Raw genomic sequence first — 229,760 nt, 5'->3', positions numbered from 1 at the left:
CCTATAACCGGTGGTTTTTATTACTTTGTATTATTCTCTATCGTATTACCTTCGTAAAATCAAAAATCACATGTCTCTATCCCTATCACAACGTTTGCAATGATCGTTTGAACTAAGCCTCTCCGGGCGCGCCATTCAACGCTTCGTTAACAACGAAACTGAAAATTGCTCTAGATTTGTAATTTTGATAAAGACAAGTTAGATTTCAAATAAAAACAAAAGATTTCGAAGTAAAATAAGCATTTTAGTTAAAATCTGGGGGCACGGCAGTGCCCCCACCAAGTCGAGCAAAAAAGCGGCACGGCCGTACCATCCTTTTCTCGAAGCAATTCAGGCCATTTTCGACTGCCTGTAACTTCGTTGTGGATAAAACTAGAAGGCTGAATTTTCATTAGCTATGCAGGCATTGTAAAGACACGGTATATTTAAAATTTCATTCAATTTGAACCAGTAGTTTAAGAATTATAACGGGTCAAAGTTACTTAATTTTGTCACTCACTGACTCACTGACTGACTCACCGATCATCAAAATTCTAAGGCACTTCTAGCAGACCTAGAAGCTTCAAATTTGGAATATAAGTAGTGTTTGGTGTATGAATCAAGGAAAAACTAAAATATTTGGGGGCACGGTAGTGCAACCGCCAAGTCGAGTAAAATTTTTCAATTTCGGTCCAGTTTTCTAGATACATAACTGCTGTCTACAAAATACAAAAAGAAATGAGATCCCATCAAAAACAATACTTGTCAAAAAAACCAAGTCTCGCAACTCAGTTGTTCTACGGTAAAAAGTTGTGAGATCCATGTAATACCAAGTCCAGGCCAGGAAATCTTTAACGTTTTACATAAATATATTGACTTGGCCATCGCATGAAAACACGTGTAAATTAAATTATTTAGTGCGATGGCCAAGTCAATAATTTATGTAAAACGTTAAAGATTTCCTGGCCTGGACTTGGTATTACATGGATCTCACAACTTTTTACCGTAGAACAACTGAGTTGCGAGACTTGGTTTTTTTGACAAGTATTGTTTTTGATGGGATTAAAATTGTCTCTACCTGTAGCGGAGAATAATGTTGTGGCAGGCCTTTGTTCAAACGATCATAGCAAATGTTGTGATAGGGATAGAGACATGCAATTTTTGGTTTTACAAAGATAATACGATAGAGAATAATACAAAGTAATAAAAACCACCTGTTATAGGGGCATTTTTTGAAGAAATTTATCAAATAACCAAAAAAACACGAATTTAAGAGCAGATTTTTTTCAAAAAGTATAATTTTTTATTACTTGTTGGAATTTTTTGTGTATTTTATGTATTTTTTTAGTATTGCCTGTTATTTAGCATTATTACTGTTTTTATTTTATCAGGATATACCTCTTAGTTTAAAAGTTATTACGTTTTCTTTACAATAAGTAATTGGAGGAAAAAAAAATCTATAAAAAATTAAATAAAAAATCTCAAAAAAAATTTGACCCCTTTTTTGTCGATAAAAATAGGTCTAGTTTCATCTATTTTCATATGTACACTTTAACGTGACTCACACTGTATATTAGCTATGTATAAGTACACAAGTATTTTCATTTGGCCTCGTAAAAGCAACAAATCATCGCCAGGTCAGCATACGAATACGGTGCAAAGATGTTAATTGGCAGTATTTCATGTCTCTACGGACGCTACGAGGCTACGACGAGTGTAGCGTGGTCGCGTCACTTGCGGCGTTCACCGCGCTACGAGCGCGAGGTGAAGTGCTAAACTTTTTGTGTACTTTCCAGCTTTTAAGAGATTTTTCATGTTTTTAATGGCTGTTGACGACTGAACGTTGTAAAGTGTACTTGCTAAATATCTGTGTTTTCATAACTTGCCAAGTTTGCTTTAACTTTGATGAATTTTCATTGCTAATCCTTTACGAAAATGATAACGAGAGAAAGTTTTAATCTGTTACAGGAATGGGAAAACGCTCGCGTATTTTTTGAGGGTTCTATTAAAATAATTAACAAAACAACTCTTCCAATTATACTTTCAGATGAAACGGTGCGCGGGATTGTGGCCCCTAAACCGATGCGTTAGGACTTACACTGGCACAGAGGGGTATCGCGTCGCCGCGTCTGAAACCAGCATCATCATTCGTCCTGTACCTGTTTTGCATAATCCGAACGTAGGCTTGTCTATTGTTAGGCTAACAAAAGGATTTCAATAATCTGTGAATAATCCATAGTCGTTTCTAGAAGGGTCGGCACTCGGGGTGTAGTGCGACCTCAGATCATAGAAAGAGAATAGATATGAAGTCGCGCGTAACTACAACGAGAACCAGTGTCCCCACATTTCCCCCACCACAGCTCCCACACACACATTCAACTGTGTAAAAACAAAGCGACTGAGAGTCTACGACAACATGTGCAACCGGCTTAAAAGCAGGGTTCGAAAATATCCGATATTTATGATATATATCCGATATATATCGGATATATATCATAAATATCCGATATTTATGATATTTATCAGATATATATCCTCAGTACGACTGAATCGCGACTAACCTAGCGTCGCGGGCGATGTTCGTTTCTGGGCATATCGCGGAGACACGCGCCACGCCCCCGTTTCACATCTATTCCCTTCTATGATCTGAGAGTGCGACGAATGCGAGGCACGCGCGCAACTCCTCCGAAGAATCGGCCGGCGCTTGCAAACTTAACCGAGATGTCATCCGTCCGTTGAAATGCACTGCGAGTCCGGGCTGCGTAAAGTCATTTGACTAGTTTCAAAACAATAATATTTTTAAACGCACAACGTATTACTCGTATTATTTCAAACTCTTTGTCATAATAATTATGTATATTAAACCAATCAATGTAACCTGCTAAACTGCACATGTCATGCAATTAATGATTTGATTTGAACAAGGTAATACTTTGAGGTAATAACTACTATATAGACTAAATTTTTCGCAGCATTGTTTTGAACACATTTTTTTGTTGTTTTCTTTACACGCATTCGATATTAAATAATCTTGATTAAGATATCTGGAAAATAACTCCCAGCTGGTCACAGAATTCACTAAGAAGTGGACATAACGGAAGCTCAAGCGCTGATTGTTTGCTCATATAGCTTATGGTTTTGTATGTCTCTGAGTTAATATCAGCCGCTGTGTGTCCACAGATTGGCTTTACGCGGCCGGCCCGGGCGGGTCGGGCCAGTCGGCACACTCGCCACGTGCGCCCTACTTGTCACGTTTTTTCTCGGGAACACGACGTCGGTATAATTGCCATGGACCGTCTTACGTGCCGGAATCCGGGCGAATGCGACACAGGCACAATTGTCGTATTCGAAACTTGAGAATTCAAGAGGGAGACAAGCTGGCAGCCAGCATCCATCTCGCTGAATATATTACCAAGAATATTAAAGAAATTTCTGTCTGGCAGCAGGAATCTGCACTTCTATGTTTCAGTATGGGACGAAAAACATTTTGCTGAAACGGAATGTAGTTACCTACCTACTAAGTTCAAAGATCCCACTAAATGCTTTCAATACCAAAATATTTTTAGACAAAGCTGTTAGCTGATCAGTGATATCGAAACGTTACTCGACAAAGAACATACCGTATTGGCTTATCCATTATCCCAATTTAGCGAGTGGGTTTCGAGGGACGTTAAATGTCCAACGTTCATTGATTTGACAGATTCTGCGGATTTAGACGGCGTGCGTATTTTAATGTCGTTAGTATTGGCCGGATCATGAAGAGGGTCCCTTGTGCCGAGGCTTGGGGGAATAAATCACTCAATATGAAAATAGAGTGATTTGTGATGAGTCCGCGTTCCGGGAAGCCGAGCACATTCGGGGCACGTATCCTCTGGTTACGCATTTCAGTTTTCTGCTAGTGTTTATACACCTAGGCATAAGGACTAAAATCACGTAGTGAATTTGTAACAGTTGAGGAAACTTCACAGATATATTTTGTCAGGCTCACGTCATAATTGTAACTAATGTGATGAGATAGCACAACCTAAACTGAAAATATTATAGCATAATATTATTTATGTAACCTACACTTGAAACATAATAACGAATGATGATAATCGTTTTAGCTACCTAGTACGCCGTTGGGCGCGGGCGCGGTATAAAAACTACATAAACCGTAGCATGGACACAGTAAAGCGGCAGTATTTTTTTCGCATCCCAAAGTAATCGATACTTTATTGAGCATAAAATGAACTTTCAGGATTTTAACTGATGAACATTCGCTTCGGGCGGGTTTTATTAAATTTTATTATCATCGCCCGCCTACACGTATCGGTAATAGCAGACTTTACCATAAAAAGTTATTCTTTAAAAGTAAGTAGGTAGATACAAAATAAACAAAACATTGAAGTGAAAAGAAATTTATTTTCATCTGAAACATAATTAGATTTTTTTTGGGCATCCCTAACTTGATTAGAATGTTCCGTTGTCTGGGAGGAATTCATAGAAATATATTTTTGTATGTCCCGTTAACTGAGATAGATACATATAAGTATAATATTCTGTTATTTACTTGTGTACAGATAAAAGCGAAAGGTCATTCTACTCTGATCATTCATTTACTGACTAAACATAAAATACAAATAGAGTATTCTGTATGAGAGAATTATTATGAATGTGAATAATAGAAATTGGTACCTATTTGGATTATAGAAATAGAAATAGATAAAAGGAAGCATGTTTTATAAAAAGCGTTGGGAATATGAGGGAATAAAAGGTATTGAATTTCTCCGAAACGTAATTACAGGCGTACTAACTGCTCGTAGTTTCAAAATAATAATATTAACGGTATGTGTAGGTACGGACGACAGCATCTCAAGCTAAACACAGTGACGTCTTACCTTGTTGTAATATGGGCTCCTGATGATGTGCTGTTGACTGTATTGTTTTCTATACCTAAATATACTTTAAAGATTTACTGAAGTTATTAGCCAAAGTAGTAGAAGAGAAGCTAGTCTAAGTTTCATAACAGGATGAACATTCGTACTTACACAGTCGTCACCAACTAACCACCGCCGAGTGGAGGTTCCCGCGAGTATTCCTCCGCTCGCCCAATTATCCTGCGAGGGCGGGCGGAGCCGCGGCCGCCCTGAAGGGGTTCTCAAAGAAAGCGCCCAACTGACTCTCGGATGAACTAAGTTCCGCCGGCCAGCTCTTTCATCAATGCACAACATCACACAAGTTTAATTAAAAACATTCTCCTTAATATTTCCCGGTTCAAAGCGGAACATTCGGAAGTTTTTATGTTTATTCGAAAAAGTACATTTGAAATTAAATGTTTGTTCGGAAGTTAAACGTTTATGCTTGTTTGTTGGCGTTTCCTTTCGCTCGCTTTTGAACTTTCCTCCCTCGAATATTCCCTGTAAGTGACAAGCAATACGAATAATGGAATGTATTTCATTTCATTGTATGGCTCTCAATAGAAATATTGCGATTTCAATAAGATTGCGAAACGTATTAAATTTTCAATGAATAAAGTTGCGAATAGCGTGTCGGCAATAGGTACCATAACCGCAGTTACAGTATACGTTACATAAGTACATATTTGTGTATAAACGAGTGTATAAAATTGTTTTAAAAATTAGTATATTATTTAAGTGTGGTAATACATTTAAAGTAATACTCGATGTATAAAGTAATAAATGACTGTACTATTTTATTTCGAGACATTACTCTCATATTACTTATTTGAACCTTTTCTAACGTCATAACCCTAAAACTAGGTCTCACGTAGCGACCGTCTCCTCCCAAAAATCTCTATTATGGATCCCGAATACCTTTTTCAGGCATGAAGGGTTCTCTATCCGCGTTAAGCCTGTAATGTGCTACATCCTATTACTATTTTCTGCGTAAATGATTTCAGATTTCGTTAAGGCCGGGTAGCAGAGAAAATGGCGAAAATGAGGTTTTCATTTTTCATTTTTGAGGTACTAAACAGTAAAATTAAAGGCTAAGATTTTTATTGGGCATAGTTGAGGATATTTTCTAGGGCTATTAACGGATGGAAACACGATTTGGTGAAGTTGACTCGATAGAATATATTCCCAAAGTTACCTCTATTCGTTTTCTATTTATGGTTTTATTTTTAAAATAAGCGATTTGAGGTTCTAAATCTTTTACTAAACTAAAGTTCAGAAATAACTTGAGGGCTTTTAACGGATGAAATTTTTATATTGCGTCTTATTTAGTTACAATGTTAAAAAATGTGGAAAAAATCGTCCATGACGGCTTGGACAATCTCAATCAGTCGCGCGGTGGCGCTTACGGAGGACGGACGCGTGTCAGTTTTTTGGCCGTGACAGTTCGCGATTTGTCAATATTTTTGACAATAATGACTTTGATGAGTCACAGTATAATAATATCAGTGTTACTGGAGAAAGCTTAAATTTTTGATAATTAAGAATGAAGAATGTTCACTAATTTTATTTTTTAGCTTTCTGTATTCTCTGTTAAAAATAAAAAATACACGTGAAAGAATTATTTCGATACGTCAATAATTAGTTTCCAAGATATTGAATTTTAAAAGTGCGGGCGGCGGCCGGCCCGCCATTTTATGCGCGTGACGTCATATTACAGTGACTGGCTCATATTTGTATGGGTGGAATCTTGCAAGCTGAATTAAGACCCACTTCCAGGCAACCGATTAAGCTGAAATTTCGCAAACACATGTGATTTGGATGACCATGCAATATTATGATGACATGGAGCTGATCTGATGATGGAGCTGGAAGGTGGCCATAGGAACTCTATAATAAAACGACTTAAATCCATCGAGTTTGGGTTCGTTCGTTTTGTATTGACGAGTACTTTAATTCTATATAGTAATCAGGGTCTAATGATGGAGCTGGAAGGTAATTCGCAATAAAATGACACAACGCATCAAGTTTGGGTTTGGTTCAATTTTAATTTCTGTGATGGGTCTGGGTGTTAATATGTGTAATAAGTTTGTATTTACAAAAAAAAATGTATTTAAGTATGTTTATATCCGTTTTCTAGTGAGCGGATACTGTGAATGTACGTCACGCGGGGTCACGTGACCGTCGGCGGCACTCAATATTTAAGCGAACTTTGAATGCCTATAAAATCATAACTACTGGGTATTTTTGAATGAAATAAAAACTAATGTATTTGTAAATGTAAAAGCCTAACTGTAACATAGGTTTCAAGTGATTTTGCATACCTAGTAACATTCTCAATTATCAATTTTGTCTACCTATTGAAATTTAAATCGTTCGCATCCTTTTAAACGAAGACTCTACTCATGATACATAGTACATTCCTCAAATATGAGACAAAACCAATGAGTTAAAATTACACTTTAATAGACCTACATAAAATCGTCTTACACTCTTTAGAAGAGCACACTGACACAAATAAATAATAAAAAATACTGTCTAAGGTCTGTAGCTAAAGGTCTAAGCTGTAAGATAGAAGAATCTTCTAGCCAAAAAGATGGCAGATGCAGCAGATGACAACGGATTTAAAACTGGAGTTGATGTGACTCCTTGTAGACTTGAGTGTCTAGAGCGTCCCTTCCTCCACCATGCGTAAGAATTTTCACAAAAATACTGTCTAAGGTCTGTAGCTAAAAGTCTAAGCCGTAAGATAGAAGAATCTTATAGCCAAAAAATATGGCAGATGCAGCTGATATCAACGGATTTGAAACTGGAGTTCATGTGTATCCTTGTAGTTTTGAGTCTCTAGAGCAGTGGTTCTTAACCTTTAAGTCATGAGGGACCATTTTACCAAATTTCTGTCTTGTCAGGGACCACCTCATAATCGGTCAAACCCAGTTTGACTGCAAAAATCAGTTAAAAGTGGGTTTGACCAAGGTGTGCAAGTGCACATCGTGGACCACTTGGAATGCCTCCAGGGACCACCAGTGGGCCGCGGACCACCGGTTAAGAACCACTGCTCTAGAGCGTCCCTTCCTCCACCATGCGTAAGAATGTTTCAAAAATACTGTCTAAGGTCTGTAGCTAAAGGTCTAAGCTGCAAGATAAAATAATCTTCTAGCCAATAACTTTAAAACTATAATTTGAACGAATTTTGCTATTAGTGGACAAATTTCTGCTCGTTCGTTCGTTTCAGCCAAATGACGTCCACTGCTGGACAAAGGCCTCCTCCAAGGTTTTCCACAATGCACGGTCCTGCGCTGCCCGCATCCAGGCTCTTCCCGCGACCTTTACGAGATCGTCGCTCCACCTAGTAGGAGGCCTGCCCACGCTACGTCTTCCAGCCCGTGGTCGCCACTCGAGAACTTTTTTGCCCCAACGGCCATCGTCTCTACGAGCTATGTGCCCCGCCCAATTGACAAATTTCTGCTCACGATGGACTAATTATCTGCTATACTCTCGACTCTCTAAAGCACAACATTTATAAAAATTTTGCTGCGGTAATGCACTCCAGATAACAGTGTGTGATGCTCATTGCTCATAGTGATTTTCGATACAGAGCCCCGTACATACGTTATACATAAATTATGGAAAGAAAACACCCAGACCAATACAAACAAATATGTATGCAATTTAAGTGTGATATTTTTATTTATTAATAAACAAAAAGACTGAACAAAAATGATGCGTGTACTGATTAATGTAATTAACCACATGCAAAGCTTTGTGAATTGCAACAACTGTATTTTATTATCCAAGCTCTAAATAATCGCTACTACGAGTAACTGATCATAAAATGTTTTTCCAATCGCTCAAGCTCCCGAGGATCTACCGATAGGTCGGGTGACGTAATCTTGAAATTCTTTTAGCCGGCGCGGAACTTCCGGAAGGTCGGGTGACGCCACGCCTCTTTGAACCATGTTTACTTTGGCAGTTATATTCTATATTTATTCGATTCTAAAATATATTCCCAAAAATTTTGAAAGTTGTTTTAATTTGTATCACTTGGATATGATTTGTATAAGAAAGTGCTGTGAGTGTGACGCTTGAACGGAAGGAAGTCAACCTAACCTAACCAACTGCGTATTTCTAAACGGCGTATTTCTATACTGTGTAGCCGCGAGAGCTCTTTGGCGCGCTGTCTTCGGCGAAGTATTGCGCGCGCAGATTTTGACAGCGCGAAATACCTACTTTAGCAGAAATACCAAGCCTTAAGGCCATATTAAACTGAAAACGTGCATTGAACAGCAAGTTATAATGTTTTCTGGAACAAACGGGAAGTGTTACGAAGTTTTCTTCGTAAAACTGCAATAAAAAATAAATGGTTAAAGTTGCATATCTGGGACTTGTCATTGCGCCGAAAAGTTGGAGTAGGATCTATTTTACCTGTGTATACTAAAAGTATCTCAATGGAAGATTACAAGTATAAAACATAGTACACGTACACACGGTACAGTACGTACGCACGTACGGTACACATGGTAAACTAAACATGGTATAAAAAATGTGTAATGTAAAAATATTAAGGCTGATATTTTTCTCATCCTTCAGCTTTATTTCAGCCAAAATAACAATGTACAATACCTACACGACGTTTTAACTACGTCATTAATACAAGAATCGTCGTAACAGGGAAAACGGTTTATACCTTTGCACAAGAAGAGTAATCCTGCGAACGATCGTTCATACCAATACGACGTATATCGGAGCGTCACTTTGTCCCGCTCAAATGGTCTGTATATCCATCCGGGCTCCACCGAAAGCCAAACAAGACACAAAGGGAGCGGAGATAAACTGCAAATCCTCCGGCATACAAATGTGATCCTGGCGGCTGATCTCTTCAGAGACTGTATCCAATTCATTCATCATACGCTAGGAAGACTGGACGCGATGACTTACCCACTGTTCTACATTCGACTATGTTAACTGCTTCGCCCGTCATATTCTCAAAGAAAATGACCTGCCATGACCTCATCATCATCATCATCATCATTTCAGCCATAGGACGTCCACTGCTGAACATAGGCCTCCCCCAATGCTTTCCATGTTGATCGATTGGTAGCGGCCTGCCATGCCTCCTCGCAAAAGGAATATTAGGATCGTGGGTAGTGTAGTGTCGGTGAGTCGAAGCTGAACCTATGCTGATAGTGTTCGATGCGCGCGTACAGCGAGTGCCCGTACTTGCTGAGAAAGAGAAAAAAGAACATTCGTCAAAGAGAGAAGAGAAAATTCGTCAACGAGAAAAGACAATATTCGTCAAAAAAACAACATTCGTCAAAAAGAAAACAGAACATTCGTCAAAGAAAAAAGAGAACATTCGTCAAAGAGAAAAGAGGACATTCGTCAAAGAGAAAAGGGAACATTCGTCAAAGAGAAAAGAGGACATTCGTCAAAGAGAAAAGGGAACATTCGTCAAAGAGAAAAGAGAACATTCGTCAAAGAGAAAAGAGAACATTCGTCAAAGAGAAAAGAGAACATTCGTCAAAGAGAAAAGAGAACATTCGTCAAAGAGAAAAGAGAACATTCGTCAAAGAGAAAAGAGAACATTCGTCAAAGAGAAAAGGGAACATTCGTCAAAGAGAAAAGGGAACATTCGCCAAAGAGAAAAGAGGACATTCGTCAAAGAGAAAAGAGAACATTCGTCAAAGAGAAAAGAGAACATTCGTCAAAGAGAAAAGGGAACATTCGTCAAACAGAAAAGAGAACATTCGTCAAAGAGAAAAGGGAACATTCGTCAAACAGAAAAGAGAACATTCGTCAAAGAGAAAAGAGGACATTCGTCAAAGAGAAAAGAGAACATTCGTCAAAGAGAAAAGAGAACATTCGTCAAAGAGAAAAGAGAACATTCGTCAAAGAGAAAAGAGGACATTCGTCAAAGAGAAAAGAGAACATTCGTCAAACAGAAAAGAGAACATTCGTCAAAGAGAAAAGGGAACATTCGTCAAAGAGAAAAGAGGACTATTGGAATATGAACATAAACCTGCGTGTAAAGAAACAAAACGTCGAAGCGTTTTGTTATTGGACGACTCGCTCGCCTCTAGCGCCCTTTTTATGAACTAATATCTTATGTCATTCTCGATAACGTAAATTCAGTTGATTTGTACTTTTTCCATTTACAATATAAACTAGTAATTACTTTCTAACCTTTGTTTTACTTATATCAGGTTATGGGCCTATGATACGTTAAAATCAATAATAGTGAAACTCCGTTAGTAAAAAGTTCTAGTTCCGCGAAGTGTTCTCTCTGATTTTTAGGTAGCCATCATTACAAAGCAATTTTTGAATTTGCTCCGACGTAAAATGGCTATGAATAACGTCCAAATAGACAAATTATTGGGGCGAGAGAATTACTGTACATGGAAATTTGCAGTACAGACATTTTTACAACACGAAGAGTTGTGGGAATGCGTTGAACCTGCCGATGGCGTAACGGTAAATCCGAAGCTAGATCTCAAAGCAAAGACCAAGATAATTCTACTTGTGGACCCGGTAAATTATATACACGTCCAAGATGCTCAAACTTCCAAAGAAGTATGGCAAAATCTACGAAACGCTTTTGAAGATTCAGGTTTAACAAGAAAAGTGGGGTTACTCCGTGACCTGGTCAATACCACATTAGAAGGATGTTCTAATATAGAAGAATATGTCAATAAAATAGTAAGCACCGCTCACAAATTGAGAAACATTGGATTTAATGTCGATGATGAATGGTTGGGCACGCTGATGTTAGCAGGTTTGCCGGAACAATACAAACCTATGATCATGGGATTAGAAAGATCAGGCATAAAGATAAGCACAGACTCAATTAAAACAAAACTCATGCAAGAAGTTAAGGAGTCTAATGTCTCTGTTCTTTATACAAAGCACAAATCTACCCCCCGACAAAATTATAACAGCAATCAGCATAATAAACCAGCAGGCCCCCGTTGCTACAACTGCAATAAGTATGGACACATGAGTAAGTTCTGTAATAACAAAAAGAAGAATAATAATAATAATAAAGGTTTTGCAGCAGTATTTTCAGCAGCTCATGAAAATATGAACAGTGTGGAATGGTATGTAGATTCTGGAGCATCTTTACATATGACTAACATGCCTGACTGTATGTATGATGTCCGGGCACCTCCGATACAAAATATAAAGGTTGCTAACAATACATCAGTTGCCGTGGAGAAGATTGGTAATGTTAATCTGGATTTGATTGGTGAAAATGGCAAGATAAATCACATACAGGTGAGAGATATTTTATATGTTCCACAATTGAGCACTAACTTGTTGTCTGTCAGTCAGTTGGTAAAAAATGGCTGTAAAGTAATATTTCATGAAGCTGGCTGTGAAATATATAATTCAGAAAAAACATTAGTAGCAACGGCTAGGCTGATTAATAATATGTACAAATTGAACACTGTCAAAGGAAATGCATATTTGTCAACTTCACATGAACAGAATATAGATGTATGGCACCGTAGAATGGGACATCTTAACTACAATGATGTTAATAAATTGCCATTGTGTACAGAGGGTGTAAAAATAATGAACACTAATGACAGTAATAATAATAATTGCATTCCATGTTTGAAAGGTAAACAGACAAGACTTCCTTTTAAAAATATAGGCTCCAGGGCTACTGCACCTCTTGAACTGATACACTCAGACTTGTGTGGACCCATGGAAACGCCATCTATGGGTGGAGCCAGGTACTTCATCACTTTCATAGATGATTATTCAAGAAAAGTTTCAGTATATTTTCTAAAAAATAAAACTAATATTAAAGAAGTTTTTGCAATTTACAAGAAAGAGATGGAAAATCAATTAGACTGTAAAATAAAAATTCTACGCACTGACAATGGCTTGGAATATATTAATAATCAAATGTCAATATATTTGGCAGGTACAGGTATCAAGCATCAAACGACCGCACCATATACGCCGGAGCAAAATGGCCTCGCCGAGCGGATGAACCGCACTCTCGTGGAGCGTGCCAGATGCATGTTGTTCGATGCTGGACTCCCGAAACAGTATTGGGCAGAGGCAGTGGAGACAGCTGCTCATATAATTAATCGTTCTCCGACTCGAGTTCTTGACTACGTGACACCACTGGAGAAATTGACAGGTATTAAACCAAATATTTCTCATTTACGAATATTTGGCTGTAAAGCTATGGTTCACGTGCCGAACGAAAAACGATTAAAATGGGATTCAAAGTCCACAGAAATGATTTTTCTTGGATATTGTGAGAATACTAAAGGATATAGATTAATGAACCCAATTACTAAGAAAATTACAAGAAGCAGAAATGTCACATTTATTGAAGACTGTCTCTATAATAAGAATGAAAGTATAAACAATAATAATAAATTACAGATACCTGTGCCATTGACGGAAAATATACAGATTCCATCCACTCAAGAAAACTCTACCCCTGTTTGCGATAACCAGACTGGCTCTACATCTAACTCCGACGAGAGTTTTGACTCTACAGTGGAGGTAGCTGAACAAGATACAACCTATGAACCTAGCACTGACTGCTCATTTGACTCTCCGAACCGATTCATAAACTTGAGGCCTCGCCGAAGGCAGCCCATTAGTGAAGAAGAAGACTCAAATCATGCATGTTTGGCGATAAGTCAGGATCCAACAACTGTTGAAGAAGCAATGTCTTGCGCAGAATCTAGTCATTGGAAGAAAGCCATGGAGGATGAGTATAAATCTCTAATGAAAAACAACACTTGGGTTTTATGTGACTTACCTACTGGCAAAAAAGCTATATCCTGTAAATGGGTCTTTAAGACCAAAAGAGATGAGAAAGGAAACATAGCAAAATACAAGGCGAGATTAGTCATAAAAGGATGCGCTCAAAGAAGAGGATTGGATTACAATGAAATATATTCACCGGTAATTAGATATACATCCCTGCGGTATTTGTTCGCATTAGCTGTGAAATATGATTTGGATATTCACCAAATGGACGCCGTGTCTGCCTTTCTGCAGGGTGATGTAGAGGAAACTATTTATATGTCACAACCACCAAGCTTTGAAGAAAATAATACACAAGTATGTTTATTAAAGAAATCGCTTTATGGATTAAAGCAAGCCAGTAGACAGTGGAATAAGAAATTGGATAATACACTAAAAGAAATTGGCTTGACACAGTCATTACTTGATCCCTGTATTTACTATAATATAGAAAAAGAAGACATAACTTTCTTAGCTGTGTATGTGGATGACCTAATTTTATTTACAAGCTCTGTGAAAACTAGAAATCACATAAAAGAAAAGCTACTTTCCAATTATGAAATGAAGGATTTGGGAGAACTAAAATATTGTTTGGGTTTTCATGTGTACAGAAACAGAAAACAAGGAACTCTATGTATAGATCAGAAGCAATACATTCAGAACATACTAACCAAATTTGGAATGTGTAATTGTAAGAGTGTGAAAACACCTATTGATCCAAAAACAAAGTTTAACATGAATAAAGAAGAAAATTCAACGGTTGATACAACTTCATATCAAGAAATAATTGGCTCGTTGTTGTATTTATCGCAAGGGACTCGCCCAGATATATCCTATGCTGTAAACACTCTAAGTAAATTCAACTCAAAACCAGAAATGCAGCATTTGGTGGCGCTGAAACGAGTGTTAAGATACCTGAAATATACAGAAAATTATGCGTTAACTTATAAACAAAACATTGATGAGAAATCAATACATGGTTACTGTGATGCAGATTGGGCCAGCAATGAAGATGACCGAAGATCATGTACTGGCTATGTATTTCTATTTCAAGGTGGAGCAATCACATGGAACTCACACCGACAACAAACTGTTGCGTTATCCACCACCGAAGCCGAATACATGTCACTATCCAGCTGCACTCAAGAGGCTATGTGGCTAAGACAAATGCAAGAAGAGTTTTGGCCTTACTGCTCTACCATACCTGTCTTAATTTTATGTGATAACCAAAGCGCTATTAAACTTGCAGGTACTGAAAATTATCATTCCAGGTCCAAGCATATAGACATACGACACCATTTCGTCCGTAATAAGGTACAATTGAAGAAAATTGACATCAAGTACATTCAGTCAAGCGAGATGGTGGCAGACTCGCTGACTAAAGGGACTCCGCAACTGAAGCTGGACTACTGCTCTACAAAAATGGGTTTATGTCCAAGGGAGGATATTGGAATATGAACATAAACCTGCGTGTAAAGAAACAAAACGTCGAAGCGTTTTGTTATTGGACGACTCGCTCGCCTCTAGCGCCCTTTTTATGAACTAATATCTTATGTCATTCTCGATAACGTAAATTCAGTTGATTTGTACTTTTTCCATTTACAATATAAACTAGTAATTACTTTCTAACCTTTGTTTTACTTATATCAAGGACATTCGTCAAAGAGAAAAGAGAACATTCGTCAAACAGAAAAGAGAACATTCGTCAAAGAGAAAAGGGAACATTCGTCAAAGAGAAAAGAGGACATTCGTCAAAGAGAAAAGAGAACATTCGTCAAAGAGAAAAGAGAACATTCGTCAAAGAGAAAAGAGAACATTCGTCAAAGAGAAAAGGGAACATTCGTCAAAGAGAAAAGGGAACATTCGTCAAAGAGAAAAGAGGACATTCGTCAAAGAGAAAAGAGAACATTCGTCAAAGAGAAAAGAGAACATTCGTCAAAGAGAAAAGGGAACATTTGTTAAAAAGAAAAGAGAACATTCGTCAAAGGGAAAAGGGAACATTCGTCAAAGAGAAAAGAGAACATTCGTCAAAGAGAAAAAAGAATGTTCGTCCTAAAGAAAACATGGGCAATCTAACACTGAAAGAATTTTTCAAATCGGACCAGTAGTTCTGGAGATTAGCGCGTTCGAGTGAAGAAACGAACAAACTCTTCTGCTTTATAATATTAGTATAGATAATATTAGTATAGATGATAATTAAAGTTATATTTAAGTACGCAACAAACAAAGTATTCTTCTTAAGACGAATACCACAGAAATGCAAAAATGAAAACTAATGATAAATCATTAATTTCATTTGAGGCCGTTCATACATGTAACTGTCACGTCTATGTAGAATTGTACATCCAATCAACGACCTCACCTAATGATTGCCTCCTCCAAGTTTCCCTGCGCTACGTAATAACGAAAAATTGTGCAGGAGCTGCTTCGTTTTGAACAGGTTTCAGCGGGGCTTTACCGTTCGTCAAAGCTGAATTCAAAGCCTTTTGAAAACTCTGTTTCATGGAGAGAAGCTTTTCATGGGATGCAATATTCATACTGAAAAATCAACCACATATTGGTTTACTAAATTGATTTTGCTTGTTTTTAACGAGCGTTACACCTGGCTTCGTTTGCGAGGGTTATTCATGTGTAGAGATTAATCTTACAAATAAAAATCAGGTAGGTACGTACAGTTATCTGATGGAAATCGCTCTCACGTCTCGGGCTGAAAATAGTTTTCCTCGTACAATCTGACAATTTTCCATCACCTGAACATAGCTGTAGGAAATAGATACGGTAGACGTTACGGTGCTGTGGGTATCAATATTTCAGTGGTTCCAAGCAACATTGTATCCGATATGGAATTTGCATAGAGCAACGTGTGCCGGCAAATTCTTGGTCATCGATCAGGTTCGGCACTTGGCGAGCCTCCAGTCCCGTCAGCTCTTGCAAGCGACTATAAGCCAGCGAGGCGACCTTGACTCGATATTTTGAGGAAAACCTTGGGAAAATTCTTTTACCAGACCTCGGAGGTTTAAAATTTAAACCTGCTGCATTTTCGAGGAACTTTAAAATGTGAAGAGGATCTTTTCAGAAGGTGTAGCTTGCTCTTGCTAGATTATTAGTGTTTGAGTTTCGAAAAAAAAAAGACTATCATATCATATCATGTCTATATATTATACGATTATCTTACCCTCAATTAAACATACTTCATAAATAAATAACTTAAATACTTTAGAGAATAGATTAGATAATTAATTAAGGTATAATGCTCGTGTTCATTACACAATAATTAGTCCTGAGCACGACTGCTTTGTGCGCGAGCTACGCCTACCAGACCAGACCGTCGAATACTGCTAATGGATTTTCAAGGCAAATTTAAAATTTCCTCGACTTGCCGTCAACTTGATCTAGTTACAATACAATTAATCTTAGTTACGGCACAATGAGCGCTGTACTTAGTGTAGTAAGAAGTTGTGGGTTTTATAACTAGTCCGCAACTGAGCAATAAGTTGGTAAACAGTGGCGGGTGAGGGAACAATAGCTGCGTATTTGTTTTCTCGGCCTCGGCTTATAATATTGCTTTCGCTGGATCGTGACACATTTCAGCACTTTATTAAAAGTTGGCTAGCACTCGTTATGCTGTTCTGGTAAAATACTTTTCTTTTCATTTGGAAGTGTGACTTGGGACATTACCAGTTAGCTGATAATTAAATAGTTGGTTATAGACTATAGTACTATCAGCCACAGTGTTTTTTTAACTACCCATTTCCATTGTTGCTCTCGTCCGTGACCGGAAATGGGCACTATGGGCAGGTATTAACACTGTGGCCGATAGTACATTAAAATTCGTGTAACAAGCCACAGTACCTGTTACACAATTTAACTAAACAACAAAAGCTATAAATTAAATTGTATTACCTACTTTATTATAATTTATAAGTATGCGTAAAGAAGGCAGAGTAATCTGATGAATTATTAAATACCTACCAACCGTATGAATAAGACTTAAGTACCAGGTAGGCAGGTACACGATCGAAGGTTATTAGAAATGAAAATGTCTGAATAATTAAATAACTATGTTACCAAGAGTTTATAATATTAGATAATTTCTTATTATCAAGGAAACACAGTCGACAGCACGTCAGACATTTTAATAAACAACACATATTTAAATTATTTAAGATGCTACAGTTGATGTGACTTCGACTTTAAGTAGCATATGGCCTGGAACGTGTGTTCGACAAAACTGTAGATAGAGATAAACATTTAAGTCTCATAGACCACTTGTTACATTTTTTGGTTCGATTGGTTTCTGAAGAATAAGATTAAGTAATTTAGCGCATAAAATATGTGTAAGGCCTACCTACCTATGTGTCATTATTTCAAAACTTACCTATTGCATGAAAGCAGAAGTGCATGTCACTATCGTGGATTTGAGACCCCGTTTTTAGGGTCACATAGACCCCCTTGGAGGTAGAATTCGATCCCTTGAGGGTCTAATTAGACTATTTTGGGCATCACTGGCATAGACGCCACGTTGCGCGTTGCTCGCAGTCACGCGCGTCACTCGCAAGGGAAACTTCAGGATTAGTTCCGAACCTCCGGCCTTGCCTATAAGGATTGCGGAATTATGTTAAATTTATTCATCCCATCCTTAGTTTAGAAACATTGCGTGTAGACTTCAACACAGATGACACATTTTCTGCAGTTGTTTAAGGGCTTACATAAGAAGATATTAGAAACTCGATTCAATTTCTCATGCCTGTCCAATGATTGGTCTAAACTAAAAATTCAAAATTAAAAGCCTGCAGGGAATTGAATGGAGTTTTAGGTATTACAAAACAACGCTTCATTCTATTTCGACATAGTAGACTAGATATGAATAAAAAATAAAGTCATAATGGAGTGAGAATTTGATTTCCTAACATTGTTCATTGCATAACATCCGATACTCGTATGTTGAAAAGCTGAATACGGAAAAATTGCCTTTATTAATGAGTTTAATCAAGCATGTTGGTCTTTCATAAATATTTAAAAAGGTACCTTCTGTACTTTTATTTTATAAAATATATGGATATTTATTTGCTGAATATTCTAATAATACGATATTTTAAGTTTTTAAGTTCTCGAGTGGCGACCACGGGCTGGAAGACGTAGCGTGGGCAGGCCTCCTACTAGGTGGACCGACGATCTAGTAAAGGTCGCGGGAAGAGCCTGGATGCGGGCAGCGCAGGACCGTTCATTGTGGAAAACCTTGGGGGAGGCCTTTGTCCAGCAGTAGACGTCATTTGGCTGAAACGAACGAACGACCGAACGAACGATATTTTATTCTAAGCAATTCACTTGACTTCAGAATGCATTACAAATGATCATTCTCTCTAAGTACTAGCGTCGGGCATTCATTTTTCACAATCCCAATAACGCTTTACGTTATTCACGTGAATTTAACGTTACAATATCAGGCACATCATTTATAACGTTTCTGTTTCCAGAATTCAGCAGCCATTTTCATACCAGCCAGCTCCGTAAAACTTGCAGAAATGACAACAAAGTTTTATTCCAATTTCAAATTTAACTCCAAAATTAGTAACTGGTGATATTGTCTGGTACCTGGGCAGGGTAGCTGCATAATAACAGAAAGTTTCGCAAATATTAATAATGGATATTTATTCACAAAAGGTATTATAAAACACGGGAGCCGACGAAACTAACTGTAAACGCTTCTGAGCGTAAAATAAGGGAGTGTTCTGCGAAACAATTGTGATTGGAAAGAGTTTCTCAATCATATTTTCACCTGTGTATTTGTAAAGTGAGATGTCGTATGTACTTTATGTTATAAAATGTTTCATTTTAATGGGTAGATAGATAAGGTACCACGTTAACATTTTAGAAGCTAAAGCTGTACTTATTCAACACATTTTGTATTTTCTAAAACGTGAACTCACTCTTCGAACTTGTGAGATACGATGCTATAACAAAATCAAGCAACTTAACTCTGGATTGAATGCTATCACTTGAAAGAATTCGCGTTCAAGTTTAGATTTATTTACAGTATTTTACAGAAAGAAAACTGATTAGTTTCATCAAACTAAATAGTAGAAATCATTATTAGGAAGTAAAAAATAGACATACCTACTTTTTTTATAGGTCCATGACCTACACATTAAAACGAGAAAGTTACGTTTTCATGACAGAAAAGCCAAATTGGATTGCATGATATGACGTTTTCATGACAGAAAAACCAAACCAGCAAGTTGGTGGAAATTGAATCTTCAAGAAAGACATTTGGAATAGGAAAAGAAAGTTTGTATTACTTTGTATGGCTGAAGTTTCCTTTGTGTTTTCAACAGCTACCATGAAATTTCATAGTAAAAATTCAGAATTTTTAAATCTATTACGTTCTCACTGGCAAAAAAGCAATTCCGAAACGACACACATATTACAAACTCCATTAAATTGAGTTTTATCCATCCATAAGCTTTTACGTGATGTGCAAATGGATTCTTTTAATTTATTTTACAAAGCTTAGGAAAAACAAAACATGCTACTCGTACAGTAGAAACCATTCGGTTGATTTAAATGCCTGTAGCAAAATTGTTTGATTATACTGGACTAGCTTTTGCCCGCGGCTTCACCGGCGTGAAATTCAGTTTGTCATAGATCGTCATAATGTATGTTATTCAGGGTTATCTATACTTATAATAAATCTGTAGAGAGATCAATTTATTCTGTACATGAAATATATTTTCAAAATAACTATCAGGGGGTGATTTAGTGATCGATACTGACTGATGCCAAAAATGCAATCAGTAAATTTTAACGAAACTTGGTCTAATTATTCTTCATACTCCTGGGCAGTTCCTGGGCAATTCCCACGAGAACGGGAATTAGCGGGAAAATCCTTTTGTATGAAAAATCTAAACCGCTTAAGTTAGACGCTTGAAATTTGGAATGCAGGTACCTTAGTAAACTTAAAGCTTAGTTACAACAGGATATTGCAAAATTCCCACGGGAACAAATCTTAACCGCGTAAGATAGATGAAGGGGATACAACGGGATCCACGCGTACGAAGTCGCGGGCGGCCGCTAGTAAACAATAATACTGTAAAGTTTCATCAAAATCTGTTCAGTAGTTTGTGCGTGAAAGAGTAACAAACATCCACACAAACATTCGCATTTATAATATTAGTAGGATAGGATATACTAGTAGGATTATACTCGTATCAATAATAGTTGATGGTAAGAAAAATTGGATTGTTAGTATAACTGGTATGACCTGAAAAAACTTGTTTGGAAATATGATTTAGGAACCATTGACATCACCATCTTTTAACATTATTTTTTTTGGTTTAGTTGTGGCTAGTATTATATTATCTGTGGTTGTGGTGACTACACTGTAGAGTCGATGCTGAAAGGCATGGATGGCATTAACTTGTTACTCCCAAAAATTAATTATTATGAAGTTGTTTATTTTTTTCAGCGAATTATAGAATAAAGTTTACGGTGTGGCAAAGGCGTAAATCGTGACCGCCAGAAAATTAGGGGCTTATCCAGGATTACGGGGGACATTGAGCACGCCGCCGCTTGCGCCTAATTCGCCGCGAGCAAGCGCGATTCCTCTTTACGACACTATTAAATTCCAACGTGATTCTAAACGGCATTTACTTTGTATTTCATTTTCATGATGAAAATCTTAAATTGTGATGGTGAAGTGTACATTTTTGTGACTACCTACTAGATGGCGTTTTATTTGAATTTAACAAACAGATTTATTTTATTACACAGCCTTAGAAAGCAGAGTTTATTAATAAGTGGCGGCTACTAGTAATAACAAACATAATTTTCTAAAGGTTGGTGTTGATAGATCGGTGTTATTTTCCTAATACATACAATGCTAGTACTTATTTTGTGGTTACATGCAAGCGAAAAGTATAGTAAAGGCCCGGTCGAGTTAGCTGCGCACCTAGCAGACCTGATAGGGTTGCCAACTATACTGTTTTGAACAGTATTATACTGTTTTTCACTAAATTATACTTTTTACTGTTGAACAAAAATAAAGTATACAAAATACTGTTTTCAGCTAGCATCACTAGTATCCATAGATATTTTTAAAAGTAAATGCCCAACACCACATTTAAGTACGCGTTGTAGAGCTATACTGTTTGTTTTTTTTTTAATACTGTCTGTTTTCCTTCTCCGACCTCTGATATACTTTATATTTTGAAAGAAAAGTTGGCAACCCTAAGACCTGACGTCATATCGACGAGGCGAACGCGGGGAGGTGTCCGGGTAAGTAGGAGGGAGTGCCACATTTCAGCGAGGTGCGCAGTTGACTCGATCGGGTTGTACAGTTAAATCAGAGCCCCGATTACGGTAACTTTTAACGTTTCCAATCCAGACACGCTTCTCGATTCTGCGATACGATTGGTCGTTCAACAGCGTACGTCAGCTGTTTTGACCAATCGTATCGCAGAATCGAGAAGCGTGTCTGGATTGTAGACGTTAAAAGTTACCGTAATCGGGGCTGAATTTCGAGAACGGTTCGATCACGTAATGTACACAAATGCGGTCATTGAAAACAGAAACTTGGCCAGGGGACTGAACTTCAAGCGTTTGGAGTTCCATTCCTTGTTATCCGAAACACGCCCTCGAGTTGTCTAATAGGGGAGATCATTACAGTAGTTGATGAATATGAAATCATACTAGGTAGATACTTGTTTATGATATAAGTAGAGTTTTATTTTATTAAGAACAACAAACAGTTCAAGCTAAATAGTCACTTTTTATCAGATGAATCGACTGCTCGAATTTCGGCCTATGAAAAAAGCTTGGCAAATAAATTTCAATAATTATTACAGCAGAAAAAAAGATCTGCCTGCTACCTTCTCGCTTTAAATACAGTAGCAAAAAACGAAATTTTATATATTGTGTTCTTAATCCCAGTAAAATAATTTTACGGCTCTGCCTCCATTTGGAGGCTGAGGGGCTGTTACATTACCTGCCTGCACATTATCGCGCCAATTGGGTTATCTGTACCTCTAGTACGAAAAACTTTCGAGTTCGTTTCGTTGCGTATTCAAAGTGTCATCGAAAAATTTTGTATGAAAAATTAAACAGCGCCCCCTAGGGCGGCTATAAGATGAAAGCGCGAACTAAATTAAGCGCTAAAGTAATAATGTAAGGGCTGTATCGCCGTGCACGTTAAGGCTACTAAGAATATTAATATTTATAAGTGCCATTTGAATCAATTTACTGAGAGCAATAATATTGGTCCGCATTTTATGTGTTTTTTTCAGCTTTGTTCAGCTCTTTCCATTAGGTACTGTAAAATTTACTTATACGAGTAGTATTTATAAGAACAGTGTCGTTTTATGTTACCTACATAATGTTGGACATTTTAACTATAATACTTATTCATTTTTAGTCTTATAAATTCGATTTATTTTGAACGCATTAAGGGAGAAACCTAGTTAAACTAAAAAAATATTCTCCCTATCCACCCTATTTGCGTTGTTACATAATCAATATTAGACACCGACTATTACCAAATTTCATAGGAAAGTTCCAATGTATGCTTTTCACTGAGCTCTCATGAAAAAGGGCATATGCAAATACTCCTGGGACGAGTCGACATCAAAGCATCCATTGTTCTGTTGTGTTCTTGCAAATATTTGCTCTATTTTGTTACGCATTCGTTAGGTGTGTCAAGCGGGTTCATAGATCGCATGCGTGAGCGCAAAACTGGTTATTATTGGTTTAAAAAAAAATGGTCAATTTTGCAATTTAACAATATTGTACTTTACCCCTGAAAATGTCCTGTAAAATAAAGAATATCTCTCTAAACATTGACCAGTTGTCTAGGTGTAGCATAATCTTTTTAACTACGAGTGGCTTCTAATGCGGTTTTCACTAATAGAGATTAAGTCAAAGACGTATAGTTCATTTATAGCAAAGCCGTTAGCACGATAAATATGCGATCGACGCCTCGTTAGGCGCAAGCAGTTGGCGCATTACGGCGCTAGTGTGCGCGCAGCTTTAGGTAAAGTAATTAGCAGAGGTCTTTGGGCGCCCTGATTGCATTTGACACGTCGCCGGTGCCTATCCCCGTGCCATTACTTAAGATGATGCATTTATGTAATACATGGTACGGGTCTTTAGTTAAGTGTGTCTGGGTGTTTCAAATTTTCAGCTTTATAGTCAGTAAAAAAATTCGGTTTTGTGTTTATAGAACAGTATATCCGGCTCGAAGGATCAATGTAAAGCTTTGATGTCAGTCAACTGCGTCGTATTAACCGTTGATGGGTTTCATTAAGAGACGTTTGTTTGCCAAATACTTTAATTGCACTGATTTTTACTTCAAGTAGGTACCTTACAAATATAGGTCAGTCGCAGATGCATGCAACTTAACAAAAAATAATTATTAAAATGTTCGAGCATATAGTTTTCCAGGTGCAGGTACTCAAGCATACTACCGTTAAATAAATCCGATAAAGTGAGCCTTGCTCCTCTGAACGAGCCGTAACTCTGATATCTGGCGAAGATACCTTCAAATTACTCCCGTTCGGTGCAAAGTAACAGATTGAATCGAAAAGATGCCGAGGTAAATGAAAATCCTGCCTACGTCTATTCGTTTGTCCACGAAAGAAACGCCTTTCGGATCAGCTAATTAGGTACTATCCGAAGTTGCCTTTGGAAAACTAGGTCTGGAATTTGGTGGAAGGGAAACTAATATTCCATCGGTGTAGACATATACTACCAATTAGTGAGGAATAGAAAAGGACTTCTGTCCAAAACATTAAAAAGAGAAAATCTTAGCATACTCGTACTTTAACTCTTATTGTATCTGCGGAAAGCATTAAATATGTTAATCAAGCTTTTCAGTCATTAACACGAACGTACATACTCGTAAATCATTGTTAATTAGCTGCCAATTTTGTTTTAAAAATAATTATAAAAGAAAAATGAGAAACATGAGGATAAATCTGGAGCCATAAACCCCTTAATAATTAAAACACGAAACGAGGCAGTAAATTACCTTCGCATCAGACAGCTGATGAGGGAATTAAACCAACGAATTCAGATTCGAAATATATTTCGAATATTCTCAATAAATGCCTGGCTGTATACTGACTGTACCTAAGTAGGGGAAGCCCGGGCAAGAAGCATAGGGTGGGTAAGATGAATACTCGATTTTACTAAAAACCTACCACACATGGCGCTACTGAACGTTTGCGGGTCTATAAAACAGCAACACAGCTTAGCCACGCCATGATAGTTCCACCATAACAATACGTGCGTGAACTTTTTGTCAATTTGAAATCCATCCCAGGGGGGTCGGGCAAAATGGATACCTAATTGGAACTTTTTTTTTTGCCACTTTTCTTAAGGTATCCGTGCTGCCCGGGCTTCCCCTACGTACATGTTGGATAAAACAGCGTCTTCAGTTCAAGCCCGAGTTGTTCATTATGTAATAGATTTTTTAAGCTCTCGAGTTTCACAAGACCTCTCAATCAACCAAGATGATTTTTATTTTGAATTTCTGTATTTAAGTCGTAAAATTAGGGAAAACACCAGATTCGGAATCTACATAAGTATTCATTTCAGGTCTGCAATTTATGCTTGCGCAACGTTAACGTTTGGTTTAGTGAAAAAACTTAAAGAAATCAATCACTGATACTTAATAAATATATGATAATTTCTTTTCATTAGTTATTATTTATTATATCCTATATTATACGGCATGGGAACTGGCATATTTGGCGCTGTGACCTCCACTAGACAACATTGTCTCATTTCAAACATTATCCATCCACTTGACCTTGTTTACGGCATTTATTCACTTTATGAACTTAGTGCTAACCTACCTATTATCGCAGCAATAAATTTAATTAACAGTATCCGTAACTTCCGATCCCCACTCACTTAAAAGATTTAATAGATTTTCTGTAAAATAAACGTTCGTAGCTCCACTAATTGGAGTTAGAGAAAATGTTGCCCAAAGAGCTTATTAAAATATTACAGGCAATTAGGTGGGTACATAAGAAACTTTTGAGTGGGCGGAAGAAAGTGCCGATCGGCTTATAGCCCAAACAACTCCGTAAGAGCCACTCAGTGGGAATTTAAACCGAGATTAATAAGCGCCGAAAACGAGAAAAAGGTGTTGCCTTTGTTGCCTGGGCTGCTGTACTCGCCTATTCATGAATGAAAGTGGAGGATTTAATGTAGCTAGTGGTTAAAATACGAGTCTCAACTTTGAGAGACTTGTTTACTATCCCGTCAATATTCAATACAAAGCCATAATAGAATCGGTATGTTGTTATACTCACATTGCTTCCGTATCTATTATCAACACTGTCTTTTACTGAAAACTTAGCAATATCATTATATTCCTTGAAAATACTTGTGTATCAGATGTAAACGGATTCGTTTGACTGTCTGTTCCATATGCCTATGTATAACTGGCAAAGCTAAGATTAAATATCGTGATGGGGTTATCGAAGGGTGCAGACCTGTTGAGTTTAGTTTAGGTACTTATACTTAGCTATGTTTAACTTAAGTTATTAGACTAAGTAATTAAGAATGAAAAAAAAATCGAAATCGAATTGAAAGCTTAGATAAATATAGATTTTTTTTCTTCATATTTAGAAATCGGTTAAAAAGCCAAGCTCAAACTGTCACATTTGGAAAAGGCATCGTTAACAGTAGCATCATCGTCCTCCAAACTATCGTGTCCATTTTAACCCTTACTGCCTTGAAGATAGGACACAAACGTCCTTTTGCATCGTCTATTTGCTGCTATATGTATCTCTGGTACGCAATTACGGGACAATCGTCGAAATTATTACCATTATAAATTCCGTGTTCTCAGTGGGCGAAAGATCCTTTTAATGCGTGCTTAAATCATTTTTATTAACTTGAAAAGGTTGGATTTATGCGGTAGGCCTGCTGCTTGTAATTTGCGAGTTTGGAAATTAGAGTTAGTTCCGAAATTGAAACTGGGATGAAACGTGGGGCAGGAAATGCGTACGCCCAGACTCGCTAATTGATTGAATCGTTGACCGCCATGCTATGCTACGTGCATACAGAAATAGCTATCCAATGAATGCCACCTAAGGTAGGTAGAGGTATATGAATATTATTACTTCTGATTGCAGGTTTACCCTAATTGATTATTACCATCAAAATAGTGATTACAGAACCTTGGTGTCCTAAAATAACTCATGGAACTTTCTCAAAAATAACTAGGTGGGTATTTACTAGACGTAAGTATAAAAGCAATTGCAAAATGTAATTTAAATTTGTATAGACTATTAAATAGTGCTTACAAATCGTCAAATATTTTGCTCTTAAGGAGCCTCTACATGTCTCATAATCTTTTTACCCTACCAGCGCTTCGAGACCAACATTTGGCAAGTGCTGAGAAGAAGCGTGTAAGCATGATTAACTGAACCTAATTCCAAAAACAGAGACCCAGGTAATCATTAAAGCACAAAGGGATTCAATAAATTGATAATTATGCGTTATTCTGTGCATGACCTGATAAACGTAGTTTCAAAAGTCATTATCAGATACATTGATCCAGGTTACGATATCTCGTTAAAGCAATACAGAGAAGCAAACGCTGTTGTACATACATACCCTGTGAGGCTGTGAAATACAGACAGCACATTTGATAAGTGTTCAATATTAAGACCTATCACAAGACAGAATCTATGTGTTTGAATCAAGTTTTGAACTCTGTTTTGTAATACGAATGTGCTTAAGCCTAGTAGGTACAACAAATCAAGTCGAAGCATAATTACATTTTCCTGTACAGAAACATAACTTTATTTATTGATACTATAATATCAAGATTTAAAATTTACTTAACATACTAGTTCGGATTATCTACGTAGATAACGTACGGCTATTGTTTGAGTTACGGGTTTTATATGTAGAACTTAATATTAGTTAGTAGTAACTTAGATAATTTGTGGACTAACTAGTGCTAGACAAACTCGAAAGTTTAGGACTATTGACATGCTAGTCCGATGCGGGCATGTGTGGACCCTAGCTCATGTCTGAATTGTCAAACTTACTTAAGCAAATACTTATAAGTATGTATAGTGTACACAGTCATAGGGCTCCAGTATTTTATTTATTGGAAAAAAGCTCTTATTACTGTTTACTGTTCTGTATGAAATTCTCTGTAGCAAATATCTACAGAGAGTACAAAAACTAGAGCAATTATTTTGGGTAAACATGCCCTAAAATATGTTTAATGTGTAAGTAGGTAATTTTGGGACAGGTATTTAGAGAAAATTGTTGTAAAATATTTGTTTTAAATATCTAGGTCAAGGAGAAAGCACACTAATTACATTTCAAAAACCTTTTTTGTGTTTTATTTCTAGACTAAGGCTGAGTTGCACCACTTAACTTTGACCATAACTATAACGATAACCGGTGTTTTTTGTATGGAGTTTGACAGATTTTTAACGTTTGTCAAATTTAAAGTAAGATGGTGCAACCCAGCCTAAGTAATTCACTTCTAACCACTTGCTTGTTAATGATCGCTTTTTGAAGGGAATCTGTTTTATATCAAAACTAAAAATTACGTACTAACCTTTAACTAAGTCATAGAATACTTGAGTCAATTACTAAAAATATTCGTGTAATTTAATTTATTTCTAAAAGTGCGCTTTAAAGCCAAATTGCCGAAAGTAAATTAATAGTATCCTCTTTATCTAACAGTATTTTATATTTTAAGTTTTTATGTGAAATACTACATCATAAAGCTTGCCTATGGCGGCTGATACCAAGCCTACCAATAATATGGCACTGGAATACCATGCCATTAACGTAACGGTTCTGAGTCCTTCGAGTGGTTCTATGTAGAGGCATGGACGTAATTTTCAGACTTGCTTTGTTTTTAGGGGCTTGGGTGATAGTTCAATACAGTGATTACTAACCGTAGGGCCAGTTCACTGATATTATCAGGAACAATTTAAAGCTATCTAACACATTATTATTTATTATTCGACATCAAATACCAATATCCTAAAACCTCAGCACTAGTGAGTCGGTAACAGTCGCTCGTAGATTAGGATCAGCGTAGTTTGTATGCGTGAGTAGTTGCGAACTTATCCCCTTAATTTGTATTTACCTTGTACAAGTTTACCCCGCTCCAGTATCTCATATCGGAACGTACCCAGAACACGTAGAGTACATACTGTTACAGTTACCTAAGAAGATACATATTAAAACATTACATACTGCATAAGTAAGGCCACTAATGAATGCTAAGTTTGTAAAATGTAGGTTTTGCAGTAGATATGGTTAACCTCAGATAAAGCTAAGTAGGTACTCTGGAATATAATATAGTATGTAGTTGTAAATTGGTGCTATTTCTTACAAAAATGGATAATCTTATGTGCTAAAAAAGAAAATTGAAGAGATCTTGTACTAAGTTTGTGGACTGTTGTCTAATTAAAACAACGCCAATTAATCTACTTCAAACAACTGTCCCGTCCGTAATAAATAACCAAAAATGTAAATCCTCTATAATTAAAATACGTTAAGAGCAATAAATTTAGTTACCAGGCGCGGGCGGGGAAATAATAAAAACATGAAGCAATTTCATAAAACTTCGCCTGTGACCGTACAACTAAGTCCGAGCTACCTACACAATATTATTTTCATAGCCGTAAATCACATTTTCCCAAGAATTTTCAGTGTTTTACAATAATTTTGGCCGGGAAAAGGTACCTAACTTCTCAGCCAAATACTGAAAGTTAGTGGAATAAAAATACTGTCATTCCCTCAAAACAGAATTAAAATTGTTCTCATGATGACGAAAATTCTAAAATAACATTTTTATTCGGTTTTGCAGAAACAGCGTCAACTATGATTTTTGTTTAAATTGGATTTACATAGCTTAGGTACGTACCTACTTGGATAAATTAGTTTTGAAGTTTGAAATGTAGGTTTGCAAATTAATCTACTTAAATAACCCTCCTTCCGACGCAGTCGGGTAAAAAATAGTATGTCTGTCGTTCGTGACCATAATTATTACTGTTGGGTATTATAGTAGACGACACTTTGTCAAAATACTGGTATTTAAATGTAGGTGTTTTGATGGTCTCTTTTTACTAAACACTCTGGAATACGAGTATGTATAAGCTAGTAAGTATACTCAGATATACTGATTTATTATAGCATGATCTAAGTATGATTGGCGAAACTTTGAACATGACGTGAAACTTCATAAACTTTCCATGTTGATGTTAAGATTTATTTTTATAAACAAATTCGTGGCTTTAAAATGTTTTCCTTTTTTATTAGTCGCGTCTAGGTGTAGATTTGTCCGTTTTAAACTTTTGTTAAACTAATTGTTAGCACGTTCGTCAACGAAGCGTATTTACGTGCACCTCGTTCTCGTGCGAGGGACAGCTCCCTCGTCGCCATTTTGGCCGTAGCACGTAGCGTTCTACTACGGGCTACGGACGGAATTGGCCGCGCTACGCTAGGAACGAAGGTTTTATTATTTTCTTCAGCGCTACTATTTTTTGTACACTGAAACTAGATTACTAACTACTAGAGTAACATAGAAAAGCTCAATGCAGAATTAAACGAGTGGATTTCATTTGTTTTCAAGACGAAGATTTAATTTAATTTTCAGAACAGTGGTTTCATTTAACAATGACTACTTAAGTAAATTTTCTTAAACGAGTGCGTTGATCACATATTAATACCCACTTGTTGAGATATCAATAACGTAGATACGAACAATTTTATTTAAAAAGCATAACTAGTAATGGACTCGCGTTAACACAGTTCATTGGTTCCACTTTAAGCGCGATATTGTAAAAGGATTTAACATTTAAAAAATCGGGGCTAAAATCGTTGCGGGCCCGTCGTAAAATCTACATCGAGCGTATATTGGCCACGTATTTACACAGTATTTTTTCCCAATTCCCTCATGAATGTAACAAGAGTCTCATGAATTTTATTGCGACCGGCGGCCGAAGCGTTGTCGCAAGACTGTGCTCTCCACTACTCATAATTGAATTACAAATGGCATCGAGAGCTGCGCTTGCACGCATTGAGCATTAACTATGCCTGTCAGACTCGCTAATGGTAGCTCTCATTAATGTGCATAAGTAAAAGTTGAGGCGAAACAAATCGGAACCGGTGGGATGTCAGCAAATTAATGATATCAGGTTTACTCAGAAGTGTTATTTTCGTATGAAAAAATATTGGTAGGAGAAAAGAATATTAGGTGTATGAATACTCTCTACTCTGGGTTGTATCGCACATAATTAAACTTATTAATCGAGATACGAAATAACATGATACCATTGATGATACGTAGACATTTCTGGACACAATTATGTATAGTAAATAAATTAAGTAAAATACTTTAAAAATCCTTGATACAACTTTGGTACCTGCATGTGCCAGTTATTGGAAATATTAATCAGGAAAAGGGATGTGCCTTAAAATATCTGTACGATATCCGTCATACGCAAATTCGCAGTGAATCCGATATTCGCCAGGCCCGGGAGCCTTTGATATTGCACGGTCAACTCACGCGGCCACAGATTGGTGGACGTGACTGTCGCTAGCCTCATACCACGTCCCTAATCCTATATGGTGTAGGCATTTTTAGGTACAGTTCACTACTTCAACCACTCTTTTTTTTGACTAATTTCGTTGTGGTTTATTGTTAGTTTCAAAACTTTTTAGCTGGCCTGGTTAATGACACAAGTTACAACGAGGGGTGGGAATCTATATCTATATTAATATTATAAATGCGAAAGTAACTCTGTCTGTCTGTCTTGTTTTGACACCTAAACCACTGAACCGATTTTGATGAAAGGCGGTTTTATCCCGGATTTTGAAATAGGGACGCGCGCGGTAAAATTTTTCTCTGACAGACAAATTTCCACGCGAGCGAAGCCGCGGGCGGAAAGCTAGTAATTTATAATCCCGTACAGCCATTGCCAATAGAATTTGTAACATTTAAAATTGATTAAAATTAAAGAAACAGAATGTTACTTAACTGTCTGTGTTAATAGTCTCTACATTACAAAAGGTCACGTCACTAGGGACCTCAGCTATATTATGTAAATGTCAGTCAGCTTATTTATTCGCAAAATTGAAATTGTACGTGAACTGTACCTACGCCTAGCGTGGCCTAGCTACAAAACATTTTTCGCCCCCAATCGCATTTATTAAGGTTAAGGAAACACCAAGCTGTTTGTGGTCAACAAGTTAATACTCGATGTCGGAAGCATCTGTGGTCCCGGACAAAAGATCGGTCCACTCGATACGATTTTTCCATGAAAAAGTTTACCACTGAAATGTAAAAACATTGCTAGTTGCATTTACTCTGATTTGTATCGATGGATTCAATAACATGGAAACTATTGCTGAAATGTTCGTCTATTTCCCATAATGTGTTTGATAACTTGTTTCCTCTCGTTCCAAATACAGTCCTATTGTGTAAATGTTCGTAACAACTGGTAACAGCTAATGAGAGAACAACGACAATGTTAAACCAAGCGTGTGACGTGACATGAACATTGTTCGATTGGACGAATAGGGGAATTGCTATTCGAATTCGTCCTTCCATAAAAACGAGGTTATACTCCAGCAAACAATAATAAGTTTGACGAAATATCTTGTCCGTATTCGTACCTACGTCACATTACTGTCGCATTATTCCGGATATGAATATCAAATATCTAAATTAGTAGGGGGAGAAATGAGCGCTTGTCAAGTGCAATTTGGATAAAAATATTTTTTTTATCTTTAGTGACTTCATAGAACTGTTTACTTAACAGATCTAGAGACATTTGGCTAGTAATATCTTTTTACCTATTATGGTTTTATAAAAGTACCTATACTTTCTAAAAATAAGGACACTTCACTATGCAAATGATCGGCAGTGCGCGCCGATTGATCGCGCGGGCTAATTAGATCGGGGCGTAATTAATAGCCGGCCGGTCGGACGTTCGACGGTTCGCAGCGGCTGTCCGACACCCGGACAGTCGCCGGTTTCGGCTGAAGGGAAATATTTGGCTTAATGATGCCACTGACGAGTGAGAGAGTGCTTGAATGTGCTCGCAAACGAAATCATGGTGAATTTCTGACGGCCGTGCGCTCTGCTACTGGATATATCATTTTGACTTTAAAGGCAAATAGACCACCTATTTGCCCCGACCCCGGATTCATACGCGTACGTACAGTTATCAGAAGTAGCTTATTTCGTATTAAAACTAAAATACCTACTTACAAACATAAAAAAATTCTGTCTCCATCAACGTGCTGGACTTTTTACGTTGCATTTCTCTAGGAAATAAATTATTTTATTCCCTTTTCTTATAAAAACTTGGACAGTACTAAGTATTGTCTAATGTCTATTTAGATAACATAGGTAGGTAATAAAAATCTTATAGGTACTCGTACTCACATGAATTAAGGAAATCTAATCGTTACAGGAAGGCGTCATTAAGGATAAATAAGGCTTAGATTCACGCGTTGGTTGGGTAAATGGGCTTTGATGTGCCAGGATGTGCCCGCCAAATAAGTACACGTCGCAATTTGACTCTTTTGTATTCATACTATCATTAGAAAAATATTTTACACCTAGTGGAGTTTTCATGGTTGAGAACCAATTTATAGATGATCATTGGATCTGGATTAAAGATGATTATTTACTTTTCAAAGGAAAAAACTTTTATTATGCAGAATTGCAGAACAAGGCAGGTATTTGATCGCAATAATTGAACCTGAATCCCTGAATTCAAGTTTTTATGGAGAATTGATTTTATTTTAATGTTAGAGGCATGATTGAAAAGTATAACTTGATGTAAGTAACACGCTCGCGAGTTGTGTTGACCATACAGTGACAAAAAAGCCGAGCCGCCAATCTGTGTCGCAGCGAGTTAAGCTAACACGCCATTCACCAAAGTATCCCGCGGTCCTCGTCTGTATTGGCAGAATTTATTGGACACTAAAGTTTTCATACGCTTTTATGTTTTCGGGAGATTACGGCACCAGCAGCAGTTTGCCAGAACCCCGATGTTTATAAGAGTCCCGCCCTTCAGTGAGGGACCCGAAAAATTGCCCTTTTTCTTAAACAATGTTTGACTCACAAAATTATTCCACAAAATCAATTTATTGTATGGCCGAGATCGTAGCTAGGTCTCATAAAATGCGAAAAGAGAAAATAAGGGATTTCGGGCGAGCCTAAAGTTTGGTTTTTGTTTATTTTAAAAGAATAGTAGGTACCAGTATCTATTCGTGAAATACGGATTGTTTTGTTATATTCAGTTTCAGCATCTGAGAGAATTGGTAGGAAAAGTATGTATACTATGCAGGTAATACGACTGTGGTGTACCTAGGTACTACGTTGAGATATTATAAAATCCAAACAGCGATGGAATAAAGTTGGCTGGCAACTGCGCCGGGTCGCTTTCCGCGCAATGACGTCGCTACTCGGCTTCATCATAACTTTTCAACTGAACTATTGCCTCAAAATATGTTTGTTAAATGTTTCAATAAAATATTCTTTCCTTTTCCACTAGGGGAATTTAGTTTATGTAAATTCAAAAAAGTTTTGTATCCTACATTTTTGGGCGTAGAAAACCAAAACAAGCAATTACCGATACATACACATCGAGTTTTGAATACCAGTAGATGTCTAGGGTGACTACCGACTAACATTCAAAAGTTAGTTAAAATTATCGACCAAGCAAACTTTCGTTTAATCACTATTTTATCGTGTCGCAAAATTAAACCCCTATAGGTTTAACACAGGCGTTTTTTCGAAGACCACAATGTGTGCATTATTGAAACCAAACATGAGCGAGTGCCCGTGTTAACGAACGACCGACACGCAGACCGCAGTGGTTTGGCGATGTCGCCGAGTCGGCGGTCGGTATGAAATGTGCCCGAATTTTTAGTGTCGCAACGACAACTAATCGGCCAATATTGATCGATTGCCAGGATTGTACACGATATAGGTTTAAACTAAGCAAAAAGTTTGATATCTAAGTATTGTTTTTTAACACCACCTGAGGCTATTGAGTCAAGTCATAGAGAAAAGAAACTCTACATTTAGATAAGAACAGAGGTGATGTAAAAAACAATAAATCTAAATAAGTAAACGTACAAAATCACTTACCTATTCAACGGAGAGGGCTCAAGACCCAAGACATGTCTGTGCCCAAGACTGAGTTGTTCACTTGTCGACTGTTAACTGCTTGCAACAGAATGCGATTCGTTGTTCGTTTCAGCTCTTTTTCTTTTATGGGCAAGTACAAAGAACTGTGGCGGCGGAATTTCCTGTAGAATAATAAAAATAACTTGAATAAAATCTTAACTTTCAGTAATTTTACTATTTTAAAATGAATTTTCATTTTGTACACTAAGTAAGTGTGTAGTTTAATGTAGTTAAAGTACCTACTAAGTTCCTTCCTACCCTGAGAACCAAAATCCTGATAAAAGTAACTAGGTACTGCAATATTGTGTACGAAAAGTATCGCAAACCGAGCAAAGCCTGGAGGTGCGGCTATAGCTCCCTTTTCCTTTGTTTAGAAACTTGTGGGCGCACATAAATAAGACGTAACGAATGGGGTTACTCCTCTCACTGAATTGCGTTCACTCCGAAGAGGTGACATCTTTTGTGAGTATTCAAAACGACGTGAAGATGCCACTGATTTATGTGTGCCCATTATTCTTACTTACATTGACGTAAACACATGCCGCTCATTTCGAGACACAGCTCGTACCGATACACGAAAAAGCGAATTTTTCATATGGATACATTTTTCCACCAGTTTCAATATCCGATTTACACACTAACATTGCTCTTAAGTACCACAGATTACATAATAATTGCTGAATAAGTAGTTAATTAAAGTAGAGGAGATCCGCAGGAGAACCAAAGTGACCGACATAGCTAGCAGAATTGCTGAAATCAAAGAAAAAACTAACAAACAAAGGCAGAAAAGTTCACGAGTGGCGACCACGGGCTGGAAGACGTAACGTGGGCAGGCCTCCTACTAGGTGGACCGACGATCTGGTAAAGGTCGCGAGAAGAGCCTGGATGCGGGAGGCGCAGGACCGTTCATTGTGGAAAACCTTGGGGGAGACCTTTGTCCAGCAGTGGACGTCATTTTTACGTAATTCAGGTTAACAAATTGCAGTCAGTATTAACCAAGAGCAATAACAAATTAAATCGACTGACTGAAGCAACAACACGCGTTTTGAATCCGGTGCCAAACCATTTAAGCCAAAGAACTCTGTCTAGGAGAAAGTAGTTTCGCTCTAACATACTTTTAAGAGCTATAGTTTTGCAGCTATCCTGACGGGAGCAGACTCATCTTGGCAGCACAAATAGTAATAAGCCGGAGAAGTCGCAACTCCGTCGGGCTTTTGGAGCCTTGACAAATATTACGACAAAGCGACACAAACTTAGATATTGTTTGTCGGACATCCTTCCACCGAGGATTGCCGCGAGGTACGTCACATCATCCTACTTAGTTACATCCTGAGCTAAGCGCTATTACAGTGATTGTGATATGAAGCTGTGAAGTTTGTGCAAGCAAAGGAGGTCTTGTTGATTAGAGTCCTCAATCCGCGCCAAATGGGCATTTTGTAAAGCCTACTCCTCTTTTACTGCTGGATAGTTAATAATAATAAATAATAATAATTCGAGTTGATAAGTAGGAATTGGGTAAGTTAAGTACCTAGATACAGTTTTCAGGCATTCTTTCGTAGTTTGATAGCACCGTTAAAAATGAAAATTATCCTTGTTAATTCCCTATAATTTTTTGATCTATCATTATTATCCTAATTTCCCGCTAAATTATTAAGAAGATTTTATTTACCAAGTGCTATACAACAAGGACCAAGTACTTAGATAGAGAAGATGCTAAAAAAGAAAATCTCTCACCGTAATCTACGTACCTACCAACATAGATTTCAGTTTTTCTTTTTAATGTTTTCCTTTTTGAACCGTAAAAACGATATAAATCTCAGGCCAGAGTAACCCGGAGCTCATCAAAATCGCGTTATCAGCTCTGCACTAACAAATCAGGAGCACTCGGGAACACGCGACGACCGGCAAATGTGCTACAGCTGGGTTTTCCCCCAGCAACCTTATTTCCACCCAGTAAGATGCAATTTTATTTGCTAACTTTATATGGAGAGGTACAGGGATATCGGTCTTTGTATAATAAAGCCCAGAGCCGCCGTCACGTCATAAAATGGCAAAATATCTCGTCTGCACCTCGAGTGGAAATAGATACGTTAGTAATGTCACGTAATATCCCCTCCCATAATTGGGTGATGCAAATGCGCACCAGTGCATCTCACGGGGAAGTTTTATTGCGGCAGGAAAAAGAGTTAATATCGTTTTATGTAAAACCACGGTTCGCTTTATATTCCCCGTTTAATAACTGCTTCTATTCATAAATTCCGACAGATTTATTAGACGAGCCTTTTAACGTTTCTTATTTTTTATTATTGCTTTATTTCAATTTATTTTTATTATTTTTAGGAACATTAACTCCTTTTTATAAAATGAAAAGTCTTAGATGAATGAAAACTGAGTTATTTTTATGACCTTACAATAAATTGAATACAGTTTCTTGCTAGATACCGGATTTGGTACTACGTTACTGCTTCAGAATCTTCAGTCCTAAGTATTTATCACAAAATAGCTTAACAAGAATTAAACTAAAAAGTACAATCCAACCCGTAATGATATCTAAGGCTTTAAAGACTAATGAAATATTTTATAGATAAACCTCTTTATTTTATACCTACAGAAAACTTTCATATCATTTTGGGTTCAGTAGCTTCAGTCAGAGATAGTATTTAATCCTTTTGCGTTTGGGTTTCAAACTAGCCTTTATTCTCCTAATGGAATAGATAATAATGTATTGCTGTCGGATTTCGCTTGTATCATCAAAGCCCAAACGGGGATTAAAGTCATACAGTGGAAAGCTAAGGGTTACTAATGAAGACTTGTCCAGTTAAGGGCACAATGGGGGGAACGAACCGTTAAGTGGGTAGGACTGATTGATTTATGCTCGGTCGCGAAACGTTGTTCTGATTATTCAACTGATCGAGTCGGGTCATGTCAGTTTTGATCGCCAGAGCCAGAGCCGACACTCGACGCCAATTTACCATGAATTTATTAGTGAACCAAATAATTATGGTGTATAATTGCCCTATTTACATTGTTCTGATTATTGAGCTATTGATTGCGGGCTTATATCTCGTGGTTGACGAATGCTTGAAATATAGGTAAATAATAATCGAGTTCATACTAAGCGTAGCTGTAACAATTTCAGCCCGTGAGAAAATTAATGATCTATCTTAGGAAATGAGGAAGTCATCGCACACAAATATCATGTGGTAGAAATTATGTAAGTATTTCAGGTCACATAAAATTTTTCTCTCGATCCAAATTATGCTAGAATTGTTTAAAATTAGTATAGCAATTTCAAGTGAAATAATGGCATCACGACCATCCCGGCTACGATCAGCAAGCAAATGAAGCGTGGGGTGGAGTCTTCCCTTCGCTTATCGACGGGATCCAATTATATTCATTGAATGCAAATTTATTACTCAACCGGAGTTCAACTAGCCGACTTTTATTACATTTTCCAACATAAACGATGACGGGTGTGACGATGTGATTAAGATTTTTTGCTATTCTCCTTCCAGTTCTTTATAAAGCTTATCCCAGTTTAAATTTACTTCAGCGCACGCAAACACTTTTACGCCATTTTATATAATAACAATAAATTTTCAAGTCTGAAATTCTTTTAACTCTCAAGGAAGAGAGGCGGAGTCTTAAAACGCGAATAGTAAAATACTGAATAAAAGGAGTTAGCCGAGTCTAGCACGAACTTCACTTACCTATTCACTCGTATTTTGTCTACGGCTTTCAGCGAACTTTGTTTACGGATGCACCCATTCAAATCGAAAATTATAGCTGCATGTAAAGTATTTCGCGGAGCGGATCGTATCGAACAATACGGTACGAGGGTAATACATTTTTCAAGATGTTCGGAGCGGTTAGATTGTATTTCTCGAGAGCTGCAGTTGCCGGGTGCACGGCAAGTCGAATATTGCCGATATGCGGATAACGACGGCCACAATTCCTCTAAATGCCTCGCAGTTTAGCGGGCTCTGACGGCACAATAGATGCCTTCCGTGTATACCGTTATACTATAATTTACGTTTTCCTCTAAACATCTTATTGGGGATTGTCGGAAGAAAAACAACGGCCATAGTTTTAAATCATTTAATAAAATAAGTGATGTATTAATTTCTTATAAAGAACACATTTTAAGAGCAGTCATTGGCTGTATCGTTAAAAAATATTTACGGATACGTAATATTAAAACAATGTTTCGAATCAAATTAACGATTATGTGGACATCAGTTCGGGCGAACTAGTTAACATAACTATTGTTATTGCCAAGAAAACACAACCGTTCCACAGGAACACTCGGGCACACTCGGGCGAGCCGTCTGTGACGTCACGTGCGCCCGCGCAGACTGCGTGTAACAAGTCGACTGCAGCACAGCTCACGTAAAAACTTCGTAAATAAGGCCATTCTCTACGTAATACACGACTTCACAATATGTTCAGAACATTCATGTTTACACAATGAGATAAGCGATTCAACTGAAAACGTAATTGAACTAACGTAAAATTAATCATTTAACTGAATAATTTACTACAAAACATCAACACTATTATAATATAAATTTCGTAATACAACATTTTGTATTTTCTATTCTTGAGAGAAAAAAACATTTTATACAAGTTTAAGTACTGACATCTACTACATTTCCTTATCCTAATATAATATTAGCGTCAGAGAAATTAGAGAAAAATAATTTCTTCGTCATAATCTTAATATATTTTATTAATATTGGATTTCGCATACGTAAAATTTGAATGTGTAATTATGAGATAACATCAATAACATTATTTCACTAAAATTTGTAAATCGTTTATACAAGGATAAGAAAATGTCACATAGTGATCTTCACTTTACAAATCTTTCTCTTACCCAAGTTACCTCGCCGATAAATTCATCCATATCAAAATATATACCAAATACATTTATGATTCATTCATTGTGTCATTGATATCATTTATTTAAAATATAACGCCATATATTTAATATGTATATTAAAAACTCTTACGGCTAAACGGTAACTGAACTAAACTCATTGATATTTGATTAATCGGATAAGAATTTAAAATTGCATTAAGTAATGTCATTCATTAAAATTAAAAGACTAGCTCTTTGTCAATTGTTCAAAATGCATTTTTAATAAAATAAAATGAAAATGTTAATGCGTTAGTGCCGTTAGTAATACACGTTTTATGGCACAGGTAGACGTAGAAATTGTTAAATAATTAGCTCTAAATATTCGATACGAAAAGTACAAAATTAACTATAATTTACAAACTTCATCAGGTACGTATATTGTAATAATCAAAGAAACACTAAAACAATAAGCGTGTACAAGTGTGGAATGAGAATGCTATATTAAAACTCATACACGAAAAATGCAAGTATGGCATTGACATAAAGCTCCATCTTCTGATTTTCTTAATTATTTTACATAAAACATACAATATAGATATATTTATTGGAGAAATGTTCAAGTTGCAACACTACTAACAAATAGCACCTAAACCGACAGTCAAATAAAAAAAGCTGCCGGATTTCCCCTCCACTTCAACGACCAAGAAGTAACATGATTCAGGCAAGCAAAGTCAAACTAACCGCGTCCAAACACAGAATCGTTCACTATTCTAAACGACAGTAAAATTAAATCTACCATAATTATATATCTTCATCGCGAACAACAGATCGAGAACATTAAGTCATATAATATCACTTTTCAAAACATTACATTACAAGAATTCGATAGACAAAGATATTTTCAACAAAGATACTCTCACATCGAAACACTCGAAAACAATGTTGCGTAAGACGCGCTACGCACAGAGTCTATGACTGACGGGGTCGGCGCGCCTTGGTCCGGTCAAGGCGCGGCGACGAGGCAGACTCGGACGAGCCTGGTGGCGTTCAACCGCGGGCGTCGCGAGATGTGCTATCCGTTGGCCGAGAGCTCGTCCTTGAGCCACTGCGGCACGGGCCGGCCCAGGCGCACCAGCAGCTTGGACAGCGCCGTGTTGTGCGGCGTGTAGTAGCGCCGCAGGAACTTGGCGGCCGCCTCGTCCATCGGCGGGTACACGCGCCCCTTCGACTTGCCGAGGCACTTGGTCCGTTCGTTACTTACCGCTTGGCAGTAGAAACCTTTTTTCGCGTCATACCTGTGTAAGAAGAGACATACTGTAGTTGACAAGTTATTTTAACACACGGAATGGTCTGTTCTTTTTTTTTGGGATGGACCGTCCCCGGTATTTTCTTTAAGGTTACTTAAACCTTGGTCACTTTGCAATGGAGGGAAGTCGAACCTTAACTTCGAACTCCTATGTTCTTCTGATTAAGTGCAATGACAGGTTAACTTTCCCCCGGGACAAACTTGACCTTCAGTGGTTGGGTTTTTATTGGCGGCCAAGCTGAAGATCCTGGTTACACTAGAGTTGGAGCGGTGGGAACGAGAGGTGGGAATAATCCCGAACACGGAATAGTCTATGATCTATGGTCACAAGCTGTGTACTCACTTGAGCAGCTTGTTGTAGTCCTGGTGCGGCGCGAGCTTGAGGAACTTCTGCAGCGTGTTCATGACGCTGGGCGGGTCGGATCGCAGCAGCGAGCCGTCGATGATGTGCAGCTGGTGGCTGCTGAACTCCGCTAGCCAGCGCTCCAGGTAGTGGCTGTACTTGCCCGGGTTCAAACATCGGTTTCTGTGCGAAATTACAGGTGGATATATCCCGATGTTAAAGTGTACCCGTTGATATTGAAATGACAACAAAATTAAAAAGCGAGCCAATCCATCCAAACGTTTTTTTTTTGTATCATGTAATATGAACGTATTTGGAGAATGTAGGTACTTATAAATTACCTAATAATTTGAATTTTATGTATGATTGAATTTCAGGTGAACTGGTTTTGACGGGATCAACAAAACGTACACCTGTATGTTCGAAAGTATAATTTGATTTGAAACCAACATTCACTGAACACAAAACAGCAAATAATACGATTACATTCGCCAATAACTAAAATTTGATGATGCAGAAAATTATTTTACAATTGTACACCGAAATAATTCATTAATATTCACTTAGAATATTCATAACACGCCGGTTGACAGCGGTAATCGATAGTGACTAGTGATAAATTGAACGCAAATTTGCTTTCCATTTACAGAGCGCGTTAAACGATTCGGCCGCTGATGTTAGATCAAAGCGCGATAAATATTCCATACAGCTCGCTTTCGGGTAAGTTTGTATTGCGGAGTTCAGCGAAAGAGGAAAAATGATTATAATGTAAGCTTGCCTAATCCTACAGCGCAAAGCTGAAGGCAGGCGCGATAGCTATCTAATAATAAATTCATGGTGCCCGTCAAGAGCGGAATCAATTTCTTTTTTTAGATGCTCGTAAAAGCGCACGATGTTTGCCCCGAATAATATTACATAATAATGATTCATTTTAAAATTCTTTTTACGTCAAGGTGTTGTAATTGAATTTACTTTCTCCTTTTCTTCTTCATAAAACCGAAAGAGACTATGAATATTAAACAAGACACGCTGTATTTTCGACTAGACTAGCGCAGCGGTTCAAAAGTCAAATTACCCGGGTTGTCACATGAAAATATTATAAGAAGTCAAATTAACAAATTACACGGGAAAAATAAAAGTACATAAACCCTCGAATAAATAAAACTTACCGGAGGTCCCTCAGCGGTTTAGGCGCCGAGTCGTTGGCGCTGATGACCGCCTGGAACGAGTAGTTGTTGGCCACCGGGTCGCCGTGCGAGCGGATGTGCTGGTACCACGAGTACGCCCTGCACAATAAAACAATAGTTTTAACCTCCTAACTGCTAAAGAAAATAATATATGACACCTTATTTTAATTTGCATCAAGTTCAAAATGTGGTGGCAATAATTCAACCTTCACCGGCTAAAACAACACGATCTCTTGTACAACAACAATAGTTGTGATATTTAGGTTAGAGAGCAACAGTCGTAAGGTATATTTTCTTTCAGAAATTGTCTTAAATAATTAATTTATTCATTATAGATTTGTGCATGAATGTAATAACATCACATCATTTATTTACAGAATTAATACAACTTATATTAATTGTGTCACTACTTAACGATTTGATGTGATTTTCCCTGGGGGCATCACGAATATTATAATGGACAACACGCATAAGTTGTAATATTAAGTTAAATTATGACTTAATTTAATGTTTAGATCACACAGATTACACTAGTTTTTATTTCACCTCAATCCATCCAGTATTACCGAAGATAGAGCCTCGAGAAGATTACGGACTTTTTAAAATTTTCAAAAATTTCCAATATTCGCGCGTGACGTCACAACATGATTTTGCAGCCCCCGCACGTTAACCCATTTACCACTTTTTGTCTTTTTTTCAACTAAAATAAAATTTTACCTAACTGACAACTGTTGTTAGTTGTCATCGTTCAATCACATTTCAAACTAGGCGCTAAAAAAGTAACCATTATTATGCCACCTATTGCCAATTTTGTGCAATATGAAGCCATTTTTACATTTATGCACTTAAATATAAATTTTCTGGAAAAATAATTAAGTTTGTGTCTCTGTGCTCAATAACGAGTAAATAGTCCAGTTATTTGTTAATTTTACTTGGAAAGTTTTCCGGAATTTTTGAAAATTGGTGAATAAATAGATTTCGCTATGTTCTTTCCGAATTTTGTGACCTCGTTTAAAGCGGAGCGCGCGCCCGCCTTATTGAAAAAAATCCGCCTTAAAAAAGGTTTTTGACAACTAATTTTTTCATTTTATAATTTTTGGGACATAGACAAGCTAAGAAGCTTTGATAAATGTGATAAATTTCATGTAATGTAAGTTAAATAGATTTAGAGTTGTGAAACAGTCAAATTAATGTACCAGCTAAATTGCGAGTTCTTTTTTCTTTGATCATGGCAGGACACGCTGCCGGGTGTCCTAAATATGCTGAAGTATAAAAAAATTCGCTTTGCTGAAGTATACATTTTTTTTGTCTTGTTTGTTTCTACATTACATAATTGTATCCTACTAATATTATAGGTAAATGCGAAAGTTTGGATGTCTGGAAGTTTAAAATAAAGTAAAGTAATGTTTATTTAATTTTCTCACCAACATAACAGATAATATTATGATAACAAACAATCAGGAAAAACAAAAAGTATTAATGTTGGTGGGTTGATACCTGAACTAGGAAGATTCCTGTGTCTCAGGTTTGTTACTCTTTCACGCAAAAAGTACTCAACGGATTTTGTTGAAACTGTACAATATTATTGTTTGTAACCCAGATTAACATATAGGCTATAATTTATGCCGATCTGTGACACTAAATTTCACGCGGGTGAAGCCGCAGGCAAAAGCTAGTCGTGAAATAAATAGGAAAGTTTAAGGTTCTGAAACGTGGTCGCTTACTATGGGCCTCATAAGAAGGCTCAAGGTCACCCAAAGGGTGATGGAGCGGGCTATGCTCGGGGTGTCCCTGCGTGATCGAATCAGAAATGAGGAGATCGGCAGGAGAACCAAAGTGACCGACATAGCACGCAGAATTGCTAAAATCAAGTGGCAGTGGGTGGGACACATAGCTCGTAGAGACGATGGCCATTGGGGCAGAAAATTTCTTGAGTGGCGACCACGGGCTGGAAGACGTAGCGTGGGCAGGCCTCCTACTAGGTGGACCGACGATCTGGTAAAGGTCGCGGGAAGAACCTGAATGCGGGCAGCGCAGGACTGTTCATTATGAAAAACCTATGGAAAACCCAAAGGATTCTCGCCTTTGTCCAGCAGTGAACGTCATTTGGCTGTAACGACGAAATAGGAAAGAATGTAACTATCAAAAATCTTCTGTAAGGCAGCATTTTTCCAATTTCGCAACGAGCGCGGCAATCACACTTAACTAACAGACTAACAGAGAGCATAGCGAAATCTATTTTAATCACCAATTTTCAAAACTCCCGGAACACTTTCCAGGTAATCAAGTTAATTTGTACCAAACGACTGGACTATAATCTAATATAAAAATTTGGGTACATCTTCTCAAAAACAAAAGAACTGGTGCTAAAAGGGTTAAGTGACGTTTTGACATTTGTAGAGGGCCTTGTAGAAGGGGAGGCTATGGTGCTGAATGTGGATTAACTCGAGTGTCATAGTAACTTATTAGACTGCTAAGCTTGATGATAAAAAGAAAAATATTTTATTCAATGTACATAGTCTGGTCATAAGTTCTGTCATATGATAATAACTTTTGAATTTTGAATGAAACATTTTTACTGAATAAGAATTAAATAGAAAAAATGTGCGATAGTTCGAATTTTATTGTATGTGTAGTGGACGCATAAAGAAGTCCGAACTGCAGTTGTCACGTTGCATTGCTACGCGCCAAAGCTGATTTTCGTTGTGCTGAAAAAATTTAGTTTATCTTTTCATTAAATGATAGGTATAGGTGTACCAGAATCTCATGGCAAACAAAAATATTGGAAAAGTGTGTCTTTCATATGGCAAATGTCTATGGATTTATTGTCACCTGTCAAAGTAAATCAAGTGAACTGTCAGTCGCTGCAGAAATTTTGTAATCTCTTCATGCCTATTTGTTATTTTTGTGAAAAAGTCGAAAAAGCTCAAGCAAGTCATATTGTTTTCTATGTGTATTGTAAAATAAGGCATAATTTAAAGTCAATCTTTGATTTTAAAGCGCGTCGTTGAGTTGACAGTAAGTTGGAGTGAAATTTGATACATTTAGTTTATTACCTAACTGCGTCAGAAGGGTTTTTTTAAATATTATTCTTATAATAGCTGCTTTATCGGAGGTTTCAGGTGTACCTCACAAATTGGTGCAGAGGAATGGTGAAAATGTTATGACCATGTAAATAAAATTGAAAAAGATTTCATCAAGTAAGATGTAAGATGGAATAATTGAAATGGTGGAAGAGCAATTTATAATAAATACCTTTTTCATCTATTGAAGAAAAGTGGAATCCTTGGAATCGTTTTCTAGTTCTGAATGAAGTGATTAGTTATAAGTATGATACATAATAAAATTAGTTACATAAAGTAATATACGTTTTACTTATTTTTCAAGACATTTTCCTATTATTATTACTGACGGGATTGCTACCATGTACCTTAGTTTTGAGTTTCCAATATTTCGGCACTGTTGCAAGCGCCATGGTCACGGAGTAACTGAAGAAATTAAAACCAGACATCGTTCAGAGGTGCGTTCAAAAGACCTGAGATTTAAAAAAATCCCACGTTTTGTTTTACAGTAAGCGAAAAAAGAAGTGACTTGAAAATGGAATACAAAATGATAAGGTATGGTAAATGTTATGTCTTTATCAATGAAGAAGCAGAAGTTCAATTTCATGTATCCTCCATCTAGGCTTTAGTAAGTCCCGAAATCCCCGCTTCGGCTCCCCTACAAACCATTCTAACCATTGTACACAGATAATATCTTACATGCAGCTTTTCATGTTACTACGTCACATTTTCAAAATCCGCGCGGAAAATCGCTCCTAACGGAAGAACGCACTTTGAGCTTGAATATTTCAGTCATTTTTAAAGATATCAAAAAAGTAAAAATACAGTATTCATTCAAATTTTTTGTAGTTTTTTTTGGCACCTTCAACAAAAATTGTGCGCCATGTCCATTGGCAGTATAACTTTAGCGGCTTCGCGTATCCTTGGAGACCTGTATTTATTGGATGGAATATGCTATTTATTGCCTTCATTTATTTTTAGGTTGACTCTTAAATGAATATAAATACGTTTCATCACATTTTTACACATCAAATGATCTTTTAATATGATTTAGGCTGAGTTGCACCATCTAACTTTAATCGTAACTATAACATTAACCGGCGTTTTTTGTATGGAGTTTGACAGACTTTTGACGTTTGTTATAGTTAAAGTAAGATGGTGCAACCCAGGGTTAGATAATGCAATATTCAGACGAGAAAGTCTTGAGTCTAATATTCATCCAAGTCTATGTGCGATTGTGCGTAGATAAATAATATGCTTCGTAACCTGCGAGTATGTATCATATTTTTTTTACATGTAATGAAAATATTTCTTTTTTACTTTTGCTACTTATATCTTATATTTTCTGTTTTTAGCTTACCACGTTGGAAATTAAGCTTCTTATTCATCGCATTTAAGGATAAAAAAGAATCAAGCAACGGTTTTTCGATACCGATTCGATAAAGATCCAACGATACGTCGATTACGTCGACGGCATTAAATTTTCGACGCAGAAAGGTGAACGTCTAGTCAGTCACATTATTATTTCACGTTTTAATCTGGATTAAATCGCAGTTACCCGTATACCTACCCCTTGTTTAAAATGAACGGGGAGAAATCTAATCTCGCTTTGGATTCAAATAAATTTCTAATAGCTGTTCGAGCGTTAACTTAATGAGGACTATCGTTTTTATACTTAACAGTTGGCACCCCTGGCGATTGACAGGACCTTACTCTACAGTGGCGCCATCTTGATGAGTGCAAATGCGATAGTCCTCCTACCACATTAGCGCTCACAAGTTTGGCGCCACTGTCTTCGCTACTAGCAAGTGACAGGACCTTACTCTACAGTGGCGCTAACTGGTGAGCGCTAAAACGATAGCCCTCATTAGTTTGAAACGAGTACACGTGATTGATTCTGAGAATGATTCGAAGCGATAATAACATGCACATATAAGACTCGTATGTTGCTCGTATATTATTACAAACACATCTTTAATTAATCTTAAGAAATGTGTATGTGATGTGTTATGTATACAGGGTGGCCAAAACAGTGAGGTCTAAAAGAAAAATTTAGATTTCTTACATAAAGGTGTACCTAAATCACCCCCATGTATATTATACGATTGTGCTTAGTTTAGGAGATAGAGTTAATTTTGTGATATTTTAAAATTTTGTGACCTAGTAGGCTTTAAACATTTTTATCTTTTTTTCGGGGTGACTTTTCTCAGATTTCTTTTTTTCGACAGATTTGTTATTAATTGCAGATGTTTGAAAAAAATAACCACCTTCCTATCTTTGATTCAAGATACAAAAGTTTTGCTAGAAACATAAAAATTATGCTTTTATCAGAACACTATCAAATTTTCAACTTAAAAGTTTAAGTAAAAAAAAGAACTTCCATAGGTCCAAAACCATTTTAAAAACTGCGCCGTTTCCTGAACATTCATAATAATACAAAAAAACATGTACTTAATGGGCCACTATTTCCTGTAATCGGTCCACTAAAGTGGTAAGTCGGAGATTCCGTTACATGTTTTTGACTTTCTTAGAGTGAATTAATATTGGGAATCCTCTAAGTTTACATTACGTAGAACAGATTTAGAGCAGTAACTGGACAGAACATGTTTTTGTTCTCAACGAGGAAGCTCTTGCCCTTCATCACACCTGGTGGAAACTGATGATTAGGCTGAAGGTGGAAGGGAACTTCAACTACAAAGGAACTATGGCTTCCTACCTCCAAATTCCGGAACACATTGTTATTTTAAGTAAGTTTTAATGAACATAAACCAAATATCCCTCCTTCTTCTTCTCACTGTAGTAGGTATTTCAAGGGTAATAGTAAAATGTAACAAATGCCTCTGTCTTCAAGTGGTAAGAGGTAAGCTTCAGAGGTCCCGGGTTTGATTCCCAGTGGAGGTGAAATTTTCTGCTCGGTTTGGTTGGTGGTAGGGTTTGATCTAAGTCTGCCTGGCCTGCAACTCTATTTTCCTAAGTCTGTCACTATAACAATAATGTTAATAGCATTACTGTATTCCGGCATTTGGAGGTAGGAAGCCATAGTTCCTCTGTAGTTGATGTTCCCTTCCACCTTCAGCCTAATCATCAGTTTCCACCAGGTGTGATGAAGGGCAAGAGCTTCCTCGTTGAGAATAAAAACATGTTCTGTCCAGTTACTGCTCTAAATCTGTTCTACGTAATGTAAACTTAGAGGATTCCCAATATTAATTCACTCTAAGAAAGTCAAAAACATGTAACGGAATCTCCGACTTACCACTTTAGTGGACCGATTACAGGAAATAGTGGCCCATTAAGTACATGTTTTTTTGTATTATTATGAATGTTCAGGAAACGGCGCAGTTTTTAAAATGGTTTTGGACCTATGGAAGTTCTTTTTTTTACTTAAACTTTTAAGTTGAAAATTTGATAGTGTTCTAATAAAAGCATAATTTTTATGTTTCTAGCAAAACTTTTGTATCTTGAATCAAAGATAGGAAGATGATTTTTTTTTCAAACATCTGCAATTAATAACAAATCTGTCGAAAAAAAGAAATCTGGAAAAAGTCAACCCAAAAAAAAGATAAAAATGTTTAAAGCCTACTAGGTCATAAAATTTTAAAATATCACAAAATTAACTCTATCTCCTAAACTAAGCACAATCGTATTATATACATGGGGGTGATTTAGGTACACCGTGATGTAAGGAATCTAAATTTTTCTTTTAGACCTCAGTGTTTTGGCCACCCTGTATTAGATCGTATAGTCATAATAGCGCAGTTGATTTAATAATAAGTTTATATTGAATTATTATGCGGTTACTACACGAGTAAAACGCTAATTAAATCTGGTATAAAAGGCCCAGACAGCAAAATTGATTTTTAAAGAGGCCTCAGTAACTTAGATTAATTTCCAACCAACTAAGCCCTCCTTTACGAGTGATTATGTATGCATGAGAGAAGTTTAGACAATTCTAAAAAAATACATAGTCAATCGAAACTACATGTATAGTACGTACGACATTGAGTTAGGTCTTTGCTATCAATCAATGACAACGCAATGAGGGCTATCGTTTTTACACTTAACAGTTGGCACCCCTGGCGATTGACAGGACCTTACTCTACAGTGGCGCCATCTTGATGAGTGCAATTGCGATAGTCCTCCTACCACTTTAGCGCTCACCAGTTGGTACCACTGTCTTCGCTACTAGCAAGTGACAGGACCTTACTCTACAGTGGCGCTAACTGGCGAGCGCTAAAACGATAGCCCTCATTGAACTCACTTGGGCAGGGTTCGCTTTCCAGTTTTATAATACCTACTTATGCAGGTATAATACCTACTATTTATAGATCTTCTTATTTCACGCCAACATCGCGATGTCACGTCTTACTGTTTCAGCTTGCTCATTGATTAGCTAAGTAATGAGATTTAGATGCCTTTGTTGTCAGATGTAATGTAATAATATTTTTGTTCGTAAAATGAAAAAACTTTTTCACTGCTCGCCGTTTCGTCCTATTTACAACACGAGCGTAATTATATCTCGCTCGCCGGAGGATACTGGCAGAAATTTTCGGTTTCAAAGATAAAAATATACACAGGGAACATTACGCTGTACTAGGTAACTTGGATGAATGCTTATTACGGGTAAAAGTACTAATACAATTGACAATACTTGATGGGTGTTCAAATGTAAAGAAAGCTCAGAGATTTCAGTCGCTTTAGAATTTTCCGGTCTTATTAATGTAAAAATGATGCTAACAATGAGTATTCAAATGTGCGCTTTCGTAGCAACTTCGCCTTATTAGGCGGAAAGTGCGGAACTACAGGTATAAAGCACAGTCAGTACATACATCAGTTGGCTCCTGTGGTAGTGGAGCGGTAGGAATGACATGTGACGTAAAATAGTTGTCACGGCTGTCAGTCACGGTTTTGACGTAACAAAAACAACCCTCCACACTTCTTCAGTTTGCAGGAACAGACTTAGTTATGCGCTACTATACCATGCAAGTATTTCAATAGCATTTCACCTACACAAGAAATTTCCTAACCTGCAGGAATTTTCATATCCTTGTTCGAAACAACATCATACTCGTGTGTTAATAATGTTTCTGTTTTTACTCGGATAATCCTCGGCGCTGTCGAATTCGTGGCAAAAACTGAAACTATTTGTGTAAGTTTCACACTAACTCATAAAGTAAGCTTCTTTTAGGATAGAAAAATTAAGTGCACGCGGTTCGTTGCCTATTTCTCTCACTCACTACGAGTAAAATAGAACTTTATTAGTACAGAAATATTTGTCTGAAATAATAAGAAAGTGTAGATATTTCGTAGTTATAATATCAAACTTTAAAGCAACGCGTGCACTCGGCGCGGCGCTAACAACAAGTACATACGACATCACATTAAGCTTAGCACTGTGGAATCTATTGAAGCTGTAATAAATACTACTATGCAAGAAAAACATCTAAACCGATGTCTGTCAGTAAACTTACCTTTTGGAGGGTGATATTAGAATAGCAATGATCTTGGCGTTGGGCAGCAGCGCGTGCGCTCTCCGCGGCACCAGGTCTCCGTCGAAATATGTAGCGGACTTCTCGAACGTCAGCTGCGACGAGTTGCTCAGGCTCGGCGGGAAGAAGTTCAGGTACCTGTAGCAATGTATCGTTAAGGTAAAACGAACCTAAAAACCTATCATTTAGCGTTTCAATTTAGAATTTACAAGAAATATCGATTGGAACCTAAGAATTTTCAAAAGCAATTTACAATTTGTCTGCGCATCTATTACTGTGGACAATATAAATCATTCTGACAACTACTTTTATGAACTAGCAGTGGTGTCATATTGAATAAGATCTTTATAGATGTTAACTAAGGCAAATTAATCGCATGTTAAACAAAAGGTTATTAATTTATCTATAACAGCACCCCCTATTTTCTAACCAAGAAGTGCTAGTTAAGTTGTCAGTCATGATGAGCATAATCGTTTCAGTATCGGGGCATCATAATCGGAAATTCGCTGGCCGATTGAATAACCAAAAATTAGAAAATTAAGCTGCCAACCGCCTGGCTAAACTAGCGTGGTGAGTTAATGGTTTGAACTTTCCATTTATAAGACGTGTAGTGTGATAAGTTTTTAAAGACATAGCAAAATAGTGATGCTGAAAGTTTTGACTATATTTTCTTTTTGCTTAAAAAAAATCTGAAGATCATAATTTTACTACCTGATAGACAGATATAAAATAAAAATAGGTACTCTGTGGTATAAAATCCGAAACAGCGCGAGCCTCGAAGTCGAAAAAATGTAAATAGCCATCGGCGGCGAGTGCACTGTACGTGCCGCCAATCGCATTGCGCCTGTACCCAGAAGTACTTTTTCCGTTACAGCGGATCAAAGGGATCAAAAACCGTAAAATTGGACCGCGTACAAGACAACTGATTGGATCCAGAATGTACATTTGCACTAGTGCGCTGCCCGCTTTTTACTGCCGTCGATCTGTCGACCCCGAAATCAATTTAGACTGGAAGACATAAACCTCCCTTAACAATTTTCACCGCCAACAAAGTTGTTTTTAGTTTCGAATGTGAACCGTAAACTGGTTAATAAAATCCGCCAATACGTTGCCAAATTGATTTCCGTGGCGTACCTCAATTACTACTTTAACCCGAGCGCAGTGGGGTGGGCAATACCAGCGGGAAGTTATGAAACAAAGTTTGTATATCGCGCCAGGTATTTTCAGACAAGCTTTAACATCAAACTGGGGAATACGGAATGATACTAAATCGTAACGCTTGCTTGGCAACAGTAAATGTAAGAGTTCGCAAACAACTGACAACGTGCGTGTATCGGCACACTCGGAATGTAATCTGTACCGCTACGAATGGGACCTTGAATACTTGATATTTTCTTAGGAAGTCTGGAGCCCTCCGGGTAAGGCACGGAGGGATTGGGTGTTTGTTCACCGCTATTTTAGGACATGTCATGCGACAAACTTGGTGTAGTACATAAAATATAAATATTATAAAGAAAGAACACTAAAACGACACTCATTTGTAAGAAAACAATTTACTTAGGATCCTAAAAGACGTCTATTCTATTGCTGGAAAAAGGCATATCCCAAGGGTTTCTACAACAACTGGTCTTACACTGCTGGTATCCAAGCAAGCGCCTGGATTAGGTCAGGAAGCCCTGACCTTCACTAAACCGTCAGTCCATCGTCGTGGTCGTCCTAAGTCATATTCCATATTATTGTGTACTCAGTACTCACCAGTCGAGTCCCTTGAGGTAGTTATTGTTGTTGAAGAACTGAAGCTCCTCGTATGTGGCAGGGCTGGGCAGGTTGGGCACCAGTGCGGGGTGCATCGCAAGGAACGTATACAGCGCCGTGCTGCCAGTCTTTTGAGGCCCAATCACCAGAACCTTCGGCAACGTCCCACACCATTTGCTCTTCGACCATATGCGACGGTGGCGAATGTCGTCGCATGGATTCTAAACAAAATATAATTTATTTGTAGTGGTAGATTAATGCAGAAAAATTTGCAGAGCATTATGATAGAACGACATGCCCAAAAGTTCCAAAACTTGATTCCAACTTCAACAAGGAATTGAATTGTAAATCTTACTCAAATACGAAATACAACACTACAATACAAAATTTAACAGGCTTGATCAAGTTTTGGGCGTCATTCATAATAATTGGACAAATTGATACCGACTATCGGAAAACATTTTGACCAAACAGAATGTCCAGTCCAGCTGATTGAAACCATAGTTATATGAAAATTGTTGAAATCACGCGGCGGACGGGATGAAAATGTACAATTATTCGACCGTTACCGAAATTAAATATTAAATAACAAACAGTGGAGGTCGTATCACCGCTTGGCGCGCTTGAATTTGTTGTTCGGTTCTGAAATATTATTCAATTCAGACGGTAAACAATGCAGTGTCCCACAACATGAAATACATTTCAAATTCTTTACCGTATTTCAATGATATCTCGCGAGACAATAAAATATTAAAACTCGTGCGTCGTCCATATTGTTTCTGCGGCTTGGTCGTGTCTGAAATACGGGTCGCCGTGCACGGCTTTCTATCACTTATACATATTTTTGGAGCTTGTGTCATAAATATATCAAAGCTAAAAGCCTTGTTTTGTTTTATATTCGTTTTATAGTAAAATAAAATTAATGTTATTTGTTCACTGCGATTGTAAAATAATTAGATGATGCGCGATGACACCAACACGTTTTCGCACTATCAATCCGAATCCGTGAAAACACGTCCGAAGTTGTCGTAGAACTATTTTTAAAGTAGTTTATGCACTAGATCCACTGTCGACCGATTTCTAGATCCGTATTTTGACGGATTCAGATTGAACGTAGTAAGAAACGTGTTTGACCCAATACGAATATTAAGAAGAGCTGTAGATTTCGAATAAATAAAAGTCAAAGTTAAATGTATGAAAATTGCTAGGATCTATATTCTACAACTTACCCCCCACAGCGGGTTCAACTCGTCGGGCCTCAGCTGAAAGTACTTCTCGGCGAGCGCGAGCGGCGGCGCGGACGCGAGCCGAACGTTCGTCCAGCACCGCAGGAACTTCACCACCGACTCGAACGTGTACAACGCTAGCCGATCGTTGCCATAGTTCGACATGTGGGTCATGAACACGTTGATCTGGTGGACGAACGGCATGAATAAATTCACAATTCATGGAACAAGCTTAGGTACGTAGGTTTATTCGGTTTTTCACATTGCTGATATGAAAACATAAGCTTAACGGTGCGGTATGTTATGTGCATATCTAACTACAATCCGAACGTGTTAACTGCGCACCTGGCAGCCATAACGTCATATCGACGGTTCTGGTACGGACAGGGCGAACGCGCGGAGGTGTGCAGTTAGTTTGATCGGGTTGTAAATATGCACAGATAGTCTGTGCTATTGACTGTAAAAACATATGTGGCGACTACGTCCCACTTACGCCTCATACCAATTAATTAAAATATACTTAATTGTAATACTTCTTGTACAAACTTAAGATGTAAATGCTTTGTTAGTTATAGCGTGTTAATTTTAGAGCATGGTAATTTTAGTTTCTCACACACCTGCAATTTTAGGATTTTATTGTCGGAATGTTTAACTCAAATCTTTTTAGTGTTTTGCCGATGTAACACGTGGTCCATTGTTGATCTATGCAATTATTGCAGGTGTCTGTGTATCAAGCAACGCCAACCTTTGTAATGTCTTTCTATTGTTTATTGTTTACTTTGTATTATGTTTGAGCCAACCTTTGCCATGTGTTTCATGCTAATCGTTTTGTTTGTCCTGCTTATTACCTTATATGGCCCTTCGTAGGGTTGTTGCAGAGGAGCTTTAACAGCGTCATTCCTTACAAATACATGACTGGACGACAGCAAATCTTTGAAAAAGAAAGTACTCTTAATGCCATGGCGCGTGCCGTCGATTGGCTGTAACTTATTAAACTGCTGTCGTAGATGGTTGACGTAATCGCTAGGCACTGGGTTGGGCGTAACACTCTTACATAAAAACTCACCTGGGAGGCGCAAGCTCTGTCCGTATAGAAGTTCAGCAGATGTAGCTTGTAAATCCTCCTTCCAGGATGCCCTAATGCCTAACAATACTGTTGGTAATACCCGCGTCCAACTCTCGTCGGCATGACATTTAATTGCGCTCTTAAGTTGCCGATGAAAGCGTTCTACCATACCATTTGAAGACGGATGATAAGCAGTGGTGCGTAGGTGGTTCGAACCTAGTAGAGCGTTCAGATCTCTAAATAGGTGCGACTCAAACTGCCTGCCTTGGTCCGTTGTGATTCTGCTTGGAATGCCGAAACGTGCAATCCAATTCGAATAGAACGCGCGTGCTACTGTTTCTGCCTCTTGGTTGGGTATCGGTATCGCCTCAGGCCATCTTGAAAAGCGGTCGACGCACGTGAGACAGTATCGATATCCCTCAGAGTAAGGCATAACGATAATGTCCAAATGAACGTGGTCAAACCGAGAAGATGGTGGTGCGAAAGTGCCAGGAAGAGTGATAACGTGTCGCGACACTTTGGAACGCTGGCAACCCAAGCACGCTCTCGTCCACTTTTTGCAGTCAGAATTCATTGAGGGCCACACGAATCGTTGTGAAACGAGTTTCGTCGTTGCACGTGCCCCGGGGTGTGAATTCTGATGAAGTATGTTAAACGCTAACTTTCTGAAAGGCTCTGTAAGGTAGGGTCTGGCGCGTTGAGTTGATACATCGCAATAGACTGGTGTGTCGCTATCTGGCAAACTAAGAAGTCGTAATTGCAATGACGAGTTATTTGAATCTAACAACGACTTAAGATGAGTGTCATTTTTCTGTGACTTCGCAAGAGATTCCCAATCAAGGCCTTTACGAACGCTCTCTATACGTGAAAGTGCGTCGGCTGGCACGTTGTCTTCCCCACTCACATGACGTATGTCTGTTGAAAATTGACCGATTAAATCCAGGTATCTAAACTGCCTGGGTGAACACTGTTGCTCCTTTTTACGAAATGCATAGGTTATCGGCTTATGGTCAGTAAAAATTACAAACTGTCGTGCTTCAACGTAATGCCTAAAATGTTTGACTGCAGCATAGATAGCGAATAGTTCGCGGTCGTACGCTGAGTACTTTTGTTCGGCCGTAGTAAGTTTTTTAGAAAAGAATGCGATAGGGTGCCAATCGTTACCTACTTTTTGTTGCAGAGCTGCTCCAATGCTATTGTTTGATGCGTCACAAAAGAGGCCTAACTCGGCGTCGTCCCGAGGATGGGCTAACAAAGCTGCCTGTGCTAGACTCTCCTTACAAACATCGAAATCTTTTCTCGCCTGATCCGTCCACGCAATTGGAGTTTTACCTTTTATGTTACCATGCAGCAGCTCGTTAAGACTAGATTGGCTAGCGGCTGCGTTAGGTATGCACCTTCTATAAAAGTTTAGCATACCTAGGAACCGTCGTAGCTGCTTTGCTGTGGCCGGAAGTGGGTACGTCCGTATTGCTTTAACCTTTTCAGGGAGCGGACGAGTACCGTCGGCTGACACTAAATAACCTAGGAATTCGATCTCTGATTGGCCAAATACACATTTCTTAGGATTAATCACTACACCATATTTTCTTAACCTATCTGGGGGCACGGCAGTGCCCCCACCAAGTCGAGCAAAAAAGCGGCACGGCCGTACCATCCTTTTCTCGAAGCAATTCAGGCCATTTTCGACCGCCTGTAACTTCGTTGTGGATAAAACTAGAAGGCTGAATTTTCATTAGCTATGCAGGCATTGTAAACACACGGTATATTTAAAATTTCATTCAATTTGAACCAGTAGTTTAAGAATTATAACGGGTCAAAGTTACTTAATTTTGTCACTCACTGACTCACTGACTCACTGACTCACCGATCATCAAAACTCTAAGGCACTTCTAGCAGACCTAGAAGCTTCAAATTTGGAATATAAGTAGTGTTTGGTGTATGAATCAAGGAAAAACTAAAATATTTGGGGGCACGGTAGCGCAACCGCCAAGTCGAGTAAAATTTTTCAATTTCGGTCCAGTTTTCTAGATACATAACTGCTGTCTACAAAATACAAAAAGAAATGAGATCCGATCAAAAACAATACTTGTCAAAAAAACCAAGTCTCGCAACTCAGTTGTTCTACGGTAAAAAGTTGTGAGATCCATGTAATACCAAGTCCAGGCCAGGAAATCTTTAACGTTTTACATAAATATATTGACTTGGCCATCGCATGAAAACACGTGTAAATTAAATTATTTAGTGCGATGGCCAAGTCAATAATTTATGTAAAACGTTAAAGATTTCCTGGCCTGGACTTGGTATTACATGGATCTCACAACTTTTTACCGTAGAACAACTGAGTTGCGAGACTTGGTTTTTTTGACAAGTATTGTTTTTGATCGGTTAAATACTGTCTCTAAGTGTTTTAAATGTTCATTTTCGTCACTGGATGCAATTAAAATATCGTCTATGTAGCAGTAGCAAAAGTCTAATTCACTTAACACTTCGTCCATAAACCGCTGAAACGTTTGAGCTGCGTTGCGCAAGCCGAACGTCATGAACTTGAACTCAAATAAACCGAACGGCGTTGTGATAGCAGTCTTTGGAATGTCTTCTTCAGCGATAGGGATTTGATTGAATGCACGCACTAGATCTAATTTTGAGAACACTTTACTACCACTTAAACACTGTGCGAAGTCTTGAATGTGACGCACTGGATACTGATCGGGCACTGTTCTTGCATTCAGAGCTCGGTAGTCACCGCATGGACGATGTTTTTCTTCAGTCTCCTTTTCACTTTCGGGAATCGGTGATGAACTGGATTCTGGCGTGGAGGATGTGGTCGTCTTGGTTACCATAACTAACGGCGCTGCCCACGGGCTTTTCGATGGACGAGCGATGCCAAGTTTTACCATCGAATCAAACTCTTTCTTAGCAGCTCTAAGACGATCGGGAGCGAGCCTTCGCGGTTTGAGTGCTACGGGAGGTCCTGGCGTCATCATCCAAACAACCATCCGGACAGCAGTATACCATTGGAGGTAACTTTAGAGAGTGGCCGAGGTCAATCTACCGGTTCCAATGTTAATTCAGGTTCTCCATCTGCAGCTTTACCGCCTATCTCTATTGAACCGGACTTCCCTCGCCGTTCTGGTAGACGCGTTCGTTTTCCAGACTACTACCAAGCAGGCTTGTGATTCTAATGTAATTATATCTTCTTTGTATTTTGTTATTTCGTTATTTAGATCACTTGTAGTTTTCTTATCGTTGTTTGTGTTCTCGTGATCTAAATCACTGGTAGGGGGGTACTGTGGCGACTACGTCCCACTTACGCCTCATACCAATTAATTAAAATATACTTAATTGTAATACTTCTTGTACAAACTTAAGATGTAAATGCTTTGTTAGTTATAGCGTGTTAATTTTAGAGCATGGTAATTTTAGTTTCTCACACACCTGCAATTTTAGGATTTTATTGTCGGAATGTTTAACTCAAATCTTTTTAGTGTTTTGCCGATGTAACACGTGGTCCATTGTTGATCTATGCAATTATTGCAGGTGTCTGTGTATCAAGCAACGCCAACCTTTGTAATGTCTTTCTATTGTTTATTGTTTACTTTGTATTATGTTTGAGCCAACCTTTGCCATGTGTTTCATGCTAATTGTTTTGTTTGTATCTTCGTGGTATTTTCACTTTGTTTTACGATGGTTACCTTAAAAGGCCGCCGACCGTCGAGAGAAAAACCAATGTTTAGTTTAGTCAGTCAGTACGCAACCTCGGTACCGGTCGGACGCCTTGAAGGCCCATCCTCGCGCTTACACAATACAGTTACCGTCTTACCAGTCTATATGAACTTTTATTTATAAAAACCTACGAACCCTGCTACCCGAGTATAGAGCGCCGACACATATATTATTATTACTTTGGTTATTGAACAACTTTGTAGTGCCTCCTATTTTATTTTCACGAAAGAGCTTGCGGCTACCTTTGTCAATTAATCTGCCCGAGAACGTACTTGAGACTCCCTTGCGCCATGCCGGCAAACAAGACCGAACGAACACTGTGCAAGTACGCATACATCCTTCATTAAATAATTAAACGTTGTTCATGCCGGCAATGTCGGCGAAGCTTTTAAATTTGGCAGATAATTTACATTTACAATGTTTTCTCTTCGATCTGTCTGTTGGTAGGATTTTCTAATGTAATATAAATTTAAAGCAACAATTTTAATACGTTAAGCGAATTACAGTGCGTAAATATTCATTCATTCCAAGTACATGAGAAAGGGGCATGTTAATTAAGAATTTATTACATTTAAGTCACAGTGAAAGAGAATAATACAAGGCAAGCTTTCCGATGTCGACACAGGTGTCAACATTTCTATACTGGACTGTCAACTACTGAATATTTATATAACAAGAAACTAGTTAAGCAAATTAAACACTTGTAAATTAAAAGCCATCAAGATATAATTGGAAAGTGGAAACATGATTTTCTAGTTTATTGACTGTATAAATAAGAGTGAAGAGTGATCAGGATTCAGTGAATTTATTGCTTAACTGTGCGTTATTGTGGAAAATTATTTCGCAATTAAAAATGAATGTTATTACGACGCCATTTATTTTGAACAGGAGAGTACTCACGCACATCGCGCCGTGTGGAGCGTGACTAAGTGAAACAGAATGTAATCGAGTCACACGGGCTCGTTTATTTTACAAGCTGAATTATTTTATCAACATGATTGCGAGATGTGGGTCAGCATCCTGCCATATACTTGAACTTTACGATCGGTGAATTTGTCAAATTGAAAAAAATAAAAACAATAAAGCTACCGTTTCCTCTGACGTGTAGGTAAGAATCAACACTTCAGCTAACACTTCAGAAGTTATTGAAAATCTTGCACATAACTGGCCCTATCAATATATTTGATATGTGAAACTATCTATTCAACAAATAAGTGAAAGTTTAAAGAATGAAATAAGAGGGAATTGAAACTGTTCCTGTATTGTGTCAGTCGGTTTTCTTTTGACTCACCACTCGGGGTACCCCTCTGAATGAACTTGTTGCTCTGTTATGTATGAAGTCATTACTTCGTTGCCAGAATTGTATTAATCCTGCTTCTATGACACCACTATGATACCACTATAGTGTTTTAAACGTCACCCTGTATACAGTCACTCACCGGGTTGTTAATGACGGTCTGGAAGAGCTCGCCGCCCTGTATGGAGCGGTCGAGGCGCTGCCGGCCGCCCGGATAGCGCTCCAGCAGCAGCGTGTGCGTGAACAGGCCACACGTCTGCCGTGGCAGCACCATCACGCCTCGGTGACGGAACCCACGTCGTAATCTGCACAAACAATATGACATAAGTAACGTAGACCCATTACGTCCCGTTTGGGTACGACAGATATAGTTCGTTTCATCCTCGAAGACGCGCTCCACCAATTTTCGGTCGAGGGAAGCGCGGGGCGCGGGGAGTTTGATCTGCTCGGATCAAAATCCAAGCGTCATTATTGTAGTGTGCGTGTGCACTCATGGATGATTTAGCGTGTACCGATAACACTCAAATATTAGCGAAAGAATGGTGGGGCGCGTCTTCGTGGATGAAACGATCTATAGAAATTAAACTATTGCGTGAGTGCCCCCAAGTTGGCATCTTCAGATTTTACCAATTTTTTTGTCGTCAACTAGCTCGATCGTGAAAAGCTCCTACCGCTTCAGCACTCTCACGTTGGCGCCAATGTGGACCTTACTCGCCAGTGGCGTCAACTGGCAAATTATAATAAAGCCATAAACTACAAACGATAAAATCCGACACCCCGCAATGCTTTACCGCGCTTTAAACTTTTACACTTCGCGTTTATTATTCATCATTGCTTCAGCACGACCACTATTATATTTGGCACTTTGAGCTCAAGCTTAATTCGCTCGTTTTCTTAGCTCTTAACTAGATGAGAATTTTCAAGCGGTGCCTTTACGTGGATACGTTTAGTCTTTGCATTAACAATTACTGCAGTTCATTAGTAGAGAGCGAGGTTTTCGGCATAATCACACTAAGCCGGCGCGAGGACGTGTGGGTAAAGTCAAACACGTTGCTACATGCAAGCTGGCAATTAATGCACTCCAACTAACACTAGTCAGCTGTAAGTTTGACATAAACAATAACATTTGCGGCACTTATAGTTGGACGCTCACAACTTCGGAAAGTCCCGTGTTTCACTGTTGGAGATAATGGTAATCTTTGCGAGTTGGTTGCATACGGTGAACATTTTTCAAAGGCTTTTATATACTGGTAAAAAAAACATTAAGTTAAAATAAGCATACTTATAAAGTCTGACTTAGGTAGGAGTAATTAATAAGACACCAGGTAACACAAGAATTAAAATAAAAGTATGCTACATACACTGATGATGGTCAGTCAATTACTTTTGCCTTGGAAAGTTTTGTAGAGATAAATATAAAGTAATTTTACTACTGGGCTTAGATAAAACGCAATTAATGCACTAAACTAACACCGACTCTAGATTAGTTTTCATTTAATGTGAAAACGGCACGAGCTCGATTTAAAAATACATTTTCCAGTCGGTATGTGTAGGTTTTCTCACTACAATTATAGTATTGTTTATAAAATAAAGAGATTTGTTAGCAGTTATAGCAGTGGTGAACCTGGTGATGCTTTTTCAGTTACGTTTTTCAGTCTACCTAAATGCTAGACATTTAAAGCTACACACATTCACGATTGCTCGTTTACAAAACGTAAAATGTCTACAGCTTTTACCCGAGACTGCGTAGATTTCGATTTAAAGTAGCCTAATTGCACGTGTAACTGGACCCCAGGTGCTCACGTGTTATTGGACCCCAGGATGCCAAAAAAATGTTTCATTTCATTGTAAAGTCTTCAAAAACAAAATCAGTAAAAATCAATCACTCGTCCAACGTGGACGAAATCGCAGAGCATAGCTAATAGTAACACATATTGAAAAATTTTATGCTATTAATGAAGCACTGAGTACTTAGCTCGTGTTAATTAAAAGTTGAACTTAATGGTTCGCCTCGAGTTTATTTTTTATTCAGACCAAGTTTGAAAAGTTTCCCTGACAGTTCACTCAATAATTAGAAAAACTAACGACTACTTATCAGAATGGTTATTATGAAGAGTAAACTCTGATTTCGAAGCTTTAAGTGGAGGTATACAATTTAAATTTCAAATCAAGTTATCAAAATGATCAATCTAATCAATCAATTCAATCAAAACTTTAATTAGAGTTCATTTAACTGCTGGCAAAGAATTGGATTTAGAAGAATAAGAGGAAAATTACTTTATTTTTATAATAAATTGTTCGTTTATAGACGCCCCATGAGATGTTATTTTTTCTTTTTAATCGTATTATGTGATTATATCCTTGAACATAGCACATGTTATAGCATAATGGATATTATGTTATAAATTTAATAAGGTTTTCCTCCCATTAAAGTTTGAAATGAAAAACAGAATCCATTACGCTATCGTATGTGATACATAAGCTTTAATTTTAGAACGAGAACATAATTGGTTGCTTATAAACACAGGTCTTAATAATTAACGTGTACTGTACAGTAAGTCTTTTACGTAATCTGTAAAATTGACATTTTAAAGCAACAAAAAGACAGCGTTAACAACGCCTACAAAAGAAATATATTGTGTTTCTTCTCATCTCGTATATAAGCGTTTATCTCCAAGCGAGCTTAAAGGGACCCAAAGGGTTTCTGAAACTCGACTAATGTTTTTTTGCTGACAACAAATGCTTAGTCTTACGTTTGGCTTTAGCCTTAACGTTTTTATTGATTTGCAAAATGCCTATTGCTCAGCTCTTGTTTGTATAAGGCCCGATTCGACCAAAATTTTATCCAAGAATAACTCCTGGTATGACATTGACATTTTCAGTATGGGAAATATGTCAAAATGTCGAATAACTGACGACTTATTCTGAGATTAATATTTACTCTTGTTTGGTCGAATCCACCCTAAACAAGCTAAATGTATAAGCAAAACGGTTTCGCATATTGCATTGAAATATGATTTACGTTGAAAGTCATAACGTTTGTGAAATTGACCATTTGAAAACCGTCATGTTTGGAAAGCTACGAAACGTGAGTGACATATGAATAGCTGTTCCTACGTTAACGATCTGTCAAAGTTCCGTGTGTTATTCCAGTTAAATACCTCCAGATTCGCAGTTGTTTTCGAATATTGGCATTTGGCAGCGGCGGGGCGTATTACAAGTGGTAACCGACGGATCGTTTGGCTCGTTGCAGCGTAATTATCGCTGCGGCGTTTAGTGTGCATGCTCTGTGCTATTCTAGTATTACAATTATTGGAATTTCATTGTCGGTCCGGCGATGCCGGTCGGAGGCGCCGCGTTTGCGGGCAGGAGTTAGGGGCGAGCAACCACGGACAGTTTCAGTGAACGTGAACTCTCATTGCTATCGTTATAGTTTTCCTACCGCGGCGAGTAAGTTGCGCTGGACTAATGGTAACGAACGTCATTGTGTTCACGGACTCGTTTGTGGCTTGATAATTACGAAATTGCCAATGACATTGTTTAGTTGGCAGAAAATAGTATAAAGTTTTGACTTTGGGATGTTTAGATTCTATGAAGCTGTAATTGCATGTGAGGGTCAGATATCATATTTCCATTTATCTAATGCAGTGGTTCCCAAAGTTTTCTGGGCTACGACTCATCTAATACAAGTTCCCAAACTCGGGACCCACCTATAGGAAATTTAACCGTTACCAGTATGCCTAAATAAAGGACTCGGATCTGTAGGGTGGTGTGTCGTTCTACAGGCAGGGCCCACTCAATGTTCGCTCACGACCCACCACTGGGTCGCTACCCATAGTTTGGGAAACCCTGATCTAATGTGTCATCCTTTACAACTTTTGGGTTTTGGTTGAAACTGAAGATGCCGAAAATGTGGTTTCTGTGTAAGGTAAAAATTATGTTTCAGGTTGAAACTAAAAGGTGCACGCTGGAACAATTTAAGAGCATAGAGTAAGTAACACTGCAATGAATCCATAAATACATGATAAATTTTAATAAACTCACCTAGCCGGTCGTAAGTGTGGGTATTCCTCTGTACTTGTCACCCTCACATCCCAGACTTTCCTCCACGCCTCATACAACGGCTCATGAACTGGGTACACCCCAGAGTGATGCGGCGACACAGAGTAACAAGAGTTGGTTGGTATGCCGTGTTCTAAAGCAAACTGTTTGTTCAACATCATCTCGGCTTCCAGTTGGGACACGTTGTTGTATAGATGTGGCTGCTGATGGTTCCACATGTGACAAAACCTGGTGACAAAAAAGTTTTGTTATTATGAACCCAAAGGTAAGGTCAATAAAGTCTAACATTCAGTTTCGTAAATAGGATGGAGCTATTGATGCCCAAGTAAGTAGTACAGCAAAATAACCAGAAGCTCAAACTAGGCATATAGTTGAGTCTAGGCATAGAGTTGCGCGCGAGCGTCTGCGCGAGTAAACGCATATTTGTTCGATCCGTGTTTGTCTGCCTCAAACGTGTGTAAAAGTCTCGAGTTGCACAGTGAAGTTACACCATCTTGAAGCTTGAGCTGCGAACTTTAAAGTGAGGTGTTCTGTTCTCAAATCGCTCGATTCTTACGCGAGTTCTGAGCCAATTTAGTTCAAAAGTAAATCTATAACGGCCGTGAACGTGACCTACCTCAACAAGGACACTGTTAACGCTCAGCTGTTGACTGCACCCGACTTGTACCGATTGACCGCCGAGCGCGCCCGAGGTTCTGACGCATCGATCTACTCCGGCGCGAGACCCGAGTAGCCGACACAATATTCCGTCCCGATCAACTACGGAGGTGGCCGAATCGATAAGGTCAGTGACCGCTGTTGTAAACTAGATATCGGCTACTATGGCAACGAAATCTATCGTATGTGCGGGATGTCGCAACGAAATTACAAGCAGGAGATATTTAATCTGCAGTATTTGCACTCTGCCGTATGATATTATATGCGCCAATGTGGCTGAAAAGCTGTTTTATAACATGACCAAGGAACATAAAAACGTGTGGAAATGCCCACAATGTATTTGTAAGCAGCCCAAAGTGGGCAACGTAAACACACCACTAAGCACTGCCCATTGTTCCAAAAGGACTGCACGTACCGAGAAACTGAAGGACGCCGTTCCTGTGTCGTGTGACGTCAGTGGCTTTGCCCGTATTGACAGCCCATCGGGGGGCCCTGAGTACGTAAACACAAAGCGGGGCAGTAAAACAAATACTTTTGAGGAGTCATTGGCGGATGATACTTATTGTCTTGATAGCATTCGGTTAATAATGCGAGAGGAACTTCTTAGGGCCTTGGATGAACGCCTGCCAGAACTTACTAGCAAAATTGTCAAGGAGCTGACTGCACCAATGTGTCAGGCGATCACTGAGTTGACCGAAAAAGTTGGAAAGTTGGAATCAAAGGTACATTTATTGGAAAATAAAATTACTAATACTGTTGATGTAGCCGCTCCTGTGCCTATGAGGACCGGAAAACCACCTTCTGTCGCCGGGCGAAGCCGCGTCGGGACCACGTCTGCCCCTCAGAAGGCAACAGGGCAGCACTTACCAACTGGGAGAGACTCCAATCAAGTCGCTGCGCAAGTTGCTTCGGCGGAGCCTACGGATGTTGCTTCTGCCACACTTCCATTGAGCCAAGGCGACGAGGTTTGGACAGAGGTAACTAGAAGACCCATTCGCGTGTCTCGCGTTACACGTGGTACTGCCAGCCCTGGTTCAACCGGGCTTGAACCATCTGAACGTCGCCGATTAGTGCACCTGTTTTACGTGAAGGCTGGCACCACTGAGGCGCAGGTGCGCGAACATTTGACGTCAGTTTGTGGAGCGGACGTGTGCACCGTAGAAGTACTACAGCCAAGGGGCGACTATGCGTCATTCAAGCTGAGTGTTCCATCAAGACTGGCCGATACTGTCATGTCTCCTGCAAACTGGGCAGAAGATATTTGTGTTAAGCCCTGGAGGCAGAATTTTCGTTCCAAACCCAAGGATAACTAAACGTCAAGTATTAAATCTAGGGGTATACTATCAGAACGTTAGAGGCCTTAGAAGTAAAACTGAGACCTTTTATAATAATATTTGTTCATCAAGCGGTTTTGACTTAATTGCATTAACGGAAACATTTCTTAATAGCTCAGTTCTCAATTCTGAATTGTTTCCTCAGGGATATCTCGTATTCAGGAAAGATCGATTAGGAGATGCTGGCTGGGGGGGAGTTATGCTTGCTGTAAGTGAAACATGCTCAGCTAAATTAGTTACTGACCTTGATGGCCTCACTTGTGATAAAGAATTGATTTTTGTCTTAGTTAACCGCAAAAATATTAAAATTTTGGTCTGTGTAGTATATTTACCACCTAATTGTAGTGAAGAGCAATATTTGAATGTTTTGTCGTGTATAGAAAACTTAATAGTTAATACTTAATAGACAGATAACTCAACAGCTGAAGGTTTATTTTGACGAATCCCAGCATGGCTTTAGGTCAGCACGATCGACAACTACAAACCATATAGTATTCCTCGACTACATAGTGCCTAAATTGGACCAACATCTGCAGGTTGACGCGGCTTATTTTGATTTTAGGAAAGCGTTCGATGTGGTTAATAACGACGTTCTCTTAAATAAGCTCTCTCTGGTCGGTTTTACTCCGAAGTTGTTGCATTTCTTTGCCAACTATCTTAAAGATCGCAGACAGTACGTTCAAATGAGCGGCCAACAATCTGAAGAGTACTATACAAGGTCGGGAGTGAGTCAGGGCAGTACTCTTGGGCCGACCTTGTTTCTGATCATGATAAATGATCTACCCAAAAGGCTCCGACACGCTAATTGCCTAATGTTTGCAGATGATTTAAAACTCTACTTGAAAGTTAGCGAGGAAAGGGATTGTATATTACTGCAGCAGGACATTCAAGCTGTGCTTGAGTGGAGTGTAGAAAATAAATTGGACCTAAACGTATCTAAGAGCAAAGTGATTACTTTCTCAAGACTTCATGATACCTTGTTTTACTCATATGCCTTAGGAGATCGGCCTCTGGAGAGGGTAACCCAGATCAGAGACTTGGGTTTGATGATGGACACTGCACTGAATTTTCGCGAGCATATTGTTGCAACTTGCAAAAGTGCCAACAGAGTGTTGGGGTTCATAATGAGAACAGCGTCTCAGTTCAGAACTGTTGGTCTGGCTGTGATGCTATATAACGCCTACGTCCGTAGCAAGTTGGAGTATGGGGCAGTGGTCTGGTCTCCTCGAGAGAAAAAGTATTCAGAAATGTTAGAGAAAGTCCAACGTAAGTTTTCCAGATATCTTTACAAACGAACTTTTGGGTATTACCCGTTTCTGTTTCCCTCCCTTTTTGTATCTGGCATGGTTGGTCTTGATACTCTTGAGCTGAGGCGTAAAGTGTCGGTAGCAATTCACTACTACTTATTGCTACGTGGCAAAATAGAAAATCCTGTCGTGCTTCGTAGTATTAGTTTATTTGTTCCAAATAATTACACACGTACGGGTCGTCGTCAGCACCGCCTGTTCTGTGCCCCCGATGGCCTGCGCACACTGCATGCTAACAACACACCGACTCCCAGGGCACTCTGTCTTTTAAACATGTTTACGCAAACCGTCCAAGACGTCGACATCTTTGCCAACTCCTTAGAGTGTTTTGTAAAAAAATTAAGATTGTATTTGTCTACTAACCATAAATAGATATAAGTACTTACTAACATTAAATGTAATTTCAAATTGGCAATGTGAGCGCTTTGGATATAAATCTGTAAGCTCACTTGCATTTCAATTAAATAAATAAATAAATAAATAAATAAATAAATATACATGGATCATTGCTACTGATGCCTTTTAAGATAATAAAGACACAAAAAGATCTTATATATCATACTTTTCACGGCCTTGAATATAATAACTTGAAGTTTCATTAAAAGGTCGATACGCACCTACAAATGTACATAAACTTTCGTTATGAAAACATACCGATCATTAGACAAAAAATGATCAATCGATCACCGAACGATCTATTCATTTTTGATGTCAATTTAGTTAATTGACTTCTGAATAATTTTGTGGTTTGAGTTTCAAATAATATTTGATGAATATCCTACATACAATTAAATTAAAATTACAACAACAATACAAATAGTAATGAAGCACAAATCCATAACATTAACTGTTACCACGCCGCAGGTAATTTTACACGCTGCTGCGGTTAGAGTACCTAATTTCGTGACTAACATACTAAAATATCCGAATTGTATTTTAAACATAGCCATGACTACATCCGATAGCTGTTTTGAGTTGCCTGTGATTGCACTCAATCGATATGTTTCCCGGCAATATACGAAAAAAAGGAAAGTTCGCAAACTGATCGTTGTTTATCAACTGCAAGGATCACTGCACACAGCAGTGAAGCTGCAAAAACAACGCGCACTAGGTCAGATTCTCATTTAGCCAGTTCCGAATTAGGAAGTCCGCTGCCGGTTAGTTTCCGAATAAATCCCGGCATCGCTTTTGCTTTTTGTTAGTTAGCACTTCGCTATTGTTTAGTCGTACTTCTCTATTGCGAGGGAAAAGTGATAGCTTTTTCTTTTTTAAATGAAGTGATTCACGTTTGCGAAAAATGTACCACGTAAACATGGGCGGAGGATGCCTAGTCTAATTTATATGCACCGAGTGAACGCTCGAAGCTGGGCGTGGTGCCAACTCTTTATCAGGTGTAAACAAATGATTCCGTGATAAAATGAATTATGAGCGAAATGTTTTGAGGTTGAACCGGACCGGAATCCTGGCACGCGCCACTGCAGCGCCGCGCGAGACAGTAATTTTCTTTGCAAAAACCTTATGATATAATTTCCAAGTATAAACTGCGCTAGATTTACCAAGCTGAACATTTTATGTATTTACATTTAATATAAATTAAGTTAGGTTTGCACGTAGCTTTGCTCCACAAAATAAATATTTAAACGCTTGCTCCAAAATAACATTAATTTATAGCGAATTGGGTTCAATTACAGAGTTATACGCTCATTTAACCCGAAATCAGTTTTATTTAACGTGCCGAGGCAGCATTAATATTAACTTTTTATCCATTTTTGAATAATGCCTTCTCAACTCGATTAATTATCTAGTACCTAGGTAGGATTTACCGAAACACTGTATTAATTTTATAAAAAAAAAATGTGTCAATAAATAATTCACCCATTTGTTGGTGGCTTATTGAGTTGAGGTCAAGTCAAGGTAATATTTGTGATCGATATACAGATATTTTCGAATACTGTCTGCGAAGTTTGTTACGCGAGGCATTGCTACATTTATGTTGTGAGGCATCCAATCATCCTCCTCGGCACCAAGTAATACACTACGAGAGTACTGTATTACTTGGTGCCATTTGTGCTGTCTTCTCTAAGCCGACCACCGATTTTTAGTCGGCCGATAATTGTGCCCGATTCTAATTTGTATAAATAATCAATCGGTGTAATGTGCGCACTTCCATACATGCCCAATAATGCCCATACTGATTAACTGCCTGACTAAACTATCGGCCGACAAAAAGTTGGGTGGTCTGCGCCTAGGTTAAAGGGTATTCAACAAATCTTGCTTTTTTCAGCAGTGTTCCAAGAAAAGTACATGATACTACTTATTATCCAAGTAAGTAAGATACCCGTCGAAAAGTACAAAAAGCATACATACCAGTTAAAGTGCTCCCTATTCTTTAGTAATGCGTCGTCGCCTCTGTTTTCGAGCGTGGTTCCGTGGTGGTAGTACTTTGCGCTGAAGCCGAGGTTGAACCGGAACCCTGGCACTAGCCTCTGGAGGGCCGACTGGGAGGCCATCAGAGCCTGCACGTCCTCCTCGTGTAACCGTGTCCCTGGGTCAAGAGGGTTCATGTAGTGATGATTGAGGAGGGAATGAGGACCGAGACATGAGGGAGAGGGTCAATGTCGCCAGACATGAAATGTGCGAAGAATGTGTTTTTTAGAATGAGGAGGAAATCGTTGATTTAATAGTATAGAAATTAGGTAAATGGTTTTGAGAATTACTTTAATTTTTAGTTGTCACAGTTAAGAAAGGTAAAGTGTATTAAGTGCACGAGTACTGAATACTAGAAAGCTACGTTCAAGTCAATAAAAATAGCATTCTGGTGACTGAAAACAGTTGAAAATCAAGAAGAATGGTGATCAAGATCTGGCGTACCTCTCTCGCCAACGAATATGTCATCGATATCGACCAGTATCCACCTGTCGAGGCTGAGACTGAGCTGGCCGTGGCTGAGGTAGCTCAGCGCGTCGAGGAACAGCAGCCTGTGCAGCCAGAACTGCAGGCCGGAGCCGAATAGCACGCGTTGCACGCCGTCCCAGCGCCCGTGGTCTTGGATCACAGTCGCTAGGGGGACTCGTTCTTCTGTACGGGAGAAAAAACAACACTAGAGGCTTTGCCAAGCAGAATGTCTTTTAGTGCCTTTTCTGTTAATTCAATTATCATATTTCTTTCTTAGGGGCAAAGTGCTATAGCACTGCATTCTATAGCGCTGCCTTATGCTGTACGGTGACAGAAGCAAACTGTCAAAAGACCGCGTACGGCAAGCGCTCTGTTCTATCGATACGCTATAGACCTGAGTTGTATAGTGCTAGAAGAGAGCGTGATCACGGTACTTACAATCGTACAACTCAGTACTATAACGCGTCGATAGAACGCAGCATTTTAGCGCTTTAACGCTACAAGAATCTAGGAAAGCTTTCTGTTTGGCAAAGCCCTAAAGACTAGAGTAGGACATGAATGTCCCGCAATACGTCTTGTCGCTAGGCATGTCAGGCGAAGTCGTGCGATACCGGACGACATAGTCTATGTAGGGTGATGTCACTCCACTCCAATAGCCCAAATTCTCATACGTATTCCAGTGTTGTCGTAGACTAATTGGATAAGATTGGGAAAAATATCTCGTTAAGGGTCGGACAACATGACTACACATCTGCAATTTCCGAGATTTTCAGGGACGTGTGCTCAAATGTGTGTAGTCAGTCCTAAATGTAGACACTAATTGGCTGGGATTAGGATTTCCTGGCATAACAGCTTTACCGTAAAATTATATGCTAGTTTCACATAGTTAAAAGCGAATTGCTACTGCTTTTCTTAAATTATGTAGGTCTAATTTAGTTCCGTTAACTTAAAGTGAATAACATCTGCATTTTGATCCAACAAGAATGTCTTTCTTAGATTGTATGAAGGTAAATCTATTATAATTTAAGCTAAGGATTTAAAGCTCTCCGGTGCACTTTGTATTCCTTTGTAAGCCTGGAAGTTATGCAAGCTAACATTAGCGGCAACGCCAAGTGCGCTTTGAGTGTTTTAGTGTCTTGCATAATGCTTACTTGCAGTGCCTTAAATATTAATCTACGAATATAAAATACGAAACCGAAAGTAGGTAAAATAGGAGAACGAGATTTTTATTTCACACCATTGCATTGTTCTTTACATTATTATAATTTTATGGATACAGAAAAAAATGTAGGGATAAATTAGCCCATGGAGAAAGACAGGATATGGTCTCAAATAACCTTAAATAATAAAAATAGTATGGGCAACCCATAATTTTTAAAGTTGTCAAAAAATACTGCTCTGAATTAATGTGTTAGTCTATGACAGACCAAATCAACGCGAGTGAAACCACAGCACAGGCACAAGCTTGTTTATAATATTCCTTGAAGTGTATTAGGAATACGATATTTGATTCTATGCAGCTATTCAGTGATATTTATTATGTGCGACGGGAGCACGTCTGGCGCTATTCAATTTCCTTCAAAAAGGTATAAAGCTGAGCTCACACTCGTTTTAGAGCTTTCAGGCACAGGATACACGGCTGCATTTAACTATAAAATGGTTTTTATTGATTCAGATTCGGAGATGTTCACAAGTAATGGCTATTAAACTATTCATAGGTGCAGGTATGAACATCTGCTCACAACCGGTTCTGTGATCTAGAAATCCTTTACAGTCACAGTGGATAACATTACCTACACACGAAACTGGTTTAGCGCTGACTCATTTATGTTTGTAGACTTGAGATTTACTTTGGAAATCCATGAACTCAGTTGAGTTCATATTTGTTTAGTTGTAAAGGGCCAAGCGTTTGTGTATTGGCCTTGAAAACAGTCGAATAGTCACCGCCGGCTGCTCTAGGCCGATAGCAACTAACATTCGGGTCTAAGTGTAATGTTGCGAATGATTTAGATGTGAATTATTTTGGCGTTCTGAAATTCCTTCCACCATATTTCTGGAAACTTTTATCAACTTGAGAATAAACGATTATCGTATTACTAAAGTACAAGTGATTTCTAGTAATTAAGGTGGGAGATCGAATGTCATAAAACCACTAAATCTCATCATGCATTTACATTTTTTTAGTTATTTTTCGAGCGCGCGTGTGATGCTACTAACGTTTTACTTCTTGTCATCTGTCATTCCTAAACTGACAATGGATAGCGACTGGCCCATCGACCATTCTTTCTATCGAGTATTTTCCCCAGAGTCCTGAATGAATCTCAATTTCTCCCAAATGAGGTTTTAAGTCTTTTTCCTGTGGAAGTGCTGACTGCTGACTTACCGTTAGTGCCGTACTCGTTCTGCCTTAGCGCCCATGCCACAGGCTCGTACGTAGAGCTATTGGCCCTGAACACGGTCCAGTGGTCGCCGGGTAACGCGCCCCACGCTGTCTCGCCGGCTCGGGCTAGCCGGAGCACCGGCGACGCCGGGTTGAGGGTCGCGTCCTGAACAAAAGCAAAGTCAAAATTAAGTCTGGTGAAGGTCGCGGGAAGCGCCAGGATGAGATCAGCGCAGGTTGTCTAATAACTCGCAGTTCTATCCCAAAGACTGGGAGGACACCGTCAGGATCTAGTGAGTAGGCCCTGAACATCTGGCAGGGAAAGCCTCACATGACCCACTGGTTCCCTCGGGTCAGTGAGTATGCCATTTCATGCATTTCCTGACGAAAAAAAACTCTCGTTTTTGTGTGAAGGTCACGGAAAGCGCCTGGACGCTGACAGCGTAGAACTGGTCGTTGTGGAAATACTTAGGGGAGGTCTTTGTCCACCTGTAAAAGTCTTTTGTTTTAGATTAAAGAACGAGAGTCAAACGGCATAAAAAATAGCCATCATATCAGGTGTTAATCCTATCGCGGAGACATGTTACGTGGTGCACTATACCATGTATTTCACTGAGTAGATTTTTCAAAGGTGAGGCACTAAGCTGTGCTTGTATGGCGGTACCTTAACACAGTTGAATACATTAATTTGTTAAAGCTTTATTCAAATTACTGATTACTTAGTTCACTTTAATAATACCGATAAAATGAATTCTGGGAAAATCGAGAGCAAGCGGAGCGCTGATAATGACCACTTCGGAGACTAGTAAATATTCCGCAACATTAAGCTTTCTCAACTGAAACCGTTAGCAATAATTACCAAGTTCATTATAACATTACGAGGTTATTCAAAGTCGTTGGAAAGTTAATATTAAATTGAAATAGAAATGAAATTCGGGTATCGTTTAGGTGCAAAGTTTGGGGACTTGCCTTCAGTCGGAGATTGGTGTGCATGAAGAGTGGGAATCCTTTGAGCTGTGCGCCGACCAGGGTTTCCTCGCCGGGCGTGGCGAAGGCCACGACGCCGACGGAGTATTCGCGGCAGTACTTGTCTAGCAGTTCTCGATTCCACTTGTCCATGTTGGCGTACTTGGAGAGCGATTCGAACATGATCACGCCGTAGCGGCCCTTGTCTAGGGTGGTGAGCACGGGAAGACTCTTCCCTGCGACCTCTACCTTATACCTGTGTACAAAAAAATCAATAAATGATCAAATTGCAGTTAATTCACGAATTAATATTAAAAATGTATGAAAAGGTACACGCTCTACAATAAATCTCGATGTTAGATAAACCAGGAAATACATAGATATTATTGCATGAAAATAACATCTTAGATAGAGCTGTAACGAATCGATGTACAGAATTTCTAATTAATGAGCTGTCGCTAAAATATGCGCGGGACATGATTTATAGCGTATTAAATATCAAACTATAAACCTTTACGTCACATTATGTTGGACGTCCTCATTCTCGTATCTTGACTAATAGGCGCCTCGACGATCCAATGATATCAAAATGTATGTAACGCTAATTTACAGTACTTGAAGTAACATTCTATAGTATAATATTGTGTCCATTTAGATGGCTTAACTAAGGTACACAATTGGGTTGATTAATCATGTTTTTGAACAAAACTATCCCAACTTTTGTGCTATGTTGAAACGACCTATTTAAACAGAATTTGAAATGAGCTCTACATTTTAATCAATTAATTCAACGCTATACAGATAAATTGTTAACTACTGCCTTGATGGATAGGCGTCTTAATTTTGGCGTAAAGCAACACCAATTTATTAGGGGGATAATATTTCAAGAATTGCGTCGGTAAGCAGGCACTTCATTAGCTATGTACCTACTCGAATATCCGCCGGCGTTATTAATTTAATAATATTCAATAAACATCATTATACAATGTATACAGAAGTATGAGATTTAATAGATACCAGAGATGACGGCGCTACTCGGCACGTATTTATTATAGCAATGTCTGCTTCCGCATATTTTACTTATAAATAGAAAATAGGACAGTCAACACGCGAAGATATTATGCGTTCCATATCAAACCCTCTTATCTCCGTGTATAAACATGATGTGAATACTTACAACGATAGTAAATATTCAAATGTTATATGCTCGCAAATGATTTCTCTTTATTAATTTGATAACGTTGGGAACATGAATACGAAATAAGTACGTGTATTTCGGTTTTACTATCGGCATATTTTTTTTTAAAATAGCATCTATTACAGCTATCCCGACTTCTATTACTAGTCTCTCGAAAGGTAGCAAAAAGCTTGAATGCTTTAAAAACGTGGTTGTTATCAAAAGTAACGATCGACTTAAATAAATTATAACATTCTGCTAAAGATGTAGTGAGTGACCGTTGCGGTTTCCGCCCGTTTTCAAGACAAAGCTCCTATCAGCTTTTACAGATGTACAGAAAAGCTAATCAAACGATCTGAAAAGTGTCTTGTATTCATAACATTAAGTGTCGTTTTTCTTTGTCAGGCTGTGAATCTTTTGAGCCTTACCTCGTACATTTATTCCATTAAAATATGCTTCGGGGATGACTTTGAACCTTTCATTTGGCTTAAAAATCGTAAAGGAAGCGCCGTTGAAATTCAAAGCAAATAACCTTAACCAAATAGTAATCAAAGCAATGATGGTCGACCCTTGTCATAAAACTGTACAATTTAAATAGCATCCGCGGCCTCCCCTTTTCAAACAGAGAACAAGCGCGGTCGAAGTTGATTGGCAATATTGAAAATTGAACTGTCCAAACATTTCCCTTTTAGGATACTTTCCAATTTTCAATCCGTTTACCAAAACCAACAGATTCTACAGGTCTTTGAGTGCGGAACAGGTCAGCAGAATGCGGCGATATGCTGTATGAAATATGCTGTGGCTATTGGCGACCATTCATTTTGCTCCAGTTAAGGTGGGTTTCAATTTGGCAGCGCAAGAGCGCTACATAGCTAGGCGAGTGGAAACTTGCAAATAGCATTTACCTATTCGCCGGTGCGCCTTCGCCTAACGGGCACTCGTTGGGAACTTTGAGCTGCCCGTATAGCAGAGCTACTCCGCCTATCAATATCGAACAAGTTGCTAAATAAGTTGTAGTAATTTGTTTGTGCAAACTTGAACGGTCATAAAGCGAGGACGTGATGAGGCTGACTATTTAACTTGCGCTAACATGTTTCTAATTACCTTAATTAGTGTCCTGCCATTAAGCGAGAGAGCGCTCGGTTTAAATTAGAGCGCACGAAACGGCCTACTTTAACCGTGAACCGAATGCGACGAGGGCTAATTCGTGATAAGGGAGCGCGAGTGAGTTCAATAAAAGGGGGCAATGTCAGAGTTCGCGACGCCACCGACTTGCCCATTTCTTAGATAACGGCGCTTCTCCACACAAGTTACTGTATAGTTAAAGAAAGACATTTTGAATTTAACTTTCATTTTCAGCGTAGCCGTTATGATTGTTTTCCTAGAAAATTTTACAATCAACCTTAAAAGAAAATAGGGAGACGAAAGGGCGGTCACTAATCACTTACCATCGAGTTGCTATTTGTTTACTTTCTTTCTACGAAATGACAATTTGATTGCCTGACTGTTGGGAGTATACTTTTCCTTATTTATTAGGGTAGGTACGTGTTCAGACGATCTTTGGAAATACGGGTGCAAGTAGGTCAGTTCAGAGAATTGAGAAGTCGGGTATGAAGGCGTTTTATGAAGTAATTCCGCTGTATGGAGGTTATAGAGGTCAGACAGCAATCATTCATTCTAGGTCAAGCGTTTCCAGAAAAAAAATGGATTTATGGAGCCAAGAGTTACGATTCGTCAGTTTCTGCTAAAGTCAGACGGCGTTAACATCTCTTCTTCAATATAGCTATTTAAGTTAATGCTACGAGAGTTAATGGAGTCGTAAGTAAGTATATAGGTATAGTCACTAAGCAGCGATACAAAAGTTGAGAGTGCACACGAATGTTACTGGGCGGAAAGGTAGCTACGAGCCGTAAAGGCCATACTAACTTACAACAACTGAAAGTCGGAAAACTACTGACAAAACTTAGAAAGTCTCATTATGATAGACATGTTTTATAAGTGACAATTCATTGAGTTATTTTATTTGAATTCACTGGTGGTTCTTGCAATTTCGATTATATTCAATGGCAGGCAAAATAAACAAGCCAAGGTTGGGCTAAAAATAGGTAAATGGCTTTCAATTACTTACTCTAAAACTAAATTGGGTCCGTAATAATAATAAAGCTGGACTATTGAACTAGTGGTGGCTCACCGGGTCGCTCAAAACTATCTATTCAGATAATTCAGTGAAAAGATTAGGACATTTGAGAGGACAAGGGGACAAGGGAAGTTTAAAATAGGTGAAACGTTTTACCCTGTTCGTAATTTCTATAATGACTGAACCAGTTTTGTTTTGACAAAATCTTACAGAATGATATAATTTTGCTCGTATTCTGCACAAAAATGTGCGATTGTGTGAAGTTGTACCAGTTGTACAGTACAGCAGTACTAAAACAATTAATAAAAACAGGTAACCTACTGCCGTTGGAGCAATGTTTTTTTTAACCCGGGCTGGAGGAGAAAAACGCTATTAATGGATCTTTAAAACTGTTTTCTTGTGCCCGTTTTTGCTTTATTTTTAAACTTGAAATATTAATTAGGGTCCCATTATTTTAAGGAGCAACCGGTTACACGTTACATGCGACAATTTTTATAAAATACTTGTTGATCGATTAAGTTTATTAAGATTTTAACGTATCAAGGAGAACCCTCTTTCATGATTTTGCATATTACAATAACAAACCGTCGTGATTATGTCACTATTTAACAAACTCAATTGACTAACCTCTGACACAATGTTTACGATCACACGTTTTTCAGCACTTCTAAGACATCTTTGTTAACCTTACAAAACCATGAGTATGCCAACACAAAACAAACCCGAACACATTTTATAAAGGTAATCCCTTTATGTGCGAGGCTTACACAATCGCCTAAAAAGGTTGAATGTTTGAGGAGCAAAGTAGGCACACAGTGGGTATCGGGCGTAACGAACTGCATTGACGCAGGATGAAGGGTCTATCGGGAGGGCGGCCGGAGGGCATCGGCCAACGGAATATCCATTAGTGCTCTATTAAAAAAGCGATTTTCTCTCTTGTGCCACTATAAAGCCGACTTTACGACGGGCGGGAGCAATAAACGGCGGCGTTTACATCACAAAAGGGTCAAGTGGACGTAACAATCAAACTGGAAAACAAACTAGAACACGTATGAGGAAATGTCGCTCCGCTGCCGTGATGTTTTCCACCGCGAGCTCGTGAGTTTGTAACGAGTTTGACGCGAATATTTTCAGTTTAGTGTCACCTATTTAAACAAGCATTGGATTTGAAATTCTCCGAAAACACACATCTTAAATTTAATCAACCCAAATTACTTCCCGCTATTCCAACAATACCAGAATCATTAAGAGCACTGTCAAAATAGTGTGCCGTCTGCATGTTAAGTTGTTTCATTAATATAAATTAATTTTGCTATTATGAAGCCGCAATATCGCTTCGTAACATTAAGAATTACGGCAACGGTTACAGTGAAACACATTTTCACCTAAAGAGGAAATGCCATTTGGAGTATGAAACTTGGCATGCTCTTACGGGGCGTGCTTTTGAGGAGATTAAAGGAAACTGTGTCAAAACGAGTTAATGTAAAGTAATTAAGCCGTTTTGACACAAACGAGCATTAATGGAGAACTAGGCGGTGAGATAGGGGGCGGGCCGGTGGGGTCTAATGGCACTACTAACTAACTAACTGTTGCCGCAACGACGCGCCATCCGCTCGTGGAGGAGGTTCGACTTGCTGTTGCCAGGCTACTTACTACTTCTAAAGAGCTTCTGATATTAGGACTTTTACTAATTTACACTATGAACTAGCTTTGGCTCTCGGCTTCGCCTACAATCTACATGGAATGCGAGTGCGACGTGCCTGTCACAGAGTGTATATGGCGCGTGTGTTATCCATCCAAAAACACTTAATTTACTATTACCAAAAGCATAATGTTCATATCGTTTAAATTATTGATTCCCCATACAAAAATTCTTCTCCTATTTCTTTCTACCCTTCAAAATTTTTTTATAGATTTACGTTACTTCAATTCGTAAAGGCGAAGAAGGTTCGAGTTCCTGTTGTCAGGTTACTTACACTTCTAAAAACGTTCTGATATAAATACGATCTTTACTTTACCCTTTCCTTACAGATAATTTTTCAATCAACATTATTGTTTTTGTAGTCACTCGGATTCGCGGAGGCGTAGGTATTTAGGTACGAATTGCTGTTGCCGTGACACTTTTCGTCGGTCTAATATCTTAGCATGAATTCTTCTAACCCATTTTGAGTTTAGGAAAGATTTAAACTTACAATATTGCTTTTCGCGCAGCATATTTCGTCTATGGTATTACATTTGAATATTGTCGAGGCTGTGCGCCGCTTATGCCCTACTATATGCGACTGTAAAATTATTCAAAGCTTTTGGCACTTCTCGCGTCAGGCGGTTGACACCCCCTCTACATCCACTAGCTCACCTTGCTTTATATTTAATTAACTTCCCATTACCCCTAACACTGTAAAAGCCAATGGTTGTTATTAAATTATCTCCTAATTAAGCAACATTGCATCGCGAGGTCGGGTTAATGTTATTAAGCAGTAATACGAGCTGGGTCAACTGTGGACTTAATAATAAATAGAAATTAAAACAGTGACTGCGTTTTAACAAGTTTCATTTACGTTTGTGGAATCTTAATTGTATTTGCTTTAAGTAATGCTATTACGTTTATCTCAGAAGTGGAACGAGTCTGAAAATAAATATTTAGTGTGGCGATAAGTAATGTTAAATTACAAATTCTTAGAAGTCTCATTTCAGTTACAACTGGAAGCTATTTGTGGGTTTTATTTAGAATTTGCCGAGTTCGAAGAAAAAGTCTTTTTCAACTTTGAAAATACACACATTTTAGTTTTCCATTCCAGTATACCTAATGCGACTAGCGATGGAACGTAAAATTTTCTTTCTGAGTTTAGAAAAATTCTTAGAGGAGTTGTTTGTTCGGTCTGAGGGGCACTCACTGTCTACTGGTGGGAGCAAAAACTAATGGAGCTAAGTTGTTTACTAAGTAGGTACGTCACTAGTTAGGTAAAGAGGGTTGCAGTCGCAAGTTCCTTAATGGTTATACCGGCATTAGTAGGAAAACTATGCGTATTTGCGCTAATAACTTCAACTTAACTTCGATAACAGTATTTAATATAGACCGAGTGTTAATATGAGTTCGTGATAGTCCGTTTCATTTGATATTAATTAAGATTAAAGTAACGTTAATGTGGCAGCTTTTCTTTTTTTTACATTTTATCTGAGTTTTTATATTGACTAAATGCAGCAAACTTTTTAAAACCTTTCATAAAATACTTTCTACAAGTTAAATAAAAATATCCGAACTATCGATAAGAGGCGTTAAAAATGTAACATCCACCACGAGACGTCCAGCTTAGCAATCATTTATTCAATCGCTTTTACGGCTGCTTCCAGAAGGCGTCGAGTATTTATCAAGTGGCAAGTGTACCATGCCCGGACAAACGTCTCACGAGGCCCGTTTATGCCACTTACGGGACCGGCGCGCCCCCCGAGCCGTTTGCCAAATTAACGCAATCACCGAGTTAACCGTGCAGTTTATGAATACTTGGCGTACTACGACAATTGATATTTATGAAACTAAGCGCTTTACAGGCTTATCTTGACGCTGGGGTCGTTAGGTCTCATAATAGGGTTGTCGCGGTTTAAACGCGTATAACGATGGTAGACCGCTTCCGCAGATCTCGATTGCAAGATTGTATTTTTATACGTTTTTATTATAATATGACTTCTCAACGTAACGGTCTCAGCTTCAAACTCCACCTTTTAAGTATCAACAATTTTGTTAACATTGTTGAGCTGAAATGAAGCAGATACACCACTCTTTTCCCCGCAATAAACTCATTAAGATCCCCTTTTCCTTCTACGCAACACCATCGAGTTTGGGCTATTGACCCAACTTTTACTCTTCACAATATTCTTTCAGGAGATGAATTTTTTCATAACATCCATTATTACCGGTGCCCTCAACATAAGCACGAGATTAAGACAACATCAAAGAGGAAAAGAAAGCTTGAAGCACTTCTGCAAAAAACGTTACGGAGGAAAACTAATTCCGTGACTCGTCAAACATTTCATGAACAACCGCGGGAGAAACGTAGTTCGTTGTAGTGTTGTTCTTACTTAGTTCGTAATCGTTGCTCGATTACGATTATACGGCAGAATAGCAGCTCCAAAGGACAAAAATAAATATGAGCACATTGTTATAATCTACTAGAGTATTAACGTTTAATGAACTTGTAATTAAGATTACAGTGTAACAAACAAGACGACATATTAAAACGGTACCTATACCACTAGCTTCGAGATAGGCGTTATTTAGGACTTATAACCAGTGCTATAAGATATACGGTAACAAAAAATTTTAAATAAGTACTTTTAAAAATGACAACTAAATATTTCTCAAGCGACTTAGTATAAATACCATGGTACTTGTACTTACTTTCTAATGAAATACAGAATGTTTAATGAAAGTAATAAAAAATGTGTCTGTCCAGTCCACGTTACCTTCAAAATCAAAATAATTTTAAAAGCTGTACGCGAAAATTAAAACTTATCTGAAAAATCGGCACCCGAACGAGGTTATTGTAGTCCCATCACTACCTTAGAGAGGGGCTCAAAAGGAAACCGATTTTTAACCCGACGCGACGCCCCAGAGCAAAAAGTCAGAAGCGGGAGAGGACGCGACAGATATAGGTGAGGGACTACGGGCGCAGTAAATCATGGAAGTACTAACAAGAAAAGCAGTTTGTTAGAGAAACAACTGCAAACTATATACCGGAAGTTTTTCAGATATAAGTAGGTTTTTACTGGATAAAATGTATAGGTAAGAACGTTACGCCGTTAGTGTCTTATTAAAAGAAATATTAACCTTCAAGTTATTATTTTTTACATGTTTTCGCGAATCGCGTTCCGTGGCATACGTCAATACTTCTGTATGTTAGGTACTGTGAACAGAATCAAACACTGATTAGCATTATTTTTCTATTGTTACTTCAGAGTTCCACTCAACTCAAAAGAATATGCTCATGCAAGACAGGCTGTATGTAGATAGAGTCATCCACCCTATAGTAAATGGAACAGCTGCATTTACTGTCATCAAGCCCAGTTACTCATAGTTGCCCTAACACCATGATTATCTGAGTTTGACCCAATGTATATTTTAATTTAAATCTTTATACATACTGAACAATAAATCTCCCGTCTGCACTCGCGCAAAGTACAAGTACATAAATACGTCCGCGCATACAGAATCAAATCTCACCAGCGCGTTATTTTCCTATTGATGTACAAACACTCATCCGGCGGTCCCTACCGTGATTCGACCTCCCACCGCACATACGGAACACCGTGTATAATCCTCCCGTCTCCACCCTCGCAGCAGTACATCAATTCGTCCGTATATTAGCTGTCAACGCGATCGACTCCCCGTGTAAAAACAAAGCAAACACGACTCGGTGATAGTCACCAGCCGAGCCCTCGGCAAATGTTGAAAGCAAACTTTTGAAGGTACGCCCTTTTAGCGAAATACAAAAATAGAAAAGCTTTGAAATATTTTTTGTCAACAAGAAAATGTACATTGAATACGTAATAATCACCTAAATCTTTCAACATATAAAAATTAAAAGGTATGTAGGCGAGAGCAACGCGTAAACCGATAGCGCCGCGTTCTCTATGAATTTCAATATGTTGAAATGAAAAAAACACTGAAAAATGTATGAAATTCAGAGTAATCGGATACTCTTGATGCATTCGTTGAAAAATCGATGAGGTTTTTGTTTTGTTTTAAAATGACTTACTTATGTAATTTCTGTTTGTAATGGTTGCCATTGTTCTGGTTTTAATATTGAAATGAAGAAAATCTATATTAATTCGTTAAAATATTATACATTTTAGAGTTATATTTAGTTGTTATTTAAATAATTATAATTCTGACGCAAAACACGAACTGTATTACGTGTTTATTAGTCCGATTAGCACATGCACAGTGCAATTGGTATGGCAAGTTGGGGACTTCATAAAACTGATAGCGGGCTGCCAAAACTGTTACAATAAAAACGAAACGTGCTATTTGAGCCAGTTAAAAAGAGATGCACGGGAAATTGGGGCAGTGACACATTCTTGTTGTTCGCAAGTTTCAGTATTTGGTGTTTAAAAAAAAACAAAGACTGAAAAACGTCAACACAATTTTCGTCAGTTGTTTCAGACGATAAAACTTTTAACCAGTCGGCCAATTAAAAAAGTCAAAAGTTAAAATTTCTTTATTTGTTTAGACTAATAAATAGTTCTTACAAATCGTCATTTTGCTCTTAAGGAGCCTCTACATGTCTCATAATCTTTTTACCCTACCAGCGCTTCGAGACCAACATTTGGCAAGTGCTGAGAAGAAGCGCCGCAACAAACTCAGTCACCACTGTCTGCCGGTTAATATGAATAAATAGAAAAAGCAGTAGTAGGTACATTTGATTCAGGAGCAGTTCACTGAATTTACCACGCATTCTTGTATGATGTATCTTATAAGAATGGGTATACAAAATTGCGTGGCATATTAAACAAGGTAGTAACGTGCTAATATCTAGACTTACAAATTAAGATACTTAAATACTAGGAGAAATGATTCGCATTAATAAATTTGAATAACTTGGATTGACCAGTCCCCGAAAGCAGCGCCTGTTCACAGACATGACGAGTGAACCAGCCATCGCTTCACTCGACCATATTAGAGGGAATGTAACGACCCGCCTCACTACGCCACCACCCCAGAGACATTTTAGTGAGAATGACAATTCCAAGTTATCTCTTTAAAAAAAAAACTAATAATAATAAGCTAAGTAACAGTCCAGATTGAGAAGCATGACACTATAACATTAGAGAAAATTAGTTAATACATTACTTTTCATAGCACGAATTTAAATTCTTTTTAGTACGAGCATGAGAGGACCATAATCCTACTCCCAGGATGACTTATCATTAAGAAAATCACGAGTTGTATAATAAGCTTTTTTAAGCATGTGATCTTTAACTATACCTTTAAATTTATTATACGGTAGCTCTTTATATTTATCAGGGACTTTGTTATAAAAATGGATACCTTGTCCCATAAAAGTGGCAAACACTTTATTAAGTCTGAAAGAGGGTATAGCTAATTTATTTTTATTTCTAGTGTTTATTTGGTGAATATCACTTTTCTTTTTGAAATCATTAATATTTTGATGAATAAAAAGAATACAGTTCAAGATGTATTGTGAAGCGGCCGTGAGAATGCCAATTTCTTTAAACAACTCTCTAAGGGACGCCCTTGCTTTCATTTTATATAGGTATCTTATCGCACGTTTTTGCAAAATGAATATTGTTTCAAAATCTGCAGCTTTTCCCCATAGCATGATTCCATATGACATTAGGCTATGAAAGTAGCTAAAGTAGACTAAGCGAGCTGTTGAAACATCGGTTAATGACCGTATCCTTTTTATTGCAAAAGCTGCTGAGCTGAGCCTTCCCGCTAGAGTTTCTATATGGGGGCCCCACTGGAGTTTTGAATCCAGGGTAATTCCCAGAAATACAGTCGAGTCTACCATGTCAATTGCATTATTATTAAGTTCTATTTGAGTACTAACTGTTTTTACGTTGGGCAAAGAGAATTTTATACATTTTGTTTTCTTTGCATTGAGTTGTAAATTATTTGTAGTGAACCAACTTAAAACTCTTGTTAGTGCATTATTTACATCGTCAAAGTTATTTTTACTTCTATCAATATTAAAAATCAAAGATGTGTCATCAGCAAATAACACGATTTCGCAAGAGTTTCTAACAAAATATGGTAGATCATTAATGTATATAAGAAACAAGAATGGACCCAGAATGGACCCCTGCGGAACTCCCATTTTCACAGGTGACCCAGATGACAAAACACCATTTATGTCAACTTTTTGAACTCTAAAGTTTAAATAAGATTGCATCAAATTCAAAGCCGAGTCCTTTACCCCATAGTAGTGCAGTTTGCGAATTAGAGTTTGATGTTCTACGCAATCAAAAGCTTTTGAGAGATCACAAAAGACCCCTAGTGCATTTTGAGAACTCTCCCAAGCCTCGAAAATATGTTTAAGTAGTGCAACCCCAGCATCGGTGGTGGAACGACCCTTAGTAAAACCATATTGTTCACTATGAAAGAGTTTATTTGAGCCAAAGTGAACCATAAGTTGATCCTGTATGATTTTTTCAAAAATCTTGCTCAAAGCGGGCAAGATAGAAATGGGTCTATAATTGCCAGGGTCGGTTTTGCTACCGGACTTAAATAATGGCATTAGTCTACTGTGTTTCATGAGGTCAGGGAAAATTCCCTTCTCTATGCAATTGTTAAAAATTATCGCTAACTGTGGGGAAATAATATCAATAATGTGTTTGACTATCTTGACAGAGATACCCCAGATATCAGTCGTACTCTTTACATTTAAAAGATTAAAAGTTTTAGTGATATCTAATGGAGTAATATGTTTAAAAGAGAAGTGCGAGTTACAGGGTGTCACATGGGCCTTCAAAATTTCTTCAGCCTCGGAGGGAGATGACTTTAAGTTGGCAGTTGTTGCTGAAGCTATATTAGCAAAAAAAATTGTTAAAAGCTTCTGCTACATCTTTATCTGCAGATATCAAATTATCGTTCACTTTGAGAGAAAAGTCATTATCTTTTGGTTTTAGTTTACCAGTCTCTCGGTTGATAACATTCCAAGTTTCTTTTATTTTATTACTGGCGTTCCCTATCTTGTCCCGAATATAAAAAGACTTAGCCATGAAGCAAACTTTCTTAAACATTTTTGAATACTTTTTCACGTATTCAATAAAAGTTATACTATTATTATATTTTTTCATGCCATAAAGCTCATATAACGTGTTTCGACTTTTGTATATTCCCTTAGTAGCCCAGTCACTAAACTTAGATTTGGTATTTGATTTTAATGGCTTTACAGTAAAAACTTTGTCATGTTCGTTTTTAATACATTCGAAAAAGTTATTGTAAAGGGCATCAGGGTCACCCTGCACGTACGGAACTAAATGCAATTTATTTCCAAGATTATTTTTAAAACGTTCTAGACGACTAATGGTTACAGGTCTACATACGGCATTTTTATTACTTTTATTATTCAATTCATTACAGATAAATTCAACTTTAATACCACAGTGATCTGACGTAAGATTGTGTATGACAGCTTTTTTGTCAGGGACACAGCTAGAGAAAATATTATCTAGACAAGTAGCTGTGGTTTCCGTAATTCTAGTTGGCTCCTTAAATTGACTAAACAAATTAAATGACTTAAAAAGGGAAAGTAGTCTTACAGAATATGATGATGAGCTATCTAGTAAATTGACGTTAAAATCTCCGCAAACTAAGACCTTTTTGTTGCTGTTACAAGTTTTATTAAGAACATCCTCAATAGCCGCTTCAAAAATACCAAAGTCCCCAGAAGGGGGTCTATACACACATACAATGATGTAACTCTCAAGCTCGACACAGGAAATTTCGATAACACGCTCAACTGATAGCCCTACTACATCTTTGCGTTCTTTGTATTTAATATTATTATTGACAAATATTAAGGAGCCTCCGTGAATGGCAGACTTCCTGAAAAACGCGCTACATAATTATGACGTTATGTTGTTTTACATTATGCCACGATAAAATAATATGTGATAGTAGGGTACGAGACGTATTTTTGGGGCATTCGAATTGTAATTTGTATAGAATCTGCATCTATCGTATAGGAACTTGTACGTTTTCGTATGCGCCATGATTTCTAACGTTTCAAAAATATGTTTCCCTAGTTCTCGTCTGTTGTCTCGTTCGGTGGATTAATACATATATCAAGGGTCAAACACATACCACGTACTCCGACAGAATGGGCGCACTCGAGTGAAGGGTACTTAACTCAACAATGGTTTGGTTGCGTTAACTCTTTATTCTGCCAAATTAGCTTTGTGGTGCCGTACCGGGAAATATGTGAAAATACGAATGAAGTTATAGATATGTATGTTGTTTTTACCCGGTATTCGTTACTCTTTGTTTTGTAGAGCGAAATACGGTGCATGTTGACATGTATCCGAATTGTTTTTGTAGTTTCGGTGGTAAAATTGTACTATAAATGTATTTGAACTTGCAGCTATTGGTCGCCTCGTCAACCGTTACAAAAACAATATTTTAGAATGATTTAGCAACGACAAGTACGATGGGATCGTACCTTGATTTCGTTTGTAAGTTGATCTGACAATGACGCATTTTACCGAGTCACGCATGGTGGTGAAGTTGGAACAATTAGCAGAGCAGAGTTTTTGTATTAAAATGTTATGGCTCCTCTACACGATTAGCGGTTACTCGTTTGTAGTCGCTGCATGATCATGGTCTATAAATCTGCTGTCGGATGCATGTATTAAATATCCAGTAGTGCACGATTACGAACGATCATAGCACAAACACAGACGAGTCACGATCATCGCCTATTTTATATGACCTTACCACTTACCGTATACGATTAGCGACAAGCAGCTCGGCGATGTCGCGCCCCAGTCGCGAGTAGGCCGACTCCACGATGACGAGCACCTTCGCGTCGATGCGCAGGCGCGCGTCGGATCTGTGGTCGCGCGCGGCCTGCTGCTGCGACGCGAGCAGCGAGCATTGGGACAGCGGGCGCGGCACGCGGTCTCGCCACACCAGGCTGTGAGACAAAAGACAGACGTTATTGTTTTACTAGTTTCTAGCATGTCACATTATCACATGCTTTCTTAGCCTTGGCGCAGACCAACGATTTTTTGTCAGCCGATAGTTGGGTCCGACTCTAATTTGTATGAAGAATCAATCGGTGTAATGTGCGCACTTCCATACATGCCCATACTGAATAACTGCCCGACTAAACTATCGGCCGACAAAAAATCGGTGGCTATTGGATATCCACACACTTCGCAAAATATTATAGGTACAAACAAATTCTTCTGCCTTTATATTGGTGTGGCAAAGTGCACATTCTGCGTCAGACCCGTTAAACCAACAACGGCAGATTTTTCCCTTTCGCATTTAAAATATTAATATGGATTTATGTACGCTACACAGATGAGCGGGTCAGCACATTCGGTTCGCAGTGTTTGTTGAACGGCAAAGCCTCTCTATTGGCCTTTATCCCGAACATTCATCTACATTACCGTCCGGCTGTGCCGATTAATGCCGGTCCGCTTAAGTGTATAGGGCCCTTTACAGACAATTATTTTTAATAATAAAACTAGGAGCACAAACCGGTAAAATAGGATTTTATTAAAACAGCTTTAAAAGTTTTACTCATCCTATTTCAACCGACATTTAAGATTGTCCCAAAAATAAACGAATGTGTTTTTTCTTTGCTAAAACTAAATTAGTAATGTAACTACCAGTTACAACAATTAATTACGTCCAAAACATTTCATAATGCCGAAACTTAGGAGCACGCAATGCTATTTAATAATTAAATTTAAATGGAACGAACTTTGAATGGAAGCTTATTTATTATCCAAAGGCATTTAATCGTTAGTTCCGAAGTCAATTAAGATTATAACGCGAGAGAAATTCTCTATTATTTAGCAATTCACAACCTGTTCAAAAGTTTACTATGCATTTAATAGAATACGAAGTGTTTGTGAGATTAAGATGCAAATTGTATATTAACTAAGTAATCAGTTGCGGTGAAATTTAGAAGAAAATCAATCAAATGCTGCCAAAGTTAAGGTTGCGTTCGAAGTTGGAGCCACATCAAAGCGCCATTAGCGTTTATCTCTATAGCGTAGAATAAATAAAGGTGGAATTTGTGAAAATATTTCATCGGAGGCAGCTGAGTCCTGCGAGCCGCAGCTTGTGGCCTCTTTGCTTTAATGAAAACCACGCCTTAGCCAACAGATTGGAAACTCAAATGAAAAGAACATAAAACGGTTAGGGGGCGTCCATAAATTACGTGAGACAATTTTGGCCATTTTTCTACCCCCCCCGCCCCCCTTGGTGAGATTTGGTGAGATTTTGCCTGACCCCCTCCCCCACCCCCCTAATCTCACGTGATATTTAATAAAATGCCTATTTTGCAATGTCTATGCTTCGAGTATATTAGATTTATATGAAAAAATCAGTAACCCAGTGTCGTGCCACGCGCAGTGCAGGGTTCCGTAGCTTCCCGTCGTTTAGTAAGACAAGCAATTGCTTTAACCTAAGACCAGTTTTTTGATTCATAGTTAAAATAAGTAATTGTTAAATTTTGCTACTAATGGTTAAATATTAATGAAAAATGTAAACTAATAGTTAAAAAATGTACTAAAAGTCAAGTTAAACATTGTTAAAAAAACATTTTTTTCTGTTATTTAACCACTTGTTATTTGACATCTGTCAAATTTGACTGGTTACTTTAACTACGAATAATAATATTTTCATACTTATGTAATGTCATTTTTTAGAGTTCCGTAGTCCTGACAAGGAACCCTTGTAGTTTCGATATGTCTGTCTGTCTGTCCGAGGTTTCGCTTGGAAACTATAGTGACTTTAGATGAAGTAATTGCTTGCTTCTGAAATATATTGTGGTAACGACAGACAACTACGAAACCCTACACTGCGCGTGGGACGACACGCACTTGGCCAATTTATTACGCAATAGCGATGCCGATGACGTTTTTTTTTAATTTCGAATTTTCTTAATTTCGACATTTATTCTGCATCTTTAGTGTTCACAAATGCAGATGGAGGCATTTTTAGTTTAATTTGATTAGACGGTTTGGAATAAATTGTCATTATCATCATAAAAAAAATCATTTTTATTACTTCAATAACCCAGTTTTCTGGCAATTTTACTCTATTTCTTGCGGGAAAAATTACGTGATATTTTCCGAGACCCCCCCTCTCCCCCACGTGAGATTTAGTGAGGTTTTCGTTGACCCCCTCCCCCCCCTAAAAGCCTCACGTAATTTATGGACGCCCCCTTACTGCTCGGAAGCGCGACGCGACGACACACATTTACAGACGTTTGATTCGTTTGGTAGCACTACTATTAGATTAAGTGAATTTAACAGCCTTAAGTTCCTCAACAGCGATTAGGTGTAAATGATCATAAACAATACGGCTTCAAATCAACGAGTTCTGGGCGCGGTCTCGAAGCAGCTTCCATTATTAATTAGCTCGAACACAAGTTTTGCTATAAATTCAACTGAGTCGGCGAAATTTGCCGCCCCTTGCTGCTCATCCCGGCGGTGTAATTTTAAGCCGATAAAATATAATATTATCAACTAGCTTCACGACACCAACACTAATTACATGAAATCACGTTATAAATTACTCTGAAATATTCGCTTTCCCATCCTAATTTATCCGTGAATAGCTGCCAAACAAAGCGCTACAAGGACACCCGGGACAAAGCCTTAGCCTAATTCGTCTGAGAAGAAATTTTACGAATTAACTGGCAATTTAACGCATAACGTATTATTATAATTGGCCATAACATCTTTATAACACTTTGAATAATAAGGCTTGAATGTGTGCGAGTATACTTGGAAAAATTTAAGATTGTCTAAAACGTTTTCTCTGGGAACACAAACGAGATAAGCATGAGTATGCAAACATGTACGAGACGACACTTCTCTATATAAACACGTGAGTGCAGTTAACTGTGTTTTTAAAACTTCGCTCCAGATGTTTCTAAAGCGGCATTTTGTTGAATAAATACAATCCACTCGACATCGTTCTGAACCCAATGTTAAATTTTCCGTATGGCAATATTTGATATACGAGTGGATGTTCCCAGGAAAGTTGACAAAATATTTAATCGAGAGACCGTATCACATCGCATGCGGAAACGATGTCGTTGATCTTTGCTTTCGGCACGACATGTTTGGGAATACAAACACATACACGTACCTACCTAACAAATTGAGACATTGGATTCGATAATCTGTTTTACTGTTTTAGCTAAAGTCAAAGCTAAAGTACTTTAAGCGTACATAAGAATTTATAATATACTTTCCAAAAGATGTTACGGATTTTACGATGAAAAGCGATAGCCGAATTAGGTGGAGAGGATAATAGAAGTGAGTGTGCAATCTCGAGCGAGCGCACACCCGACGTCGATCGGCCATGTTCGCCCAGACTCCCCTGCATTATTAACGAAGCACCGACTGAATACCGGTATAAGCAAGGCTGTACTTTCGACTTGCCCCATTTATGAAAACTTCAATATAATTCGCCCCGGCATTGTAAGCATCAATTTCTTTTGCAACATAAAAATTCTTATCTACTTTGTTTGAGCGAGCTGTAAAAGTAAATGATTTGTGTTGGTATACGTAACAACATTTTGAGTGTTTCTTCATTTTATCATAAGCCTTAAGCGATGCGGTCGTTAGAGATTTTTTCTTTCCATGACGCGGATAATATCGTCTTTACGAATATGAAAATTCTGTGGTGATTTAGCGTAATCATTTAACTTTTAAAACAGATGAACTTGCATTTGTATTTATATGGACTTGTTGAATGCTGACTCTACAAGAATCTAGTTATTTTACTGAAACACCTACATTATTGGAATATTTCGCAACAATAGAGAGGCCATAATATTGTGTCAACAATGAATAGTTCCACGAGCCACGAGTGTTAAACGAAGCATAAAAGAGATATCGAATATTAATCACTCGACGGCGGTGAGAATTGGGCAACATTATTTTATGATAAGCTGCAACAAACATGCTCCACTAATCCCGGCATATTAATGGAGTACTGCACTGACCGACTACTATAATGATATACTATTAATTCATATCAACGCATTATTTGCTCAAATTGCCCCGATAGCATGTAAATTGAATACTGTGCAAATGACGGCATATTTTCAACTAACTACGCGCGCGATAATTAATTGAGTTTCGATACGTAACACGAGATAATTCAAATAAATAGGCAGTTGTTTTGATAGAGCGGCTAACGTTAACTATATTGAATCCACGTTTAACGATTGCGGAAAACGGCAAATTAAGTTTCAACTTGAAAAAGTGTCCCAAAAAATATATCGAGACGAGTTCTCAAATGATTTTCTTTCTTGTTTATCAAGACTGAAACACTATATTAAAATTCAATGTCAAATGACACAGCCGTGTGACCTTGTACTTAGAATTGCTAACATAAAATAATGAAGGCAATTGCAGCAATCTTCTGAACAACATCCTCATAGAGCGCGTTCATGTACTATCTAGATATAAAATAAGACTGAATTTGTCTTAAAGATTTTTTTAAATATTCTTGTCTTTTTGCTTTACAAAACGGTCAGCGGCGATTACTGTCGCAAAGTCCGAGATATGGCGAAAAACCGAGTTAAATATTACACGACGAATGCAAATAAAAGCCTCCAGAGTGGTAGTAGAGTGTTATATAGCCACCGTTTCCGTCTATTTAAGAGAGTTCAAGGCTCTGACCTCTGCATTGGGGCCGGCCGGTCTCACCGCCAACAGTTAACAGCTTATAAACTCTATATAATTAAACAGCAGCAACCTACACATTAAGTATTTATGTTTATAGGATTAGGCAGCAATTTCGTTTGTTTTGGGAGAAATTGTGAAGTGTGAAAAGACGCATTTAAGCTGAGTCATAAAAGAAAATCTCTAATTCAGTCGAGAATCTTGATTAACGACAACGTAAAAGACTTAAAACTTTCATGCCTTCTAAGATCAAGACGAGCGCGTTAACATTGATAACAAATTGTTTACTTTGTAATAGATAATTCTATTCGACATCAGTGCTATCATTGTACAATACATTTAGACGTTTTTTTATTTAAACGTTTGCCCTACATTTAACGATTTGTATATGTCACCGTAAAATTGTGAATTCCGTCAGATTATAATCTGACGTAGTTAAATTACAATCTAACCTAACCTAACCCACTGTTAGTTTACAATCTAACGCGTAAACTGTTTTAAACATACTTTACAATAATAAGTGATCATATTCCATATCAAGCAAAACCATTAAATCATCTTTTAATCAATCTTTTACAATGTATTTTTCCGCTGGGTTCCGAACTAAGTAATTAACAATTAATCGTAACTAGTTAAAGGCCAAGGGTAGTTAGATACTCAGAATTTAGATAAGAACACCGCGCGGTAGCGTAGGTACAAATCTATGTATATGTATGAATCTTACTTTTAGGGCCAGATGATGACCTAATTATCTAGGCGTCACAAACATATTTACAATTTACGAGTCTGACGCAGAATGTGGACTTTTCAAAATGAGCACTTCGTGAAATGCGCACTTTTCCATACTTACTATACAAACAAACTCTTCAGCCTTTATATTTCTATAGAAAAGTGAGCATTTTGTTAAATGCACATTCTGCGTCAGAACCCAATTTACGTTATACCAACCTCGTAAAGGGCACGGTGACGTAGTACGTATAGAAGAATATCGTGAGGACGGATAGCAACATGATGCCAGCGACGCACTTCCTCACGTTGACGTGGCTGGCCAGCCAGAAGCAGCATCGCGGCGCCGAGCCCTTGTGCGCGTGCGCGTACTCGCCGCACTCCAGCAGCGGCGTGCGCGCACCCTTACTCTCGCCAGCCATCCTTAACATCTAATCACCACTATATTTACACAGAAAAGTAACACTTAGGCCTCTACGAATATCACTGTACAACGTTTCTATCTGGGCACTCTGACGGCCGGGTTTGTCCTTGGTCGTGACGTTTTCTGTCGCCACTTGCCGTGTTTCCACATTTCATAGTGCAGGTGAGTGTGAAGGCGCCACTGCGCAGGGTGGCTGGGAGCGCGTGCGCCGCGGTTGACGGCCATCTCGAGCCGACAAACGCCGTTTACGGTTTAAAATGGCCGCCGACGCATTATGGCGGGTTGTGCTCATCACGGCGACGTCGTGTGCTCCCGGGGACAGAGCTCACGACATCCGTGTGTGGAACGTTGCACTGACTCTACGTCTCGAGTTCATCAGTAATATCTGAAACAAAGAAAATACTTATAAACAAAAGCTCAAGTTAAAATAAGTATTGCGTCCTCTTAATTACATCGGAAGTTTCCATGATAGCTATAAATAACTCTTCAATAATACGTGTAAGTGATACAGAAAGGTTCAAAGAATATTTCAAAAGTATTGGAAAAAGAGGCATTTAAGTAGTTAGATGTAAGCCTAACCGTGCGTGAACGGTCCTAAATTATACCCTTCGTTCATGAAATTACGGGTCTGAAAGGCTGATGGTAACTACTGCTCAGTAATAAAGAGTGTTATTGTAAACGTAAATTGGTCAAGACGTGAAATAATATTTGTACCTACTTTATTTGACCGTCTGTGAAGTATTATTACAGGGTATAATAGTTTTATTGGTTACTTGAGAAAATGCTGTTTATCGTTTACGTAAGTTTATATCCGTAAATATTAATTATGTAAATAATAACAGTCATTTATCCGCAAATAAAACATGCATAGGTATGAATATTTTTAACACGACATTCTATATTTATTCTATCTAACAGTATGGTCGGTAGACAACTTCTTAGACTGGCTTTGAGTGTTGGCAAACTCTGCCTGATAAGAAAAAACGACGTTATCATTTAGCAATATATCAATTTATCCGAAGAGATCTCCGAGTTCGCCGAGTCGTGAATACTCTGCTCCAACAAATCCAACCTTCGTTATTTGAATGAAGGCTTACATTGAAACACTCCTTTGCAGCCCCGAAACAAATCCATTCAAGCATAAAATTGGAAGAGCGATCCTCAAAATTCTGAATTAAATTTTATCAAAAAGTTAAGTAATGAATACTAAATCCGATTTGAGAGACAATGAAACGTTGGTCCGTATTTTTGCTTTTTAATGTTCGTCACTGATCGACAACATAAAAGCGGTGAAGGCCGTAAATCATCTATAATTAAGCGTAAATAAGTATATTATGCAGCATTTAATAAGGTTTCTGAAACATTGAAATGTATTCCATACGCTAAATGGAATTCTATCGAATCAGAACCACTGGCAGGAACGTTGCTTTGAATTCGGATTGTAATACATAAGCAAATCGTTATCTGCCCGAGCTTCAAATTTCAATGCGCAATATCCGAATATGCCTGAAACGTGCGGAAAGGAAAGCTTGTCCGGAACACACGATTAAACTGTAATGAAATGTTATTCGCCTGGATATTTTTAGTTGAAAGTTCAGACAGAATTTATAATGTGATCGTAATTGAATTGCAGACAATATTTTAAGATCTCTTCAAAAGGTTTTCAGTAGGAAAATAACAGAGTATTTTGTAACAAAAAGTAAGGTTTCAAAAACAAGCTCGTTCCGGCAGCGGTGGAAGGGAGACGCGTGCGGAATCCATGATCGTGCGACCCTTTGAATATTAACTAGCAGATGACCCGGCCCGTAACCGGGCTACGGATCTACAAACTACTCGAAAGGTTAATTCAAACTACCCACAGACATTCTTCATTTCTAAATCTTAGTGAGAATTGTTTTATCTTACTAAGAATATCCGCAGAGAAAAGAGAACATTCCAAGTGTATTTCAGCTAAAATGCAATTTCCTAAGAAAGCGAATGATTACCGCAATGAGCACAAGATGACGAAAAACAAAAGTTGTTAATTAAAAGAAGCAAAAAGTCTAAAGGATGTTCATTTGGAGCGTAGTCATTGCGTCGGAGATAAGACTCTTGAAACGAAACGTAGAAAGGCTTTAGAGTCTCCACGTTGATTCAGCTGCACAATGGCGGTGTTAACTTAACTACCAATATTAAAGCTTTGATAGTGAAGGTCTATCCGGACTCTACTGGGAATTATCTTTGGTAATTAAGCTATTGAGCCGCTTTATTGTGTTGTATTTTCAATTCCACTATTCTTAAAGGTTGCTTATAGATAGGTACAATATGATCATGGCACGATAGGCTTTATCCAAACTCAAATTACTTATCGAGTAGATTTGGGTCATCATTGATTTATTACAAAACTCGAACACAAACTCCGTCGGTGTCCCTTTAGACGTCACTAATTTAATAACATTATACAGTTATAAGGGTGTGAAGTTATATCGGATCAAAAGACAATGCTCCCAGGCCAGCGAAGATGAAAGGACGAAGGTTATTATAACTTTGCTCGTTCACCACACCTCATCGTCACCGCCCGTTCGGAGCCCGCATAATAACACCGGCACCGACGTAACACGAAACTCTCATAACGTTCCGATTGCTGTACTAAAATATTTGGCCGCATGAATCAGACAGCGACACTGACGATGACAAGGGTCTGTCGAATGTCATTCAACGATGGAAAAGAGGGCAACGCGTTTTATGTCAGCCTTATTTATGACCGATGTCATATTGCATAACTATAAAGGTGATATTTCGGATAGTATGAAGTTACAATACTTCGTTTATAGTACTACCAATTTACGTAAGGACTCGAGGTAAGAAAACGCATAAATTGAACGCGCCTCCGTTAATTACGAGCGCAAATATCATTTAGTTGCTGTAGTTCGGTGTACAAAGTTCGAAGATTTATTTGGGAAGTCTTAGCTAAATGTGGAAACATATTTCGCGGAGGAAAGCTTAGATAAGGCGAAGTGAAGTGAACCGCAAAGAAGCGGGACACTGGAACGTCGTCATTAGGAGGGGCGGAGGCCGCAATACGCCCGCATATTTGGTCAAGATTAATTGCCCTTAACATCATCTGTCAACTCCGGAGGACATTGCGTGGACATTTTGTTTGGTGTACAAATGGCGACACATATCCATCTTGCAATACGTCATTAATTAAATGTGTACTGGCCTCGGTTCCCGCGCGGTCACTTTTGTCTAAAGCTGATCCTTTTGGAAATAGAAGCGACGAACTCTTGCTAATCATTGTCTAAAACTTGTATTAAAATTCAACGTATAATATATTATGTTTTTGAAATCGGAAATTTTTCAGTTAAATCTGAAGTTAACCGATTCACGACTAACCTGATATTTATAAACAACTAGCTTTCTGCCCGCGGCTTCGCCCGCGTGGAATTTTGTCTGTCACAGAAAAACTTTATCGCGCGCGTCCCTGTTTCAAAAACCGGGATAAAAACTATCCTATGTCCATTCCCGGGACTCAAACTATGTCCCTGCCAAATTGCGAGGTTTAAGCGGGAAAGCGTAACAGACAGACAGACAGACAGAGTTACTTTCGCATTTAAAATATTAGTTGGGATACATTTTGAATTTGACGTCACTCAATCTGGAATCACATAATATGCGACATGAAGTTATTGTTCTATGTAACGATTTTATATTCACAAACAAACGGCATAAATAGCATAACAAACAAGAGCGCTAAACCGGGTATTTAAACTTAATTAATGTAAGTTTCAGATTTAGTCACAAATCATTTCAGGGAAATCCTCGAGGCATTTTACAATCTGAATGTTTTGTTATTCCCTCCCTACAAATTTTAAAGGGGTGACGTATTGTTGTATTAAGGTTAATAATGTAGACCCAAATATCCGCATCGAAATATACCCGTATTTTGTGCTGTTGCTATTATTATCGTTCTGTTTCTTTTATACCAGAATCGAGAAGTATTAAACGCCGGCTCGTTCAATAAAAATATCTTCAAACTAATTGAAGGAGCTCTTACAACTGCGAACAATAAAACAAAGAGGAAAGTGTAAATAGTATTGCGGAACGAGCAGCAACTCTCGCTCGTCTCCGAACGGCAACAAAAGGCACACCTCGGCATGGAAACGGAGTATGCCGCTTCATAATTTATTTGCTGAATCTCTTACCAGGTTGTTTCATTTGCTAAATGCAGGCTGCAGGGCGAACAACAATCGAGCACTAATTGTGATTCCACTAATTTGCATTGGCGCGCGACTTACCCCGCGCCTGCCGAGCCGAACCAGTTTGCCAGAAGCGCCTATACACCTGATGCAGATTTAGTTCACTGCCACTACTACTGCCAGTGACCAAATCCGATTTAATTTATGGTTGCTGCGCCGTCACTTGCGCCACGTCTAATTTGTTATTATAAACAAGCATTTGAATAATTTCGGCGGATGCATTTACCAAATTAATTCAGTCAAACAAAATATGAACCCGACGTAAACTGTTTTCTGTAAAAATTTATACAAACAACATTTTTGTAACTACTATGTTAGTTAAACATTTACATGAAAATGTTGTCAAGTTAAACCATATGGCACGCACTTTGAAAAAGTTATCAGATCTCATGTAGAGCCAAACTTCTAACTCGACATGACCTAACCTTATACCCGAGTAGGTATGTGGTATGGCCGTTTATAGAGGTTATTCCTTTACCAACATTAATCCAATCGAACCAGTATTCAAAGTGATCTAATAACTAGTAGCTGGAACAATGATAGGCGTAACCAGGTATTATTGAATCGATTAAGGCCGGGTAGCAGAGAAAATGGCGAAAATGAGGTTTTCATTTTTCATTTTTGAGGTACTAAACAGTAAAATTAAAGGCTAAGATTTTTATTGGGCATAGTTGAGGATATTTTCTAGGGCTATTAACGGATGGAAACACGATTTGATGAAGTTGACTCGATAGAAAAAAATCCCAAAGTTACCTCTATTCGTTTTCTATTTATGGTTTTATTTTTAAAATAAGCGATTTAAGATTCTAAATCTTTTACTAAACTAAAGTTCAGAAATAACTTGAGGGCTTTTAACGGATGAAATTTTTATATTGCGTCTTATTTAGTTACTATGTTAAAAAGTGTGGAAAAATCGTCCATGACGGCTTGGACAATCTCAATCAGTCGCGCGGTGGCGCTTACGGAGGACGGACGCGTGTCAGTTTTTTGGCCGTGACAGTTCGCGATTTGTCAATATTTTTGACAATGATGACTTTGATGAGTCACAGTATAATAATATCAGTGTTACTGGAGAAAGCTTAAATTTTTGATAATTAAGAATTATCAATTTTGTCTACCTATTGAAATTTAAATCGTTCGCATCCTTTTAAACGAAGACTCTACTCATGATACATAGTACATTCCTCAAATATGAGACAAAACCAATGAGTTAAAATTACATTTTAATAGTACCTACATACAATCGTCTTACACTCTTTAGCACACTGACACAAATAAATAAAAAAAAAACTGTCTAAGGTCTGTAGCTAAAAGTCTAAGCTGTAAGATAGAAGAATCTTCTAGCCAAAAAGATGGCAGATGCAGCAGATGTCAACGGATTTAAAACTGGAGTTCATATGACTCCTTGTAGACTTGAGTCTCTAGAGCGTCCCTTCCTCCACCATGCGTAAGAATGTTTCAAAAATATTGTCTAAGGTCTGTAGCTAAAGGTCTAAGCTGCAAGATAGAAGAATCTTCTAGCCAAAAAGATGGCAGATGCAGCAGATGTCAACGGATTTAAAAATGGAGTTCATGTGACTCCTTGTAGACTTGAGTGTCTAGAGCGTCCCTTCCTCCACCATGCGTAAGAATTTTCACAAAAATACTGTCTAAGGTCTGTAGCTAAAGGTCTACGCTGCAAGATGGAAGAATCTTCTAACCAAAAAGATGGCAGATGCAGCAGATGTCAACGGATTTAAAACTGGAGTTGATGTATGGAACGGTCGCTTTTTTGTATTTTGTAACCTTTATAATTTGGTCGGCTTATAGAAGAATTCCTGATATTTTTTTGCAGTTCGATAACTTATAAGTCGTAATATAAAGCTGAAATTAACAGGATAGCTTATTCAAGGAACATTTTAATTTGTCCATTGTATGCCATGTTCCCTTGTTATAACGGAATCGCGTATTCGGCCACGAAAGTAAGACTGTTAAAATAAATTAGATTTCTTGAAATCTCTCTTTTGCGCAAAGCCACATCATTTATATTTACTGTGGTTATAAAGGTGTACCAAGGGTACATGCTACACCTTTTTATTCGATTGTAAGAGTACTGGTTTACTCACAAATCCGTTTTAGTTATCTGATTTTTGAAATCTATAATTACACTGGTGTTTATCATTCAAATCAATGACTAATGTTTGAACTAATTTGGACATAATATCAAGGTCTATCATTGGTATTTTTTTCAAACTTCTGCGTTGAGCCATTTACGAGATCTGGGACATCACAAAACATTACCCCAGCAAAATTCTAAATAACTTGAGAACCGGAACACGAACAAATTTTGCTATTCGTGGACAAATTACTACGCAACAAGAGCTATCTATCCATGTATTTGGTTCCGGGATAGAACGACTTTCAAAAAAAAAATTTGCCAGGGTAATGTTTGAAACGTTACCCCAGCAAAATCTGTTTTTTCCTAATAACTTTAAAACTATAATTTGTGGACAAATTTCTGCTCACGATGGACTAATTATCTGTTATACTCTCGACTCTCTAAAGCACAACATTTATAAAAGTTTTGCTGCAGTAATGCACTCCAGGTAACCGTGTGTGATGCTCATTGCTCATAGTGATTTTCGATACAGAGCCCCGTACATACGTTATACATAAATTATGGAAAGAAAACACCCAGACCAATACAAACAAATATGTATGCAATTTTAGTATGATATTTTTATTTATTAATAAACAAAAAGACTGAACAAAATTGATGCGTGTACTGATTAATGTAATTAACCTCATGCAAAGTTTCGTGAATTGAAACAACTATAATTTATTATCCAAGCTCTAAATAATCGCTACTACGAGTAACTGATCATAAAATGTATTTCCAATCGCTCAAGCTCCCGAGGATCTACCGATAGGTCAGGTGACGTAATCTTGAAATTCTTTTAGCCGGCGCGGAACTTCCGGAAGGTCGGGTGACGCCACGCCTCTTTGAACCGTGTTTACTTTGGCAGTTATATTCTAAATTTATTCGATTCTAAAATATATTCCCAAAAATTTTGAAAGTTGTTTTAATTTGTATCACTTGGATATGATTTGTATTAGAAAGTGCTGTGAGTGTGACGCTTGAACGGAAGGAAGTCAACCTAACCTAACCAACTGCGTATTTCTAAACTGCGTATTTCTATACTGTGTAGCCGCGAGAGCTCTTTGGCGCGCTGTCTTCGGCGAAGTATTGCGCGCGCAGATTTTGACAGCGCGAAATACCTACTTTAGCAGAAATACCAAGCCTTAAAGGCAATCAAAGCGTCCGTTTCAATTGAAATTTAATATAGGGAGTAGCAACAATAACCCATCCCCGTGCAATCGAAGTTGCAGCAAACAGGTATCTCCAATTAACGGAACATTTTGCGGCGCTATCAAATCCTTGTTCCCCTCTATTCACACGTCCATTAAACGCTATTGGGAACCGGAAGAATTAATCGTTTCGCAATTCTAATTCGTGAATCTGGTCTGCCCGTGACGTTTTTAATATAAACTGCATTGCTTGTTTGCATGAATTATGCAAGTGACACTGGCTTTACACGATTACAGTAAATTTATGCAAGACATTATCCGAGGACAGTGCAGCGGCGTCGCATAACAACGCCTTCAGTGTCCGAGCGCAAGGCTCCGCCGCTTCCTTTATGAAGCCCCTCACTATGATATATGGGTGTCTGGTGGCGCGTTATTGCTTCTCGCAAACGTTTCGTATGCACACCGGTTTTTGTAGTGCTCGATATTGTTTTATTAGGTGTAAGCGACGGTTTTTCCGCTAATGACGGCGGGCCGGGGCGCGGGGTGGACGCGTGATAATCCTCCCGACCATTAGGCCCGACCACTCGCTCGCAAATCGTCCGCATATTTTGCCCAAGATTAATTGTTCTCGAATATCATCTATCACGGTGAGCTCTCTCGTGACCGTCGTCGGCAGTGCGTACGACGTTTTATTTGAAGCACAATGGCTCTTGAGAGAACAGCAGTTAGGGTAATTACATTTTTGTTAGGAATAATGACAACGACTGTGGAAAATAAGAACACAGAAGTTTGGCCGGCGATTCCCTTTGCGCCTTTGTATTTTATGAAGGTGGCCAGGTAATGTCGTAAGGGACGCGTGGATATTGTGCGCGTTTACTGGAGCAATCTCATGGGATTGGATATGAAAACTTTCATAAAAAATTACGACCAACATGCTTTTCCGTTTTCTTAAGAACATGAGTATTTATTGAAAATACGAACCATAACAATAATATTCCAATTCTACGCGGAAGGGGCGCAGATGTCCCCGGCTACAGCTTAAACAAAAATCATTTCAGGAAGAGAATGGTACTTAAATTATAAAAGCTATTAAGGGACAGAATAAAGGACGGCCATGTTTCATTAATACATTTACATAACCCATTAATTTACCATTTAAACACTCCAAATCCTAATTTCGTGAATGAAATTAGGGCGATTACAGACTCTCCGAAAAAGATAAATCCGTAGTTAAAAATACCCTTGGCGAGTTTATTGCGTAACGGACAAGAACAAATCGAGTCAATCTTTTTTTTAGCAGAGACGGAAAACCGAACGTTCTGTATTTTCAGCGTTTTTTAACGTGTTAAGTTCGAATATCAATCAAGTCGACCTTTTTTCAATAACGCTACCACAGGGATCCTTCCGAAGCAATTTTTCGAGTAATTTCGCTCTTAGATCCGGGGTGTCCATTGGTCTCCACTGACATTGAGTTTGTTTCCGCCCATCGGAACAATTTATCAGTGGGGGCCATTTCCGAAGCCTTTAGCCGATATAATGTTACACAGGCCAATAAACAGCTACCGATTCCATGTAAATGAAAACAAATCATTGTTAAAGAATCTACTACAAATCGAAAAATCAGGCTAGTCACGTATTATATACCGTTTTTACTTTTTTTATTAATATTTCTTTCGTGCGTCTTACTACAACATCATACTTTCTGGCAATATGTTTTATTTTAATTTAAGCTTTACATATTTTTCTGTTGTGGAAAATATGAAAAGGCATATTTTACTCATTAGCTTCTGAAGGTAGGAGTTAGCTTGAAATGTGTTGCACCTACAAATTGCTTAGTCGATTAACATTAAAATAAAATCAGTTGTAAAGCGCTAGAAACATTTTATTTCGCGAAATACGGTTACATTTTCATTTGCAGTTGAAAATACATACTTATTTTATGCGAAGAAAATATTACCCTTAACTGGTAGACTGGATGCCTTACAACATTATCTGCGAGTAAAATATAAAGGTATCGTAATTACTCGTATTAATTAGCCTATCACAATGTAAAGGGAGAAGTGTTACTTATATGGCATCCGTGAATCATTATAAATCATTATTAGAAATTAACGATATTTACTATGTAAATACAAATTAGTTGATCAAATATTATGCAGGAAGAAAGAAAGAAGTTCCCTAACAACGCAAAAGCAAACAGTTAATAGTATACATACATAAAAGCATACTCAAAAGATAGTGGGTGTTTGTGATTACGATATGAACATGACTAATGGTTTGTATATTTTTTTCTATAGATAGTAGTCTTTATGTGTACGTGCATAAACCCCACAAAAGGGGAGCATCGTGGATAGGTTCAATTTCCGGAACGGGGCAAATATTAAGTAGACAAACATGTACACACATCATATAAACCCTCCTTTGGTTTTGCGTAAGTCAGGTAATAAATTAGATAGGTGGATTTCCTTCCATTATAATAATGGCCACCTGTATTTGAAGAGACAAACTTACCTATTATAGAAATTTTAAAATGTTAACCTGACCTGATTTAATAAAAGGAGCTAGATCAATTTATATTAAATATGCATGTAGTATTTATACTAGTTTCATTAAATTATTCGTTGACCTTTACATTGACGACATCATAAAGTATTAATAAATCATTCTCACGGCATGTTTTGTGAAGATTATGAGTCTAACACTCATAAAATTTAGTCTGAATTGAATGTCTACACACAACCGTGACAAAAGTTCACAACTTGCTATTTATTCCGCCCAACAAGCGATATACGATTACTAAATGGGCACAAATGCAGAGAGCAAGTGCCGACAATGGACATTCAGTGCATGAGCACTGCGCGGCCGCAATCTTAGCGCCGCTGTCACTACTGCACCGCTGCCCATTTCTCATCTTAAATGGCAAGCAAAGCGCCCGAGCTCGACCCAACGCTTTTTTACCTTTTCTTTCTTGAATACTGCCAACGCTGATACGGCGCAGGACGTAGGCGTAAAGGAAATAGCGCCCCGCTTTTTGCACCACGATTTTATACCCCCGATACTCGCACTAACAGAAAATAAAGCACCAAACTTGTACAAACACAAGTTAAACAAGAAACATAAAAGATTTGATATTGCGAGAAAATTGGCAGAACAAGGAGCGCGGCAACGGAAGGAGTGTGTTGTCGTTCATTATTTTCTATGTTGTAAAAACTTTCATGCGGTGATTCATCGGGCCGGGAAAACACACGTTAAATGTAATGTGAAATAATATTGCGTGTGTATAATGGTGGTGAACGGTACGGATCGATTAGATCATAAGTGAAACAGATTTCGTTGAAAGGATTCATAATTGCGTGTCTATGTGTGACTTGATTTATACTCATGACATGTTTTTGTTTACAAATTATTATGATTGTTATTTGAAAAAATGTGTTTCTTCTTACCCTATATCATTGAAGAAATCGTCTGTACATTCGCAAAAGTAAACACCAAGCAATTAACACACTAATGAATTTAAGTCTAGTCTTAAAGATACTAAGATATGATCTATTTAAACTGTAATAGTTCTATAAACACGTCAAAATTCTAGATAACAAAGAGGAAGCAACATTTATTGTCACACATTTCGTTCGCGAATCGAGTGCGGGATCGCGGCGCGAGACGTCCGTGCTCTCGTGCGTTTGGGGGCATACTGTCGAAACCGGCTGAATCTGTGATACTGGAGCGAGGCGATATCACAGCGGACGCAGCGTTTTTGCTGGGCGGGCGAATGGGCTGCTACGAAACGCTACGCTACGCGCTACGAGGGAAAAATTATTCGTTGAGGAAAAATTAGGCACGCTCCGACCGCGACAGTCCATCCATTCGCCCGCGCCGTCGCGATACAGCGCACGATCCCGGCCGATTAATACTAAGCACGCCAATAAATATTGATACTGGCTTCTTTGTCTTGCACGGAAGATTCGTTCCCTTTTATTAATGGCACACTCACGTTTGTTTGACAAATTGCGAGGGAGATATTTTACGTTATGTTTTACGGTATACTAAAAGGACGGAGACCAACAGAATCCAATCTGCTGAGATTGGTATTGTTATTGCGTTCTTAGTAAACAACGCTTATTCAATTTTGGGTAGCAATTACAAGAGAGACATTTTAGAGATTATTATACCTGCCATTGTTATAAATCATAGCATTGAATAAATCCAGAATTTATTTGATTGCGATTCCTACATTAATATCCGATAAATATTTACAGATTGATAAATGGTATCAATTTCTGGAGCCAGACCGCAAAGCCGCTGATGGCTATAAATATTGAAATTGCAATGATCCGGAAAATATCGATGATGTATGTAGTGGCAGGTCATCCACGTAGTTTTATTAGGTTGAACGGGTGGTGCTGCAGAAAGGTCGAGAAAAGATAAGCTGGGGTAATTTGTGAGTGCGAATCGTGTCGCTGAGCTGACAAATCACCCGTATGAATGTGACGGACGATAATCCCTTGCTAATTAATGTATGGCACCGACGAGCGGTTCAGACAACCCGATATTATTGTGCCGAGGAAGATCGATCGCTGGTACCGGTTCGCTGGTGTCATCCGTCCCTGTCGACTCACGTTCCACACCTTTTTCTTCAATCAATTCGGGAACTAGATGTTATCAGTTCCAATTACTCGCCCCACCTTTTATAGTTTGTTATAAATAACAGAAAGAACTAATTGATTTCCTTTGTAAAAGTATTTGCTATTGAATAAAAATAAATGGAACACTAATGGATACATCAGTAACAGAGATTTCAATTAAAAACAGTACTGATATTGCTATTAACAGTTCATATATTCCCGCGTTTAATGTATTGAACGAGAGATACTTTCATCATAAATATAACTTAAAGCAAACAAAGTTACCTGTGTATAAACGTTGCGAAATCCGTACGTACGAGTGATAAAGCGTCTCTGTTTTGGCTTAGTTACTTTATCCATTCCCGGACGATCTCAACATCGTATTTGGTAGTTTGTGCAGGTACACTTTTGTACGTGTGCCGTAAAATTTCGTGTGTTGACCGTTGAGCTCGCAGTTGACATTGGGATCCGGGGATATCTGTGTAACGGCCGGTTGTTTTATTACCGGCAGGGATGACACGTGGCAGGTTTTGTTGGCATCTTGAATGCCCGGAAAATATGTGGAACAATAGTTTTCCTGCTTTTAAGCACCGCACATTTTTTAGGCTTCACGTTGCGCTCGACCTCCTTGAAAATTAAATGGAGATATTTGATGAATAGACTGCGTAACTGGCAGCTCAAAACAAATGTAAAGCAGATATTTTTTTTACGTTATACATTTATTGTTCAGGAACAGATTCTATTAAAGCTGTGTTAAATTATTTCCTCTATTGCTATTCAGCAGCTAGGAAATGACGATAACGACCTCTTAGGCTATTGGAGCTGTTCACAAACTTGAATAGCTAGAATTACTTGGAACGGAAACAGTTCAAAGCCATTCCACTGAAGTGTGTTTATTCATTAAGTTATTATATTAAATGTAAGAGTAGGCAAATAATTATTACATACACTAATTGGCAGTTGACTAATATTGCGAAAGCAAAAACTTTTGATCTCTGAAAGTATGTTATGATAATATTCAACATGTAATTAATTACATAGAAGACTTTCACTTTGTTTCTAATATTTTCCATACAAATGTATGATTTATGGCTATTGGTTTGAAAAAAAAAAATAAAACATTACCTATTTAGTGAAATACGTTATTTGTCCAAACTGCATTGATATTCCCGGATTCCATTCCATGAAAAACGAATAGACAAGCACTGTTATTAAGTATTATGGAAGCAATAAACTTATTGAGTAATGAGTACTGTTACCTCTGAATTTAGATATTGGGTCAAACTCGTAAAATGTGATTGAAATCGAGCAAAAAACATTATTGTTATATACAGTGTGTCCGGGCATGTAGTGATCAAACTTTAAGGGCGTAATCTATGGACAATTTTATCAGTGAAAATGCTTTAAATTTGGGGCTTGACCCATTTCTCGCATATTTACAAGGATTTAAGTTTTTAATTTTAAGTTTTCACCTCTTCCTTCAAAAACAAGTGATAGCGTGAGTAGTTTAACATTAATAAGCAAAAATTTTATATCATGCGATAGCCAATAAAATTATCTATTAGTAAAAGTAGAAAACAGATACAAGTTTCATACATTTTAAGGGTGTAAGAATGGATTTAATTACAAATAAACATGATTTTTTTCACATCTTTTTCAGTTATTTCCCAACACAAGAAAAACCAGGTCGTTAAGGTATGTTTTATTTGCATTGTATTATTAGTATTTAAGCTATTCTACAAAACGAATGTAAATTTATTATTCTACGTCTATTAGTTTCGACGTAATTGTTGAACAAAGATACCCCTTCCCAGCTGTTTCCATAGCGCACGCGACATGCAAAAATGCACTGCCTGAAAGAATCACACAACCTATTCCGATTACTATGGAAACCGCTGGGAATGGGTATCTCTGTTCAACAATTACGTCGAAACTAATAGACGTAGACTAATAAATTTACATTCGTTTTGTAGAATGGCTCAAATACTAATAATACAATGCAAATAAAACATACCTTAACGACCTGGTTTTTCTTGTGTTGGGAAATAACTGAAAAAGATGTGAAAAAAATCATGTTTATTTCTAATTAAATCCATTCTTACTCTCTTAAAATGTATGAAACTTGTATCTGTTTTCTATTTCTACTAGTAGATAATTTTATTGGCTATCGCATGATATAAAATATTTGCTTATTAATGTTAAGTTACCCACGCTATCACTTGTTTTTGAAGGAAGAGGTGAAAACTTAAAATTAAAAACTTAAGTCCTTGTAAATATGCGAGAAATGGGTCAAGCCCCAAATTTAAAGTATTTTCATCGATAAAATTGTCCATAGATTACGCCCTTAAAGTTTGATCACTACATGCCCGGACACACTGTATAGTATGGTAGACATGGTAGTATACTTAGTAGGGCCATAGAATTACAATTTGACAGCCCTAACTTAAAAATGGACCCACCTTTGCGAAGGGGGTTCAAGACGAATTGCACAGAAAGTAGCCTCTGAGGCCCATCTTTTATTATCCATTAAACTCTACAAGCTCTTTAGGGAAACAATAAATTACTGAATTATATCCGTGACGACTCTTTCGCAGTAACATTGTCAATAAAACGAAAACTTAATAATTAATTGAAGAGATAGACGTGAAATCGCCTAGTAATAAACTTTCTCGAATAGATTGGTGCATTAAAATCATAAAAATAATGGCCCATTTCAATGGATTACTATGGATTAGAATCGCATTATTGTAATTGGCAATTCATGGACGGATTTAAATGAATAACTTTCATTAATTACCAATTAGAGCTCGTTACAGGTATGATTTTTGATATTGTGAAGAAAATAGACCGAAAATTAACTTTTAAAAAAAATAAAACCGACTTCAAATGCGTGAACACAAAAAAAAACTAAAAATTAAAAATATTGCGTATAAAAAAGTTCATCCCCAATTTTCCACCCTTGGGGGTGAAATATTATCTTCAAATTCGCATGAAACCACCCTTTTGATAATACCTATTCAACAAAAAAATAATCAGTCAAATTGATTTATAATCGGCGGAGATATTGCGTATAAAAAAGTTCATCCCCAATTTTCCACCCTTGGGGGTTGTTTTTTCTATTATTAAATTTAAATGGGACCACCCTTGAGGTATTACCTATACGCCGAAAAAAGATTTGTTCAAATCGGTTCATAATTGGCGGAGTTATCGCGTAACAAACATAGAAAAAAAAAAAAAAAAAAAACATACGGGTCGAATTGAGAACCTCCTCCTTTTTTGAAGTCGGTTGATGAATGATTTTTATAATGTAAGAGTTAAGATAATTGTTTTAAACAGGCGATGAGTTTCGTAATTGAAAATGTGTGGTTTAATTAATTGTCTCAGATTACGTTTTCTAAGATATTTCTTAAACAAAAAGAAAATGTATAAATGTCAATTATATTGCTTTGTAAAATATACGCTTTCATTGGTATTTAATTAGTAGTATAAGTAGGCTTATTTCAGGGCACTTAAGTATATGTATTATTATGTATACGTCTCAAATTTAACCGGCTTTTCCATAATTTCAGGACAATATATCGGCTGGTGATGAGAAGTGGAGGACAAATCTCAACCATCTGTTCTTTGGTAACAATAAATTCACTTAATATTGATCACTTACTTTTAAGCTACATATTTTCAGTGTGGATATAAAGATTTATCGATAGCGAAACGACCTAATTTACCATGTTTTGACAAAAAAGAACGCCCCACAACATTTTCCACACACGTTATCAGTCCGTCCATATTGCCTTCGCCCACCGCACCTGAGGCCGACTACGATATCGCAGTGTAACGGTTAGCCGAGCAATTTGTTCTATTTTTAAGAAAATCGTTGGTTCGCTCAACAAAGTAAATTGCCTATCACTACCTGTTCCAGCCTTTATTTTTGATAAAAAGTTATCTAAAGGCTGTCTGGTCTGAAAATAGGCTGAATTTCTAAGAAAACTAACTTAAGGTTCGTTGAGGTTAAATAATAGCAGTAGGTACACTACGAAACAGGAAAAGGGAAACTACGAAATTTAATAATTACCAGTGTGCTTACCATGAGTTTACGTTAGGTGTGCTCGGTAGCGAGTGCGTCAAAAAAGTCTATGAAAATTTTAGTTCTTGAAAGTAGCCGCTGCACAATCTGTCATACATTTTATTGACATTTTTTTACGTGGTCGCTAGCGAGCACACCTAACGTAAACTCATGGTAAGCACACTGGTTGTATTTTATGCGGTAAATAAGGTGTTCACCAGCTTGAATAATTTATAACTATGTAACTGTGATCTAGTGATTTAGGAACCCAATGGCGTGTTAATATTTTCTTCAAGTTGATAATGTATGACTAGTTTTAATATGCATCGCATCTACTTTCTTTCATCCAAACGTTTACAAGTTATGCATACAGAATTAAATTTTAAGTGAGTAGTATTCATTTTATTTACGTCCTAACATAATAAAGCAGTCGGTAGGTACTTAAGTACTTCAGCAATTTTCAATTTACCAAACCAAAATTACTGCATCGTTAATAAATAGCTTATTTTATAAGTCCTCGAATTTATCCATCATATTTACCGTTTAAAATTATATGGGTAAAATATTTCAGTATCAGGATTAACATAAAGTTTATATTTCTACCACATAAAGTAAAAGATCCCGTGGGATAACTAAAAGAATTTTACTGTTAGCTTTCGGGGCCTGACGGGCAACGTTATAGCGGTCGAAGCAATCCTCCCTCTACATTTCGATTACCATAACTAATGGGACGCACGCAAGTTAATATTTGGAGAAAGATTTATATCTCTACAACTCGTACGTGAAGTTACGACTTTTGGGTAAGATTGTACCAACTTTGCTATTTGTCGCAACATAAGTATTTTTCGATCGCAACTTTGATGTTAATAACATGAGTAACGTGACATCTTCAGCGCCGATCAACATGTTATCGTCGATGGCGTCAAGCCATAATGACAAAGTGAGAAGTTTCATGAGCATTTAGCCAAGGTTGTTAAAGTATCGAGTCTTGCTATCGAAAACATTTTGTCGATAGTGTTGTTGAAATAAGAAAAATAGCGAGAAAACGGGTAACCAATAAAAAATAAAATCATGTGAGAAAAGAGCATATTTAAGTGCGCAATTTAAATAGTGACACATGCATCGATAAAAAATCTCCTTTATGGACATTTGCCTCGTGTCCTCCGTGTACGAGGATTCCGTCAACTGGGACCGCAATTAACTGGGACCGCGGTCCCAGTCGCCGGATGCGTAAAAATTAAATAATTTTCTTCCGGCGACTGGGACCACTCATGGATTTTAGTACTGTACCGATTTTGGATTGAATAATATTTTCTTTAAAGTTATCTATGAGTGGTCCCAGTCGCCGGAAGAAAATTATTTAATTTTTACGCATCCGGCGACTGGGACTGCGGTCCCAGTTAATTGCGGTCCCAGTCGCCGGAAGCCTCATTTGTACATCACCTTCACGTTTTGCTTTAACCTCATTAAAATAAGTCGAAATCGTTTTGCTCATTAAAGCTCGTAGTTATTTTATTGATGAACAGCGCTAAATAAACAGCTGACGTCAGATAAAAAAATACGTAGTTTAGCAAACTACTGTATGTATTTCGACGATTCTTGTCGATTTGATATTGTTTAATAATAATCTTCCATCACCGCTTCCTGGCCTATCGAGTTTACAACTCATCACTATTTTCACCTTGCACCTCACCGGGCGAGACCGCACTGTGGGTTCATTTATGAAAAGCTTTCAGCTTCGACACGGCTAACAGGAAGCTCTATTCAAATCGTCTTCCCCCGACGAGCCTTTACATAAATAAAGTATTGAATAAGCTATTTTCTCTCATGTGTAAAAGATTTGCCGGCGCTCAAACTTGTATGGTAACCAAATTCTTTATCGTGTTCAATCGTTACATGAATATAGGAACAACACTGTTGTGTTACGATGCCGATGGAGAATATTTTTTGTTTAAAACGAAAACGAATATGGTGAAAAGTCATGCAAAATTACTTATTTTAGTTGACATTCCTATTAGATAATTACAGCCTGTCATCCCTTGTTTGTTCCATTCGCAAATGAGAAAAGTTTTAAAATTGTCTAGTTTAGTATGGACTTAATAACAACAAAAATAAAAGAAGGGCATTACAAAATACTTTGCATTACTACTCGTAATAATAAGTTTTTTTTTTTTATAAAAGTAATGGAATTGCAATTATTTCTTTCAGTAAACATTTTAAAAACTTTGTAAGGACGTCGATTGACTTACGACTCACTTGATGTAACATCATTTTCAATCACAAGAACAATTAACAAGAGGTGATGTTATCGCCTCTAAAGTGTTACGAGTAGATTGATGGGCATTGTCCAACCCTAATCACACAAGTCACATCTCTGTTTGTAGATGACCAACACGGATTATGGGCTGTAACATGCACTTTAACGGGTCATTGGATATCAACACGGCTGTGGAAGATTAACTTCTAAAGGTGCTCTTACACAGTCAATTAAATTTCTCTGTTAGGCTAATTTTGTCTGTTATGAATCGCAACATTATGGAGCGATACGGAGAAGAATTGATTCCATACATTTTGCAAAGCAATTATACCTCAAACAATCTGTGTAATGAAGAGCTCCTCTAACTCTATGATACGCTACGAAGACTATAGCCGCGTATGCGCAGCATAAACGTTGTTAAAAAACGGCATCGGCATCTACGTTATTAAAAAAATAGACAATAACTTTTGATATTATTACGTACCTATACAAATTGGTGGTGAATAATAATTCCATTATCATAAATAAATAAATATAATATTATTCTAAAATGACGAATTTCGAGGTGATAATAAAACCTACCATTGTGTGACGGACGCGTCAATAAATGGCAATCGCAAAACATATTTTTGATTACTCGGTCGGATGACGGATGTGTTAGGGCTTTTTCCATTAACAGAAATAACTATTATGGTACGTGAAGCCTTTATATTTTCATTGTGGACATTTATTTTATCAAACTGCAAAAAGGCCGATGTTTGCTGAATTTATGATTTGATTTGAAGGCAAATGCGGCATTGGTATATTGAAGAAAAACTAAACGATTCAAAGTAGTTATTCTTCATCTTAGGATCCGTGTAAGTTTATAGATTGCTTATAAATATCTCAGAATGACTTCATGCTCTAGATTCCCGGTGAAATTGAATAAAATAACTAGAAATAGCTACAAGCTATCAGTTTAGAATAGCGAATGCAGATCTATTACGGGTAGCTCTGATAAACGTGGTGAGTTGAAACCTAGGCCGAGGCACCGCCCGACTTAGCGGTGGCCCGAGCACGCAACGTGTTCTTCGGAAGCCAGAATAGCCGCGGTTGCTAATGCCTTTGAGCACGAAGCTTGCACAGACAGACCATGGACAGTTTCAGTCTGAATATTTTACATACAACGCAAGGTTGTATTCTTAGCACGAACTTACTTCAAGGCAAGTTGTGGGTAGGTACTGGATGTAAGGCGAGTAGGTAGATAGAGTCGATAGATAACTACTTAGTATTTCAAAACGAAGGCTACACAGCCCACAGTTGAAATTTTCTTTGAATGTCTATAATAAACTTCACCAAGCTTATGAAAAGCTTCAATCATGAAAACCAAAAATAGAAAACTAGACGCTATCTTAAAGAAATACCGTTATGTAACAAGAAGTCTAATTTAACAGACTGTTTTAATCAATGTTTTCTTTCTCGCACAGCCATTGATGCACGAATTGTAAGAATCGAAGAATCATAATATGATAGGATAGGATATATTATATCCTTTCTAGCTAGGGTATTTGTAGATATTTCAAAATAGCCTCGTCAGAATCGGGATTTAAGGAGACAAGCCAAAGGTCTGGGCAAATAGATAAAGCGTTTGGTCGCGTGTGCATTACTGTGCATAAGCCCCGAAGCGCAGGCCAATAAGCGGCTCAGGTCACGCCTGGTGTCGCGGGCCGAGCCCGGGCGCAGGACGGATTTACATGCACCAATATACACGATATTTATAACGGGCAACTTTTGAAAACTATAGTAGGTACTTAGATAAGCCAGAAGAAGAACTGGTGATAGAAATAATACAGAAGAGGATGACAGTGGGTCTAAAATGTCGTAATTTTTTCTTTCGCCGTTTTAAATCCACTGATCGCAAAAGAAAAATATCTACGTCGTCCCTCAAAGTTTGGAGACAAAGCCAAGTACTTACTTGATACTTGTCGTACAACAAAAGAAGCTTATAATGCGACTGGTACACATATAAAAGTTGTTATTATGGGCTTTGCTCGGAACCAATGAATTTGAGGGATATTTGTAATCAGAAAAAGAGGTTATCCGTGGAATAACCCTAGATCGTTTTAGGTGACGCATATTGGGCGAGCCCTTTGTCCAAATATGGTGTCGTCGGTACACAGACTAACGTGGGTAGGTAATATATCATATTATATTATCATGTGATGATGATAAAATGGATACCTAGCAATGAAGAATGTTCACTATTTTTGTTTTTTAGCTTTCTGTATTCTCTGTTAAAAATAAAAAATACATGTGAAAGAATTATTTCGATACGTCAATTAGTTTCCAAGCAACAAACTATCAGCGCCTTCTCGAATACAGGCTGGTTTTCTATTGTGAAAGATAAGAAAAGTGGCAGGCACGTATTCTTATTACTCTAAAGGCCATGGTTGTTTTTATTTCGAATGGCTAATTTTAATGAGAGAAATAGGCATCCCGATTTGTAGTGTTTATAAGTAGGTCATTGGTAGCTAACTCACCTACTTTACTCAAAACTACGCGTCAAGTAAAATATTTTATTAAATTACATGATTCATATTTCATATATCCCAGGTTTTACAAAGGAAAGATATAATATTAAATCGTTCCTTGCTTTCGATTAAATCAGAAATTTGAATTTTCGGATGACAACAATCCGTTTACCGTCTTAAAACTTTTCCAATCTGCTGAATCAATATAATTTGTGAGCATGGGATTTACAAGATGGAAATTCTCATTTGTGAGTTTGAAATAGATTGAGGATGTTTGTTATTGTTCAATCGCAATTTGATATTGTTTTGCTTTGGATCCAATTGATATTGTAATTGTGAAAATATAGATAGATGCCAGCTGGTTCGTTACTTTGTCACGCACCGATAAATGTCTGGTTTTTAATTAATGTTTGTAGCTCATTTAAAACCGTTGCAATTTCGTATTTTTTATAGCCAAGTAAGTACAAGCAGGACCGGTCTTTGTGGAAATCCTTGGGGGAGGCTTTTGTCCAGCAGTGGACCTCTTTCGGCTGAAACGAACGAAGTACATATTTGCAAGATAACCTTTTTGTGCAAAACAATGTCAAGATAGAAAAAACCTCAGATCATAGAAGGGAAAAACGTAATAGGCTGTCATTGAACTAACTCTTCCATTTTAAACTGGGAACTAGAAGATAGAATATAACATTAAGTCTTAAGTTCTTATATCAACATATTAATTTATTCAATTAGCCGTGCATCGTGAAATTAGCAATTACAAACGTTTAGCAAGTCACGTTACTATTTTCTTGAGTAGAAATAACGTCTTTTTATTCGCAGCTGTCTTTCAGATATGTGGAATAATGTATGTGAAATTGATGTGAGATCACAATTTATGTCGATTATAATTATTGATTAGTGTTTTACATTGTTGCAATGTTTTCCTATCATTAAGTTGAAGGTAAAAAGAGGCACATAATTTAATACAAAATATCCAACGGAACAAACGTCGAGAACTCAAGAAATGCGCAGTGGCATTGAACTGAATATTCAAAATTGCTAGAAATGTTAACCAACTTAAATTTTAATAATGTAGGTACCTTGTTCCTTCCTTTGTGAGTCCTTGTATAAAATAGTTAAGATTTAGTTCAGCGAAACTTCGCACTGTACTGTCCGCACAATATTAACAGAATTAAATTGAATATATAAATAAAATGTTATTGCGTGCGCTCGTCTGAATATAAAACCGTATTGCGAGAGTTGAGAATTTCCAAGACGACAGCCGTATTGGAGTGCATCGGGCGAAACTTTTTTCATAAAAGTGCAGAGGCGCATTCGGTTGCTAGGAACGACCAAGTGAACAGTTGTCGGGGTTACTTATTAACTTTTATAACTCTTGTTATATTCGAACGTTGCTTGCATAATTTATTTCAAGTAACATTCTGAGCGTATGATGAGATTAATTAAATACGGAATAGTTTTGACTTTAAATCTTTGTGTGTTATTCATAAAGTTATGGAGTGGTACAACAGTATTGAATAAATAAGAATAGTGTCTGACTCAATAATGTGCTTATTATTCTGCTAACTTTGCAATAGCTGCTGAATATAAATATACTAGGCCGTATTTGGGAAAACCTATATGTAAGGCGGAATAAATTTGACTTTGGAGGAACACAAAGACAATGGCAAGGGTGTAGTCGGAGGCATGTCGAAAGTTTTTTCATAAATGGCCATAGTACGAAGTAACAGCTGACGACTGGCAGCCAGCCCGCGGCGTTTTGCCCGAGTCACTTTCTGGCAGATGTGTTAAAAGGGGAAAATGCTATCCGAGAGATTTTATCCCACGCCCCCGGCGATGAATAAAGAACTGAAAGGTAAATAAGTATTTGATGTAACTACGTATTTCGCAGATTCGTCTCAAAAGCAAGTAATATGCGCGCGCTTTTCATTCTATTCTTTATTTCTACAAAAACAGATAAGTCTGAAGAAGTTAAAGTTTGTAAGGCAGAAATGATGCAAGTACAAATGTAAAAACCTTGATTTATTTCAATGCACGCACAGCTATATCAAACAACTATAGAAAGGAAAACCAGTTCATTTTACGTCAATTTGATCGAGTTCAAAGTTAATATGGCAATCCGACGTTTAAAGTCAACTTGGCTTTGGGTTAAATCGGGGGTGCAAAGTGTAACCTATATTATTTTCTGTCCGAACATTTTATGAGATCAACTTGAAAATTGTTACAGTTTAGGTACTAAATAAATGCTGTGTTTATTTTGGATCAAATTGAAAGGACATTGTCAGAAACCGCCTAAAAAACCGCCAAAAAACATTAACCCATCATAATTATTTTCTATTTTTTTTAATACATTAAGCACCCTTTCGTTCTAATGGACACTTAAGCATTGAAAAATTAAATAAATAAGTCTTTTAACGTTTATTCTATAATACTATTACAACTTCCGGACGTTTTGGTGCGTGGCATGGTCTAAAACCTATCAAGTTCCATAATTTTTGCCGATAAAATCTGTACGAGGCATTACCGTACTTTATTGCTGGGAGTCCATGTATAGTGATGTTCCTGCGGCCATCATAGACAATAAAATATCGATTTTGAAAATAAAATAAATCGATTAAACTGCTTTGAAGACTAGATTTGCGTTAAAAGCTAAAAAGATATTGACACTATTACAAGAAGCTATCTAAAGTGTCCAACTGGTCGAAGGTCGTAAATAAAATAAAAATAATTAGGACCATAAACTGATATTCATGGTATCATAACTGTAAAAGTGTCAGAATCCGATGTTGAATCCAATGCCAGTTGAAGTGTGAGAAACATATATCAACCTAGTATAGTTGCCAGTCTCTCATAATCTATGCCAATGAGGGTTTTCGCGATTGAAAAATCCGCCAGATGGCAATACGTAGACGTGAGGTCCAAATGCTGCATGATTGGTTATTTTTGACATGACATTGACAGATATCCACCAATCATGCAGCATTTGGACCTCGCGTCTACGTATTGCCATCTCGCGGATTTTTCAATCGCGAAAACCCTCATTCATAGCACATTAATAATAGACCAAATGAACTTTTATAGATTGTGAAAGAGAAGATAAAGATTTTATTATTTTATTAAAATCTTGCCACGAAGTAGTTTTTCAGTAGAAACCAGGATTGGATAATCGCTACAGGCAAGTATCAGAACATTTTATAAATATTTTTAATCGATTATATCCTTGTGAATCGTTTTAATAAATTGTCATTTTACTTTTTCAATTAAAACTTTTTCAATCCCTAGTCTTGTCAAACTGTCATAATGTCAACAAATTATAAATGTCACGTCAGTTGACTCAATTTCAGTCTTCTGTGCGTTTATTGTATTTTTATTTCAATGAAATAGTGCTAAAGGGTTAGTACTAAAAGTGAAAGCCTTTTTTCAGAAAGAAAACCAATGTGGTGCCCTTATTATTCATACTGTTTGAAAGTTACAAGTCAGTGATACAGAGTTGCCGACATTATAACTCCGTAGTGATACCATACCAAAGAAGAAGTTTTCCTAAACACACACACTTGTGTTATTTTTATATGTGATCAAATAAAAAGGATTAATTCTACTGCTCAAATGGAATAACTTATCCCAAGAGACCGAATATAAAAAAAAAACCTCTCCATAGAAATTATCACCATCACGAGGATGTGAATTTTTTTGAGAATTTGATATTGGTCCTGTAAGAAAAGTAGTTGTATTTCAGTAGTAGAATCAACCCTTCTTGTTTCATCAGCAAGAGTAACTATAAAAACGCCCTGTAGGTAGGTATTATTAAGCTGAAGAGTTTGTTTAGTGTCAAAGACTGTCACACAGTGTAACTTAAGTTGGCATATTATGATAATGAACATAAAAACTTAAATAAATATTTATGTTAATATTTTTTGTATTTATTTATTTTCCCAAAGCTTCACAGTGACAGCTGAAACAGCAATACTGTTGTAAAACTAAACTTGGAACAAACTGTTACAAATATTTTACAAATTAAAATAAAACCGCATGTTGCTTTACTTTCTCGTATAGGTAATAAATGTAATTAATGGCTAGATTATTAATGTTACTTTGTTACCCTCAATAGTGAGGAGATCTTATAAAATGGTAACCCTGATTTTCATTGTCATTCAAGTGCTCTTTCTTCGCATAGGCTTCTGTGATTTGGCCAAGGGCCACACACATTGCGATAACATTATGCGACATTGATTTGACAGCAGCGGAGTGAAGTCTTGCGACTATGCAAAATGATACCCTGTAATCGTAGCGCATATAGACATAGACGGGGCGGGGCACATAGCTCGTAGAGCTGATGGCCGCTGGGGCAGGAAAGTTCTTGAGTGGCGACCACGAGCCGAAAGACGTAGCGTGGGCAGGCCTCCCACTAGGTGGACCGACGATCTGGTGAAGGTCGCGGGAGGTGCCTGTATGCGAGCGGTGCAGGATCGGTCTTCGTGGAAATCCTTGGGGGAGGCCTTTGTCCAGCAGTGGACGTCTTTTCGGCTGAAACGAACGAACGAACGATACGTATTATCACTATTTACCAGACATTACTATTTATTGCATACTCGCCGGATTACACGTAGGAGCACGCGCGTTACAGCTTCGGCCTTGCATTATTATAAGATCTTGTTCCGCCCTTTTACGAACTTCCTCCGTGAGGATATCCCCGCCGAATTCTATGATGAACCTATCAAAAGTCATATTCTGCAATGTCAACCCACCACAAGGTGGACCGACGACCTGATAAAGGTAGCGGGAAGGCGCTGGATGCAGGCCGCTACCAACCGTGCGATGTGGAAGTCATTGGGGGAGGCCTATGTTCAGTAGTGGACGTCCTGTGGCTGAAATGATGATGATGATGATGAAATGAATGAAAATGACAAATCTTCGAACGTGTATAATACCGTGCCAAAGTAATCATATAATTTTGGCACCTTAATAACTATTGCCGTTTTTGTTGTAAAGATCATGCAGCGTTACTTGCGGATATTATTGGAAAGAAAACTATGTGGGCTCTAGATCTAAAGCCGCTTTAGCGAACACGAAGTGCTCATACAATGCGGCGTATTTTCTTCCAGTCTTTAGTCAGGACTTTAGTCGAATTAAAACCCCGGTTGAACGTGATATAGCCGCACTAGAATACGATGCTTTTTTGCATAATCGCAAGACTTCGTTCCAGTGTCGACCGAATGTTATCACGATGTATGTGGCCCAGGGGTTACCGTAGCCGCTAAGGTTTGAAACTTCTTGCTTAAAATATTGTAGTCTTTGGCATAGACTACGACGGTAGTCATGGAGATAGGAGTTTGTTATCTCGTGTCAGATGTAAATGGTGAAAAGAAAACTCATGATTCGTGTTATTTTTATGCAATATGTAGGTATTTTATAAAAGTGGAACCCCGAGTGATCTCCAAAACCCATTCTATTATTATATACGATTCGGCTTCGATATCTATAATACAATAGGAGTTTATTTCATGTGTCAGATGACAAGGGTGGAAACAACCTACGATTCATGTTGTTTATTTACGTGCAATATGTGGGCATATTATAAAAGTGGAATGCCGAGTTGTATTTCTAAAACTTGTTCTATTATTTTATACTATTTGGCTGCGACTCGGCGTGACGACAATACAAAACATTTTTCGCGAATCGGTGTTCATACATTCACTTAATACATTAGACGCCATGTTGTCATAAACGACATATTATAAAATCGCTGTGATTTAATATTCTTAATCATTAATTTTATGGCAAGTGTCCATCAGGAATCATTGTTCTTACACACAGAATCGTATTATTTCGCTTTCGGGTAGTAATATGTCAAAATTGTTGGTTCTTAGGCGAACAATGTATGGAGAACGAACATTGTCCTTTGGGCATCAGCTGTCTTTTAAAATACGAAAAAACCATTGACACACAGATTAGTGGCCGTACTTTTCACATTAAAATATACGCTTATCGGAGAAATACAGCAGCAGGATTACGAAATTGTCACTGGCAAGATAAATTACACCAATTAATCCTTATAAATGTGAAACTCGCTTTGTTATTAAGTACTATGTATTGATTTATTTGCAAACCCGAACTTTATATTGATTTTACATTATGTGTGCATCAACCTTAAGGTATCTGTAACCTTTATATATCCTGAACTAGTTCTTACTTCTTTCTTTTACATAAGTACACAACAAAGAAACATTTTAGTAGACACTAAAGCTCACACAAAAAGTTGCAGAAATATTTCAGTTACAAAGACCGCTAATCGCATCCCGGAGTTATCTCGTAATCGAATGAGAAACGTTTGCACAAAGAGCCAGCAAATCGTATACATTAAACATGGCAGTTTAGATCGCAAGACACGAGCCAGCCAGTAAAACGTACGTACGTAATTAGATTCGTTACTACAACAAACGGATTGTCGTGTCTAAACTAAATCAAACTTTATTTCCGGGGGGAGACAGCGGGCTGCAGTCGTTGCGGGCGATATTGGGAGCAGACTATAACCCACTTTTGTTCATTATCATACCTATCCCGGGGAGGAAACCGCGCCAGGGCCGCTAAGCACCACAACAGAGACAAAATATGAATAGTTTATAGCCGCCAAGAGTTTAATAACGTCTTAAAACAGCAAACTACTTCAAACTATTACGAAACATCCCCAACAAAGTCAACTTGGATGCGTGTATAAGAGGCATTCCATTTTATTACGACTGTCCAATAATAGACGCGAAATTAAAAAATCAAGCGATGCAATTGCAATGAATTATACATCACACGTGGTCATGCATGCACAACGAAACAACACTCGAGAGAGAGTGAACGTCGCGAAAGTGAAAAGGAATACAATAACTTTAGTAGCGATTTTTCACGCTATTCGATCAATCTTGAAAACGGTAGAAAATATTTATGAAATTATTAGAAAAAACAAGATAGTTATCATTAATTAAAGAAATACACAAGTATAAATAAGAAGTAAGTTTAAGAAATGTGAAAGTATTTGCGGTATCGCTGTTGATTTGAAATGAGTCGTAAAATATAATAGCGAAAGGCATTAGACACAAATCTTGAGCAGACGTCGCCACTTAAAATAAGCTGGCACGCTTTCAAGAGCCGCCACCAACCTGAATGCAGAGTATTCAGTTCATCAAAACCAGATGTTTGCGAGTTCCATGTAAATACGGACATTTGTGCGGCACGCATAATTAACGCCCTGCGAGTACACTTGTTTACCTCGCTCCTCAGTGTATCTGCATACCTAATTGGAAAAATTACGAATGCAATTTAAATGGCGCCAGTTGACCGGCAGCGGCTACAAAGGCACGGAACTGCAGCACATACCGACGTCACATTTTGTGAGCATATGGAAAAATCTTCATCTTTTCAATTTGCATATTCCATATTTACTTGAAATCCTGCCAAAATTTAATTCGCTCGATATTGTGCCGTTTCTCTATCGAGTTTCCTGAAATATGCCGTAGTTTCAGCTTCTATAACGTATTTGACCGAAATGATAAACGAGCGTTCAGTTTTATGTGCATTTGATGAACGCGAGATTCATGGAATTGCTTGTAAATCCAATTTCACCAAATTATGCGCTGAAATGTGTTTTAGCTAGTTAATTCTACTAAGTAATAATTTTAGGTGAAGGTTAGTAATATGTGTTGTGTATCTATGTATCCTCCAAGAGTAGATTTTCTCTAAAATTTTCCAGCGCAACAAAAATTTCCACAATATTTTTCAAGGCATAGATATACGAACTGTGTTTTAATGTATTTAAACGTTAAGAATGTGTGTTGCTGACGTATGTTCCCAATGTTTTCGCCGATTTACTAAGTGGCACATATTGAAAGATCTCGTGTGGCGTATAAAAATTCCAAATACTCAAAGCGAAGGCGGCGCGGCGACATTAAACGCTTTAATGTTATAAACAAACAGAAGCTGGCTGCAAGCCAACTGGGCTGGGCGCCGGCGCTAGTCGCTAGCAACACTTGTGCCGCTTCCTATGCAACTATTGCGTTATCTGCAATCGTCAGTCTTTCAATCCTATTACTTACAACTTCCCGGCTACACTTTATGCATAACTGATTATAATTGGTTGCCTTGTGAGCGATGAAACGATGAATACGCTCACGTAGCCTGGCCCTCGCCGCACCACATAGAGATAATGCGCTTAGCGAAGTACGCCCCGTGTTGCGGTGCCCGCCCAAAATGTTTGAAAGAGACTCGCAACAGTACTTTTGCAACGCGGTAAAGAGTTTGCTACTTTGATGTAATAAACAAACCGACATTGGCTACAGACCAACTGTGCTGGACGCCGGCGCTAAAACCAACTGGGCCATTTCCGTCGCAACTTTACCTACCTATTTAAAACGTACGATAACTGCAGTCGAATTTCCTTTAATTACATCAACTCCAAAAGTAATTATAGCAATCCAAACTTGTCACTTTCTATCGTTTACGAACTTGATCATAATAATTTCAGTTCGATCTAATCGTTTTAAGTCGGCGAGCGGCACGCTAAGAGCCGGTACGCAATTACTACAATTAGCTCTATAAACAAATTGAAGACTTACTTAGTAAACTGGGCTTATTTATTGTTGGTTTCAATTAAATCGTGGCTCAGCTTGCAAGTTGCGCAGTTACAGAGGCCCTATTATCTCCATGAAATTTGACTCACAAACCGCAGTGTCCCTGGTGGGTCGACATAACTCGACCCAAGTTGAAAGCTTTAATTACGTGGAGTGAACTGTTCACGCAGGTGACTCCTTAATTACAGGGTTGAAATTGAGCTGCCCATTCGACTGACACGTTTGCAAACGGATTATCGTGTCCTCCGCCCGACCCTTTGTGTGTAAAGCGCCATAATTATAAACTTCTTACTGGAGCTAGTTAATTAATACACTACTCCTTTAGCACTAGAGCGGAATTAATTAGTAAACTGGTGTCGTGAACTACGTTAAATGTAGGATCATTTTACTAAAGTAAAACCTTAACTAAACAGTAGGCGATAAAGGGGCGTAACGTAGCTTTAGACCTGTAGTATTTCAGAAATGTAAATAATCATTTTTGTTATTTTTGAATTAATTAGGCTAGATAAAGTCCTAGATAACACACACAGGTGATACTGCTACTGTGAGTCAAATCTATGTCGGAATTGATCTAGGCATCTGTAAGTATTATGCCTTGTCCCGTAGTAGAATAGCAAGAAGAAGGGAAAGGCGACAGCTGAAAAATCATTTGGAAAGTCACGCAGCGCTCACGCACGCCACACTCATGTTGACAGATTGACAGAGCGTTAAGTATTGTAAAAATACATCACACATTATCATACATAAGGATAATTTCACATTAAGCTTTTAAAAATAAAAATAACTTCATTCTAGTCTGTGCGCGCATAATTTATTTTTATTACAGTCATAATCGTTAACATTATGCTTATGCGCCACGCGATAGCCATCAGATGGTACGGGTCAAGTGTATGTATATCCAAGATTCTTTGCATTCCTATTTAAATTTTATGTGTCGAAGGTGCACAATATACATTTTTGACAATAGGGGACAAATTTCACAATGGAATAAAATCTATAACAGCATTTAGAGTTGAATTTTTCGTATAATAGTAGGAAATACACACATTTGCTATTCTGCCTCCGTACGGTTGTTTGAACAGCCAATAGACTCTCGGCAATAACGTTTTGCTTTTGGTACTTGAGCCGTATGTACGCTTAACTATTTAATATATAGTACGCTATCGCGTAGCATTCAAAACGGCAACGAGTATCATTTGAATATGAAATTGAACAGACTGCGGAGCATCTACATACATTAGCTAGATTGCTCAGCTTCGTTGGTTTTTTTTTGTGGAAATTACGTAACTGTGAAACGTATGTCTTGTTGTGTGGTATTTATTTGGATTTGCATCAATTTTGTGGTATTGGACTTTATCGATTTACAGTTCAAGAAGTGGAGTAGAGACGACAATCAAGCTAATCAAGAATAAGGCAAAGCAAGGCAAGAGGCAATGAATAATATAAATTAATTAGTAATATTTAAGTATTCAATTCGCTAATATTTAACAGAACTATGGATACCTAATAGCACCATACTTGCTTAGTAACTAACTGTTGTCAAGTCAGGTAGAATTAATTAATGTTATTAGATGTGTATTCACTGCACTTGTCACATTAATTACGCCTCTATACGCATTAAGATAGTATTAATATCCATTACGGTATTCTGAATTTCTAAGAGCAGATGGAACCGTGAAACTTTAACAGTTCGTCGCCTAAATTCTACGGGTTAATTCACACTAGAGGAGTAAACTAAGTAGCTCGAAAACTCATTAATACCTCGAGCGCGAAAGGATACGAAGCGCATAAAAGCGTTGATGTACAGTTGCTACTATTTTGCAATAAAATAGCAAATCTCACTGCTATTTTATTGCAAAATCGTTCATATTATAATTTCTTGAGCTACTAGTGTTTAATATGCTGTCTCTGTATAATAAAATATGCTCTCACTACTGTGCAACTGTATTTTTTTTAGCTCTACATTTAATTTCTTTTTTTTGAAGTCGTTAAAATATTACTTTACTTTTAACGCCACATATTTTGTGCACAAAATTTATATAAAGTTATAATTGCACAAAAGATTCATAACATACTTGCATTTCAATTTAGTGAACCTCTTAAAAATACAACACAATGTTTTTGAAGTTACATTGTTTAAAAATAGAGTTAAGGTTACCTCTACACTCTACAGTCATCACAATAGTAATATCAACTTCAGAAAAGACATTTATTTAACTGAAGCAATAAGAAAATAAAATAGAAACAAAGTGAAACGCTAGTCCTCAAATGACGAAGAGAAATCCAATCAAAATGGGAGCTAAGTTCTTATTTAAAATGCAAGACAAAACGTAGCCACAGCATGTTAAAGAGAACTAACTTAAAGTTTTTGTACGTTCCTACGTGTTTTTACTTCCTATTCAGCTATTTCTTTCTGTAAGTATTATAAGAATGATTTGTTGTGACGTTTCTATATTTTCTATTTCCAAAGAAAAGTTGTTTAAAATTTTCCCAATATCGACTAAATTTAATTTCCATTGGCAGTTGAGTTTTCTGTGAAATATGAATGCTCAAAATATTCGATTTTCCAATGAGTCGCGTGACATTCAGTGTTCGTTGCATAAATCACTATTTCATGATTTTGTTCATAAACCTGGGAGGCGGGTGCGCTATGAAGGTTTATGTAAGACATACTTTTACGTGCTATGTAATAAAATATGTAAGTGTTAATTAATATAGTAAAAGTTCCCGGACATTACACTGCCTACATGCAGATATCAGCTCTTTAGTAGTACCTATTTTTAAGGGTCTGGCTATCTGAATTTTTCAAACTATAGAAATTACACAAAAGTATACTGTTTTAATTTGATAAACAGACGCGTCATTCGAATAACTTTTGAGTAATTAATAGATGAAGAAAACCCTAATAAGTATTTCCTGTTTACCAGCAAACATTACAGTTACTTGCTCCTTTATATGATTTGAAGGCATTTCATGACGCTAGATGGACGTTTAAATTTAAAACTCTACACTGTTTCTGTCAGCAAAATTTTACACACAATAAAATATATTTTCGTTCTTTTAAATCTCAAAATGAGCAGTGTTCGACGAGTAAGCACATTGTAAATTTTCACACAAATTAAAAGGGCCGTAGCGTCGAAGCCGCATTATTTCGGCCGTCCATCCCTTGTGAATCCAATTTGCGGGCCGCGCGGACGTCTCCGCGTAATGGGATTTTGGCCACGCTTTAAAAAAGCCTATTTTCACGTCTCAAACACTTCACAATATGGGATTTCAATACTGCTGCAGCAACAGATGGTTCACAAGCTCGCTTTTCAATTAAAAAGTTCGAATTACACCAAAAATTCCCTATTTTAACTGAACTTTTAGTTGGTATTGGTGTAACCAGCAGATAATAAGTCAGTGACTATTAACAGTTTCTATTTTCCTATTTTTACAAACAAGGTAGTTAAACTAACTTTTTGTCATTCTACATATACCTACCTATTAAAAAGAAAGGTTGTATCCAACTCTATCACATTTGTGTAAGTTTAATATCAAAGGAAAAATAGCACTGCGATATTACGACAAGATGTGCAACGAAAAAATGTGGCGGAGTATGTCGAAAACTCAAATAACGTAGCATACGCGCGTGGATTGTGCTCATTTAAAAAAACAGATTTCAGTCGGTTTAATTAAGTCCGGAATGAAATGTGGATGTAGCCGGAACAAACAAGCAAAGAGGAACATTTCCCGCAGAGATCATAGGTTCTTTCGAAGTCGGTCAAAAGCACACACGGTAATGTATTATTACTTTTGCTCATAATCCATTTAATTCATATACAAATTGTTATTTGTTGAGAACACACAAAGTCCCACAACATCCGAAGCAGTTATATTTAATACATTAACAGAATTAATCGCTTAAATACTCGTAGTATTAAATATGCTTTCAATATTTTTATTGCTTATGAAATCTTTATTTTAATTACTGTAGATTGTTCACATTACGGTTGTAGACCAAAGGACCAGAATTTAATACAAACACTGTACTATAGACGAGTAAAACGATTATAAACTTGGAAATTACATGGGGTAGACTCCCATGATTGGCAGTAGTTACAAGTTCCGTATCGAAATATGTAGTTATACCGTGAGTCAATGATAAATTAATAGGTAAACTGAATTCCTTAGATACAATTGAGCAATTAAGTTATCAAAGTAAGTACGTGTTCCAGTGGAATCAGTAAATCAACTAACAGGTTCGTGTGACAACTACTCGTAAATTACTGTAATTGCTTTCGATTAGATATTCAATATTTGATGTTATGAGGGAGCGCGTCTAACTGTAGGTAATTTTCGGTGACAAACGATCGGTTGAGCAGCGAGTGCGGAGCGTCCGTCACGTGCGCTCTGTAAATAAAATACCTTTTAGAAAACCTACCGCCTACGCTCATCCACCCCCCACTACCGGGAGCGGGATGACAAATCTCATTCCGCATGCTAATTCCGCAGATCCTGTCGCGACCTTTCAAAACTTTTTTCTCATTTAAATCTATAAGTCGAATATGGTAACGAGCAAATCGGTCCGGGGGACATGCACTTAAATTTTCATGCGTCGTTTAGGCAAAATTGAAGACTCCATCACGTGTAATGATAAGGCACGATAATAAAAGGGAGAGTTTTACGTTTTCCGCATTTTACGCAGGCATCGGTATGGATAAGATCCGGCATCCAGGGCGGAAGAGCGAGTCGGCCCAACAGCGCGGACGCACGCTGAATCGCAAAGTAGTAAATCAGTTCATTGTTGTGAACGGCTGAATATTCAGTTACCAGCGGTATATTCGTGAACAAAATTTACATCACTGTGGCTTTATAAAAGTGATTCTAATGCACCATAGGACTCCCAGGCAATTTGTGCTCGTTGACGTTAGGTACATGACATGGCATTTTTAATTCAGGAAAAGCCGTAAAAGCAAAAATGCGAAAATTTCATATTGAAATTAAAGTGAAAGCACCTAGTAAGGTGTATTTACTACCCACGGCTCCACAAAGAAGCGGTTATGCATCATAAGCTGCCGCAAATTGTTTAGTCGACCAAAATTCCGCGGTTCCACTGACTTTCTTACTTTCGTGCCCTTTAGATTCTGCTTATTATATTTTCTGTGACATGAAAATTTTACTACCTGGCATAAAATGTATGTTCAGGGAAGCAGTTTTTTTTACTTGACTTAAACTGTCCCACTTTTAGCTCTTTTACTTCAGTGATAGCAAATGATGGCCTGTCAGTGCGCTATACATTTAGATAACAACGCATTGTTCATTATAACCTTTACTTTTTATTATCATTATGTTTTAATTAACTCTACTTCAACCATTTTGAAGTTATTTTCTCAACCAATTACTGAAAAGGTTAAATCTATTCCCGACTGGCCTTATAAAATGCTAATCGACTAAAAAAGCATTCCGAGAAAAAAACAACGTTAAAGTGGCAAGTCCTCTTCTAAAGGAGGTAACAGCCGCGTCCATTTCCCGTTTTGTACGTCCAGTTTTCACATTTAAAAACACACTTAACGAGGTCTCCGAGGTGAGCTGAGTGGCGAGCCCGGCGCACAGCTCCTCATGCATTAGCGCCTAATGTTTGCCCAGCCTCACTAGTGTTTGCTCAACAAGCTAACCTATTGGGCTCACAACCATACCTCTATAAACCTGCTTTTTATTTAGACCACTCTAATGTGCTCCGAAACTCATTTGTTTGCACAGGACACATTCATCATGAATGACCTGTCTAAAGACTTCTCGACAAGTGTTTCCCTAAATTGACATTCGACAGAGCAAATGTTTTGTCTAATTTAATAAACCACAGAGCCCAGAGGTCTCGTAAAGTTTGTAGACGGAAATCGAATTCTCCGCTAGCTGTCATTTAGCTTGATTCGACCCTAACAACATGCCACGGGGAGACGTGCCCGCCTCAATAATTTCGGGAGAACGAGACATAGGCGGAGGTCGAAAAGCGTCAGGAGCATGTTTTGACGTTTCCTTGAAACGAAATGGCACGTTAGACATCAACACGATATGAAGGGACATAGTAAACATGCTACTTTCCACACCGGCGACCGTATTGAGTCCTTTTCGAAATCTGGTTGAACGACCATTTTACTATCTATATCATATGAAGCTCCAGATACCGACAAAACTCGCTAAACCAGATACCGATTCGATGCAGAGCTAGCTAAAACGCGTGATATAGTAGATACCGCGCGCGATGATACCGTAGATTCAAAACATTGATGCAGTATCGATGCAATCACAAAGTTGCAAAACGATGCTAAAAGTAGCATGTCTGCTAGGCCCTTAGACATCAACACGGAATAAGCTGGCATATGGGCGTTCGGGCCGGAAATCGTAGCCGTCGTCGAACCATCATCATATCGTCGGATTGGCCCGTAACTCGGGGTCCTATATCCGCCGCGAAATGGAACGTGATTCTACTTCCAATAACGTGAGCGCCGATACAACTTCATCAAGATTAGTGCACTTCATAGTCATTATCTACCACGTACTATTTACTTTTTTTTTACATGGTGTATGGGTATGACTTTACAGAAAATTGAATCGAAATATGTATAAGTGAAAGTAAGCCCATTACAGTTCTATTTGTTGATACTACTAGGAACATAATAAATGGAGTGAGGAATCTAATATAATAGAAATAAAATAAAAAGTTTGTAAGGAATAAGTGGACGAAAAGTAACTAAAAGAAAATCTCACATTTTTCAGGAAGACATTCTACTGTTTTTCAACAAAACGTAGTCGCGACTCGCAAAATAAGTTTTTGCCAACCGGAGGATTGTTATAACAATTCATTAACCCTCTTCCCTCGGGATTTGAAAATAACTTGTTTGTTATACAGTGTGAGTCACGTTAAAGTGTACATATGAAAATAGATGAAACTAGACCTATTTTTATCGACAAAAAAGAGGTCAAAATATTTTTGAGATTTTTTTTAAATTTTTTATAGATTTTTTTTTCTTCCAATTACGTATTGTAAAGAAAACGTAATAACTTTTAAACTAAGCGGTATATCCTGATAAAATAAAAACAGTAATAATGCTAAATAACAGGCGATACTAAAAAAATACATAAAATACACAAAAAAAGCCAACAAATAATAAAAAATGATACTTTTTGAAAAAAATCTGCTTAAAAATTCGTGTTTTTTTTGGTTATTTGATAAATTTCTTCAAAAAATGCCCCTATAACAGGTGGTTTTTATTGTTTTTTATTATTCTCTATCGTATTACTTTTGTAAAACCAAAAATTGCATGTCTCTATCCCTATCACAACATTTGCTATGATAGTTTGAACAAAGGCCTACCACAACATTATTCTCCTCTACAGGTAGGGACAATTTTAATATTAACTAAAATGCTTATTTTACTTCGAAAACTTTTGTTTTTACTTGAAATCTAACTTGTCTTAATCAAAATTACAAATCTAGATCCATTTTCAGTCTCGTTGTTAGCGAAGCGTTGAATGGCGCGCCCGGAGAGGCTTAGTTCAAACGATCATAGCAAATGTTGTGATAGGGATAGAGACATGCGATTTTTGGTTTTACAAAGGTAATACGATAGAGAATAATTCAAAGTAATAAAAACCACCATTTATAGGGGCATTTTTTGGAGAAATTTATCAAATAACCAAAAAAACACGAATTTTTTAGCAGATTTTTTTCAAAAAGTATAATTTTTTATTATTTGTTGGCATTTTCTGAGTATTTTATGTATTTTTTTAGTATCGTCTGTTATTTCGCATTATTATTGTTTTTATTTTATCAGGATATACCTCTTAGTTTAAAAGTTATTACGTTTTCTTTACAATAAGTACTTGAAAGAAAAAAAAATCTATAAAAAATTACAAAAAAATCTTAAAAAATTTTTGACCACTTTTTTGTCGATAAAAATAGGTCTAGTTTCATCTATTTTCATATGTACACTTTAACGTGACTCACACTGTATATAAGATTTTAAACTTTAATTCATCCATCCGTTAATGACGTTACACAATAAGAAACACGCTAACATACACTTTCACATTTACAGTAAATCTTACTTTACTTATTAGGATTGCGTGACTTAAGATTTCATTAACGTTCTCAAATAATAATTCTTTTGGATTATAATTAATACTATCGGCAAAATCGTTTTTAAATATAATATATTATACCAGTTTCTCCTATTTTCATTCAAAAATCACTAACTGACAACAATTAATTAGAACAATCAATCAAATTAGGATATATTCGTAATCTATATACAACGTGTCCCAAAATTCAAAGATAAGCCGGCGCCGCAGGGTGGACATAGTCATGACTGCTTTAGGAAAAATAAGAAAAAAAATCTATCTCAATTATTTTTTAAGTTACACAATAAATTATGAAATTCGTCGAAAATTGACACCCCTTATGATATTTTACATTACCACGACTACAATTTTTCAAATACTTCAGTTTTTTTGTTTGTATCGGCAACTTAAGTAGTGCTGCTGTCCACCCCAATTCTTAAAACCCTCAGAATCCTTGCAGTTTTTACACAAAAGTTAATCAAAATATGATATTTGCTTAAAAATTTGAACGATTTTTACTTACACTCCACTTTGACTCGTCGTTTTGTAAAAAAACAGTATGAACACTACTGCGGCAAGTTTTTTATAAAGTTGACGCAACTATCCAAGATTCCGAAATGGTATAATACTCTAAGAAAACTAGTCGCAAAAAAGATATGCGTACCATTTTTACAAGCACTTCGCTTGTTAGTAGTATGGGATAAATCTTGCAACTGAATTTAAAACCAGTTCTCCTTAACCAATTGAGCTGAAATTTGGTATACTTGTGTAAGTACGATAACAATGCAATATTATGGTACCATTGAGCTGGATGGAGTATGGAGGTGGCCATAGGAACTCTTAACGAAACGGCGGAATTACATCTAGTTTGGGTTCGTTGGACTTGTCTTTTCGAGTACTTTAGTGCTAGATGATGTTCAGGGTCCTGATGATGAAGTCAAGAGGTGGCAGGAGCTGGCCATAGGAACTCCTAAACGAAACGGCGGAAGCTTATCGAGTTTGGGTTCGTTGGATTTGTCTTTTCGAGCACTTTAGTGCTAGATGATGTCCAGGGTCCTGATGATGAAGTCAATTATAATTTTCAAACGAAGTCAAGCTTGTTTTTAAATAAGTTTTTTTTTATTACAACTTTATTTTAAGCTTTTTAGTTGTTTCTCAATCTCATGGCCTAAGTGCTCGGGAAGACAAATCCAACGAACCCAAACTCGATAAGCTTCCGCCGTTTTGTTTAGGAGTTCCTATGGCCAGCTCCAGCCACCTCTTGACTTCATCATCAGGACCCTGAACATCGTCTAGCACTAAAGTGCTCGAAAAGATAAGTCCAACGAACCCAAACTAGATGTAATTCCGCCGTTTCGTTAAGAGTTCCTATGGCCACCTCCATACTCGTCCAGCTCAATGGTACCATAATATTGCATTGTTATCGTACTTACACAAGTATACCAAATTTCAGCTCAATTGGTTAAGGAGAACTGGTTTTAAATTCAGTTGCAAGATTTATCCCATACTAACTAACAAGCGAAGTGCTTGTAAAAATGGTACGCATATCTTTTTTGCGACTAGTTTTCTTAGAGTATTATACCATTTCGGAATCTTGGATAGTTGCGTCAACTTTATAAAAAACTTGCCGCAGTAGTGTTCATACTGTTTTTTTACAAAACGACGAGTCAAAGTGGAGTGTAAGTAAAAATCGTTCAAAATTTTAAGCAAATATCATATTTTGATTAACTTTTGTGTAAAAATTGCAAGGATTCTGAGGGTTTTAAGAATTGGGGTGGACAGCAGCACTACTTAAGTTGCCGATACAAACAAAAAAACTGAAGTATTTGAAAAATTGTAGTCGTGGTAATGTAAAATATCATAAGGGGTGTCAATTTTCGACGAATTTCATAATTTATTGTGTAACTTAAAAATTAATTGAGATAGATTTTTTTTCTTATTTTTCCTAAAGCAGTCATGACTATGTCCACCCTGCGGCGCCGGCTTATCTTTGAATTTTGGGACACGTTGTATATAAAAGAAAGTCGTGTTAGTTACTCCACTTATAACTCAAGAACGGCTGAACCGATTTAGCTGAAAATTGTCAGGGAGGTAGTTTAGAGCCAGGAGAAGGACATAGGATACTTTTTATCCCGTTCGAAATTTAAAAAAAAGTCTGCTTACTTATTGCCATTAAGGCGGAACAAAGTTCGCCGGGTCAGCTAGTGTTGAATATTATGTACAGTAGACAGCACATTAAGGGCTACCTTTTTTATTTTATTTTGTTTTGACGTTCATAAGTGCCAAAATACGACCAGTATAAGTAAACTGAATAAAATATTTTTGATTTTGATCAGATTCAGACTAGACTCGATAGATTCTGTTTCAAAATTACACCCATCTTAACTACATACGAGTATAAGTTTTTAACTTGATATGTTGTCGTTTACTCGTATGAACACATATTTGTTTGTATAAACTAGATCATAGACATGTAATATTACAATGCAGTGTAGTTTCCTATAGGTATCCCAATACTGGTGCCTTGGGAAAATTAGTAATAACGTAACACGTATTACATAATATGGAGATTGGCAATGCGTTTGCATCATAAATGATACAGCCTGTGCTAATCGCCTCCGGAGTTCATGTTAACAGTCCCCTAACTATCAGAGATGCATTACGAGATCCGGTAATGTACTCCGACTATAGCGCATCCGATATGGGAGAACTTTGGGAATCTATCAATAGTATTATTAGAATACCACTTGCAGTCCGCGTCTATTTCGGGGAATTAATCTAGGTAGGATTAAAAGGAAAGTTATAAAGTAATTAGTTTAAAACAATACGATCACATCCCTGATTTAAAACAGCGGTAGATTTTCTGCTCTAAGTACACCTACTAGATTCATCTTAAACTTTGAAAAACTAAAATCTGAATCCAAAATCATAATCGTATAACTTGGTATCTCTTAAGTTACATTTGTAAAACTAGGCACTTTTCAGAACGGTATTCAATAGATTTAAGTTTAAATTACTTGGTGACAGATGTTTCCTTACGGCGAAGTTCAGCTTGAACTTTGTTAGTATGAGAATTCTTTGGCGCGGACGATCTTTCTCAGAATTCACGATTAGATGTAATAAATGTCTCTGACTTAAACTGAATGCAATGGGAAGCTGCACATTCTTATCCAAATTTTCTCTCTTGTAAATGTCTTTTCCATCAGCAACGTCTATCCCAACTAATCCCAACTAATATTATAAATGCGAAAGTAACTCTGTCTGTCTGTCTGTCTGTCTGTCTGTCTGTCTGTTACGCTTTCCCGCTTAAACCTCGCAACCGATTTTGATGAAATTTGGCATAGAGATAGTTTGAGTCCCGGGAAAGAACATAGGATAGTTTTTATCCCGGTTTTTGAAACAGGGACGCGCGCGATAAAGTTTTTCTGTGACAGACAAAATTCCACGCGGGCGAAGCCGCGGGCGGAAAGCTAGTTAGCTATAAATGTACGTTACGTATTTTTATTGTGAGAAAATCTAAAATTAAATTAATGTGACGGATACACATGGCGCAAAGAAACATTCAAAATAACTGCTCCTTTTATTTTTAAGTCAAAATAAAACGCCTTGAAGGTACTTCTAACAAAGAAAAACATCACTTGATGTTCAGAAGCAATTTTCATGTAATAATGATACCAGCCTTTCGGATGAACGTTCCAGACAAAGCCAATATGACACGATTCACGAACGTTCACCGCAAAATATAATACACATAAGACGCCCAAGTCGTTAACGGTGCAGGAAGTGAGTACAAGGATATTATTTCTATTCTTTGGATTTCTCAGTAAATATTTTCCGTTAGAGTTATCACGTTCACGAACCCCATTTTTTTCCAAATATGTAAAAGAAAAAAGAAAGTTCACAAAACATGTGGACATTTTCCACAAATAGCTCACAATCACAATTTAATTTGATTAAGTTCTACCAAGTATAAGCTCACAATAAAAATAGAACCAAAAAGCGACACCGACGTTGATTCTGTGCCAAACTCAAAAAGTATAAAGTTACGAATGACAAAACGTTCAGTCCGAATTTCGGAGATACAATGAAATTCTCTCAGTTACGTAAAATGTGGCGAAAAATCGTCGGGCAAATGTCGTAACGTGTCACAGGGCGTCAGTCTCCAAGAGGAGCAACATCCGAATTAAATTCCTGTGCTTTTCGCCAATGCGTCTCTGTGTCCCGGTTCCGGCGGGAATTTTACGAGAAGTTTAGCAAAAGCAAAACTGTAGGGAGATTTCTGAAAATTAGGTACATTATTTAGTTAAAAGTGTGGCGCGTTGTATGAAGCGGGTTGTAACAGGGAGCAGCGGGCGTATCAAATTTCACGCTAACGACGCGTCGTATGGCTGAAACAATTGTGGAGTGGAAAAGCGAGTTATGGGTGTAGTGAGGGGAGAAGACAGCGAGTGCATTAAGATAAAGCGGGTTGGGCGGCCGCCAGCGCCTCAAGTGTCCGGCGCTGCCAAGCGGCCCCTCGCACCCCGCATTGTCCTACAGATGCCTTTGCCCAATCACGCCTACAATGGTCTAACAACTCATGATCATGGCATTGCAACTGATTTCATACCATGTAACCTAATAACAAAGCAATACATTATTTTTCTAGCAATAATAATCCGAATAAAATCGTACGTCAGAAACTGTTTTCTCTCACTGATTTGATTGCGTTACATGCGAGGACACGACACGCCCCAGTGCTTTTGGAAGTGAAAATAGACAGAAGAATTAGATCGCAGAGTAATATTTGGTATTAAGTATATTTATTTTTCGGACCTTCACGATTGCGATTTGATGTGAAAGAGTACTAGAAGCGAATTTTAATAACTCCGCTGCAAAGATTTAGCGAGTCCCTAAATTTCCAAGTTACGCCATACCAAGGCTAATTCCTGTAGCTGTACGTGTAGACATTGTAAAATTGCGAGTCGTGAAGTCGTGAGTATTGCCTCACTTCCACTAAAGATGTCGAGACAGCTGGCTCTCAGCATAATTTCACTAAATCATCTCGAGTTCCCGTCAACTGTTACTCTCGTTCATAAGACGTATAGAAGATGGACGAATTTTAATTAAAATCTTGACGCAGGCAAGCCTCCTTTTACAACTTCAAATATTATGGAGCTTAAATTAAAAATAAATTTGAATGTACATAGGTAGATGTAAACATTTTATGGGATCTCGTCAAGGGGTGTTAAATTTGCATAATCTAGCCTTATTTCACTGTCTACTATATTCAATTATTCATACAATCTTTTCTAAGCTGTTAACTGTTTATGTATGCTTTTATTTATAATATACATAACCACTTACTCTCTTTGTTGATTAAAAGAAAATAAATAAAGACTGTGTGTTAGTTAAGTTTAAATTGTCGATGTTGCCTAAAATAGAAAATTGAAAATGGGGATATTTTCATTTACAATAATTACAATAGAAGAAAGCTTCCTAAAATGAACAAAATAACCGCGAAGTGTCAAGTTTTCAAACGCTCTCTCATCAAAAGTTAAAAGGCGGGGAAGTTTCAAGTCAAACAACTGGCAAAAGTTGGCAAGATGCTAGCTCGTATGTCAGCGTTTTATGGGATAGGTTTCATTAGGATTATTGGACAAAAGTTTTAACTCACAAAATACTACTTCTGATAAAACAACGTTGCTACCGATTCCAATTTCATAAAACTCGAAAAAATAAAAAGTTTGAAATTCAATTCCATAATTTATTCGCAACGACGAAACAATGTGCATTTTACTTTTCTGAAACATTTGTTTACGAATATTGAGGCAAGTAATCAAAAGAACATTTTGTGCTTTCATTAAGAAGTTAAGAAATTATGAGAAACTTTGACTGAAGTTTGCAAGGAAATTAGAGTGTTCAAACCTCATTTCTGACACACAACACAGGATCGAATATCGTTGCTACATCAAAATTTAATTATTTTCAGATCGTGACTTTAGAAAAAGATTCTTCGATTTTTCCAAGAACAAAAACTAAATCATTACTTTTTAGTGTTTGCCTTGAACCGATTTGCATAGACCACGAAGTTATCTGCAATAAGCTACATCCATAAACAAAGGTGAATCGTGGCGATTAAAATGCATAGCGGATTAGCATCTAACCTCAATATCGATAAGTTGCCGAAAGCGCAATAACGTTTGAACCCACTCACGGGCCGGCTCCGAGTGCCGTCAGCAGTTTCTTTGAAGACAATAATGAATTCTGGTTTGAGGGCGCGGGGTGGGGACTTGAGCGTGCTCGTACGCTCCACTTTGCACTTCCTCTCTCATAAAGCGATTAATGACAGCGCACGACCTTTGAGAACGCTACCGATCAAAATAAGAAAAAACAATCGCAGTCGCAGATATCTACCGACTTTAAACTTCTTTACCTAGCGCCGCTTTATGCACCAGTCAGTAATATACGACGCAAAATGAAAACGCAAATAGGTAAGTAGCTACAACGCGTCATATGAATGTTGACAACTATTGTATTATGAAAATGGGTACAAAATAATACGAACGTTGTTACGATTCCGCCTTTTCGCTTACGACCTATCAACTTTACAACGAAGACATGTCAGCTCAGAGCTCGGGAAATACATTTCCTGGCTTATAAACATATTCCGAAGAAAAGCGCTGACGTAATACAAGGAGACGTACGAAATCATGTTTTGATGGAGGATGTAGCGTGTACACTTCTGTATTTATGTTTTATGTCAAACTGAATGAGACTACGTTCAGGCAAGAAATAAGTAAACCATATTCCATTTCAGACAATTTATACTTAAACACACACGCGCAGTATGAGGTATATTTATTGAATAACTTTCAAAATATGTTTAGGTTGATAAGTCATGTAAAAATCTTTAGATAATATTGCACATAACTCATTACTTTCAAGGACTCGAAGGTTAAAGTTCTGTATTGCTATCGTGGTAAAAGTCCTTTCAGGAACTTAAGTTTCTGATAGGTTCCAGAAGATCAATTTTATTTGTGTAACGATGAACTCCTGATTTTATCAGCTTTCAAGATGTACGTGTATAAGCCTCTTTAGAGGGAAAGCGCAGCAAATACAAAAGAGCTGAGCCTAAGATAATGGCGCTCGAGCATTTCACATAAAGTGGGAGGTAATGGTCGTCTCGCCTGTATGACTGCGCAGGTTTTAGTGTTCCGCAAAATAATACGATGTATCAGCCTGAAACTCTCTTAGTGACTGTAATAAACCGTCATTTACATTTTCAACTCGAAAGTTTCATCTTTACGTGAGGATATGACTGAAAATATTACGAATATACCCGAATATTTCCTGCAACATGATCACATGTATTTACATACCTGCAACATGATCACATGTACTTGAAACTAATATCAAGCCGTGACTAACATATCCCAATCCAAAGGTCCTCCACACATCTCCGAGAGGAAATCACGTCATTGTTTACAGGACGTGTCTACCACCTATGTTACATCCACCGAGTCCATTAGACGAGTGTTGTGCCATTATTCGTGACTTGGCATCCAGTTAGCTGGCTAATGTGCAATCAAATAGGCCGGTGACTGTCGGTTAATTATGCGAATACGCTCCATGAATTCGAACCAGTCCTTTAATTGCCAATACAACGTCTCGTGCAAGCGACATGGTGTCAATTAGTTGTGATTATGTTATTGCTGATGTTTGGGTGCAATTATTTGTAACGTCAAAGAAATCACAACAAGAGTATGCACTGAACATATTTCTGGTTATATTCTATTCTATCCAGTTCAATGATTCCGCAATTCCGATATTACCAGATATCCAATTCTTTTTCAGCGGCAAGAATAGTCAAGTAAAAAGACGACTTAAGTATGGAAGTTACAGCAAAAGGTAAAATAAAACAATAATATCAAATTGCAGACGCTCTCAGAACAGACAAATATTTGAACACAATAATTTCAAGCCGGCACAGTCGGTAACATAAAAGTTTCCACAGATTAAGACGAAATTTCCACTTTTATTTGTTTAATGAGCAAACATAAACAAGAACTTGTTCAAAGGGTGGGAATGTCTCTGCTTAACCGCCGCGACCCGGATTTCGTGCCAAATATTTATTTTAATTACATCTCGGTTCCTTCAAAGCTCAAGTTAAATGTCTCTGCCACCTTCCGCGCCAATATTTCCAAGTAGTGTAATATTTCTCGATTCAGCTCTTTCCCAATCTTTTGCTGGAATACGTTTGCATTTTTTACTGAAGGCGAAGAGGAAAGATGAATTAAGTCCAAGAGTAAATACTCCACCGATAATTGCTAAAGAAATTAAAAAGGAAGCGACGTGATGAAATATCTATTTACGGAGAAATGGCGATGGAGCGGATCCCTAGGGAAATGCAGAGTTAATATGACTTGCGCATTATCAGGTCGAGACCTAGATGCAGGGAGGAAAAAATGAGTTAATACGCATTTACCGCTGTAGCACAATTGGAAATGAACAGTCAAAGGGGACTTAATTAAAACTAAGCGGGAGCCTCAGAGGGGGACAATGCTGTGCGAGACAATAAAGCGATGGGAGCCGTCATAACTGCTGTCAGCCACAAACGCCAACAACTATCTAAGATTTGCTCCCGACGAGTTAGCTGGGAAGTTAGTAATGGAACTGATTGGCCGGCCTAGTAGGTATTTTTTGTTTTTCTGAGTTTGAAATTATTTAATTGGACTGAAATAAATAATGCGTCAAATACACAATCAATTTTATTTGCTTTGCTTCCTCCATTTAAATTATTAAGCCAGGAAGTAATATTCATACCTAATGTTCCTGAAAACATACAACCTTATGTCATGAAAATTGGTTATATTTCAGGTTAATTAAATGGCCTATGATGATGATGAAATGGACATGTCCTATGGATGCATTCGTCATTAGTACTGATGTTAGGTTATTAGGTTGTTATTCGAAGTCCACACATTCAATTTAAAAAGGCAAGGTTCACCTGCATTTGACATTTGCAGGGTCACCGGCGCCAGGCCTGGAGGCACACCGAGCATTAAATTCCGGGCACGTCTGACGATATAAATTTATAAAGGCGGAATGAACCGGGACAGACGCGCTCGACTCTCAACGAATTTATTAAATAAATTAATTGAACCAAAACGGGCCAACGGCTTGAATATTGAGCGAGCAGTTGTGTGCAACAATGCCGCTGGAGAATTAGCAGACATTCCAATTAGATACGGATTTGGAATTAGACAATTGGGTTTTTGGATTATGAAACGGTAAGGTATACAAACACAGAGTGGAGAGCAGATTGGATTACGAACAGAGACAATAATACTTCTACAATACAGATTCCATTGTAGACTTGCCTGCTTATGACAAAATATGTATTAAAAAGTTCACAACATAGTAGGTTAGAGATACAGACATACTTTTTAATAATCGTTTTAGCGTGAATACTGAATGTCATGTAAAACTATTTTGGCGAAAGTAGGTAAAGATTTGCATACTGAAAAGATAATACAAAGAATATAAACGTAATAAATAAATAACATAATAAGAATAAGTAATATCGCTAAGTAAAGTAACCTAATCATTCATAGTAAGTAAAAGTTTATTTATTTTATTGCAAGGTTGTGCTATACAATGTTGATTCACTATTCGGTTTGAAAACTGTTGCATTTTCTAATATTCGCCGTCAGTGCATAAGACCTAAGATTTATAAGGAGAAGGCGACCAAACAACAATATTTGTTGTTCCAGGTCACGAGATTAATTTTCTTGAAGCTTTGCGTTCTAAGAATTTCATTTTAAATTTCCACAGCCATAACAAAAAATATTTTCATTTTTGATTAACCTTTTTAAACTTGATGAGATGTAACCGTAAAATCGTAACTTTAATAACAAATTCAGGCTAATTAGCACTATTTATTTTGCAGGAACTACATTATACAGATTAAAATACAATTTTAATCTAACTAAGCTTATTATTAGGCTTGATGTAACATAATTGTTCAGTTCAATTCGCAGTTATCACTAATTGGACAAATTATAGCAAAGAAAATTCTCAAGCTACTACTTGACTTTGCAATTTTGCTGACTTTAAAAATGTAACGTTTTACATACATTCTTTGACCACAGAAACGCTTAATCGTTTTAATCCCCCCACCAGCTCAAACAAAGTTGTTGCAATGTTTTCGGAACGAGAGCTTAAAATAAGAGGTTTAAAACTTAAGACTATCGCTACTTAGTATCATCACAGCAAACCATGCAACAATACTACGCGGCCCACAATGTAAAAATAAAAGCACAATCTCTCATTTGAATATAGCCTTTCATCTAAAAGGAACAAAGAGGACATTTCCACTACTGTAGACAATTACGCTAAGCCTCCATAGTTGGAGTTACAGGATTGGTTTTAATAAAAAAATAACAGTTGCTTTTATTCTTATCCTTAGTAGTCTCATAGTATTTTTTTGCTTCAAGGGCGGATATTTTTGCGTAAGATTTTACTTTTCTAGTGGAGAGTGACTCTCATTTTTGGAAAAATGGGACAGTTAATCTACTCAGATCTAGCCTCGTAATAGGTATTACATCTGGATCTGGACACGGGTTTTTCCCAGGCAGCGTCATAGCCATGCTAAAGCAATTACTTTACAAAGTATAGTTTAGGTGAAACATTGTAAATCATCCTCTATTGTATTACCTTGAGTTATTTTTTCCAAAAATTATGAAACACTACATTCTTGAAACAAACATAAGTATATATTTTCATAAATCCTCACTTGAGTAATTTATGGGAAACTTAAGAAACTTTCATCTTTTTAAAGTTTTTGTGACCTTGGAGAACTCCAAAACTATATCTACATCAAAACTCATTAAAATTACTCCAACTGTTTACCTAATCGTGGAAATGTAACAAACAGACAGTTACATTCATATTTATGATATTAGTATAGATGTCAACCTTCTAAATCCAGTGGCATTAATGTTGAGATGTGCGCCAGAGATTAGTGATACAATAGTGCTGAGAAATATGAACAAGACCCCATTTGCATGGTAAGCTTTGGAGGTGGAATTATTTCGTATTAAGATGGGAGGATTCGTCTTTGCAGTTCGGGAGTAATTACGAGTAGGTGCTGTGTAATGGTAACAAACTTTGAAATACTGCGATATCTATCTCGGGTAGGGTAGTGTGTGTATAATATCTTTGAGGACACTTAGATTATGTTTAACCAATTGGTTGCTGTTTTGGTTCCATTTAAATATTATCTTGCACTGTCTAATCTAGCCACGATCGAATTGAGGTAATGCTTCCGGGCTGCACACTTGCTTGCTGTTCACTAGACACCACGTCGGATGTTGTATTCACAATTCGCGAACTAACTTTTTTACGGAAAAAGTCCCTTTCGCGTAAACAAGCACTCATCTGTCCAAATCTTGTATACTTATATCTTGGAACTATATGACATTTGTCTTTATGAGAATCAAAACACTAACGACTTTCTTTCTTACTTCTTTTTTCTACCTTCTTTAGTAGCATAGTGCATATTCTTCCTTTTCATTTTATGAAGCGAAAATACCTAACAAGCATAAACTCCTTTAAAACTGCGCGAAATAGCACAAACTTAAATAAATTAAAGATACTTTAAATATTTCGATCGGAAAGGAGGGAAGCTGCAGTCGACAGGTGTGAGTCTCTTAAATTACAGACGAAAGTACAAGAGAAACTGCAATAATAAATTATCTCTAGGAGGAAGTAAGTAAAATCCTCGAAACGATTAATTAAGCGTCCAGGTGCAACAAAGATGTCTCCCACCATTGAGTGAGTCTCTATGTGAATATTAAAATAATTAGTTATTTAATCTTTGTAGTCTTAGGTAAGATTACGAAGGACAGCTCCTGGCTCCTGTGCAAAGGAGTGAGTATTATACTTTGTTTAGCAAAGTAAGGAGGACATTTTGTGTAATATACGAAATGGGAATATTTGATGGCGCAGTAAACCTAAAGTAAGTAACCCGTGGCCAGTCTAATAGCTTCCCTCAGAGCCCTATTACACCCCGCATGTTAAACCTACACCCTCTAGAAAAGCTGACACAAACATTATTTTCTATTTTTGTACCAAAATTATACATATAACTCACGCATGAGAACAAAGCAATTTACCCCCGAGTAAGATTACTCTCCTTTAACTTCATAATCAGCCTCATTGTTCAAAAAGATAAGCTGAAATTAGAGAACAAAATCATTAAAATCGTTAATTCGAGAACATCGCGCCACGCGGCGTTTATTAGACCAAAATAACAATATGTAAGGCGGTTATTATCTGTTTGAAACAATATGTTCAGCGTTGTAGCGTTTGTAGCGCACATATGGCATGGACTCATTAACGCGCAAACCGACGCGCTGCATTGCCAACCGGCAATCCAGGTCTTAACGAAAGGTAATTTAACAGCTGCTGCTATTTGTAGCTGCGTACCAATACCAGCACAATATGTGGGTTGACAATCGATATCCATTACATGCCTTAGTGTATCGACTATTAATAAAGTTCCGAACACATATCTATAGATTACCAAAATCCGATCAGATATCCGAAGTTGACAAAGATGTCGTGCCAGTATTCCCCGATGCGAACGTCACACACAACTCAAATAAAACTTAGATGTAGTCGTTCCCGTAAGGGATCGAACTTTACAAAATAACAACGGTTAAATAAAAACTTTTTGAACTCTATAAATCAAGCGGGGTCGTAAAAAAGTAGGTAACGTAATAAATATGCTCCTAAAAGGCCGAGATCGTTCGGTAGCTGCTGTTACATCCCCCTAAATAAGAGAAATATTCTTTGTAACGCGCGTGTAATCCTAATAAGTTATCTAGTTACCTTTGCCCGTGATAAATAGTACACGGCAGACAATTATAGCGCTCGCTTCCCTTCCCTCCGAGATTTGGCTCGGGATACTGAATATTCCAAGACGCGACTGTGTTTTATGTGTTCAATTAACACATCGCCCTTACTTACAATTTTCGCGCGCCATGCTTCCCAATATCCGGAACGTTGTAGTTGTAAAATATTAGCCGAGCATCATGGCTCAAGTGCCTATGCACGAAACGTGTGAAATGTTAGCGAGGAAGTTATTAACGCACTAGAGAGGGTGAATTTCGGTTAATTAAGTCGGTATACAGCAGAAATTACCGCGGGTTTGTCAGGCATAAATTTAATTCGACGAGATTATATTCGGTGCAGAGAGTAGTAATAGTTACATAAACAATGGTGGGAGGCGAGGCCGGAGACTATTATAAGGCGACACATTAATTCAGAAGGTGGGACAATTGCGGCGGGCAGCTTCGTTAGACCGGCACCGACACGTGTAATAAGATAAAGTAACGCCCGCCGCCCGTGCCCTGCAGAACAAAGGTGTTCTGACATCCTCGCGCTAACAATACCTACGTCGTGCTGCCGCACTGTCCTCGCCCGCTCCTAACCACTCCCCATTGTGTTCCATATGCGTTCATATTACACAAATAGACATGTTAATAAAACCTTATTCCAAGACATTCACGACTGAAGATCAATAATCGATACTTTCCTGAACACACAAAGATATAACTTTTATAAACAGACCACGTGGATACCAAATATTGTCAAGTAAATAAATAGCAATACATTTGAAAATACTACATCAATAAGAGTGACAATGAAATCCATATGTATTTTCTTTTCCGAGAATAATATCCCAGTACCTATTGTAGCAAAATCCCTTGACAGCGAAAATGAAATCCAAGACTTGAAGGAGTACGTACAAATATTTATTTGACTGAAATTTTCATCTCGGTGTAATAAAATATCAACAGAGACCTCCATTTAAATGTTACCCTTAATCGCTTCGAGAATAATGGCAGCTACAGAACATTGATATTTATTGAAGCCTTTGTAAATATGTAAGTAAATAAGATTATGTATCCAATTCGACAAAAACGTCCTTCAGTTCACAGTCGTATATAGATTATTTTATTTATACGACCTTCCAAATTAAAATTAAGAAGATTGACATCATGGTAGACACAGCAAGAAAACAAATAAACGGTCGATGTTAACAAAACCTTCAAGTTACATAAAGTACAGATACAAATTACGGGAACAGTTAGAATCAATATTAAATGGATATGGACAACTTAAAAGCTAGTAGGAAGAGGATCGAATTAAGACAGACATGAGGAATTTCTGTGAAGTATAGTGGTCGGAGATCGTAAAGTGCCGACAGCCGAAACTAAGTCGGCGAGTATTCGATGGAGAGGCATTTGATTCGAAGATATTCGTCTTCACTGAGCCATTTGTCTTGCCGTCTCAATTCCAACGAATTCGACGTTTAGTGCCGCGAAAGTGGCTAAAGGAGCAGCGGAATTTGACCACTGTCTGTGGGCACCGCACAATTAACACTGCATCTTTATTTGTGTAATAAGTGTAAAAAATAAATGTAATAAAATTATTTTGCTTACTGTCATTGTGAGAAGTGAAGATTTTCATGAGTTCATACCTGAAACGAACAAAGTAAATATTACTTTAGCAATAGATAACCTCAAAGCAACTTTATCGATTAGAAAAACCGATGATATTGTAAGCTTTAGATGCCGTTTATTCATGTTTAGTAGGCGGTATCGACGACAGCAAGCCATGGGAGGCACATATTTAACGCTCCCGGCTTATCTCAGGAGGGGCATGGCGGGAGGGGGCACGCGCTACAATATCGGGCCTATCTTTCTACTAATGGCCTACATGTGAAAGGTGAATAGCTCCATCCGACGCGGAACGAGTAAGCTACTTGCAGACGAGGATGGATGACACTTTATTTCGTTATCTGTGCTTTATAACCCTGGCGAGGTTATACTACGTACACCACACATCCGACGTAAAAGACCGACAATAGAAACGTGTTTTCAGTAACATGTTTTCTTTCAATGATGACACCTTTTTCTCACAAAAATGGTTAAGAAGCTACATCAGAATAAAGGGAATAAATTTACCTATCTTATTGAACAGCGCCGTAGGGGACGTAGGGTCAGGGAGGCAACAGTGACTCACTTTTTTTTCGAAGCTTAATAAAAATAGATATCGCTTTAATATTGGCCTAAAATTTGCTCACATTTTAGATACACTATTGAACTGTAACTGAGCACTCATGATTTTACATTATTTACTACTTATGTCAAAGTAGGAACCTAAAACAAAAAAATGATAATTGATCCACTGTGGACTACTAGGTGTACACACTGACTCACTACCGTGGTACACAGTATTAACGTGGTACGGCAGTATTTATATGAAAAGAAAATGCCCATTCCGCGTAGTTTTTTATTAGAAATAATAACAAAACTGCACAAGCTATTCTTATTATAATCAACAATTCAACACGACTCTTAGTACTTTTATTGCTACCTATAAGATCTTAAGTCATCTCAATCTCTTCGTTATTTATTTCTTCCCTATTTTTCTGTCGGTTTTTTTCCGTGGCATTCTGTAAATAAAAAACAAAATTCGATTTAAAGTTATAAAATATTGAATTCGTATAAAGTATTAAAATTGAGTCACTGTGTACTTCTACGCCATTTTGTAAATATTTGATCAAAAAAACCAAGATGTAAAACAAATTAGTCAAAACTCGGATTAAAGACAATTGATACAAGACCTACTATCCGATAAATATAACGGCTATTACCTATAGCAACAAACAAAGATATGAAAACAATCGAAACTCACCTTAGAATGTAATTTAGTGGGCGCGAAAACAAAAAACATTCCCTCACCCTTCCGCACGGCACTTGACCGGCGAGCAAACTGGTTTAAACGTGTTCGGGTACCAAGACCTTTGAATCGGTAAAAGAGACAAATATATATTCCTATGCCTTCAGGTCGAAACATGACTGAGCCACTGTAGCCGACCGAGTCACTGTTGCCTCCTTGACCCTACCGGTTAGTTTGTGTAACGTTATGTATGTATTATTCTGAAGTCTCTAAAGTAAACTTTAGTCTTCCGTATATTGATGACTGGCTTTAAGTTAAAGTACTACCAACATGGTTTTCAATAACATGCAAAATGTAACACATATACGTATGCACAGTTGCTATCGGAATCGCATTTGCTGTTAATTTGTAGCGATAAAAAGCGCGAATACATTAACGCCGAAATAAATTGAAACATTTTGCCCATTTTATAGGAACGGAGCTAATTAACGAGCGTTTGCACGAAAATGTGCAGCAAAAAGATACTTTAGGCAAGTTAGTAGCAATATTTAGGCAAAGCAAAAAGCCCTGGGTACGATCATCAATTACACATTATAACGGCCCGCGCCCGGCGTCACCGATGTCCATTACGATGAAACATGTTGGTCTAATTAATGGACGTAGTCTATTATTGTGCGGAAACCACGTGCCCAGGATACGTGGCGCGCATATACATCTGCGAATACACATTGACAACTCGGGCGTTAGTTAACATGTAGTTCACATGTGTATGTTGATGACTTTTTTATGAAGGCGATATTTATACTCTCATAGCTCTGAAATATTAATGCAGGAAAGGAGTAACAAAATCTTCAGATTCGGCAGAATCTAGACAGAAGGTCACTTTCACGTATTAAACAACAATTAAGTAAATGTAAAAAAAGGTACTATATCGTGACTAGGCAAAGTTTTTGGGAGATACAAACACATTATAACTCGCTCAAATAGGCCAAGTCATGAAATTAATGCCGTGTCATTGCCGTCCGTAGAGCCGAGAAGAAATTGGCCTAATTTTTCGGATTGGATGACAATAAATCTGAAAGCAATTCCTCAAAGAGCAATCAATTTGATGAGTATGATATTTGGCATTATCATTTCATTTTCCTGATTCCTACCACAGTTCCTCCTACTACATATTTGAACAAGTTAAATAAGAATTATCCACCACGGCCACGGTATCTAAGAGAAAAGTTTCATGACATAAAAAAGTGTTACGAACTCGATTTTCAAGAGATAGTTGAAGTCGTTAAAAAGAATCACAGTCACTTAAGATTTGATCAATTCTCAGCTAGTTATTTGTAACTTTCAGATTCATTTATTCTGTGGTTCACTCCAAATTTAGTGCATCAAGCTTCTTGTTATAAATTCGTGATTTGTTTTTAAACAGAAATGAAGCTTCATGCAACCTGGCGAAAATAGTAAAATGAAAATTGCATAGCAATTACTGTCATTTGCAATAAGAAACATTATCTTGAAATGCATTTTCTATTACACTATTGCAGAAGAAAGATGTGATAAATCAAGTTCCACAAGTCCGTTTTCAATTTGCCGCAGTTACATCATAATGTCTCTTCAAAATCTTAGCAAGAAAGACGTTGAACGCTGTCTCCGTCGTTGCACAAGTCGTTGCTACGATAAGGACTGCAGTTCATTCCACATGCTGTCTAGCTGTCTGGCACATGGTTAAAAGATGACATGTGTCGCATACAATCGCAGCTTTCCGCAGTCGAAGTGCTTCTATTGCAATACTTCGTATTTCGCTAGAACTGGGTTACAGTAATGATTACTATCTATTATTCCGATAACCATCAGTGCATCAGACTTTATTATAAAGTCTGTCTATGAAGCTTTCGACGAAAAGCAATTTCTGTGGCAATGAGGGGTAAAATTGAATTTCAATCAGATTTAAGACGTTAGAATTTGCATAAATTGCCACCTACACGTCTTATATTAACGACCGCTTGGCCTGAACTTGGTATACGAGATTACTTACCTACGGTCCATTATTTATTTATTTATTTCAATTAGATTAAGTTTGGTCAATAAAATTTTCATACGGAATTATTGACAATAGACTGTTGCCCAAGTGTTATAACGAACAATAAAATAACATCAAATGGTGTGACGGATATGAATCATACGGCCGATTAGCTGGCTGGTCGAGTGACAGGGCACGGGCATCCGGGAGGCTTCGGGGCTCAGGGGGTCCAGTGGGTTCAGTTATAGGGAGGTTCGGAGCATCTGGCACCAAGTCCAGGCGACGACGCGGCTGGCTAATGGCCTGTCGCGCGTCCATCCGCGCGGTGATTGATCGACACCCCGCGGTGTGCAGTGCACACACATCGCTAACATCGTAACTGCGAAATCCACGCGTAATCCATCAAACATTCCAAAAATTGTGACGTCGATTCACTGTGGAAGCGGTTCATATTCGGGTGTACACGCACATTTGTTTTTTTATGAAGTTCTGAGGAGAACGGGTTTCAATTCACAATTAACGTTATCGAGAGTCAGTTTTCCACCATGGATAGACATAAATAGATAGGTAGGCAGGTCAGGTAGGTTCACTTATTGACAAAGCATTTTTCGTGAAAGGTAAATCGTTTTATCTTTCAGGAGTTTTCGGCAAATTTTCCACAAATTATCTGCTGAAGAGGTTCCTTAAAGTTGTAATTTTTTTAAAGTTATAAAAATGGTAGAACTTTTAAACTTTCTCGCAATGTCAGGGGACAAGAACGGCGATAACTCAAAAGGAAGTTTATAAGAATTAATTATTCCCAAAGCTATTGACTTAGAATGGAATCTTTATTCGACAAAAAGGACACAATACCAACGTACCGAGTTTAAATTTACTTCACTTTATCTTAGTAAACTAATTTATTACTGATTTATTATTTGTGAACCAATGTAACTAAGGTAATAATAATAGCCTTGCTTGAGTAATGTGTGAAACAAATGCGTAATTTTTAACGTACATTATGGTGGAAACCATCAACCAAGTCAGTGTTACGTGGAAACCATCAACCAAGTCAGAGTTACGTGGAAACGTAACTCTGACTATAGTAAAAGAATATGAAGAGTACACTGCGTTACTGAAACGTGTTTCCTCCAGCATTAGGGGCTATTGTAGAGCTCTTACGATAACAAAGGTAAAGATTTGGCTTCGCCAAATAAACAAAACCGAGAAATCCTTTTATAATAACAAGCCCAAGTTGTTCAAGTGGAAGTGATCAATTTTCTCAACAATTTCACCGTCATCTTGAATCTTTTCAGAGGCACAAAACATTTAGCCAATTCAGCGCACAGGGGCAGGCCGTGATAATAGAGCCTGTTGGCTGAGAGGGACAGTCATCGCAAACATAAGCCATTAGCGTATTGTTAGCGCCTTTTCAGACTTACCCTCAATTTTCGGGGCTTTTTTCCTCGAGTATCTTCGAGTGCTTGCCTAAAATAAGTCTTATCGAAAAACACGACAGCAAAACTATCTACGACAATGCCTCCTATTATGGTGTAAAATCTTTTCTTTTTATGATGGAACGAGAAAATCTGAAGATTATCTGCAAAATGATCGTGATATATTCGATCCATTCCGTGTTTTTTCTCAATCTCGGATACGCACGAGTAGGAATGGAGCAGATCTAGCTAACATGTCGAATAAGTAGTAATCACAGCTGAAGCTAATCTTAAACCACGAAAAAAATATTAAAAGATCGTTCAACATAGGGATCATGTATACCTAAGGCCAATTTACCTCAGATCATTGATGGTTGATTGGATATTCCCGGAAAATGATATATGAATATAGAATAACCTTGGGATATCGGATAATGACAAAGCTGAAACTAATAGTCGGTCATCCCACGCCAAGAATACAATAGCAAGATACACGATTAATCTATGTTACATAAACATAATAGTCCAGTCATTTAAGCTTAAATTAGGTAAGAATCTCGGAATTAGAGATACCCAGCTGTAAGTCTGTAAATACTTGTATATTGACACCCTAAAAGTTGTCACAAAACCTACATATGGTAGGGTGTAAGCAACTATTAAATTTTAAGGTCAAAGGTCACAAAAATCGTTTTTTTTGCGCTTTTTTTGGAAATATCTCATTTCCTATGGGTTTTTTGCTATTTGTATTTATTATCAATATTGTAGAATACTAAATTTTCTACAAATTTTGTTCAAAAAAAATTTTTATACGGTGATCCGTTTTCGAGATAGAGGGCGGCCGCTAGTACTTATAATAAATCTGTAGAGGTCAATTCTATACATGAAATATATTTTCAAAATAACTTTCAGGGGGTGATTAGTGATCGATACTGATGCCAAAAATGCAATCAGTAAAATTTTTGTCTGTCTGTCTGTCCGTCTGTATGTTCCTTATAGAAACAAAAACTACTCGACGGATTTTAACGAAACTTGGTACAATTATTCTTCATACACCTGGGCATGTTATAGTATACTTATGAATTCCCACGGGAACAGGAATTAGCGGGAAAATCCTTTTGTATGAAAAATCTAAACGCTTAACGGAAGTTAGACGCTTGAAATTTGGCATGTAGGTACCTTAGTAAACTTAAAGCTTATTTACAACAAGGAATTCCCGAAATTCCCACGGGAATTAGCGCTTAAGTTGACCTGAAGTGATGCAGTGACCGCGCGCTCTCCGCCCTCTATCTCGAAAACGGTTCACCGTATAAAAAAATTGTTGAAGCAAAATTTGTAGAGAATTTAGTATTCTACAATATTGATAATAAATACAAATAGCAAAAAACCCATAGGAAATGAGATATTTCTAAAAAACGCGCAAAATACCGATTTTTGTGACCGTTGACCTTGAAATTTAATAGTTGCTTACACCCTACCATATGTAGGTTTTGAGACAACTTTTAGGGTGTCAATATACACGTATTTACAGACTTACAGCTGGGTATCTCGAATTCCGAGGTGAACTTACTATAATGACTGGACTATAATGTATCTCTATGGACATGGCTTTCTGATGGGCAGTATCTTAAATTATCAAATTATTGTGATGTGATATTAAGTCAAAGGGGGATGACGCCTTTAATATTAAAAGGAAAAGAAAAACAAACGTACCTATTACTTTTAGAAAAACAATTTAAAATCTGTAAACGTAAAAAGTGAACCGCATTGTGCAAACGCCACTTTCAGGACGCACGAAGCTGCATCCGATTTTAATCTTTGACAAACACCTGGCGAATGCAGCTGGGATTATTCGCGTTGGTTATCTTGTTGTTTGCAGACATTAACGTATGCTGCGGTCAGAGGGAGAGCTGAAACAGGTATCTACGTACCCGCAAACTCGTGAACAGGGTCGCGTGCGGCGGACAGACGATAGCAGGCGTGAAGCCGGCCATTCTCCGCGGAACAAAGCTCCCCTGATCTAATCAACGCAACAATACACCTCGGATAACTCCACAATTGAGGTGGAAAATAAACCGCCTGCCGTGCCTACACAGCCGATATTTTAAATTACAAACAATATAAATACACGGACACAAACGAGTCCATTGTAGGCCGTGTGCGCTCGACAGCTGTTTTAGATAACACGTGACCTCCCTAGAATAAAGGCCCACGGGACGCGAACATAAAGCTTATGATGGTATACTGTATCATTAGGTGCACATGACTTCATGTTGTCATTGTTTTAAATATTATCAGTTCTATTTATCAAATTAATCCTATGAAATAGCAGGATATTAGGTATGTTTGTGTTCATGTCATGTACAGGCACTACAAGCATTTACAAGACAATATTAAGAAAAAAGAATAATGGATGTTATTTGCTATTGCTATTTTGTCTTCATTCATGTGGGAATTCTAAAGATAAGGCAATTTTGGCAAGAGAAGAACACGAAATACCATACGCAAACATTACCTAATCGATTTACCTACACAAAGTTACCAACGAGGCTGAGAACACCTGTAACCGTCAAATATGCAAAGTGTGGCAGTTTACGGGGTTTGCGGAGTAGCGGAGTGCTTGGCTTGCCCGACAGAAAGCGTCAGAACGTGCATTACCGGAGCGAGAGGCATTATGCGGATGATTTGCCACTGATGACTTAATCATAGGGCTCACTGGATAGACAGTTGACCCCATTCCGACACAAGTATCAGCTTTCAGGCCAAACGCCTTTTACAACGATAGATTAATCCTTTTATCCCAACCTTTCTGCTCTATTCACTTTCCACCTCGGTTTAAAAATTTATAGGAATTCAGAACTTATGTTTGCATAACGAATTGGATTCGGAAAATAAATCGCAAGTCAAATGGAAAGTAGCCCCTTTACAAACACAAAGAAATAGGTACCAATCTCCTTTTTATTTATTCGCTTCAATAGCTTTGATCTTAGGCCCTTTGAATAACGCCACTCAAGATTCAGAGAATACGTTTAAGTAAATGGTTTTCTATTTTAGTGTCTTTCAGAATGCTATAGAATTATCAAATTTCCTACCATCAATAATCCTATGAATGGCTGTTACCAGTTATTATTATTTTAGAAAGATTTATTTGCTAATTTTAGAACTAAGGAATTGCGTTATTGAAATAGCAAAATAACTACGCCTTTCTCCAATACAAAGCTAGAAGCTTTTCTTGGTTTATTTTAGCTAACAAAATGGAATCTTTCTGTAGCAGAAAATTGTGAAAAACTTTAATAAAACCTCTATTTTATGGCATCGAGTTTGATCGAAGCGGCAAGCGTTGCTTTACTGTACGGGATAGTCGAATGCGGGCGACAGCCGTGCAAGATAAAGAGCGTTCCCGTAGGAACAAAGCGTGTCCCAATTTAATCGTCACGTAAAATTATACTATTTGCGTGTACCCCGTTCGTTCCTGCCAGCAATAATTTCTATTGTAAGATAACTAGAGCGAGTTCGTGATGGATTTATGTTCAAACTTCATGCATAAATTGGTATGTCGTATGGGACAAGTGGATTAATCCACTAGTAGGCCAGTAGAATTAAACACAAAAATGAATTAAATCGGAAATAATTCCTACTAAAGATTTTAGTGTTTTAATGGCTTCATTAGTTGCCCATAAAGATTCTCCTAGGTTTTCGACTTCGACGGAGTTGTGCTTAAGTGGTGGGGGCCCTCGAAAGGGGCGCTTTTTCGGTTTTCCGGTTATACCGCGTAAAGGACTTACCCTATCGAAAAGTGGTCTTCCTGGCGGTTGAAGGGCATTTAATCCTGCATTAAATAAGACAAAATTCATATGTTTTGGACAAACCGTTCTCGTGCAAATGTTCGGCAAAGTAGAAAATATGTGTATAATTAATGACCCTCTCCACGTCCAATGGCTCGTTACACGCAGGCTTCCAAGTCTTGAAAAGGAGCGCCTCAACCAGTGTAACCCTATCAAGGCTTATGAGCTGGATGCGCCTATCCTTGTTCGTCCCAGCCGTTCCTTAAGTGCGGTTGCTGCACCTCTTCCTGGCACTCACCTGAACGACTCTGTGTTACCTACTGTGGCTGCCTCTCTTCTTTGTATCCTCTTGCACGACTACGTTGCCTAGCAGTATGCCTGGTCTAAGGTTCGACGCCAAAAATCGACAACAACAAGTTCATATTAAAACGCTGAAGAGTTTTTTTTTGTTTGTTTGAACACGCTAATCTCAAGAATTACTAGTTTGATTGAAATAATTATTTTTGTGTTGAATAGCTCATAAATTGAGGAAGGCTATAGGATATATACAATCACTCTACGACTAATAGAGGCAAAGCAGTAAAGAAAAATGTTGTAAGCACGGAAAATAGTATTTAAACTATTTTCACGCGTACGAAGTTGATTTTGTGGCGTCGAACCTTGGACCAGGCATATGGCTAAGCAATGCAATCGTACAGAAGGGTACAAGGAAGAGGGGCAGCCACATTAGGTAACACAGAGTCGTTCAGGAGAGTGCCAGGAAGAGGTGCAGCAACCGCAGTTAAGGAACGGCTGGGACGAACAAAGATAAGCGAATCCAACTCGTGAGCCTTGACAGGGATACGCTGGTTAAGGCGACCCTTTACAAGGCTTGGGAGCCTACGGGTGACGAGCTATTGGACGTGGAGAGGGTCATTAATTATACACATATTTTCTACTTTGCCGAACATTTTCACGAGAACGGTTTGTCCAAAACATGAATTTGGTCTTATTTAATGCAGGATTAAATGCCCTTCAACCGTCAGGAAGACCACTTTTCGATAGGGTAAGTCCTTTACGCGGTATAACCGGAAAACCGAAAAAGCGCCCCTTTCGGGGGCCCCCACCACTTAAGCACAACTCCGTCGAAGTCGAAAACCTAGGAGAGTCTTAATGGGCAACCAATGAAGCCATTAAAGCAATAAAATCTTTTGTAGGAATTATTTCCGATTTAAAATCTAATTCTACTGGACTATAGGTAGTAACTTGAAGCATTTATTGTTACTGGAGCTTTTGTTATGAACAACGCACAGTCTTTTATTTTGCCTTAGAAGCGGACATCCCTGTTTTATTAATTCAATCGTTAGATATTACTATTATGTATAAAATTGATGAAGGAACTAGTAGTTGTATTTGCTTAGTTTCGAAGAAATATTCGATAATGTGATTTTATAAAAAAAACAGTTTTAGAAGCATATTTTCTAAAAAAATTACATTAAGTCAGAATTTTGTAAATAAATTTACCTATCACTATAACGTCTACCTTTATGCAAAAATAAATGGTTATTGCTGCAGAAATTTAGGAATTATTTAATAATTTATGATTTTCAGAAAACATTTTTTTCTCCGTTGTCCTAGAAAAATGGCAGCTATATTTACTTTATATTGATGCATGATATAATTATCTATAACACCTGAAAATATTACTTGCCTATCCCGTGGAAGTTCGATGATACGACTAGAAAAATTTGTCAAAAGTAATATTGACTAAGGCCATCAGTCAAAACCACTATTAACTGAAATTTGCAGTCAAAAGTGGTTTTGATCGATTATGAGTTTTGACTGCAACATATATATCGATGTTTCGAAAACGATAGGATTTCCAATAAGCCGCCACAGGGCCAACTCTATAATTATCAAACTCGACCAGACAAATTAATAATGGTAAAAGCAATGAATTTCAATAGTTATCTAACAAAGGCATTAAAACCGTATTGTTACGGACGGCATTTAAAAAACTAAAAAATATTTAGATGACAACCCTATTTACATATAAATCTTCTAAACTCATAGAAATTAAAATATCTTCGAACTTCCACGGGATAGGCAAGTAATATTTTCAGGTATTATAGATAATTATATCATGCATCAATATAAAGTAAATATAGCTGCCATTTTTCTAGGACAACGGAGAAAAAAATGTTTTCTGAAAATCATAAATTATTAAATAATTCCTAAATTACTGCAGCAATAACCATTTATTTTTGCATAAAGGTAGACGTTATAGTGATAGGTAAATGTATTTACAAAATTCTGACTTAATGTAATGTTTTTAGAAAATATGCTTCTAAAACTGTTTTTTTTTATAAAATCACAAAATCCAATATTTCTTCGAAACTAAACAAATACAACTACTAGTTCCTTCATCAATTGTATACATAATAGTAATATCTAACGATTGAATTAATAAAACAGGGATGTCCGCTTCTAAGCCAAAATAAAACACTGTGCAACGGTGGCGGTGCTTGGGCTGTCCAACTTACAGAAGATTAGAGTCGAACGAATCGTACCTAATTAGAATTAAAGGAACCATCGAGACCACGAGTCGCCGCGGGGAGAATAAAGAGTATGTGATATTAACAATGTTATCTTCAAATCTAAAGGGATATTAGGATATGAGATTGTCGTCTACGGAATCAAAATGTCAATTCCCGGAGGTATGTACCGAAAATCCGTTTCTAAATTATAAAGCTCAGCCAAACGATTACTTGGAGAACTGGGCCTTATTACAACGGATGTGCTATTGTATTATGGAGTACAATTCCCTGACCGCTCCAGATGGACGTCGAGGCCGGCTCGAGTGTGACTGACAAGCTCGCGAGATAATGCGATCTGCCGAAACAAAGAGCTTGATATGGGCCTAGAACTCACGACATAAGTTATTTTGGACCATATCAGCCAACTAATTTTAGATGAACCCGATAACATATAAATCACGAATGCCTATCCTCATCTCCTTACTTAACGTTTCTGGGAATTGACCAACATTTTGCAGAGCGCCTGTCGGCCTATCGGGTTATCGTTTTAGCGCTCACCAGTTGGCGCCACTGTAGAGTAAGGTCCTGTCACTTGCTAGTAGCGAAGACAGTGGCGCCAACTTGTGAGCGCTAAAGTGGTAGGAGGACTATCGCATTTGCACTCATCAAGATGGCGCCACTGTAGAGTAAGGTCCTGTCAATCGCCAGGGGTGCCAACTGTTAAGTATAAAAACGATAGCCCTCATTTGCTTAGATTGGATAACCCTGATGAAGTGACGTAGCGTGTGGGGAGTTCAAACATAAGATTAAATTAATCCGATAACAATATTGTAGAGAAAATGTTCGTTAGTTACATGTAACATATACCTTTGCGTAATAGATTTAGAAGACGAGCAAGAAGTAATTGTCACAATTAGGTAGGTAATTGAGTCACAACTTAATTACCTACAAAAAGAAAATTATTTTACTTATGAAAGAATTTCGTAGCGCCGTATGTAAATAATAGTTTCCAAGCAGTTTGAATATAGACTTAGAATGGCTTTTGCTGTACGAGTATGTAGATATTCTGCCGTGTGACCTAGCCTTATCCACTCCATATCAAGTCCCACTACAGTCTTGACCATTGCCACTTATCAGAGACCAGAATATACTATACGAACGTGACGGTAATGCGAAGCTTACCCGCTCATAAATTATGAATGCAAGTAATAAATTGAACATGGTTCGAGCGACGAATTTGTAATCGCCGGTATTGTCTCATAATTATTCATTTATCGTTTCTATTTATGTGATCTTGGCTCTTGGATGAGTAATGAAGATCTACTTGGTGACGTTATTTTAAACAGAAATAATATTTAACATGTTAATTTAATTATACTATAATACTTTATTAATGTGACTTAACTATTAATGCTGAAACTTCCTGTTACTATACCTAATTAAAGCCCGAACCAATTTTTATTTATTTTTACTTTCAAACAGGACTTCGAGGAGAGGGTAAATGTAATAAAGGGGGTGAAATTGGGTATGAGATTGCTTGTATCTGTTAGTGATTTAAAAACTATATTTCGTGTTTTATAATGGATTAGGAAAAATAAATGTTATTAACAATTCGGAATCTATGAGACACTGCCAGAACTTTAGATTATTTAAAATGAAGACGTAAAAACAGATGCCTATATCCCCATAGCAGAGCGTATTATCAAATTCACGGCAATCTTCAACCCAACCGAGTTCGTGTGCCTAACGATATTACACAACATAAACAAAGAATCAAAAAGCACGTCTTTCGGCGGCATGAACGAGCCATAAAGTAAAATGTTTAGGGCGTCATCGTGAGAAAAGCGGGCAATTGAGACATTACACTGTTTAGCGAGCGGGGCCGTAACGAGCGTAACTCGGTAAATGCCGGCTACAAATTACAAGTAGGCGAGCACTATGGAACCCCCTTTCTTAATTACCGCATTTCGTCACCTCATTATGTGAGCAAACTTTATGGATACCCTAATATTCGTCGCACGGAAAACCAACGAAGCTGACGATAGGTGCGAGTACGCAGCGCGCGCCGTTTAGCATTCCGCATTCACCTAATAAAATTCATGACTCCATTTCCATACAAATGTATTAGGATGGCAGACATCTTTCCGGATTTGAAGAGATTGTACGATTTTTTCATATTACATGAGCTAATAAAGATATTTGAAACATATTATGTAAATGAAATGATAATGTTTTGGAGGTTCGTGCCTTAAATCCTGTAGAAAACGATATTTTTGTTTTTATGATCTTAGTTTTTGGGTGGTGTAAAATAAACAGTCAAGTAAGTATCTTTTTAATGTTAGTTTAAATCACAAAAAAGTTATGTGATTAATTAATTTAAAATATTTAGCATAGGTCTTACTAAAGTGAACTAATGTAATGTAAGGTAGATTCTTTAGGTAGATAGACACTAATAATAGTGCCTGCAATAATTAGATGATTAACAAAAAATTTTAGATAAGAGACTTCATAATTTTGGTGGTCTTATTGCTAGGGGAGATGTCATCTAGCTAGACCAACAACAGAAATAATAATTTTCTATGTGGAGTTTTTCTTCTAGAAATTCAAGTAGATATTGGTACATGAGTAAATGCACAATGGCATCACAGGTTATAAATAGCAACAGTATACCAGATCCTTTCTATCATTGCGTTTTTGGATATTTCAGTGCAAGATTTGGACGTGCACAGTATCAGCATTTTAGGAATATTTCCCAAACTACTTACCCCTGGACTACCTGTTTATTTTTCTTTCTGCGTTCATTTGCAATCAGCCCCAAGACTATGAGGTAATCTGTTCTGTAGTGCCTGGACTACCTAGATACTTTAATGTCCCCTTAAGGACCCTCTAAAAGATTTTGAAAGCTTTTTGACTTCAAATAATTATACAATTCCACAAGCCAGTAGATATTTTATTCTTATGGCATAGCATCCAATTGTGATTCACCATTAAATGTTGTACAAATAATTTTATTAGACCCTTCTTTCTAAGAAAAAACAAACTTGATCAGTACTTAATTACCTATCTACATAAAAGCAATTAAATTCTAAGCTGTGTTCTGTTACATCTTTTTCATTTACCAGAACTTTGCATCCTTAGGCCATTTGTAGACATCAGTTTTCTCAAAGGAGGACAGACCGTCACAAAACTATATATTCTTATTTTTTGTTTGCTGTCAATTTTCTCACCGGTCCTATGTCAGATGCATGTGCACGTTTATCTTCTATCTATATATATAAAAGAAAGTCGTGTTAGTTACACCACTTATAACTCAAGAACGGCTGAACCGATTTAGCTGAAAATTGTCAGGGAGGTAGTTTAGAGCCAGGAGAAGGACATAGGATACTTTTTATCCCGTTCGAAATTAAAAAAAAAGTCTGCTTATTTATTGCCATTAAGGCGGAACAAAGTTCGCCGGGTCAGCTAGTTATTTATAAACCATACACCACCGCTATATCAGGAGAAATATTAGGCTGTAGTCCTTTCCAAAAATTGATGTTTCCAAGCAGCCTTACAAGTTTTATGTTAGTTAGTAGAGTTAGGTCATACTGTAGAAGATAAATATTTTAACTTTTACTATGTTAATATGGATTTACTAATTTGGAAACATAAATTATAAACAGACATGGCAAATAAACATCCTACAGTTCAATACCTAATACCAACAACAGGAGGGAAAGTATTTAACTCCTGGAAACAAGTCAGTTATGTCATTAATTTAAGATTATGCACTATTAAAGTAACACCCAAACAAAACAAAATTAGTTTCAATCTTGATAGCAACAACTTCAATTCATTATTATGACTGTTTTGTTTCGTCAATACATTGCCGGTAAAAGTAGTCGACAAGATGCTTGTAGAACACAAACATTTACCTAGGTAGTTATAAAAAAATGCTTGTTGTGCTGTGATCAGGCCTCCGTCACTCGCCTATGCCGGCCGAGATAATTACCTACAGCGCGCGACAACTTCAAGTTGCAAATCAGTCAGGACCGCCACGCGCCGTGACGCGCCTGTGAGCACACGCGTATTTCTATACACGCTCGGTCGATCATCGTTGCAATCAAGGTTTATTGTTCCAACAGCACTGTTATTCTTCTTTAATGGAAAATCGTAATATTTAGAAATAATAATTAACTGTAGTGATTTAAATAATTTAAAAAACTACACTTTTTGAATAATTTTGAAATACTTATGACAAAAAACTGTAGCAAAAAAATATTTTACCTAATAAAAACATTAACTTTTACTTTTAAAACTGTTTGTCCATTTTCGAATTATCGCAACGCTGAAGTTTATTAATAGGTACTTTAGAGATGGTACGATTATACAAACACCACTAGATTAACGTTTACCAATCGTAAATACAATAAATGCTTCTTAAAATTAAGTTTTTATTTATTTTACTTTGCATATACAACCCTGACGCTTGAGCTGTGAGGTAGATCAATTCTGAACACAAAAAAATAGCGCTCTTGTGAGCGTAGTAGTAAGGTGCGATTTCGAATGCACCATGTGCGTTGGATATTTTGCATTATTATTATTACCGTTAAAATGCCGGCATCTGATCCTACACAAAGGAGTGCAATTTCTGTTGCTACTATTATGTATTCTGTGCTGTGATACTTTACCTTCAGGGTCCGGATGACAATTCTTAGTAGGTTACAAATTCCAATAACACAAGTAATATTACAATGCGAGTGCTACTTATCAATAGCAAAATAAACTGGCACAACCAAAAATACTTCAAAACACGGAAATACGAAAGTCTTCTTTGTTTTTTTTACTATTTTTGATGGCATTTCTCACAAACGAACCCGATGACAACGAACACTGCACGACATTTACTAAAATTTCGTTTTGTTCCACCATCAAATGTCAGCACTATTGTCTCATATTATTTAAAGAATTTATACTCAAATAAATTATGATTACTTTGCCAATAATTTAAAGGGCACGAGTTTTTTTTTAAATTATAATAAATAATAAAATAGCACTTAACAGTAATAGTAAAAATTAAAATCTTAAAATATTTTATTTTATAACAAAACGTAACTTTTTGGATAGAGCTGCCCCTCCGCCATCCGTCGATGGTATTAATCGTATCAAAATCGTATCGTGAACAATCGTGATCCACAAGACACCAGCGTAAGCGCAGACAATGTTATAACATTAAAAATTATTTGTCCATTGCTGTGGTTTGGTTTATTGTTTGTGTTGATGGCCTCCACTCACGTTGCGCGACTTTTATGCAATTTTTTTCGACCCAAAAACTGTTAATCAGAGCGATTGCTACTGAATAAATTAAATTAAAAAAAAACAAAATGTCAGCTTACCTGTCAGTCAGCTGTCACATCCATCAGTCGAAAATATTTGTGTAGAATTTTATCCACATGTGAAAAATATTAATTTTAACTAAAAATGAACAAATTAATCAACAATATATTTAAGAGCACCATGGTCTTGTGCCATAGGTCTCATAATGCAGTAATTAATGCTTCAGCTATCGCAGTGAAAAGAGATTTTCATACAACACATGCGGCGCAAGACTTGATGGAATTCTTTGATGACAAGAAAAATTGGTCTGAGACCAATATCAGAGTTGGGAGAGGTTGGAAATTAGACGAACTCAGAATAAAATCCAATACGGATTTACACAAACTATGGTATGTATTACTAAAAGAGAGGAACATGCTGTATACAATGGAGCATGAATGTAAAGAACAGGTTAAATTGTTTCCTAATCCTGAACGAATTGATAAAGTGCAAGAGTCGATGAATAATATCGAAACAGTAATTAAAGAACGCAATGTTGCATACTATAAATTGGAAACTGGGGAGACAGGGGAGAGGCCAGTAGAGGATGTTGTAAGTCTAATTGGACTTCCAGAAAAATATGAGAAAAAAGAATACCCTATACCCCAATTTATGAACACTAGGTGGGTAAGAACATATCTAGAACATGGATACATTAATAGCATAGCTGTAAAGAAATTTTTAAGGAAGTACAAGGAAAAGCAGTACAATGAAGAAAGGAAAGCTCGCAACAGGGATTACAACCACGTCCAACAGTTGCTCAAGAGATTCCCAGATATGGATATGGAAAAGCTGAAAGCGGAGTACCCAAGTGTTGATATAGAAAAGGCTAAGCGCACCAAAAAAGCTAGGGGTCACTATTTTCCCAAGTATTAGTCCTTTGTTAATAGTGAAATAATAGAATTAAATATTTTAACATCTGGTAACTACTTTCATGAAAAACTCATTTATGATTCTCCATAAGTGGAAGATGAAAATAAAATAAGTTTAGAACAGACATGTTGATGTTTTATTTGCCAGCATAATTTATTATACAATATCAGGTAACATTTTAATCAGACTTCAAGAATAACAATATATTGAACTTAATGTATATTAAATGTATTTCTACATAGACCTCTATTTGTAAGTAGTTAGTAGTCTATGTAGTATTACACCTATTTGTAATGAAAAGATATATTGAAAGAAGCGCCATCTCTTGGCCAAACAGAACCAACATCTGTACAAAAGTGGGAGACCCAAAGATTTGGACCTAAGGGGAGACCACCAATAATAAGTTACAATTTATTGAGTATAGCCAGCTAAAGTGCCTACAAGAAATCAAAGACAAATTAGGTTGTTACAAGAGGTGTCCAGGCACAAAGTAACACAAAATTAAAAGAACAATACTATTAGCAACATCTCTTCTCACTTAAAATACTATGGCACTGAGTCAAGCAAAAGTTTTTTGTGATAATAATAAAAGCTATAATTAAGATGAATCAATCTCATTGTTCATCTTTCTACAAATTATTATTATGAAGGGTCCAACAAAAGAGTACTTGCAATTCACATAATATTTCAATAAACATAATTTAGAGTTTAATCAAGTCTTCATCATATATTTGAGAATATTAAGTTAGTAGTAAAATATATTCTTTCAAGTTTATTATATACTACAATACTATTTAAAAGGTCACTTTGACCAGTTTCTGATAAAGTGACACTATTCTCTACCAAACAAAGGTTACTGGTTGGTTACACAGTTACATTTTAAATCTGGCTGGTGGTAGCTGTAGATACATGCTTATTGCACGTATTTCATCCTAACAAATCAATATTTTCAAATACTTTAAATATGCTAGGGAGACTTCCACTAACTTTCATTTCATTCAATATCAGCACAAGTTCTCTTAATGACTGGTATATAGATCGATATTTTTTGATAAAATGTTCTGTCACACTGTATGAACAAAAATCTGGTAAGATTTTTTGTTCAATTGAGTTCTCATTACTTTCCAAGTTCAAGTTTAATTCACCCAACGTTTCTTGAACTTTCTGAACACTATATGCCTCTAGATATGCTTCCAAAGTTATATACAGTGTGTGAATAACATGATTTAATGATATTTTATGATCTTTAGGCAAGGAAAGTGGATCAAATCTTTTGTATGTCTCAGTCTCTTCATCAACAATGTTTCCTTTTGAATTTAATTTGTTACATCTCCTTAGTAAGTGCTTCATTAGATTAGTATTTTTAAAATTTGTGGTCCTTGGAATATTAATTTGACTAGTGCTTTCAGGATATTTCTTCCACTGAAGATTTTTCACAAAATCTGTGAATATCTTTAGTGGATCGTCTTCTTGGGTTGGTAGGATCCTCTTGATATGTAGTGTCCCTATGAGATACTTCATGTAATTTGGTTTTATTCTCTCTAATATCCTGATCACAGATTCATGAGGCATTTCTGTAAAAGAAAAAAAATACAGACATAAGATAAATCATTCTATAATCATCAATAATTAAATTATTACAAAGAGGTCTTGAATTGTTTACCTGCAATAATTTTATAAAATTCATTTGCAAAAGCTGTGCAATATTTTCCAGTATTAGGGTAGTCACTATTTGAATTATTTTCACAAATATAAAATGTCTGAACCATAGTATTTAGCCATATCTGAAAAAGAATACACAAAATAATGAAATAAAGAAAATTACCTATTTCTTATTAGTATATTTATTTATGTAAAAATGAGATTACTTACAGTTATTACTTTTATGTGTTCTTCTGGGTACTGCAGGTGTATCATATAAACAAACAGCCTCATTATTTGTCTGCAGTTGTTGTTCACAGCTCCAGTAAACAGGACATTGTTTGACCATAGCAAATAGGCCATCAGAGGCTTGTGAGAACGCATAATGTGACTACCTAAGTTGTTAGTATACCTGGAAACAAATTGTCTATCAATTAAACAGGGAAAGTATTCTGTGGGTTTATAAAAAAGGTATTAATATAACTATGTAAATTAAAATGAAGATCTATACTTAATACCTTGTATGCCAAATGGTTAAATCATATTGTAACAGTTCTATAATAGTATCCAAAACTGCAATGAGTCTTTTTATCCTTTCTGTTCGATGCAGCAGCTCATATATTTCGAATTTCTCTTTCTGCCAGTGCAATCCCTTGACACTCTGCTTCATATCTTCCGGTATATTTTCACATTTATCGACAAGCGGTTCATCTTTGCTGTCCATGCTTAACTCATGTTCTAATCTATTCAGACAGTATTTAAATATCCCTTTGCTACAGCCGAACTCAGTCCGATTTGTAAAAGATTTATCTTTCAAGTCCATTGGTGAAGTCAAAAAATCATTATAGCATTTTCTGAGGCTCTTGACAAGGCACGGTGGATGATAGCTGAAGTTCAATTCAAATACTTGTTGACACTTATCCAATAAGTATTCAATTGTGTAATCAGTGTGTTCATCATTGTGGGCATTCTGTAATGATAATTAGGATCATTAAAATATATTATCTTCTAATAAATGATGAATAATACAAACATTTATGTACTGATAACAGAATGGTAGGGAGAATTTATTACTTTTTAAAAATTAAAGTAGGTGGTACATAAATCGTAAAATCACAATGTACTTACCAGCATAATTTCTACAATATCTTTTAGAATATTCGCTGATAAATATTGATCTGGTGTAATACACAGTCGGCAGACTTCCAGTGCTTCACGCCACATGTTAGTTTTCATCTCTATTCTGAAAGACTCCTCAGCATACGATGGCATAGCCTTGCTACTGCTGGACTGAAAGTGCAATAAACAACTATTTATTTATGAATAAAAAGTTGCAATTTAAAAACTAACACTCAAAATAATGATCTGGTGAAGGTCACAGGAAAAGGTGGTCTTTGTGGAAATCTTTGGGGGAGACTTTTGTAAAGCAGTGGATGTCATTCGGCTGAAACAAACAAACTCAAAATCAAAAGTTCATATTATCTAATTAGATTTTTTCAATCAATTAGGACTGTGAATTATTTATTTGGGTATCTAATACAGTTAAGGTACAATTTAAATTAACGTTAGGTATTTAAATTGCTACATAATGAAATAAATCACAAGTAAATAAATCTTTTTAATAAATTGTGTATTACTTGCTTCCTTAATTTGGTACTTACATTTTTGTGATCATGATGTTTGCATGTGGTAATGTTTGCACAAGGGGGCACATGTATCAATTGGAATCGCAAGTTGTGGTCATAGTAAGATTTGTAAGACACTAATTCACATGCTGTTATGAAGTTTCTTCTTTTCTTTGCTTGTAGGTCTTCCCCGGGAACTTTTTCAACCTTCTGCCGTTTAGAAAATAAAGATTCTTCCGTATTTTCACAATCTCGTTTGTGTTTGTTCGCATTTGGCGAGTCCAGTAGTTTAATTTTTTTCTTCCTAGGACTGCTCATTGTAACAGGGTTTCCTTGACCTTGTTACTTGAAAAGCTCTTTCTACTATCAAAGAAAAAAGATAAAACGCAGTTTAAAGTTTCGTCACAGTAAATCTAAAAGTACTCACAAGCAAGACAAACAACATTTTGTAAACACTCAACTCAACAGTGTGACCACTTTTTCATCAGATAATCTACCAAAAACGATGCTCAAATCTACCAAAATCTACCAAGACCTATTTAAAATTCTACTTAAATTCTACCACATAAAATAAAACATATAATTTGAACAAAATATAGTATTTTTATTTATTTATCATCATCATTATAGTCTTTTTAACATTTTTATATAATTTTTTGTCATTTTTCATTACTGGATGGATGCATGGATGCTTCAGGTTTAAAATTTGTGCAATTTCCAGCGCTCTTTATAATATTAGTATAGATGTTACGGTTAATGTGATGGATTGAAAATTGTTAATAGTAACCGGTTATTATGAATAATTACCGACAGTCGCGGTAAAAGTGATAAATTATCACATTTAACAGTGATTATTTAATAATTCAACCTTAGTACTAACAAATTTCATAAAAGAGAACAACATCTTGTTTACGTGCTCGTGTACAGCCAAACTTTTGAACGTTTTGATATCATATATAATATAATTTGGCATAATGAGTTTTTAATGTTTCTTGCATAATGTTACTTTTCCATGATGCCTTTAACATAATGTTTTGATTTAAAATGAAAAATAGGTTAAGGTGCGGCGGGGGTGGCCCTTGGGCCACCCCTAAGCCGCCTATTTAGTTTTATATGTATACACATAAATGACCTCATATTAATCACATTTACCAAATCATGCGGTGATTATTCATAATAACCAGCGATTATTCATAGTTTTCACATTTATCACTTTGACCGTAACATAGATTTAATTATAACACTTTTAAAATTAGTACTATTTAATAATACAAGTTTTAAGTTTAATTTCATTGATAAATAAAAGTACTTCTTAAAAATAAACCCTTCCTTGGTTTGAACGTTCGAATTTTTTTATGTCGATATTAATAACACTAGTCAATATGTGGCAACATTTGTGTGCATTGAATTGAACTGTCAAGTTAGTTCGCCTTCATAAAGTGACCATAAATAAACGGACCCTAAAGTTCTTTTTTTCTGGCCTGGATTCTCGGCTCGGTTACAATTTAATTTTGGACTACCATTTATTACAATGTTCTAAAAATACCAATTATCTACCAAAATCTACTAAACGATTTCGCACTACTAAATCATCGTTCTCTTTGCCTCAAATCTACCAAAAAAGTAGAAATCTACTAAAAGTGGTCACGCTGCAACTCAACAAAAAAAACTTTTTTTTTTTTTTTTTTTTTTTTTTTTTTTTGGCTCGCACGGCTTGTGCATTTGCCACGACAAAGGTAGGGAAACGAAAATGTAGGAAATATCGGAATTTCGGAAATTAAAAAGGATAGGATCAATATAGGTAGGTAGGTAGATGTAATAAGATATTAAAAATATAATATAAAACATATAGGTATGAGGTACAAAGACTAAACCTTTATATCATTTTTAGATAGGAATAAGAAGATACATTTATAAATATCTTGATCGTTTGTGCATAAAAGGGTATTAATACAAGTGGGAAAAGGGACACGGAAGGTTAACAATGAGGACATAAAAAAGGAGCGATCATACTTCGGACAGGAAAACAGGATGTGATTAATATCACCTACTTCAGAGCCACAATCGCATAAATTACTATCAATGATTTTAAGTCTGGCTAAATGTGCTGGCGTACACGTATGCCCTAACCGCATGCGAATGAGAATAGAGGTGGCTGTCTTATCGAGCGTCGTTCTGAAAAACCAAGGTTTAACCGGGATATTGGGCTGTATACTCTTATAATGCTTCCCTTTAACCAGGTCACTACTGTTCCATTCACCTTCCCAAGCTTTACGAAGATAGGATTTAGGAAGGGAAGCTAAATCATGAGAGAAGTTTTTATATGGGAAAATATCTCCACACTGTACTGCCTCATTTGCCATTTTATCTGCTATTTCGTTACCGGGAATATTACTGTGAGAGGGGATCCAGGCAAAAATTACCTGAAAACCATTCAGTCGGCATTTGTTAAGTAATATTCTACTATCAATAATTATTGGAAAATTAATATTAGCTTTAAAAGGGAATTTAGCAAAAGCTTGTAATGCACTTTTTGAGTCTGAAAAAATTATGGACTTTTTAAGTTTCATGAGTAATATATATTCTAATGATTTGTATAAACCATAGCATTTACCCGTAAATACTGACGTCTCAGGGGGGAACATCTTTTTTTGATTTATTTTGTACTGATAATGAAAGACTCCTACGCCAAAACTTGGCTGGCTTGCTTGGTTTTCAAACAAAAGTCAATGTCAAAAACGCCAAAATTTGAATTTGACACATCGATTTGCTCTTTATTTTAACGTTTTTGTGTAAAATATGTCATTCACCCCATTCACCCCATTTTCGTAAATTCGTAATGTACTCGTGTATACATATATAGCCCGACCAGGAACATAAAAACCCTCGCCATGTTGCGGAAAACTAATGGTACTAATTTCTTTTAATGGCAACAGTAACTGAAAACTTCATTGACATGTCATCTTGCATGTCAGTCTATTGCTGTCAAAGTGTAAACAAACTTTATTTTAAATGTGCGCAATTGATTTTGTGAATTAAATTGCTAAAATATTTTTATAGTCGTGAAAGAAAAGTGGTTCACAATGTGTTAAAGTATTTGTCGAAGAAAAATACTAAGGGTTCGGACAATATTTTCATTGAATAATGTTTCCGACAAAGGTTGTCAAATTGACTGACATGTTTATCGTATAGTACAGTCCACTATGAAAATGAGCTGTGGTTTATTTCAACTACCTATTTTAAAGTTTTTTGTCACTTCGTAAGTGTTGAATTTTATGGAATTGGGAAAGAAGTACCGAGTTTGAAGCGTTCATGAGCAGACATTGCAGTTGAATATTCAAGTTCTGAATTTGATTATTGATGAATAATAAAATAAGTCCTAGTAGCTCGATTGAGGGTTTCATTTAATTTATTTATTTAAACCAGGTTACCTTTAATAATATTTTTTCGTTAATTTATGAAGTTAAGTTATATCATCTACAGGAGTAATACCCAAAACATTAGCAAAAAGTCTTAAAGCTCTGGAAATTAATGACAACATGACATACTTACTACAAAAAGCCGTAATTTTAAACACCTGCCGTCTTACCCGTAAATTCCTGTCCTCGGACATATCGTCATTCAACGCTGTTATGCTTGGCTGAGGCCCGCATAACAGATATAATAACCCACCCCAAAAAGGTGGAGAAAAAATCAAGAAGTGTATAATAATAAATTTCTTTATTAATTGTAACATAATACAGAGACTTTAAAAGAACTCTGATTTCCGAACTAGGTATAGAATACCTGTATCTCAGAAGATCAGCGCCCTCTTCCACAGATCATAAACAAAGAAAAATTAAAAGTGTTATTAAAGATTGAATCTTAAACAATGTTTACAAACAAAAAACTGATAAAATAGTACATTGTGAGGTGTATGAGTTTGAGGTGTATCGGTGTGTGTGTGGTGTGTGTGTGTGTGTGTGTGTGTGTGTGTGTGTGTGTAAGAGCAAATTAATTCTGTGTGAGCTAAAAACGTACTTTTAAAAGTTCCTCAGTCTTCTGGTAGTCAAGCAAAATATCAAATTAGCCCGTAATCCTGAATCTCGATACATAAAGTTAGCCTATTAATTTAACACAGGTACGACTGTACTCAGTGTTGCACTATCAAATGCAATTGACGCGCCTCTATGCCAGGGTTTTTATGTTCCTGGTCAGGCTATACAACAATAATTAAGGACAGACTCCTCCGTGGCTGTTTTGAGCTGTGTTTTTGACAACGTGGGTTGCCGTAAGCCAGCCAATAACCGGATGTAATCCAACGCATGCGCTACGGCAACCCGTCACCGTTTCCTCGGCGTGCGCTGTCCACGCATGCGCGGTTCTTCGCTTTTTAGCTGCGCTGCTTAGCAACCATGCCGACGACGTGACGTGTTGATAACAATGATGACATATGGGATGTTTAAATGTATATGTCGCAGGCAAATTGTATGATTCCGCATTTTACAAACGGCGTCGTCAATTCACAAACGCTCGCTGCTCTATAAAATGCCGAAGGCAAAATGTAAATTGCCTGGGCACTTTATAATATGCCAAAACATTTGATAGCCAATTCAATTGCTGTTTACAAAATGCCGCGGCAAATTGAAGTATTTAGTTCTTTTTCTTACAACGCGAGGCGCTGCTAATCAAAACAAGAAAAATGGCGTCGAGTCGTGGTGTTGTGATACAGAAAACAGTGCAAATTCTACGTATTCAAAGGACTTTTCACAAAAAAAGACATTTATTATACTTAGTGAATTAAAAATATTTTACGATTCACAAATAGAGCAGTGAAAAAGCTATGGAAAAATGAAATAGGTTTTGAGGTTATCCGGCACGTAAAAAACGCTAAGGTGACAATGGAATCTGGTGCTCGGACTGGTGGAGAACTGCTGCGGAATATTATTGGTTTAAAAAAATATTGTGTTGTCTTCTAGACTTCTTCTAGTGTCATGATTTTTAGAAAATATTGTTATTATTTTAGTGAATTTAAAAAAATGTTACGATTTTAGTATATATTTTAAAGTTAAAAAGTGGCAACACTGTTAAAAACTTCAATCTTGTTTGGCAAGGAAGTGGTAATGTGGAGGGGATAGAGAGGCTTGTTGTAGGCCTAGAGCTCACTCAGAATCATTACTCTGTTAGCTTCGATAGAACTCAGACCACTTGACGAATCTATGTCCGATAGCTGTTATAATAATTATTGTGAGTTGAATATTGAGTAATTGAAGTGTAAGTGTGTAAGTGGAAATATACTTGAGTTTGGCTGGAATAAAGTGGTTTCTTTTTATCTCAGAAGCGGGATAAGAACAGAACAAAAGGTATGTAACGCTCACTAATTTCTTTTTTTTCTACGTTTGAAAATTATGAAACTATCTGATCAATTTTTTTTATTATTATTATTATTATAACATTTGGCCAATTTTCAAAGTAAATTAACAGTAATTACTGTGTTATTCACTTTGCTAAGGATATTCTTTAGTTGTGCAAAAATGAAATTGCTCAAACGGCCAGGGTATCGGACACATAATACTTATGGTCCAGATTCCTTTTGCTTTAAGCTTACGACGAAAGTACGCATTTTTTTTAAAGTAATTTCTACTGCATGGTGGCAATTTTAAATTAACTTGGTAATGTAATTGATTTAATGGTTTGATTTACGCGTTTAGATGCTGACAAATTTTGTTCTCTCCGTAAAATATAGATTAACTTTCCACAAAGTTTGAATTACCAATGATTTACAATTGAATAACAAAGTATAAAGTGTTTTTTTATTTTATTTGAATGGTCTACGTATGCTTAGGTTTAGTATACTGATATCAATTGAAATTATTGCTAGATTGAGTGGGCTATGTATGTTCACTGGACTAGTTAGGGGGCAGTGTATGTTTGGTCACTGGATTTTTGAGTGGGTATGTTTCCCGCTGGATTTTTTGAGTGGGTATGTTTCCCGCTGGATTTTTGAGTGGGTATGTTTCCCGCTGGATTTTTTGAGTGGGTATGTTTCCCGCTGGATTTTTGAGTGGGTATGTTTCCCGCTGGATTTATGAGTGGGTATGTTTCCCGCTGGATTTTTGAGTGGGTATGTTTCCCGCTGGATTTATGAGTGGGTAGGTTTCCCGCTGGATTTATGAGTGACCTGCATACATTTGTCGGATATTTTGAGTAAGCTAGGTTTTCTTACTGGATAAAGCTATAATGTTTGTTAATTAAATAGGCTATTTTACTAGATCAAATGAAATACCAATATTTTCAAGATTTTATTTCATAGAAAAGCTACATACAATAATAAAATAGTTTTAGATTGATCATGCCATTTTACATACAGTCTGGAACGGTTTATTTCGGTGAATTATTATAAATTACAGAAACAAATGACTTCTGATGACGAACACGGTACACCACGGGGAACGCCGCCTGGTTTGCTTCCGAAGCGGCGTGGACGAGTAAAGAAGTCTAAGCGGAGAAGGAGTCCTTCTTCTTCTTCCACGTCGAGCAGCGAACCTGTACCTAGGAAGTCGCTTCTAGAGAGCTTACATGGAACGACAAAGCCAACGAGGCATTTAAAAAGTGTAAGGAGAGCTTACAAAGCGCCGCTACACTTCATTACCCGTTACCCGATGCGGAGTTATCGCTTATGACCGACGCTTCAAACACATGCGTCGGCGCGGTTTTACAGCAAAAGGTAAACAATGTGTGGCAACCACTTGGTTATTTTTCAAAGAAGTTGTCTCAAACTGAAATAAAATATTCAACTTATGATAGGGAATTGTTAGCTGTTTATATGGCCATCAAATATTTTAAGAATTTGTTGGAAGGTCGCGTCCTAACAATATTCACTGACCATAAACCACTAGTATATGCGTTTTCTAAACTCAATAATAATGATAAGGAAAGTCCGAGACGAGTTAGACATCTTTCATATATTAGCGAGTTTACTACCGATATTCGCTATATTAGCGGACCGAATAACGTAGTGGTTGCGCCATTTGTGGCTGGATGGTAAGGTGGTGTAAATGTGTGCCTGATTTGATTCTCTTTACAAAATTCCTGAAACTCATTACTAGTAAAGGTTCTTCCATTATCTGTAACTAAATGTACTGGTAACCCAAATCTTGAAAATAGCGACTTGAATATCTCTATAGTGCGCGTTGATGTAATATTTGCCATTTCAAAAGTTTCTGGCCATTTTGAGTAACTGTCGACCACAACCAAATACATTTTGTTATAAAATGGGCCCAGAAAGTCGGCATGAATTCTATACCAAGAGGAGGGGGGCAGAGGCCATGGTTTCTGAATTTTTGAGGGTGTTTTACTATTTTGCAGACAAACAAGGCAGTTTTTAGTAATATTTTCTATCTCTGCATCTAGACTAGGCCACCGGAAATATGAGCGGGCTATTTCTTTCATACGTATGATTCCAAAATGGCTTTTATGCAAATATTTTAAGACATGTTCTCTAAGTGTGCATGGGATTATAATGCGGTAGCCCCAAAATACACATCCTCTATCAAGTGAAAGTTCTTCCTTTCTATTGTAAAATGGTAAAAGCTCCTTTGGGATCATTTTCTTGACTGGCCACCCGTCTGCCATATACCTAACCAACTTAGTTAGACTTAAATCTTTGTTAATTTCTTGTTGTATCATTTTCCAGTTTATAGTGCCGATTTTGGAATCATTTACATAACATTCATAACTTAATACTTCATCTACACATAATGAATTAACATGTTTTATATTTTCTGTTTTGGTTGCCGTGCGTGATAGATAATCAGCTGGGTTCTCAGTGGATTTAATGTGACGTACTTTATAGTTAAATGCTGACATAAAAATAGCGTAATGTTGCAACCGCTTGGCTGCCATTTTTGGTATTCCTTTGGTAGGTCCTAATATTCGTGTTAGAGCAGCATTATCTGTTTCAAGTTCAAACTGTCGACCGTAAATATAATTATAAAATTTTGTTATATCAAAAATGATAGCCATAGCCTCTTTATCAATGGTAGAATATCTTTGTTCTACATCATTTAATTTTTTACTAGCGAATGCAATGGGTTTGACAATACCATCAACATCTCTACTTGACAACACCGCACCCAAACCAATATCTGATGCATCACAAGTTAATATTATGGGCAACTGTGGGTCATAATGTCGTAAATTATTGGCACTAGCCAGTCTTTTTTTTATGTTATTAAATGCATTTTCACATTCTGAACTCCAAATAAATTTATTTTTCTTAGTACAATCATATAAAGGTGCTATTACAGTAGCCATGTCCTTTAAAAAACGATTATAATAGTTAATTTTTCCCAAAAATGATTTCAGCATGGTTAAACTAGTTGGTGGTTTTGCGTTAATCAAAGGTTAAACATTTGACTTAATTATGCTGATTCCATTTTTGTTTACATTATAACCAAAAACTTCTATATTATTTGTTTAATTTACATTTATCAATTTTAAGTTTGAATTCACACTCTTGTAATTTTGTCAATACTGCACATAGTGTATCATATGTTTGTTGTAAATTTTTTCCTTTTATATAGATATTATCAATGAATACAACAGTGTTTGGTATATTAAGCAACTTATTTGTCATCAGTCGTTGAAATGATCCTGGCCCTGTGCTTACACCATATGGTGAATATTTATATTTATATGTTCCTACCTCTGTTACAATAGTTGTGCAGTTTTGGCTGTCAGGACTAAGACGTGCCTGTAAATACGCTTCTTTGAGATCTAGTTCGCAGTAATATTCCCCGTGTTTTAAAGAATTCAATATATCTTCTATATGAGGTAAAGGAAAGTGATCGACTTTTAAACATTTGTTAACTGTAAGTTTATAATCCCCACAAAGTCTTACCGATCCGTCTGATTTAAGGATAGGAACCACTGGTGTGCCCCATTCACTTTGTTCAACTGGTTCAATTCTATCGTGGTCCAAGAGCCTTTTAATTTCATTATTTACTTTTTCCCGAAGAGCAAATGGTACTCGACGAACTGGCAGGCATATAGGTTTTGAATCAGGTTTTAGTTTTAAGCTAATTTCTTTACCCTTAAAATTTCCCCAACCAGGGCTAAATACTTCTGCGAACTGGCTCTTTATGATTTGTTGTGCGTCTGAAACAGATTGTACCTTGTTAATTCCAAAATAAAGGTCATTGTTTATTTTAGGAGGCCACAATTTTAATTGTTGCAACCAATCACGACCTATGATTCGAGGACAATTGTTTTGTACAACAAATACATTTAAATGTTTACATTCTTGATTAAACATTACAGGTATATTTGAAATTAATCCTAATGGTTGTGACACACTTTGATCAAAATTTTTAAACAATATTTTACAACTTTGTAATGCATTGTCTGGTAAGAATTTGTTTTTATCACATAATGGAATGACAGTAACATCAGAACCTGTGTCAAGTTGGAATGGTATATTTTGACTATTCACATTTAAGGTTATAAAGTGTGGTGGTATTTTACTTACACTATTAAAAGTATATGTCTCATATTCTTCATATAGATTTTTAATAGAATCAATTGCCTCCTCATTTTCTTCTATAGGCTTTGAAGTCTCCAGTTCCAAAATGTTGGTTTTTCGTTGCTTTCTTTCACACATTCTGAATATGTGTCCTTGTTGACCACATTCCGAACAATATTTATTTCTTAGAGAACACTCCGCTTTCAAGTGGTTATTTTTACCACAACAATAACACTGCTGGTTCTTTGGTCTGTAACTTTTCTGTCCCTTGGTTGTTGTTTGTTGTTTTGTCCTTTGGTAATCCTTTTGTTTATTGTAAAATACTTCTGAGGTTTCAGGTGAAGGGTCACTGTGCATCAGGGCTGCTTCTATATTTCTAGCACATTCGATACAGCTTTCTAGTGACCTGTTGTCTGCATTTTTCATTAATTCGTATTTAATAACCTTTGATGTAACGCCATCCATGAATTTTTCCTTGATTTGATCATCTGTGTCTTTGAAGTTGCACTTTATAGCCAATCTTTTCAGATTCAGTACATAGTCCTGTATTTTTTCATTAGGTAACTGGTTACGTCGCCTAAATTCAGCCCTTTCAACAGCCGTAGATAGTGGTTTTCCATACTTTTCTTTCAACTTTGAACATAGTTCTTCATATGATAGTTTGTTTGGTTTGACAGGGCTACATAGACACTGCAGGATTTCAAATACTTCCGGTGCTAATTTTGTTATTAACAGTGGCACTTTCTTTTCGTTTGGAATGTCATTGACTATCATGAAACAGTCCAGTTGTTCCGCGAAGACGTCCCATTTTTCACCGGCGAATGATTTTATGTCGCCGCACACCGCCATTTTGTGCTCCGTGATTTTGGAAGATTCTTTAACTTCTTTGATTTTATTCTCTCGATTTTGTGATCTGGTTCTGGGCCTCGTAAGTAACGATGAGCCGCTCTACCTACTTAGAAAGAAAAAAAACTTACAAGTCAAAACGCACCGGTTTATTGATAACGCGGCCACTTCGCGTTGTTTTTGGAATTAAATCTTTGCTAGAAGTGTCTGCGTTATTAGTACTAGTATTCTTACTACCGTAGTTATTACTACTACTAGAATTAGTAAAAGAATCAAAAGTATCGTTTAAATCATGGTCACCAATGTACGTTATTAATACCCGATGTACGTAATTATATTAATATACGTTATGTTCAGGTATATTATTGTTGTTGTCCACTTATAAGTAATGTCCACTTTATAAGTTAAGTCCACAAAACGTACGTCAGAAGGTTGGAACAGTAAAACATGTGATTTCTTTAAAGGTGTAATTGCGACTAAAATAAAACTGGCGGGCTCAGCCGCCGACACATACAAGGAACAGTATAACTATTATTTTCTATTGTTGATTGTATTGGGCAATGATGTGGGGACGCAGGACGCTACTCAATACGCTCTGTTCATTCATAAAGTTAATTTATTACTCTGATTAATGTGTACCTACAATATTATATTTTCATCTTATTGATTTATGAAATATTGTATGTATTGATATAATATTATGTTGAAACTCTATTGATTGAATTAATGTATATTGATAATAATATATTTATTTACGCTCTATTGATTTAGAAAATGTATAATGAACTTAATCAGTAGCTAATCTAATAAATGTACCTAAGCGAATGTCATGATTTAACATTATCAAAATGTGTACTAAATTACAATTTACATAATTAAGTTCATGAGATTTAACTATGTATAATTTTTTATACCACTAAGGAATTAATGTACCAGTATTTATTTCATTTATTTAATCGGATCCACTAACTATGTTTAGTTATTTTCATTTTTCTTAAATAAGTGTGCGTCGGGAGACAGCACAATATCGGATGGCCGAATGTCATGATTTTTAGAAAATATTGTTATTATTTTAGTGAATTTAAAAAAATGTTACGATTTTAGTATATATTTTAAAGTTAAAAAGTGGCAACACTGTTAAAAACTTCAATCTTGTTTGGCAAGGAAGTGGTAATGTGGAGGGGATAGAGAGGCTTGTTGTAGGCCTAGAGCTCACTCAGAATCATTACTCTGTTAGCTTCGATAGAACTCAGACCACTTGACGAATCTATGTCCGATAGCTGTTATAATAATTATTGTGAGTTGAATATTGAGTAATTGAAGTGTAAGTGTGTAAGTGGAAATATACTTGAGTTTGGCTGGAATAAAGTGGTTTCTTTTTACTAGGTATAATTAAAATGTAAGACTTAATCAAAGGACTGACTATCGAAACTTATTTTATGTCATAGTTTTATGTACCTACCTATAGGTACGTCAAAAGTTTAAATTACCTAGTTTAGTGTTGTTTTTACTAAGAAAATATTTTAATTACTTTAGCAGTAGCTAGTATTTTAGGTTTGTCTTACCTGAATAGATACCTACCTGATTTCTGAAATTAAGTCTGATTTGTCCAACATGTGTTTTATGATGGTCACCCTATTGCAACAATCATAGTCGAAATTTTATCAATTGAACGAGTCGCCAATTTGCCTTCGGCATTTCATAGAACAGCGAGCGTTTGTAAACTGACGACGCCGTTTGTAAAATGCGGAATCATACAATTTGCCTGCGACATATATATCTATATCTTGCCTGCTTGGTTTAAATGACTTTGATATTTATAAATGTATTTCTGAATATTTGATTACAAATAATATTAAACTTTAATTAACTTATAATATTATATTAACATGCCTTAATTTCCTCTATACATGTATTTTAATAATTTTATTATATTATTTAATTTCTCACCTCCCAACCTGATCCTCATCCCTTTTTGTACTCCACCCCGGTTTGTTTTTTACCTAAACGTTTCCTAACCTTTTCTCCCACACCGTTGTGGCTAAACGCAAACCGCGAAAGCCAAAAAAAAAAAAAAAAAAATGTGCTGTGTTTTTATATTTTATTTTTTATGAGTTTTTGGAATCCTTTTTATTAGTTTAGCGTCATAATTACTCTATTTGTCTTGACGTGAATGTCGGCAAGTTCTTCAATTCCTGGCAGCGACGACGTACAACTGGTACAATGCCCTCATTGCCCACAGCCCCGGTTTTTAAAGGTAACCGGGGCTTAAATATACACATTGGCAGATGTCATAAACCCCCTCATGTTTCCTCACCAGCAGTTTCTCCAGCTCCACACCCGGCTAACCAACCTCTTTGGCAAACTCTCGGCAACCTAAAAAATTCACTTCCACTCTTGAAAAGAATCCCTCGTTCTGCACGGCATTCAGTCGCTGTTGCTCTATCACATTGCATCGAGCATGTGATTAGAGTAAACACGACTGAGAGCTGGGCAGAACTCCTAACGTTTTCCTATAGAATCCTACATATCAATCAAAATAATAGCATGTCATTAACACAAAAAATAAAAGAAAACTGCCGTCTAAATCCCTCCGTTCATTCCATTGTTATTCCTCCCTCTCGGCCCCAAAATTCCAATAAATCCATAAAATTAATTGAATCAAAAGTTAGCGATGGTGATCTCCGTGGAGCCGCCAATCTTTTATTTAGTAACGATGTTGTCGCCGTCGACTGCCAGGAAACACTCAGTGCTCTTGAGGATAAGCACCCACCTCCAGCATCGAATCTCCTCCTGCCTCCGCCTCCTGATCCTACCGCTGCCCACATAATCTGCAAAGAAGATGACGTATCGTCTGCCATCTTTTCATTCAAAAGCGGGTCTGCCAGCGGCCTAGACGGTCTTTCACCTCAACACCTGAAAGACCTTCTCTCTGTCTCAGTCGGTGACGCTGGCAGAGTATTATTACACAATATGACTCTTTTGGTAAACCTAATGCTATCCGGCGAAGTCCCAGCTGATATTATCGAAATTCTTTATGGAGCCAACTTAATAGCTTTACGGAAAAAAGATGGCGGCATTCGCCCTATAGCTGTTGGCTCCACCCTTCGCCGTATAGCATCCAAAATTTGCTGTTCTCACATTTTACCTACCGTTTCTGCAGAGTTCCAACCAGTACAGCTTGGTTTCGGCGTCAAAGGTGGATGCGAAGCAGCCGTTCACGCTCTCCGTACCTTCCTGTCACTTGACGCCGCGGAGGTGGTGCTGAAGGTGGATGTCAAGAACGCCTTCAACTCGGTAGATAGAGGTGCCTTGCTTTCAGCCATTCATCAAAAAGTTCCTCATATTTACAATTATCTTTGGCAATGCTATAGCAAACCCACAAAATTAATTTTCAAAAACAACCTATTATATTCATCTGTCGGCTGTCAGCAAGGCGATCCTCTCGGGCCCGCTATTTTTAGTTTGGCAATACAACCCATTATTGATTCACTAAATTCAAAATTTAATGTGTGGTACCTAGATGACGGAACTATCGCTGGCGATATTTCATCCGTTCTCTCAGACTTCCACACCATCATTGATAAATTCAAAAGTATCGGACTTGATCTCAATTATTCAAAATGCGAGCTATTTATCCCAGAATCAAAATTTTCACATGTTCAGTTACAAGACATTATTACAAAATTTTCGGCTTTAGCTCCCAATATCAAAATTCTCAATAATACGTCACTCCGTCTTCTAGGTTCCCCTATTTTTGACGAGGCTATTCCGATTTTTATTAATGAACAAATTTCCAAATTTCAGCAGTCCTCCGAAAATATGCTAAAGATAAACCCTCACATGGCTTTGTATTTAATCCGTTTTTGCGCATACGCCCCAAAATTTATATATTTTTTACGTAGTACCCATTTTTGGCTTTTTCCAGGACTACTGTAAATTGTGCATTTAGCGATAACGCCTGGAAACAGGCCTCTCTCCCTGTGCGTTTCGGAGGACTAGGCACACGTCAGATATCGCATATTGCCCTTCCAGCTTTTCTGTCTTCTGCGTATGGTACAGCCGAACTCTTTAATAAATTACTATCCCCTTCTTTAGGGGTAGTGGAGTTGGCTCACCTCGCAGAGGCCAGAAACGCTTGGACTAGGGCATACCCGGGAGCCGATCCACCTACCTCTCTATCGTCTCAGAGGCAGTGGGACGAGCCGCTCTGTTTGCGTTTTCAGAGTGATCTATTGGCTTCCTCCGAAAATGCTGCAGAGCGTGCTCGCCTACTAGCGGTCTTTCAGGCAGAGTCCGGTTATTGGCTACATGCTCTTCCTTCGGCCAATATCGGGACTCTGCTTGACAGGAGTACACTGTCCCTTGCCATTTCCCTTAGACTTGGCGTCAAAACAAACCATCCCCATCGCTGTCGTTGCGGTACTCGCGTCGGTGAGTTAGGACACCATGGCCTCTCATGCCAAATGAGCGCTGGTCGAGTCTCCCGACACGCCTGCATCAATGACGTCATCCGCAGAGCTCTTGTCGCCGTCAATGTGCCAGCAGTTTTAGAGCCTAACGGCATATTCCGTGACGACGGCAAGAGACCTGACGGCATGACGCTCATTCCCTGGAAGCAGGGACGTCCTCTTGTGTGGGACGCAACATGCGCGGATACGCTTGCTCCGTCTCATACAGGAGGTACCTCCCTTGCTGCAGGCGCGGCGGCGGCCTCGGCTGAGTGCTCCAAGCGGCGCAAATGTGCAGCTCTCAATGAGAGTTATATATTTGTGCCGTTTGGGGTTGAGACTATGGGACCATGGGGTCCAAGCGCTCGTTCCTTTTATAAGGAACTGGCAAAGAGGCTCACCGAGGTGACCGGTGATCAAAAGGCTGGCAGCTATTTTGGTCAGAGAATTAGCCTGGCCATTCAACGTGGCAATGCTGCCAGCCTTTTGGGCACCATTCCTGACTGCGGCGCTGGGGGTGAAGTATTTTTTATTTTGTAAATAGTTTTTATAATTAGTAATTTTTAAATTTTAGTTTTTAACGGCCGAATACTGAAACGCTACTCAAATCTTTCACTCAGCTGACGGGCTCCTAAATTTAAGTATCCTTCAATTTTAAATGGTATTCTCAAACGCCACTCAACGAATTTGAAGCCGTGATCAGCTAAGCAGCTCTCAAATGTTTACATAATGGCAACATTTACCAAAAAAAGTATGTTTTCATTTACACAAATAATAACTTTACGTTTTTTATCCATTACACGCAGCATCTTTTGGTTATGTATTGTCTTTTATGGAAATATACTCAATCAACTTAACATAGAACAGTTTATTTTTAGTTTCTATTATAAATAAATCTCGTTTTGTCATATAAAAAAATTAATGCTTGCATTTTTATTTAATTAAAAAAATAATTTTAAAGGTGATACTTTTTATTGTTGAAATCTATTAAGTGGCGATCGTGGACCGAAACGTAACCACAATTGACATTTATCATTGTTGACAGAGCATCAATCAAATCGACAAATCAACAACGACATGCTGCTATGCGATGCACAGATTAGAGAGTATGTCTAAAGATGCGATGTCCCCATAGTCCTCAGAAATAGGCATGTTTGTATTGCGATTTCATAGCAGCTATTTTGGTTGTTACTTCATGCACTATACGATGCACAGTTGGCTGTTAGATGTGGAAGATATCACCTAGTACACGTTCATAACTTCCCGTTGCGTAGAACAGTAGGGTTATAATAAGTATTTGGTCCACTGGTTGTATGGCGTTTGGTGAGGGGTTTCAAAGAGCTTCCAAATTATGAATCCAGAAACAACACCGTTTCTTTAGAGACGCGGAACCTCGCTCGGAATTGCATGTCATTATAATAATATTTTTCAATAGCGTTCAGCCTTATTGCGTTCCTGCGATTAGATCTAGGTATTTCCTCGAGGCTCGAAAGAAATGATAACGATGACACACATTATTTACCACTATTTAGGTCGATTTAGGTATAATAATAGGATTTAAGATACCGGGCAAGCACTCTCAAATTTAACAGCTGCTTAAGACGATTTGACAGTTGTTTGAGTAATGCTTAGCGTTGAATGGCGTTTCAGTATGCGAAAATTCATTTGAGTGGCGTTTAAGTGCAACTTAATTTGAGAGGTGCTTAAAAATTGAGAACTGCTCAGATATTGTTTTGAGTATGCGAAATGTAAGTTTAGGAGCTGCTTAACTATTTGAGAAGCCGTCAAATATTTAAATGGCGTTTCAGTATTCGGCCGTCAGTCATTTTAAGTTAATGTATTATTATAAAATTTATTCTCGAATAAAAAATAAATAAAGTAAAATTTCATTATGGAGAAGTCATTAATTGTTGTACAATACAACTCCTTTTACTGATAATGCCATTTAAAAAGGGATAAAGGTGCCTAGTGTATACCTTCTCTTCTTCTTATTAGCTTATTACTCATGGACAGGGCAAATTATGTGGAGCACCTCCTTACCTTAGGTATAGCCTGACCAGGAACATAAAAACCCTCGCCATGTTGCGGAAAACTAATGATACTAATTTCTTTTAATGGCAACAGTAACTGAAAACTTCATTGTCATGTCACCTTGCATGTCAGTCTATTGCTGTCAAAGTGTAAACAAACTTTATTTTAAATGTGCGCAATTGATTTTGTGAATTAAATTGCTAAAATCTTTTTATAGTCGTGAAAGAAAAGTGGTTTACAATGTGTTAAAGTATTTGTCGAAGAGAAATACTAAGGGTTCGGACAATATTTTCATTGAATAATGTTTCCGACAAAGGTTGTCAAATTGACTGACATGTTTATCGCATAGTACAGTCCACTATTAAAATTAGCTGTGGTTTGTTTCAACTACCTATTTTAAAAATTTTTGTCACTTTCTAAGTGTTGAATTTTATGGAATTGGGAAAGAAGTACCGAGTTTGAAGCGTTCATGAGCAAACATTGCAGTTGAGTATTCAAGTTCTGAATTTGATTATTGATGAATAATAAAATAAATCCTACTAGCTCGATTGTTGGTTTCATTTAATTTATTTAAACCAGGTTACCTATAATAATATTTTTTCGTTAATTTATGAAAATATCAAATTAGCCCGTAATCCTGAATCCTGATACATAAAGTTAGCCTATAAAGAAGAACGGTCACGCCCCATACAAAAAAAACCCAGACCCGACAGAAACGAGACATACCTCAGTTTTTTTGTCATGTCTTAATTAGTTAAATTATATATTTTTTATATTCGAAATCTATGTATAACACCAAAATATTACCCTTTGTTTTTGTTTAGGCGTTATACAAAAACTAATACAAAATGCTTATTTATCACCAAAATTGGTAAATGTATGTACCTAAATGTCTATTACAGCTGCTATGGAATGTATCTAGGTGACCTGGAGATACAACCGGATTATACAGGGTGGTTATACATATGGAACGATAAGTGATCTCACTCGATTATTTCTAAACTATACAAGATATTGAAAAACTAGTTACTGATTCTGAAAGTGCTTCACGAGCTCTTTCAAATGGTACCAATAATAGGGTACAGATTATGGAAGCTGGTAACATTGAATTTTTGGATTTTGTAACTTATTATTTTTTCCACCCTGTATAATCTGGCTGTATCTCCAGGTCACCTAGATACATTCCATAGCAGCTGTAATAGACATTTAGGTGCATACATTTACCAATTTTGGTGACAAATAGGCATTTTGTAGTAATTTTTGTATAACGCCTAAACAAAAACAAAGGGTAATATTTTGGTGTTATACATAGATTTCGAATATAAAAAATATATAATTTAACTAATTAAGACATGACAAAAAAACTGAGATATGTCTCGTTTCTGTCGGGCCTGGGTCACAGATGACCGTTCTTCTTTAACACAGGTACGACTGTACTCAGTGTTGCACTATCAAATGCAATTGACGCGCCTCTATGCCAGGGCACAGTCTTTTATTTTCCCTTAGAAGCGGACATCCCTGTTTTATTAATGCAATCGTTAGATATTACTATTATGTATAAAATTGATGAAGGAACTAGTAGTTGTATTTGCTTAGTTTCGAAGAAATATTCGATATTGTGATTTTATAAAAAAAACAGTTTTAGAAGCATATTTTCTAAAAAAATTACATTAAGGCAGAATTTTGTAAATAAATTTACCTATCACTATAACGTCTACCTTTATGCAGAAATAAATGGTTATTGCTGCAGTAATTTTGGAATTATTTAATAATTTATGATTTTCAGAAAACATTTTTTTCTCCGTAACACTAGAAAATTGGCAGCTATATATTTACTTTATATTGATGCATGATATAATTATCTATAATACCTGAAAATATTAATTGCCTATCCCGTGGAAGTTGGATGATACGACTAGAAAAATTAGTCAAAAGTAATATTGACTAAGGCCATCGGTCAAAACCACTATTAACTGAAAGGATGATGGGCACAAATGTATGGAAAGTGGTACCCGCTCCAATAGCCATAACCAATATATATTTTAAAAGGCCTTTAGATGTAGGAAAATGTCTGCTATGGGGCCAGTTCTAATTCACGTTTTGAAAGCAGTAATTCCACTAAGTATTATAATGAAAGTATAACACAATCATCCATGTATACGAGTATGTATTATGACTACATTCTATTAATATAACTAAAAGAAGCATTGAAAAGGAAAGGATTATACCTACGATGAACTACCCAAGCTATTAGCCCTTTATTCGCTTTCATCATCATCATCATGATCATTTTAGCCATAGGACGTCCAGTTGAACATAGGCCTCCCCCAATGATTTCCACAATGGCCGGTTGGTGGCGGCCTGCATCCAGCGCCTTCCCGCTACCATTATAAGGTCGTCGGTCCATCTTGTGGGTGGACTTATTGGGTCTTGTGGGTTTATTCGCTTTAGCAACCCATAATAACCCTTAAGAAGTAATAAAACTTTAACCCCTTTATTAATAAAAGTTACACCCTAGTTGAACTCTGGCTTAAATTGTCATTTGGTATGGAAATGTCATTTTAATCCAAGGCTCTTCCTAGGTGTAACTTTTTATTAATAAGGAGGTAGTACTTCTTTAAATAAAAATATTTATTTCACAATTATCCCCATCAATAAATTATAGAGTTAAGGAAGGATGCTGGAGCAGTAAACCCTTCCTGCCTCGCATAACCTAAGTACCATACGATGGACACGTATGATACTTCTTCTTCTTCTTCCTCGGTCCCTCACTGATGAGGATCGCGACCACAGATAGTGTTCCTCCACAGACTGCGGTCATAAGCTGTGTGGACCGCACGATGCAAACTCCCGCCCACCGTCTTCCTCACCGCGTCCGACCATCTCGTCGGTGCCCTGCCCCGAGCGCGTCCCCCTTCATACTGTATGATACTTAGGTTACACAAAAAGTATCTTTATCTTCGAACGCAACCAGATCTGAGGTTGGTGGCCATAGTAAATGTTGTTCGTCTTGGTAAGACCTTTCAAATGACACTACAAACATAACTATTGGAGCCGGGTACCATTCTGCAAAAAAGTATGTATATCTTCGTACACAACCAGATCTGAGGCTGGTGGTCATAGTAAAAGTTGTTCATCTTGGTAAGACCTTTCAAACGATACTAGACACAATATATCTATTGGAACCGGGTACCATTTTGCCCATTGTCCTTTGCAGTCAAAAGTGGTTTTGATCGATTATGAGTTTTGACTGCAACATATATATCGATGTTTCGAAAACGATAGGATTTCCAATAAGCCGCCAGAGGGCCAACTCTATAATTATCAAACTCGACCAGACAAATTAATAATGGTAAAAGCAATTAATTTCAATAGTTATCTAACAAAGGCATTATAACCGTATTGTTACGGACGGCATTTAAAAAACTAAAAAATATTCAGATGACAACCCTATTTACATATAAATTTTCTAAACTCATAGAAATTAACATATCATCCAACTTCCACGGGATAGGTGTTAAATTATGGCAACCCAGTAACATCAATTAATAAACTATATATTTTTTTTTTTTTTTCATTTCGGATTTGCCGTGGCGGGCTTTTTGAGAGTTGGGCGTAGTTAAATTTTCTCGTATTTTATTTTAATAAATAATTGTGTAGAAAGTTGTAAATATCGCAAAAACTGGCGATTATTCCACCGGGATGTCGTCAGATGACGACGGAGAAAGTTTCAGAGGTTTTTCAGCCGAAATGGTGGCGAACAAAAAACGCAGGATAGTTGAGCCAGGGAGGGAGGATGCAAGAGAGGAAAGCTCGGACGAATCTTCGAGGATGAAATACCAAATGTACACCAAGCCAGGGTACAAGCGTACGTACCCCGACACTATTACTAATGGCGAGTTCCCAGTCTACGTCGAGGGACTGCGCACTGAGGATAAAATCGGTAATAAAAATCCTTTACTTCTCTCAAAGATATTTAAACAAGTGAAAGGTATTCATGAAAGCAGACGATTGAGAGCTAACAAAATAATGTTAGTGTTTAAACAGGCTTCCGCAGCGAACGACTTTCTGAATCACAGCTGCTTAACGGAAAACTCAATGAAAGCATACATTCCTGCCTCATCGGTAGAGACAATTGGTGTGGTCCGATACATTCCGAAGGATCAATCAAACAAAGACTTATTTCTAAAGTTAACATCAGACTCGGAAATCATTTCTGTTCGACGGTTCATGAAGAAGGAACAAGATGAACTTGTTCCTCTAACAACGATCACGGTTACGTTTGTAGGAACCATACTTCCTCAATATATTTATTTAGACAATTGGCGTTATAAAGTTTTCAAATACGTGCCTCCTCTAATGCAATGTTTTAAATGCCTCAAATTTAATCATTCAGCAAAAATTTGTCGTAATGAATAGGTCTGCTCTAAGTGCTCTGGTAATCACAGTCATAAGGAATGTACTTCTGAAGTCATTAAGTGTAGTAACTGCCAAGGTTCGCACTTGGCCATTTCAAAACTGTGCCCTTTCAAAACCCAAAAACAGGAATTGCATAAAAATAAAAACTCAAATAGAACTTATGCCTCTTTATTGAGCAAAAATGATTTCCCATCATTACCACAACAACGGTCCCAGGCAACACAAAATGAAATATCTCAAAATAACAAAACAAAGAGCAAACCAACTTCAGCAATTGGTGATGTACAGAATATTGTAAATAACTCAAAATTATTAGATGCCATAGTTAAAACTTTAATTACTTTGGGCAATTCAAGCCAAATAAAAACATCGGCGCACATAAAAGAGGAATTAATTAAAAATCTTTCCTCTTCTTGAGAATAATGCAGCATAACATTCAGAGTTTATGTAATAAAAAGTCTCTTTTAAAAAGTACATTAATGAATCACAATATAGATGTGTGCCTACTTAATGAAACATGGCTTAAAAATAATAAACATTTTGCTTTGCCTGGTTATAATTTTATTTTTAAAAATGCAGATAATGAACATGGTGGTGTAGGCATTTTAATAAACAACAAAATTAAGTATTCAATTATTGATACAAATTTCTATCAAGATGTTCAAAATGTTGCAATTTCTGTTTTAACTGAAATGGGTCCTATTTCTATTTTATGTGTTTACTGTCCTCCTAGAACTGATAATAGAAGAAATATTAGATTACAGAAACTTAAGACTATAATCAATAACTTACCTAAACCTTGTTTAATTTCTGGTGATTTCAATGCACACCATGTAGTTTTTGGATGTAATAGCACTCAATCTCGAGGTAGGGAATTACTAGAAATAATTGATGATACAAACCTATGTATTCTAAATACTGGTCAAGTGACGACTGTCGGCAGGCCAAACATAAATCAGTCGGCAATTGATATTTCTTGTGTGAGTCCGGTCCTCGCTCCATTATGCGAGTGGAAAGTTGGTGATGATCCATTGGGTAGCTACCATTATCCGACATTTATTGATATAATAACATCCTCAATAAATTATAAGTATGAAAGTATGGAAAAGAAATATTTATTTCATAAAACAGACTGGAGTAAGTATCAAGCTCTTTCTAAATTATTAATAAAAAATTGTATTTTCAAGAATGACCCACTAGATTATTACAACTCTTTTTGTGATATTTTAACTCAATTAAGGCAGGAATGTGTGCCAGTTTTTAAGGGCAAACAATTAAATAATACTAAGAGTCCAGCTCCATGGTGGAACGAGGACTGTGATAAAGCAGTTAAGGACTCTAAGTTAGCTCTATGTAATTATAGAAATTGCCTTACTATGGAGTCATACATAGAATATAAAAGAATTGATGCTCTTAAAAAGCGTGTATTGAGTGATGCTAAAAGGAATGGGTGGCAAAATCTGTGTGCTTCGTTTAATAGAACAACTCCAATAGCTGTAGTGTGGAATTATATGCGTAGGTTTAAGAGAATCAATTCCTGTAAAAATGTTTATAGAAATGATGAGTGGGTTAATGACTTTATAAATAAGCTTTCTAATAACGTGAACTTAATTGATTTTAATATTAATGATATTTGTGATAATGATAATGTTGATGATAATAATGAATTTCTACTGAATGAATTTAGTATCAAAGAGCTTGATATGGTCTTGAAAACTAGAAAACACACAACTCCTGGTTTAGATAATTATCCTTATTTAATGCTACAACATTTAGATCAGACTGCAAAAGATGTTTTATTAAAGGTTTTCAATACTCTCTGGGTAAATCAAGTTATTCCAGAAACATGGAAAACGCAATGCGTTATACCAATACTGAAACCAGACAAACCTGTAAATGATTTTAATTCATACAGACCTATTTCCTTATCATCCTGTTTAGGAAAATTATTTGAACAAATTATAAAGTTACGATTAGATTATTATGTTGAGAACCAGCATCTGTTACCGGATTATCAATTTGGTTTTCGTAAAGGAAAAGGTTGTACAGAAAGTTTTGTGTCCTTTGTTGAAGATATGAAAAAATGCGTATTAGCTAAGTCTACTGCAGTATGTGCATTTCTCGATGTTCAGGGTGCGTATGATAATGTAAATCTTCAACAGCTAGTACAAGTTCTAAAGGAAATAGGTCTGCCAGGTAAATTAGTAAAATGGATATTTAATTTTTGCTATGATAGGACTCTATACGTTAAACGAAACATTTTACATGGTCCTAAAACAACTAGCAAGGGCTTGATGCAAGGTTCTTCATTGTCCCCTTTACTTTACAACTTATATACTTCTCAAATAAACAAATATGTAACAGGAGATGTAAATTTATTACAATTTGCGGATGACATTCTAGTGTACAGTGTTAATAGAAATGTAAATATAGCATCTAGTAATGTAAATAGTGCTTTGTATAAATTAAATGATTATTACAAAAATAAATTAAAATTAGATATTAATCCTAACAAAAGTTCAGTGTTAGTATTTGGAGATAGCTCTCCGGTAAATATTGTATATATAGCCTGACCAGGAACATAAAAACCCTGGCATAGAGGCGCGTCAATTGCATTTGATAGTGCAACACTGAGTACAGTCGTACCTGTGTTAAATTAATAGGCTAACTTTATGTATCAGGATTCAGGATTACGTGCTAATTTGATATTTTCATAAATTAACGAAAAAATATTATTTTAAGTAACCTGATTTAAATAAATTAAATGAAACCATCTATCGAGCTAGTAGAATTTATTTTATTATTCATCAATAATCAAATTCAGAACTTGAATATTCAACTGCAATGTCTGCTCATGAACGCTTCAAACTCGGTACTTCTTTCCCAATCCCATAAAATTCAACACTTAGAAAGTGACAAAAAAATTTAAAATAGGTAGTTGAAACAAACCACAGCTAATTTTCATAGTGGACTGTACTATACTATAAACATGTCAGTCAATTTGACAACCTTTGTCGGAAACATTATTCAATGAAAATATTGTCCGAACCCTTAGTATTTCTCTTCGACAAATACTTTAACACATTGTGAACCACTTTTCTTTCACGACTATAAAAATATTTTAGCAATTTAATTCATAAAACCAATTGCGCACATTTAAAATAAAGTTTGTTTACACTTTGACAGCAATAGACTGACATGCAAGGTGACATGTCAATGAAGTTTTCAGTTACTGTTGCCATTAAAAGAAATTAGTACCATTAGTTTTCCGCAACATGGCGAGGGTTTTTATGTTCCTGGTCAGGCATAATTGTATGAAAATTCCACAAGAAAAGGAGAAAAAGTTTCTCGGTGTTATCGTTGATGTGAAACTTCAATTTAGAAGTCATATAGATTATATCTGCCGCAACGCTATGAAGGGTATTAATATAATGAGATCTCTTGCTGGTATATCTTGGGGATCAGACCCTAAAATTTTAAATATGTTGTATAAAAGTTTAGTTCGAAGTCATTTTGACTACAGTTGTCTTGCCTATTTTCATGCGAATAGTGTAGTATTAAGAAGATTGGATGTAATTCAAAATATGGCTTTACGAATAATTAGTGGTGCAATGCGCACTACACCCATCAACTCTTTGGAAGTAGAAACATGTATAGAACCATTGTTTCTGCGTAGACTTTATTTATCAGAAAAGTTTTGCTCAAAAATTTTAGCTAGGAATGACCCTATAGTTTTAGAAAAATTTCACTTACCAACACCTCTGTATAATACCTTGCTAAATTCTGCTTACGTTACACCAAATGATGTTATAAATGGTAACATACCTGTTATGTTAAAAATAATAACTCATATTAATGATATGACTAAGAATATGTACAGATGTAATTTGTGGCCTATCTACACATGTAAATATGATTCGCTCTTGAATAAAATAAAAGTTGATATAAGTAGTGTAGATTCCAAAGAAGACTTTTTTCAGTTTATGAGTCACAAAACTATGGTGTATAAAATATATTCGGATGGATCAAAAAGTTTAAATGCAGTCAAATCTGCCCTTTATGATCCACAATGTAAATATAGTAAATGTTTTAAAATTAATTCAGAGTGTAGCATATTTACTGCTGAGGCATATGCTATATTACAAGCATTAATTTACATTAAGTCTTTAAGCTATTGTAGTTATAATGAGTTTATGATATTATCTGATTCGAAAAGTATTTTGATGAGCTTAGACAATAATAATATGCACTTTAAAACAAATTATTTAATTTATAACATAAGAAACATTATTAATGAAATTAAAAAACCAATTTCACTCAAGTGGATTCCGTCTCATCGAGGCATACCAGGGAACGAAATTGTGGATCAAGTTGCCAACTCTGAACCTCATGAAGACCACTCGGAGCATTTTAAGGTCCCCTTCATGGACTTTCACACCATTATGAAAGAAAACTGTAAAGAGATATGGAAAAATTATTGGAAAATATGCTCAGAAACCAAAGGCAGATGGTATGCTGGGATACAAAAAGAAATACCAACGAAACCCTGGTATTATTACAAAGAGTATATAAGCCGTAGATTTGTAACAACAATTAATCGTCTGCGATTTGGACACCTCAGATCTCCCTCCCATCTACAGCGAATGAAAATAATGAATAGCAGTTCATGCAATTTTTGTGATGAGGCTGATGCCGACCTGGAACATCTGATTATGAAATGCCCAAGATTTGGCCTTGAAAGACTTACACTAGTAGCCGATTTGAACCACTTATCAGAAGCAGATACAGATGTTAATGTAATACCCCGCCACATCCAGGAAATATTATCAAAACCTATTACTTATTGTTGGGCACCGGGTGTGCCCGTTACTATACCTATATTATATTTAATTGATTTGGGATGTTCACTTTTTACTATATTGAAACACGTCTTTGTCTAATGGTGTTTAATGAACAACTGAAGTAAAAAAGTAAAAAAACAAAGCGTCAAAATATAAAAAACATTCCAAAAGAAAAAATACAAAAAACGCATATAAAAAAGGTCTGTCGCCAACATGGCGCCCCGCGGTGTGAAGCAACCATAAAGCAGTCAGGCGACAGTCGGCAGCAGCACCAGCTTCCTGACGGGGCGACGTAATGTGCCTCCTTTCGTGGCAACGTCAGCGCATCTGACGACTCCCCTTGATCCAGGCCACACGGCGGTCACTCTGCCTCGGGGCCAGGTTCCTCTAGGAAGAGCTCCATCACCAATTAGGACAAGGTCGCCAACTTTCAGCTGAACCTTTGGCTGCGGGGGTATGCTGCGTCTTGGCACGAGTGTTGGAAGGTACTCATCAACCCATCGCTTCCAGAAATGGTCAGCTAACCTTAACCCTTTCTTCCACTGGGTGCGTCCCCAAAGGTCTGTGTCTGAAACAGGACGCAGGACTGGTTCATTCGTGGCTGTTCCAATAAGGAAATGGAATGGTGTTAGGGCCTGATCTTCGTGCGGCGCCACGGGAACATGAGTAAGTGGACGCGAATTGACCAACGCTTCTGCTTCCAGTAAAAGCGTGTGCAGCGTCTCCTCGCGGGGTGATCGTTCTTTTAGGGTTACCGATAGCGCAGTCTTGACGGACCTCACCAGCCGTTCCCACGCTCCTCCCATCGATGGAGTTATTGGTGGTATAAACTTCCATACGATTTTATTGCTAGCAGCGAAGTCGTATATTTCTGTTAGCTTGTTGTTAGTTCCAACAAAAGCAGTCCCATTATCGGAGTAGATGAGCGAGGGGGTACCTCTTCTAGCTATAAATCGCCTCAAAGCCATGATAGCAGAATCAGTAGTGAGACTTGCGACTATTTCTAGATGCACCGCTCGAACAGTTAAACACGTGAACAGCGCGACGTATCTTTTTTCAGTTCTTCTTCCGATGCTGACAGAAACTGGACCAAAATAATCAAGCCCCACATTCGAGAATGGCCTTTGATGATGTGCAAGCCTTGCCTCAGGTAAGTCACCAGTCAGAGGTATAAGTGGCTGAGCCTTTCTAATTCGGCAGTAGAGACAAGAGCTGGCAGCTTTCTTCACGGAAGGTCTCAGGTGAAGGATAAAGTATTCACGTCTCAGTTGGTTTACGACGGTCTCATTATTAGCGTGGGCGGCTCGCTTATGAAAGTGCATGATCATGAGTTGCACGATATGATGTTTTCCGTCCAAGATTATGGGGTTAGGCTCCGTATCTACGTCTTGAGCACGGAGAATCCTCCCGACGAGGCGGAGAAGACTATCTGATGAACGACGTATATCAAGATGCTTTAATCTCGAGTGAGGTGAAAGATGACCAGGTTGTATTAACTCATCAGGGAAGCTGTCAATTTGACTCTTTAACAACAGCCTCTTCTCAGCTTCTTCGATAAGCTCCGCCGACAAAGGATGAAAGTTCTTCGTTCTTGAGAGTTCTTTCTTCAAAGTTAATTTAGAATTTTGACGTCTCAAATTTAAACGCAACCGAACTAAATTAATAAATTGTTGAACGCGGGCCGTACTACGAACTAAACGCAACCATTCAGAAAACCTTGAATGGTCCGCAACGACCGGTGAAGGTAGTTCATGCGGTTGAACATTGATTTGTCCCACTATTTCTGATGTAGCGGAACGTTTGACTTCGTCATCACGAGATAATGGGACCTCACTCGACGGTTCACAAGGCCAATGACATGATGGTTCTAAGAGAAACGAAGGTCCGGTGAACCAGCGAGCGGACGTGTCGAATTTAGAAGTGCTAGGGCGCGTGGCGTCATCCGCAACATTATCAGAGGAGGGCACGTACCGCCAATTAGAAACGTCTGAAATTTCCGTAATCTCGCCAACCCTATGCGCCACAAAGGGTTTAAAAGTGCGGGCGTCACTTCGCAACCATCTAAGCACTGTCATGGAATCGGACCAAAAGGTAACACGACATGGTTTATGTTTATGAGCTTGAATGATGAAACTTGCAAACCTCGCAGCTATCAAGGCAGCTTGTAGCTCGAGTCTGGGCATAGACACAGGCTTTAATGGTGCAAGTCGAGCTTTCCCACCAATTAGGGTGAGTTGAACGCTGTCATTGCCAAGACTCAAACGCCAATATGCAACGCACGCGTATGCGTACTCACTCGCATCAGCGAAAACGTGCAACTCCAAGTCGGGTTTCTGGTGATGATGGAAAGCCTGATACCAACGTGGAATTGAACAGGTTTTAACTTCAACGAGCCTTTGAAGCCATGATGACCAGCTGGCTACGATAGAAGCAGAAGTTGATTCGTCCCATGAAACCCCTTTTCTCCATAAGTCTTGGAACATTATACGCCCTTGGACTACGATCGGAGCTAGAAACCCAAGAGGATCGTACACTCGCATTAGTAATGAGAGAGCTGCTCTCTTCGTAAGTGGCGATGGGATTTCCTCGGGCACGTCAATCCGAAAATATAGGTTGTCTTCTACAATGTTCCAAGACAACCCCAAAATTCTAATGCAGTCTGATGATGATGAAACGCTAGATGAGGAAGATGATGGACCTAAGCCTACTTGTGGTGTGGTAAGGTTACACAGCTCAGGCGGCAGCAAGGACAACGCCTCCGGTTTATTAGATACCCACGATCTCATCTCAAAGCCAGCTAAGCTATGTACCTTCACTATATCGGCTGCCAGACGAGCGGCGCCGTCGACGTCGTCCAGGCTTCCCAAATAGTCATCCATATAATGATTATTTACAATGGCTTGTGCAGCATCAGGATACAGGTGCTGATGATCAAGCGCATTTTTATTTTTTAAATACAGTGCAGTGCACGGACTGGAAGTGGCCCCAAAAATCATTGAGGACATTCTATATACTTCGATTGGTGAAGAAGAGTCGCTGCGCCACAAGAAGCGCTGCGCGTCGCGATCGTTTTCTCGAATTTTTATCTGAGGGAACATTTCCCGGATATCCGCGTTTAACGCTACGCAGCCTTCTCTAAAACGCATTAGAATCGCGACTAAATTTTGAAGCAAGTCAGGACCTGACAGAAGCATAGAGTTAAAGCTTATTCCCAGAAACTTAGCTGCAGCATCGTGAACAATCCTTAACTTACGCTTCTGAGGGTGAAAGACTCCGAAATGAGGCAAATACCAAGTGATGCCGCTTGGCGGCTTAGTACAAATTTCCGCGTAACCTTTATCTATAGTAGCCTGCATATTCAGACGGTAAGCTTCTGCGAACTCGGGTTCTTTTTGAAATTTCCGTTCCAGGCTCTTAAAACGCGACAAGGCTATCTCAAAATTATTTGGTACATCTTTTAAGTCATCTCGCCACAAAAGACCAGTTTCAAAGCGACCTCCGGGAAGACGCCGAGTTGTATTTTCCAAAATGTCCAAAGCGCGAGCCTGACTTTTAGTACGATAATCTTTTTTCTCAATTCCAATTGAGTCTAGCTTGTAATTTTCTTTTATCAGTGTCTCCACGGATTCGCTTTCGTCAAAATTGCAATGGTTAACAAATTCAACCGGTTTTGTTTTACTGGAAGAGAATCCATACAGAACCCAACCCAAAGGCGTACGAGTGGCAACCGGCTGACACCTAGAACCGTGACGTACTGCGAGCGGAACACTCAAGTGCCAGTTGTCAACTCCGATGATCAATGCGGGCTTTGCTTGTTCGTAACACAGCTCTTCCGTCAAATCACGTAAATAGTCAAAGCGCGAAATGTCATCCGCCGACACCGATTGACAATTGGTTAAATTTAATTTTGGCATGGCACGAACATTAGAAATATCGAAAGATTTTTGACCATGTTTACCTTTTATATTAATATTTACAAATGTGACTTCCGAACTTTTAGAAAGCCCACCTATACAATTTACCGTAATGTTCCCCTTAGGCCCCACAGCGCCGATGTCTTCAGCCACTTTTGAATCGATAATGGTAGCCGTTGAGCCATCATCGAGGAGAGCATATATGTCCGCCGAGCCCAGAGGGCCGCTGACCGACACAGGAATCACCTTGAGCAGCGGACGACGACCCGCTCCATCCACATGCTGCTGCGATGTTGTATGCGCGACCACCTCGACGTCGTCGGAGCTCGAGTCGTGTGCGACGTCGTTATTTTTAGAGTGTTCAGGAACAATGTCAACATTCGCCTCCAACGAAATGAGATTGTTATGCTCCGGTGCTATCGGGGAATGAAGCAAAGTGTGGTGGCTAAAACTACGACTGCATGTAGGAATGTCACATTTAGCTTTACACAGCTTGTATAAGTGCGAACCCTTTCGCAAACATTTTCTACAAAATTTATTTTCAATTACCCACTGCCATCTGTCGTCCACATGAAGTACTTGAAACTCCTTGCACCCTACTAATTCGTGGTTACTTTTTTGACAGAATTTGCAAGGAAGTTGTTTCTCGCCAACTAAATTAGATGGCGCTGGCTTAGTTGTCTGTTTTTTAGACAAAGAGTTTTTAGCCGAGGAATAATCATTAGTCATATAGGAACTCTCTTCGTTGTCAATGTCATCTGTACAGGCCGCATACAATTGCTCTCTGACCGGTCTATCTGACAATGACAATTTCATGTCGGGAATGAAACCAAATTTTGAATGAATTTCATTTTCATGAGACAGAAAATCTGCGAGAAGTTCGAGCCTGCATTTAGTATGACAACGAGAGAATGCAAAATCTGCCCATCGTGCTCGCAAGAGCGCGCTTAGTTTACTCACGATAGTATTACACAATTCCGGGGAAGCCAAGTACTCGGCCTGGTTGAGTACGCGAATTGTTTCTACGCACCGGCGGACTCGACAGGCAAATTGGCACATTTCCCTACCACCATCAATGCTACTAAGCCTGGGCAAAGCCTTGACCTGGGCTATCTCGTTCAACACAATATGCTCGGGGCGGCCGAATCTAGCCTCCAAGGCGCTCATGACCACGTCTGGGTCTCGCGCAGAGGCTAGAAGCGCGCCTACTTCGTCTCTAGCAACGCCTCGCAAAGCAAAATTTAGCCGAGCTTGGTTTTCTAGCGGAGAAAACCCAGCTTTGGTTAGATCAAACGTACGTTTAAATAGTAGCCAGTCCTGGATTCGCCCATCAAACAAAGGAAGCTTTAGGTCACTCACCCGCGGCGACTGCTGCTTCGACGCGGCCAGGCTCGTGATGGCTTCAGCTAATTGTTGTATATCAGTAGGTGTATCCTGGCTAATAGCAACTTTATTAAAATTGTTACATAAATCGCGTTGTGTATGTGTACCTAAACCTAAGTAATGTGCATGTCTAGTAGGTAATGCTTGAGGCTGACGTAGCGGCTTAGCTGGGGCAGGTCCGGCAGGCGCGGGCGGCTCCGGCCGCACGGTAGCCGGCGCGGCAACGCTTTTCGTTGCCTCAATAAGCGACGGCTGCCCTTGGTGCGGCGTTGGGAAAGCCACTGACGATGAAGGCGCATCCGTGGTAGCAGCGCCGGGAAATAGTACCGCCAAGGGTACCGACACTGACGGTTTACGCACATATTCTTTGTCATCGTCATTGACGAGCATAGGCACCTGCAAATTAGGATCATTGTTACATGAAGCCACCCAATCAGCTGTTCTACTGTACCGGCTACTAGAACCACTATGCGCATCGATCGCAGCTAGTTCGGCTTGCAGTTCCAAATCAGCTGCAACTCGCTCCTTCTCCAACACGGCGCGCTCGAGCTCGGCGACGCGGCGTGCGTGCTCGGCCTGCGCCGCGAGCTTCTGCGCCACCACGGTGGCGCTGGAACGGCTAGAACGGCCTGAGCGGCCCGAAGGGCACGAGGCGGATGATGGTTGTGTCGTGTGGGGCAATTGCGGCAAAGCCGATGACGAGCATGAACTCATTGGTTCCATAGTAGTAGCGGTAGGTTGCTCACTTTGCTCAGCCATTTTCCTCTTGCTTCTAGTAAGCATAATAGGGAAAATTGAAGGCAACACTATAAAGTAAATAAGCTAGTACTTACCGCGAAGGACCATTTGTTGGGCACCGGGTGTGCCCGTTACTATACCTATATTATATTTAATTGATTTGGGATGTTCACTTTTTACTATATTGAAACACGTCTTTGTCTAATGGTGTTTAATGAACAACTGAAGTAAAAAAGTAAAAAAAACAAAGCGTCAAAATATAAAAAACATTCCAAAAGAAAAAATACAAAAAACGCATATAAAAAAGGTCTGTCGCCAACACTTATGAATATTTATATAAATATGTAATCACTACAGTTGGACATTTATAAAAAGGACAAGTTTAAAGTTCAAAACTGTGTAAAGAAGAAGCAAACTGGAAGCAAACATTTTATTTTAACGACATGAAAGAATATATTGACAACTTACAAGTATTCGGCCAATGGTACAAATTTCCAGGCCAGGAAGGATTTAAAAAAAAAAAAAAAAAAAAAAAAAATAAACTATATAATGTTGGTACTTCTGCTAATCCGCTAATGTTGGCTCTATGTGTTTTCATAAGTAATAAATCTCTTGCTCGTTGTCTGTTCAACCGAACGCTGTGTTTTATTAGGTTATGGGCCCAGGACGCCCGATTATTTAGAATTCGATCAGTATAACAGTACAGAATGCAGTTCTTAGATTATTCAGTTTAGAATTTGAAGAGTGCAGTGAGAAAATACTGAAAACGATAATTGTAGAAGAAAAGTAACCTCAAAATGGCTGCCGGTTCTTTTCTTATGAACGTCCCGAAGTTAAAGGGGCGTGAGAACTTCAGCGAGTGGGCATTTGCTGTGGAAAACATGCTTATTCTGGAGGGAATGTCGGAATGTATTAAGCAAGAACCTACAACAGCGACTGCAGATTTCATCGCGAACGACGCAAGAGCAAAGGCCAAGTTGGTTTTAACCATTGACCCATCACTATATGTTCACATTAAAAATGCTACGAGTTCAAGGGACCTGTGGAATAAATTGCAGACCATGTTTGATGATAATGGATTTTCAAGGCGAATATCATTGTTACGGAGTTTGATATCGATTCGCCTAGATAGTTGTGAATCCATGACAAGCTATGTCACGCAAATCATTGAGACGGCCCAGAAGTTAACAGGAACCGGTTTTGCTGTGAACGATGAGTGGATCGGCTGTTTATTATTGGCAGGACTGCCGGAAAAATACTTCCCAATGATAATGGCAATAGAGCATTCCGGGATTGCCATTACTGCTGATGTAATAAAAACCAAACTTATTGACTTGGCGGGAAATGATTGTGAAGCAGGAAGTGCATTTTGGAGTAGTAGAGGGCAGCACAACAGCAACAATTACTACAAAGTTGGCAGTTCTGACAAGCAACATGGCGGAGCCCGTCCTAATGTAAACAAAACTGACAGATCGAAAATTAAATGCTACAAATGCACAGATATGGATAGATGCAGCATGTGTCAAAAATTGTATGAAGCCGAGCGTGCCACTTTTTAAACGTCATTAGTGTCATTTTAGCGAATTTTAGTGATTGCCGCAACGTAAAAGTAATCGTATCATCGTACTGCATTCGCAAAGTCATCGAAAGATATCGTGTGACTCGATTCGAAAATTAATTAATTCCGATAAAACTGATAATTTGTTAAATACAAAACCAAAAACATCTTTATTTACCTTTTTAAAATAAAGTAATTCTTACAAATCGTCAAATCTCGTTATTTTTTTTACCCTACCAGCGTTTCAAGACATAAATTTGTCAAGTGCATGAATACATGGATCAGTGTGTGTCCTATTGTTATGAGTAAGTACGGTTCCTTGGGATCGGTATGAGTGCACCACATACAGGGACCATGGTTTTAACTCTTAAGAGTACATCGCAGGATATGTATTAAAAACAATGCTACTTTATACTTCTTCTACTGCTACTTTATTCTAATTAATTATTTGCTACTTGTGCTGTTAATTACAAATATTCTCAATCCGTAAATAATATCTTCTTTCTACCGTGTTCGTACTACTGTTCTCGTAAAATCATCGTAACCGATTGTTGTAATCGGATTACATGAACATCACTCGACCATGTATGTCCATTTGGACATATCGGAATGGCACGCTTTGGCGATCAACTTGCTGTATCTACTCTAATCCATATCTGTGTACAAATGCAAACAATTTGGACATTTTATGAATCAGTGCACGCAAAACGATCAACCATCGGATAAAATAAAGACGACAAACGCTTTTTCTGCTGTGTTTTTAAGCGGCAAGTTCAGTAAACAAGATTTCTACTTGGATAGCGGCGCGAGTGTTCACATGACTCCAGATGTAAATATGGTACAGAACGTATCGAGCACAAACATCAAAGAAATTGTAGCAGCTAATCAGAGCCACATGCCAGTATTGTGTTCAGGGGATGTTGAAATCTTGACTGTTACCCCAGATTGCATGTATGAAGTCACCCTGAAAGACGTTTTGTGTGTGCCTAACCTCGCCACGAACTTGATATCGATCAGTCAGCTTGTCAAGAATGGCAATAAAGTAGAGTTCCAAGAAAATAGTTGCTATGTTTACAATAAGGCGAACAGTCTGGTGGCTGTAGCAAATCTAACTGATGGTGTGTATAAAATGGTCTTGGAACAGAAAAAGTGTTTATTTTCATCGGGTTCATCAGCTAGCAGTGAAGTCTGGCACAGACGACTAGGCCACTTGAATGTTAACGACCAAAACAAAATGAGAGATGGTGCAGTCACTGGAATATCCTACCCTGGTAATGAAGTCATCAGCAGGAATACATGCACAGTGTGTTGTCAAGGGAAGCAATCGCGCTTACCATTTGGTCATGCAGGAACAAGAAGCAGCGAGCCCTTGGAAATAGTCCATGCTGATGTCTGCGGCCCAATGGAAGTTTCTTCAATAGGCGGAGCAAGGTACTTCCTAATTTTTGTAGATGACTTTACTCGTATGGTATTTGTTTATTTTCTCAAAGAAAAAGGTGAAACTTTTAAATATTTCAAAGAGTTTAAATCCATGGTAGAAAACCAACAGAGTAAAAGAATTAAAATATTCAGGACTGATAATGGTACAGAGTTTTGCAGTAATATATTTGAAAATTTCCTCAAAGATAGCGGCATCATTCATCAAAAAACTAATGCTTACACTCCTGAACAAAATGGCTTGAGTGAGCGTGCAAATAGAACCATTGTTGAGCGAGCTCGATGCTTATTATTTGATGCAGACTTAGACAAAAAGTTTTGGGCAGAGGCAACAAATACCGCGGTCTATCTTAAAAATCGATCGACAACATCTGGACTAAATAATAAGACACCATATGAGCTCTGGACAAGCAAAAAGCCTGATTTGAGTCATGTTCGCATATTTGGTAGTGATGTTATGGTCCATGTCCCAAAGGAGAAAAGACACAAATGGGACAGTAAGGCACAGAAACATATCCTAGTAGGCTTCTCAGAGAATGTCAAAGGCTATAGAGTCTATGATCCAATCAAAAAGTGTGTGACTACAAGTCGTGATGTCATCATTCATGAGAATACTGAAAGGAGCTGCTTTACTGATTCAAGTGTATCTATTTCAGTGGGGGAGTGTGACACAGCAGAGGAGCTGGACCGTGATGAACAGAAAAATGATGCGAGCAAGTTACAAACAAAGATTGACCATAATGCACTGGATGTTTCACTTGATTATGATGACTGCGCTCAGAGTGAGTTGGATAGTATACAAACAATAATGGAGGATGAACTTGAACAGCCCGAAGACCCAGAACCAGTTCCAGTAGTTCACAAACGTATCAGAAAGAAACCAGATCGTTACGGCTGGATGGCTAATTCTAGTTTGGCATCATGTTGTGAGTCTTTCAATGATCCATCCAGCATAAAAGAAGCTTTAGAAAGTCCTGATAAAGAAAAATGGATTGAAGCTATGCAGGAAGAACTTCAAGCCTTCAAAGAAAACAATGCCTGGAGTCCAGTGAGTGAGTTACCTTCAGACAAAACTCTAGTACAGTGTAAGTGGGTTTTCAAAAGAAAAGTTAACAGTGATGGCAGTGTGCGGTTTAGAGCACGTTTAGTAGCTAAAGGCTTCACTCAGAGGCCAGGAATTGATTATCAAGAAACATTTTCTCCTGTAGTTAGACATACAACTCTCAGAATGTTATTTGCATTGTCTGTACAGCTGGGGCTCGATATAACGCATTTGGATGTAAAAACAGCCTTTTTAAATGGTGATCTTAAAGAGGACATTTATATGTTACAACCTGATGTATGTGGTGATGCAAATAACAAGAAAAATATTGTAAAGTTAAATAAAGCAATTTATGGTCTAAAACAATCTTCGAGATCTTGGTATGAAAGAGTTGAGAAATGTTTAACTGAATTGCAATTTAAGAAAAGTCATTTGGAACCCTGTGTTTTCACTAAAATAAATAATAATGTTAAAATTATTATTGCACTTTATGTCGATGATTTTTTTGTTTATTCAAACTGTAAAACTGAAACTGAAAAATTGATTTCTGTATTGAGCTCTAACTTTAACATTAAAAATCTGGGACAGGTTCAAAATTGCTTGGGAATGAGAGTTAATATTGACAAAGATTTAAATGTAATTACCTTAGACCAGGAACAGTACATTGAACAATTGTTGGAAAGATTTAACATGTCTAATTGTAAAGGAAGTAGAACTCCAATGGAATGTAAACTAGATATTGAAAAAGGTGATGTTTGTGATTCAACTATACCATACCAAGAATTAATTGGTAGCCTTATGTATTTGTCTGTGCTCACAAGGCCTGATATATCATTCAGCGTTAGTTTTCTGAGTCAATTCAATAAATGTTATACAGAAGTTCACTGGGGCTATGCTAAAAGAATTCTTAGATATTTACAGAATACTAAAAGTAATTGTATTAAATATGTAAAGAGTAATCCAGGGCTTGTGGGGTATGTAGATGCCGACTGGGCTAGTAACTGCATTGATCGCAGATCATATACAGGTTATTGTTTTTTAATGTCAGGTTCACCCATCTCTTGGGAGAGTAGAAAACAACAAACAGTTGTAGTAATAAAAAGAGAAATGTGGCTGCATACGACAACAGTCGAAATTAGAAGAAGATGTCGTTGCCGAGGCGGTCATTTTGAACTAAATTTGTAATAATTAATAAACGATCAAAATAATTATTTTCGTCTTTAAATTCAAGAAATCCACATTGAAAAACGATAGGGAAAAGGTTTTTACATTGCATAAGATAAATAATTTTTACCTGTTAGGTGTTTAATAACGTGCTATTCACACAAAAAGGGGCTATAAACACAAATTTCGCAAATCAGTCCGAGTAGAGTCAATGCACTAATTTAAGGAATTTGTGAAGTTATTGTTATTATTTAAATAAGATTAGTATACCGTTTGAATGGGGATAGACTAGAGAAGTTTTGATAAAATCCGAAGATCGCTATCTCTTTTATTTATTTTTTTATAGCCATGTAAACTTAAATGTTCAGTCCATTTTTAACTTTTCGGAAAACTTCAAAGCTGAATTAAAAAAAAACTAGATGATATTTGCCAGTAAATTTAGATTTGATGCAACCCTACATCAATGCACGTCAAAACAAAATATTTACTTTGAGGCTACGCCTAGTAGTTTTTTTTTAAATCGAAATTAAATGATGCGATTTGGGTATTTTGGTGAAATTACTAAAAAAATTAATATAAAAGTAGCCGCCTGGCATGGAACGTGTTATGGGGGCTGAAAATATAGGAAATGACCCATTCTATCCGCCAAATCAATTTGGCACACGATGCGCCAAACACCCTGTATAATGATAGCCAAAGTGCCCAGAAGTTGGTGGCAAATCATGTGTGTCATAGAAGAAGCAAGCACATTGACGTAAAATATCATTTTGTCAAGGATGTTATTAATGACAAAATTGTAATTTTAAAATATTTGCCCACAACTGCTATGCCTGCTGATGTTATGACTAAATCTCTAAGTCCTATAAAGCATTATAAATGTATAGAAGGATTGGGTCTTGGAAAAATTTAAGGTTAAAAATTAAAACAAGTTTGTAAAGTTATTAGTTTATTTGCTGTAGTGGGGGTGTTAAATTATGGCAACCCAGTAACATCAAATAAACTATATAATGTTGGTACTTCTGCTAATCCGCTAATGTTGGCTCTATGTGTTTTCATAAGTAATAAATCTCTTGCTCGTTGTCTGTTCAACCGAACGCTGTGTTTTATTAATAGGCAAGTAATATTTTCAGGTATTATAGATAATTATATCATGCATCAATATAAAGTAAATATAGCTGCCAATTTTCTAGTGTAACGGAGAAAAAAATGTTTTCTGAAAATCATAAATTATTAAATAATTCCTAAATTACTGCAGCAATAATCATTTATTTCTGCATAAAGGTAGACGTTATAGTGATAGGTAAATTTATTTACAAAATTCTGACTTAATGTAATTTTTTTAGAAAATATGCTTCTAAAACTGTTTTTTTTATAAAATCACAAAATCGAATATTTCTTCGAAACTAAACAAATACAACTACTAGTTCCTTCATCAATTTTATACATAATAGTAATATCTAACGATTGCATTAATAAAACAGGGATGTCCGCTTCTAAGCCAAAATAAAACACTGTGCAGGGGGTTTTTATGTTCCTGGTCAGGCTATACTGATGGTACCTTCAAACTTCACCTTCTAGAAAAGATTGGAGTAAGGTTTTTACTTTTTGTTTTTACATGCACATTATTTACCAAATAATGAAAAAAGGTCCGTGTTCTGTCACTCTGTCTTAAAGTGGAAGGAACCATTGAAGGAACTAGGTGTAGGAAACACATTTTAAGTTGTTAACCCTTAAAAAGGCAGAAAGAATACCTACCTACTTATGGCTAACCGCCATAAAACTTTATTCCCTAGTTATAAAGTCCAGAAAAAAATATTTGCTATGACTAGTTTAAATATAAAAACAGACTAGAGTACCTACTACGTTACCAGCTAGCTACCTAATAGTTTTAGCTAGGAGTGCGTGCGTTAGGTAACAGTCGAAAACACATCATCGATACGATACAGTATTACTGTAAAATAGCACTGCTGACACTTACTTGACACAGCAACAGTATTTAGCTTGATGTTACCGTTTGCTCAGGTACGCAGGTGTTGAATGAATGGAATAGGGCATCAGGAATGAAATGCACCTCGCACCATTTCCCCGTAGACCTTGTCACCAAGGTCAGAGAAAAGACAATAATAATGCTGAAATTAACCTACGCAATGTGGTATTGTAATGTTCGGCTGCGTGGCCGAATATTGAAAATTATTGATTCATAGTTTGCTGCAACTTATCTCGGCAAGTTCACGATTGCTCATTGAAAGCAACCGCCGGTATAAAACCACAATACTTGCTGGACAAACATCAGTACCAGGGTTGATATCTGAACACCACAGTCGTAGCAAAATAAACGAAATGGCTTCCGTATTCAAGGTAACTTTTAATATTTTTAATTAGCAAAATTTTCAAACGCCTCTTTCAATTACTTGATAATTTATTGTAAGTTTAGGTAATTTATTTAAAATTAACGTAAATGTAGTGTAACAATCTGCCGAATCTAAAAAAACAAATGCCGATTTGAAATAATTAAAAGACAACAGCACTTAATTAAGTAGGTATTGACCAACGCACCTGTCCATAATTGCACATTAGTGAGAACCAAGTGAAATACCTAAACATTGATTAAAAATATCGTTTAAGGAGAACTGATATTAGATTTGTGTTACAGTTTCAGTCCGGATTCTGTAAAATGTAAGGGATTAGTGCCTACAGACGATAACACGTCAAGTATTAGCGTTTACGCCGACTTTTTTTTAAAAGTATTTCACTCGTTAATTAAGTGCGCTTTTACAATAAAAATGTACTTAAGTATACCTATCTACTCTGAAATGACTGTTGACTTTACCTTATCGTTCCATTGGGAAAGATAACTTAAAATAGCTAAGAACCTAAAAAAAATTCACGTCAAAAGTAAAAAAAAAGTGACGCGCTTCAAATGATTCAATACACAAACACACAATACGAAAGACCGAGCATTATTAGATGTCACAGCTCATAATACACAAAAGAGCCACGGTAAAGAGCTGCAGTTTTTGTTATCTCTGTGACAAACAAAATTCCGCGGGAAACTTTCTTCTAAGTTTGTTTTCATTGCCACTGTTAGGCAATGAGAGAGTACTATCTGACCGTGAAGGTCGCTGATTTTTTGCTTCAGTGGAAGCAGTGGAAGTTAGTCACGACTCGCGAACCCCACTTGCCTTTTTGTCGTGGCCCGTGTCTATTGATTGGGCAATTACTATCTATGTCAAATTGTACAATGAGCTAAAGGAAAGTTATTGTAGGTAGATAGAGTCCTATTTAATTTTACAGTCGTATATCCTTCGATCTTTGTCATATTACGAATTAGATAGTCTATCTTGAAATGACGCTCAGTTCACTTACTACATCAGGTCTTCTGAGTCATTTCTACATTAATATGTCTTCTGTCTAGCTTAATAATAGTTAGCTGGTTAAATGTCCCATTAATAAGTGCTCGGTCAGGCTGCACACATGGGTGCGGGTAAGGTGTTCTGTGTTCTAATGTGATGTCATCTTAAAAACTTTTTATTCATCTGACATCTTGTTTGATATCAATTTCAGGTCCTCATTCCCCTAGCCTTAGCTACTGTAGCAGTATCTGTGAAGTCAGGAGGCTACTCCTACAACAGGTTCAGTGGGCCCGTCAGCGGCAAAATCATCGAGGTCCAAGTCCCAGCTGCCCAGGGAATCCCCGCTCAGCAACACGCAGACTATGGTTACGACCATAACTCCGGTCAGATCCATCCAGACACTGCCAAATACGCGCATTTGAAGACCGTTGATTACGTGGTGAGTAAAAATCGTACCTAGAGTTGATCGTGGGGCAGAAAACTTCTCGAGTGGCGACCACGGGCTGTAAGACGTAGTGTGGGCAGGCCTCCCACTACCGACAATTTGGGGAAGGTCGCGGGAAGTACCTGCATGAATGAGGGCAGCGCAGGATCGGTCGTTGTAAAAAACCTTGGGGGAGGGAGACCATTGTCCAGCGGATGTCATTTGGCTGAAACGAATGAACGAACGAAAAATCATTTTACGATTTTAATTTTATCCTGGATTGTTTAGATTTGATAGATCTAAAATTGACCTGAAATACTGCTATCGAAGAGAAAGTATAACCGTAGTACTTTATTCTGTGCTATAACTTACAGTTTTATATTGTGACAAAAACAATTTAATTTCTATTGTTGTTTGTTTTTCCAGGCGAAGCCCGATTATCACTACGCCTACGGTGTAGAAGATCCCCATACCGGTAACCTTCAAAACCACAAGGAGCACCGCGATGGTGACGTCGTCACTGGAGAATACTCTCTGGTTGAGCCCGACGGTTCCATTCGTCTAGTCAAATACACTGCTGACCCCAAAAATGGATTCCAGGTGAGTGCTGTCCAATATTTCCACTAAATCCAAAATCTGTTCCAAAATTTCCACTAAAAATAATAATAATCCATTCCAAAAGTGGGGACGATCATTATCTTCGTATTCGTGAAACTGCTGCTATAATTATAGGTAAGTAGGCATTCTGAATTGGAACCAAAACAAATTAGAGAAAGACGGTTCTCAACGCCACATTTTTTGTGTGACTTCCTAGCGGTGTTGTTGTACAGTCGTCAATAAGAGTAAAGACCAGTAATAGGACCAGACACATTGTTCAACTTCTTGTTGAAGCCAGATGTGGTTTATGTGCACTTATTTATGGCTTCAGACCCTTAACTAATTATGAATCCTCTAATAAAAAATATTTATGAAATGAACATTCATTTACAGGCTGTGGTGCACAAAAAGGCTGGCGGTCAAGCGCAACAACCCATCCACTACGGACGCAAACAACAACAACAAGAAGACGACGAATCTCGAGAATACTAGTCTAAACGTAATACTTAATTAGTTGTTACAAGTTGTTATGTTGAATATTTATTACGTTGGTACTGTTTTTTAGAAAAATAAAAATCTAGTTGATCATTTTGCAATTTTATTTCCGAAATCATCGACTCACAAAACACTGGAATTACATAAAACATCATTTGAATATTTTTCGCAGAGTTTCAGTTGAAAATGGAAACACGATGGTGTGGGCGTTCTCCCCCGCAATCAAGTGCAATGATTGTAAATATCTCAGCTGGAAATAAAGAAATAGATGAAGAAATGATTAACAAATCCGTTTTAATTGAAACTGAAATAATTAATATTTTTTTAGTTCCACTTGCAATTAATGATAATTATTGTGAAGTTTGTGTTACATTTTGAGGACAAACATTGACTTAAGGTAAAGGATTATAATAATCTTGAAGATACCTGCATGGACAAAGGGTTATCTGAGAGTATCACAGAGGCTTTCTGAAGGTTTTTAGTGGCTTCTATTTCAGCCTTTGCAACAATTATTTTTGCGTTAGCCAAACGAGTTGACTCGGCTTCAGCTGCCATCGCTTTTTGCAGCTGGAGAGGTAGCCTTATATCTTTGCTATAAAAAAATACAGTGATCATTATCATAGTCATTTCAGCTACAGGACGTCCACTGTTGAAAATAGGCCTCCCTCCATGACTTCCAAATTGATCGGTTGGTAGCGCTAGCGGCCTGCTACCTTACACCTTGAGGGTGGACGTCTCACGCTGAAGATTTGATGAAAGAGGAATTTAGAGCCAAGAAGGGTAGGGGAACCTGTTGTACTTAGGCCAGTTTTTCGAATTTTGATTTTTTGAAAAATAATGCGCTTATATGTAAAGAACATTTAATTAACTACATAATTCATTCATAAAATTGTGTATAATTTTAAAAATTTGGGCATACTAGCTACTAGAAAAAAAAAGGGAAAACTGTCCTAGGTACAACAAACCAGGTGTACCTTGGACCATGTACGTTGTACCTATTCAAATTCAAATAAATGCTTATATTAGCTTCAATTTGTTTATTTTCTGTTGAATTATTATTTGATGTATATTTATTGTTGAATTATTACAGTTATTATAGCCTGACCAGGAACATAAAAACCCTCGCCATTTTGCGGAAAACTAATGGTACTAATTTCTTTTAATGGCAACAGTAACTGAAAACTTCATTGACATGTCACCTTGCATGTCAGTCTATTGCTGTCAAAGTGTAAACAAACTTTATTTTAAATGTGCGCAATTGGTTTTAAGAATTAAATTGCTAAAATATTTTTATAGTCGTGAAAGAAAAGTGGTTCACAATGTGTTAAAGTATTTGTCGAAGAGAAATACTAAGGGTTCGGACAATATTTTCATTGAATAATGTTTCCGACAAAGGTTGTCAAATTGACTGACATGTTTATCGTATAGTACAGTCCACTATGAAAATTAGCTGTGGTTTGTTTCAACTACCTATTTTAAAAATTTTTGTCACTTTCTAAGTGTTGAATTTTATGGGATTGGGAAAGAAGTACCGAGTTTGAAGCGTATTCGTACAGAATATTCAATTTCTGAATTTGATTATTGATGAATAATAAAATAAATTCTACTAGCTCGATTGATGGTTTCATTTAATTTATTTAAATCAGGTTACCTATAATAATATTTTTTCGTTAATTTATGAAAATATCAAATTAGCCCGTAATCCTGAATCTAAAGTTAACCTATTAATTTAACACAGGTACGACTGTACTCAGTGTTGCACTATCAAATGCAATTGACGCGCCTCTATGCCAGGGTTTTTATGTTCCTGGTCAGGCTATAGCAACAATATCTAAGTAAAAGTATTTTTTTAAAAGGATCCTCACACACCTTTTTTGTACTAATTATTTTTCACAATATTTTGGCAACAAATCACGTAATTTTAAGCTGGCTCTCCAGCCTGTGTTTAGCCTTACACAATCAACAAAAATATGACAACATTCAACATTTTTTGTAGTAAATTTTGTAGAAATTTGACATGTTTTGTCGTGTAGGACAAAACACGCGATGAAGTGGCTTTAACTTGCAATAATATTTTTTTTTCTTTCTTATTATTTAACATAAATTCTAGCAAAATATCCATTAAAACCGCTTTATCAACAAAAAATAATCTTAAAAAAGTCATATGAAGATACAATAAACATAAATTTAAAAAACATTAGAAATTACAAAACAATATATCAAAAACAGACTTTCAATTGCTATTTTGAGGTCTTCGCGGCATTGTATCTATAACGATATAATTTTTTTTTATTGCAACATAATTCTCATTAAAACGTAATGAAAATCAGTGACCAAGGTACATCGCTAGTTGGGTGGTCAAGGTACAAAATTGCGACTACTTCACTTAATAAGCTTAATAAACCCACTTCCATTTGAGCTTAGGATCTGAAACTCATATCGTCCAGTAGCTAGATACACTAAGATTATATTCTAACTATAACCGTTTGGTCAAACATGCAACATTTTTAATAAATTGACATGAAGTAAACCTCCAAAAACTCACTGTGTCAGTGTAAAATAATGAATTACCATTTTTTCTTGTACTTGCACGGCGTCGGCGAATCTTAGCTAACTTCACGATAATGTTGACAAATAACGTATCTAATACCCTAGACAACTGTTCATAAAACCGCATAATTTAAAAAATATATACAATTGTTTTAGGTACAACTCTGTCCAAGGTTCAACAGGTTCCCCTACATAAGTAACTACAAAAGCTTGGTACTTCTTACATGTCAACTCGAAGGACCTTGATTCCCCATTGACTGGTCAGCTTTTTCATTTGCTCTAGCACCTGATTGCTTATTGCCGGTCTGTCTATTAGTAGGTCAGTTAATTTCACAGATCCCAGCGCGTTTCTAAGCGCTGTAGCTCCAAGTAACTGTGTTGATACACTGTAGAAAAGTTTACCTAATTAATTGTGCGATTCACTGCTTGTGACTTACCTACCTACGAGTTTAAGTAGGGAGCGAGCGTACATGCATGATAATGTTATGACCATGGAAAAAGAAAATCTTAAATTATTGTTCACAATCTAAGGGGGCTCGAGGTTTTGTTAATTAATCCGGTGATATTGTTTCAGATGAAACACAATTAGTTTACCAAGCTTCATACCTCAAAGTAGAATCTTTAAGATATAACAGTTAACAAAAAGTTTAAGTAGTTACAAATTTTATTAAATCAGCCTTTATTTACCTACCTATAATCAGCAACATTAATCACAGCTGGTATTGGGTCGATAACTTTGTAATAGACTACAGCATCGACAGAAACTGTCAAGGAATCCTTCGTCAGAGCTTCTTGAGGAGGCACAACGTAACAAGCAATTCGCAGGTCAATATATTTCACTGTATCAACACAAGGCAGGAAGTACACGAGGCCGGGTCCAAAGGCACGGTTCTTGTATATTTTTCCATTCCGTAAAATTATTATTCTTTCGAAGTGACGGACAACCTGCAATTTTACAATCCATATCAACAATCTTCTTGACATCACCTTAAACTCGTATACTAACAACTCAGCAGATCCTACCAGGTTTAACAGGAGGGGTTAGAATCGAGAGGAGAAAAAGTTGAGTCGATAAGTTAGTATATTTACACTTTCATTTCAAAATAGCACTTCTTACAACTAAATGACTTGCCAAACTTGCCACGGTGTTTAACTTGGTTGATGTGCTGTTAGCAGTACTTCGTTCGTTTCAGCCGAAAGACGTCCACTGCTGGACAAAGGCCTCCCCCAAGGATTTCCACAAAGACCGGTCCTGCGCCGCTCGCATCCAGGCACCTCCCGCGACCTTCGACCTTCACGACCACGATCGTCGGTCCACCTAGTGGAAGGCCTGTCCACGCTACGTCTTTCGGCTCGTGCTCGCCACTCAAGAACTTTCCTGCCCCAGCGGTCATCAGCTCTCCGAGCTGATTAGCTGTACTTACTCAAATCTATTGGATAATGGTGGAGATGAGGTTACGAACCTTAGGACTTCTTCACGTGTAAACACGTTCGCAATCAGGCCGCAATAGAGCAGGTAGCAATTGTTGATCGAATTTTGTTAATCAAATAAGCTAATCCAGCGCCATTTACATGGAAATATAACATCGTATACATAAAGAACTTTAGAGTAGGTAGACTAACCACGAATACACAAAGCATTGATATCGGAAAAGTTATGATAACCATTAGAATTGAAAAGAGCACCAGGCATTTTTCAACGAAGGTATCACCTGGAAATTTAATTAAATTGTGAAATATTGTGAGCAATTACAAACAGTAAAAGATGAAAACTGAACTACACTCGCGAGCAAAAGTATGGAATCACCCCATTCGTTTTGAGTAATCTTTGTAGCTAAACGACTATGAAAAATGGTACCAGTTTAAAGGTTACATTACAAACTTTAACTTGATACCATAGGTGCATAGAAAATCATTGAGTTCTTCAGAACGCTGGTACGCAGAACCACAAGAAGGTGATTCCATACTTTTGCTCGTAAGTATAGATAGCTAACCTTTCTGTGGGGGTGCACATGGGGTTCTTTGAAAACTTCCTAGTCTATCATTGTCTTTAATGACGGATGGTTTATTTGTTTCATCTGCATATCTAACAAGGGCACCATTGTCACAGGGTGTCATGGTCACAGGGATTTAGAGGAATTTGTACAAAAAACTAATCAAAGAGGAGCTGATGTCAAAATCAATGCTCGCAAAAGTTAGACAGTTTATTTTTTCAGGTGTTTATTTCTTGGTATTTCGTACCAAGAAGGTCTTTATTAGTCCTTAATTAAATAAATAAATATACACTCGACAGCAAATAAATCGCACCACCCGCGACAAGCACTTTCAAACGTATGCATCCCCACTTCACACCAATATTGGTACCATTCAAAAGCCTAGTTCTAAACTTCTTTTCATTATAGGAAAGGTTTTTACCCCAAAAATGTTTCTTTAGAAGGATCCAGAGTCACTTCTTCAAAAAATAGATAGTTACGCTTGAGCCAACTTTTATGGCTATAAAACTGTTAAGTTGAGATTAATCGCTATCCATCTGTTAAAGAGGACACGTGTGATCATTATTTGGTTTTATAACCATAAAATTTGGTCTAATTGACCCCAGAGGTGAGCCCAAAGTGAGGTCTTTTTTCAAGTCACATTTATGGTATATGTTAATCATTTATTAAGAAATTAAATGTGTTTTTCTTTAAGGATATTTATTGGGCTTTCAAATAACACCAATATTGTTGGGGCACCATTATTGTGTCAAAAGAAAATCTTTAAAGTTCGCGTCGCGGGTGGTGCGATTTATTTGCTGTCGAGTGTAGATCAGCCAAGTTTCTACAATGATTTTGGTGCTAAATAAACTGAGTTTAATTTTACTCACATTTAATTGATTGAACCACTATGAATAAACTTTTTATAAGGGTATCAAAATAAATGGTCCTTGACAGTGTTAGTTATACCTGTGCTTATACTGTTGGTCTGCGTGCATTTTTCATACTTTCTGGTTCGGGCAGTTCCAGTGGAAATGGAAAAACAATCGAAGTTTTTTGTTGTCCGGCTATAAAACTTAATGTTTGTAAATATCTTAGCTGAAAGAAATGGGTTTCATTTAATAAGTAATCAGCATTAGCGTCGGAAATAAATAATCAGTATCTATTGTTACAAAAACTTGGTAAAATGTTATTACGAGCATCGTCTGTGGGTTCTCCATCATGATTCTGGAAGCTTCTCGAAGGTTCTCTGCTGCTTTGATTTCTCCCTCGGCTTCGATGACCTTGGCCTTGCCAACTCTAGTTCCTTCAGCCTCAGCTGCCATAGCTTTTTGCAGTTCAAACGGTAGGATTACGTCTTTTCTAAATAGTAAAAAAAAATTGGTCACGGATTGGAGTTGGACATTCCATGGTCTGCATTTCTCTACTCTACATATTATTATGCCACATTATGCTCTATAGGGCTTTACATACTTTCTTGGGTGATGATCAATATTTTAGGATGTATGAACATTTGTATCATTATACGATTACATAAACGTTTGCTTACATTTAACTGTGGACTGCCCACCTATAGGCTGAAATAATTATGATTCTAAATATTTACTCACATATCCACTCTCTCCATTTCGACGCCCCATTCGTTAGTAATTTTATCTATTTCACTTCTGGCTGAATGGCTGATTTTCACTCGATCCGACAACAGCTCAGACAAAGTGTGCTGCCCGAGGATGTTTCGGAGGGTAGAGACCGATATAAGTTTTGTCGCTTGGCTAGAGCAAATAAAAAAAACTATGCTATTACTATGCGCTAGAAAATTACAAATATAATAAATAATAATACACTACTGCAGGTATTGTAATACCATGATGAATTAATATTGGATAAGCGCTAGAATGGGACCTGGCTGAGAAATGTTTGCATTGCATTTTATCATCAGGCTTCATCATCATCATCATCAACAGCCCTTTACAGTCCACTGCTGGACTATGAGCCTCCTCCACTATAGTGGAGGGTTTTGCCATAATCTCCACGCTAGGCAGGCGGGTTGGAGATCGCAGTTTAAAAGATTGATGTTTTTCAGAGAGCGCTGCTGCCCATTCTCTGTTTGATGTGTAGTCCCTAAGTCGCCTCTTACGACACCCGCGGGAAGAGTAGGGGTTGGTGACAAATGTATTCTACTCTGCCGTCACCACACGGCTTCAGAAAAAACATTTTCTTTAGTTTCTTGAAATATTAAATAGATAAAATATTTACGAGTGTTTTTGAACATTGAGAAAACAATGCAACGGCTTCTGAATGTGAAAATAAACAACAGCGTCCACAATTACAGTCACAGAATCTCTTGTAAGGACCTGCAATCAATAAATTAATGGGTTTTTACATGTTCACGTCTCTGAGGTCAAGTGAAATCGTGACACTGAAATAAAAGGGACAAAACTTAATTACAAAAGGGAGTAACCTCTTGAGAAGGTAAATTGAAGGACTGCGTTCGGAGGTCAATAAGAATTGAACTGTCTGTGAGTGGCAACACCCATATTATGCCAGGCCCGGCCGGCGAGTCCGTCCTCACTCTACCGAACCGGAGAACGATTGCTCTTTGATATTGTTTAACAACCTAGAAAGTAAAGGAGGAAGTATATTAATCATGATAGTCTACACTGCAGGATGATCCTAATTTACCAGGGGAGGCTTTGATCTATACTGCTCACACTGCTACCCAGATGGTTTGGAGAGGCTTGATGTTAGCTTATCTGTACGAAAAGTTGCCCTTTACAACATCCATGAAAAGAGTGGGAGTGATCCTTTTTTAGTGAGCGACCTCTATGGGCGACGGTAATCACTTACCATCAGGTGATCCGTCTGCTCGTTTGCCTCCTATCACATAAAAAAAAAAGTCTGCTATGAAAATAGTCTGGTGGTGAACTTACCCTGAAGCAAAATAACAGGACAACTGGGAATACAAAAACCACTATCGTGAAAAATATAAAAAATATTCTTTCTTTCCGTGATATTTTATTGATATTTTCTGCAACGAAAAACCTTGGATTATGAGCTTTTGTTGATGTAAAATGTAAAAACTAAGTGTAAGCTTTGTTTATGTAGCGTGTGTCCTAACCTCTTTCACTTTCATTTTTCATGTTTGTATAGAGTGGTTTCCCGTAGAGATAAATTTAAACATAGGTACATTTGTAGTTAACTTTAATAAATAATATGCGAAAGATTTATCTGTTGTTTACTTTACCAAAAATTCGAGAGAATGACAAGAAAAGTCAAGTGTTCTTCTTTTTTATGAAAATGACTTGGATTTTGGAAAACACGATTCGCCAATTCGGGGAAAACCCTGGTATCCAAAATTTGTCCAAGTCTATGTTTTATTTTTAGACAATAATAGAAAGTTTAAGGAAAAACAATTGCAAGATATGTGTTTAATTTTTTACTATTTGTAAAACTAGTTAAAAATAAATTAAATAGGTAAAGCATGCGAGGTGCTTGGGCCGGCGCCGCCGCCCAGGAAAGTCTTGAGGAAGTCCATCGGAAACGGAAATATTATGGTAGAGTTCTTCTCGGCTGATATCGTGTTGAGCGACTGTAGGTATCGTAACTGGAAATGGAAAGAATACCAGTATAATTGACGTTAGCAGGATTTTCATCTAATTAATTAAAATATTTTTAGTTAAGTAAACTTATAATCCTGGCTACAATATTACGGGCGTAAAAATGGGACGATGGGCTGGGGTCGAATTCACTCAATTCATGTAAAAAATGACAATAATATTATTATGTATAGCCTGACCAGGAACATAAAAACCCTCGCCATGTTGCGGAAAACTAATGGTACTAATTTCTTTTAATGGCAACAGTAACTGAAAACTTCATTGAAATGTCACCTTGCATGTCAGCCTATTGTTGTCAAAGTGTAAACAAACTTTATTTTAAATGTGTGCACTTGATTTTGTGAATTAAATTGCTAAAATCTTTTTATAGTCGTGAAAGAAAAGTGGTTCACAATGTGTTAAAGTATTTGTCGAAGAGAAATACTAACGGTTCGGACAATATTTTCATTGAATAATGTTTCCGACAAAGGTTGTCAAATTGACTGACATGTTTATCGTATAGTACAGTCCACTATGAAAATTAGCTGTAGTCTGTTTCAACTACCTATTTTAAAGTATTTTGTCACTTTCTAAGTTTTGAATTTTATGGAATTGGGAAAGAAGTACCGAGTTTGAAGCGTTCATGAGCAGACATTGCAGTTGAATATTCAAGTTTTGAATTTGATTATTGATGAATAATAAAATAAATCCTACTAGCTCGATTGATGGTTTCATTTAATTTATTTAAACCAGGTTACCTTTAATAATATTTTTTCGTTAATTTATGAAAATATCAAATTAGCCCGTAATCCTGAATCCTGATAAATAAATTTAGCCTATTAATTTAACACATGTACGACTGTACTCAGTGTTGCACTATCAAATGCAATTGACGCGCCTCTATGCCAGGGTTTTTATGTTCCTGGTCAGGCTATAACCGTGAGTTAAAAAATGGCATATTTAGGATTTTTGTGAAACTACGAGTAGAGTGTGTTTGTCATTTTCACTATCGATATAAAAAAACTATACCTGCAAAGCCATAGGGTTGTCAATCATGACCAGAGATGCTTCTCTTAAGGCCTTTGAAGCCTTGATCTCTCCTTCAGCTGCTATGATCTTGGCACGGGCCTCGCGGTCGGCCTCGGCCTCAGCTGCCATGGCCCTTTGAAGTTGAACTGGTAGCCGGACATCTTTTCTGAAAGGAATTTTTGATTTGATTATGACTTATTACTAAGTGTAACACAAAAACTAAATTATCAGCTTTCAGTTTAGCAATAGTCCACACAACATAAAAGTTAAAAAAGGTCGAGAAAATTATTGTTTGTTACAAATAACGTTGGACAACTTTGGGTTAATAAGCCAGTTCTGAATTAACTTTGAGGTAAGATAGCCAGTTTCTCTTTTCTTAAGGATTCCGGGTGAAGCTCGCTTCCACCTTCAAACTGATCATCACTTACCATCAGGTGAAATTAATGCAGGCCAAGAACTTATAATAATAATAATAATAAGTCATTTATTTCAACACACTAATATGTATATAATACTAGGACTGAGATGTAGCTCAAGAATTTTACATAATATCATATACTAGGACGACTTACATCTCAACTCTTTCGACTTCAACTCCCCACGGGTCAGTGGCCTCATCCAAGTTGGCCTGCATCATGTGGCTGATGGCCTCCCGATCCGACAACAGCTGTGCCAGGTCTCGCATGCCCAGCACGTTCCGAAGGGTCGTCGCAGCCAGGAGTCTGGTGGATGCACTGGAACGGTTGATGATGTTGTTATTAGGCGGTTACAAGCAGAATTTATGGAATATACCTATTAATATCTGACCTCCTTCAAAATATGACTTCTTCATAACATTATTATGTTAGTTATAGCCTGACCAGGAACATAAAAACCCTCGCCATGTTGCGGAAAACTAATGGTACTAATTTCTTTTAATGGCAACAGTAACTGAAAACTTCATTGACATGTCACCTTGCATGTCAGTCTATTGTTGTCAAAGTGTAAACAAACTTTATTTTAAATGTGTGCAATTGATTTTGTGAATTAAATTGCTAAAATATTTTTATAGTCGTGAAAGAAAAGTGGTTCACGATGTGTTAATGTATTTGTCGAAGAGAAATACTAAGGGTTCGGACAATATTTTCATTGAATAATGTTTCCGACAAAGGTTGTCAAATTGACTGACATGTTTATCGTATAGTACAGTCCACTATGAAAATTAGCTGTAGTCTGTTTCAACTACCTATTTTGAAGTTTTTTGTCACTTTCTAAGTTTTGAATTTTATGGAATTGGGAAAGAAGTACCGAGTTTGAAGCGTTCATGAGCAGACATTGCAGTTGAATATTCAAGTTCTGAATTTGTTTATTGATGAATAATAAAATAAATCCTACTAGCTCGATTGATGGTTTCATTTAATTTATTTAAACCAGGTTACCTTTAATAATATTTTTCGTTCATTTATGAAAATATCAAATTAGCCCGTAATCCTGAATCCTGATACATAAATTTAGCCTATTAATTTAACACATGTACGACTGTACTCAGTGTTGCACTATCAAATGCAATTGAAGCGCCTCTATGCCAGGGTTTTTATGTTCCTGGTCAGGCTATACATACAGCGGCAGAAATTAAAAGGAACAATACAATAAAGAAATAATTTTAATTAAGTCTGTAACTGGATTGGGTATAATAAATAATGAGTATTGGTTTAGCCTTGAAAACTTAATTAGTTTTTAACTAACTGTAAAATAAAGTTTTCAGATACTCGTACATTGAAACATAAATTAGCTATTTATAGTAAGTTTGCGAACTATTGACCATTTGGTTACTAGTGCTTGGGACGTGTCTGAAATGTCTGAATCGTCACTAGCGTTTAGTACCTAATCGTTGTGAGTTTGGTGTGTCGAATCGATGCACCGGTTAATCTTCAGATATTAAAGGTGAATTTAGCTTAAATGTGCTATTGTTAGCCACTGTGCATCTGCAGGGATGTCATCTAAAATTAAACGCACATAAACATAATTTCTGCTTCGTATCATCTCATTTGTTTACGAAATGGCGTATTCATCAAACGCTGAGTAATAAAATATGCATTTGCGAAAATGCACCTCGATGTGCCGTGGGTGCATTCGGATTGTTCCAAATTACAGTCCACTTGATATTTTAAAGTCTGTTTGTGGTCGAGTGTTTTTATTGTAGTAATCAAATCAAATCACCTGTACTTTTAGAATTGATTTGATTGTTTATCATACTTTGATTTTTTAAATTTCGGTCAAATAATATGATTAACACAAAGTTTTACGATTAGGGAGGTAAATGCTATTGTATATTACCTATAGTCTGCCACCCGCACTACTGCATTCAGGGGTTCCTTGATTCTGTAGTACACGACGGCATCTACCGCTACTGTCACCGAATCCCTCGTCAGCACCTGTGAACCAATGTTTCATGGTCATTTAACAGTCATACACAACCATGTTAACTACTCAACATAAATACATATAATGATTAAGCACATAACTTTATTAGTTTACTATGTAATACCAAATTACCAACTAATCAAAAAGTAACATTGTCAATTCAAATTACTTTAGTGCATATTCAAATTCTACCTAATTTTAAACCATTAGTTTTACTTTGAAGTTCTTAATAATAGCAGTTTGAAGTTTTATTTTTGGTACATATTACATTGTAGAGAGCAGACAACTTATTGCTATTGCAATAGTTGAGACATTCACTGACTAGAGAGGAAAGTGCCGCCAGTCTTGGAAAATAAGGCTTGTTCCACATATTTCAACCAATTCCAAGCGTAGACCTCATGTGCCAAAAATGCATTGTGTGTTAATAGGGCAGTTAGTGTACCAGCCCTGCCCAAAGATGGATGGAGCACGGTGCGAGTGTATGACATTTGGCAAGTTCAAATGTCGTGGGAAGTATGGTGTTACCGCCACCGTTCTCTTGGTGACACGATTGATTTGAAGCTATAAAACATGATCACTAATAAATAGCTAGTAGCTGGTATTACATGTATACCTAAAGATAGTGTTAAGCATTAGGTACACTAGTGATTTTAATTGATCGATACCTCAATAGTGACTTAGAACCAATTTCGCTGTGAGTTCTGATCTTCTTCATTCTTCTGAACTGAAGGTGAAGGCTGTGTCACTTTGCGTCCAATGTTATTGCCGATGAATTTACGAATTGCATGATTAACGAGTACCTACATAATTATGTAAGACATCCAACGATCAAATACCAATACAACATTTATTTCCGACAAATGGAATCTGATCGAGTAAATATTAACATCCTACTCCAAAATCAATCGGATTCTTTGCATCTCACTGTCAGAGCCAATCAAGCGAGTTGCGCACGCGCGGAGTTTACCACAAAATTGAGGTCAGCTCTGCGAGCTGTCTGTTCTCGAGCGGTCAGCATTCGACATTTCAAAATAAACCCCTTTTCACTTCGAATTATGATATTGACCATTTATTTACTGTTTCGACTGTTAGATTATGTGATAACTAATTTGTCCGATTCTCAAATAGCACTATTTTCATGTTTATAATCAAGTTCCTTATTAGAAACAGATGATATTTTTACACCTTATTTATAAGAATTCTTAGTTTGTTACTGTAAATTAAGATGTTATTGACTACAAGGTTCTCATTACTTCATTAATTTTGTTCGCCCACTCCTATTCCATCGGTTGTAATCTAATTTAGAGTATCATCTCAGCACATTGAATGCTGATAAAATAATAAATCTTTAGCGTAATTAAATGTCATATTAGGTACTTTATAACGCACCTTACTTACTTACTTCTATATCACTAATGACTTCGTTACACTTCACGAAGATGGGAACAAGATTGACATAATAGTTATTACCGACTGGTTTTGTAATTGTTAACAAAGTCATCAATCAAGTTAATTGAATTAGTATAAAAGGTTAATACAATCCATAATTTATTAATGATAATAAGTACGGTCAGCAATTGCAGGCCAATTTATCTTAGATAGATACGTCCTTTTATGTTGGCTTTTATCTCGTTTGATTTGGATCGGAGTGCTTTTAAATGGATTGATTACCTATCATTATCATTTATGTTTATGGTATCTCTCGATTTGAAATCATTCCAGTTTTGTAATAATATTACAATACAAATAGGGAACGCTACTAAACCGCCCAGACAATCGGTTACCGATTCTCCATTGTTTTACATGCAGTAAACTTTGAATGATCGCAGGTCATCAACTAATCGAGGCAATGAATGCTGTATATCTGGGTTAACTGTTTTCAATACCACCATTATACAGCAATTGGTGTGTTTTGTTGCAGCCACGTGTCGGCGATCGGTGTTTATGTGTCTACGTATTTTAGGTGGTATCCTGTGGGGTAATTTTTAAAATCCGAACTTGGATGAACTTATAAACGAATTTATTTTGTAAGCGAATTGCTTGGTCTTGGATTGTAGTTTTTAAGGGTTTATTTTGTTGCAAATATAAAGTTTGTTGGAGTATAAGTCATTGAATTATTTTTTACACAAATAGTTAATGTTAATTTAGTTAGGCCTGTGTTAGTATGTAGGTACACTTCAAAGGTAGTATACATAGTCTTTGTTGTAGTCATTATTAAAAAACTTATTTTTATTAAAAGCAATATAAATAATTATTAAAAATGTACACTATATTTTGTCATTATTCATGGTAGTGCAAGTAATTATAATGAGAAGAGCTCATTAGTCAACGAATGCAACAACCATGACTTTCTTATCTACTAGCTAGGTGCTTATTTCGTTGTCAGTTCCAGTACTTACCTCTTGGGGTGGCACGTCGAAGGAGACGGTCCTGAGGTCTACTTTCCTGTAGGTGTCGATACATGGCAGCACGAAGAAGAGGCCAGGTCCTCTCGCGCCTCCTTTCCGAAGCCTGCCCAGGCGGAATATCACTGCTCGCTCGAATTCTTGTACTACCTACAAAATAAAATTACCTAATATGTAACTAACAAGTAAGCTTGTTTTGAGAATGTATTAGGAATTAGGACAAAGAAAAAGGGCGAAAGAAGTCTTCTGGTGCAAAAGGTAGAGTCAGAAAAGAACGGCAAAAACTGCGTACGGCATAATACGAGTAAAAATAAATTTTTTTAGATACGAATTCTTTTAATTAACAATGAAAACGGAATATTAGTTTTTAGATTTTTGTTGTGAAATCACACCTTTCATGAAACGAACAAAGAAGGCAATATTTTTTTCCAAAGCTGTAAACTTTTTTACATACGAGTATGTAAGTAGTTTTTCAATATCAAATATTTATCAATTAATTTTTTTGGCAAATTAAAACTGAACCATACAATTGTAGTTATAATATAAATCGGGAAAAAAGTTTCTAAGGTAGAGTTTAAGTAAAAATTATTTTATTTTTACCTTAAAACACTCAAAAAGGGAGAAGGGAAATGTGATGATGACCAGCAGAAATGACACCAGAGTGGCGAATCTCTCGACGCAGCCCACCGCTTCTGGATTAGCTATTGGTACAAAAAAGTGAAGTTTATAAGGTCAGTTTCATTTTAAATAAGTCTTTCGAACTACGAAGGGGCTGGAATTATTACAGTCTTTGAAATCATTATGGGGTTTTTAGATTAATCTTTTGATTCTATTATAAGTTTTGTAGCGTATTTTAAACAGCACTACAAATACACAAGCGTGCAAAATTTCCTACACATAGAACATTACCACCGGAACTACTTATTGAATAAGTTTTGGGAAATTATTGTAAAATTATTTAGTTCGATGTATTAAAAAAGTTAAGTTAATATAACTAGCTTAATAACACTTTATTAAATGTACGTAAGTATTTAAAAAACAACATAAAATAAACGCCACAAACAAAGAAATAACTATCTAAATAACTATTAGTACCTAAAAGCTCGATGACTTCAGGATCTCCATATAATACTTATTCCTAGTCGTAGTTATCAATTTGTTTTTTTACCAGTATATCAGCAGGAAAATGTACTTAATTTTAAAAAAGGGTTTTAATAACATTTAGTAAAAGTTTCAAATGTTAATAAGCGTTACGACAATTTAACAATAAAGTAGTCGTTTCAAAAATTACTCACGCATTTGTATTGTGATAGCGCAAGAAGTACCCGTATCGCAATCTAAAACGTTCAAACGAATCAATTATAAAACGTTAAAGTATTTATTTGTTTTAATTTAGTTAATCTACTCACGACTGGGTACGTGGTCGCGCCTAGTGCTTACAGATCTGAGTTCAACCGGCATCTCACTTGTTTACTTTATTAATACCGAAGAGCAATCGTTTAGCACTGCTAACGATCCCGAACCAGCTGACATAATGAACTAACTTACTGACAGGAGAGCCAGCTGTTTACGCGACCCAAAAACAGCGGTGCCAACTAAAAATATCAATTACCATCCACACCAATAGGCAATAAACCGGTAGGGATTAGTCAAAAAGTATTTACGTATTTCGAGGTAGCACTCCACTTCGCCGGAATCCTTGTCGTGACAACCGAAATCCATGGGGAGGAGGCGTCTGACATGGGGCATTTACTATGTGAATTAGTTGGTGTCTCCGTCGCGGTGACTATGTTTGTACTAAGGTGTGAGCGCGAAAGATCGGTGAAAATAAATAATTAACGCACTTTCCGCCATGCCGACGCGCGCGCACCGGTCCGCGATGATCCAATTTGTGCTCTTTAGGTATTCGTGCGATCGCTCCCGTAATTTGCTGGAGGATGTTTGGATAATCACTTAAATCGGATGAGGATTTGTTTTATTTTGAGGGCTTGTTCGTTTATTTTCGGATGAACTTCGCCGGTGCATGATGAAAGCTTATCACCAGAGATTACTCCAAATTATTAGGTAGAGCTTACGCGTCTGCGGTTTTCAAAGAAGCTTATTTTATTTCAGACAATGATTTAAGATTTATTATTATGATGTAAAAATAACCACATTAATTATTGTGTATTTGTATAATCGTTTCATTTAAATTGTAGCTTGATCATATTCCATATAGGCCAGTAGAATTAAACACAAAAATTGATTAAATCGGAAATAATTCCTACAAAAGATTTTTTTGCTTTAATGGCTTCATTGGTTGCCCATTAAGACTCTCCTAAGTTTTCGACTTCGACAGAGTTGTGCTTAAGTGGTGGGGGCCCCCGAAAGGGGCGTATTTTCGGTTTTCCGGTTATACCGCGTAAAGGACTTACCCTATCGAAAAGTGGTCTTCATGACGGTTAAAGGGCACTTAATCCTGCATTGAATAAGACCAAATTCATATGTTTTGGACAAACCGTTCTCGCGCTAAAGTTCGGCAAAGTAGAAAATATACGTATAATTAATGACCCTCTCCACGGCCAATGGCTTGTTACCCACATGCTTCCAAGCCTTGTAAAGGGTCGCCTTAACCAGTGTAACCCTAACAAGGCTCACGAGTTTGATTCGCTTATCCTTGTTCGTCCCAGCCGTTCCTTAACTGCGGTTGCTGCACCTCTTCCTGGCACTCTCCTGAACGACTCTGTGTTACCTAATGTGGCTGCCCCTCTTCCTTGTACCCTCCTGTACGATTTCATTGCTTAGCCATATGCCTGGTCCAAGGTTCGACGCCACAAAATCAACTTCGTACGAGTGAAAATAGTTTAAATACTATTTCCCGTGCTTGCAACATTTTTCTTTACTGCTTCGCCTCTATTAGTCGTAGAGTGATTGTATATATCCTATAGCCTTCCTCAATGTATGAGCTATTCAACACAAAAATAATGATTTCAATCAAACTAGTAATTCTTAAGATTAGCGCGTTCAAACAAACAAACAAAAAACTCTTCGGCATTTTAATATGAACTTGTTGTTATTGATTTTTGGTGTCGAACCTTAGACCAGGCATACGGCTAGGCAACGTAGTCATGCAGGAGGATACAAGGAAGAGGGGCAGCCACAGTAGGTAACACAGAGTCGTTCAGGAGAGTGCCAGGAAGAGGTGCAGCAACCGCAGTTAAGGAACGGCTGGGACGAACAAGGATAAGCGCATCAAGCTCGTAAGCCTTGATAGGGTTACACTGGTTGAGGTGGCCCTTTTCAAGACTTGGAAGCCTGTGGGTAACAAACCATTGGACGTGGAGAGGGTCATTAATTATACGTATATTTTCTACTTTGCCGAACTTTAGCGCGAGAACGGTTTGTCCAAAACATATGAATTTGGTCTTATTCAATGCAGGATTAAGTGCCCTTCAACCGTCATGAAGACCACTTTTTGATAGGGTAAGTCCTTTACGCGGTATAACCGGAAAACCGAAAAAATGCCCCTTTCGGGGGCCCCCACCACTTAAGCACAACTCCGTCGAAGTCGAAAACTTAGGGGAGTCTTAATGGGCAACCAATGAAGCCATTAAAACAATAAAATCTTTTGTAGGAATTATTTCCGATTTAAAAGCTAATTCTACTGGACTAATATAAATAGCCAACATCTGCGTAAATGAATTGATTACGCTATATTCATCATCGAAAAGAATAGCAACATAAACATCTCATTTCCAATCTTTGTTTTCTCAGAGCAAAAATAGATTAAAACTCCATTTCTTCGGAACAGAAACTTTACACCAGTTGAAGCAAATCACTGTCCAATAAATCTCTAAAACAGGTCACACGGCAATCAACGTCAGATCGACGGCCAGCTCACATATTGATGTTGCAGAGAAATGGTAAAAATAGGCAATATAGGTATGACATGACTAACAGAACTAGATGCTTAATACCTCTATTAAAAGCAGGACCGATTCTTGGAACTTTCCAAGAATTTTCTTGGTTGTCAGTTCTTGGTCACAATCACCAAGACCAAATTCACTGGTGTATAATCTAGCATGAAATAAAACCACGGCGACCTTTAGATATACAAGTGCCATCGGAAAAACAAGCGATAATCGTCAACACTAGTTGTAGCTCGGAGAAAAATCAATATAGGAAAGACAAGTGACAATCACGACGTTCGAAAAACAAGTGACAGTCGGGATGTTCTCGATTCATCTTTCTATCAATGACGTCGACACTTTGATGACCATCCCAAGGGTCTTATGTTGGTATTTTAGTGCCTCTAACAGACTGGCTGGCTGCAGTAATAACTGGAATCGAAACGGGTTGCGCTTACCATGACATAATATCGAGTAACAGGTTCCTCATTGTTCTATCTTAACTGGACGGTTCCGCGTCTGTCGTCAAAGACCTGACATAGTTTTCTACTATACAATACAATACATTTTCTTTGAAAATTCGCCTTTCTTAAAACTACGTAAGAGACCACGGTATTTAATTACTATTTAGCTTGATCTGCTATCGTCGTCTGTACGATATTTGATAAAGGTTTTTCATCAGCTAGCGTTATCTGTATTTCTAAAATACATTTTATAACAAATTCTGAAGAGCCTTCATTAGCTTCCTCAAACACCTTATAGCTTGATTCCTAAACTCCTATAGCTTGTAAACCATAATTTTAAATCAATTTACGTTGATGTGTAGTCTATTGTTTAATTTTCACATCCATTGTGATAGGTTCGAACACGATCACACGGTTTTCATCGGGAATACTGAAGAATGGTTATGTTTGCCAATCTTTGTTCAATAGACAAGGGTCATACAAATTGCTGGTGTTGATTCAATGTTAAATAAAACTAATTTGTTTGTGTGTTGTGCTAACTATACAATACATACCTAACATATTTTAATTTTGAATTATACACACTTATATTTTTATTAGATCTTAATTATACCCATATACCTAAGTACATAACTATGTTATTCTCAAGAATCCTACATCGTTTTGTCAACCTTACCCTCTTAACTCATTAATCATAACCCAGTAATCCTTGAATGTGATATTGTATAAATTGAAAACTATCAATAAATTGATAGTTTTAACTATTAACGATAATAATAATAACGATGTCATGAAAACCATCTAAAAATAATAGCAACTTCATGTACCATTCTAACGGTAGAGACACCTACTACACATTGTATAGGCACCTATCAATTTGACTGATACAAATGAATGATTGAGTATTATTTCCCAAAGGTTAATAATAAGCAAAATAATTCTATAAATAAAAATGCAAACTACATAAGGTACTTGATACAAATAAGGCCTACCTAACTTTAAATGCTTATATTTTAATAAATATAAACGCCAATCAACAAAAACAAGGTTAATTAACTTCTTCCATCCTTTAATTTTAGCAATATTACAAAAAATAACACATTTTTTAACTAAATCTCTTCAAAATAAGCAAATTACGAAACCACTGATTTTGGCTTTAATAAATCACCTACACGGAATAAGGCCTATATGATTCAAATGCCTCTAGACCTTTAAATTGAGGTTGTATTAAACAAAATGTGGTCTTATATCATTAAACACGTCGATTTGTTTGCGTTATTAAAATTTTACATAACTAATAAACAGAAATATACTGTATATCTCTAGATAAACTTATATTCCACTTATTAAGAATTATACATAAATTATAGATAAAATTAAATATTCATAGTAACAAAGTAATGATTCCTTACATATATTATTGAAAAAAATATCAAAAACAAACAATATTATTTTTTTGTATAGGGCTTATTAAAACACCGTGTTCGATTAAGGCCTACACATAAAACCTTTTAAATAAATCAGTTTAGGAATATCATTTAGTCTTGAATTTTTGTGAACAAAATGAGATCTCTATTTTTATTAGAACCAGTGCATAAAAAGGCTTCTGAATCATCTTTACGAACTCCTACACAATATTTGTGATACCACCAAAAGCAGTCCTTTATGGTCGCATATCTGTTACTTTGTCTTCGAGACAGGCGTGATAATACTAGCTTTTATTCTTCTTTCCTTTAGAATTATACATACGGCTTTTTTTCTTATTTGTTTATTGATTTTGTATTTTTTTCTTTTTTTTACAGGGTTTGTAATTTTTTTCGACTCTGTTTTCTTTTTCTTTTCTGTGCTGTTAGTAACATTCTTATTAAATAAATATTAGTTACTCTTTTACTCATTTAGTTTAATGAATTTGTCCGTAATCAGGTGTTAACATAAGTATCTAATATGGCCTACCATGCTGAAATAAGGCCTAGGCCTTATTAGATATCTCGCTCTTGTTGTCTTTAAAAATTTACAAATAATGCATCTATAGCCAGTAGTACAAATTAAGGTAATTATTAGCTAGTAAGAAATATTTAGAAACGATTACCAAGAAAAGCTTAATCTAAAACAGCGTCATTTTACCGAAAATTTAAGATGAAATCGCCAGATTTTTATAAGACAGCATGAAATCACCCACCACCTTAGAAGAACGCGTGCCAATTGGTGGTGGGATCGTGGATCGGGACGCTCTTGCACTCTACCGGGTTATAGGGCATATGAGTACGTGTCCTTGAAGTATTATCCCGTTTGGATTTATTTATCTGTGTTTTCTGATGCATAGGCCTTATTAGAACGTAGGCCTTATTTGTATCAAGTACCTTATTATTAACTAACTGTGTATCTTTAAGGTTATTTTGCGTCCCACATGATATAATCCGATGACCTGGAATAGCCTTTGACAGGATGCGCAGTGATCTTTAGGCCGGTGTGGACGTTCACTTCTTTACGAGATGGACGGTGACCTTCTAGTCCTTCTTGAGTCCTAAGAGAAACGTTTCATAATTTACGTAATTTTCTAAGGACACAATTATACCGGGACGAGAGAGTGGACCTTAACTAGTCTTGACAGTTTTATTCCAAGATCGCTCACACACAAAAATGCCGGTGTGATGAGATTCCAGAATGAATACTGTCACAATACATTTATGTGTTACTTTGTCTAAGGAGGCTATAATATTTTATCAGATCAAAAGATAATTATTAGAGGTTCATTAATACTACCACTTATGTGTTTTCAGACTTATTAATCCCTTTCTCCAAAGTGATATGAGTGCATACTGCGAAAACTACATGCACAGTATTAAAAACATAAAAACATAGGATCAGTAAAAAAGTAGTTTCGCTGTTTTAAACTTTCAATAAGGAAAACTTTTTACCTACTTATGTTAATCTGGGTTATAAACAATAATACTGTAAAGTTTCAACAAAATCCGTTCA

At 37.2% G+C, this 229,760-nt stretch overlaps 10 protein-coding genes and 2 long non-coding RNA genes across 20 annotated transcripts; 3 read left to right on the top strand and 9 right to left on the bottom strand.

The window, feature by feature from the left end:
* The first annotated feature begins 10,051 nt into the window (after nt 1–10,051).
* Nucleotides 10,052–10,885, top strand: LOC135071383 (DNA ligase 1-like). The gene has a single exon (XM_063965175.1). It carries the CDS (start codon nt 10,052–10,054, stop codon nt 10,883–10,885), a length of 834 nt encoding a protein of 277 aa, XP_063821245.1.
* A 28,041-nt stretch (nt 10,886–38,926) lies between these two features.
* On the bottom strand, nt 38,927–161,680 carry LOC135071186 (bifunctional heparan sulfate N-deacetylase/N-sulfotransferase). 3 transcript variants are annotated; one of them, XM_063964955.1, is made up of 16 exons: nt 161,456–161,680; nt 145,813–145,850; nt 93,423–94,009; nt 87,536–87,727; nt 73,762–74,014; nt 72,796–72,958; nt 70,389–70,595; nt 69,885–70,062; nt 64,202–64,447; nt 60,300–60,462; nt 54,072–54,254; nt 52,843–53,063; nt 51,070–51,225; nt 42,522–42,638; nt 41,353–41,535; nt 38,927–40,998 (listed from the first exon to the last, which is right to left on the bottom strand). In XM_063964955.1, the coding sequence occupies exons 3-16, from the start codon at nt 93,629–93,631 to the stop codon at nt 40,776–40,778; spliced, it is 2,694 nt and encodes an 897-aa protein (XP_063821025.1). In that variant the 5' UTR covers nt 93,632–94,009; nt 145,813–145,850; nt 161,456–161,680; the 3' UTR covers nt 38,927–40,775. The 3 variants fall into 3 exon arrangements, with proteins under 3 accessions (XP_063821025.1, XP_063821022.1, XP_063821023.1); XM_063964952.1 differs by lacking the exon at nt 145,813–145,850; XM_063964953.1 differs by lacking the exons at nt 145,813–145,850; nt 161,456–161,680 and adding an exon at nt 104,594–104,855.
* On the bottom strand, nt 146,652–147,276 carry LOC135071527 (uncharacterized). The gene is made up of 2 exons (XR_010257269.1): nt 147,071–147,276; nt 146,652–146,828 (listed from the first exon to the last, which is right to left on the bottom strand). It is a non-coding gene; the product is annotated as an uncharacterized LOC135071527 (long non-coding RNA).
* A 492-nt stretch (nt 161,681–162,172) lies between the features above and the next one.
* LOC135071185 (large ribosomal subunit protein uL29m) lies at nt 162,173–163,135 on the top strand. The gene has a single exon (XM_063964951.1). The coding sequence runs from the start codon at nt 162,246–162,248 to the stop codon at nt 163,014–163,016; it is 771 nt and encodes a 256-aa protein (XP_063821021.1). The 5' UTR covers nt 162,173–162,245; the 3' UTR covers nt 163,017–163,135.
* Nucleotides 163,127–166,740, bottom strand: LOC135071184 (uncharacterized). The gene is made up of 6 exons (XM_063964950.1): nt 166,316–166,740; nt 165,783–165,944; nt 165,173–165,624; nt 164,886–165,066; nt 164,677–164,797; nt 163,127–164,587 (listed from the first exon to the last, which is right to left on the bottom strand). The coding sequence occupies exons 1-6, from the start codon at nt 166,595–166,597 to the stop codon at nt 163,941–163,943; spliced, it is 1,845 nt and encodes a 614-aa protein (XP_063821020.1). The 5' UTR covers nt 166,598–166,740; the 3' UTR covers nt 163,127–163,940.
* An 8,659-nt stretch (nt 166,741–175,399) lies between these two features.
* On the bottom strand, nt 175,400–176,630 carry LOC135071382 (uncharacterized). Its single transcript, XM_063965174.1, has 2 exons — nt 175,788–176,630; nt 175,400–175,417 (listed from the first exon to the last, which is right to left on the bottom strand). Exons 1-2 carry the CDS (start codon nt 176,628–176,630, stop codon nt 175,400–175,402), a joined length of 861 nt encoding a protein of 286 aa, XP_063821244.1.
* Nucleotides 176,631–191,778: 15,148 nt separating this feature from the next.
* On the bottom strand, nt 191,779–192,365 carry LOC135071183 (uncharacterized). The gene is made up of 2 exons (XR_010257219.1): nt 192,276–192,365; nt 191,779–191,981 (listed from the first exon to the last, which is right to left on the bottom strand). It is a non-coding gene; the product is annotated as an uncharacterized LOC135071183 (long non-coding RNA).
* Nucleotides 192,366–192,617: 252 nt separating this feature from the next.
* LOC135071381 (uncharacterized) lies at nt 192,618–198,425 on the bottom strand. The gene has a single exon (XM_063965173.1). It carries the CDS (start codon nt 198,423–198,425, stop codon nt 192,618–192,620), a length of 5,808 nt encoding a protein of 1,935 aa, XP_063821243.1.
* Nucleotides 198,426–205,854: 7,429 nt separating this feature from the next.
* On the top strand, nt 205,855–208,567 carry LOC135071158 (cuticle protein 21-like). The gene is made up of 4 exons (XM_063964928.1): nt 205,855–205,963; nt 207,170–207,397; nt 207,809–207,982; nt 208,373–208,567. Exons 1-4 carry the CDS (start codon nt 205,946–205,948, stop codon nt 208,469–208,471), a joined length of 519 nt encoding a protein of 172 aa, XP_063820998.1. The 5' UTR covers nt 205,855–205,945; the 3' UTR covers nt 208,472–208,567.
* On the bottom strand, nt 208,561–215,609 carry LOC135071142 (protein unc-1-like). Of its 2 annotated transcripts, XM_063964912.1 has the most exons (10): nt 215,459–215,609; nt 215,254–215,351; nt 214,608–214,769; nt 214,194–214,359; nt 213,967–214,095; nt 212,648–212,736; nt 211,716–211,969; nt 211,249–211,410; nt 208,901–209,066; nt 208,561–208,724 (listed from the first exon to the last, which is right to left on the bottom strand). In XM_063964912.1, the coding sequence occupies exons 6-10, from the start codon at nt 212,690–212,692 to the stop codon at nt 208,626–208,628; spliced, it is 726 nt and encodes a 241-aa protein (XP_063820982.1). In that variant the 5' UTR covers nt 212,693–212,736; nt 213,967–214,095; nt 214,194–214,359; nt 214,608–214,769; nt 215,254–215,351; nt 215,459–215,609; the 3' UTR covers nt 208,561–208,625. The 2 variants fall into 2 exon arrangements, with proteins under 2 accessions (XP_063820982.1, XP_063820981.1); XM_063964911.1 differs by lacking the exons at nt 213,967–214,095; nt 214,194–214,359; nt 214,608–214,769; nt 215,254–215,351; nt 215,459–215,609 and adding an exon at nt 213,019–213,203.
* Nucleotides 213,973–216,130, bottom strand: LOC135071380 (stomatin-like). Its single transcript, XM_063965172.1, has 5 exons — nt 216,116–216,130; nt 215,446–215,614; nt 214,608–214,806; nt 214,194–214,359; nt 213,973–214,095 (listed from the first exon to the last, which is right to left on the bottom strand). The coding sequence occupies exons 1-5, from the start codon at nt 216,128–216,130 to the stop codon at nt 213,973–213,975; spliced, it is 672 nt and encodes a 223-aa protein (XP_063821242.1).
* Nucleotides 216,131–216,410: 280 nt separating this feature from the next.
* Nucleotides 216,411–224,333, bottom strand: LOC135071136 (band 7 protein AGAP004871-like). Of its 6 annotated transcripts, none has more exons than XM_063964903.1 (8): nt 224,275–224,299; nt 223,726–223,767; nt 223,031–223,131; nt 222,425–222,580; nt 219,939–220,036; nt 218,195–218,356; nt 217,623–217,788; nt 216,411–216,601 (listed from the first exon to the last, which is right to left on the bottom strand). In XM_063964903.1, the coding sequence occupies exons 1-8, from the start codon at nt 224,282–224,284 to the stop codon at nt 216,464–216,466; spliced, it is 873 nt and encodes a 290-aa protein (XP_063820973.1). In that variant the 5' UTR covers nt 224,285–224,299; the 3' UTR covers nt 216,411–216,463. The 6 variants fall into 6 exon arrangements, with proteins under 6 accessions (XP_063820973.1, XP_063820970.1, XP_063820971.1 ...); XM_063964900.1 differs by lacking the exon at nt 224,275–224,299 and adding an exon at nt 224,095–224,186; XM_063964901.1 differs by lacking the exon at nt 224,275–224,299 and adding an exon at nt 223,840–223,972.
* Nucleotides 224,334–229,760: the final 5,427 nt, after the last annotated feature.

Source organism: Ostrinia nubilalis, chromosome 4, assembly GCF_963855985.1.
Source record: "Ostrinia nubilalis chromosome 4, ilOstNubi1.1, whole genome shotgun sequence".
NCBI classification, from domain to species: domain Eukaryota; kingdom Metazoa; phylum Arthropoda; class Insecta; order Lepidoptera; family Crambidae; genus Ostrinia; species Ostrinia nubilalis.
This window is presented reverse-complemented; position numbering and strand designations above follow the sequence as displayed.

Coding starts and splice junctions, on each gene's coding strand:
- LOC135071382 (XM_063965174.1), bottom strand. CDS start 176,630: ATGGCGGTGTGCGGCGACATAAAATCATTCGCCGGTGAAAAATGGGAC.
- LOC135071136 (XM_063964900.1), bottom strand. CDS start 224,179: ATGCCCCATGTCAGACGCCTCCTCCCCATGGATTTCGGTTGTCACGAC. Junction 223,768..224,094: donor GGAGTGCTACCTCGAAATAC/GTAAATACTTTT, acceptor TGAACGTTTTAG/ATTGCGATACGGGTACTTCT. Junction 220,037..222,424: donor TCGACGTGCCACCCCAAGAG/GTAAGTACTGGA, acceptor ATTGGTTCACAG/GTGCTGACGAGGGATTCGGT.
- LOC135071142 (XM_063964911.1), bottom strand. CDS start 213,142: ATGACACCCTGTGACAATGGTGCCCTTGTTAGATATGCAGATGAAACA. Junction 211,970..212,647: donor CAATGCTTTGTGTATTCGTG/GTTAGTCTACCT, acceptor GTAAAATTGCAG/GTTGTCCGTCACTTCGAAAG. Junction 211,411..211,715: donor ATTAATGTTGCTGATTATAG/GTAGGTAAATAA, acceptor ACTTTTCTACAG/TGTATCAACACAGTTACTTG.
- LOC135071186 (XM_063964955.1), bottom strand. CDS start 93,631: ATGTTAAGGATGGCTGGCGAGAGTAAGGGTGCGCGCACGCCGCTGCTG. Junction 60,463..64,201: donor CCACACTTACGACCGGCTAG/GTGAGTTTATTA, acceptor TTGTTTGTGCAG/ATTACGACGTGGGTTCCGTC. Junction 53,064..54,071: donor AGTTGAACCCGCTGTGGGGG/GTAAGTTGTAGA, acceptor TATTTTGTTTAG/AATCCATGCGACGACATTCG.
- LOC135071185 (XM_063964951.1), top strand. CDS start 162,246: ATGAACAAATTAATCAACAATATATTTAAGAGCACCATGGTCTTGTGC.
- LOC135071184 (XM_063964950.1), bottom strand. CDS start 166,597: ATGAGCAGTCCTAGGAAGAAAAAAATTAAACTACTGGACTCGCCAAAT. Junction 165,945..166,315: donor AACATCATGATCACAAAAAT/GTAAGTACCAAA, acceptor TTGCACTTTCAG/TCCAGCAGTAGCAAGGCTAT. Junction 164,588..164,676: donor ATTTTATAAAATTATTGCAG/GTAAACAATTCA, acceptor TTTCTTTTACAG/AAATGCCTCATGAATCTGTG.
- LOC135071158 (XM_063964928.1), top strand. Junction 207,398..207,808: donor TGAAGACCGTTGATTACGTG/GTGAGTAAAAAT, acceptor TTGTTTTTCCAG/GCGAAGCCCGATTATCACTA. Junction 207,983..208,372: donor ACCCCAAAAATGGATTCCAG/GTGAGTGCTGTC, acceptor ATTCATTTACAG/GCTGTGGTGCACAAAAAGGC.
- LOC135071381 (XM_063965173.1), bottom strand. CDS start 198,425: ATGGCTGAGCAAAGTGAGCAACCTACCGCTACTACTATGGAACCAATG.
- LOC135071383 (XM_063965175.1), top strand. CDS start 10,052: ATGCTGATAGTGTTCGATGCGCGCGTACAGCGAGTGCCCGTACTTGCT.
- LOC135071380 (XM_063965172.1), bottom strand. Junction 214,360..214,607: donor GAAATGGAGAGAGTGGATAT/GTGAGTAAATAT, acceptor TTTACTATTTAG/AAAAGACGTAATCCTACCGT. Junction 214,096..214,193: donor AGAACCCACAGACGATGCTC/GTAATAACATTT, acceptor CATTTCTTTCAG/CTAAGATATTTACAAACATT.